At 47.5% G+C, this 287,290-nt stretch overlaps 6 protein-coding genes and 1 long non-coding RNA gene across 9 annotated transcripts; 4 read left to right on the top strand and 3 right to left on the bottom strand.

Moving 5' to 3' along the window:
- Positions 1 to 89,173: 89,173 nt before the first annotated feature.
- ZNRF3 (zinc and ring finger 3) lies at positions 89,174 to 183,136 on the bottom strand. The gene is made up of 9 exons (XM_054996955.1): positions 182,772 to 183,136; positions 140,608 to 140,733; positions 100,140 to 100,214; positions 99,347 to 99,478; positions 97,243 to 97,353; positions 94,934 to 95,101; positions 94,328 to 94,430; positions 92,174 to 93,820; positions 89,174 to 91,488 (listed from the first exon to the last, which is right to left on the bottom strand). Exons 1-9 carry the CDS (start codon positions 183,009 to 183,011, stop codon positions 91,451 to 91,453), a joined length of 2,640 nt encoding a protein of 879 aa, XP_054852930.1. The 5' UTR covers positions 183,012 to 183,136; the 3' UTR covers positions 89,174 to 91,450.
- A 127-nt stretch (positions 183,137 to 183,263) lies between these two features.
- LOC129341517 (uncharacterized) lies at positions 183,264 to 190,383 on the top strand. The gene is made up of 3 exons (XR_008598127.1): positions 183,264 to 183,866; positions 187,731 to 187,895; positions 189,599 to 190,383. It is a non-coding gene; the product is annotated as an uncharacterized LOC129341517 (long non-coding RNA).
- A 4,601-nt stretch (positions 190,384 to 194,984) lies between these two features.
- On the top strand, positions 194,985 to 196,562 carry XBP1 (X-box binding protein 1). 2 transcript variants are annotated; one of them, XM_054997057.1, is made up of 5 exons: positions 194,985 to 195,279; positions 195,405 to 195,501; positions 195,601 to 195,720; positions 195,850 to 196,103; positions 196,214 to 196,562. In XM_054997057.1, the coding sequence occupies exons 1-5, from the start codon at positions 195,017 to 195,019 to the stop codon at positions 196,410 to 196,412; spliced, it is 933 nt and encodes a 310-aa protein (XP_054853032.1). In that variant the 5' UTR covers positions 194,985 to 195,016; the 3' UTR covers positions 196,413 to 196,562. The 2 variants fall into 2 exon arrangements, with proteins under 2 accessions (XP_054853032.1, XP_054853031.1); XM_054997056.1 differs by having other exon boundaries at positions 195,601 to 196,103.
- Positions 196,563 to 198,648: 2,086 nt separating this feature from the next.
- On the bottom strand, positions 198,649 to 203,101 carry CCDC117 (coiled-coil domain containing 117). Its single transcript, XM_054996945.1, has 5 exons — positions 202,853 to 203,101; positions 202,702 to 202,752; positions 202,357 to 202,551; positions 201,391 to 201,534; positions 198,649 to 200,953 (listed from the first exon to the last, which is right to left on the bottom strand). Exons 1-5 carry the CDS (start codon positions 202,975 to 202,977, stop codon positions 200,704 to 200,706), a joined length of 765 nt encoding a protein of 254 aa, XP_054852920.1. The 5' UTR covers positions 202,978 to 203,101; the 3' UTR covers positions 198,649 to 200,703.
- Positions 203,102 to 205,892: 2,791 nt separating this feature from the next.
- LOC129341426 (solute carrier family 2, facilitated glucose transporter member 11-like) lies at positions 205,893 to 234,243 on the top strand. Its single transcript, XM_054996618.1, has 12 exons — positions 205,893 to 205,994; positions 210,850 to 210,948; positions 216,339 to 216,499; positions 220,626 to 220,750; positions 221,993 to 222,122; positions 225,591 to 225,739; positions 226,224 to 226,411; positions 226,976 to 227,086; positions 227,177 to 227,278; positions 227,649 to 227,721; positions 232,257 to 232,384; positions 233,877 to 234,243. The coding sequence occupies exons 1-12, from the start codon at positions 205,947 to 205,949 to the stop codon at positions 234,078 to 234,080; spliced, it is 1,518 nt and encodes a 505-aa protein (XP_054852593.1). The 5' UTR covers positions 205,893 to 205,946; the 3' UTR covers positions 234,081 to 234,243.
- Positions 234,244 to 239,369: 5,126 nt separating this feature from the next.
- Positions 239,370 to 244,706, bottom strand: HSCB (HscB mitochondrial iron-sulfur cluster cochaperone). The gene is made up of 5 exons (XM_054996008.1): positions 244,627 to 244,706; positions 244,228 to 244,317; positions 243,627 to 243,774; positions 240,811 to 240,858; positions 239,370 to 239,848 (listed from the first exon to the last, which is right to left on the bottom strand). The coding sequence occupies exons 1-5, from the start codon at positions 244,627 to 244,629 to the stop codon at positions 239,757 to 239,759; spliced, it is 381 nt and encodes a 126-aa protein (XP_054851983.1). The 5' UTR covers positions 244,630 to 244,706; the 3' UTR covers positions 239,370 to 239,756.
- A 2,421-nt stretch (positions 244,707 to 247,127) lies between these two features.
- Positions 247,128 to 286,934, top strand: CHEK2 (checkpoint kinase 2). Of its 2 annotated transcripts, none has more exons than XM_054996007.1 (13): positions 247,128 to 247,208; positions 250,622 to 250,794; positions 252,358 to 252,451; positions 253,246 to 253,354; positions 257,484 to 257,537; positions 265,930 to 265,991; positions 267,914 to 268,013; positions 269,790 to 269,876; positions 270,591 to 270,754; positions 281,685 to 281,800; positions 282,456 to 282,541; positions 284,457 to 284,537; positions 286,573 to 286,934. In XM_054996007.1, the coding sequence occupies exons 2-13, from the start codon at positions 250,779 to 250,781 to the stop codon at positions 286,648 to 286,650; spliced, it is 1,047 nt and encodes a 348-aa protein (XP_054851982.1). In that variant the 5' UTR covers positions 247,128 to 247,208; positions 250,622 to 250,778; the 3' UTR covers positions 286,651 to 286,934. The 2 variants fall into 2 exon arrangements, with proteins under 2 accessions (XP_054851982.1, XP_054851981.1); XM_054996006.1 differs by having other exon boundaries at positions 257,481 to 257,537.
- Positions 286,935 to 287,290: the final 356 nt, after the last annotated feature.

Genomic DNA, 287,290 nt, shown 5'->3' with positions numbered 1-287,290 from the left:
CTCCCTCACTCACCCGCCCTAAGGGCGACTCGTTCGCTGTTTGGAGACATCCAGCCAAGGGACATCACGTAAATCATCCCCAGACCATTACGAAAAAGACAAAAACTGAATACGGAACCCTGTCTGCATCTCACCCTAGGTATAGAACTCTTTTAAACTCTAAACTACAGCCCCACGCCTCCTCCAAAGACTGGATAGAACCCTATATCAAACCCTCAATGCCGGGAAGGGAGGGGAGGGGAGGAACTCTCCCTCCCTTGCTCGCCCACCCTCAGGGCGACTCGTTCTCTGTTTGGAGACATCCAGCCGAGGGACATCACGTAAATCATCCCCAGACCATTACGAAAAAGACAAAAACTGAATAGGGAACCCTGTCTGCATCTCACCTTAGGTATAGAACTCTTTTAAATTGTAAACTACAGCCCCACGCCTCCTCCAAAGACTGGATAGAACCCTATATCAAACCCTCAATGCCGGGCAGGGAGGGGAGGGGAGGAACACTCACTTCCTCGCTCGCCCACCCTAAGGGCGACTCGTTCGCTGTTTGGAGACATCCAGCCAAGTGACATCCCGTAAATCATCCCCAGACCATTACGAAAAAGACAAACACTGAATACAGAACCCTGTCTGCATCTCACCCTAGGTATAGAACTCTTTTAAACTCTAATCTACATCCTTACCCCTCCTCCGAAGACTGGATAGAACCCTATATCAAACCCTCAATGCCGGGAAGGGAGGGGAGGGGATATGCTCTCACTCCCTCGCTTGCCCGCCCTCAGGCGACTCGTTCTCTGTTTGGAGACATCCAGCCGAGGGACATCACGTAAATCATCCCCAGACCATTACGAAAAAGACAAACACTGAATACAGAACCCTGTCTGCATCTCACCCTTGGTATAGAACACTTCCAAACTCTAAACTCCAGCCACACCCCTCCTCCAAAGACTGGATAGAACCCTATATCAAACGCTCAATGCCGGGCAGGGAGGTAATGGGAGGAACTCTAACTCCATCGCTCGCCCGCCCTCAGGGCGACTCGTTCTCTGTTTGGAGACATCCAGCAAAGGGACATCCCGTAAATCATCCCCAGACCCTAACCCTAACGCTAACCCTAACCCTAACCCTAACCCTAACCCTAACCCTAACCCTAACCCCACCCACCTTGAATAGCAGACGTGCGATCAAGGAGCTCTCACTTCCTGGTTTGGATTTTCGCTTTTTTTACCTATTATATCTCTCAGAAAAATTTCAAATTCGGTCAGACTTTGTTCCTAAGGGTACCCCCATCCGGGGGTGCGAATATGGAGCCCCCCCCTCTTGGGGGGGACCCCCAAATTGAGATCGAATTTTTGCCTATAGAAGACAATGGACATCATGGAGAGCATGCTTCCCAGCGTGGCCTACAAGAAAAAGGCTTCAAATTTCATCTGCTGCCATCCGCTTTGGGAGTTGCGCCTTCTGACGCCGCAGATGGTAAGAATGTTCAAGGGCCCCTGGGGAATGTAGACCGGACCTCCATTTTCGGGTTTGACCCCTCCCAGAAGACCCCTGCCGCTTTTAAGGAGCAACCCTTTTCCCTATTGCTTTCAATGGAACAAGCAACAGTACAGACAGGATTTTCCTCAGAGGGCCCTGGGGATCCTCTGGACCAGGACGTGGGGTGTAAGAGCTTGAATGACACCTTTACTCATGAGGAGACCCACAGCATTCGTAAACCCGTTACAAGTGGCCCTGCTCTTGAGGAGACCTTTTCTTCTAAGACCTCCCTGGTCTCTGGGAAGGCTCTTACACGTGTCCTTACTCACGAGGAGACCTTTGCTGTTAAGCAAGTCTTGGATGCTGGGAAGGCTGTTACACGGGTCCTTACTCACGAGGACACCTTTGCTCCTAAGCAAGACTTGGATGCTGGGAAGGCCGTTACACGTGTCCTTACTCATGAGGAGACCTTTGCTATTAAGCGACACTTGGATGCTGGGAAGGCTGTTACACGTGTCCTTACTCACGAGGAGACCTTTGCTCCTAAGCAAGACTTGAATGCTGGGAAGGCTGTTACACGTGTCCTTACTCATGAGGAGACCTTTGCTCCTAAGTGAGACTTGAATGCTGGGAAGGCTGTTACACGTGTCCTTACTCGCGAGGAGACTTTTGCTCCTACGAAAAACTTGAATGCTGGGGACGCTGTTACACATGTTCTTACTCATGAGGAGACCTTCATAACTCAGGAGGCCCAGAAGACTGAGAACATAAAAATCTATTTTCCTAACCCTAGTAACACTAAACCTAACCCTGATTGTCCTGATTTTGATCCTAATGTTTCCGAGGACGCTGAAGAACGATCTCGAAAATTTGAGAAATATCTGGAAACTAATATGGACCTAGCTAAGTCTCCTAGAGATGTTAGGAAGACTTGTCAGTCTCCTGTGTTGAGCAAGACAGCTATAGTTAAGATGCCTACACCAGAAAAGGATAAACTTAAGGTATTGAGAGAACAATACCTTAGAATGAAAGAAGAAGAGAAACGTTTGGCCAGAGAATGTGATGAGAAGACGTCATACAGTTTTGACTTGTATTCAAGGCGAGATGATATTGAGGGTGAGATGAAGAATTCTACGGACCCTGAGGAGCGGGCCGAACTGATGGAGGAGTGGAAGGAGGTGGATGCGTTGATGCAAATGGATGGAGGTACAAAGTCTTTAGCATACGAACTGAGTGTGGCTTGTCGTGAGGAACTGAAGCGGTTAGTGAAAGCATACGACCGACAGGAGGACAGGGCGGCTCGTGAAGAGACAGCTCAATACCTTGCGCAGAAGAGGATGCGGGTATCCCCAGAGGGTCACCCAGAAAAGAAGAGGATGAGAAATCGGATGACTCAGTCTCCAGTGCCATCCAAGCAAAATGAGTCACCGGTACCCTCTACAACGGGAACAGATACTGATATGGAAACAGACGGGGAAGTTAAAAATGCATCACGAAATACAAGGGAGGCGAATCTGTTGGAAGCCTGGCAAAAAGTAAAGCTGCAACCGATGTCTAAAGCCTTTGACATCCTAGTTCCCAAAGAGATGCAGAAAATAGATCTAGCCAAGTTTTGGGCCTTTCTGGTAGGTCACATGGCTTTGCCTATAGTGGACACTGTGACGTTGAAGAAGAAGAGCAAAGATGTTATGATTGGTATGCTGGACAAGCAGAGGATAGTGCTTGTGGACTGTTTGACCGGGAAGATAGAACCCGAGCCTCAAGCTTTGGAGAAAGCCGCTTACGCTAAATCTCTGACTGTGAAAGTCGTTGATAGGTTTGTTATTGGTCGGAAAGGTCGTACGTCAATGGAAACCTATCCCGATTGGCTGTCTGAAGAAGGACTTAAGGATACTTTGCGGATTTTTCAGAGGTATGCGGAGGAAAGCGTACAGGAAGAGTTTGCGGGCATTTACGACTGCCCCGATGATGAAAACTCTGAACTTACTTATGAGGACTGGGCGGCCTGGTGCGAGCAGGCTTTCTACTGGATCGACGTTCGACTTCGGAAGATGGATCGGGCGATGGAACCCACGGGAACGGAAAACAAGACTGGAGACAAGGGACCATCTGAAGGGAAGGCCGCGGGAAAGACGGATGGTCCGGCGGTCGTTCCGTCACAAGCCCAGATGACCACAATGGCTGAGATACAAGAGGCCCAGATTGGAATTCAGGGAGACTCTGGTTTACAGGGTCTCCCGGAAACGGGTGAGGTTTTAGTTGCCGTTTCCTTGCCCAGAATCAGCAAGACGCTTTTTACAGAAAAGGGCGGGGGAGGTCAGGGTGGGAGGGGAAGTGGAATGGACGCTGAGGGCACTAGTGAGGATGATGGGGGTTTGTCACAGGTGGAGTCTGCTCCTGCCTCGGATGGGGAACTGGAGGGTATTCCAGCTTTGGAAGATGAACAAAGGGGAGGGAAACAAGATTGGGAAGTGGAAGGACTAGTCCTTGGGAAAAGAAGTGTGCAAGAGTTTCCTGAGGGAGGGTATGCAGAGAGCACAGAAGGACTAGATATTCAAAGCAATGAAGGAGAAGGTGGGTGTGACAGGGAAGAAAGGAGGGAAATACAAAAAGTGGGGGTACCGGGGTTGACAGAGGCACAACCCCCTCGAGGGGTAGTTGATAGGGAAGATACTGGGCCTGCGGGCGTTTTTGCTTTCTCTCTTACAGTTGAGCCTCGGTTGTCACAGACAGAGGCGGGAGGGAACAGAATTTTGGATGGAGCGGCTCCTGACCAAAAGGGACTAAATGGAGCAATTTCTACTCACGATGAGAGGAACCAAAATAGGATTGCTGACCCTGTGACTACTCCTATTGGGACTGCTGCTCCTGGGACTGCTGCTTCTGGGAAGTTTGCTCCTTTGATTTTGGAAGATGTTGAAAAGACAAATACGATGGGACTGCACGAGACTCGTTCAGGGGAGATAACGCCAATGGACATTAGTTCTACTGCATTATTTTCTGTAAGTAAACTCCATGTGGACCTGCCTGCAAGACCTCTGGGAGCCTTGCAGAAAGAACCTCCCGTGAATAAGGTTAATAATGTTACAAAAGGCACAAAGGCTGGGGAGGGATTGAGTATAGGGTCAACTATGATTACTGCAGATGATTTGAACCCCCAGGCAGTTCCAACCACATCAGGTAGAAGCTCTGTGTTAGCCTCAGGGTCGTCTTATGCCCAAATGCTTAAGGGCCCAGCAGGGAAACAAAAAGGGACAACGGGACCAAGGGGAGGAGAGAATATCGGGGAGCCTCTTAGACGTCGGGTAGATTTTGAAAAGGAGAAATTGGAGGATGAGGAATTCCTGGAAGAGTTCTTTAATATGAGGGAACAAGAAGAGTCTGAATTTGATCCTAGGCAGAGATTCGTGGTTCGGTTTAGATATAAAGGAACAGACCCTACAAAATTGACAGAGGAATACATGATGGATGCTCTGCTAGAATGTTTAAAAGTTTCCCCCCAGGACATACTAGCTGTTCTTATGCCCCCTGGTCTGAAAGAAACAGACGTATGCTTTGTGACTGAGCGGGCTTATCAATATTTCTGGCAAGTACTTAAGGCTTTCCAAAAATCTGAGAGGAATCCCTTTTCTGACTTTGATGTGGTGCCCCTATTTAGAGGCGAGTCGAGAGTTCTCACTGTTGCCTTCCGGACCACTAGCATTCCGGAGGAGGATGTTGAGCGATGGCTAGAGAGACATTGCAAGGTGTTGCTACCCCCCCGGAAAGCCATGAATGCGTGGAATGTGTGGAAAGGGGAGTATAAGGCAGTCGTGTCATTACAGAGGGACCACCGTAGCAACATCAGTCACGTTCCAAAGTACTTTTACTTAGGGGGTGACAGAGGTGTAACGAGATATAGTGGGCAGCCTCCTGCTTGTTTCCAGTGTGGAGGTTTTGATCACATTCGACAAGATTGCACGTCATCTTTGTGTGCCGCTTGCGGAAGGAGGGGCCACGATTCAATCCGCTGTACTTACGAGGTTACCTGTAATTTGTGTGGTGGGGAGGGACATACTTATTTACTGTGTCCAGATGCCTATTATAACCGGGCTTACCCTGAGGCTTACGAAAAACTTAGGCTGGCCCATGTCCATAAACAGAAGTCCCCTCAGGATACAGCTACTGAGGAGGAGAGACCCTCTGTGAATCAGGAAAGCACAATGCAAAAACAGAGGCAGGATGACGGGGAGGAGGGAGGATGGACACAGGTGAGAGGATCATCCCGAGGTAAGGTGAGGAGAGGGATATACTCTGTTACCCAGAAGTTAGTACCTAATAACAGAAATAGATTTGGAATACTGGGAGAGTGCGAGGAGATGGAGACTGAGTCACAAGCAGAAGGAGGAAGAGGTGGTGAGATTCAGACGGTGAGGCCCAAAGCTAGAAGGGAGACAAAAAGGGAGACAAAAAGGGAGGCTCAGATTGAGACAAAGAAGTCACTTTTCCGTACCATGGAGGATATGAGTGAGAAGGAACTCGAGGTGTGGCGTAATGAGACTAAGGAGAAGTTGGAGGGAGTGACTCGGAAGCTTCGGCAGTGGGAGGAATCTGGAGGGTCTCAGGAGGAGGGAAAGAGGTTGAAGGACAAACAGCAATTTTGGAGGGATGAGATCAATTTTTTAGCATGTGAAATAGAAAAAAGAATGGAACGAAGGGCGAGAGAAGGTGAATCTTCACAGACACAGGAAGTGGATTTGGAGATGGTAGTAGAGGAACAGGGGGAGGAACAGAAAAGAGGTGGAAACAAGGGACAAAGTAAAGACAAGAAACCAAGTAAAGGAGAGGAAAGGGAGCAAGGAGAGGAAAGAGAGCAAAGAGGTGCCTCAGCAGTGTCATCCCGAGAGTCTTCCCCCTCTGTTAATTTACAAAAGGACTATACGGTGAAGTTCGGACCCTCGCCTCCCCCCCGTAAGACAGGGGAACCCCTTGGTAACCCCCCTGGAACTTAAGTTTACCTTTACCCTTTACTCCTTTAAGTTAGGCCACACCTGCTATGATTTAGTAGGGGGTGGAAATAAAGAGACAGAAGCAGAAAATACAATTAAAGTAAAGTAAGTTTATTCTTACGAGTGTTGAAGTCTTAATGTACTTTTTTATGTACCTTGTTTTTCTTCAGTACTGTTTTCTTCATTACTGCATGCTTCGTTACTGTAACGTTCGAATTTAAAAGTGTAAAGTGCAAAGTGCAAAGTTTTAATGTTCTTTATTGGTTTTTATTGTTCTTTAATGTTCTTGATTGTTCTTTAAAGCTTTTTCTTGTGTCTATGTAGAATGGTATTTATAAATAAAAAATCTATTTTCCTAAAAAAAAAAAAAAAAATCTATTTTCCTAACCCTAACCCTAACCCTAACCCTAACCCTAACCCCACCCACCTTGAATAGCAGACGTGCGATCAAGGAGCTCTCACTTCCTGGTTTGGATTTTCGCTTTTTTTACCTATTATATCTCTCAGAAAAATTTCAATTTTGGTCAGAGTTTGTTCCTAAGGGTACCCCCATCAGGGGGTCCGAATATGGAGGCCCCCCCTCCTGGGGGGGACCCCCAAATTGAGATCGAATTTTTGCCTATAGAAGACAATGGAGACAATGGAGACCATGCTTCCCAGCATGGCCTACAAGAAAAAGGCTTCCAACTTCATCTGCTGCCATCCGCTTTGGGAGTCGTGCCTTCTGACGTCACCGACAGTAAGGATGTTCGAGGGCCCCTGGGGAATATAGACCAGACCCCCAGTTTGGGTTTTGACCCCTCCCAGAAGACCCCTGCCGCTTTAAAGGAGGATTCCTTTTCCCTATTGCTTTCAATGGAACAAGCAACAGGAGAGGCCGCTGTAACCTTAGAGGGGTCTGGGGATGACCTGGCCCTGGACGTGGTGGGTGAGAGTTTCAATGACACCTTTACTCCTGAGGAGACCCGGAGCATTCGGAAACCCGTTGCACGTAGCCCTACTCTTGAGGAGACCTTTTCTTCTAAGAACGCCCTGGACTCTGGGAAGGCTGTTACACGTGTACTTACTCGTGAGGAGACCTTTCCTCCTATGCAAGGCCTGAATCTGGGGGAGACTGTTACATGTGTCCTTACTCGCGAGGAGACCTCTGCGCCTAAGCAAAACTTGAATGCTGGGGAGGCCGTTACACTTGCCCTTACTCACGAGGAGACCTTCACTCCTATTCAAATCCTGAATGCTGGGGAGACCGTTACACGTGTCCTTACTCGCGAGGAGACCTCTGCTCCTATGCAAAAATTGAATGCTGGGGAAGCTGTTACACCTGTCCTTACTCGTGAGGAGACCTCTGCTCCTAAGCGAGACCTGAATATTAGGGAGGCTGTTACACGTGTCCTTACTCATGAGGAGACCTTTGCTCCTATGCAAATCCTGAATGCTAGGGAGGTGCTTACACGTGTCCTTACTCACGAGGAGACCTTTACTCCTATGCAAATCCTGAATGCTGGGAAGGCTGTTACACGTGTCCTTACTCACGAGGAGACCTTTGCTCCTACGAAAACCCTGAATGCTGGGGACGCTGTTACACATATACTTACTCATGAGGAGACCTTTATAACTCAGGAGGCCCAGAAGACTGAGAACTTTATTACACAGGTCCTTACTCCCGAGGAGACCTCTACTCCCATTCCTCATTCTGACGCACCAGTGTGTTGTGATGTGATGGACCCGCTTGCTGACCCAGATGTTGACACGGCTGAACCAGATATGCAATCTATTAAAAGCCGAGATAGACTTCCGATAACAGCTGCTGTGCAAATGGAGAAACAAGGACAGGCCCTTAAACAGACAGGGGGCCCCTCCCACAGCACCAAATTTCAGGAAGACATACGGCGGTCAAGACTCTGCCCCGACCAAGGGAGTGAAGTTGAATTTATTCTTACCTCTGACTCCGACCTTGATCTTGGCCGTGTTTCCCGGGTTGACTCTATTGATGTCGCTGTTATCCAACGCCAAAGAGCAGCTTATAAACAATCGAAGGATTCCTTTGTCCTGGGAAAGGGGGATGATTTTTCTCAGCGGCGTATGGACCGTTATCTTGACGAGGTGATGGATTTAGCTAAGTCCCCTATAGCTTGTAGAGCAAAATCGGAACCTGTTCCTTCGGAGATCCCCGTGGAGAAAGACATCGTCTCCTCTAACACAGACTTACCCCGAGAGCCCGAAGAGGAAAGGCAAAGATGGGCCGAGGGACTACGTAAAGCTCGTTACCAGCTAAAAGAAACGGAAATTTCCATTCAAAATGTGGATAAACACCTAGTGGATTGTCTGGACCTTGAACGGCGTGCTAAACTCCTTAAACAGAAGGACAGATTTCTTGATATAATACTGAAAGAGACACACAAGGTCCACGTTTATGAGGACTTATTCAAACTGGCACAAGTCGATGAAGACTCTTCAAACATCGTCCCTTCCTCCCGAACGAAATGTTCTAAGGGTGTCATTGACCACAGTTCGTCCCCGGAGGAACAACCGGCTAAAAAGAAGCAGAAGCAAGGGCAAGAATCTCACTCGGCCCGAACTTCACAGGGTGCCCGAGAACATGCAGACCGACAGTCTTCCCAGTCTTGAACAAGAAGATTGTTCTACACATATTTATGGACAGCTCTCAGAGGAGCAAAATACGAGTATAGCAAAACAGGGGGTTGGAATCGGGGACTTGTCTCCGGCCCTGTCTATGGAATGTGGAACCCCAGGGATAGAATCTAATGCTGTCCGGAATGTTAGAGAGATCCAATTGACGAATGCCTGGGAGAAGATAAAGTTTGGTCCCATGTCTAAGGGTCTGGACCTTTTGGTTCCAGAACAAATGAATAAGCTCGATTTGGCAAAGTTCTGGGGTTTTCTGTTGACTCATGTGGGATGGGTGATGGTACCCACGCCTTCCTTAACTAAGAGAAGCAAGGACTCGATGATAGACTTGCTTGATAAACAAAAGGAGGTGTTGTTTACCTATCTTACTGATGGAGAGGAAACCGGACGAGAGCCGCCGCCGCAAAATCTTCTTTATGCCAGATCCCTATCGATCAACATCGTTGATAGGCTTGTCATAGGACGTCGGAGTCGTACTTCGACGGAGACCTATCCCTCCTGGTTGACGGAGGAGGGACTTACGAAACTTCTCAAAGGTATCTGTCGTCGTGCTGAAGAAAGACCGCCGGCGGAAGGCACGGGATTTCTTGACGAACCTGGCAAGAGAGCGACAGAAATGACACAAAAAGATTTGATACACTGGTGCGTCCAAGTGTTGCATGTTTTCAAAGTCCGTGTTCAACGACTAAAGGGAGAGGCGGAGACGTCGACTGGAAGGAGTGTCGTGCCCAGGAAAGGAAGGCTTGAACGGAAAACTGTGTCTAAGATGATGACGGATACGACTCAGCTGGCTAATCCTGTGACGATTCCATCGCATGCTGAATTATCTGCCATGATAGCAGCACAAGATGCCCGAATGTGTCGCCAGGGAGACTCTGCTTCGCAGAGTCTCCCGCAAACGGGTGAGGGTCACGGTCGTTTCTGTTCTGTGGATAAGAGGCTCTTTCTAGAAGATGAAGAGGGACGTAGGAAGAAAGGAGAGAGAGGGATGAAAGATGAAAAGGGGACTGAAAAGGAAGGAGAGGGAGGAGATGAGGACAGCGGGGGGTTATCTGGCTTATCTGGCATAGAATCTCTCTCTAGTTCCGAAAGGGAAGAGGAGGAAGAAGAGGAGATGGAGTTAGCCCCTACTAAGGAAGGTGGATGTATATCAGATAGGGATATTAAGAGAAAGGAAGTAGTTTCTTCGGAGAGATGTGAAGGGAAGCCGCAGAGGGAGGGGAGAAGGGAGGGGAGAAGGAAGGAGAGCAGGGAATTAAACTTTAGGGACAAGGCACCCCTGCGGGGGAATGGTTTGCAAGTGGATACTGGGTCTTCGGGTGTTCTTTCTCTTCCCGATACAGCACAGACCAGCCTGTCATCTGAAGGGAAGGGAGAAGCTGTTAGCTTGACCTCAATGACTAGGACTATGAACGAGACAGTTCTACCGATGCAGACAGACATGCAATCAGAACAGGACTCCCTTCTGATCACCGTGCAAGGAAACTTACCTGTGACGACTGAAGATATCTCGATAGGGAACTTCGTCATGGACACGGATTCGGAATTGATTGAACTGCGACTTAATACAGGACCTGTGAGTAAAGAAAACATACATGAGACATTTGAGACATATGTAAATCCTTCTGCAGGAACTTCAGTGATCTTGCAGGAGGATCCTTCCAATCATGTAACATCAGAGACAAACGGAAAGCGGGAACGTGATACACAAATATCGGTATGCACGGTTAGGGTTGAAAAGGGAGCCCAAGGTTTGGGAATTGGAGTAGGAGATGCTGATGTGTCACAAGGTACGCCAGTGGGGATAGCATTGGGAAACCAAGGAGAACCTAAGAGGGATGTGGTCCTACCGGTTCCTAGAAACCCGGGAGTAACTGTAACAACACCTAGGTTACCTACGAGTAATACTCTTCCTGACGCAATGCCTAAGGTTTCAGCAGCAAGTTTTAGAGAATCTTTAACAACAGATTCTAGGGAACCTCTAACAACGGGTTCTAGCGAATCCTTACCAGCCCACACACCTTCCGTTGGGAGCGCAGGAACGTCTTATGCAGACATGTTGAGGGGAACCGGTAGGAGGCCAAGGGACCCGGGATCACGGAGGGAGGGGGAAACGGATGGAGAACCCCCCCGCCGTCGGACGGATTTTGAAAAGGAGAGACTGGAGGATGAAGAATTCTTAGAGGATTTCTTCAATATGAGAGAAGATGAAGGAGAATTTGATCCGAGGCAAAGATTTGTTATTCGGTTCAGGTATAAAGGCTCAGATCCACAAAAGCTCACAGAAGAATACATGATAGAGGAGGTGCTTTTAGGGATAATGGGAATTCCACGAGGCGACATACTGGCAGTTATCATGCCGCCGGGGCTTAGGGAAACCGATGTTTGTTTTGTGTCAGAACGAGGATACCAGAAGGGTTGGGGGAGGTTGAGAGAAATCATGAGGTCGACCCCGAATCCCTTTGGTGACTATGACATTATTCCCCTCTTCCGAGGAGAATCGAGGGTTCTGACGGTGGCGTTCAGAACGACAAATATTCCAGCAGAGGATGTGGAACAATGGCTGGGCAGATTTTGCAAGGTGTTGTTACCCCCCCAAAAGGCCCTCAATTCGTGGGGCATTTGGAAAGGAGAATATAAGACTGTCGTCTCTTTGCAAAGAGATTTCAGGAGTAAACTACAACATATTCCTAAATATTTTTTTCTGGGAGGAGATAGAGGGATCACCAGGTACAGTGGGCAACCCCCAGCATGCTTCCAATGTGGGGGGTTTGACCATATTAGGCAACACTGTGCCACACCTTTGTGTTCTGTCTGTGGGAGGAGGGGCCATAACTCCACACAATGTACAACTGGAGTGGTCTGTAACCTTTGTGGCCGCCAAGGCCACACGTACCTTCTGTGTCCCGACGCGCATTATAACAAGTGGTATCCAAACTCGTACTCAAAACTCGTTCGCTGTCACCCTCATTTAAATCGAACAGATGAGGATTCATCGACTAGCCAATTTTCAGAGGGTGCTACTGCAAAACACGGGGAGAAGGACAGTAACGAATGTTTACATGAAGGGGGTTGGCAGGAGGTAAAGAGGACTTCGCACGATGTCCTTAGAGGCAGGGTAAGACGGGGAGTGTATAACCCGATACGAACGATGGTCAGCAACCGATTTGAAGCCTTGAATGTGACAGAAGAGGAAGGTACGCAAGATACGCCTCTGGCCTCCTTTACTACCGGATCATGTATCAACCCGGAACAAAAACAAAGAGATGACATGCAGACTGATAGAAAGGAGGGATCGGAGAAACCTAAGATGAGGAAAGAGTCAAGGAAAGAGTCAAGGAAAGAGTCGAAGAAAGCCATATTCCGTACATACGAAAACCTTACAGAAAAGGAACTCCAGGTAATTTCTGAAGAACTCAACGAAAAGATCCAAAAGGTGACCCAAGCACTTTCCGCTGCAGAAGGTGCATCTGAGGAGGTACAACTACGTTTAAGTCAAAAGGAGCATTATTGGAGAGATGAGGTTACCTGCATACAACGTGAACTGGCTAGAAGAAGGGACCGAGACCCAAACCTTACCGAGGAACCGTTAAGTGACTCCCAGATGATGATGGTGGAAGAAGCGCCAGAACAGGAGGCGATGCTGAACCAGGGACACACACAGAACCAGGAACAGATACCTATGTATACAGATGGACAAAGACATGAACAAATTAGAGAGCGAATTGCAGAGATAAGCGAGGACCTTGAAGGAGGGAAGACAGAATCGATGGAGTGGATAAGTGGAATATCATTGGTGGAAAAGAACCCTGTGACAGACGACCAGTCTGACTCTCCTCCTGACCAGGAAAAGGTTCCTCAACAGCACGAGTATCCTCCTCCTGTTAGCTTACCCGACTCAAGGGGAAACATTTTGACGCCGTGCGCGTCATTTCCATGTAAGGCCACGCCTCCTGATCCGCAGGAGGAGGTGGAGACGATGAGTTTAGAAACTGTAGTGGAAGGCACGGAGGAAGACCGGCGAGGTTTGTAGGAAAAGAATAGGAAGAGGAAAGATAAAATGACAGTCGATAAGTTCAATGGAACTGGATTTAAGATGGCTTATGGTTTTATTGCTATTGCTGCTTTCTTATATTCATTAACAATACCAATGGAGTTGAACATACTTACCTGGAATTGTAGAGGGCTACGGCAGTCGGTGAGGAGAGAAGATGTTTATTACCACATTAGGAGGCTAAAGGCTGATGTTTTTGTCCTGCAAGAAACTAATATTAGTACTCCTAGGGAGAGGAGTGCAGCGCAGAATTCCTGGACTTGGGGGCCTTCAATTTGGTCTTTGAAAGAAGAGGAAGGAACGGGAGGTGTCGCGGTTCTCTTCTTATGCAATCCTGATCTTAAAGTTGTGAGGACCATCGATGCTATGCCGGGTCATCTTATAATAGTGGACTTCAATCTTAAAAACCCGGCAAAAGCGTTAGACAGCAAGTTTAGGTTGTGTGCCCTCTATGCTCCTGTGAAGGCAATTCATAGACGACAACTGTGGCAAACATTGGAGGATCATATTGGTACAAAGAGGGCTCTACTCGTGGCGGGAGATTTCAATGTTCGCTCCGAGCGAGAGGATAGAATTAATTTGAGAGCCGGTGCTCAAATGGGAACGTCTGCCCCTGTATTTAAACAGCTGACAATGGAGGAAAAAAGACTGAAAGCCCTTCTTAAAGATCGCCTTGGCTTGATGGATGCGGGGCTACAGAATGATGGGGAATTAGATTTTCTCCCTACGCATCACCGGGCAACGTTCCGACGTAAATTCACAGCAACCTTAGGGTGTAAGATGACTTATTATCACCCTCTGTCGACAAGCAGGCTGGACAGAATATGGGCCCCAGCGGCTCTCCCCCTTACGGGATGTAAGATTATTTTGACGCCGTGGTCAGACCACGCTATTCTTCAAGTATTATTTGCAAGACAACCCAATAGGAGGAAACACAAACCAGCTTGGCGACTCAGTGAAGCGGACCTCAGGACCTTTCGGATGGAACCGGAAATTGTTCTGACGCTTGAATGCCAGAAGCGTATAAAGTCTGGGATGGATGTCCTCGATTGGTGGGAAAGGACGAAAGATGCCATACGATATGCTTTGGTTCGGGCCAGGAGAGTGCAGGGCAGTTATGAACTGTCACAATATCACAGAGCGATCCAGAACGTACTTGCATGCAGATGGAGAATGAACAAGGGCCTTGACGTTGACAATGAACGGCTTCGACGCAATCAAGAAGTTATTAAAACTTACCGCCTTACCCAACGTCGACGGCGTCATATGGCACGGGTGGCTAGAGCATCGGGGCCGTTAATTGAGAAGGGAGAATGGCAAAAAGATCGCCTGCCTCGATACAACCAGACTCTGTCCGTGTTAAAAGGAGGTCCGTCAGATGGACTACTTCAAGAACCGGTCGAGATAGCAGAAGAGGTCTCTAGATTTTATAGAGAATTTTACGCGGTTTCGGAAACCTCTCCTGATGAAGTACGCATTCAGTCCTATCTAGAAAGTGCCTTTGGGCAGAAACCGTTACCGCCAAACGAAGAAGATCTTTGCGAACTCTCTCGGCCCTTCGAGCAAGAAGAAATCCAGCGAGCCATTCAGGCTGGTAAACGTAACTCTAAGCCGGGACCGGATGGGTTACCGTATGGGTTCTATAAGAACTTTAAAGATCACTTAGTTCCCATCTTGACGGAGGTTTTTAATGAGATGCTGCAGAGGGCGAGGGTGGGACGGAGTTTTTTACACGGATCAATGAGTCTATTGTACAAAGGAGGAGATCCGACTCTGATAGGCAACTGGAGACCCATCACGGTTAACAACACCGATTACAGGATACTAGCAAGGGTCCTCAATAATAGGTTGAAAAAACTGGCTAATGCACTAGTGCAGGTTGGACAAACCAGCTCTGTACCCGGAAGGAGAATGGCGCATACCACCTGTGTTTTCAGACAGATTTTTGACCGGTTACAGCAAGAAAAGGAACATCTATGCATATTGCAGCTGGATCAGAGTAAAGCGTTTGACCGGGTTGACAGAGGCTACATGTGGGCTGTTTTAAAATTCCATGGATTGCCAGAACAGCTGATCAAGCTCCTACAGGCACTTTACATGAACGCGCAGGTTACACCAAACGTCGGAGGGTGTCGAGGGTCGCCATTTCCAGTACCCACGGGGGTTAGACAAGGATGCCCTCTCAGTCCTCTCCTGTACGTCTTGACACTAGATCCTCTTCTTAGGGCGTTGCAGAGAGATCGGTTCATCAGAGGAATTTTTCCCCACGGTTGTCCGGAGTATCGCATCACCAGTCTAGCCCACGCTGACGATTGTTACGTCATCCTCCGGAACACAGAGGAACTGCTAAAGGTGAGAGAACATTTACGGCGCTACGAAATTGTTTCCGGAGCAAAGGTGAACGAGCTTAAAAGTCAGATTTACGATCTCGACGGGCGGACGGGAAGAATGGAAGTGACTCCCATGGTGCCTACGGAGAAGGATCATAGAGACCGTGAGGAGCTGGAAGGACAGGTAGAAGGAAAGGAGAACAGACAGCATGACGACGAAGGAGCGAGCGGGACAGGAACGGGGATGCTGTCTCTGAAGATCCTGGGAGTCACCTTTTCTTTGAGAGCTGATGGCTGGAGGGATAATTGGATTGTATGGCAACAGCGAGTGTTGGAAAGACTGGACAAGTGGAAGACATGGAGATTATCCACAGCACAAAAAGTTCAATATTTTGCCATATATTGCATTCCAGCTGGCAATTACCTAGCGACAGTTTACCCTCCGCCGGAATCTACAGTAACCATCATCACCAGAGCGGTTTTTAAGTGGATTTTCGGGACGCTCCACTTACCGCTTGCGAGAGTAGTCGTTCAGAGAGGACACGGAGAAGGAGGTCTTGGGTTACCGGAGATTGGACTGTGGTTCCTATCCATCTTTCTAGTTTTTAACTGTGGAACTTGGCAGCAGAATGCGACGGACTTGATTACGCAAGAAATGTACACCAGACAGTTCTTTATGGACAGTTGGGTAGACACCAGATGGGCAAAACGATGGTGGAAAGAAGGCTCTCTGCCGACCCGCTTGACGGCTTCGATGAAAGTACAGCTTCCTGACTTTATGGTTGAGGTAGCAAAGGGGATACAGAAACATGGCATCGAAGCCTCAGAAGTCAAGGGAACTAGCCCGGGAACTAAAGGAGTTACCGGAAAGTTGTACTGGACTGTTATGTACCGAAGTCGGTTGGTACCCTATGATGAAGAGAGACGGAAGAAGGAGACGCTTTCTTCGTATTTGAGGAACCAGATCTTTCCTATCCCCACCTTCGGTGACCGGACCATACCTTATGCCCTACGGGATCTTCGTTGGAGGTCTTACCATCAGATATTATATGTGGGAAGTAAAAAGTTTGGGGCGACAGAAGATCAACAGCGTTGCCCCAGGGTGCTTTGTAGGTCTTTGAATCCACATACCAACATTCCTGAGACCATCCCCCATGTTGTGAAGGAGTGTGTAGCTGTAAGGAGGTCGTGGGCAGGAGTAGCCAGAGCATTGCAATGGCCTTTTCTGATATCACAACACTGGGAAACGATTGTCTCGGGATTGGAGCCGACAGAAGGGTTTGGGAATCCCAGGGAGCAGGGGGGCTGTCCGGGTGAGAAGGCTGGTATTAAGGTTCCTTGGGCACTGGTTAGGTTAGTGAATCTCATCTTTGTTAGTACTGTGATGAAAAACAGAAGGGAGGAGGTGTATACCAAAAAGGCAGTACCCTTAGTTGAAACGGTACATACTGTAACAGATTATTTGGCGAAAATTAAAAGGTGGGAAGAAAAGAGGATGAAGGGCGTGAAGTGGCTGAGCAGGTGGAGGTGGTTTCATGAGATCAACCCGCCAGTTCCTTGAAGTCAGATATAATTGCTTCCTACCTTGACTTCTCTCAAGTTGGATAGACATCTGTTGTATAACTTAATTCTTCTTTTTCTTTTTCTTTTATTTCCTTAATTAGTATAAAGTGAAAAGTTGATAGTTAATAGTTGATAGTTCATAGTTCATAGTTAATAGTTAATAATGAATAAAGTTAATAAAGTTAATACAGTTAATAAAGTTAATAAAGTTAATAAAGTTTGAAACATGAACAGCCTGAATGTTGATGGCTTACATTTATGTCGATGCTTGATGCTTAATGCTTTATGCTTAATGTTAATATTTAATGGTGATATTTAATGCTAGAAATATTTAGATGCCTATATTAATATGTAATATGTATGTATGTATATATGTATGTATATATTAACTGTATTTATTGTTTCAATCGTAATTATGCATCTTGGAATTTGTTGCTTACAGTTTGTTGTAGAATGGTTATTATTAAATAAAAATCTATTTTCCTAAAAAAAAAAAAAATCTATTTTCCTAAACCAAAACCTAAACCTAAACCTAAACCTAAACCTAAACCAAAACCTAAACCTAAACCAAAACCTAAACCTAACAGTCGGAGGGAGAGGTTGTGTTTGTTGGAGGCTCCTGAAAACTTTTTACTTTTTCCTGGCTTTGGCAAGTTTAAAGTTTTTCTTTTTTGGATTTTTGACTGGATCTTTGTAGAGGAGAGCGGCCCCCTCGAAAAGAGTCCGGGATGGAGGCCCCCCCGGCTGGGGGGGACCCAGAAGATCGTTTTTCTTCAGTGTCTATGGAACATTTCAACAGAGGCCTGCAAGAAGAAGGCCTGAAAGTGAAGCCTATCGCATCGTCAGAAAAAGAACTCTTGCTCGCATCGTCAGAAAAAGAATTGCTGCTCGCATCGTCTGAAATGGAATCCCTTCAAGCAACTCAAGTATTAGAAGGTATCTTGCAGACAGGAGGCATCCATGGAAGTGCGGTGAGTAGCTCTCCGATGCTGTCGGGTGCTGATGATGTTCCAGATGTTGCGATAGTTGAAGATAGGAATACAGATGTTACCACTGCCTGTTTTAGTGCTAGGATTGTTTTGGATGAAGATAAGGGTGCCGGGAGGCGCTGTGTGGGCCCAGATGGCACTTTCACATCTGGCCGTCCAGATGGTCCAGATGTTGTGGCCCCACCCGAAGATCCAGATGTTCCAACATCTGTCCATCCAGATGTTGTGCCCCCACCCTGGAGATCCAGATGTTCGCACATCTGGCCATCCAGATGTTCCAGATGTCGCACCCTCGTCCGCTGATCCAGATTTTTGCACATCTGGCCACCCAGGTGTGACACCCTCGTCCGCTGATCCGGCTGTTCCAACATCTGGACATCCAGATGTTGACTCCGTTGGCGTGTCGCCGGCTGTTTTTCAGGTTTCCACATCTGGCGACTCAGTTAGTTCTGGTTTTTCAGAGGGGCCTTTGATGAAGGACGATGCTTTGTCACCTGTGTTTCCTTTTTGTTCAAAAACAACTCTACAAATGCATGATTTAAGACGGTCGGGAAAAGAGGAGGGTCGTCATTACGAAAAATTTTTGGAAGTGCAAATGGGTTTGGGCAAATCTCCCCGTGATTCTAAGAAGGAGTCAGATGGGGCGGAGATGTTAACGTCTGTATCTAAGCATGCCCAGGATACCCAGGATACCCAAGTTGAGGAATATATAACCGTCGCTTCGTCTCCTGAAGACCAACCGGTGAGGAAAAAGAAAAAGAAAAGAGAAAGGCAAGATCAATCTCAAGCTCAACTTCCTTTGTTGGAAGAAAAGGAAGACGCTTTGCAATTTTCTCAACCTTCTCAACCTTTTGATGGACTTTCACAGGAAGAGCTGGAGTTGTTATTTCAAGATCATGCTGAAGGTCATGCCGAAGGGCGTCCTGTTGAACATCGGGCGTCTCCCGCTGGTTCCGTGGATAGTAAATCTTCCTTTGGGGGACTGGATGGACCATCTCTTCCTTCGAAAAATGCCAGAGAGTTTCAGTTGAGGCAAGATTGGGAGACGCTTAAGTTTGGCCCTATGTCTGAAGGCTTTGGAATTTTAGTGTCGGAACAACTTTGTAAGATGGACTTAGTCAAGTTTTGGGCTTTTCTGCTGAGCCATATGGGACTTACGATGGTACCTACCATTGCTTTGGACAAGCGGAGTAAGGATGCTATTATCAGTATGTTGGATCACAAGAAGGATATCTTATTGGCGTATCTTACTGGGGATACCCCAATCAAATCCAAGTTCTACAAGAAGGTCCTTTATGCTAGAAGTCTATCGCTTAATATCGTGGATAGACTGGTTATTGGGAGGAAGGCTCGTACTTCTACGGAACTTTATCCGGATTGGTTAAAGGAGCAAGGATTCGTGATTATACTTAAAGATATTCTTCGTTTTCTGGAAGGGGGATCGCAAACAGGACTTTCTGGATTTTATGATCAGACGGGAAAGGTGGAAACGGAGTTAACGAGAGCACAAATGGTAACTTGGCTTTCTCAGGCCATACACGTCATGAAAGTTCGAATTCAACAGTTAAAGACGGAGCAGGATCGATCGAGTCAGAAAACGGTTCCCTCTGGGCAAGGAAAGACCGCTGGAAGATATTTATTACGGACATTGTCTGCTGTGGGGACGGAGTCTGAGATGACGACCTCATCGACTGCTAGTGATCCGGAGATGTGTCCCTTATCTGTTTCTTCGACGGCGGAGGTGCCGGAGGCACGACAGGCTCGTTTACTTCAACAGGGAGACCCTGCTTTGCAGAGTCTCCCGCTAATGGGTGAGGGTTTAAGTCGTTCCAAGAATGTCAGTCGTAAACTTTTTATTGATAGTCAAAGTCAGGGGGAGAAAGGGAAGAGGCAGGAAGAAAGGAAGGGGGAAGAGGGAGAAGAGAGTGATAAAGTTTTGTCAGGAGTGGATTCTTTAACTGGGTCAGAGAACGATAAAGGTATGGGGAGTGATTTAGATGATGATCTTATTCGGAAACAGGGGAAGAGGAGGATGAGAGGGAAAACTAAGAATGTTACTGATAGAGGGGTGGTTGGAAAGGGATCGAGTGGAATACAGGGAAAGTTAGGTCAGGAAAAAACTTGTCGAGTAGATACTGGGGTCTCTGGTCCTTTTCCTTTTACTGCAGTGCAATCGGAAGAACGAAGGCGATTGACTCCGCAGTCTGCAGAATCTTTTCAGGGTGCTAGCGGTCAACAATTACTGCCTAAGCCTCAGAGACATGGACAAAAGAGGAAAAAAGATTCGTCCCTCAGTTCCTCTTCATCTTCGCTTCCGATGAAAGGATTGTGTACAGAAGTGGGACATTCGTTACCATCAGTCATTCATTTACAAACTGAACTGGGACATGTTCAAACTGTGAGTACAGGAAATTTACAGGAAAAAGACGTATTTCTTGTCTCTGACGGGACAACAAATATAGACATAAGTACAGGTACAACGACAACTATACAGACAAATACAAATACAAATATTAATACAAATGTTATAAATCCTGCTCTTGTTGTAAATGCTGATACTGTAGAACTTTCTTCAAGGCCTTCAGTGATCTTGCAGAAAGAATCTATTATTGTTATTTCTGAAGAGGGAATTGTACATTCTGTTGAATCTCGATCGTCTGTATCTGGGGATTCCCCAGTAACCAACCTGAGAGGAGAAACTTCCAAAGTAATGGAATTTGAGGTTCAGGGAGGTTCTAGGACTGAAGAAAATGGGAATATGGAATTTACACAAGTTTCTGGTGTACAATCTAGAGAGAGTAATGTAAGGGATGTAGCTGCTTTAGATACGCAATTACGTTCTGGTTCACAAACAGATTTAGATACATTTTTACAAACACAAACACGAACACGAACACAGGCACATCCAATGCAACAGCACTTACAATTACAATCTCAATCTCAATCTCAATCTCAATCTCAATCTCTACTACAATCACAGTCACAGTTACAGTCGCAGTCGCAATCGCAGTCGCAGCCACAACCGCAGTTACGGTCGCAGTTACGGTCTCGGTCTCGGTCCCGGTCACAGACACGGTTACAGTCCCAGTCCCAGTCTCAGTTGCAGTCACAACTGCAGTCACAAGTACAGTTACAGTCGCAACCACTTTCATCCAATTCTTCAGCAAGTGCGACACACAATCTGCAGATGCAAGAGCAAGATTCTTCTCTTATGCATAACCCTATGTCTGCAACTCCGAGACCGTCTTATGCTTCAATATTGCAAAACACTAGAAGTAGAGCTGAAGCCTTTCGACAACAGGGAGAAGGAGGGCAGCAACAGGAGCCTCTTCGTCGTCCTTTTAATTTTGAAAGGGAACGAGAAGAAGATGAGGAGTTTTTAGAAAGTTTCTTTGATATGAGAGAGGAAGAGGCTGATTTTGACCCTCGTCAAAGATATGTTGTACGATTCCGATATAAAGGGACTGACTTTCAGAAAATATCTGAAGAGTATATGATGGGAGAGATTTTGTTGGGTTTTTTAGCTGTGGAAAAAGAAGATATTTTGGCGGTCATAATGCCTCCGGGCTTTAAGGAGACTGATATTTGCTTTATTTCAGAAAGGGCATATCAAAAGTTTTGGGGCAAATTACGACAGGTTGTAAGGTCCGAATATAACCCTCTTCGGGATTATGATGTCATTCCTTTATTTCGGGGAGAATCTAGAGTTCTTACTGTAGCTTTCAGAACAACCAATGTTCCCGAACAAGATGTGGAACGGTGGCTTAGTAATTATTGTAAAGTGTTGCTGCCCCCCCAAAAGTCATTTAACGCGTGGGGCATTTGGAAAGGCGAGTATAAAGCAGTTATTGCTTTACAGAGAGATTCTAGGAGTAATTTGAAACATATTCCGAAGTATTTTTTCTTAGGGTCAGATAGGGGAATTACAAGATACAGTGGTCAACCCCCTGCTTGTTTTCAATGTGGGGGGTATGATCATATCAGACAGCATTGTTCTACCCCGCTCTGTTCTGCTTGTGGAAAACGAGGACATAGTGCGATTCATTGTAGCGTGGGGATAGTTTGTAATTTATGTGGGCAGCAAGGGCACTCGTATTTGCTTTGCTCAGAAGCTTATTATAATCGGCTTTACCCAGATGCTTATCAGAGACTTATTAATTCGCACCCTCATTTACGTCGATCGACACAAGACTCTACTATGGATGATTCCACTATGGATGATACTTCGATGGAAGTGACTGTACCTGAAACCAGATTTGGAATTGGAATTGGAACTGAAACATCTCAAGAAAGTCGACAGCAAGATGAGAATGGTAGACAGTTAACCGATGGAGAAGGGGTATGGAGAGAAGCAAAGAAGGTGTCCCGAACTGGTCCAAGGGGAATGGTGAGTCAAGGAGTGTATAATCCCGTGTTGCAAACTATTATGGGAGTTAATAGGTTTCAGGTATTGACGATGACTAGAGAAGCGGAACTTCGTGAGGGAACGACAGAGGGAACGATAGAGAATTTACAGGACTCGGTTTTGACATCTACCGTCTCACAACAACAGAGTGTTTCGATACGGAAGTATAAGGATAAGATGCAAGTCTCTAAGAAGAAGCAGACAGGAGAGCATAAAGTAAAAAATAAATCATTAAAAGCTCAAATGAAGACTTTAGCAGACCTCTCTGTTAATGAACTTCAAGTACGTTTGGATGCCGCAAGAGAGAAAGTACAGCTTTTTACTCAAGAGGTTTCGGGGTCCAAAGCGATTTCGGAGGACGCACGAGAACGTTTGAACCATAAACTTCATTATTGGAGAGATGAGGTGGCGATAGTGAGTTGTGAATTAGACCATAGGAGGGAACAGGAGGCACAGCAGATGATGGAAGAAGAGGAACAACAACAACAACACAAATTGACGGGGGAACAACAGTCTGCGATGGAGGAAGAACAACAGCAATCATCTGGAAATATGGATAAAGAGAGTCAGAAAAATGTTGCAGAAATTCGTAAAGAAGGAATGGAGGGGATGGAATGGTTGAGTACGGGATCTGTTCAGGGAGAAACAACTATGCAATCGGGATCGGGAGGGATATCCTTATCGAGTGACTCTTCGGGTATCCCTCCGAATCAAGAACTTTTTTTGCAGACACATGAGTATCACCCTCCGGTAAATTTACAAGATTCAGAAATGATCACGGCGATGACTGATCAGTCGCCTTCTCGTATGGCCACGCCTCCGGAATGTCAGGAGGCGGTGGATAAAATGGATGATCTAGCAATGGTTCAACCGAAAGTAGGAGTTTAAGTTCTTCATCGTTTATTTTGTGGAGTCTTCCTTTACTTTTTTAATAATTTTTGTGATGGCTTTTAAAATACTAACGTGGAACTGCAGGGGTTTACGTCAGTCGGGGAGACGAGAGGATATTTATTATCATTTGGCTAAACTGGAATTTGATATTTTAGTTTTGCAAGAGACGAATATTTCTACACCGAAAGATCGGAGCGCGGCACAGAGGGAATGGACGTGGGGACCATCGAGCTGGTCTTTGAAAACAGAAGAAGGGAAGGGAGGTGTAGCAGTTCTTTTTACATCCAAACCTAATTTGAGGGTAGTGCAGACTATCGAACCGTTACCTGGACATTTACTTGTTGTGGATTTTAATTTAAAGAACATGACGATGAATGTTCCTGAAAGTAGATTTAGGTTATGTGCTTTGTACGCTCCCGTGAATTCTGTACATCGACGAGAACTTTGGGGATTGCTCGAAGATCATCTTAACACTGGCCGGTCCATTTTTGTCATCGGGGATTTTAACGTAAGATCAGAGTTGACTGATAGGGTTAATTTGAGGGGCAACCTCGTTACTACAAAGACTTCTTCTGTTCCGAAGCAATTGACTATTGAAGAAAAAAATTTGAAATTTCTTTTGAAAGACCGTTTGACTTTAGTTGATACCGGGATGCAGATGGATGGAGAGATAGATTATTTTCCTACACATCACAGAGAGAGTTTTTTATGTAAATATCCTTCTCAGCTGACTTCAAAAATGACGTATTATCACCCGCTGACGGTTAGCAGAATAGATCGAATTTGGGCCCCTGCGGATTTGCCTATCACATCTTGTAAACTTATTATTACTTTATGGTCAGATCATGCTATGTTTTGTGCTACCTTTGCGGGATCGCCAATCAGAAGGAAACAGAGATTTGTGTGGAGGCTTCGAGAAGTGGATTTAAAGACTTTTAATATGGTACCGGACATAATCATGGTACTGGAACATCAAAAGCGGCTGAAACCTGGAATGGATCTATTGGACTGGTGGGAGAAAACGAAAATAGCTATTAAATATGCTGCCATGCGAGCCAAGAAGAGACATGGAACACGTGAATTGCTTTCCTATCATCGGGCAATACAGAATGTATTGGTGACTAAATGGAGGATGTCTAAGGGCTTAGCTGTAGATCGTGATCGTCTTCATAGGAATCAAGAGATTATTAAGGGTTATCGCTTGGCTCTACGGCAACGGAGGAAATTGTCACGTGTGGTCAGGTCATCGGGACCACTTATCGAGAGAGGAGAATGGCAAAAAGATCGTTTACCTCGATACGGTCAGTCTTTACTCTCGTTGCGGAAAGCAGATTCGGTGGATGACTTTGTTCAAGATCCAGTTGATATAGCGGAGGAAGTTTCCAGGTATTATGAAAAATTTTATGCCCTTTCCGATTGTCCAACAGAGGAAGTTTTTATTAGTCGGTATTTAGAGCATATTTTTGGAAAGAAACCAACGTGTAGAGAGGATTTTTGGGAATTGTCTGAACCTTTTACAGAAGAGGAGGTGCGAATAGCTTTGCAAGCTGGTCGACGTAAATCTATTCCGGGACTTGATGGCCTACCTTATGGCTTTTATAAAGATTTTAAAGATCATCTGATTCCCATCTTAACAGAGGTCTTTAATAAAATGCTGGAGACGTCTCGTGTAGGTAAGAGCTTTTTGCACGGAGCGATGAGTCTGTTATACAAAGGTGGCGACCCGACTGTGCTTGGAAATTGGAGACCTTTGACTGTAAATAATTCTGACTATCGTATACTTACAAGGGTATTAAATAATAGGTTGAAGAAAATAGCTGATCAACTTGTCTGTGTCGGGCAGACCAGTTCAGTTCCTGGAAGGCGGATGGCTCACACCACTTGTATTTTTCGGCAAGTCTTCGATCGTTTACAAAGAGAGAAAGAACATTTATACCTTCTTCAGCTCGATCAGAGCAAAGCATTTGATAGAGTGGAGCGAAGATATATGTGGGCTGTTTTACGACAACATGGACTACCCGAGTTGTTTATTGTTTTTTTGCAGGCGTTATATACAGGAGCTACAGTAACTCCGAACGTTCGAGGGTGCCAGGGTCCTGCTTTTCCGGTTCCAACAGGAGTTCGTCAAGGGTGTCCCCTCAGCCCTCTTCTATATGTTTTAACGTTGGATCCTTTCCTCAGAGCAGTGCATGGAGATCGGTTTATTAAAGGGATTCTACCGGAATTGGATTCTGATTATCGTCTTGCTGCTCTTGCTCATGCTGATGATTGTTATATTCTTTTTGGAAACGAACAGGAACTTGTGAGGGCACAAGACCATTTACATCATTATGAAGTGGTTTCGGGAGCAAAAATCAATAAAGACAAGAGTAAACTTTATGCGTTGGATGGTCGGATGGGAATGATGAAGATGAGATCGATGGAGTTTGGGACTGATGAGAGTGAAAGGGAAACTGAAAGTGAAAGAAGAGAAAGTGATGGTGAACGACGAAAAGATGGCGATAAAGAGGTGGATGATGGTGGTGATGATGATGTGCGGAAATTCAAGGAGATTGTTGATTTGAAGATCTTAGGAGTGACGTTTAGTTTGAAGAATGGGGGTTGGAAGACTAACTGGGAAGGTTGGCAACGACGTGTTTGTGAGTTACTGGAGAGGTGGAAGTTTTGGAAGTTGTCGACAGCTAAAAAGATCAAATATTTTACTACTTATTGTGTTCCAGCAGGCAATTATCTTGCAACTGTTTATCCTCCACCTGAGTCGATCATGTCTGCTGTAACGAAAGTACTTTATAAATGGATTTTTGGAACTCTTCATTTTCCCTTATCGAGATTAGTTAGTCAGCGAAAACATAGTGAAGGTGGTCTGGGATTGCCCAATATCGGTCTTTGGTTTCTTTCCATTTTTTTAGTTTTCAACTGTGGAACGTGGCCACAACCGTTGCCTGGTGTCATCACGCAAGGAATTTTTACCACCTGTTTCTTCATGAGTAGTTGGGAGAAGACTAAGTGGGCTCAAAAATGGTGGATAGAAGGTATTTTTCCAACTCGTCTTACAGTATTTTTGAAAAGAGAACTTCCGGATTTTATGATAGAGGTAGCAATGGGAATACAAAAGTTTCAGATTACTGCGACCGAAGTTAGAGCCTGTGTTCCTGGGGTTAAAGGTACGACTGGAAGAATTTATTGGGCTATTCTACATCGTGCCAAAATGGTTCCTTATGATCGAGAACGACAATATAAAGACTCATTATCATCTTATCTCAAGGATCAGATCTTCCCTGTTCCAACTTTTAAGGATTGTACCATCCCTTATGCACTTTGGGATCTGAGATGGAGGCTGTACCATCAAGTACTTCATGTTGGAACGAAGAAATTTGGAGCCTCAGAAGCTGAACAACGATGTCCGAGAGTGCAATGTAAGGATCTGTATCCTCAAAAACATGTGCCTGAAACTATCGCTCATGCTGTTAAAGAGTGTGTGGCCGTTAAGAAGGAATGGGCGGGCGTAGGAAGAGCACTTCGGTGGCCGTTTTTGATTAGACAATCGTGGGAGACTATCGTATCGGGATTAGAACCTACGGAAGGATATGAAGGTCCCAAAACTGCTTGTGATCCAGTGAATAAACATCGAAATACAGGAACTAGGTTTCCGTGGTCCATAGTTAGGTTGGTAAATCTTATTTTCGTTAATTCTGCAATGATAAATAGGAAACAGGAGATTTATACTGGTATGAAGGTTTCCCTTGAAAAAACCGTATCTTATATCACTGACTATTTGACAAAGGTCAAAAGATGGGAGGGAAGAGGTTCTAAGAATTCAGTTTGGCTGAACAGATGGAGGTGGTTCAAGGAGGTTAATCCTCCGGTTCCTTAATTCCTTAATTATCTTAATTACCTCAATTACCTTATCTGTATTATCTGAATAATTGGTGTTATTTTCGACTATTTGTACTACTTGTATTATTTGTAGTTTATGTAACTTTTTTGTTGTTCTTTGTTCTTTGCCAGAATGTTGATGGCATTATGTTCTTTCTTTCTTTGTTGTAACATTATGTGTGATATTATGAAAATATTATGAAAATTTAAAAGTTTAAAAGTTTAAAAGTTTAAAAGTTTAAAAGTTTATAAGTTTAAAAGTTTATAAGATTTAAAGTTTTATGTTTAAGATGAGATGTTTATAGATTTAAAAGTTTTTAAACTGATTTTGTAAGTTTTTGAATATTTTAAATTGTACCTTATTGTTTGTTTGTAGAATGGTAATACTTTAAATAAAAATTATTTTCCTAAAAAAAAAAAAAAAATTATTTTCCTAACCCTAACCCTAACCCTAACCCTAACCCTAACCCTAACCCCACCCACCTTGAATAGCAGACGTGCGATCAAGGAGCTCTCACTTCCTGGTTTGGATTTTCGCTTTTTTTACCTATTATATCTCTCAGAAAAATTTCAATTTTGGTCAGAGTTTGTTCCTAAGGGTACCCCCATCAGGGGGTCCGAATATGGAGGCCCCCCCTCCTGGGGGGGACCCCCAAATTGAGATCGAATTTTTGCCTATAGAAGACAATGGAGACAATGGAGACCATGCTTCCCAGCATGGCCTACAAGAAAAAGGCTTCCAACTTCATCTGCTGCCATCCGCTTTGGGAGTCGTGCCTTCTGACGTCACGGACAATAAGGATGTTCGAGGGCCCCTGGGGAATATAGACCAGACCCCCAGTTTGGGTTTTGACCCCTCCCAGAAGACCCCTGCCGCTTTAAAGGAGGATTCCTTTTCCCTATTGCTTTCAATGGAACAAGCAACAGGAGAGGCCGCTGTAACCTTAGAGGGGTCTGGGGATGACCTGGCCCTGGACGTGGTGGGTGAGAGTTTGAATGACACCTTTACTCCTGAGGAGACCCGGAGCATTCGGAAACCCGTTGCACGTGGCCCTACTCTTGAGGAGACCTTTTCTTCTAAGAACGCCCTGGACTCTGGGAAGGCTGTTACACGTGTACTTACTCGTGAGGAGACCTTTCCTCCTATGCAAGGCCTGAAGGTGGGGGAGACTGTTACATGTGTCCTTACTCGCGAGGAGACCTCTGCGCCTAAGCAAAACTTGAATGCTGGGGAGGCCGTTACACTTGCCCTTACTCACGAGGAGACCTTCACTCCTATTCAAATCCTGAATGCTGGGGAGGCCGTTACACGTGTCCTTACTCGCGAGGAGACCTCTGCTCCTATGCAAAAATTGAATGCTGGGGAAGCTGTTACACCTGTCCTTACTCATGAGGAGACCTCTGCTCCTAAGCGAGACCTGAATATTGGGGAGGCTGTTACACGTGTCCTTACTCACGAGGAGACCTTTACTCCTATGCAAATCCTGAATGCTAGGGAGGTGCTTACACGTGTCCTTACTCACGAGGAGACCTTTACTCCTATGCAAATCCTGAATGCTGGGAAGGCTGTTACACGTGTCCTTACTCACGAGGAGACCTTTGCTCCTACGAAAACCCTGAATGCTGGGGACGCTGTTACACATGTACTTACTCATGAGGAGACCTTTATAACTCAGGAGGCCCAGAAGACTGAGAACTTTATTACACAGGTCCTTACTCCCGAGGAGACCTCTACTCCCATTCCTCATTCTGACACACCAGTGTGTTGTGATGTGATGGACCCGCTTGCTGACCCAGATGTTGACACGGCTGAACCAGATATGCAATCTATTAAAAGCCGAGATAGACTTCCGATAACAGCTGCTGTGCAAATGGAGAAACAAGGACAGGCCCTTAAACAGACAGGGGGCCCCTCCCACAGCACCAAATTTCAGGAAGACATACGGCGGTCAAGACTCTGCCCCGACCAAGGGAGTGAAGTTGAATTTATTCTTACCTCTGACTCCGACCTTGATCTTGGCCGTGTTTCCCGGGTTGACTCTATTGATGTTGCTGTTATCCAACGCCAAAGAGCAGCTTATAAACAATCGAAGGATTCCTTTGTCCTGGGAAAGGGGGATGATTTTTCTCAGCGGCGTATGGACCGTTATCTTGACGAGGTGATGGATTTAGCTAAGTCCCCTATAGCTTGTAGAGCAAAATCGGAACCTGTTCCTTCGGAGAGCCCCGTGGAGAAAGACATCGTCTCCTCTAACACAGACTTACCCCGAGAGCCCGAAGAGGAAAGGCAAAGATGGGCCGAGGGACTACGTAAAGCTCGTTACCAGCTAAAAGAAACGGAAATTTCCATTCAAAATGTGGATAAACACCTAGTGGATTGTCTGGACCTTGAACGGCGTGCTAAACTCCTTAAACAGAAGGACAGATTTCTTGATATAATACTGAAAGAGACACACAAGGTCCACGTTTATGAGGACTTATTCAAACTGGCACAAGTCGATGAAGACTCTTCAAACATCGTCCCTTCCTCCCGAACGAAATGTTCTAAGGGTGTCATTGACCACAGTTCGTCCCCGGAGGAACAACCGGCTAAAAAGAAGCAGAAGCAAGGGCGAGAATCTCACTCGGCCCGAACTTCACAGGGTGCCCGAGAACATGCAGACCGACAGTCTTCCCAGAGTCTTGAACAAGAAGATTGTTCTACACATATTTATGGACAGCTCTCAGAGGAGCAAAATACGAGTATAGCAAAACAGGGGGTTGGAATCGGGGACTTGTCTCCGGCCCTGTCTATGGAATGTGGAACCCCAGGGATAGAATCTAATGCTGTCCGGAATGTTAGAGAGATCCAATTGACTAATGCCTGGGAGAAGATAAAGTTTGGTCCCATGTCTAAGGGTCTGGACCTTTTGGTTCCAGAACAAATGAATAAGCTCGATTTGGCAAAGTTCTGGGGTTTTCTGTTGACTCATGTGGGATGGGTGATGGTACCCACGCCTTCGTTAACTAAGAGAAGCAAGGACTCGATGATAGACTTGCTTGATAAACAAAAGGAGGTGTTGTTTACCTATCTTACTGATGGAGAGGAAACCGGACAAGAGCCGCCGCCGCAAAATCTTCTTTATGCCAGATCCCTATCGATCAACATCGTTGATAGGCTTGTCATAGGACGTCGGAGTCGTACTTCGACGGAGACCTATCCCTCCTGGTTGACGGAGGAGGGACTTACGAAACTTCTCAAAGGTATCTGTCGTCGTGCTGAAGAAAGACCGCCGGCGGAAGGCACGGGATTTCTTGACGAACCTGGCAAGAGAGCGACAGAAATGACACAAAAAGATTTGATACACTGGTGCGTCCAAGTGTTGCATGTTTTCAAAGTCCGTGTTCAACGACTAAAGGGAGAGGCGGAGACGTCGACTGGAAGGAGTGTCGCGCCCAGGAAAGGAAGGCTTGAACGGAAAACTGTGTCTAAGATGATGACGGATACGACTCAGCTGGCTAATCCTGTGACGATTCCATCGCATGCTGAATTATCTGCCATGATAGCAGCACAAGATGCCCGAATGTGTCGCCAGGGAGACTCTGCTTCGCAGAGTCTCCCGCAAACGGGTGAGGGTCACGGTCGTTTCTGTTCTGTGGATAAGAGGCTCTTTCTAGAAGATGAAGAGGGACGTAGGAAGAAAGGAGAGAGAGGGATGAAAGATGAAAAGGGGACTGAAAAGGAAGGAGAGGGAGGAGATGAGGACAGCGGGGGGTTATCTGGCTTATCTGGCATAGAATCTCTCTCTAGTTCCGAAAGGGAAGAGGAGGAAGAAGAGGAGATGGAGTTAGCCCCTACTAAGGAAGGTGGATGTATATCAGATAGGGATATTAAGAGAAAGGAAGTAGTTTCTTCGGAGAGATGTGGAGGGAAGCCGCAGAGGGAGGGGAGAAGGGAGGGGAGAAGGAAGGAGAGCAGGGAATTAAACTTTAGGGACAAGGCACCCCTGCGGGGGAATGTTTTGCAAGTGGATACTGGGTCTTCGGGTGTTCTTTCTCTTCCCGATACAGCACAGACCAGCCTGTCATCTGAAGGGAAGGGAGAAGCTGTTAGCTTGACCTCAATGACTAGGACTATGAACGAGACAGTTCTACCGATGCAGACAGACATGCAATCAGAACAGGACTCCCTTCTGATCACCGTGCAAGGAAACTTACCTGTGACGACTGAAGATATCTCGATAGGGAACTTCGTCATGGACACGGATTCGGAATTGATTGAACTGCGACTTAATACAGGACCTGTGAGTAAAGAAAACATACATGAGACATTTGAGACATATGTAAATCCTTCTGCAGGAACTTCAGTGATCTTGCAGGAGGATCCTTCCAATCATGTAACATCAGAGACAAACGGAAAGCGGGAACGTGATACACAAATATCGGTATGCACGGTTAGGGTTGAAAAGGGAGCCCAAGGTTTGGGAATTGGAGTAGGAGATGCTGATGTGTCACAAGGTACGCCAGTGGGGATAGCATTGGGAAACCAAGGAGAACCTAAGAGGGATGTGGTCCTACCGGTTCCTAGAAACCCGGGAGTAACTGTAACAACACCTAGGTTACCTACGAGTAATACTCTTCCTGACGCAATGCCTAAGGTTTCAGCAGCAAGTTTTAGAGAATCTTTAACAACAGATTCTAGGGAACCTCTAACAACGGGTTCTAGCGAATCCTTACCAGCCCACACACCTTCCGTTGGGAGCGCAGGAACGTCTTATGCAGACATGTTGAGGGGAACCGGTAGGAGGCCAAGGGACCCGGGATCACGGAGGGAGGGGGAAACGGATGGAGAACCCCCCCGCCGTCGGACGGATTTTGAAAAGGAGAGACTGGAGGATGAAGAATTCTTAGAGGATTTCTTCAATATGAGAGAAGATGAAGGAGAATTTGATCCGAGGCAAAGATTTGTTATTCGGTTCAGGTATAAAGGCTCAGATCCACAAAAGCTCACAGAAGAATACATGATAGAGGAGGTGCTTTTAGGGATAATGGGAATTCCACGAGGCGACATACTGGCAGTTATCATGCCGCCGGGGCTTAGGGAAACCGATGTTTGTTTTGTGTCAGAACGAGGATACCAGAAGGGTTGGGGGAGGTTGAGAGAAATCATGAGGTCGACCCCGAATCCCTTTGGTGACTATGACATTATTCCCCTCTTCCGAGGAGAATCGAGGGTTCTGACGGTGGCATTCAGAACGACAAATATTCCAGCAGAGGATGTGGAACAATGGCTGGGCAGATTTTGCAAGGTGTTGTTACCCCCCCAAAAGGCCCTCAATTCGTGGGGCATTTGGAAAGGAGAATATAAGACTGTCGTCTCTTTGCAAAGAGATTTCAGGAGTAAACTACAACATATTCCTAAATATTTTTTTCTGGGAGGAGATAGAGGGATCACCAGGTACAGTGGGCAACCCCCAGCATGCTTCCAATGTGGGGGGTTTGACCATATTAGGCAACACTGTGCCACACCTTTGTGTTCTGTCTGTGGGAGGAGGGGCCATAACTCCACACAATGTACAACTGGAGTGGTCTGTAACCTTTGTGGCCGCCAAGGCCACACGTACCTTCTGTGTCCCGACGCGCATTATAACAAGTGGTATCCAAACTCGTACTCAAAACTCGTTCGCTGTCACCCTCATTTAAATCGAACAGATGAGGATTCATCGACTAGCCAATTTTCAGAGGGTGCTACTGCAAAACACGGGGAGAAGGACAGTAACGAATGTTTACATGAAGGGGGTTGGCAGGAGGTAAAGAGGACTTCGCACGATGTCCTTAGAGGCAGGGTAAGACGGGGAGTGTATAACCCGATACGAACGATGGTCAGCAACCGATTTGAAGCCTTGAATGTGACAGAAGAGGAAGGTACGCAAGATACGCCTCTGGCCTCCTTTACTACCGGATCATGTATCAACCCGGAACAAAAACAAAGAGATGACATGCAGACTGATAGAAAGGCGGGATCGGAGAAACCTAAGATGAGGAAAGAGTCAAGGAAAGAGTCAAGGAAAGAGTCGAAGAAAGCCATATTCCGTACATACGAAAACCTTACAGAAAAGGAACTCCAGGTAATTTCTGAAGAACTCAACGAAAAGATCCAAAAGGTGACCCAAGCACTTTCCGCTGCAGAAGGTGCATCTGAGGAGGTACAACTACGTTTAAGTCAAAAGGAGCATTATTGGAGAGACGAGGTTACCTGCATACAACGTGAACTGGCTAGAAGAAGGGACCGAGACCCAAACCTTACCGAGGAACCGTTAAGTGACTCCCAGATGATGATGGTGGAAGAAGCGCCAGAACAGGAGGCGATGCTGAACCAGGGAGACACACAGAACCAGGAACAGATACCTATGTATACAGATGGACAAAGACATGAACAAATTAGAGAGCGAATTGCAGAGATAAGCGAGGACCTTGAAGGAGGGAAGACAGAATCGATGGAGTGGATAAGTGGAATATCATTGGTGGAAAAGAACCCTGTGACAGACGACCAGTCTGACTCTCCTCCTGACCAGGAAAAGGTTCCTCAACAGCACGAGTATCCTCCTCCTGTTAGCTTACCCGACTCAAGGGGAAACATTTTGACGCCGTGCGCGTCATTTCCATGTAAGGCCACGCCTCCTGATCCGCAGGAGGAGGTGGAGACGATGAGTTTAGAAACTGTAGTGGAAGGCACGGAGGAAGACCGGCGAGGTTTGTAGGAAAAGAATAGGAAGAGGAAAGATAAAATGACAGTCGATAAGTTCAATGGAACTGGATTTAAGATGGCTTATGGTTTTATTGCTATTGCTGCTATCTTATATTCATTAACAATACCAATGGAGTTGAACATACTTACCTGGAATTGTAGAGGGCTACGGCAGTCGGTGAGGAGAGAAGATGTTTATTACCACATTAGGAGGCTAAAGGCTGATGTTTTTGTCCTGCAAGAAACTAATATTAGTACTCCTAGGGAGAGGAGTGCAGCGCAGAATTCCTGGACTTGGGGGCCTTCAATTTGGTCTTTGAAAGAAGAGGAAGGAACGGGAGGTGTCGCGGTTCTCTTCTTATGCAATCCTGATCTTAAAGTTGTGAGGACCATCGATGCTATGCCGGGTCATCTTATAATAGTGGACTTCAATCTTAAAAACCCGGCAAAAGCGTTAGACAGCAAGTTTAGGTTGTGTGCCCTCTATGCTCCTGTGAAGGCAATTCATAGACGACAACTGTGGCAAACATTGGAGGATCATATTGGTACAAAGAGGGCTCTACTCGTGGCGGGAGATTTCAATGTTCGCTCCGAGCGAGAGGATAGAATTAATTTGAGAGCCGGTGCTCAAATGGGAACATCTGCCCCCGTATTTAAACAGCTGACAATGGAGGAAAAAAGACTGAAAGCCCTTCTTAAAGATCGCCTTGGCTTGATGGATGCGGGGCTACAGAATGATGGGGAATTAGATTTTCTCCCTACGCATCACCGGGCAACGTTCCGACGTAAATTCACAGCAACCTTAGGGTGTAAGATGACTTATTATCACCCTCTGTCGACAAGCAGGCTGGACAGAATATGGGCCCCAGCGGCTCTCCCCCTTACGGGATGTAAGATTATTTTGACGCCGTGGTCAGACCACGCTATTCTTCAAGTATTATTTGCAGGACAACCCAATAGGAGGAATCACAAACCAGCTTGGCGACTCAGTGAAGCGGACCTCAGGACCTTTCGGATGGAACCGGAAATTGTTCTGACGCTTGAATGCCAGAAGCGTATAAAGTCTGGGATGGATGTCCTCGATTGGTGGGAAAGGACGAAAGATGCCATACGATATGCTTCGGTTCGGGCCAGGAGAGTGCAGGGCAGTTATGAACTGTCACAATATCACAGAGCGATCCAGAACGTACTTGCATGCAGATGGAGAATGAACAAGGGCCTTGACGTTGACAATGAACGGCTTCGACGCAATCAAGAAGTTATTAAAACTTACCGCCTTACCCAACGTCGACGGCGTCATATGGCACGGGTGGCTAGAGCATCGGGGCCGTTAATTGAGAAGGGAGAATGGCAAAAAGATCGCCTGCCTCGATACAACCAGACTCTGTCCGCGTTAAAAGGAGGTCCGTCAGATGGACTACTTCAAGAACCGGTCGAGATAGCAGAAGAGGTCTCTAGATTTTATAGAGAATTTTACGCGGTTTCGGAAACCTCTCCTGATGAAGTACGCATTCAGTCCTATCTAGAAAGTGCCTTTGGGCAGAAACCGTTACCGCCAAACGAAGAAGATCTTTGCGAACTCTCTCGGCCCTTCGAGCAAGAAGAAATCCAGCGAGCCATTCAGGCGGGTAAACGTAACTCTAAGCCGGGACCGGATGGGTTACCGTATGGGTTCTATAAGAACTTTAAAGATCACTTAGTTCCCATCTTGACGGAGGTCTTTAATGAGATGCTGCAGAGGGCGAGGGTGGGATGGAGTTTTTTACACGGATCAATGAGTCTATTGTACAAAGGAGGAGATCCGACTCTGATAGGCAACTGGAGACCCATCACGGTTAACAACACCGATTACAGGATACTAGCAAGGGTCCTCAATAATAGGTTGAAAAAACTGGCCAATGCACTAGTGCAGGTTGGACAAACCAGCTCTGTACCCGGAAGGAGAATGGCGCATACCACCTGTGTTTTCAGACAGATTTTTGACCAGTTGCAGCAAGAAAAGGAACATCTATGCATATTGCAGCTGGACCAGAGTAAAGCGTTTGACCGGGTTGACAGAGGCTACATGTGGGCTGTTTTAAAATTCCATGGATTGCCAGAACAGCTGATCAAGCTCCTACAGGCACTTTACATGAACGCGCAGGTTACACCAAACGTCGGAGGGTGTCGAGGGTCGCCATTTCCAGTACCCACGGGGGTTAGACAAGGATGCCCTCTCAGTCCTCTCCTGTACGTCTTGACACTAGATCCTCTTCTTAGGGCGTTGCAGAGAGATCGGTTCATCAGAGGAATTTTTCCCCACGGTTGTCCGGAGTATCGCATCACCAGTCTAGCCCACGCTGACGATTGTTACGTCATCCTCCGGAACACAGAGGAACTGCTAAAGGTGCGAGAACATTTACGGCGCTACGAAATTGTTTCCGGAGCAAAGGTGAACGAGCTTAAAAGTCAGATTTACGATCTCGACGGGCGGACGGGAAGAATGGAAGTGACTCCCATGGTGCCTACGGAGAAGGATCATAGAGACCGTGAGGAGCTGGAAGGACAGGTAGAAGGAAAGGAGAACAGACAGCATGACGACGAAGGAGCGAGCGGGACAGGAACGGGGATGCTGTCTCTGAAGATCCTGGGAGTCACCTTTTCTTTGAGAGCTGATGGCTGGAGGGATAATTGGATTGTATGGCAACAGCGAGTGTTGGAAAGACTGGACAGGTGGAAGACATGGAGATTATCCACAGCACAAAAAGTTCAATATTTTGCCATATATTGCATTCCAGCTGGCAATTACCTAGCAACAGTTTACCCTCCGCCGGAATCTACAGTAACCATCATCACCAGAGCGGTTTTTAAGTGGATTTTCGGGACGCTCCACTTACCGCTTGCGAGAGTAGTCGTTCAGAGAGGACACGGAGAAGGAGGTCTTGGGTTACCGGAGATTGGACTGTGGTTCCTATCCATCTTTCTAGTTTTTAACTGTGGAACTTGGCAGCAGAATGCGACGGGCTTGATTACGCAAGAAATGTACACCAGACAGTTCTTTATGGACAGTTGGGTAGACACCAGATGGGCAAAACGATGGTGGAAAGAAGGCTCTCTGCCGACCCGCTTGACGGCTTCGATGAAAGTACAGCTTCCTGACTTTATGGTTGAGGTAGCAAAGGGGATACAGAAACATGGCATCGAAGCCTCAGAAGTCAAGGGAACTAGCCCGGGAATTAAAGGAGTTACCGGAAAGTTGTACTGGACTGTTATGCACCGAAGTCGGTTGGTACCCTATGATGAAGAGAGACGGAAGAAGGAGACGCTTTCTTCGTATTTGAGGAACCAGATCTTTCCTATCCCCACCTTCGGTGACCGGACCATACCTTATGCCCTACGGGATCTTCGTTGGAGGACTTACCATCAGATATTATATGTGGGAAGTAAAAAGTTTGGGGCGACAGAAGATCAACAGCGTTGCCCCAGGGTGCTTTGTAGGTCTTTGAATCCACATACCAACATTCCTGAGACCATCCCCCATGTTGTGAAGGAGTGTGTAGCTGTAAGGAGGTCGTGGGCAGGAGTAGCCAGAGCATTGCAATGGCCTTTTCTGATATCACAACACTGGGAAACGATTGTCTCGGGATTGGAGCCGACAGAAGGGTTTGGGAATCCCAGGGAGCAGGGGGGCTGTCCGGGTGAGAAGGCTGGTATTAAGGTTCCTTGGGCACTGGTTAGGTTAGTGAATCTCATCTTTGTTAGTACTGTGATGAAAAACAGAAGGGAGGAGGTGTATACCAAAAAGGCAGTACCCTTAGTTGAAACGGTACATACTGTAACAGATTATTTGGCGAAAATTAAAAGGTGGGAAGAAAAGAGGATGAAGGGCGTGAAGTGGCTGAGCAGGTGGAGGTGGTTTCATGAGATCAACCCGCCAGTTCCTTGAAGTCAGATATAATTGCTTCCTACCTTGACTTCTCTCAAGTTGGATAGACATCTGTTGTATAACTTAATTCTTCTTTTTCTTTTTCTTTTATTTCCTTAATTAGTAAAAAGTGAAAAGTTGATAGTTAATAGTTGATAGTTCATAGTTCATAGTTAATAGTTAATACTGAATAAAGTTAATAAAGTTAATACAGTTAATAAAGTTAATAAAGTTAATAAAGTTAATAAAGTTTGAAACATGAACAGCCTGAATGTTGATGGCTTACATTTATGTTGATGCTTGATGCTTAATGCTTTATGCTTAATGTTAATATTTAATGGTGATATTTAATGCTAGAAATATTTAGATGCCTATATTAATATGTAATATGTATGTATGTATATATGTATGTATATATTAACTGTATTTATTGTTTCAATCGTAATTATGCATCTTGGAATTTGTTGCTTACAGTTTGTTGTAGAATGGTTATTATTAAATAAAAATCTATTTTCCTAAAAAAAAAAAAAAATCTATTTTCCTAACCCCTAACCCCTAACCCCTAACCCTAACCCTAACCCTAACCCTAACCCTAACCCTAACCCCACCCACCTTGAATAGCAGACGTGCGATCAAGGAGCTCTCACTTCCTGGTTTGGATTTTCGCTTTTTTTACCTATTATATCTCTCAGAAAAATTTCAATTTTGGTCAGACTTTGTTCCTAAGGGTACCCCCATCAGGGGGTCCGAATATGGAGGCCCCCCCTCCTGGGGGGGACCCCCAAATTGAGATCGAATTTTTGCCTATAGAAGACAATGGAGACAATGGAGACCATGCTTCCCAGCATGGCCTACAAGAAAAAGGCTTCCAACTTCATCTGCTGCCATCCGCTTTGGGAGTCGTGCCTTCTGACGTCACGGACAGTAAGGATGTTCGAGGGCCCCTGGGGAATATAGACCAGACCCCCAGTTTGGGTTTTGACCCCTCCCAGAAGATCCCTGCCGCTTTAAAGGAGGATTCCTTTTCCCTATTGCTTTCAATGGAACAAGCAACAGGAGAGGCCGCTGTAACCTTAGAGGGGTCTGGGGATGACCTGGCCCTGGACGTGGGGGGTGAGAGTTTGAATGACACCTTGACTCCTGAGGAGACCCGGAGCATTCGGAAACCCGTTACACGTGGCCCTACTCTTGAGGAGACCTTTTCTTCTAAGAACGCCCTGGACTCTGGGAAGGCTGTTACACGTGTACTTACTCGTGAGGAGACCTTTCCTCCTATGCAAGGCCTGAATGTGGGGGAGACTGTTACATGTGTCCTTACTCGCGAGGAGACCTCTGCGCCTAAGCAAAACTTGAATGCTGGGGAGGCCGTTACACTTGCCCTTACTCACGAGGAGACCTTCACTCCTATTCAAATCCTGAATGCTGGGGAGGCCGTTACACGTGTCCTTACTCGCGAGGAGACCTCTGCTCCTATGCAAAAATTGAATGCTGGGGAAGCTGTCACACCTGTCCTTACTCATGAGGAGACCTCTGCTCCTAAGCAAGACCTGAATATTGGGGAGGCTGTTACACGTGTCCTTACTCACGAGGAGACCTTTGCTCCTATGCAAATCCTGAATGCTAGGGAGGTGCTTACACGTGTCCTTACTCACGAGGAGACCTTTACTCCTATGCAAATCCTGAATGCTGGGAAGGCTGTTACACGTGTCCTTACTCACGAGGAGACCTTTGCTCCTATGAAAACCCTGAATGCTGGGGACGCTGTTACACATGTACTTACTCATGAGGAGACCTTTATAACTCAGGAGGCCCAGAAGACTGAGAACTTTATTACACAGGTCCTTACTCCCGAAGAGACCTCTACTCCCATTCCTCATTCTGACGCACCAGTGTGTTGTGATGTGATGTACCCGCTTGCTGACCCAGATGTTGACACGGCTGAACCAGATATGCAATCTATTAAAAGCCGAGATCGACTTCCGATAACAGCTGCTGTGCAAATGGAGAAACAAGGACAGGCCCTTAAACAGACAGGGGGCCCCTCCCACAGCACCAAATTTCAGGAAGACATACAGCAGTCAAGACTCTGCCCCGACCAAGGGAGTGAAGTTGAATTTATTCTTACCTCTGACTCCGACCTTGATCTTCGCCGTGTTTCCCGGGTTGACTCTATTGATGTCGCTGTTATCCAACGCCAAAGAGCAGCTTATAAACAATCGAAGGATTCCTTTGTCCTGGGAAAGGGGGATGATTTTTCTCAGCGGCGTATGGACCGTTATCTTGACGAGGTGATGGATTTAGCTAAGTCCCCTATAGCTTGTAGAGCAAAATCGGAACCTGTTCCTTCGGAGATCCCCGTGGAGAAAGACATCGTCTCCTCTAACACAGACTTACCCCGAGAGCCCGAAGAGGAAAGGCAAAGATGGGCCGAGGGACTACGTAAAGCTCGTTACCAGCTAAAAGAAACGGAAATTTCCATTCAAAATGTGGATAAACACCTAGTGGATTGTCTGGACCTTGAACGGCGTGCTAAACTCCTTAAACAGAAGGACAGATTTCTTGATATAATACTGAAAGAGACACACAAGGTCCACGTTTATGAGGACTTATTCAAACTGGCACAAGTCGATGAAGACTCTTCAAACATCGTCCCTTCCTCCCGAACAAAATGTTCTAAGGGTGTCATTGACCACAGTTCGTCCCCGGAGGAACAACCGGCTAAAAAGAAGCAGAAGCAAGGGCAAGAATCTCACTCGGCCCGAACTTCACAGGGTGCCCAAGAACATGCAGACCGACAGTCTTCCCAGAGTCTTGAACAAGAAGATTGTTCTACACATATTTATGGACAGCTCTCAGAGGAGCAAAATACGAGTATAGCAAAACAGGGGGTTGGAATCGGGGACTTGTCTCCGGCCCTGTCTATGGAATGTGGAACCCCAGGGATAGAATCTAATGCTGTCCGGAATGTTAGAGAGATCCAATTGACTAATGCCTGGGAGAAGATAAAGTTTGGTCCCATGTCTAAGGGTCTGGACCTTTTGGTTCCAGAACAAATGAATAAGCTCGATTTGGCAAAGTTCTGGGGTTTTCTGTTGACTCATGTGGGATGGGTGATGGTACCCACGCCTTCGTTAACTAAGAGAAGCAAGGACTCGATGATAGACTTGCTTGATAAACAAAAGGAGGTGTTGTTTACCTATCTTACTGATGGAGAGGAAACCGGACAAGAGCCGCCGCCGCAAAATCTTCTTTATGCCAGATCCCTATCGATCAACATCGTTGATAGGCTTGTCATAGGACGTCGGAGTCGTACTTCGACGGAGACCTATCCCTCCTGGTTGACGGAGGAGGGACTTACGAAACTTCTCAAAGGTATCTGTCGTCGTGCTGAAGAAAGACCGCCGGCGGAAGGCACGGGATTTCTTGACGAACCTGGCAAGAGAGCGACAGAAATGACACAAAAAGATTTGATACACTGGTGCGTCCAAGTGTTGCATGTTTTCAAAGTCCGTGTTCAACGACTAAAGGGAGAGGCGGAGACGTCGACTGGAAGGAGTGTCGCGCCCAGGAAAGGAAGGCTTGAACGGAAAACTGTGTCTAAGATGATGACGGATACGACTCAGCTGGCTAATCCTGTGACGATTCCATCGCATGCTGAATTATCTGCCATGATAGCAGCACAAGATGCCCGAATGTGTCGCCAGGGAGACTCTGCTTCGCAGAGTCTCCCGCAAACGGGTGAGGGTCACGGTCGTTTCTGTTCTGTGGATAAGAGGCTCTTTCTAGAAGATGAAGAGGGACGTAGGAAGAAAGGAGAGAGAGGGATGAAAGATGAAAAGGGGACTGAAAAGGAAGGAGAGGGAGGAGATGAGGACAGCGGGGGGTTATCTGGCTTATCTGGCATAGAATCTCTCTCTAGTTCCGAAAGGGAAGAGGAGGAAGAAGAGGAGATGGAGTTAGCCCCTACTAAGGAAGGTGGATGTATATCAGATAGGGATATTAAGAGAAAGGAAGTAGTTTCTTCGGAGAGATGTGAAGGGAAGCCGCAGAGGGAGGGGAGAAGGGAGGGGAGAAGGAAGGAGAGCAGGGAATTAAACTTTAGGGACAAGGCACCCCTGCGGGGGAATGTTTTGCAAGTGGATACTGGGTCTTCGGGTGTTCTTTCTCTTCCCGATACAGCACAGACCAGCCTGTCATCTGAAGGGAAGGGAGAAGCTGTTAGCTTGACCTCAATGACTAGGACTATGAACGAGACAGTTCTACCGATGCAGACAGACATGCAATCAGAACAGGACTCCCTTCTGATCACCGTCGAAGGAAACTTACCTGTGACGACTGAAGATATCTCAATAGGGAACTTCGTCATGGACACGGATTCGGAATTGATTGAACTGCGACTTAATACAGGACCTGTGAGTAAAGAAAACATACATGAGACATTTGAGACATATGTAAATCCTTCTGCAGGAACTTCAGTGATCTTGCAGGAGGATCCTTCCAATCATGTAACATCAGAGACAAACGGAAAGCGGGAACGTGATACACAAATATCGGTATGCACGGTTAGGGTTGAAAAGGGAGCCCAAGGTTTGGGAATTGGAGTAGGAGATGCTGACGTGTCACAAGGTACGCCAGTGGGGATAGCATTGGGAAACCAAGGAGAACCTAAGAGGGATGTGGTCCTACCGGTTCCTAGGAACCCGGGAGTAACTGTAACAACACCTAGGTTACCTACGAGTAATACTCTTCCTGACGCAATGCCTAAGGTTTCAGCAGCAAGTTTTAGAGAATCTTTAACAACAGATTCTAGGGAACCTCTAACAACGGGTTCTAGCGAATCCTTACCAGCCCACACACCTTCCGTTGGGAGCGCAGGAACGTCTTATGCAGACATGTTGAGGGGAACCGGTAGGAGGCCAAGGGACCCGGGATCACGGAGGGAGGGGGAAACGGATGGAGAACCCCCCCGCCGTCGGACGGATTTTGAAAAGGAGAGACTGGAGGATGAAGAATTCTTAGAGGATTTCTTCAATATGAGAGAAGATGAAGGAGAATTTGATCCGAGGCAAAGATTTGTTATTCGGTTCAGGTATAAAGGCTCAGATCCACAAAAGCTCACAGAAGAATACATGATAGAGGAGGTGCTTTTAGGGATAATGGGAATTCCACGAGGCGACATACTGGCAGTTATCATGCCGCCGGGGCTTAGGGAAACCGATGTTTGTTTTGTGTCAGAACGAGGATACCAGAAGGGTTGGGGGAGGTTGAGAGAAATCATGAGGTCGACCCCGAATCCCTTTGGTGACTATGACATTATTCCCCTCTTCCGAGGAGAATCGAGGGTTCTGACGGTGGCGTTCAGAACGACAAATATTCCAGCAGAGGATGTGGAACAATGGCTGGGCAGATTTTGCAAGGTGTTGTTACCCCCCCAAAAGGCCCTCAATTCGTGGGGCATTTGGAAAGGAGAATATAAGACTGTCGTCTCTTTGCAAAGAGATTTCAGGAGTAAACTACAACATATTCCTAAATATTTTTTTCTGGGAGGAGATAGAGGGATCACCAGGTACAGTGGGCAACCCCCAGCATGCTTCCAATGTGGGGGGTTTGACCATATTAGGCAACACTGTGCCACACCTTTGTGTTCTGTCTGTGGGAGGAGGGGCCATAACTCCACACAATGTACAACTGGAGTGGTCTGTAACCTTTGTGGCCGCCAAGGCCACACGTACCTTCTGTGTCCTGACGCGCATTATAACAAGTGGTATCCAAACTCGTACTCAAAACTCGTTCGCTGTCACCCTCATTTAAATCGAACAGATGAGGATTCATCGACTAGCCAATTTTCAGAGGGTGCTACTGCAAAACACGGGGAGAAGGACAGTAACGAATGTTTACATGAAGGGGGTTGGCAGGAGGTAAAGAGGACTTCGCACGATGTCCTTAGAGGCAGGGTAAGACGGGGAGTGTATAACCCGATACGAACGATGGTCAGCAACCGATTTGAAGCCTTGAATGTGACAGAAGAGGAAGGTACGCAAGATACGCCTCTGGCCTCCTTTACTACCGGATCATGTATCAACCCGGAACAAAAACAAAGAGATGACATGCAGACTGATAGAAAGGTGGGATCGGAGAAACCTAAGATGAGGAAAGAGTCAAGGAAAGAGTCAAGGAAAGAGTCGAAGAAAGCCATATTCCGTACATACGAAAACCTTACAGAAAAGGAACTCCAGGTAATTTCTGAAGAACTCAATGAAAAGATCCAAAAGGTGACCCAAGCACTTTCCGCTGCAGAAGGTGCATCTGAGGAGGTACAACTACGTTTAAGTCAAAAGGAGCATTATTGGAGAGACGAGGTTACCTGCATACAACGTGAACTGGCTAGAAGAAGGGACAGAGACCCAAACCTTACCGAGGAACCGTTAAGTGACTCCCAGATGATGATGGTGGAAGAAGCGCCAGAACAGGAGGCGATGCTGAGCCAGGGAGACACACAGAACCAGGAACAGATACCTATGTATACAGATGGACAAAGACATGAACAAATTAGAGAGCGAATTGCAGAGATAAGCGAGGACCTTGAAGGAGGGAAGACAGAATCGATGGAGTGGATAAGTGGAATATCATTGGTGGAAAAGAACCCTGTGACAGACGACCCGTCTGACTCTCCTCCTGACCAGGAAAAGGTTCCTCAACAGCACGAGTATCCTCCTCCTGTTAGCTTACCCGACTCAAGGGGAAACATTTTGACGCCGTGCGCGTCATTTCCGTGTAAGGCCACGCCTCCTGATCCGCAGGAGGAGGTGGAGACGATGAGTTTAGAAACTGTAGTGGAAGGCACGGAGGAAGACCGGCGAGGTTTGTAGGAAAAGAATAGGAAGAGGAAAGATAAAATGACAGTCGATAAGTTCAATGGAACTGGATTTAAGATGGCTTATGGTTTTATTGCTATTGCTGCTATCTTATATTCATTAACAATACCAATGGAGTTGAACATACTTACCTGGAATTGTAGAGGGCTACGGCACTCGGTGAGGAGAGAAGATGTTTATTACCACATTAGGAGGCTAAAGGCTGATGTTTTTGTCCTGCAAGAAACTAATATTAGTACTCCTAGGGAGAGGAGTGCAGCGCAGAATTCCTGGACTTGGGGGCCTTCAATTTGGTCTTTGAAAGAAGAGGAAGGAACGGGAGGTGTCGCGGTTCTCTTCTTATGCAATCCTGATCTTAAAGTTGTGAGGACCATCGATGCTATGCCGGGTCATCTTATAATAGTGGACTTCAATCTTAAAAACCCGGCAAAAGCGTTAGACAGCAAGTTTAGGTTGTGTGCCCTCTATGCTCCTGTGAAGGCAATTCATAGACGACAACTGTGGCAAACATTGGAGGATCATATTGGTACAAAGAGGGCTCTACTCGTGGCGGGAGATTTCAATGTTCGCTCCGAGCGAGAGGATAGAATTAATTTGAGAGCGGGTGCTCAAATGGGAACATCTGCCCCTGTATTTAAACAGCTGACAATGGAGGAAAAAAGACTGAAAGCCCTTCTTAAAGATCGCCTTGGCTTGATGGATGCGGGGCTACAGAATGATGGGGAATTAGATTTTCTCCCTACGCATCACCGGGCAACGTTCCGACGTAAATTCACAGCAACCTTAGGGTGTAAGATGACTTATTATCACCCTCTGTCGACAAGCAGGCTGGACAGAATATGGGCCCCAGCGGCTCTCCCCCTTACGGGATGTAAGATTATTTTGACGCCGTGGTCAGACCACGCTATTCTTCAAGTATTATTTGCAGGACAACCCAATAGGAGGAAACACAAACCAGCTTGACGACTCAGTGAAGCGGACCTCAGGACCTTTCGGATGGAACCGGAAATTGTTCTGACGCTTGAATGCCAGAAGCGTATAAAGTCTGGGATGGATGTCCTCGATTGGTGGGAAAGGACGAAAGATGCCATACGATATGCTTCGGTTCGGGCCAGGAGAGTGCAGGGCAGTTATGAACTGTCACAATATCACAGAGCGATCCAGAACGTACTTGCATGCAGATGGAGAATGAACAAGGGCCTTGACGTTGACAATGAACGGCTTCGACGCAATCAAGAAGTTATTAAAACTTACCGCCTTACCCAACGTCGACGGCGTCATATGGCACGGGTGGCTAGAGCATCGGGGCCGTTAATTGAGAAGGGAGAATGGCAAAAAGATCGCCTGCCTCGATACAACCAGACTCTGTCCGCGTTAAAAGGAGGTCCGTCAGATGGACTACTTCAAGAACCGGTCGAGATAGCAGAAGAGGTCTCTAGATTTTATAGAGATTTTTACGCGGTTTCGGAAACCTCTCCTGATGAAGTACGCATTCAGTCCTATCTAGAAAGTGCCTTTGGGCAGAAACCGTTACCGCCAAACGAAGAAGATCTTTGCGAACTCTCTCGGCCCTTCGAGCAAGAAGAAATCCAGCGAGCCATTCAGGCTGGTAAACGTAACTCTAAGCCGGGACCGGATGGGTTACCGTATGGGTTCTATAAGAACTTTAAAGATCACTTAGTTCCCATCTTGACGGAGGTTTTTAATGAGATGCTGCAGAGGGCGAGGGTGGGACGGAGTTTTTTACACGGATCAATGAGTCTATTGTACAAAGGAGGAGATCCGACTCTGATAGGCAACTGGAGACCCATCACGGTTAACAACACCGATTACAGGATACTAGCAAGGGTCCTCAATAATAGGTTGAAAAAACTGGCTAATGCACTAGTGCAGGTTGGACAAACCAGCTCTGTACCCGGAAGGAGAATGGCGCATACCACCTGTGTTTTCAGACAGATTTTTGACCGGTTACAGCAAGAAAAGGAACATCTATGCATATTGCAGCTGGACCAGAGTAAAGCGTTTGACCGGGTTGACAGAGGCTACATGTGGGCTGTTTTAAAATTCCATGGATTGCCAGAACAGCTGATCAAGCTCCTACAGGCACTTTACATGAACGCGCAGGTTACACCAAACGTCGGAGGGTGTCGAGGGTCGCCATTTCCAGTACCCACGGGGGTTAGACAAGGATGCCCTCTCAGTCCTCTCCTGTACGTCTTGACACTAGATCCTCTTCTTAGGGCGTTGCAGAGAGATCGGTTCATCAGAGGAATTTTTCCCCACGGTTGTCCGGAGTATCGCATCACCAGTCTAGCCCACGCTGACGATTGTTACGTCATCCTCCGGAACACAGAGGAACTGCTAAAGGTGCGAGAACATTTACGGCGCTACGAAATTGTTTCCGGAGCAAAGGTGAACGAGCTTAAAAGTCAGATTTACGATCTCGACGGGCGGACGGGAAGAATGGAAGTGACTCCCATGGTGCCTACGGAGAAGGATCATAGAGACCGTGAGGAGCTGGAAGGACAGGTAGAAGGAAAGGAGAACAGACAGCATGACGACGAAGGAGCGAGCGGGACAGGAACGGGGATGCTGTCTCTGAAGATCCTGGGAGTCACCTTTTCTTTGAGAGCTGATGGCTGGAGGGATAATTGGATTGTATGGCAACAGCGAGTGTTGGAAAGACTGGACAGGTGGAAGACATGGAGATTATCCACAGCACAAAAAGTTCAATATTTTGCCATATATTGCATTCCAGCTGGCAATTACCTAGCGACAGTTTACCCTCCGCCGGAATCTACAGTAACCATCATCACCAGAGCGGTTTTTAAGTGGATTTTCGGGACGCTCCACTTACCGCTTGCGAGAGTAGTCGTTCAGAGAGGACACGGAGAAGGAGGTCTTGGGTTACCGGAGATTGGACTGTGGTTCCTATCCATCTTTCTAGTTTTTAACTGTGGAACTTGGCAGCAGAATGCGACTGGCTTGATTACGCAAGAAATGTACACCAGACAGTTCTTTATGGACAGTTGGGTAGACACCAGATGGGCAAAACGATGGTGGAAAGAAGGCTCTCTGCCGACCCGCTTGACGGCTTCGATGAAAGTACAGCTTCCTGACTTTATGGTTGAGGTAGCAAAGGGGATACAGAAACATGGCATCGAAGCCTCAGAAGTCAAGGGAACTAGCCCGGGAACTAAAGGAGTTACTGGAAAGTTGTACTGGACTGTTATGCACCGAAGTCGGTTGGTACCCTATGATGAAGAGAGACGGAAGAAGGAGACGCTTTCTTCGTATTTGAGGAACCAGATCTTTCCTATCCCCACCTTCGGTGACCGGACCATACCTTATGCCCTACGGGATCTTCGTTGGAGGACTTACCATCAGATATTATATGTGGGAAGTAAAAAGTTTGGGGCGACAGAAGATCAACAGCGTTGCCCCAGGGTGCTTTGTAGGTCTTTGAATCCACATACCAACATTCCTGAGACCATCCCCCATGTTGTGAAGGAGTGTGTAGCTGTAAGGAGGTCGTGGGCAGGAGTAGCCAGAGCATTGCAATGGCCTTTTCTGATATCACAACACTGGGAAACGATTGTCTCGGGATTGGAGCCGACAGAAGGGTTTGGGAATCCCAGGGAGCAGGGGGGTTGTCCGGGTGAGAAGGCTGGTATTAAGGTTCCTTGGGCACTGGTTAGGTTAGTGAATCTCATCCTTGTTAGTACTGTGATGAAAAACAGAAGGGAGGAGGTGTATACCAAAAAGGCAGTACCCCTAGTTGAAACGGTACATACTGTAACAGATTATTTGGCGAAAATTAAAAGGTGGGAAGAAAAGAGGATGAAGGGCGTGAAGTGGCTGAGCAGGTGGAGGTGGTTTCATGAGATCAACCCGCCAGTTCCTTGAAGTCAGATATAATTGCTTCCTACCTTGACTTCTCTCAAGTTGGATAGACATCTGTTGTATAACTTAATTCTTCTTTTTCTTTTTCTTTTTCTTTTATTTCCTTAATTAGTAAAAAGTGAAAAGTTGATAGTTAATAGTTGATAGTTCATAGTTCATAATTCATAGTTAATAATGAATAAAGTTAATAAAGTTAATACAGTTAATAAAGTTAATAAAGTTAATAAAGTTTGAAACATGAACAGCCTGAATGTTGATGGCTTACATTTATGTCGATGCTTGATGCTTAATGCTTTATGCTTAATGTTAATATTTGATGGTGATATTTAATGCTAGAAATATTTAGATGCCTATATTAATATGTAATATGTACGTATGTAGGTATGTATGTATGTATTAACTGTATTTATTGTTTCAATCGTAATTATGCATCTTGGAATTTGTTGCTTACAGTTTGTTGTAGAATGGTTATTATTAAATAAAAAATCTATTTTCCTAAAAAAAAAAAAAATCTATTTTCCTAACCCTAACCCTAACCCTAACCCTAACCCCACCCACCTTGAATAGCAGACGTGCGATCAAGGAGCTCTCACTTCCTGGTTTGGATTTTCGCTTTTTTTACCTATTATATCTCTCAGAAAAATTTCAATTTTGGTCAGAGTTTGTTCCTAAGGGTACCCCCATCAGGGGGTCCGAATATGGAGGCCCCCCCTCCTGGGGGGGACCCCCAAATTGAGATCGAATTTTTGCCTATAGAAGACAATGGAGACAATGGAGACCATGCTTCCCAGCATGGCCTACAAGAAAAAGGCTTCCAACTTCATCTGCTGCCATCCGCTTTGGGAGTCGTGCCTTCTGACGTCACAGACAGTAAGGATGTTCGAGGGCCCCTGGGGAATATAGACCAGACCCCCAGTTTGGGTTTTGACCCCTCCCAGAAGACCCCTGCCGCTTTAAAGGAGGATTCCTTTTCCCTATTGCTTTCAATGGAACAAGCAACAGGAGAGGCTGCTGTAACCTTAGAGGGGTCTGGGGATGACCTGGCCCTGGACGTGGTGGGTGAGAGTTTGAATGACACCTTGACTCCTGAGGAGACCCGGAGCATTCGGAAACCCGTTACACGTGGCCCTACTCTTGAGGAGACCTTTTCTTCTAAGAACGCCCTGGACTCTGGGAAGGCTGTTACACGTGTACTTACTCGTGAGGAGACCTTTCCTCCTATGCAAGGCCTGAATGTGGGGGAGACTGTTACATGTGTCCTTACTCGCGAGGAGACCTCTGCGCCTAAGCAAAACTTGAATGCTGGGGAGGCCGTTACACTTGCCCTTACTCACGAGGAGACCTTCACTCCTATTCAAATCCTGAATGCTGGGGAGACCGTTACACGTGTCCTTACTCGCGAGGAGACCTCTGCTCCTATGCAAAAATTGAATGCTGGGGAAGCTGTTACACCTGTCCTTACTCATGAGGAGACCTCTGCTCCTAAGCAAGACCTGAATATAGGGGAGGCTGTTACACGTGTCCTTACTCACGAGGAGACCTTTGCTCCTATGCAAATCCTGAATGCTAGGGAGGTGCTTACACGTGTCCTTACTCACGAGGAGACCTTTACTCCTATGCAAATCCTGAATGCTGGGAAGGCTGTTACACGTGTCCTTACTCACGAGGAGACCTTTGCTCCTACGAAAACCCTGAATGCTGGGGACGCTGTTACACATGTACTTACTCATGAGGAGACCTTTATAACTCAGGAGGCCCAGAAGACTGAGAACTTTATTACACAGGTCCTTACTCCCGAGGAGACCTCTACTCCCATTCCTCATTCTGATACACCAGTGTGTTGTGATGTGATCGACCCGCTTGCTGACCCAGATGTTGACACGGCTGAACCAGATATGCAATCTATTAAAAGCCGAGATAGACTTCCGATAACAGCTGCTGTGCAAATGGAGAAACAAGGACAGGCCCTTAAACAGACAGGGGGCCCCTCCCACAGCACCGAATTTCAGGAAGACATACGGCGGTCAAGACTCTGCCCCGACCAAGGGAGTGAAGTTGAATTTATTCTTACCTCTGACTCCGACCTTGATCTTGGCCGTGTTTCCCGGGTTGACTCTATTGATGTCGCTGTTATCCAACGCCAAAGAGCAGCTTATAAACAATCGAAGGATTCCTTTGTCCTGGGAAAGGGGGATGATTTTTCTCAGCGGCGTATGGACCGTTATCTTGACGAGGTGATGGATTTAGCTAAGTCCCCTATAGCTTGTAGGGCAAAATCGGAACCTGTTCCTTCGGAGATCCCCGTGGAGAAAGACATCGTCTCCTCTAACACAGACTTACCCCGAGAGCCCGAAGAGGAAAGGCAAAGATGGGCCGAGGGACTACGTAAAGCTCGTTACCAGCTAAAAGAAACGGAAATTTCCATTCAAAATGTGGATAAACACCTAGTGGATTGTCTGGACCTTGAACGGCGTGCTAAACTCCTTAAACAGAAGGACAGATTTCTTGATATAATACTGAAAGAGACACACAAGGTCCACGTTTATGAGGACTTATTCAAACTGGCACAAGTTGATGAAGACTCTTCAAACATCGTCCCTTCCTCCCGAACGAAATGTTCTAAGGGTGTCATTGACCACAGTTCGTCCCCGGAGGAACAACCAGCTAAAAAGAAGCAGAAGCAAGGGCAAGAATCTCACTCGGCCCGAACTTCACAGAGTGCCCGAGAACATGCAGACCGACAGTCTTCCCAGAGTCTTGAACAAGAAGATTGTTCTACACATATTTATGGACAGCTCTCAGAGGAGAAAAATACGAGTATAGCAAAACAGGGGGTTGGAATCGGGGACTTGTCTCCGGCCCTGTCTCTGGAATTTGGAACCCCAGGGATAGAATCTAATGCTGTCCGGAATGTTAGAGAGATCCAATTGACTAATGCCTGGGAGAAGATAAAGTTTGGTCCCATGTCTAAGGGTCTGGACCTTTTGGTTCCAGAACAAATGAATAAGCTCGATTTGGCAAAGTTCTGGGGTTTTCTGTTGACTCATGTGGGATGGGTGATGGTACCCACACCTTCGTTAACTAAGAGAAGCAAGGACTCGATGATAGACTTGCTTGATAAACAAAAGGAGGTGTTGTTTACCTATCTTACTGATGGAGAGGAAACAGGACAAGAGCCGCCGCCGCAAAATCTTCTTTATGCCAGATCCCTATCGATCAACATTGTTGATAGGCTTGTCATAGGACGTCGGAGTCGTACTTCGACGGAGACCTATCCCTCCTGGTTGACGGAGGAGGGACTTACGAAACTTCTCAAAGGTATCTGTCGTCGTGCTGAAGAAAGACCTCCGGCGGAAGGCACGGGATTTCTTGACGAACCTGGCAAGAGAGCGACAGAAATGACACAAAAAGATTTGATACACTGGTGCATCCAAGCGTTGCATGTTTTCAAAGTCCGTGTTCAACGACTAAAGGGAGAGGCGGAGACGTCGACTGGAAGGAGTGTCGCGCCCAGGAAAGGAAGGCTTGAACGGAAAACTGTGTCTAAGATGATGACGGATACGATTCAGCTGACTAATCCTGTGACGATTCCATCGCATGCTGAATTATCTGCCATGATAGCAGCACAAGATGCCCGAATGTGTCGCCAGGGAGACTCTGCTTCGCAGAGTCTCCCGCAAACGGGTGAGGGTCACGGTCGTTTCTGTTCTGTGGATAAGAGGCTCTTTCTAGAAGATGAAGAGGGACGTAGGAAGAAAGGAGAGAGAGGGATGAAAGATGAAAAGGGGACTGAAAAGGAAGGAGAGGGAGGAGATGAGGACAGCGGGGGGTTATCTGGCTTATCTGGCATAGAATCTCTCTCTAGTTCTGAAAGGGAAGAGGAGGAAGAAGAGGAGATGGAGTTAGCCCCTACTAAGGAAGGTGGATGTATATCACATAGGGATATTAAGAGAAAGGAAGTAGTTTCTTCGGAGAGATGTGGAGGGAAGCCGCAGAGGGAGGGGAGAAGGGAGGGGAGAAGGAAGGAGAGCAGGGAATTAAACTTTAGGGACAAGGCACCCCTGCGGGGGAATGTTTCGCAAGTGGATACTGGGTCTTCGGGTGTTCTTTCTCTTCCCGATACAGCACAGACCAGCCTGTCATCTGAAGGGAAGGGAGAAGCGGTTAGCTTGACCTCAATGACTAGGACTATGAACGAGACAGTTCTACCGATGCAGACAGACATGCAATCAGAACAGGACTCCCTTCTGATCACCGTGCAAGGAAACTTACCTGTGACGACTGAAGATATCTCGATAGGGAACTTCGTCATGGACACGGATTCGGAATTGATTGAACTGCGACTTAATACAGGACCTGTGAGTAAAGAAAACATACATGAGACATTTGAGACATATGTAAATCCTTCTGCAGGAACTTCAGTGATCTTGCAGGAGGATCCTTCCAATCATGTAACATCAGAGACAAACGGAAAGCGGGAACGTGATACACAAATATCGGTATGCACGGTTAGGGTTGAAAAGGGAGCCCAAGGTTTAGGAATTGGAGTAGGAGATGCTGATGTGTCACAAGGTACGCCAGTGGGGATAGCATTGGGAAACCAAGGAGAACCTAAGAGGGATGTGGTCCTACCGGTTCCTAGAAACCCGGGAGTAACTGTAACAACACCTAGGTTACCTACGAGTAATACTCTTCCTGACGCAATGCCTAAGGTTTCAGCAGCAAGTTTTAGAGAATCTTTAACAACAGATTCTAGGGAACCTCTAACAACGGGTTCTAGCGAATCCTTACCAGCCCACACACCTTCCGTTGGGAGCGCAGGAACGTCTTATGCAGACATGTTGAGGGGAACCGGTAGGAGGCCAAGGGACCCGGGATCACGGAGGGAGGGGGAAACGGATGGAGAACCCCCCCGCCGTCGGACGGATTTTGAAAAGGAGAGACTGGAGGATGAAGAATTCTTAGAGGATTTCTTCAATATGAGAGAAGATGAAGGAGAATTTGATCCGAGGCAAAGATTTGTTATTCGGTTCAGGTATAAAGGCTCAGATCCACAAAAGCTCACAGAAGAATACATGATAGAGGAGGTGCTTTTAGGGATAATGGGAATTCCACGAGGCGACATACTGGCAGTTATCATGCCGCCGGGGCTTAGGGAAACCGATGTTTGTTTTGTGTCAGAACGAGGATACCAGAAGGGTTGGGGGAGGTTGAGAGAAATCATGAGGTCGACCCCGAATCCCTTTGGTGACTATGACATTATTCCCCTCTTCCGAGGAGAATCGAGGGTTCTGACGGTGGCGTTCAGAACGACAAATATTCCAGCAGAGGATGTGGAACAATGGCTGGGCAGATTTTGCAAGGTGTTGTTACCCCCCCAAAAGGCCCTCAATTCGTGGGGCATTTGGAAAGGAGAATATAAGACTGTCGTCTCTTTGCAAAGAGATTTCAGGAGTAAACTACAACATATTCCTAAATATTTTTTTCTGGGAGGAGATAGAGGGATCACCAGGTACAGTGGGCAACCCCCAGCATGCTTCCAATGTGGGGGGTTTGACCATATTAGGCAACACTGTGCCACACCTTTGTGTTCTGTCTGTGGGAGGAGGGGCCATAACTCCACACAATGTACAACTGGAGTGGTCTGTAACCTTTGTGGCCGCCAAGGCCACACGTACCTTCTGTGTCCCGACGCGCATTATAACAAGTGGTATCCAAACTCGTACTCAAAACTCGTTCGCTGTCACCCTCATTTAAATCGAACAGATGAGGATTCATCGACTAGCCAATTTTCAGAGGGTGCTACTGCAAAACACGGGGAGAAGGACAGTAACGAATGTTTACATGAAGGGGGTTGGCAGGAGGTAAAGAGGACTTCGCACGATGTCCTTAGAGGCAGGGTAAGACGGGGAGTGTATAACCCGATACGAACGATGGTCAGCAACCGATTTGAAGCCTTGAATGTGACAGAAGAGGAAGGTACGCAAGATACGCCTCTGGCCTCCTTTACTACCGGATCATGTATCAACCCGGAACAAAAACAAAGAGATGACATGCAGACTGATAGAAAGGCGGGATCGGAGAAACCTAAGATGAGGAAAGAGTCAAGGAAAGAGTCAAGGAAAGAGTCGAAGAAAGCCATATTCCGTACATACGAAAACCTTACAGAAAAGGAACTCCAGGTAATTTCTGAAGAACTCAACGAAAAGATCCAAAAGGTGACTCAAGCACTTTCCGCTGCAGAAGGTGCATCTGAGGAGGTACAACTACGTTTAAGTCAAAAGGAGCATTATTGGAGAGATGAGGTTACCTGCATACAACGTGAACTGGCTAGAAGAAGGGACCGAGACCCAAACCTTACCGAGGAACCGTTAAGTGACTCCCAGATGATGATGGTGGAAGAAGCGCCAGAACAGGAGGCGATGCTGAACCAGGGAGACACACAGAACCAGGAACAGATACCTATGTATACAGATGGACAAAGACATGAACAAATTAGAGAGCGAATTGCAGAGATAAGCGAGGACCTTGAAGGAGGGAAGACAGAATCGATGGAGTGGATAAGTGGAATATCATTGGTGGAAAAGAACCCTGTGACAGGCGACCCGTCTGACTCTCCTCCTGACCAGGAAAATGTTCCTCAACAGCACGAGTATCCTCCTCCTGTTAGCTTACCCGACTCAAGGGGAAACATTTTGACGCCGTGCGCGTCATTTCCGTGTAAGGCCACGCCTCCTGATCCGCAGGAGGAGGTGGAGACGATGAGTTTAGAAACTGTAGTGGAAGGCACAGAGGAAGACCGGCGAGGTTTGTAGGAAAAGAATAGGAAGAGGAAAGATAAAATGACAGTCGATAAGTTCAATGGAACTGGATTTAAGATGGCTTATGGTTTTATTGCTATTGCTGCTATCTTATATTCATTAACAATACCAATGGAGTTGAACATACTTACCTGGAATTGTAGAGGGCTACGGCAGTCGGTGAGGAGAGAAGATGTTTATTACCACATTAGGAGGCTAAAGGCTGATGTTTTTGTCCTGCAAGAAACTAATATTAGTACTCCTAGGGAGAGGAGTGCAGCGCAGAATTCCTGGACTTGGGGGCCTTCAATTTGGTCTTTGAAAGAAGAGGAAGGAACGGGAGGTGTCGCAGTTCTCTTCTTATGCAATCCTGATCTTAAAGTTGTGAGGACCATCGATGCTATGCCGGGTCATCTTATAATAGTGGACTTCAATCTTAAAAACCCGGCAAAAGCGTTAGACAGCAAGTTTAGGTTGTGTGCCCTCTATGCTCCTGTGAAGGCAATTCATAGACGACAACTGTGGCAAACATTGGAGGATCATATTGGTACAAAGAGGGCTCTACTCGTGGCGGGAGATTTCAATGTTCGCTCCGAGCGAGAGGATAGAATTAATTTGAGAGCCGGTGCTCAAATGGGAACGTCTGCCCCTGTATTTAAACAGCTGACAATGGAGGAAAAAAGACTGAAAGCCCTTCTTAAAGATCGCCTTGGCTTGATGGATGCGGGGCTACAGAATGATGGGGAATTAGATTTTCTCCCTACGCATCACCGGGCAACGTTCCGACGTAAATTCACAGCAACCTTAGGGTGTAAGATGACTTATTATCACCCTCTGTCGACAAGCAGGCTGGACAGAATATGGGCCCCAGCGGCTCTCCCCCTTACGGGATGTAAGATTATTTTGACGCCGTGGTCAGACCACGCTATTCTTCAAGTATTATTTGCAGGACAACCCAATAGGAGGAATCACAAACCAGCTTGGCGACTCAGTGAAGCGGACCTCAGGACCTTTCGGATGGAACCGGAAATTGTTCTGACGCTTGAATGCCAGAAGCGTATAAAGTCTGGGATGGATGTCCTCGATTGGTGGGAAAGGACGAAAGATGCCATACGATATGCTTCGGTTCGGGCCAGGAGAGTGCAGGGCAGTTATGAACTGTCACAATATCACAGAGCGATCCAGAACGTACTTGCATGCAGATGGAGAATGAACAAGGGCCTTGACGTTGACAATGAACGGCTTCGACGCAATCAAGAAGTTATTAAAACTTACCGCCTTACCCAACGTCGACGGCGTCATATGGCACGGGTGGCTAGAGCATCGGGGCCGTTAATTGAGAAGGGAGAATGGCAAAAAGATCGCCTGCCTCGATACAACCAGACTCTGTCCGCGTTAAAAGGAGGTCCGTCAGATGGACTACTTCAAGAACCGGTCGAGATAGCAGAAGAGGTCTCTAGATTTTATAGAGAATTTTACGCGGTTTCGGAAACCTCTCCTGATGAAGTACGCATTCAGTCCTATCTAGAAAGTGCCTTTGGGCAGAAACCGTTACCGCCAAACGAAGAAGATCTTTGCGAACTCTCTCGGCCCTTCGAGCAAGAAGAAATCCAGCGAGCCATTCAGGCGGGTAAACGTAACTCTAAGCCGGGACCGGATGGGTTACCATATGGGTTCTATAAGAACTTTAAAGATCACTTAGTTCCCATCTTGACGGAGGTCTTTAATGAGATGCTGCAGAGGGCGAGGGTGGGATGGAGTTTTTTACACGGATCAATGAGTCTATTGTACAAAGGAGGAGATCCGACTCTGATAGGCAACTGGAGACCCATCACGGTTAACAACACCGATTACAGGATACTAGCAAGGGTCCTCAAGAATAGGTTGAAAAAACTGGCTAATGCACTAGTGCAGGTTGGACAAACCAGCTCTGTACCCGGAAGGAGAATGGGGCATACCACCTGTGTTTTCAGACAGATTTTTGACCGGTTACAGCAAGAAAAGGAACATCTATGCATATTGCAGCTGGACCAGAGTAAAGCGTTTGACCGGGTTGACAGAGGCTACATGTGGGCTGTTTTAAAATTCCATGGATTGCCAGAACAGCTGATCAAGCTCCTACAGGCACTTTACATGAACGCGCAGGTTACACCAAACGTCGGAGGGTGTCGAGGGTCGCCATTTCCAGTACCCACGGGGGTTAGACAAGGATGCCCTCTCAGTCCTCTCCTGTACGTCTTGACACTAGATCCTCTTCTTAGGGCGTTGCAGAGAGATCGGTTCATCAGAGGAATTTTTCCCCACGGTTGTCCGGAGTATCGCATCACCAGTCTAGCCCACGCTGACGATTGTTACGTCATCCTCCGGAACACAGAGGAACTGCTAAAGGTGCGAGAACATTTACGGCGCTACGAAATTGTTTCCGGAGCAAAGGTGAACGAGCTTAAAAGTCAGATTTACGATCTCGACGGGCGGACGGGAAGAATGGAAGTGACTCCCATGGTGCCTACGGAGAAGGATCATAGAGACCGTGAGGAGCTGGAAGGACAGGTAGAAGGAAAGGAGAACAGACAGCATGACGACGAAGGAGCGAGCGGGACAGGAACGGGGATGCTGTCTCTGAAGATCCTGGGAGTCACCTTTTCTTTGAGAGCTGATGGCTGGAGGGATAATTGGATTGTATGGCAACAGCGAGTGTTGGAAAGACTGGACAGGTGGAAGACATGGAGATTATCCACAGCACAAAAAGTTCAATATTTTGCCATATATTGCATTCCAGCTGGCAATTACCTAGCGACAGTTTACCCTCCGCCGGAATCTACAGTAACCATCATCACCAGAGCGGTTTTTAAGTGGATTTTCGGGACGCTCCACTTACCGCTTGCGAGAGTAGTCGTTCAGAGAGGACACGGAGAAGGAGGTCTTGGGTTACCGGAGATTGGACTGTGGTTCCTATCCATCTTTCTAGTTTTTAACTGTGGAACTTGGCAGCAGAATGCGACTGGCTTGATTACGCAAGAAATGTACACCAGACAGTTCTTTATGGACAGTTGGGTAGACACCAGATGGGCAAAACGATGGTGGAAAGAAGGCTCTCTGCCGACCCGCTTGACGGCTTCGATGAAAGTACAGCTTCCTGACTTTATGGTTGAGGTAGCAAAGGGGATACAGAAACATGGCATCGAAGCCTCAGAAGTCAAGGGAACTAGCCCGGGAACTAAAGGAGTTACCGGAAAGTTGTACTGGACTGTTATGCACCGAAGTCGGTTGGTACCCTATGATGAAGAGAGACGGAAGAAGGAGACGCTTTCTTCGTATTTGAGGAACCAGATCTTTCCTATCCCCACCTTCGGTGACCGGACCATACCTTATGCCCTACGGGATCTTCGTTGGAGGACTTACCATCAGATATTATATGTGGGAAGTAAAAAGTTTGGGGCGACAGAAGATCAACAGCGTTGCCCCAGGGTGCTTTGTAGGTCTTTGAATCCACATACCAACATTCCTGAGACCATCCCCCATGTTGTGAAGGAGTGTGTAGCTGTAAGGAGGTCGTGGGCAGGAGTAGCCAGAGCATTGCAATGGCCTTTTCTGATATCACAACACTGGGAAACGATTGTCTCGGGATTGGAGCCGACAGAAGGGTTTGGGAATCCCAGGGAGCAGGGGGGTTGTCCGGGTGAGAAGGCTGGTATTAAGGTTCCTTGGGCACTGGTTAGGTTAGTGAATCTCATCTTTGTTAGTACTGTGATGAAAAACAGAAGGGAGGAGGTGTATACCAAAAAGGCAGTACCCTTAGTTGAAACGGTACATACTGTAACAGATTATTTGGCGAAAATTAAAAGGTGGGAAGAAAAGAGGATGAAGGGCGTGAAGTGGCTGAGCAGGTGGAGGTGGTTTCATGAGATCAACCCGCCAGTTCCTTGAAGTCAGATATAATTGCTTCCTACCTTGACTTCTCTCAAGTTGGATAGACATCTGTTGTATAACTTAATTCTTCTTTTTCTTTTTCTTTTATTTCCTTAATTAGTAAAAAGTGAAAAGTTGATAGTTAATAGTTGATAGTTCATAGTTCATAGTTCATAGTTAATAGTTAATAATGAATAAAGTTAATAAAGTTAATACAGTTAATAAAGTTAATAAAGTTAATAAAGTTTGAAACATGAACAGCCTGAATGTTGATGGCTTACATTTATGTCGATGCTTGATGCTTAATGCTTTATGCTTAATGTTAATATTTAATGGTGATATTTAATGCTAGAAATATTTAGATGCCTATATTAATATGTAATATGTACGTATGTAGGTATGTATGTATGTATTAACTGTATTTATTGTTTCAATCGTAATTATGCATCTTGGAATTTGTTGCTTACAGTTTGTTGTAGAATGGTTATTATTAAATAAAAATCTATTTTCCTAAAAAAAAAAAAAAAAAAAAATCTATTTTCCTAACCCTAACCCTAACCCTGACCCTGACCCTGACCCTGACCCTGACCCTGACCCTGACCCTGACCCTGACCCTGACCCCACCCACCTTGAATAGCAGACGTGCGATCAAGGAGCTCTCACTTCCTGGTTTGGATTTTCGCTTTTTTTACCTATTATATCTCTGAGAAAAATTTCAAATTCGGTCAGACTTTGTTCCTAAGGGTACCCCCATCAGGGGGTGCGAATATGGAGCCCCCCCCTCTTGGGGGGGACCCCCAAATTGAGATCGATTTTTTGCCTATAGAAGACAATGGACATCATGGAGAGCATGCTTCCCAGCGTGGCCTACAAGAAAAAGGCTTCAAATTTCATCTGCTGCCATCCGCTTTGGGAGTCGCGCCTTCTGACGCCGCAGATGGTAAGAATCTTCAAGGGCCCCTGGGGAATATAGACCGGACCTCCATTTTCGGGTTTGACCCCTCCCAGAAGACCCCTGCCGCTTTTAAGGAGCAACCCTTTTCCCTATTGCTTTCAATGGAACAAGCAACAGTACAGACAGGATTTTCCTCAGAGGGCCCTGGGGATCATCTGGACCAGGACGTGCGGTGTGAGAGCTTGAATGACACCTGTACTCATGAGGAGACCCACAGCATTCGTAAACCCGTTACACGTGGCCCTACTCTTGAGGAGACCTTTTCTTCTAAGAACTCCCTGGCCTCTGGGAAGGCTCTTACACGTGTCCTTATTCACGAGGAGACCTTTGCTGTTAAGCAAGACTTGGATGCTGGGAAGGCTGTTACACGGGTCCTTACTCACGAGGAGACCTTTGCTCCTAAGCAAGACTTGGATGCTGGGAAGGGCGTTACACGTGTCCTTACTCATGAGGAGACCTTTGCTATTAAGCGAAACTTGGATGCTGGGAAGGCTGTTACACGTGTCCTTACTCACGAGGAGACCTTTGCTCCTAAGCAAGACTTGAATGCTGGGAAGGCTGTTACACGTGTCCTTACTCATGAGGAGACCTTTGCTCCTAAGCGAGACTTGAATGCTGGGAAGGCTGTTACACGTGTCCTTACTCGCGAGGAGACTTTTGCTCCTACGAAAAACTTGAATGCTGGGGACGCTGTTACACATGTTCTTACTCATGAGGAGACCTTCATAACTCAGGAGGCCCAGAAGACTGAGAACATAAAAATCTATTTTCCTAACCCTAGTAACCCTAAACCTAACCCTGATTGTCCTGATTTTGATCCTAATGTTTCCGAGGACGCTGAAGAACGATCTCGAAAATTTGAGAAATATCTGGAAACTAATATGGACCTAGCTAAGTCTCCTAGAGATGTTAGGAAGACTTGTCAGTCTCCTGTGTTGAGCGAGACAGCTATAGTTAAGATGCCTACACCAGAAAAGGATAAACTTAAGGTATTGAGAGAACAATACCTTAGAATGAAAGAAGAAGAGAAACGTTTGGCCAGAGAATGTGATGAGAAGACGTCATACAGTTTTGACTTGTATTCAAGGCGAGATGATATTGAGGGTGAGATGAAGAATTCTACGGACCCTGAGGAGCGGGCCGAACTGATGGAGGAGTGGAAGGAGGTGGATGCGTTGATGCAAATGGATGGAGGTACAAAGTCTTTAGCATACGAACTGAGTGTGGCTTGTCGTGAGGAACTGAAGCGGTTAGTGAAAGCATACGACCGACAGGAGGACAGGGCGGCTCGTGAAGAGACAGCTCAATACCTTGCGCAGAAGAGGATGCGGGTATCCCCAGAGGGTCACCCAGAAAAGAAGAGGATGAGAAATCGGATGACTCAGTCTCCAGTGCCATCCAAGCAAAATGAGTCACCGGTACCCTCTACAACGGGAACAGATACTGATATGGAAACAGACGGGGAAGTTAAAAATGCATCACGAAATACGAGGGAGGCGAATCTGTTGGAAGCCTGGCAAAAAGTAAAGCTGCAACCGATGTCTAAAGCCTTTGACATCCTAGTTCCCAAAGAGATGCAGAAAATAGATCTAGCCAAGTTTTGGGCCTTTCTGGTAGGTCACATGGCTTTGCCTATAGTGGACACTGTGACGTTGAAGAAGAAGAGCAAAGATGTTATGATTGGTATGCTGGACAAGCAGAGGATAGTGCTTGTGGACTGTTTGACCGGGAAGATAGAACCCGAGCCTCAAGCTTTGGAGAAAGCCGCTTACGCTAAATCTCTGACTGTGAAAGTCGTTGATAGGTTTGTTATTGGTCGGAAAGGTCGTACGTCAATGGAAACCTATCCCGATTGGCTGTCTGAAGAAGGACTTAAGGATACTTTGCGGATTTTTCAGAGGTATGCGGAGGAAAGCGTACAGGAAGAGTTTGCGGGCATTTACGACTGCCCCGATGATGAAAACTCTGAACTTACTTATGAGGACTGGGCGGCCTGGTGCGAGCAGGCTTTCTACTGGATCGACGTTCGACTTCGGAAGATGGATCGGGCGATGGAACCCACGGGAACGGAAAACAAGACTGGAGACAAGGGACCATCTGAAGGGAAGGCCGCGGGAAAGACGGATGGTCCGGCGGTCGTTCCGTCACAAGCCCAGATGACCACAATGGCTGAGATACAAGAGGCCCAGATTGGAATTCAGGGAGACTCTGGTTTACAGGGTCTCCCGGAAACGGGTGAGGTTTTAGTTGCCGTTTCCTTGCCCAGAATCAGCAAGACGCTTTTTACAGAAAAGGGCGGGGGAGGTCAGGGTGGGAGGGGAAGTGGAATGGACGCTGAGGGCACTAGTGAGGATGATGGGGGTTTGTCACGGGTGGAGTCTGCTCCTGCCTCGGATGGGGAACTGGAGGGTATTCCAGCTTTGGAAGATGAACAAAGGGGAGGGAAACAAGATTGGGAAGTGGAAGGACTAGTCCTTGGGAAAAGAAGTGTGCAAGAGTTTCCTGAGGGAGGGTATGCAGAGAGCACAGAAGGACTAGATATTCAAAGCAATGAAGGAGAAGGTGGGTGTGACAGGGAAGAAAGGAGGGAAATACAAAAAGTGGGGGTACCGGGGTTGACAGAGGCACAACCCCCTCGAGGGGTAGTTGATAGGGAAGATACTGGGCCTGCGGGCGTTTTTGCTTTCTCTCTTACAGTTGAGCCTCGGTTGTCACAGACAGAGGCAGGAGGGAACAGAATTTTGGATGGAGCGGCTCCTGACCAAAAGGGACTAAATGGAGCAATTTCTACTCACGATGAGAGGAACCAAAATAGGATTGCTGACCCTGTGACTACTCCTATTGGGACTGCTGCTCCTGGGACTGCTGCTTCTGGGAAGTTTGCTCCTTTGATTTTGGAAGATGTTGAAAAGACAAATACGATGGGACTGCACGAGACTCGTTCAGGGGAGATAACGGCAATGGACATTAGTTCTACTGCATTATTTTCTGTAAGTGAACTCCATGTGGACCTGCCTGCAAGACCTCTGGGAGCCTTGCAGAAAGAACCTCCCGTGAATAAGGTTAATAATGTTACAAAAGGCACAAAGGCTGGGGAGGGATTGAGTATAGGGTCAACTATGATTACTGCAGATGATTTGAACCCCCAGGCAGTTCCAACCACATCAGGTAGAAGCTCTGTGTTAGCCTCAGGGTCATCTTATGCCCAAATGCTTAAGGGCCCAGCAGGGAAACAAAAAGGGACAACGGGACCAAGGGGAGGAGAGAATATCGGGGAGCCTCTTAGACGTCGGGTAGATTTTGAAAAGGAGAAATTGGAGGATGAGGAATTCCTGGAAGAGTTCTTTAATATGAGGGAACAAGAAGAGTCTGAATTTGATCCTAGGCAGAGATTCGTGGTTCGGTTTAGATATAAAGGAACAGACCCTACAAAATTGACAGAGGAATACATGATGGATGCTCTGCTAGAATGTTTAAAAGTTTCCCCCCAGGACATACTAGCTGTTCTTATGCCCCCTGGTCTGAAAGAAACAGACGTATGCTTTGTGACTGAGCGGGCTTATCAATATTTCTGGCAAGTACTTAAGGCTTTCCAAAAATCTGAGAGGAATCCCTTTTCTGACTTTGATGTGGTGCCCCTATTTAGAGGCGAGTCGAGAGTTCTCACTGTTGCCTTCCGGACCACTAGCATTCCGGAGGAGGATGTTGAGCGATGGCTAGAGAGACATTGCAAGGTGTTGCTACCCCCCCGGAAAGCCATGAATGCGTGGAATGTGTGGAAAGGGGAGTATAAGGCAGTCGTGTCATTACAGAGGGACCACCGTAGCAACATCAGTCACGTTCCAAAGTACTTTTACTTAGGGGGTGACAGAGGTGTAACGAGATATAGTGGGCAGCCTCCTGCTTGTTTCCAGTGTGGAGGTTTTGATCACATTCGACAAGATTGCACGTCCTCTTTGTGTGCCGCTTGCGGAAGGAGGGGCCACGATTCAATCCGCTGTACTTACGAGGTTACCTGTAATTTGTGTGGTGGGGAGGGGCATACTTATTTACTGTGTCCAGATGCCTATTATAACCGGGCTTACCCTGAGGCTTACGAAAAACTTAGGCTGGCCCATGTCCATAAACAGAAGTCCCCTCGGGATACAGCTACTGAGGAGGAGAGACCCTCTGTGAATCAGGAAAGCACAATGCAAAAACAGAGGCAGGATGACGGGGAGGAGGGAGGATGGACACAGGTGAGAGGATCATCCCGAGGTAAGGTGAGGAGAGGGATATACTCTGTTACCCAGAAGTTAGTACCTAATAACAGAAATAGATTTGGAATACTGGGAGAGTGCGAGGAGATGGAGACTGAGTCACAAGCAGAAGGAGGAAGAGGTGGTGAGATTCAGACGGTGAGGCCCAAAGCTAGAAGGGAGACAAAAAGGGAGACAAAAAGGGAGGCTCAGATTGAGACAAAGAAGTCACTTTTCCGTACCATGGAGGATATGAGTGAGAAGGAACTCGAGGTGTGGCGTAATGAGACTAAGGAGAAGTTGGAGGGAGTGACTCAGAAGCTTCGGCAGTGGGAGGAATCTGGAGGGTCTCAGGAGGAGGGAAAGAGGTTGAAGGACAAACAGCAATTTTGGAGGGATGAGATCAATTTTTTAGCATGTGAAATAGAAAAAAGAATGGAACGAAGGGCGAGAGAAGGTGAATCTTCACAGACACAGGAAGTGGATTTGGAGATGGTAGTAGAGGAACAGGGGGAGGAACAGAAAAGAGGTGGAAACAAGGGACAAAGTAAAGACAAGAAACCAAGTAAAGGAGAGGAAAGGGAGCAAGGAGAGGAAAGAGAGCAAAGAGGTGCCTCAGCAGTGTCATCCCGAGAGTCTTCCCCCTCTGTTAATTTACAAAAGGACTATACGGTGAAGTTCGGACCCTCGCCTCCCCCCCGTAAGACAGGGGAACCCCTTGGTAACCCCCCCGGAACTTAAGTTTACCTTTACCCTTTACTCCTTTAAGTTAGGCCACACCTGCTATGATTTAGTAGGGGGTGGAAATAAAGAGACAGAAGCAGAAAATACAATTAAAGTAAAGTAAGTTTATTCTTACGAGTGTTGAAGTCTTAATGTACTTTCTTTATGTACCTTGTTTTTCTTCAGTACTGTTTTCTTCATTACTGCATTCTATGTTACTGTAACATTCAAATTACAAAGTGTAAAGTGCAAAGTGCAAAGTTTTAAGGTTCTTTATTGGTTTTTATTGTTCTTTAATGTTCTTGATTGTTCTTTAAAGCCTTTTCTTGTGTGTATGTAGAATGGTATTTATAAATAAAAAATCTATTTTCCTAAAAAAAAAAAAAAAATCTATTTTCCTAACCCTAACCCTAACCCTAACCCTAACCCCACCCACCTTGAATAGCAGAGGTGCGATCAAGGAGCTCTCACTTCCTGGTTTGGATTTTTGCTTTTTTTACCTATTATATCTCTCAGAAAAATTTCAAATTTGGTCAGACTTTGTTGCTAAGGGTACCCCCATCAGGGGGTGCGAATATGGAGCCCCCCCCTCTTGGGGGGGACCCCCAAATTGAGATCGAATTTTTGCCTATAGAAGACAATGGAGATCATGCAGAGCATGCTTCCCAGCATGGCCTACAAGAAAAAGGCTTCAACCTTCATCTGCTGCCATCCGCTTCGGAAGTCGCGCCTTCTGATGTCGCAGATGGTAAGAATGTTCAAGGGCCCCTGGGGAATATAGACCGGACCTCCATTTTCGGGTTCGACCCCTCCCAGAAGACCCCTGCCGCTTTTAAGGAGCAACCCTTTTCCCTATTGCTTTCAATGGAACAAGCAACAGTACAGACAGGATTTTCCTCAGAGGGCCCTGGGGATCATCTGGACCAGGATGTGGGGTGTAAGAACTTGAACGACACCTTTACTCATGAGGAGACCCACAGCATTCGTAAACCTGTTACACGTGGCCCTACTCTTGAGGAGACCTTTTCTTCTAAGAACACCCTGGCCTCTGGGAAGGCTGTTACACGCATCCTTACTCATGAGGAGACCTTTGCTGCTAAGCAAGACCTGAATGGTGGGTGTGCTGTTACACGTGTCCTTACTCATGAGGAGACCTTTGCTGCTAAGCAAGACTTGAATGCTGGGAACGCTGTTACACGTGTCCTTACTCATGAGGAGACCTTTGCTCCAAAGCGAGACCTGAGTGCTGGGAAGGCTGTTACACGTGTCCTTACTCACGAGGAGACCTTTGCTGTTAAGCAAGACTTGGATGCTGGGAAGGCTGTTACACGGGTCCTTACTCACGAGGAGACCTTTGCTCCTAAGCAAGACTTGGATGCTGGGAAGGGCGTTACACGTGTCCTTACTCATGAGGAGACCTTTGCTATTAAGCGAAACTTGGATGCTGGGAAGGCTGTTACACGTGTCCTTACTCACGAGGAGACCTTTGCTCCTAAGCAAGACTTGAATGCTGGAAAGGCCGTTACACGTGTCCTTACTCATGAGGAGACCTTTGCTCCTAAGCGAGACTTGAATGCTGGGGAGGCTGTTACACGTGTCCTTACTCGCGAGGAGACTTTTGCTCCTACGAAAAACTTGAATGCTGGGGACGCTGTTACACATGTTCTTACTCATGAGGAGACCTTCATAACTCAGGAGGCCCAGAAGACTGAGAACATAAAAATCTATTTTCCTAACCCTAGTAACCCTAAACCTAACCCTGATTGTCCTGATTTTGATCCTAATGTTTCCGAGGACGCTGAAGAACGATCTCGAAAATTTGAGAAATATCTGGAAACTAATATGGACCTAGCTAAGTCTCCTAGAGATGTTAGGAAGACTTGTCAGTCTCCTGTGTTGAGCGAGACAGCTATAGTTAAGATGCCTACACCAGAAAAGGATAAACTTAAGGTATTGAGAGAACAATACCTTAGAATGAAAGAAGAAGAGAAACGTTTGGCCAGAGAATGTGATGAGAAGACGTCATACAGTTTTGACTTGTATTCAAGGCGAGATGATATTGAGGGTGAGATGAAGAATTCTACGGACCCTGAGGAGCGGGCCGAACTGATGGAGGAGTGGAAGGAGGTGGATGCGTTGATGCAAATGGATGGAGGTACAAAGTCTTTAGCATACGAACTGAGTGTGGCTTGTCGTGAGGAACTGAAGCGGTTAGTGAAAGCATACGACCGACAGGAGGACAGGGCGGCTCGTGAAGAGACAGCTCAATACCTTGCGCAGAAGAGGATGCGGGTATCCCCAGAGGGTCACCCAGAAAAGAAGAGGATGAGAAATCGGATGACTCAGTCTCCAGTGCCATCCAAGCAAAATGAGTCACCGGTACCCTCTACAACGGGAACAGATACTGATATGGAAACAGACGGGGAAGTTAAAAATGCATCACGAAATACGAGGGAGGCGAATCTGTTGGAAGCCTGGCAAAAAGTAAAGCTGCAACCGATGTCTAAAGCCTTTGACATCCTAGTTCCCAAAGAGATGCAGAAAATAGATCTAGCCAAGTTTTGGGCCTTTCTGGTAGGTCACATGGCTTTGCCTATAGTGGACACTGTGACGTTGAAGAAGAAGAGCAAAGATGTTATGATTGGTATGCTGGACAAGCAGAGGATAGTGCTTGTGGACTGTTTGACCGGGAAGATAGAACCCGAGCCTCAAGCTTTGGAGAAAGCCGCTTACGCTAAATCTCTGACTGTGAAAGTCGTTGATAGGTTTGTTATTGGTCGGAAAGGTCGTACGTCAATGGAAACCTATCCCGATTGGCTGTCTGAAGAAGGACTTAAGGATACTTTGCGGATTTTTCAGAGGTATGCGGAGGAAAGCGTACAGGAAGAGTTTGCGGGCATTTACGACTGCCCCGATGATGAAAACTCTGAACTTACTTATGAGGACTGGGCGGCCTGGTGCGAGCAGGCTTTCTACTGGATCGACGTTCGACTTCGGAAGATGGATCGGGCGATGGAACCCACGGGAACGGGAAACAAGACTGGAGACAAGGGACCATCTGAAGGGAAGGCCGCGGGAAAGACGGATGGTCCGGCGGTCGTTCCGTCACAAGCCCAGATGACCACAATGGCTGAGATACAAGAGGCCCAGATTGGAATTCAGGGAGACTCTGGTTTACAGGGTCTCCCGGAAACGGGTGAGGTTTTAGTTGCCGTTTCCTTGCCCAGAATCAGCAAGACGCTTTTTACAGAAAAGGGCGGGGGAGGTCAGGGTGGGAGGGGAAGTGGAATGGACGCTGAGGGCACTAGTGAAGATGATGGGGGTTTGTCACGGGTGGAGTCTGCTCCTGCCTCGGATGGGGAACTGGAGGGTATTCCAGCTTTGGAAGATGAACAAAGGGGAGGGAAACAAGATTGGGAAGTGGAAGGACTAGTCCTTGGGAAAAGAAGTGTGCAAGAGTTTCCTGAGGGAGGGTATGCAGAGAGCACAGAAGGACTAGATATTCAAAGCAATGAAGGAGAAGGTGGGTGTGACAGGGAAGAAAGGAGGGAAATACAAAAAGTGGGGGTACCGGGGTTGACAGAGGCACAACCCCCTCGAGGGGTAGTTGATAGGGAAGATACTGGGCCTGCGGGCGTTTTTGCTTTCTCTCTTACAGTTGAGCCTCGGTTGTCACAGACAGAGGCAGGAGGGAACAGAATTTTGGATGGAGCGGCTCCTGACCAAAAGGGACTAAATGGAGCAATTTCTACTCACGATGAGAGGAACCAAAATAGGATTGCTGACCCTGTGACTACTCCTATTGGGACTGCTGCTCCTGGGACTGCTGCTTCTGGGAAGTTTGCTCCTTTGATTTTGGAAGATGTTGAAAAGACAAATACGATGGGACTGCACGAGACTCGTTCAGGGGAGATAACGCCAATGGACATTAGTTCTACTGCATTATTTTCTGTAAGTAAACTCCATGTGGACCTGCCTGCAAGACCTCTGGGAGCCTTGCAGAAAGAACCTCCCGTGAATAAGGTTAATAATGTTACAAAAGGCACAAAGGCTGGGGAGGGATTGAGTATAGGGTCAACTATGATTACTGCAGATGATTTGAACCCCCAGGCAGTTCCAACCACATCAGGTAGAAGCTCTGTGTTAGCCTCAGGGTCGTCTTATGCCCAAATGCTTAAGGGCCCAGCAGGGAAACAAAAAGGGACAACGGGACCAAGGGGAGGAGAGAATATCGGGGAGCCTCTTAGACGTCGGGTAGATTTTGAAAAGGAGAAATTGGAGGATGAGGAATTCCTGGAAGAGTTCTTTAATATGAGGGAACAAGAAGAGTCTGAATTTGATCCTAGGCAGAGATTCGTGGTTCGGTTTAGATATAAAGGAACAGACCCTACAAAATTGACAGAGGAATACATGATGGATGCTCTGCTAGAATGTTTAAAAGTTTCCCCCCAGGACATACTAGCTGTTCTTATGCCCCCTGGTCTGAAAGAAACAGACGTATGCTTTGTGACTGAGCGGGCTTATCAATATTTCTGGCAAGTACTTAAGGCTTTCCAAAAATCTGAGAGGAATCCCTTTTCTGACTTTGATGTGGTGCCCCTATTTAGAGGCGAGTCGAGAGTTCTCACTGTTGCCTTCCGGACCACTAGCATTCCGGAGGAGGATGTTGAGCGATGGCTAGAGAGACATTGCAAGGTGTTGCTACCCCCCCGGAAAGCCATGAATGCGTGGAATGTGTGGAAAGGGGAGTATAAGGCAGTCGTGTCATTACAGAGGGACCACCGTAGCAACATCAGTCACGTTCCAAAGTACTTTTACTTAGGGGGTGACAGAGGTGTAACGAGATATAGTGGGCAGCCTCCTGCTTGTTTCCAGTGTGGAGGTTTTGATCACATTCGACAAGATTGCACGTCCTCTTTGTGTGCCGCTTGCGGAAGGAGGGGCCACGATTCAATCCGCTGTACTTACGAGGTTACCTGTAATTTGTGTGGTGGGGAGGGGCATACTTATTTACTGTGTCCAGATGCCTATTATAACCGGGCTTACCCTGAGGCTTACGAAAAACTTAGGCTGGCCCATGTCCATAAACAGAAGTCCCCTCGGGATACAGCTACTGAGGAGGAGAGACCCTCTGTGAATCAGGAAAGCACAATGCAAAAACAGAGGCAGGATGACGGGGAGGAGGGAGGATGGACACAGGTGAGAGGATCATCCCGAGGTAAGGTGAGGAGAGGGATATACTCTGTTACCCAGAAGTTAGTACCTAATAACAGAAATAGATTTGGAATACTGGGAGAGTGCGAGGAGATGGAGACTGAGTCACAAGCAGAAGGAGGAAGAGGTGGTGAGATTCAGACGGTGAGGCCCAAAGCTAGAAGGGAGACAAAAAGGGAGACAAAAAGGGAGGCTCAGATTGAGACAAAGAAGTCACTTTTCCGTACCATGGAGGATATGAGTGAGAAGGAACTCGAGGTGTGGCGTAATGAGACTAAGGAGAAGTTGGAGGGAGTGACTCAGAAGCTTCGGCAGTGGGAGGAATCTGGAGGGTCTCAGGAGGAGGGAAAGAGGTTGAAGGACAAACAGCAATTTTGGAGGGATGAGATCAATTTTTTAGCATGTGAAATAGAAAAAAGAATGGAACGAAGGGCGAGAGAAGGTGAATCTTCACAGACACAGGAAGTGGATTTGGAGATGGTAGTAGAGGAACAGGGGGAGGAACAGAAAAGAGGTGGAAACAAGGGACAAAGTAAAGACAAGAAACCAAGTAAAGGAGAGGAAAGGGAGCAAGGAGAGGAAAGAGAGCAAAGAGGTGCCTCAGCAGTGTCATCCCGAGAGTCTTCCCCCTCTGTTAATTTACAAAAGGACTATACGGTGAAGTTCGGACCCTCGCCTCCCCCCCGTAAGACAGGGGAACCCCTTGGTAACCCCCCTGGAACTTAAGTTTACCTTTACCCTTTACTCCTTTAAGTTAGGCCACACCTGCTATGATTTAGTAGGGGGTGGAAATAAAGAGACAGAAGCAGAAAATACAATTAAAGTAAAGTAAGTTTATTCTTACGAGTGTTGAAGTCTTAATGTACTTTCTTTATGTACCTTGTTTTTCTTCAGTACTGTTTTCTTCATTACTGTATTCTTCGTTACTGTAACGTTCAAATTTCAAAGTGTAAAGTGCAAAGTGCAAAGTTTTAATGTTCTTTATTGGTTTTTATTGTTCTTTAATGTTCTTGATTGTTCTTTAAAGCTTTTTCTTGTGTGTATGTAGAATGGTATTTATAAATAAAAAATCTATTTTCCTAATCCCTAACCCCACCCACCTTGAATAGCAGACGTGCGATCAAGGAGCTCTCACTTCCTGGTTTGGATTTTCGCTTTTTTTACCTATTATATCTCTCAGAAAAATTTCAAATTTGGTCAGACTTTGTTCCTTAGGGTACCCCCATCAGGGGGTGCGAATATGGAGCCCCCCCCTCTTGGGGGGGACCCCCAAATTGAGATCGAATTTTTGCCTATAGAAGACAATGGAGATCATGCAGAGCATGCTTCCCAGCATGGCCTACAAGAAAAAGGCTTCAACCTTCATCTGCTGCCATCCGCTTCGGAAGTCGCGCCTTCTGATGTCACAGATGGTAAGAATGTTCAAGGGCCCCTGGGGAATATAGACCGGACCTCCATTTTCGGGTTCGACCCCTCCCAGAAGACCCCTGCCGCTTTTAAGGAGCAACCCTTTTCCCTATTGCTTTCAATGGAACAAGCAACAGTACAGACAGGATTTTCCTCAGAGGGCCCTGGGGATCATCTGGACCAGGATGTGGGGTGTAAGAACTTGAACGACACCTTTACTCATGAGGAGACCCACAGCATTCGTAAACCTGTTACACGTGGCCCTACTCTTGAGGAGACCTTTTCTTCTAAGAACACCCTGGCCTCTGGGAAGGCTGTTACACGCATCCTTACTCATGAGGAGACCTTTGCTGCTAAGCAAGACCTGAATGGTGGGTGTGCTGTTACACGTGTCCTTACTCATGAGGAGACCTTTGCTGCTAAGCAAGACTTGAATGCTGGGAACGCTGTTACACATGTCCTTACTCATGAGGAGACCTTTGCTCCAAAGCGAGACCTGAGTGCTGGGAAGGCTGTTACACGTGTCCTTACTCACGAGGAGACCTTTGCCCCTAAGCGAGACTTGAATGCTGGGAAGGCTGTTACACGTGTCCTTACTCACGAGGAGACCTTTGCTCCAAAGCGAGACCTGACTGCTGGGAAGGCTGTTACACGTGTCCTTACTCACGAGGAGACCTTTGCTCCCAAGGAAAGCTTGAATGCTGGGGACGCTGTTACACATCTTCTTACTCATGAGGAGACCTTCATAACTCAGGAGGCCCAGAAGACTGAGAACATAAAAATCTATTTTCCTAACCCTAGTAACCCTAGCCCTAACCCTGATTGTCCTGATTTTGATCCTAATGTTTCTGAGGACGCTGAAGAACGATCTCGAAAATTTGAGAAATATCTGGAAACTAATATGGACCTAGCTAAGTCTCCTAGAGATATTAGGAAGACTTCTCAGTCTCCTGTGTTGAGCGAGACAGCTATAGTTAAGATACCTACACCAGAAAAGGATAAACTTAAGGTATTGAGAGAACAATACCTTAGAATGAAAGAAGAAGAGAAACGTTTGGCCAGAGAATGTGATCAGAAGACGTCATACAGTTTTGACTTGTATTCAAGGCGAGATGATATTGAGGGTGAGTTTAAGAATTCTACGGACCCTGATGAGCGGGCTGCACTGATGGAGGAGTGGAAGGAGGTGGATGCGTTGATGCAAATGGATGGAGGTACAAAGTCTTTAGCATACGAACTGAGTGTGGCTTGTCGTGAGGAACTGAAGCAGTTAGTGAAAGCATACGACCGACAGGAGGAGAGGGCGGCTCGTGAAGAGGCAGCTCAATACCTTGCGCAGAAGAGGATGCGGGTATCCCCAGAGGGTCACCCAGAAAAGAAGAGGATGAGAAATCGGATGACTCAGTCTCCAGTGCCATCCAAGCAAAATGAGTCACCGGTACCCTCTACAACGGGAACAGATACTGATATGGAAACAGACGGGGAAGTTAAAAATGCATCACGAAATACGAGGGAGGCGAATCTGTTGGACACCTGGCAAAAAGTAAAGCTGCAACCGATGTCCAAAGCCTTTGACATCCTAGTTCCCAAAGAGATGCAGAAAATAGATCTAGCCAAGTTTTGGGCCTTTTTGGTAGGTCACATGGCTTTGCCTATAGTGGACACTGTGACGTTGAAGAAGAAGAGCAAAGATGTTATGATTGGTATGCTGGACAAGCAGAGGACAGTGCTTGTGGACTGTCTGACCGGGAAGATAGAACCCGAGCCTCCAGCGTTGGAGAAAGCCGCTTACGCTAAATCTCTGACTGTGAAAGTTGTTGATAGGTTTGTTATTGGTCGGAAAGGTCGTACGTCTACTGAAACCTATCCCGATTGGCTGTCTGAAGAAGGACTTAAGGATACTTTGCGGATTTTTCAGAGGTATGCGGAGGAAAGCGTACAGGAGGAGTTTGCGGGCATTTACGACTGCCCCGATGATGAAAACTCTGAACTTACTTATGAGGACTGGGCGGCCTGGTGCGAGCAGGCTTTCTACTGGATCGATGTTCGACTTCGGAGGATGGATCGGGCGATGGAACCCACGGGAACGGGAAACAAGACTGGAGAAAAGGGACCATCTGAAGGGAAGGCCGCGGTAAAGACGGATGGTCCGGCGGTCGTTCCGTCACAAGCCCAGATGACCACGATGACTGAGATACAAGAGGCCCAGATTGGAAATCAGGGAGACTCTGGTTTACAGGGTCTCCCGGAAACGGGTGAGGTTTTAGTTGCCGTTTCCTTGCCCAGAATCAGCAAGATGCTTTTTACTGAAAAGGGCGGGGGAGGTCAGGGTGGGAGGGGAAGTGGAACGGATGCTGAGGGGACTAGTGAGGATGATGGGGGTTTGTCAGGGGTGGAGTCTGCTCCTGCCTCGGATGGGGAACTGGAGGGTATTCCAGCTTTGGAAGATGAACAAAGGGGAGGGAAACAAGATTGGGAAGTGGAAGGACCAGTCCTTGGGAAGACAGGTGTGCAAGAGTTTCCTGAGGGAGGGTATGCAGAGAGAACAGAAGGACTAGATATTCAAAGCAATGAAGGAGAAGGTGGGTGTGACAGGGAAGAAAGGAGGGAAGTACAAAAAGTGGGGGTACCGGGGTTGACAGAGGCACAACCCCCTCGAGGGGTAGTTGATAGGGAAGATACTGGGCCTGCGGGCGTTTTTGCTTTCTCTCTTACAGTTGAGCCTCGGTTGTCACAGACAGAGGCGGGAGGGAACAGAATTTTGGATGGAGCGGCTCCTGACCAAAAGGGACTAAATGGAGCAATTTCTACTCACGATGAGAGGAACCAAAATAGGATTGCTGATTCTGTGACTACTCCTATTGGGACTGCTGCTTCTGGGACTGCTGCTTCTGGGACGTTTGCTCCTTTGATTTTGGAAGATGTGGAAAGGACAAATATGATGGGACTGCACGGGACTCGTTCGGGTGAGATAACGGCAATGGACATTAGTTCTGCATTATTTTCTGTAAGTAAACTCCATGTGGACCTGCCTGCAAGACCTCTGGGAGCCGTGCAGAAAGAACCTCCTGTGAATAAGGTTAATAATGTTACAAAAGGCACAAAGGCTGGGGAGGGATTGAGTATAGGGTCAACTACGACTACTGCAGATGATTTGAACCCCCAGGCAGTTCCAAACACATCAGGTAGAAGCTCTGTGTTAGCCTCAGGGTCGTCTTATGCCCAAATGCTTAAGGGCCCAGCAGGGAAACAAAAAGGGACAACGGGACCAAGGGGAGGAGAGAATATCGGGGAGCCTCTTAGACGTCGGGTAGATTTTGAAAAGGAGAAATTGGAGGATGAGGAATTCCTGGAAGAGTTCTTTAATATGAGGGAACAAGAAGAGTCTGAATTTGATCCTAGGCAGAGATTCGTGGTTCGGTTTAGATATAAAGGAACAGACCCTACAAAATTGACAGAGGAATACATGATGGATGCTCTGCTAGAATGTTTAAAAGTTTCCCCCCAGGACATACTAGCTGTTCTTATGCCCCCTGGTCTGAAAGAAACAGACGTATGTTTTGTGACTGAGCGGGCTTATCAATATTTCTGGCAAGTACTTAAGGCGTTCCAAAAATCTGAGAGGAATCCCTTTTCTGACTTTGATGTGGTGCCCCTATTTAGAGGCGAGTCGAGAGTTCTCACTGTTGCCTTCCGGACCACTAGCATTCTGGAGGAGGATGTTGAGCGATGGCTAGAGAGACATTGCAAGGTGTTGCTACCCCCCCGGAAAGCCATGAATGCGTGGAATGTGTGGAAAGGGGAGTATAAGGCAGTCGTGTCATTACAGAGGGACCACCGTAGCAACATCAGGCACGTTCCAAAGTACTTTTACTTAGGGGGTGACAGAGGTGTAACGAGATATAGTGGGCAGCCTCCTGCTTGTTTCCAGTGTGGAGGTTTTGATCACATTCGACAAGATTGCACGTCGTCTTTGTGTGCCGCTTGCGGAAGGAGGGGCCACGATTCAATCCGCTGTACTTACGAGGTTACCTGTAATTTGTGTGGTGGGGAGGGACATACTTATTTACTGTGTCCAGATGCCTATTATAACCGGGCTTACCCTGAGGCTTACGAAAAACTTAGGCTGGCCCATGTCCATAAACAGAAGTCCCCTCAGGATACAGCTACTGAGGAGGAGAGACCCTCTGTGAATCAGGAAAGCACAATGCAAAAACAGAGGCAGGATGACGGGGAGGAGGGAGGATGGACACAGGTGAGAGGATCATCCCGAGGTAAGGTGAGGAGAGGGATATACTCTGTTACCCAGAAGTTAGCACCTAATAACAGAAATAGATTTGGAATACTGGGAGACTGCGAGGAGATGGAGACTGAGTCACAAGCAGAAGGAGGAGGAGGTGGTGAGATTCAGACGGTGAGGCCCAAAGCTAGAAGAGAGACAAAAAGGGAGACAAAAAGGGAGGCTCAGGTTGAGGCAAAGAAGTCACTTTTCCGTACCATGGAGGATATGAGTGAGAAGGAACTCGAGGTGTGGCGTAATGAGACTAAGGAGAAGTTGGAGGGAGTGACTCGGAAGCTTCGGCAGTGGGAGGAATCTGGAGGGTCTCAGGAGGAAGGAAAGAGGTTGAAGGACAAACAGGAATTTTGGAGGGATGAAATCAATTTTTTAGCATGTGAAATAGAAAAAAGAATGGAACGAAGGGCGAGAGAAGGTGAATCTTCACAGACACAGGAAGTGGATTTGGAGATGGTAGTAGAGGAACAGGGGGAGGAACAGAAGAGAGGTGGAAACAAGGAACAAAGTAAAGACAAGGAATCAAGTAAAGGAGAGGAAAGGGAGCAAAGAGGTGCCTCAGCAGTGTCGTCCCGGGAGTCTTCCCCCTCTGGTAATTTACAAAAGGACTATACGGTGAAGTTCGGACCCTCGCCTCCCCCCCGTAAGACAGGGGAACCTCTTGGTAACCCCCCTGGAACTTAAGTTTACCTTTTACCCTTTACTCCTTTAAGTTAGGCCACACCTGCTATGATTTAGTAGGGGGTGGAAATAAAGAGACAGAAGCAGAAAATACACTTGAAGTAAAGTAAGTTTATTCTTACAAGTGTTGAAGTCTTTATGTACTTCCTTTATGTACCTTGTTTTTCTTCAGTACTGTTTTCTTCATTACTGCATTCTTCGTTACTGAAACGTTCAAATTTCAAAGTGTAAAGTGCAAAGTGCAAAGTTTTAATGTTCTTTATTGGTTTTTATTGTTCTTTAATGTTATTGATTGTTCTTTAAAGCTTTTTCTTGTGTGTATGTAGAATGGTATTAATAAATAAAAAATCTATTTCCCTAAAAAAATCTATTTTCCTGGTATATTTAGGGTACAGGTTTTCCAAGCCTAAATAGATTGCTAACCCCCTTCCCCACAGCTTTGCCTCGGAGTCCTCCTGACTGCCAAGAGGATTCTGGAGAGCCCATCATGTGCCTGCAAAGAGACAGCATTATTCAACTACTTCCAATCCCCAACATATGGAAGGAGTGGAGAAACTACAGCTCCCAGAAGCTCTTGCTCACTCCAAGTGACTGCTATGCCCCCTCCAGACACACAAGCACGGAGTTCTTGGAGGCAATTTAAACATGGAGCTGAGGAGGCAAAAGAATCCATCAGTGCAACTTTGTGCTTGTCCAGCATCCCCTTTAAAGTTCACTTCTGCCCATGTAAAGCAAGAAGTTGGGGCTTTCCTGCCTCACCCACATCCTTTAAAGCAGCCCATGACAACCAGAGCATAAAGAGTGGGGGGGGGGGAGATAAATAAGGATTGGTGTTTTGTGGACAGAGAAAGCCCAACAGCAGCATGGGTCTGGGTTCTAATCCCATCTCATTCAAATAAACTCAGCACATGGCAAGCCCCCCTCAGTTTCCTACATGTAAAATGGGAATAATAGCGACCCATAGGACAAAAACAAGGCAAGGTGGGGAGTGGCTCAAGCTTCTGTGCTTAAAAGGCAGGAATACCAGGAATATTTGCTCAACCACATACACCACAAGTTCCCATCCCAAGAACCTTACAAGAATCCTTGATGGTCCACCATTACCTAGAAATGCCAGGAACATTTTTTTAAGTTCTAACTGCCAAAAGCATCCCCCCCTCCCAAGACAACTGCATCCTGATCCTAATGTGCTTCTGGGCCATGAACAACACACTCTCTTTTGCAGGCAGGGGAAGGCTGCAGAGCAGCACACTGGCCAGACTGGGAAAGAGGCTTTCAGGCAGAAATCGCACCCAGGATCCACACAAGGGGCTGGGTGAAGAGTCCCTCTCCTTCACTGCACACCCTCTCCTGCAAGCTCCATCAGCTACAGACCAAAAGGGCCAACAAGAACTCCCACAGCACCCCTCAAGCACCCTACAGAACAAGTCTGAAAACTGTTTTATTTCTTTACACGTGGCAAAACTCACTGGTGCCTCCCTCTCCTGCCATGCTCAGATGGACGTTGTTTCCTGTAAGGGCTGGTGCACTCAGCACATACTATTCAGTTTTCAACACTCCCTGTACTCCACTTTAAGAGTGCTATACACTTCCCGGCTTTCCCTAAAAACATATTTTTCCACTTGTGGAAGAAGCAGTAACATAAGAGAGTACAGCCCACCCCAGAAGGAACTGGGAAGCATGTAGCCCATTCCTCAATCCCAATACAGGAAAGCCTTCTCTTCTCCCCTCCCCTCCTCACTGGCCAGACTCACCCACTGTTGCTGCAGAGAAGGGAAAGCCCCGGAGATTGCACTGGCAAGTGGCTGCCCTTCCATGGCCATGGCTGCCTGCAGAACTGCTGCTGCAGGAGAGAAAAGACCCCAGTGAAGAAAGGCCCAGCCAAGCCCTGGCCCTTGGGCTCCTCTCCCAGGCCTTACAAGCTACAGAGGGAAAAGAGCAAGCGAACAAGCAGCCACGCCTCAGCAGCTGCTCCCAGCATGAGGCTCTGCTAAAGTGAAAGTAACCCTGGGAAGGCCCCTCCCGCTCCCTCCCAGGAAGGACAGGGAGGCCGCCTTTTGCACAAGCAATCTGGGCTGCTCATCTGCTACCCACAGAAGAGGAGGAGGAAAAGCCTGCACCAATGAATGACAGGGGTCCACTTTGAACTGCTCAATCCAGAATGTGGAAAGTGAATTTAATGAACTGAAATATTTTAAGCGCTTTTTCTGTTTCTGTGTAATTGTAGTGTAATTTTAAGTGCCTTTTCCTATATTTCATCAGCTGCAAGCCCCCTTTGTGTAAAAAAGGGGAATTGTTCTCCCCCTCCCATCAGAAGAGATAACATTTCCCTGTGCAGCAAATTGTTACCAATTTTGCTAACTGTGCAGCAAGATGCCCTTCGAAAATTGCCACTATAGAAAGGGGGAAAGGAAGAACCGTTAACTTCATGGATGGGAAAGTGTGAGATAAGAGTGAAATGTTCTTTTGAAGGATACAAATAATGGTACAAAATGATAAGCAATGCTAATTGGGAAATATGTATATTGTATTAATGACCAGAGTCATTCTGCCAATGGGTGACCACTGGATCATTAGGGGAGCCCACCATAACGAGCCAATAAGACCCCCAATATTGTAATGAACCAAAGGGTACAAAATCTCTTGCACAAGCTACTGTAGCTCTGACGAGTGTTGGGCACAAGGAATTCTTTACTCTCTGTGTAACTGATGCTTCTCCATGTTTAATAAATGTAGTAGACTTGCTTCAATCACAGGACTCTGCATCTGTCTTCACTTGAATTGGCTGAAGAACTTTGGCACCATTGAATTGTGTGCAACAAGAACAAGGGCCGGGTTTTAGAGACTGCAAAGCCTGATGCAACCAACTGAAAACCTTTAAAAAGGGTGGGGGGAATAGAGGACTAAAGTCCACCCCACAGCTAAGAACATCCCCGCCCATGTGCAGAGTACTAAAAGCCAACAAAAGTATTTCAACACACACATCCCATAGGAAGCCAAAGCAGAACACGCCACTACAGAGCACATTAATAGAGCATGAGAGAAGAGAGGGGAGTCTATGAAGGGGGGGCTCAAAGGGTCTCTCCCTGTGGGTGAAGTGTCGGAACACTTGCAATACATCCCTCCATACTGGCTGTAGGACATTCTCATTACATTTTCTGACCTTCAGCACAGAGCTAAGCACCCTGCTTTATTCCTTCTCAGCTCCTTCATGCCAAGTGGCTCTAGCATGGGGTATAAATACTTAACACAGGCCTGACACCAGCTACTCCTTTGGCCAGCCTCCTCCCACACTATTTGTCTGTACTTCCATGCTGTAGGCAATGCTGTGTTCTTAAAATGGAAACTCAACAGCATCTCAGCAATGCTTTCCATAGACCTGCAGAATAAGCCACTGAAGGGGCTTAGAGTCAGAGCTCGGGGGGGTGCTATCAGAAGGTGGCTGGGCAAGAAAAAAAAATGCACATAATGGTTCAAGATCTTCCCTTTGCACATCTGTACAGATTAAGATAAATGGCGCAGGCACATCTGGGGCAGATTAGGTGCCATAGGGATTATTGGCAGATGCATATTCAGAGACTGTTAGGAAGGCAAGAAAATATATGGGGAGGGTGAGGGGTGCAAAAAGAGGCAGAGATATACAGAGGCAGGGAAGGGGAAACAAAGGGCAGTCTGTGGAGGAGGAGGAGGAAGACGTAGCGGTATCGGACTTGGATCTGAACCGGTCTGTTAAACCTGTAAGTAGGAGTCTTACCCCTGCTCTTGTATCTTCCTCTGCTCCTGTGTCTCTGCCTATTCCAGCGTCTACACCTATAGGGACAAATGTAAATGTGGGTGAAGATGTGAACGTGAATGTCTATGTAAATGTAAACGTAAATGTAGATATAGATAATAAGGTGAATCATTCAGTAGATATGGATAACTCCCAAGTTAAAAATTTTCAGGAGGGTTCAGAACCTATAACAAAAGAAACAGAAGCAGAAAGATTGAGAGGGAGGGAGTGCAGTCATTTTTATCTCTTCCCCCTTCGTCTCCATTGATATCTTTGTTACGGACACCTCCTTCACAAATAGTATCCACCAATGAGAATTCTGTAGAGGGTAAAGATTACCCTACATAGAGGATATGGAAGTTGAAATTTTTGAGGGAAAGGAAAGGGAACAACAGAAGCAGAAAGAGCTACGGGGAAAGCAGGAGGCGGTTGGAGGAAAGCAGGCGGATGGGAGATTGGGATGGGAAGAGACCTTAGATTCAGATTCTGAATGGCCAGTTGGGCTCCGTCCCCCGTCTTTTCTTCGTTCTCATTCCTTCTCACATTCTGATTTACGTCCTGGTCCATGGTCTAATTCGCTTCGATTGGAATGTTTTCTTGAGCTGCTGGAATATCTGGATCTATGAGGCCCGATAGATTGGATGCTGAAACAAAGAGTACTACCGCTGTAACAAAAAATGCCGGGGCTGTGGTAGGTGTACGATTTTTGTGGCTCACTCTGTGGATGTGGACACGGTGTGGATGTATGGCAAATTTTAGCTGGCTCCATATTAAAATTCACACGATCCAAGAGGATCCGTGGTTTGCAAGCACGTTTTTGTGGCATGGTGGTACCATCAAGTAGTGAGGTTTTTTGTGGTTTGTTCTTCGGCAATGGACATGAAATGGGATTGTATGGTGAGTTTTGGGTGACCTGATGTAACAATCCAGAGGATCCATAAGCTTTCGAACCATGTTTGCAGCGTGGTAGCACCATGAAGTGGGGGATGCATGATTGTTTTGGTGTTCCCTACAGAGGAAGACATGAGCCCCATGGTGCAGAGTGGTTGTCAAGAGTAGGTACACCCTCTGCCCCCCATCCTGGGTGCTGCTAACAGCTACCCCGGGTTCTAAGCGCCCTCTTAGAGGGGTAAACCTCACCTGTTTCACACGAGACACCCCCCCCCCCGGTCTCTGGGTTCCTGGTCTGGAGGGTCTTGCACATAGCAGTCAGACACTCGAGCCACAGGCAAAATAATTATTTATTAGGTCGAGGGTTTAGAAAAACAACAGAGGCCACTCTTGAGACAAGAGCAACGGCAAAGTAAAAATAAACAGTCTAACCTGGCCTAAAACTATCTAGACAAGTGATTACTAAACCAGCGTGCTCTCCGTGGTTTGGCTTTTTTTTCTTCCACCACCCACGCCAGCCTTTTATTTTAGCCAGGAGGAGGAGCCACCTAATCTAAGCACAACACCAGGTGCACTCAATTAGCTGAACTATTCGCTGTTCTGGACAGTAGTAAGCTGCAGTACTGCAGTCCAAGCTCTGCCCGCGACCTGAGTTTGATCCCGGAGGAAGCTGGGTTCAGATAGCCGGCTCAAGGTTGACTCAGCCTTCCATCCTTCCAAGGTCGGTAAAATGAGTACCCAGTTTCCTTGGGGTAAAGTGCAGATGACTGGAGAAGGCAATGGCAAACCACCCCATAACAAAAAGTCTGCCAAGAAAACGTCATGATGCGACGTCCCCCCATGGGTCAGTAATGACTAGGTGCTCGAACAGGGGACTACCTTTACCTTTTACCTATAGAGTAAGACATGATCTACAATATGGTGCTGTTTTTTGCGCCATGGTGGCATCACATATTTTTTGATCCATGTTCTTTATGCGGACCTGGCTGCACTATGTGGTTTGATGTTACATTTGTGGGTGTCCTATTTAAAAAAACTATAGTATCCATGAGGATCCATGTGGATCCTGATTTTACTTTCTTCCATTAATTTACAGCCGAATTGTAATTTAAGACTTTAAACTTTTTTATAAAGCAGTGCAAATCCAATCAGTTTAGCAAATGTGAGCACTCCAGCAACTTTTATTTATCAACAGCAATTTTTAGACTTTGACCAAGCAATCATTATTTTCAGCAAAATGCTTCTAAGGAAGGAATCTGATCAACAGATTCTGAAAGGTTCTTAGATTAGGCAAAGCAGTAGCAGCATAAAAATGGCCCATTTCCCTCACAAGGCCACTTGAACTATCTCAAATAAAAGGACAGCTAAAATAAACCACTGAATGGATCCCAGAGGACACCCCCGTATATGCCAGCAGGGATGATCTTGCTGATCCATGGGTGCCAAATCATGAAGTGCCAAAAAGGAAATAACTATGCAAACTGGTGGCAATCGTACAGTATACAGCATCTGTGACATATGATCCTACTGGCTTCCCTCAGTAAGCTAATGAGCCCGATTTTGCAATAGTGGAATCCATGTTGCTTTCAAGAGTAGACCTTGTGTGATTGGAGAGAGGGGAGGTTAATGCTGCTATGGCTGGATGCAGAATGTACAGTAAGTGATGCATAGAGAATTTTTTAAAAAGCCCTGCTGCAAAGCACGTCAGGAGTGTTCTGGAGTATTCTTTTAAAGCTCTCCTGTCTTGGACATGGTGACAGTTCCCTGGGGCTGAGCACCGTCTCCAAAGATTTGATGTCACTTTCCCACCTGCCCTACTTCTCAGGGGAATTTTCAGCAAATTCACAAAAGGCTTGTCATCTTCTCTGTGCCTCCTGCTATGCCAGTAAGCTGATCAGGACTCCTTTCCTATGGCCTGTCTGGACAGGCTCTCTCCATCTACAACGTCTCCGTGTTTAGCTGCTGTCTCTCAGTAAGCTGGGGTGAGGGGCAGAATGATCCTTTTCTAGTTTGCATGTCTTCGCAGAAATTGCTCAGAGCTAAACATAAGTGAAACTTGCATATAGTAACTCACGGATGCTTACACAGATGTCTAACATGCATGAACTGTCCAGCTTTTCTTAGATTGATTTGATCCAATATTGTTAATACTAATGCAGTTTAATGTTTTTATTATATTGTTCCTAGTCGTTGTACGCTGCCTCAACTATTCTCAAAGTAGAAAAGAGAGATTCCCCAGAGAAATAAAGCTAAATAAATATTGTTAATGTTTTGTAACTACTGGTAGGTTCAGAAGGAATGAACAATTAACCCTTCATCAAAGACCAAGGCCAGTAACAAATATCTGGCAGACTAGAGATACAAAAACAGGCCTTCAGCCTTTTTTAGTGTGATAAAATTGATCTTACACAACATGAGTCACCACTAAGGCCAGTGAGAAGCAGCTAGACATATACATGCAGTCGTGAACTTTCTCACTGGGACAGAAAGGTGGAGGGGTTTTACTTGGTTTGAATCAAATATGATGCTGATTCCATCAGAGAGGATTGTAACTCTACAGACAGCCCTAGAAAACTGGAACAGAGCAAGAATATGTTGTGTGCCTGCATTACCACTTCTTCAACAGCCAGACAAGTTTCATCCAAGCCACACACGTCTCAGTAGCCATTGCCAAGAATGATCAAAAGAAAAATTTCAAAGATATTCATTTCCAGTAGTGCTTACACTTAACTTACTGTTTCAGATTTCTAATCCTGTTACATTGCTTATTGCATGTCCTATCCCGTAGACTGCATTGATTTACACTGTGTAATCCACTCTGATTCTCAGTGAGAAGTATGTAATGTGGACACATGTGGCTGTTATCTCCTTTTCTAGTAAAGCCTGTGATGATACTCAGACCTACGCCCACTTTTGGAATAAGCCAAGGTAGACATGTGGTATTAAAGGAGAATTTTATGGATAGCACAGACTGCAAAAAAGACCAATACGTGGGATTTTGAACAAATCTAACTTGAATTCCCCCAGAAGGTAAAATGACTGAAACCAAGGTGATCATGCTGATCCATGGGTGTCAGGCAGTAGGAAAAGAAGACCCCAAATTATGTAAATTGACTTGAAAAAGGACGTCACCCTGCTGTATATACATAGCAAACTATGTACATGCTCAAACTGTTAATGCCTACATTTCAGGGGATGCAGGATTGAGACATGTGGAAGATTCTTGAAGATCACCCCCCTCCCCCAGCTAATGGTACTATTGAAATTTCAAGCCCCAGCAATAGAAAAATCAAAGGGAGTTTATAGGCAGGATTTGCCCCGTGCCATTTTGAGCAAGTTTCCTTTACACATTGCAGAACATTGCATCTTGTAGCTCATTCTCACCATAGCTAGGAAGTGGGTAATTAAAATCATTAGTTGGTGTACACTGGGAAACAATAAAACATCAGTCATGTTCTGCATACTACCGGTATGCTCAAGCACCCACCAGAAGCAAACAGATAGTTGACTGTTCAACAAGCTGTTCAGTTATGTCTAAATGAATTTGGATACATCTGCTTGCACGGTCACACTGCTTTCACACACAATTAAAGCCCCTTTTCAAAGCTGCCACCCCACCCCACCGTTACTTGACTGCCATTGCCTCCAATTTTAAGAAACACACAGGTTAAAAAAACCCAGTCCAATACAAATGCTTTGGCACCTTACTACTAGTCTCTGTGCGCCTTCAGTGTCTGCCCGTGAATACAGCTAAGCTTGTGGTCATTTCTTACCACTGCTTCTCAAATAGACGCCCTGGAGGGCACAAGACACAAAAAGCAGACAATTCACATTGTGGCCATGTAAAAGAGGCCTCTGACTGCACAGGTGCCAAGAGGGAACAAAGGGTAAACTCTAGTCCTCATTCAAGCTGTCACCAGCCGAGTGCCTCCTCTCAGGGTGGCCAACATGGCCTCAACCAGAGCTTGAGCCTTTCCCACTGTGGTTCCCACACTGTGAAATGGGCTCCCTACAGGGAAGCCCCCTTGCTGGAAATACTCAGGGGGCACTGCAAGGCCACAGCTCTTGATGGAGAATGTACAGTGGGCATTTTCAGGGGGAGAGAGATTAGGGGTTTGATTTTATTTTAATCTGTAACGTTTTCATGATTCGTAACCTTTATTTATTTATAGCCCAGCTTTCTCACTAAGACTCAAGGCAGGTTACATAATATAACTCAATATGTACATCGGCTGGGACATTCAATAAACAATACAACAGGGTAAGGATAGCAGAAAGGTGAAAACAGAACTCCAAGAGAGATTCTGAAGAACAACGAAAACAAAACATAAAGTAGCACTGAACTACCCTGGACTACAGACTCGAGTCCCTGCCCCTTTACCAAAGCATCTCTCTGAGGACCAACAGCCTCCTGAATAAGTCAGCTTTGCAGAGTTTGCCGAATGCCAAGAGAACTGGAGACTCCCGGGACTCTTCAGGCAGGCTGTTCCATGTAACCCGCCGGAGCTTGCTTGTGGGGAGGGGGGATAGAAGCCAAATAAATCAAATCAATGAATAAATCAGAGGATGCTAATGCATGGGCATCTGTTGATTCTACCCACTTGCAGGATGGCACCTGCACCTGCACAAGGCCTTCTTCAGGTGAGCTAAGCCACAGTGGTAACGCATGCAGAGAGAAGCACTCCCGTGGATATGTGGGCTCAAGGTCACGAACTGCTTTGTATGTTATAGCTACAGCATAGTAGTTAAGTGGCTGGGATGCGAATCAGCATCCTGCTGGTTCGAATCCCACTCCTGCCATGAACTCTGCAGGTGGCCTTGGGTCAGCCACTTCTCTCAGCCGCAGCTCCCAGCTGCATTGTGGGGATAACAACAACACTGACTCTGTTCACCGCTCTGAGTGGGGCACTAATCTGTCTAGAAGAGCAGTATATAAGAACACATTATTATTATCATTATGATTATTATTATTCAAATTTCACACAGCACAATCAATAATAAATAAAGATCACATTATCATTGATTGCCCTTGCTGAGCTGATACAAGTTTCCACCAAAGACATAAGTATCAGCCAGGTATCGGTGCAATATATATATGCTGTTCCAAGTAACACCATCTTTTGCAATTCTGTAGGTGTTATGTCAGAAAGCTGCAGTTTTTCCATGTAACTTGCAACATTTTTTGAAATGGTTCCCAGTGCCCCAATAACAATGGGGACTACTATTGCATTCTTCTTCCAAAGTCTTCATCGTCTTCTTCTTATTATTGTACTGAGCCCAGTAACTGAAGGGAAGCCAATGGAGTAACTCCAAAAGGAGAATAAGATGCATGCTTCCCCTAGCTCCTGAAAATAATGAAGCTGCAATATTCTGCACCAACTGGAATCTTCAAGTAGACTTTGAGAGGAGACCTATGTAGAGTGCATTAGTCTTAATAACAGTAACATTCGATTTATATTCCACCCTTCAGGACAACATAATACCCACTCAGAGTGGTTTAGAAAGTATGTTATCATTATCCCTACAACAACAATCACCCTGTGAGGTGGGCAGGGCTGAGAGAGCTCTAAGAGAGCTGTGACCCAGCTCTCTTAGAGCTGGGTCACCCAGCTGGCTTCAAGCAGAGGAGTGGGGAATCAAACCCGGCTCTCCAGATTAGAGTCCTGCTGCTCTTAACCACTACACCAAACTGACTCTTAATGTTACCGTGACGTGGATCCAGGTGGCCGGAGCAGCTGTGTCAAGGTACAGGGCCATCTTCAGGGCTAGAATGAAGGCATTTTTTACAACTACATTAACTCGCTTCTCTAGCAGCATTGCTGGATCCAGTATAAACCCTCGGCTCTTAACCTAGTCTACAAGGGTCAGCTGAACCACATCAGAAGCAGGGAGCACAATGTTCTTCAAGATCGCTGCCTTCCCAATCAGCATTATTTCTGTCTTGTCTGGGTTTAGTTTCAGTTTGTTCACTTTCAGCCAACTGGCCACAGGCAGTGATTTAAAACTTCTACTGCAGCACCAGGGGATTTGGATAGAGAGATACAGAGCTGGGTATCATCTGCATATTGATGACATCCAATTCTAAAACTACAAATTATTTCTCCTAAAGGTTTTACATGAAATTTCTGTGGAACAGCCTGCCTGAGGAGGTCAGGAGGGCCCCCACTCTCCTGGCTTTCTGCAAACAATGCAAAACCGAATTATTCAAGGAGGCTTTTGTATTGTAGGTAAGGATCTCAGATGCTCCGTTAATGAGTTAGAGACCACAGACTTCACCCACAGACTTCACCATTATGTTGCCTTGCGTACTATCTGTTGCTTTAAATATGTACTTGCGTTGCTTATGTTCTGTTTCAGCATTTCTTCAACTCTGTATTGGATTCTTGCTAATGTTATATCTTTGTAAACTTGTGTTTATTTACCCTATGGCATTGCTTATAAAATTGTCCTTGATACTGACTGTACTAATCTCACACTCTGTAATCCACCCTGAGTCTCAGTGAGAAAGGTGGACCATAAATGACATAAATAAATAAATAAACAAACATACATGGGGGATAACTCCCACCCAAAAGATAGCTGGTCTCCAGTAGCAAGTTTTTGAGTCCATTCCATGAGGAACAATTTAAACTACTCTGACGTATCGCTCAATACCCACTTCTGCCTCCAAATACCTCAACAGAACGATGTGATCTACTGTGTCAAAGGCTGAAGACAGCTCCAGCCTTGAGACAAGAGGAAAGGCAGGGCATAATTTATTTATTTGAAAATAAATAAAATTCTGTTTAACGAGGGATACATGACCCAGAGGGATACATGTCTCAATCATCAAATAAGACTCCTCTTAAAAGGCCTCTGATCCAAACTCTTGCTCAAAGAAAGAAATCTACAGCTGGAGAAGCCATTTTCAGTTGCTCCATGACTTTCAGGAGGGATGAGGGTGCTCCCACCCCAGCCATTCTTAGTGATTTGGTTCCATTTTCGAACTGCTTTTGCCATCAGGAAAAGCAAGAATTCAAAACTGTGGCGCTTTGGGGGTTGGTTTTGTTCCTCTTGGTGAAAATGAATCTGCGGTTTAAAAGAACTGATCTGGCTTATCTTTCCATAGCAAGCTCCTCCCAGAAGAAAGAGGAGAAATTTTCCCCACAAAAGAAAGAGGAGAAATTTCCAAAGCCTCCCCCTTCACTGTAGTGGGAGGACCAACTTTTTGGGAACATTCTTCAAGCAACAGGATACATGGGGAACTGTTCCTTGATTGTATCTTGTAAATGTTTGCTAAAAAAACCTTATTTCTTGCTCTCAGTTTTAAAACTACTCCCACTGCTGCTGTTTTTTATTAACAAAATGGTCACATGTGTATGAGAGTTAAGCATGTTGTGAGCTTCTACTGTGACATGACTTCCGGTCCACGTTACCTTGCTCAACTCTCCCCTGAAGGCATTCAAGGTAAGCTCCAGGTCAGATCACCTCAAACACCTGATGGCAAAGTTGACCCTGAGCCCTTCTCGGCTGCCCTTGCCCTCTCTAAGACCTGAGTCGCCTAGGCAACTGGTTACTTCCTGACATTTCAAGCCGTGCACCCTTGCTCCTCTCCCAGACCCCAAAAGAAGAACAATTGTCAAATTAGACAATAAAACTGTATTTGTTTTTTTTAAAACAGACAATTGTACACTTTTGTTACAAAACTGTAGAGAGCTACAACTTATTTTAAAAATTACTTTTTGGTCGGCAAACATTGTAAAATCTTTGTGTGCAATTACTGTGTATTTACAGGGTCTCCTGTTAGTGATTTTCAATTATTATTTAGACAATATCACACAGTCAACATAGGACATGTCTTAAGATAAATATATTAGTAAATAAATATTCTGAGAACATCTTTCCATAAATGAAATGTGCTGCTATACATATACAGAATATACATCAAATTGTTTTCTAGCCTTAGAAACATTAAAAAGGGTAATGGAGAAAGAGCCCTTTAGCCATATTACAAGTTTTTACAAGTAAACTTTATACAAAACTGTTTAAGTGCTACAGAATAGTTTCATTTTTATCAAAAATGTGTTTAAAATAGTGCCTCATGAGCCCAACAAAATGGCAATTGTTACTCTAAGTAAGAGAAAGGCCTTTGGGATTAAAAACATCTAATCTACGGTACTGTCCATTACAGGCACCTTTGCCCTGAAGGAGACACAGAAGCATCAGACGTATCAAGGCAATGAGATAACAGAGCAAGAAGGTCATTCTGGGGGAGCAGGGAGAGAAGAGGAAGGAAAACACACACTTCCTGACGTTGCCCTGTCCAAGCCCAAGGCGCTCCCAAATCTCCCAGGCAGCCGATTCCACTCTCTTACAAGGGACCACGCTGAACAGGTCCCCACCTGGGCTCACCAGCCCTCTTTCAAGGAGCTAACCGTGGTATGGAGACCTTCGTTCTTGGAGTGACTTCTCTGCAGGGAAAGCACGTGCATAAAACGACACAGAGTGTTTCCATTCTGCCCTGCCCCACCTGTGCCCCTCTTGCATAGAACAGAGGCGAACAGGTCTGCATCTTGGGAACCTGACCTTCTCTAAGTGTAATTAAGTTAATGCAGAGAGGGTTTACAATAGTGGCTTCCTTTAAGTTTAATCACTGGAGCTCTCCATTTTCCCCATTAGCCGGGCACAAAATGAAGTAAAAAATTGTAAACAGTTGTATTAGGCCAAACAGAATTCAGAAGAAACCAAATCATGTAATACCTTTTACTGAGGCCCATCCAAATGATGCAAAACACTGTGCAAGCTTTCAAGTTCTACAGACCCCTTTGCTCATACCTCACCCAGTAATGCATCACAATGCCACAAACCTACTACATTAATATTGGGGGAGGGGGAGGGGTTATAGGCACATTCCATTTAAAACACAACCTTCCCGTGATGTGTAGTTTGCCAGACTTGAAAAGTGCTGATTACACACAGAGGGAAGTACAGAAACACTGCCTGTGCGGGTGCAACCACATACATCAGGCAGCGCCATTTCTCAAAGCCCTGGCCACTCAGAACAGGTGCCACCTGGAATCAGGGGGAATGGCCGGTGCTTATCAGAAGCCATTGTTTCCACAGGAAACGATTAGCAGTTGGGAAGTGATAGCAGGCATGAACAGTGAGCCAAAGCGGGGAGGGGCCTCCTTCCCCAGGGCACAAATGCAGACCAGCAGGCACAGGGCAAAGGTCCTTGGAGCGAGCTGCAACAACTGTTCTAGCAGTAGACAAAAGGCAGTAGGCCTAGGTCCCTCCGAACACGTGGACAGGAGGCATCAGGCACGCTTCCCATCCCATCTTTTTCCAAACAAGCCAGAAGCACCGCGCTCATCTTTCAATGGAAACTCTGGAATTACTGTCACAGAAGCAGGCCCTTGCCTTTAAACGAGCTGCATACAGTGACCTGAGCCCTGGCCTAGGGGGGAGGAATCTGAGTTCTTCTTCCACTGGAAACAGGTGGAACCCTCCAAGAAGGGTTTAGAGAAGCAGCTATTTCCCAGCCCCCATCACTGGGGCTGGGTTTACCAAGAGAAGGGCAGACACTAAGGTCTCAGTGAACTCGTACCCTTTGGACAAATTCTGCTTCAAAGTGCTCTTTGTTTTCTAAGGCAGTCCAGGGCACCCTCCCTCCTTGAACAGGTGGGTGATCTTGGGACACAGCTCAGCTTAGTTATGCTAGATGGAAGGGGTCCTGTCCCGCAACCATGGGTGGAGCAGTGGTCTCTAAGAACATGTGTCCAACAGCTATATGGCACCAAGTCTGCCCTGGGCAAGCTCCTGCCCAACACCCCACCGCCCACTGCGGAGAGGGCACACAACCTTCTCCAGTGACAACTCCCATGAGTTAGCCGAAGCTAAAAACAGTTTGGAAGTCCAGCACGAATGTAGAGTCCTCCACACAGGTTCCTCTTCATGTTAGTCCCCAGCTAGACATCTCCCTATGGAAGAGCAACCTGCAAAGACAAAGCACTCAGGTCAGGAGAAGACAGGTCTACAGCCATCCTGCTGAAGGAGGGGGCAGTACATGAAGCATTTATGGCTACGATTGAACCCAATAAAGCCAACTTGCTCACAACCCATAACGAAACCTTAACCCTCTGCTCAGAAAAAATTCACTGTACAGGGAGACTGCACAAAATCCAAAGTTAAAGCAAACACCATCACCCATGGATGGATGATTTTCTGCCACTGAATGCAGAGTCTTGACGAGAAAGTGCTGTGTATGCTTCTATTCAGGTCTTGGGGAACAGAACGGCTTTGGGAAGCCAGAGAGGATCCCCATTTGCCACACGCTGACCGCCTCCTGAAGCCTCTTCCATTGGCCGCTGTGCCTCACATCTGCTCATCACTGCCACCTCTATGCTCCTCACTTGCAAGGGGACAAATGTAAAAAAAGATGCCCAACCCACCACCACCGCATATATGGCATTCTCAGGAGTACCACACGACAGCAACACAACACACAGATCAGTCAGTCTGGGATGACTAAAGGCATCCTGTCTCTCCATCACCCCTCCCCCAAACTCTCTAGCACCTCAGCTGCCCGCCCCCCACCCCACCCCCGGCCAGTAGCTGAGCATTGCAGGCTCAAGATACAGCCCTTATTCTCCAAGTTTTCGCCCCCCTGCCCCCCCTCACCTGATATCTGGGTGCCTCCTGCCAACACTGTTCCCTCAGAGCAGCTCAGGGCAGGGCTAGCAAAGAGCCCCTTGGCATCTTCCGGCAGGTAGTCTCTAGACTGGAAGCACAACTCCTGTTCCTGCTTCCGGTGCACCTCCCCTGGAACTGGCTGAAGCCCGCAGGGGTCCATTTCACACGACTCATCCCATGGGCTGCTGTCTCCTTGGCACTCCACGGGAACAGCCAGCTCACAGTCTCTGTCCTCCGGAATGATGGTGATCTGCTGGCCCAGGTCACACACCCCTGTGTAGCAGCTCGGCAAGGAGTCCTCGGCATACACATACTGCACATTCACAGAATAGTCCTCCACATAGCGGGCAGCTTGGTTGGGGCTGCTGCTGGTCACTTGCTTCTCTTCACAGAAGCAGCAAGGTAAGGCCTCACATTCCCCCCCTTCTGTCCTAATACTGTACAATCCCTGGCTTCTCCCTGCTGGAGGCTCTTGCCCAGGGGCACATCCTGTCCAAAATGGTGGCCCAAGGAGAAGTGTGTTGCATTCCACCACCTTGCCCGTGGGCTCCTGGGGAGCATATGGAGCCTCCAAGGGGCAGGCACAACCTTGCTCCTGAGACCCTTGGCAGCCCCGGCTAGTGTCCCCAGAAAGAACTTTGAGGGCGCCTTCAGAGGCCAGGCAGGAAGCTTCTCTGTGCTCCAGCGAGGAGCTACTGCTGTAATTCATCTCTAAGCTGCAGTCCGAAAGCTGGTCCCCTGCAGAGACTGTCGACACAGGGAGGCACTCACCTCCAGCCAGGCCAGAAGAGTGGAGGCCTTCGACAAGGACAACTGTCCCTCTGTTCACCCCACCCCCTTCACTACCCCGACAGGGGCTTTTGCTGCGGTAGATGTATGGATCGTAGTCGCTGCTCAGAGAGCTACGAAAGGTGGAGCAGCTGCCATAGACCCCCTGGTTGCTGACCTCTGTGCAGTCCACCATGGAGTCACTGGAGGAGCAGCGGCACTGGGCTGAACTGCTGCTGCTGCTGCTGCTGTCACTGCCCGGGCAATCGGCCAGGTAGCCACTGCATACTGAGCGGTGGCCATGGTAACAGCTGAAGCTGGAAGTGCTGTTGCTCTCCAAGTGGGACGAGGGAGCCACATGGACCACTGGAGGGAACAGCCTGCTGCCTACAGGCTGGAAGGCACGGGTGGGGCCCTGGGCAGCAATGCCCAGGGGAAGCTGTCCGTTCTGCTCTGGGTAGCTCAGGCCTTGGAAATAGTAGTGCTGAAATACGGTTTCGTACTGAGAAAAACAAGCTGGTTTGGAAAACTGATGACCATTTAGCTTGGGCCTCCGGAAGGGATGTGCAGCCGGGCAGCCCCTGTGTTCCACTCCACATGGATGGCCACCCAAAGTGCGATCCAAGTGGACAGGCTGGTAGCTTTGGATGAAGGCAGGCGCCTCCCCATGCCGGTCCACTGTCAGGACTGTGATGGGGTTCCCATGGTGATCCATACTAGTTCTGGTTGGGTATGCAGTGACCTGGTTGGCTCTGTGAATTCGGCCAGGATAATGAACCGGAAGAATCACAGGCCGCTGTTGCTGCCGGCTACGGATCTGGTTAGCGATTTCTTCACACATCTGTCCTGGGGCTCCTTTCTTTTGCTCTGTATAGCAAGATGAGCAAGAAAACAAAGGCTCCGGAATAATTACTTCTCACATGCCCCACCCCAGCCCATGGTGGAGATGTCACACTGGTGGCGCCGTCTCCGAGAAGCAACAGAGGTTCCATGAAGAACGCTTCTGATGTTTAAAATTTATTTTGGTATATTCACTAATTTTGTTTTTTGTGTAGCCATACTGAATGTATATTTAAAGATGGAACATTACCTGGACTACACATAAAACTGATTTTTAGAAGCATTCCCAAAACTTTGCACAAGTCCACTTCCCCCTCGACAACTGTTATTTCCCCTCCTGCACAGCTGTGCAGGCACATGCACGCACATTTTACAGAGGTGGGAGGAGGACTGGTTTGCTTAGGAAATGAACGGATCCCCGCTCCTTTCTTCACTTACATTTCCCCAGGCTAGGAACACAGACATGAGCACTACTGCAGAATCCAGCAAGAAACCAAAGGCTTCCCAGGGAGCTATCAAAGGCTCTGTACTCACCTATGATGTTGTGACGACAATGTGGGCATGTGTGATGCTGCAGAAGCCACGGGTCCACACACTTCCTGTGGAAACGGTGAGTGCAGGGAATCACACGCAGCTCCTGCAGGAGCAAAAGGGAATGTCAGCTGAAGGGGCTGCAGAAGGATATGGCTCTAAGCCTTCTCTAGTATCGCTCCTCTGCCCACCACACCACCACTGGACTTCCCCAGACAGAGAATGGGGGCTTGTATTTGCCCAGGCAGTGCTGGGGTCCAGCTGCCTAGCTGCTTCCTCTCTTCCCAGTTTAGCCATACACGAAGTATGATACAACTCTGACATGCCAATGAACTTTGCAGCTGTTCATGTCACAGTCTCAGCAGAGCTGCCCAGAGGATTGTCAAGGGGATGGATATTGCCAACATCAGCCAGGAAAACCAAAGCAGCAAAAAGGACGCCCCCCCCCCCCGAACAAACCTTTGCTTTTGCTGCCTGGGAGATACTGTGCTCCACCCGAGGGAAAGAGACGCATGCGAGTCAAAAGGCATGCACCCACACTCTGCCCCTCGGTATCTTAGAAAAATGTCAAGATCGCCCTGGCGGAGGCACCCCCTCCTCCCCTCTCACCTCCCCATCAACGTATTTCTCCAGGCAAATGGCACAGTCAGAGGTTGAACTACTGCTGAGTGTATCCAAAGCACCACAGCTGCCTTCAGAGCGCCCTTTTAGCTTGGATTTGAACTTCCGAGTCTCCATCTTTTCGAGTGCCTGCACAGCAAGCCTATTCATGGAACTCTGCAACAGACAAAAGTACATTAGCTAACACCTTACACCATCCTTTGGGGTACAGTACCTAATCTTTTGGTCCTTCTTAACCTTTTTGCCCTTCTTTGGCTTTAGGGTGACACGTGACTTCTATTCCTTTTTTTTTTAAATAAAGTTTTTATTGGATGGGTTAACACATATTCATTATACATCTTTTCAAATATTCCCCATTATCTTAATACATGCATCCCACCCCCTCCCCGTCCCCCCTTTTCTATATTGACTCCCAACAGCACTATAACCCCTTTATTTCTTATTGTTAACTCTAGATCTCGTCTGTCCCTGTTATTAAAGGCAAAGTTCTTACTACTTCATTTTTAATTCTTAATAATTATCGAGAGACCATAATTGTCCTTTTACATCTCATTTCTTTTCTAAATAATTTTTAAATTTCTCCCAGTCCATGATAAATTCCTTTGGATCTTGTTCTCTTAATTTCCTTGTTAATTTGTCCATTTCTGCCATGTACAACAGTTTCTGAATCCAATCTTCCACTTCTGGTAATTCTTCTTGTTTCCAATATTGTGCATATAATGTTCTTGCTGGTACTATCATATAGTGTAACAATACTCTATCTTTACTATTCATTTTCTCCATGTTTAAACCTAATAATAACATTTCAGGACTCTTTGACACACTTTCTTTCAAAATTGATGACATTTCCGCACAAATCTTAGACCAAAACATCCTAGTCTTTTCACACGTCCACCACATATGATACAGAGAACCCTCATGATTTTTACATTTCCAACATTTGTTTGACATTTGATTATTAGCAATTGCTAATTGCCATTGTGATTTCTTTATTACAATTTACTGCCCATTTTACCATTTGAATTTTAACTGTTTCATCCTCTGTATACCATTTTAATAAAAGTTTATACATTTTAGAAATCACTTTAGCCCCCTCCCCAAGTAGGAGTTCTTCTAGTTCATAATTCTTGACTATAAAACCTATTTTCCTTTTATCAGATTCAAATAAGTCTTTGATTTATCGATATTGTAACCATCCATACTTAAATGGTAGCTCCTCCTTATTTTTAATCTTGAACGAGTCTTTATCTAATCTTAGTAAGTCTTTGTAGGTTATCCATTCTTCTCCTTTATATTCCATATCGGAATTTACTACTTCTGCTGGTACAATCCACATAGGTCTTTCTTCCTTTATAAATCTTTTGTATTTTTTCCAAACCATAAAGAGATTCTGTCTCACATAATGGTGTTGAAACTTGTTATCCATTTTATGTTTATCATACCATAGGTATGCATGCCATCCAAACAATTTATTACGGCCTTCCAAAGTCAATAATTTATGATTAGAGAGTAATACCCACTCTCTCAACCATGTTAAACATGTTGCACACGTGACTTCTATTCCAGCCGCTCTCCTTCTGCCTTTCAGCTCCAGGCTATGGCCAGTTCTGTGCACAGCCACTGTTTTTCACTTTTGGTGCAGGATGCTGATCAGTGGACAGGACCCCCAGGCTCACTTGGATTCTTCTACCTTTACCTTTCATTCTCCATGTTCTTCTCCTTATCTCCCAATACCCATCTTTTACCCCCCCCCCCAAATCCCCCAAAGTTCCTTTCTCCCAGTTGCTTCCAGCCTGCCCTCCCCGCTGGTCAAGTCAAGATTCAATCGATCCACTGAAAACTGCTCACCCTGACTTGCTACTGCTGACAGCGTCACTGGTGAATAAGGGCACGAAGGAGTGGGGGCCTCTTCTCTTCGCTTTCCCCCACCAACATCCAATTGGCTATTAGTAGACATTAGAGATTAAGCAACTGCATACAGACCGAGGGCCCACCTCTGAAAGCTAGAAAGAGGTGTAGAACAGGCTCTCTAGGGAGAGATCTCAACTCAAGAACATAAACCGTAAGCTTGCAGAACTTTGCTTTCATTTGCAAAGGACACGGGCACTCTTCCAGAAAGAATTCTGAGGACAGAGTGGCCTAGACAGAAGCCTCATGCTTGCAGAAAAGCCTCATGGAGGTCAAAGGCTTGCAGAGTACACCCTAACCCAAACTGCCCCCAGCCAATGTCTTTTCTTAGGAGTAAGCCACATCTGAAGGGCGGCACGACAACCACTCTGTCCTAACATGGCTCTTACCTGGCTGCGGCGCTGCTTCAGTTTGATCTTGACAAGGAGGAAAAGGCACACAAGTGACACCACCACAAAAAAGGCCAAGAAGATCCCCATGTCGAAGTACTCCGTAGGTTGCTTTGATTGAAAGGAACGGGGTGGGGGAGAGAGATAGAGTGACATGAGCTTCTTTCTAGCTCACAGCAAGATACACTCACACAGGCAGATGTTAAAGGGACAGGATGTAGCAAGTTCCAGGTAGGTGGGCGGCCATGTTGGCCTGCATTAGAACTGCAGGATTCGAGTCCAGTGGCACCTCAGAGACTGGCAAGATTTTCAAGGTACAAGCTTTTCAGAACCAAAGCTCTCTTCTACAGATACCCTGAAGGGAACTTTTGAAAGCTTATACCCTGAAACACACCTTGGTCTCTGAAATGCCACCGGACTCCAATCCAGGATGTAGCAAATAATTTGAATGAAAACAGGAAGCTGCAGCAAGGTCAGTGCAATACCAGAATGCCACTGGGCACCCGATGGCATACTAGAAGCACGTGCAGAGACTGGGCTTCCCTACGCACAGCGCCCCCATTTCCTCTGGCCTGCACTGAAATGCTATAAGGGGATTAGCTACTGAGACAATCCCAGGTTCCCTTGCTGGGAAGAGTCTTAGCAAAACTGAATGGGTAGAGAAGTTTCGCATCAGCAACATGATAACAATAATAACCAGGGGCTTCCCTTTTTTAAAGCTGCTACAGATGTATGGAAATTTCATATCCCCAAATCTTCCTCTGAGGGGACAGAATGGGGGTCCACTCTGTCTGACCTCTCCTTACTAACAAAATGCATCACAGGACAGTATCTTAGCACCCATCACTTGCACCTAATCTCTGGAATTGCACACCAGGCTGGGGGGTCCCCACGTGGGGACTGTCCAACCTGAGCTAAACAAGGGACTTACTCATCAAAAAATTCTCCTTCCACCTGGAAAAGTACAATTTGCATATGGAATGAATTAACCAATTCCTTCCTGGATAAAATCTTCAGGGACACACAGGGTTGGATCCAGCCCTCTTTTTCACCAAATCTCATCTTACAGCTCCCATTTCATACGACTTTTGTCCATGCAATCCCCTGATCTCCCACAAAGTGTCTTGTGGGCCCAAAGGGCGCCCTCTCTTCCCTTCTGCACCACCTGAAAAGCTGGTTGAAACCAATCTATATGCTAGAACGTAGTTTTACCACCTAAATTAAGCAGAGTGTTAAGAACTCAGCAGTTCCTACATTCTGAGCAACATCTGTCTTAGGTGTTTGGCTCTCCATCCCAACAGACACTTAACTTGGAACTCCCACATTCACCCCACAGATCTGTGCACTTCTGTTGGTGGCCAAAATACCACCTCCTCCTTCCACGGGAGCGTCACTTCCAGAGCTTCCGCAACTAGACACCCTCCCTTCCTTTAGAACTAAAAATCAAGAGGCCTTAAAGGCACCGAGGAAAAAGGCTTCTTCCCACCCATTTCCTGAAGGAGTGATCCTGGGTGCCTCCATGAACACACGAAGCTGCCTTATACAGAGTCAGACCCTTCGTCCACCAAGGTCCACATTGTCTGCTTGTCCAAGGTCACAGGCAGAGGTCTTCCACACCCCCTACTCCCTGGTCTCTTTAACGGGAGATGCTGGGGATTGAACTTGGCCCTCCTGCATGCCAAGCAGATGCTCTGCCACTGAGCTGTGGCCCTTTCCACAGCATTTCAGTGTGAAGCTTGAGACATGACAAAATCCCATGATGTCTTTCAGACTACATAATACTAGCAAGAGTCTGTCCCTAGAGAACTTGCCGCTGAACTCAACCATACTTCAGGGGAAGAAAGTTTTCACAGCAGTGTCAACAATAAGGTGCCTTCTAGCCACCAGCAGTGCAGTCCAACAGACAGGCACGGTGAGTGCTTAATTCCCAGCCCTGCTAAGGAGTCGGCACATGACACAAGCAAAGTGCTCACTTCCAGCTTCATTTGGAAAAAGGGAAGGGGGACCATCCCTCCATCCCTCCCTCTATCTTATAAGGGGGACTGCTGTGCTCCCCAACTGCAAGGAGGCCTCGTCATGGACTGGCACTGCCCAGATAGCTTACCGGTGGAGGCCGGTGTTGAATCCTGGCCCGGGCAACCTTCTGTTTGTTAACAATGTTCATCAGCTTGATGGCATCGGCCCCCTTCACGTACACGACTGGCCTCTTCAGAGGGTCTTCCAAGCCCTGGTTCAACTGAAAGGAAATTAGCATACTACTTCTGGTGAGAAATTCAAGGGCACAACAGAAGAACCACCTTGCAGGGTCAGAACTGTGCAAAGTCCTGTTTACAACAGCAGCTAACTAAATGCCACTGGAAAGTCTACAAGCAAGGCACCAAGGCCCAAGCCTCTCTGCCTGTTCTTGACTCCCAGTAACTGGCATTTAGGGGTGCACTGCCTCTGAATCCCAGGGGCCATTTAACAGTCCTGGCTAACAGCCACTGATGGCCAAATTCCCCATTCATCAGTAGAATGCCCTTTAGAAGGAGTCTAAGCTGGTGGCCATCACTACATCCAGTGGTAGTGAGTTCCGCAAGTTAATTATGTGCTGTGTGAAGAACTGTTTTTCCTCTTCTTTCCTGAATCTACTGCCCATTAACTTCATTGGGTGTTCCCATGTTCTAGTAAAACGGGAGGAGAAAGAGCTGTGTGTCCATACAAGCATCATTTTACAGACCTCCATGCTGCCCCCCACCCCCAGTTATTTTCTTTGCTATGCTGAAGAGGACAATTTGGCAAGGGACTAACCCCACAGCTTTCCCTCCCCTCTGCCCATGTTCCCCTGTGCTGCTGACATCAGGGAAAGAGCAGCTGCACCCATATCACGATCTTCCTGCACAGACAAGGCTGCGTACCTGATCAATGGCATCTGGATTTTCAGAGACATCAAATATGACAGCAGTGGCCCCTCTCTGCACTGCCCGCTTGGCCTGAAAGAAGAGGGGAGGGAAGGGGAACACGTCACCTCCTTGACAACCACATGCCTACCCACCAAGGCCAACCCCAACAGAGGGATCTTCCAGAAGGGAGGGAGTGACTGCATGCCATGGGCTCCTGCAGGGTCTTTGGTGGACTGGAAGAGGGAGATACAGCAGGCACAACTGTGGCAGGTCAAACGCGGGGGGGGGGGGGGGCAGAACAAGCATTAGCAGTGGGGGGGGGCTGGGGGCAGGGAGAAGGCGGCGGAGGGTGGCACCGCCGTTCTGCAGAAAGCCCTGGCCAGCAGCTGCTCTTCTGCTCATCAGCAGCAGCATCCAAACATGGAGAAGACCCCTCCCATCAGCTCCCTAGGATGTGGCCACCAGAGGTCAGCCTTGGTCCAAAAGAGAGTGGAAGAGGCTTCTTTTCACCCAAAAACCTCCTTGGACTTCGGCACCAAATTCCACCGTGCCTCCTCATTTGTCAAAGATTAGCAATTGCTAGCCACAGGGACTGACAGAGGGTCTGTAGACATAACAGAGAACTGTAGACCGTCCCTCTCTCACTCCCACACCCACCCTAGTTCAGCCCAGTCACTTTCACAAAAAATGGTATGGCCTTCTTCAGAAAGCATCAGTCACTCAGCCAATCTTCTCACACCATGTGGCGGGGCGGGGGGGGGGGAGGCCTCAGGTTGACACCCCGGACGACTGGCTGGGGTAGAGTTAAGAAGCCTCCAAGCTCACACCAACCCCAATGCGTATGTAGATGAAATATACCGTAAAGAAATGCATTCCAGACTGGGGAGGGGGCACGATCAAGCACAGCTGGCTAATTAATCATCAAATTATTTTCCTTTGTATTTTGCTTCATTTATACCCCCCCCCCCTTTCTCCCCGATGTGGACTACAGGTCATTTACATCCATCTCCTCTCTTCCACTTTTTCTCACAACAAACCCTGTGAGGTGGGTTAGGCTGAGAATGTGTGACTGACCCAAGGACACCCGGCCAGTTTCCATGGCAGAAGCAGAGTGAAAACCACACTCGGAGATTAGTAAAGACTCTCAAATATACTATTTATAATTGAATTAATCATGGCAGAGCCGGGATTCAAACCTGGTTCTCCCAGATCCTAGCCTGTCACTCTAGCCACTATACTACACTGACTAGAATCATGGGACTCTCAGGTCTCCCCTCCTCCTCTACAGCTTTTCTGACCTGCTTCAGCATCAGCAGTTTTCACAAGGCCAGGATTGGTGGGACAGAGGCCCCTGCTCCTCCCCAGCTTTCCTCTCTTTCCAGTGCCTAGCAAGTTCAAAGAAAAGATACAGAGCCCTGGAATTAGGAAGCATCATTTGCTGGCAGGACAGCATGGTGGCTCACAGAAACTGGAGACAGCTGCACGCATGCGGCAGTGGCTCCGCTCCTGCATTCCGTAGCCCTCTGCTCTCCGGAGCTTAGCTGCAACTTGGCCTGACCTTCCAGGTTTCCTTGGCAAGAGATCAAAGTGAAGAAGCCACAAACACTCCACAGAATGCAGAGTCCCCTGCCGCCGCCGCCCCCCTTTCTGTTCCATTTCCTCCTCCTCCACCCTCCTCTCAGACAGGCTTTGAAGCCACAGCTCTTTGCTGAGCAGGCTGGGACCTGAGCCCAGGAGGCAGGCAGGCAGGCAGGCAGGCAGGCATTCCTCCCCTCTCCTCCTGCACCTTCTTTCTTAGTCGACTTGCAGGCAGGCAGGGACCTCCAACAACTCAGCTTCTGTGGGGAGGGGGTTGGCCAAGTGGAAGCCTGCATGCCCCCCACAAGAGCCCCTCCTCTTTCAGCCCTCTTCATAGGGCCACTGAACTTGTTTCCCCCACACCACAGGCTCTGAGCCCTGCTGAGGGTGTTTTGGCTCATGCCACACCAGTAAGCAAATGCACATGGGGGGGGGGGAGCAGCGAAGCTCCTCGCTCTTGCCGGGAGCACAGAGAGAGACATTCAGGGCAAGGTGGGAATGTGGTTTCGGGAGACGCTGGCTCTGGGCCAGAAGATGCTCTGGAGAAAGGCAGGCCTCTACATTTTTTAAAACTAAGTATTGAAACCGACCACCTGGCTTAGAGTCTCCTCTGTTAGATTTAAGAGGAGCAGGGGCTCCTTGCGATGAACACGTGGAGAGAGGAAAGCTTCCGGCACTCCCTTCCTCACTCTTTGCACACTGAGAAGAGTAGGGTGCTGCTCTTTTTCTCAGCAGGGCGGGGCAGGCAGGCTGAGCCAGGACACAAGCAGCCTCCACATGACGGGGCCTGCAAAGACGCAGTGGGGAAAAACCTGCTTCTTGTAGTCCAGGGCCACAGTCACGTCACTCCCTGGGTTCCAAACTCTTCTCTGTGGGCCTTGCAATAGCAAGAGCATTCCACTACCATGCGCGCGGGGGCGGGGGGGGGGGGAAGACACCCCTTTGCCTTTTTGCTTTGGGTTAAAAATGTCTAACTGCTGAGGGGAAGGTGGAACCAAGTTTTCTGGCTCACACCTTCCGTTGGACAGAGAAGCTGTTCTCATCCCAGCACACTCCCCCCTCAAAAGGAGAACAGTCCTTGTGTGTTTGATCAGCAAGGAAGATGGGAAGGGAGAGGGAGAGACAGACAGCCCCCCCATCAGAGCAGCTTCAATTCTGCTGAAAGCAGTGGATGCCTCCCTCAGCATCCCAGGCCAAGAGGCAGTTGCCTTCCTCCCATGAGTTAATATTCAGATATATATCAGACTACCAAGATGGAAAAATTGCATTAAAGAGCTTAGCCAGTGATCATAAAGGAAGCAGACAACAGGAGTACAATTGTTATACAGAACAGAAAGGATTATGAGCAAGAGTCCAGTAGCACCTAGAAGACTAACAAAATTTGTGGTAGGGTATGAGCATTTGTGAGTCATAGCTCACAGGTATCTGAAGCTGTGACTCATGAAAGCACATACCCTACTACCAATTTTGTTAGTCTTCTAGGTGCTACCAGACACTTGCTCTTTTCTACTGCTACAGACAGACTAACACAGCTACCCATCTTCATCCATCAGAAAGAGTTATGACTCAGAAGTCTACAGACAGCTTAACAACAGGCTATATTATGCTCCATGCAGTAATGATCCTACAGGTAAACTTAAAGGTAGTTCCCTGTGCATGGGGAGACGTCGCATCACGACGTTTTCTTGGCAGACTTTTTATAGGGTGGTTTGCCATTGCCTTCCCCAGTCATCTACACTTTACCCCCAGGAAACTGGGTACTCGTTTTACCGACCTTGGAATGATGGAAGGCTGAGTCAGCCTTGAGCCGGCTACCTGAACCCAGCTTCCACCAGGATCGAACTCAGGTTGCGAGCAGAGCTTGGGCTGCAGTACTGCCGCTTACCACTCTGCGCCACGGGGCTTCCTGGAGGAAGGTGAAAATATAGGCCATGTCTCCCCACTTGAGCAACAGATAAACCAAGTCCTACAACACCAGGTTTTTATATTTCACCTAAAATTCATAAGAACTTTTCCCCACCCCGCACCACCTCCAAGCAGACATCGCTAGCAGTGATTCGGTCTTGGAACCTATTTCTAAGTTCGTAGGCTTTTTCCTCAGGCCATTTGTCCCCAAGACACAATCAACTGTATAAATAAATTGGGTAAAATAACACACATTGACACAGATGTTGTTCTGGCCACTCTTGTAACTTCCTTACCAGTGAAAGTACTTCAAATAAATGACACAATAGATTCTCCCCCCCCCCCATCTTTTCTTATGGTATTATCAGAAATAGCTTTGAAAAAAGAATTATGTAGCGTTCAATGATAAATCTTACTGGCAAGTTAAAGGCATAGTCGTGGACTGTTCCATGGCCACTGAGGTAGCCGATCTATATCTTGTCCATTGAACAAGGTACTGATAATTCCTCTTTGGAGTGTATTATTACATGATGGTGCTTCATTCATGGCATTTTCTTGCTATGGAAATGATCAATTATTGCAGGGGTGGGCAATTGTTTTGGCTCGGGGGCCACTTTGTGGGAGTGGAGGTTAGCGGAGGGCCGCACCTTTTAAAATGATTGCATTCATTAGTTAACTTTGCATTTCAGAAAAGGTATAAATTGTATCATAAAAATCAATAAATATAAATGAAATAGTGGTAGTTTTATTCAATTTATTTATTGTGCTAATTTCATATCATCTATAGCTGCAAGCACATTTAATTTTAGAATCAGTTTAATGAGACAAATGTACCCTATCACACTTTTCTACAATTTTTTTGAAATCAGGAGATTGCTTGTTGAGATTCTCATCACAGCCTGCAAGTTAATGTCTGTCAAAGAGCATCTATATTTACTCTTGTTGATCTTCATGCAAGAAAAACTTTGCTCACAAATATATGTAGACCCAAATATAGAGAACATTTTCCCAGCAAATTTCTTCATACATGGAAATTTTTCAGCAGACAAAGGTTTGTAAAAGTCAGCTAATGTCACAGCATTAAACATTTCTTTCACAGTGTGATCTGACTGCATGTCAATAAGTTCAAGCTGCAGCTCTCAGGTGCTGTATCAATATCAGCAGTGATGGGATAAGAGAGCAAATTGAATTTAGGCTCAATTTTCTTGAAGTCCTGAAATCTTCTTGTGACCTCGTCCTCCAGACTCTGCAGATGATCCCTAATCTTAGCAGAAACACTTTCAGGCACTTTCTGTTTTCCTAATAAAGGGAAATGACAAAAATTGCCTTCACCTGCTTGCCTTGCAAATAGACCTAGTTTTGCTTTGAATGATTTTACATGCTTCCACATTTCATGTGCAAACAACCCATTTCCCTGCAATGTCACATTCAGTTCATTCAATTTCTCAAATACATCAGCTGCAAACATCATCTCATATCTCCACTCCTCACATCCCATTTTTGTAACAAAATCATGAGATATCTCCTTCGTGTCCAGAAATAAGCTCGCCAGCTGCTCCCAGCCCACCAGGGCTCAGGAACAGCCCTGTGCTGGCCGCCCGCAGTGACTCCGTTTCACGCACAACAGCGTGCAAGGCTTGAACAAGCGAAAGGCGGCGGCGCATTTGCTTCTGCTGGGCAGCTTTTGCTTGCGCGCACATCCGCGTCTGTCTCGCTCCCGCCCGCGTTTCCACACACACGATAACAACGTCGCGGGAGCGAGCTGGGGACGGCGAGAAGCTTGTGCGGCCAGAGCTCCGTAGCAAGCGGAAGAGCAGGAGCTGTGGCTCGGCATGTGCTGGAGGGCTGGGCCAAGGAAGGGAAGAAAATAGGCTAACTGCTGCCCTTTTCATCTGCGTGGATGGTGTCTGCCGCAGAACCCTGTAAAAGCTTGGGTTGTTCCGCCGCAGAGTCTGCTGCTTGGAAATGTAGCTCTTCCCGCTGTTTCATGCGTATTGTGAGGGAGAAAAGCTGCAGAGTGTTGCTCTTTTGGTGCCAGGCGCCCGGTAGGTGACTGTCTTGGCGGGCCGCATGTGGCTCTGTAGCGGGCCGCATGTGGCCCGTGGGCTGCAATTTGCCCACCCCTGAATTATTGGCATTTCATAACTGGCTTGATGTACAGGATGAGAACATAAAGTCTGAACTGCATACAAATGACAAACAGATCAATTTCTCGGATGGCATGGTTATCAAGGACAGAAAGATTCTGATAGATTTATATAAGAAACCTACTCACACAAATTCATTTCTTAGATACAATATCCACCATCCGCTTCATTTGAAGAGGAATTGCCATGCAACCAGTTTTTGAAGATTAGAAGAAACTCTATCAATAGACAGGACTTCCACAGAGAAACCACTATTTTAAAACAGAATTTGGCAAGCAGAGGTTACCCACATCAGGTGCCTATACCAAGGCCACAGCTTGCAACAGGAGGGGCCTGTTGCTAACGCAGTAAAATAAAAGACCTTTGGAGACTTACATGTAGTCTAACTTTCATTCAAATAAGAACATGCATAGAAACTGGAACATATGGTATGATATCCCTATGGGTGACAAAAACCTAATAACTTCATTCAAAAGAACATCCAATCAGTAAACAGCAATAAAAGACCAATCAGTAAACAGCAATATACATCAGCCTGTAAATTCACCATGGATTTGGTGAAGATCTTAGTCCAGTCACAGGACATTTCCTCTGTGGAAACTGCTCATTCTGTAAATTCACAAGTAGCATGAAAAGTTTCATCAACCCAAATGACAAGAAACTCTACACTCTTATCAACCTCACCGCATACCATACTCTCATGAGGTATTGACAAGTTGTATGTTGGCAAAACTCAGAGGAAATTGAGAGTTAGAATTGCAGAACACAAAAGTAATGCCCCTCCCCCCAAAAAACAGCCCCCCCAGCCCTGATTCAACACTTTTAGAACCCAACTGTGGTGAAACACATTTTCGGTTCTGGGCTGTTCTCAAATCAGATTGCCACAAGGATAAAGTGCTATTGAAAAAAGACGTTAAGTGGATTCTTAAATGGACAACATTGGTCCCTCGTGGGTTAAATGAAAGTCTCGAACTGCTCTCTCTCATATGAGATAAAAGACATAGGGAGCAATCCTAAACTACTCTGCTCAGAAGTAAATCATGTTTTAGTAAATAGGGCTTACTCCCAGGAAAGTATTCTTAGGTTTGCAACCTGAGTCAGATCAGCACTTTTCACTTTCTCAAAAATTTCTGCTGTGGGAATTACCTGATGCATTATGCATGCATGCACGCGCATCCGTAACTACGTTCTCAAGTGTTGTATACTATAGTGTTTTAAGAGCCATGTCTCTATTTTTGCTTTGCACCAGTGTGATATTTGGAATAATCCATTGTTTTGAAGTTTTGTATATATTCATACACTTTGCACATGCTCAAGACTTACTCTTTTTTCATGTGTTTTTGAACTCTGTTTGCAATGATTTAATATTTTCTATTGATATTCTTATAGATCCCCCTGAAGAAATGTCAAGAGAAATGCATAGGAGCAGTATATTTGAATTAAAGAAGTGTTGCACTTACCTGTAACTGTTATTCATCTAGGTCCTCCATGCAGGCACACACGGGACTGCACACGTACAGGCCTGCCAATTTCGAAGGTTTTGATAGCTCAGAACCACTAGGGGGCGCCCTCGCCTCTCAGCGCGCATGCACGGCTGTCTTTCCTGCCGAAAATGGCCTCTAAGAGGCGGGGCACCCCTAATGTACCCTCCTCCTCTTTCGCTGCCGTACTGCAAAGATAAGTACTAAGAGTATTAGCGGGGAAGGAGGGAGGGTTTGTGTGCCTGCATGGAAGACATAGATGAACAACAGTTACAGGTAAGTGCAACACTGTTTTTCATCTACGGTCTTCCTGTGTAGTCCCACATGGGAGATTACAAAGCTTAAATACCTGGGTGGAGGCAGTGAAGTGTTGTCACACAAAGATCGATTGCAGGACCGCTGTGACCACTGCCATCTCTTTCCTGTCCAGGATGTCCAAGGCGTAGTGCTTGACAAAAGTGTCTGCCAAGGCCCAAGCAGCCACTTTGCAGATGTCTTGGAGCGGGACACCTTTCAGGAGGGCTGCTGAAGACGCCTGGGAACTGGAAGAATGAGCATGGACTTCCAACGGACAAGGCAAGTCTGCCGTTTTATAACACTAGAGAATTGCCTGCACCGCCCAGCGGGCCACGGTCTGTGGGCTAGCCTTTCCCCCCTTCTTTTGACCCCATAAACACACAAAAAGGTGGGAATCTACCCTGAAGGGTTCTACTTGGTCTAAGTCAAACAGGGTAGCCCTACGTACATCTAATGTGTGCAGGGCGCTTTCAGCCTCTGTGGCCTGGTTGTGAAAAAAGACTGGAGAGGATATCTCCTGGGAAAGGTGAAATTTTGAGACCACTTTAGGCAAAAAACCCACCTTAGTTTGTAGGACTACCTTTTCTGTGTGAACTTTCAAGTAAGGAGACTCACAACATAGAGCAGACAATTCCCCTACCTGTCTGGCCGACGTAATGGCCACTAGAAATGCCACCTTCATAGAAAGGAAACGCAGAGGGCAAGTGGCCAAGGGTTCAAATGGTTTTGACATGAGTCTAGTCAAGACCAAGGGCAACGACCACTGAGGGACCAGAGACTTGACAGGGGGAAAAAAATTGTTCAACCCCTTCAAAAATAATTTAGGTGTATAATGCGAAAAAATCATTTTTCTGTCTACAGGGGGATGAAAAGCAGAGATAGCTGCCAAATACACTTTGATAGATGAATTGGACAACCCTCCTTTCTTGAGTTTCCAAAGGAAATCCAAAATTTCATATAGGGAGGAAACTAGGGGATCTAAGTCCCTCCTTTGACACCACACAGTAAATTTATGCCACTTTAGCGAATCAGACTGGCGAGTAGACAGACATCTCGTATTTTCCAGGACATGAGCTACTCCATCAGAGAAGGCCTGTCCTGAAGGATTAGCCAGGCCGCCAGTTTGAGATGGTCTACTCTGTGGTGCAACCCCCCCCCTCCACGACAGCAGTGGAAAATGGATCACCCGAGTCTTTAACTTCAGAAGGGTGTGGAACCAAGGCTGTTGTGGCCAAAATGGGGCTATCAGGATGGCCGACGTCCTGTCTGCCTGAACCTTGCTGAGGACCCTGGCTAGAAGTGGAAACGGAGGGAACAAGCAGAAGAGGCCGTCGGACCACTTGAGTTGAAATGCATCCCCAAGAGACTTGAGGCCTATCCCTCCTCTGGAGCAATACCGAGGAGCCTTGTGGTTCTCCTCTGAGGAAAAAAGGTCTACGTCGGGGAAAAAAACCCTCTGTAAAAATAAGGTGTAAATATTCATCTCGAAGGGACCATTTGTGGCTGTCCCCTCTTAGTCTGCTGAGATGATCCACCACTGTGTTGTCTATGCCCAGAACATGAACCACTTGAAGCCATACTGACTGATCTACGGCCCAGTTCCAGATTTTCATCACCTCTTGGAACAGAGTCACAGACGCCGTGCCCCCCTGCTTGTTTATATAAAACATAGTGGTTGTATTGTTCATCAGTATCTGGACAGTCCTGTTCCGCACAATATCTGAAAAGGAGACCAAGGCATACAACGCTGCTCTCAGTTCCAGTAAGTTGATATGCTCTTGACATTCAGCATCGTCCCACACTTCATGCGCATAGGACCCTGCACAATGAGCACCCCAGCCTAGATTGGATACGTCAGTAGTAACCGAGACATCAGATAGTTTTGTAACCAAACTCTACACCCTTATATAGGTTAGAAATGCTTATCCACCAGTCTAAGGATGTAAGAACCACCCGGGGAACACTAAACCTCTTGCTCTGAGAATCCCTTTCTGAGAAAAAAAACAGAGCTGCAGAGGATGCATACGCAGTCTCGCTAAAGCAGTGGTAGAGTCCATATAACCCAGCAGGACCTGGATGAGCCTGGCCGTTTGGAACCTGCACCTCTTAAACTTCTTAACCAAAGCTCTTATTTTCATAACTCTCTCTGCAGGTAAGAACCCCTTGTTCTGGATGCCATCAATGACTGCCCCTATGAACGGAATAACCCTAGAAGGGGTAAGTTTAGATTTTTTCTGGTTTACAAACAGGCCTAGTTTAAGGCAAGTAGATAATGTAGTGGAGAGTTGTCTATCCACATCCTCGGCTGACTGGCCCACGAGCAGCCAATCGTCTAAGTAGGGGAAAATACAGCACCCCTGAACTCTCAAATAGGCAATAACTACCACCATGCATTTTGTAAAAACTCACTGAGCAGTCAACAATCCAAAAGGGGGAACCTGGTACTGAAAAACACGAATACCATAAATAAAACAGGAATTTCTTATGTTCATGAAAAATTGAAATATGAAAATAGGTGTCCTTCAAATCTAATTGCAAACCAGGATTGTGGTGGTACCAGGGTAAGGACTGCCTGTAAGGTAGTCATCTTAAACTTACAAACTCTTACAAGTTTATTAAACTCTCGGAGGTCCAGGATAGGACAGAGAACCCTATCCTTTTTCTCCACCACAAACAAATTAGAGTAAAATCCAAAGAGGGAGGAACTATCCGTAATCTCCTCGATAGCTCCCTTTTCCAGGAGGGCTGACAGTTCAGCCAACACCAATGCCTGAGATCCCTGAGCAGAGAAAGTAGGGAGTCGAAGACAGGGTAACTGTAAAAACTCAACTTTATAACCAACTATACGTAAAACCCAAACATCAGATTTTACACCAAGCAGAGATAAAAGAACATAGCCTGACCCCCAAACAGATGGTCAAGACCCTGTAATTGTCAAAACTGCTTGTTGGAGTGTAACTGCTCCTTAGCCTGTTGCTGGTGCCCTCCCTGTTTATTCTTGTGGCCTTGTTTCCTTCTAGAGAAGGAAGACTGTGAACTTTGGTAGGATTGCTGAGGGCAGTAGGCATACCCCTTGTAACGAAATGGTTGCCAAGGGTGAGATGAGTGCTGGTTGCAGTTAATCTGTTTTAAAAAGGAAAAAAAAATGTTCCCCCTGAGGTTTGATGGGCTGTGGGGCCAGGGAGAGGCCTGCAGGAGTCTTGGTGTGGGACGCCCTTCTCCCTGGACTACAACTCCCAGCTGCCCTGGGCCAAGAAAGTGTGGGAAAAATAAGGGGCGGAGCTTGAATAGATATACCCAGCTGATCCTGAGGAGAAAAGTTAGTCTCCCTCTTGGTTGAAGAAGGAGAGGCTCCTGCTGCTGGGTGAAACCCAGTTGCCTAGGCCCTAAATGTGGAGGGCCTGGGAGGCAGCAGAAAGGAAGTAAAGGGTGAACCTTCCCTCAGACCACCCCCCCTTAAGGTAGAGTAGGGAACAGTGCGGTAGGGAAAGCAGACAGTGGTTCTCTTCAGTTTGATTTTCTGCCCTATGAGTTCTGAACAGGGGGGTCTACCCCTATGTGTTGTGCCTTTACCTGCTTTGTATATAGTGCTCTGTATATAGTTAAATTACACTTTTTTGAATATAAAGAACCTTGTGGTGCTCTGACTACGTAAGCTCCCCCACTTGGCACGCTACGGGAAGGGAGGGAGCCCAGGAGAACTGATCAGGCCAGACCTTGGTGGGTTGCCAATTCTCCAGGGCCCACCCAAAGATTGGGGAATTCACTTCCCAGTAGGGAAATTCAGCCAGAGGGGTCTCACTGCCCCTCAGTCAGGCGGTGTACAATTAAGTGAGTGGTGGCAGCGATGAAGAGTGTAAGTCACGCCCACCAGGGAGGGTGGGAGGTGGATAGTGGGGCTAGCAGGCCATTGACGGCGGCTCAGTTGCACGGACTGAGAGCCAGCGCCCATTCCGCCACACATGGTGGCAGCGGTAGGGATCGAACACCAGAGCACCAAATAGTGGGGGATAGACCTACCTCCACCACAGAGCACCTAGCAGGCACAAACACACTGAACAGACCAAAAAGGGCTTTCTGTTTCTTTTTCAGGCTACAGAGCAGGGACAGTTTAGATAGGTTGCATGGAAAAAGAAATCCTTGCTAGACTTTCTGCATTGAAAAAGCATGAATTGCAGGAGGAGTGTAGACTCCAAGGCATTGATCCAGGAGACATGACAGTGGATGAACTGAAATACCATCTGACATCTCATTATAAAGTTGCTGCCACTGAGAAGCCCAGCTCCTCCGAGGCAGTAGAATTGGAAAGGATACACCTGCTACAGATCTAGCAACAGACAGAAGCTCGCAGACAGGAACAGGAATGGGAGATGGAGAGGGAGATGAAGAAAGCCAAGATGGAAATGGAGATGAAGATGAAGATGGAGATGAAGAAAGCCGAGATGGAAATGGAGATGAAGATGAAGATGGAGATGAAGAAAGCCGAGATGGAAATGGAGATAAAGAAAGCCGAGATGGAGATGGAGAGGGAGATGAGAAAAGCCAAGATGGAGATGGAAAAGCAGCGTCTTCTGGCACAAGAGGAGCAGCGTAGACATGAACGCTTTCAAGTGGGTCAAAGCAACAAGATCAGAGTCACTCCCAAGGATTTCGTCCCCTACAAAGAGGGGGAAGACCCGTCAGTCTATTTGTCCAACTTCGAAAAGGCAGCAACTCAGTGGGGTCTGGCAGAAACAGACTTCATGGCCTACCTCTGCAGCATCTTGACAGGGGAGTTGGCTGTAGTGTACCATAGCATGCCTAGCCAGGATGGAGGAATCGTCTTCAGATTTCAAGTCAGCTGTGTTTAAATAGTTCCAGTTGGGACCCAACCATTTTTGCAAACAGTTTAGGGCCTTAAGCCCACTGCAGCATAAATCGTATATGGAGTATGGTGCTAAACTGGGAGAAATGTGGGGAAGGTGGCTAACGGAAGCCAAAGTAAATGATATGAAGGGGGTGTCCCAACTGATGCTCCTTGATCAGTTGTACTCCAAGATGCCTAGGGAGTTAAAATGCCTGATCAAGGACAAGGAGCCCAGAAACCTTGCTGAGGCCACTGACCTGGCAGACAAGCTGGTAGCCAACCGAGAAGGGGTGGAGTGGGAAAATGTGGCAGGGCGTAGGTAAAAACCTGAACTGAAGAAGAAATCAGTCAGGTCCTGCTGGAATTGGTCGTTTTGTGGAGACTGCTGGAAGAGGTTGGATCTGTGCCATAGATCTCCATTGACAGGGAGGAATCCAAGATCATGCCAAGACTTTTAGCCGATGAGACAGGCACCAACAGGGCCCTCCCAAAGGCTGGGAGATGGAACCTCGCATCCGACAGCCCAAGGCCCAAGTACAGGACCTCCATCTTCGCGAGGTTCAACTTCAGTCTGCTCTGCTTCACCCAACCAGACACGGCCTCCAAAGCTCTCAGAAGAGCATCTGGGGCAGAGCCAGGTCGGCCGCCCATCAACTGGGTGTCATCTGCATACTGGTGACAACCCAGTCCGAAATTCCACACCAGCTGGGCGAGCGGTTGCATATAAAGATTGAACAACGGGGGGAAGAGTATCGCTCCCTGCAGGACGCCACATACCAGTGATTGGCGCATGGACACCCTCTCCCCCAGCGCTACCCTCTGTCCCCGACTGTGGAGAAAAGAGACAAGCCACTGCAAGGCCATCCCTCGGATCCCCACATTGGCGAGACGATGGGCCAACAACTCATGATCGAGAGAGGAATGATGTAAATCACTTTGGGTTCCCATCGGAGAGCGAGGTTGGGAATAAATCTTACTACATAAAAGGGTAACCGTGTTCCACACAAAACCCAGGCTGGGATCAGGAGTGGAGCAGGTAGCTGTCATGTATGCCAGCATCCATGCCATTGTAGTTTTATATGCCATTATTGTGTTCTGCAGGTATCCATGCCTTTGTTGTGTTCTGCATTTTATACTGAGAGTGATATATCCATGCCATCATTGTGTTATACATCTTAAACTCATACTGCTATAATGCCAAAGTTCAATACTGTATGTTATGCATTTTATATAATTCATCTGAAGGTGTCTAGATTGCTAATACTAATTTCTAGAGGAGCAAGTGGCCTCTTTGTTATCTCTAAAAAATATGCGCTTTCACTTTTGAGCGGCCTTGGGCCGAAGCTGCAGCTGTGTGCTGAAATGTATCTTTTCACAAGAGGAAAGGATTTCACTCTATACTTTGTCTAGAGTGAACTGCTTGGTTCCCATGTAACTTTTTAGGTTTTTGCACCTGAATGCAAAGGGGCGGGAGAATGTTCCTCTATATCAGTAGCCTATTGTTTGACTAATTACTTCTGCCAACTTCTCCCTATGAGTGAATACCTGAACTGAATGGATCTCTAGTTTCTTCAACCAATGCACCTGCTTGCTTGCTGTGAGGGACTTGGGGATCTTACTGCCAGGGACTGACACCCTAGGACTGACAGTAGCAATGCCCAACCCCCCCACCTTCACTCAGCTGGGATATGGAGTGGAGCAGGTGGCAATGCCCGTCCCCCCTGCCTTCACCCAGCCGGGATCAGGAGCAGAGCAGGTGGCAATACCAGCCCCTGCCTTCACCCGGCCGGGATCAGACATGAAGCAGGAAGCAATGCCTGCCCTTAGCTTCACCTGGCCAGGATCAGGTGCACAGCAGAGGGCAATGCCCACTCCCCCTTTACCCAGCCAGGATCAGGAGCAGAGCAAGTGGTAATGTCTGCCCCCCCTTCAACCGGACGGGATCAGACACAGAGCAGGAGGCAATGCCTGCCCCCCCATCTTCATCTGGCTAGGATCAGAAGTGAAGCAGGTGGCAATGCCCACTGCCTGCCTTCATCCAGCTGGAATCAGAAGCAGAGCAGGAGGCAATGCCCACCCCCCTTCACCTGGACGGGATAAGGAGAAGAGCAGGTGGCAATGCCCACTCCCTGCTTCACCCAGCCAGTATCAGAAGTGAAACAGGTGGCAATGCCACCCCCCTCACCTTCTCCTGGCCGGGATCGGTTGCAGAGCAGGAGGTAATGCCCACCCACCTCTTCACCTGGCTGAGATCAGGCGCAGAGCAGGCGGCAATGCCCATCCCCCCTTCACTCAGCCAGGATCAGGAGTGGAGCAGATGCCAATGCCTGCCTCCTGCCTTCACCCTGCCAGGATGAGCAGAGCAGGTGGCAATGCCCACTCCCTGCCTTCACCTGGCCCTGATCAGGCATAGAGCAGGAGGCAATGCCTGCCCCCCCTTCACCCAGCTGGGATCAGGCGTAGAGCATACCCACCCCCTTCACCTGGCTGGGATCAGGCGTGAAGCAGGCGGCAATGCCCACCTCCCCTTTACCCATCCTGGATCAGGTGCAGAGCACGTAGCAATGCCCACCCACCCCCTTCACACGGCTGGGATCAGGCACAGAGGAGGAGGCACTGCCCGTTGCCCACCCTCCCTTTTCTAGAGCCCGTTGGATTTTTTCCCCACAACAGGCTTTGTTGCTAGTCAAGTAAATTAAGAAATAAGTTAGTCTGCTCGCTCTGATTCTCCAGGTGACATTCACCCAACTCCCTGAAAAAGCCTTCAAGCTTAGCAGCCTCACAGGATTGGCAAGTGTGTGTACAGTAGGTATTTTATATAGGGTGTCAAACTAAACGTGAGCCTTCATACCAAGGATCATCAACTTGTCACCTAAAACCTCAGCACTGGATTATCTTCCTCAGTCTCAACCCCACCTCTCCAAAAGCACCTACTGTTCAGTTACATCCTTTCTGCAACAAACGGTGCACATGGAAGGCAGACCACCTCGGCTAGGGCTCCTGGGAAAGGGTCCTGCAAGGCAGCCATTGCTTCTCACTGTATATTCTGCAGCTTGCACACCTCTGGGGAACCCAGCATGTGTCTGGCCTTGGCAGGATTTTTGCAAAACTGCAGCTCCCTTGACGATATAGTGGGCAGTCAAGCCATCCAACACCCACCCAAATTCTAACGGCCTCTGTTGCTAACTTGTTGATTTATTCCCAAAGAGTTCTTATTACAAAGCAAAACTGGAAACTTTTCTCTCCACACAAGCATAGACAGAGCTGTGTTACAGAGGCCTCAGGGTAAGGATTAAAGAAAAACAAAAACAGAAACCCTTCCATCTCTAATTAGGGGTCTCTGTTTGCCAAAGAGCCATTCCACAGCAGGACGACTTAGACTCAAAGCTGTTGCTTGGAGAACGACTCCCAGCAGGTCGGTCCCTTTGGGCAGGTTCCTCTGAGCCAAAAATGTCTGGTTACCAAGAGGGCAAATTGCCTGAGGATTGTTTTCACTGGCCTAGCTTTGCAGCCAGCCTGAGGAACAGTGAGATAAAAAGTACTGTGGAAACATCAGCTTCAAATCATAGAACTATAGAGCTGGAAGGGGCACTAAGGGTCATTGTTATGACCTTTACTTTCTTTAGGGTAGATTTTTCTTTTAATCTATCCCTTAACCCTCTGGGTAGTCTGCTGCCACCAGGAATATTTTATTCCAAGATATTTTATTTAAATTTTCCCTTTGGTAATGTTCCCAAAGCGTCAGGCTCCTTCATGGTTCTATGTGGCCCTGAGGATAGGAATGGAATATAGCAATGACAGCTACACTGGGATATAACAAAACAAAACAAAATAAACTTTTATTTAGTTAAGAAGCGTATTGGTTTCATAAAAGTGGTTCTTGGTTCTTAAAGTTACTTCATTTACTCTCATTCACACAGATCTCTTCCAAGGCTTCACACAAAGTTAGCCTCTTTCTCTAACTCAATATTTGTCTCACAGAAATGCTTAAAACTCCTCAGGCAGCACACAGCTAGCCTCTCTTTCTCTGACTCTTATTCACAGAAATATTAAGCCTGCTCAGGCAGCACACAGCTGGCCTCTCTTTCCCTGACTGAGTGTCCTTTCACAAACATGCTCAGTTCAGGTTCCACACAGGTTATATTTCTCTCATAAACACTTCAACATATTCAGGCAGCACACAGCTAGCCTGCTTTCTTCTGACTGAAACTTTTCTCTCTCACCCCCACTCTTCACCTAGCTCAAACCAAGCATTTAAAGACACATGCACACATTTACTTGAAATCATTACAGTCATCCATTCCAACCCTAAGCACAATGCAAGAAATTCACAGCTACCTACCCCCCCATCCCCCAGCAACCCCTGCTCAGAGGCTTACGGTCTTATTTTTGCCTTTGCTAGACAGCCCATTTTCTGCTGGGCTACTGGCTCCGTATCATCAATGCAAGTTTTCAAGGGATCTGCACCCTTCTCTGGCCTCAGCTCTGTTAATACGGGTGTGCTAGCTGCAGCCCACCACTGGTAACAGAAGTTCTAACTTGCAAGAGGTCAACCACCATAATCAGAATTCATAGACCACTGCAGGCACGAAGGCAGGCAATGCAAGGGACCTAGCAGCGATGGCAGCTTCCCTCTCAAACTAGCCAGTTTCCACCAAGAGCCCTTTCCTTTCTCTTCTCCCACAAGCAGCACTGAGTTTGGGAGATGAACCTCCACAAGCAAACTGGGCAGCTTAACCAGAAGCCCCTCCTGAACACCCACAGCCTTCCCCAAGCTGCAACTCGGAACTAGTCAGGTTCATCTCCTGGCAGAGAAAGAAGACAGCCACTCAAAGCAGCTGAGGAGTTAGCCGTGTTAATCTGTGGTAGCAAAATCAAAAAGAGTCCAGTAGCACCTTTAAGACTAACCAATTTTATTGTAGCATAAGCTACAATAAAAGCATAATAATAAGCTACAAAAAGCAGCTGCTTCTGAAGCGGAGTCTGCTTTCTTCATTCTTTTACTTGGGAAGCAACCAAGAACCAAGCAGGACTTGGTAGGATCTGCATCTGATGTTGCCCCTGAATGCAAGACCACAATGTTCCGAGCTCTCTGGCTCCAGCATCCCAGGAGGAAGAAAATAACTTTTGGAGGCTAGTCAATAGTATAGCAGCTCCTTCCTGGATTTATGAACCTGCTTCCCATCATCTTGCACTTCCTTATAATCTTGCCTCTCTGCCCAAATTCATATCATGGACCCAGATTAAGTACCTTTCTGAAACAGTCAGAAAATGTCAACATGGACAGGAAGTGGGCAAAGGACTTAAAAAAGCATTTCTTTGCACAACATGGTTATCTGAAACTCATTGCTATGCTGTATTACAATTGTTCCCAGTAATATCAAGCAAGTTAATCTAAGACAAGGAAGGCTAATTGAACTGGAACCCTTTTTCTGGATGCGGATTTAGGGAATAATATGTTTTGCTTATTCCATCATTTCCTTTGGGTGACCATTACCAGATCTGGTGTCAAACCAAGCCAAATTCTGCACTGTGAATGTGTCCCAAAGATTAAACACACTCACACAATATGCTGGAAAATGCTTCCAGTTTCCAAGGACTCATTCACTGGAATCTTGTTTCTAAACCTAATATCAAATCAACAATTACAACATGTTTCTAACTTATCTCTTCTCCTCTTGTAAAGATCACCCTCTCTTCCCTTCTGCCAAATTAAAAGTTATCTAGCACCCACATTCCTCCCTTTACGTCCCACTTCTTTTCCAAATACTGTTTTAGTTTTCCCCAATCATTAAAGAATTCCTCTGGATTCTGTTCTCTCAGCTTTCTTGTCATTTTGTCCATTTCTGGCATGTACAGCAATTTTTGTATCCAATTTTCAATAGATGGTACTTCTTTTGTCTTCCACTTCTGAGCAAATAAAATTCTCGCCGCTGTTGTCATGTAAAATAGTAATGTTCTATATTGCCTGGGAATCCCCTCCATATTCAAATTCAACAACAGCAGTTCTGGGTTCTTATTTATTTGAATTTGTAAAATTGCAGTCATAGTTTCTATAGTATCTTCCCAGAACTTCTTTGCTACCTCACAGGTCCACCACATATGATATAATGAACCTTCATGGTTTTTACATTTCCAGCACTTATCTGATGTTTTGTTATTCCCATATGCTATTTTCTTCGGCGTTAAGTACCATCTATATATCATCTTGTAAACATTTTCTTTAATATTAGTACAAGTCAATATCTTCAATGTATTTTTCCATAAATATTCCCATGCCTCCATTGTTATGTCTCTGTTGCAGTTTATAGCCCACTTCACCATCTGGACTTTAACAGTTTCGTCTTCTGTATACCATTTTAACAAGATCTTATAAACTTTAGAAATCTTTTTCTTGCCTTCTTGTAGTATACATTCTTCCAATTCCGAGTTTTTCCATTTAAATCCCGATTTTATACGATCCGAATAATATAAGTCTTTAATCTGCCTATATTGGAACCATCTGTAATAAGATACTTCATCTTCTGTTTTAAGCTTAATCATATTCTGCTCCATTTTCAACACCTCTTTATATGACACACATTGTTCCCTATTATAAATTATCCTCGGGTCAATGGCTTCCATTGGCACCACCCACATCGGGATACCTTCATCCAAATATTTTTTATATTTTTGCCAGACCGTGAAGAGACTTCGCCTAATATAATGATGCAGAAACATAGAGTCCACTTTAATTATATCGTGCCATAAGTACGCATGCCAACCAAAAAATTTTTTATATCCTTCGAGAGTTAAGAGTTTAAGATTCTCTAACAACATCCGTTCTTTAAGCCACACCAAACATATTGCTTCATGGTATAGTCTTATATTTGGTAATTGTAGTCCCCCTCTTTCTTTGGCATCACATATAACTTTCATCTTCACTCGAGGCTTCTTCCCTGCCCATACAAAGTCCGATATTTTCCTTTGCCACTTGTCAAATTGCTTGTTGTCTCTTATTATTGGTATTGTTTGCAGTAAAAACATAATTCGTGGAAGTACATTCATTTTAATTACTGCTATTCTTCCTAGCCACGACAAATTCAACTTATTCCATTTGATTAAGTCTCTATCAATTTGTTGCCACAGCTTTTCATAATTGTTCTTGAATAAGTTAATATGTTTAGCAGTAAGCTCTATTCCTAAATATTTTACTTTATGTGTTACCTCACAGTTGGTAATTTCCGTTAATTCTTGTTGTCTTTGTTTCACCATATTCTTACATAATATCTTAGATTTTCTTTTGTTAACATAAAATCCAGCCAAATCACCAAATTCTTTTATCTTATCCAACAATCTTGGCATATTTTGGATTGGATCTTCTACAATAACCATCACATCATCTGCAAAAGCTCTGACTTTGTATGTAAATCCCTTAATCTTCAAACCTCTTATGGCGTCATCTTCTCATATCTGCATCAATAAAATTTCCAATATCAAGACAAACAACAGTGGAGACAATGGGCAACCTTGCCTTGTACCCTTCCGTATTTCCAGTCTCTTAGTTAATTCATCATTTACTATGATTGCTGCACACTGGTCTTTATATATAGTTCTTACCGCTTGGATGAACTCTTTTCCCATCTGTAACTTCTCCATTGTGGCGAACATAAAATTCCAATTTAAATTGTCAAAAGCCTTCTCTGCAAAAAAAAAAAAAAAAAAAGCCTTCTCTGCATCCACAAAAAAGAAACCAACTTCCTTTTCACAGTGTCTGTCATAGTATTCTATTGCATTTATTACATTCCTTAGATTGTCTTTCATCTGTCTGTTTGGTAAAAATCCTGCTTGCTCTTCTGCAATAAATTCTGCCAGCCATTCCTTCAGCCTTTCTGCCAATATTTTCGCAAAAATCTTGTAGTCATTATTTAACAGTGATACAGGTCAATAATTTTTTACGTTACATAGGTCCTGTTCTTCTTTTGGAATCAGTGATATATTAGCCTCATTCCAGGTTTCCGGAATCTTTTGTCCCTTTAAGATCCCATTCATCACTTTTTTCAGGAAAGGCACCACCTCTTTTGCCATTACTTTATAAAATTTAGCCGTTATTCCATCAGGTCCTGGTGCCTTCCCCAATTTAGTTGACTGTATTGCATCCACAATTTCTGTTTCTGTTATTTCAGCATTTAATTTTCGCTTCCACTTCTCAGATAGCTTTGGTAAGTCAATTTTGCTCAAATATTGATCAATACTATCCTCCTTTACCACTTTACTCTGATATAATTTGGCATAAAATTTATAAAATGCTCTACTTATGGCTGATTGATCCATTAACGTCTTATCTTCTTCTATAATCTTAGTTATCACTCTTTTTTCCCTCCTCTTCTTTAATTGCCAAGCTAAATATTTCCCCGGCTTGTTGGCACCCTCAAATGTTTTTTGTTTTAGTTTCTTCAATTCCCAATTCTTTGTTGTCCATTGCTTTTAATTGTTCTTGCAGAATATTTATCTCCAGGTGTAGTTTCTTTTTCCCCGGTCTTTTCTTTAATTGAGTCTCTTTGATTTTTATCTTTTCCTGAGTTTCTTTCCTTTTTTCTTCTTTTCTTTTTTTGTCTCTTGCATTTCAGTCCATTAAGACACCTCTCATTACAGCTTTGTACCTATCCCATACTTTATACGTTGGTACAGATTTATCCAAATTATATTGTATAAAAAATCTGGTTTCTTTTTGTAACAAATCTAGATTGCCCTCCTGTTGCAGTAAATCTTCGTTAATTCTCCATCTAAATTTTTTGATACATTTCCCAAATCTCCACGTAACTGGATTGTGATCTGAGCTTACTTTGGGCATAATTTCAACCTCTTTAGTCCATATTGCCAATTCCTTAGAGGCCCAGATCATATCAATTCTTGATAGCAACGAGTGCCTTGCCGAATAATAGGTAAATTGCTTGGCTTTGGAGTTATTTCTTCTCCACACATCCTCCAAATTTTCTTGTTTTTGTATTTCAAAAAAAAGATTTTGGCAATAATCCCCGTCTCTTTTGAGTCCCCTTTGTTTTCTTGTCTTGCTGTAAGATTACCACTCCATTAAAATCCCCTGCCAAGATTATTTGTGAATAAGTCACTCCGTCTAATTGCTTCTGTAATTCTTTAAAAAAATTGTCTTTAGCTCCATTTGGTGCATAAATCCTTACTATTAGTGTCTTTTGGGAGTTCCAAATAATTTCCACCGCAAGATATCTGGCTTCAGAGTCACTAAATATCATTTTAGGTTGCAGCTCCTCCTTGATATATAACACAACTCCCCTTTTTTTCTGTTTTGCTGCGGTGACAAATTCTTTTCCTAATTTGTAATTTTTAAAGTACTTTTGATCTTGTTTTTTAACATGGGTCTCTTGTAAACAAATTATATTACAGTGTTGCTTGGATAGCCAATGAAAAATAGTTTTACGCTTGGAAGGTGAGTTAAGTCTGTTTATGTTCCATGATATTACTTTACATTCCATAATCAAATTCTGGGTCTTTTAGGTAAGTCTTTATCATTGTCCAACAAGAACATCTCATTAAAAAAAAAAAAAAAAACAAGAACATCTCCATCTCATGCCGCGATCTGATAGTTCTCCTAATTGCTTGAAATTCAAAACTCAGACCCTCTGGAATCTCCCATCTATATCTTATATTCAACTCTTTCAAAATCTGAGTCAGATCTCTATATTTTTTCCTTTCTATTAGGATTTTTTAAGGTAACTCCTTCATTATTCTCACCTGTTTTCCTTCCATTACCAGTGGGTTTTGAAATTGCTTGCTCACAATGTCTTCTTTCATTTTTTTTGGTAGTAAACTGCACAATCATATCTCTAGGCAGATTTTTTTGAGCTGCATATCTTGAATTAATTCTGTACGCCACGTCCACGTCTTACGATCTCTTCCATGGTTTTATTCAAGAATTCTGCTAATATTTCCAATATCTGTTCTTGGGCTACCTTCCCCTCCTTCTCCGGAACGCCATGAAATCTAAGTTGTCTCTCCATATATTTACATTCCATCACCGCCACTCTTTCATTCAAGCCTGTGGTTTCTGCTTTAAATGTAGTGGTTAGCTTCTCCGTCTTTTCTTCCACCTTATTAACTTTTTGCTGCGTCGTCTTTAGTTCCTTCTTGACCTCGTCGATACTCTGTTAACTCCGCCACTTCAGATTTGTGTCCTTGAGATCCTTCATCATCTCTTGTATTACATCTTTTAATTCTTTGTTGCCTTCAGCCACTTTCTTATCCAAATTATCAAATGCCGATTGCCAGTCCTTTTTCGACATTGTGGGGCTCGATTTGCTCTGCTCCCACGAGTCTGCTCTCTTTCGCAATTCCGTGGCTTAGATATTTAAGTTCCCAAATTAAATTTCTTGTTTTACTAGTATTTTGTCCAAAAGTTAGCGCTTTAACTGTCCAAAATGGCGGGCGTCTTTTCCCTATGGTTTTAAATCGAAGCTTTGCCCTTACCCTTCTCCAAGATGGCCCACTTCCTGTTGCAATGAGGGCTTGCCCTTGCCCTCTTTCAAAATGGCGCACTTCCACTTCTGCCTTTTCCTTCACAGCCGCTCTAGCCTTGCATCTCGATGTTTATGACGCACTTCCTGTTCCTTCCCCGTCGTCGCACCACTACTTTCTCTCACGATGTTTCTCCGTTCCCACAGTTCGCTATCTCTTTAAACCACAGGTATGTAAATAATAATCCTTTCTTCGCCTCTAATTCTTTTCTAAAAGCTCCTTTTCACACAATTCTTTTACCGGGGTGAACTTAATTAGTCCTTTTAAACTTTCTACTTCAGCTTTCTGCTTGAATTTAAATCCTCTAGTCCAATTTCAAACTCATAGAAGAGATAACGATCTTTACCTTGCCGGGTCTTTTCTGGGTTGTAATCACTGTTTCAGATATTCAGATTAGTCCAAATTAGTTACTGAAGCTTGGGTATGGCGATCCTATGCCAACTCAATGACTCCAAAGCTGCTGCAGAGATTTCTGCCACCCTTCTTAGAGTGGGACCTCAAGGCTGGGAGGGAATCCTTTGCGCAGAACCCCCCCTCAGCCGAGATCAAACATGCTCTCAGGGTCTCAAGCGTTCTTGTCTGCTCTCCGCCTGAGAGCAGGGGGCCGTGGGCAATCTAGCACCCCACCAGCCCTGACAAACAGCAACTTGGACAGCTCAGCTCCCCAAACTGCATCAGACCACCATGATTCCCAAGCCGGAAGTCGGAATCTTGTTTCCTTCTGAGACCCTTTGCTTACCCCTACTCTGCACCAGACAGCCTGTTCAAAGGACTTGGCTTCTCTGTTTGGAAAGGACTGAGCTGGCAGGAAGATTGTAAACTGAAGATGAAAGATTTAATAATTAAAGGTTATAAATGTCAATGGTTCTTTTATGCACAATTACTAGAAAGATTTAAACTAGATGAAAATTATGAGGTTTTGAACAAGAAAATACAGAATTTGACAAAGAAGTACGTACAAATGATGATCATGTTATCTCCAAAATGTATAGACTTCTTTTGAAATTTGACATGGAAGGAGAATGCGTTAAAAGACTGATAAAATGGGCCAAAATTTTTGCATATAATATACAAATGGATCAATGGGAAAAAAGATTTTTTTTATAAAATGATGTACTGTAGATGACTGGGGAAGGCAACGGCAAGCCAACTGGTAACAAAAAGTCTGCCAAGAAAACGTCATGATGCGACATCCCCCCATAGGTCAGTAATGACTTGTTGCTTGCACAGAGAACTACCTTTACCTTTACTTACCATTGGTATATGTCTCCAGATAAGCTAGCTAAAATGGTCAAAGGTATTTCGAATAAATGTTGGAAATGTGAACATAAAGGGATATTTTACCACTTGCCATAAAGCAGAAAAATTTGGGGCACAAATTCATAGGATAACTCAAAAATGTCGAAGATTAATATACAACTCAAACCAAAAGCATTTTTGTTGGGACTAATGGACAAACAGCTGGAAAACAAACATGGCACCTTGTTTTTATATATGACTATAGTGGCATTTTATATGCACAAAAATGGGGAAGTACAACATTGCCTTCAATAGATGACTGGGTTATAAAAAGGATGGAGTTAGCCAAGATGGCTAAACTGACAGCGCTGATTAGAGATAGAATACTGTCTACGTTCATAACGAACTGGAAACCTCTTATTGCCTTTCTGTGGGAAACAAAAAAAATGAGCTAAAGCTTTGTGGATTTGTCTTTTAAGAAGATAATTTGGGGAAATTAAATAAAAGGGGGGAACACAGAGAAGTTTATGTATTAACAATACAAGAATACTGTTTATAATGATGTTATACTTGTTATAGAGAAAACGGAAAATGGTCTATTATATATGTATTCTTTTCTTTTTTTATTTATTTCCAGTTGCTTTTTTTTTCTCCTGATATAATATTTTTTAAAAAATTCCAGCTTGTCAAGATCAATCTGTATCCTTATTCTGTCTTTAACTGTATTTGCTACCCCTCCCAATTTAGTATCATCTGCAAATTTAATAAGCGTTCTCTCTATTCCTTCATCCAAATCATTTATAATGTTAAAAACGCTGAACAGAACAGGTCCCAGGACTGATTGGAACTCCACTTGTCACTCTTCTCCAAGAGGATGAAGAACCGTTAACTAGCACTCTTTGGGTGCGATCTATCAACCAGTTACAGATCCACTTAATAGTAATAGGAGCCAAACCACATCTTACAACTTGTCAACAAAGATATTATGTGGAACCTTATCAAAAGCTTCACTGAAATCAAGATAAACTATGTCTACAGCATTCTCCTGATCCAGCAAAGTAGTAACTTTGTGAAAAAAAGAGAGAAGGTTAGTCTGACATGACTTGTTCTTGAGAAACCAGTGCTAGCTCTTAGTAATCACAGCCATCCTTTCTAAATGCTCAAGGACTGACTGATGATTTAAAACTTTTCCAGGTATAGACGTCAAGCTGACGGGTTGGTAGTTACCTGGATCCTCCTTTTTCCCCTTCTTGAAGATGGAGAATTTTTTTTAAAAAATGTTTGTTTGTATTTTATTTAGTCCAAGAAAATCTATTTTACAAACATAGAAAATCAAAGTATCAATCCAATCACATTGGATTAGAAGAAACTGCAAAAGCTTGGAGTTGTGGCACAAGCTGAAATTTGCAGCAGCATCTGAGTATTTTGAGGCCAAAGCAATACACTGTAACAAAGCAGTATCTGTGAATGGAGACATGCTCCTTGAACCAGGAGAAAATTCTTCTGGTGTTTCTTTGAAATAAGTCAGTAACAAGAAATATTGGTTATATGACTTGTGTTCTTTGCATTGATTAGATGGAGGCAACATTTGCCCACCTTCAGTCTTCTGGCACCTCGCCTGATCTCCAAGAATTCTCAAAAATAATGGACAGAGGCTCAGAAATCACATCTGTAAGTTCTTTTAGTACCCTTGGGTGCAATTTGTCTGACCCTGAGGACTTTGTTCCATTTAAAGAAATGAGGTGTCTACATACTACCTCTCTGCTGATCCTAGGCTGTAACTCCCTTCCCCCATCATGTGTTCTGTTACTGCCATGTTGAGCACCATTTCCCTTGCAGGAGAAGAGATGCACTGCCTCTGAACATGGAGGCTCCTTTTAGGTATCCTGGCAAGGAGTTATTGATGGATTTGTGCTCAATGAATTTATCTACTCTCAATTGAAAACCAAATGACATCACCTTATCTTATAACAACTCAGTCTGAACATTAATTACGCACTGTGTGAAACACTGTATCTGGAAACTAAATATTTCACTGGGAGGCTTCAAGTTTTACTCTTATGAGAGCAGGAGCTCTCTCCCCCCATCTCCACACTAGCATAATTTACAAACTTCTACCCGGTCTGAGCGGGGCCCCTTGAAAGCACCCTGGAAGCGACTAGGAATCATGCTGGTATATCCCAGACTTACACCGATGTGACTCCCCTTATGACAATGCAGTGGCCCAGCCCATGGACAGGCTATGCCTTTCCCTGCCACTCACGGTGCTGTCAACAGCAGGCGCTCTGCAATTGGAGGATTCTGCCAGTGTTGCCAGGACAACTAGGGAGCATTCCCTCCTGGCCGTGTCCTGAGGGAATGTATGTGCAGTGCCACGGGTATGTGCCGTGCCAGTGGCACAGTGGGCCTCAGGATGGTGCTGGCCCCTCCCATCGGTCATTTGGCTGCTCGCGACCCAGATTTAGAGGTGCCGTTTTGGAGCTCTTCACAGGCTGCTTCTGTTTTCACCACCCAAGATAACTTTGGTATCATCTGCAAACTTCGTTTCTTGCCACTCTCCCCACTCCCAGGTCTATGGAATAGGTTCAACAGCATTTGTCTGAATACATGCCCTCAAAGGTCCCGTATTTTATATCCCCACAAACTGTGAAACACACAATTTGCTCACCTCTAACTACCGTTCGCCAAATGGTCCTCTACCCATTCATACTGATGGGCCTTGTACCTACACAAAGCTGCATTTTGGAAACTTCTGAAAGCAGGTTTAATGTACGCATGTCCTCTCCCCTAAGCCCCAACTGCACATGCCCAAGAGGACGGAGTTATACCTTCCTGTTCAATTCCCGACAAAATATAAGAGTATATGGTAGCACTTGTGGGAAATACGGGCAAAGCTGGGTGCACGCAGAGATTATATGAACGGTTACAAACAACAAACTGCTTTTACTTCTTTGTAGACTCTCTGCACCATGTGGATGTATGGAGACTAACAAACTGACCTTGTAGGAGTTCGGCAGAGGCATATGCAGAAAAGAAAGAAAGAAAGAGCACCGTTCTGCTGAAAGAGGCACTGTTCTGATCCTGACGTTTGCTATTTAGACCCGGTTGCCCCCCCCCCAGTTGGCATCCAAAATGGGAGTAACCATGGCATACAAAAGATCCCAGGTTTAATCCCTGGCAGCGTTTCCAGGGCAAAGGACCAGGTAACAGGTAATGCGAAAAGCCTCTACCTACCTGAGACCCTGAAGAGCACAGACGAGTAGATAATGCTGACCTTTGTAGACCAGCAGCCTGATTCAGTCAAAGGCAGCTTCGTACATGCTCATGTATGTAAGCAGTTCGCAACATTGCTCTTCCTTTCCCCCCATCTTATTCTCCTCAAAAACACGTGAGGCACATTAGTCTGAGAGAGCATGGCTAGCCCAAAGTCATTTAGCAAACCAGCTTATATGGCAGAGTGGGAATTCAAACCTGGATCTCCTTAATTCTCCTTCAATGTGCTACAAATGCGACACATCTAGGCCAGAAGGCTTGTAAAGGTGGAAGCCCAAACCCAGCTGTCTATTCTTCACAGACTCATAGGGTTGGAAGGGATCCCTTACTTCCGGAGAAGTAACGACAGTGAATTGCTGCTTCTTACACCCCCAGGTTCATTCAGAGGCACACTTTCTGGAGTTGAGGACAACTTCTTTTAAGTCACCTCTGAGTAGGTTCTTGAATAAAATCTGCTAAGCCGCCTAATTTATTGACTGTAGCTATAAACTCTCACTGTGGTGTTCCAAGAGAAGGTTACCTTGGACACCTGGACAATCTTGGTGAACTAAGGCAGACATGGCCAGTATGGAGTGATGTGGATGCAGCCCTTCTCTATGTTCCCATTAACCCTGGTGATAAGAGTGGAAGGCGTAAATCTGGCATCCTGACCAACAAAGGAGGAAGTCATCTTCTAGAGAACAACAACCTGCATTTGCACAGACGCAGAAATCTGGGTACCTGGTGTTCACTGGAGCAGCAAGCAGGTCTATTCAAAGTGTGCCCAAGCGACAGAAGGCTATTTATAGGTATTGGATGCTCAACATCCCCTTCTGAGTCCCCTCCTTTGCTGACTGAGGGTGTCTGCCCCAGTACGGACCTTGCTGCAACTTGGACAGCAATGCAGTGATGTTACATTGCACTGCATGCATCCTTCCCACAGGCGGCAAGTCAAATTGTTCCAGGTGACTGAAACAGTACTGCCCTGTTTACGGATGCAGTGCATGGTGCTTGTAGGCACCTGGGCCACTTTGCCTTGCAGCCCAAAGGCCGAGAGAGATCTGCAGGCTGCAGGAAGCTCTACATAACTGAGATGGAGCTTCGTTTCTTAGGAGGACCACAGCTGATTGATGGCGTCCTTGTTACTAGCGGTCACCCATTTTCAGTTTAGTAAAGTAGGTGACAGAATCTCGGGAATCGGGTTCCAAGATGAGTGACCTCCAGCATTAGTGCCAAAGGACCTCAGAGCAAGAGCACTTCAGTTTCTGGTTTCTGTTTGGTCTGTGGAGGTCTAGGGGACATAGCCGAGCTCTTCTTTGCCTCATATGATAAACCAGCCCCAGAACTGACCACATGGGAAAAGCCTCAAATATCAAGACAGAGGTGGTTGCCAAAAGGCAGACCTATGCTAGTTCTGAAGCATGCTTTGACACCAAAGCCTGACACATATTCAGGCGCCATTAAAGTTTCCCCCCCAAAGAACTCCAAGTTTGTAAAGCCCATTTTATTCTGGCCTGATTAGTACATTTTTTGGCAATAGACACAGCCCTCAACTTTGTAGTGTTCCTCAGGTAGAGAAGGCAGCAGTCGTGACCAACAGCACTGGGGAGTTTCCCTCCTCACAGGCTTCATAGATGTGAAGGTGCGCACTACAGGTGCTAAGGAATCTTAGAAGATGGTGAAAATGGTTGACAACTATTTCTAGTTACATGTAATGATGGAAAACTATATAGAAGCACAACTGGAGCGGGACAGAAAGATAATTGCTTTAAAATGATGTTGCCCTTTGCCCCTTTCCAGTTCTCTGGTAAGGAGGCCGATGTTAATGAAAATGTCCAATCTGATTTTTTTTTTAAAGTCACGGATATATGCCACCCAGAACTGACCTTGTCAAGTGTACACTGATTAAATGACAGTACAAGAAAAAAAGCCTGATGAACTGGGGGAGGGGGGACTGAAAAGTGCAATCCAATTGACCCCACGTAACAGTTTGAATAAAGTCTGGAAATCAAAAAATGTTTTGTTCCCCAAACAAGACAGAAATCAGAATCCACAAAATTGTGGGAGAAAACTGGATAGGAAGCACACCCCTCCTGTCAACCTATGGAAGGTGAAACCTACAGAGGGTGGCCTGAGGCAGGGCCACACGGGTGGCTGCCGAGAAGGGAAGACAAACGCACACCACTTCTCCTGTTCCCGCCACAGCGCCAGTGTTCCAAGAGGGACGAGGGGGAGGAAGGTTCTCTTTGAAGCAGCCGGCACTAAGTGATTCCCAGTGACCATGGCGACAGGCACAGCCTGAGAACCAGGCAGCCGCCGCCAGCCGCCATGTCTCAGCTTTCTCCCTCCCTCTCTCTCCCTCTCTCACACACACACACCAGAAGAGAGGGGGATGCGGACAAGGAGAGGTCTCTGGGAAGCAACTCCAGCCAAGCCAGTTGACCAGGTTCAGACAGCTCTTTTCTTTGCTGAAATTCACTTTTCTTCCCCCACCCCCTCCAGCTCCATTCACATCCCACGTCTCACAGGGGTTCACCTCTTCAGGGGCCTGTTTGAGCAGCTGCGCACCAAGCATGTGCTCTTGCTGTGGCAAACACCACTTGGTCTTCCTGGACCAACATTCTGTGGGACTAAGCACAGCAGGGCTTTATGGCTGGAACTGCCAAGTTCAGGAAATGGCCCACTGTCTAGCCAGCCCCAACGTGGCACGAGCCCGGGTCCCTGCCTCCAATGGCCGGCTAACAAACAGAAACAGGGTATGCACTTCCCGCAGGGATAAGCAAACAAGAAAGGGGAGGCGGCAGGAAAATGCAAGGCAATTATGAAAAATATGATATATTATATAGTAGTGCTCATATAAATTTAAAATTAAAGTGCAAAATCACCAGTATAAATAACATATATATGAGAAGAAATTAATTACAAAACCTAATGGTCTTATATACAAAGACTCAAGATCAGAGACCAATACAATGAATACTACAATGAGCAGAACCATATACAACGAAGTTGGTTCTGGCTGCAATAAAGGCAATATGATTGTGTTCAGTTCATAATGAAATTAATGTCCATATGTGGGTGGTGCACCGAGTATCTTGACACAATTGACTCCTATACAAGAGCCAATGGGTTCATGCTTGCATAATTTCTATTCCCGTTTCACAGTGACACTGAGTCACAGTGTCACAGTGACACTGAGTGACACTGAGAGATCAGTGTTACAGTGACACTGAAAGATCTCTGTCTTTTGGTACTACACCTCCGAAGATGCCAGCCATAGCTGCTGGTGAAACGTCAGGAACTACAACGCCAAGACCACGGCTATACAGCCCGGAAAATCCACAACAACCATATGATAAGTTGATCCCACACCTTAGAAAGCCAGTGATTCATTGAGTGAGGCATTTGTTTTTTCCAAAATGAGGCTATTGATGATTTTGGTATACCCAATAGATTATTAATTAGATCTCGCCTTAAGGATGGCATACTTTTATTTTGCCATAAATTTGAAAATATTAAGCAAGGGTCTGGTGGTATATCATAATTTGTTATTAGTTTAATTTGGTGTAGGATCTCTTCCCAGAATGTTTTAATTTGGGGGCATTGCCACCAAGCGTAAGCAAACGTACCTACATTACTGTGTTTCTTCCAACACATGGGTGATTGCTGTGATGTGATAGTAGATAGTTTCTTTGCCGTTAAATACCAACATGTTAATATTTTAAATGATTGGAGTTTTATATTTATTGCTTTTGAGTTTAACATGGAAGATGACCCTAGCCCTTGTGAGACATGTATGTTGCAGTCATGCTCCCAACGTTTTTGGTAGTTATAATATTTTGGTTTGTTAAGATTTATAATAAATCTATAAATCTTAGAAATTATCCCTTTTCTCTGATGAGTATTCATATCTAGAAGTTCTTCAAAGTGTGTTTTATGCTTTGATATTGTATCTATTAAATGTATTTTATTTGCCATATGTACCAGTTGCAAGTAATTGAACCAAGGGATAGTAGTATTTATTTTCTTTACTAAGTCACTTTTTGCTAAGAGACTTGTTTGTGATGTTATATCGGACAATCGTATATTATCTAAAAATTTCCGATGTTTGCGATAAAGTATGTTATATCCTGGCGGGAACCATTCTTGTGAAAGGATGGTTAAATAACGTGTTATTGTTGGAAACAGTTTGGTTTTGTAACTACCCCATATCTTTAGTAGATTAAACCAAAATACATTGTTTTCAACTTGGGTCAGTCTGCATTTGCACTATAAGATGGGCAGCCCAATCCTAACCCCCCAGGCAGCGTCGTCGCTCATGCGCTGGTGTAAATGGGGCAGCGCTGCACAACACCCTATGGACTTCTGCAGAACAGTCCCACTGGCGCCCGAGCGTGGCAAGGCGAGATGCAGCGGCCCTTGGGAGGTCCCGCCCACCGTTCTCCTGACAACCCTGCTCACACCAGCCAATGGCCACACCCTCCCCTGACATTCAGGCGAGGGGCAACCAGCAGCGCAGCCAATGGGGAGGACCAGACTGGTGGCTGCAGCTTGGTGCGCCTGCAAATACCTGCCGCTGCTCCCACCACCAAAAAAAAAAGGTCCCCTCTCGAAAAGTAGGGCCAGATAGTAGGGAGCTGATCTCTGTTGCCTGGAGATCAGTTGTAATTTGGGGAGATCTCCAGCTACCACCTGGAGACTAAGTAGTCCCCAGGTTCCAGAGAAGAAGGTTGGGGGGAGGCGGGGCCATCAGTGAATGACAGGAACGCCCACTGGAAACCACGTGGGAGGCCAGGAGGCTGTATGGAAAAGAGGGGAATGAAAAGCGCGCTCAGACTTGCTGCTGTGCAACTTGAACACATCGCTGCATCTCTACAAAGCAAGAACAGGGGCCGGACCTTCACAGCCGTGTCCCGGTACTGGGGAGATGCCCCCCCCCCAGAGTGAACTGATAGACCCTCCCCATGCCAAGTCCATCCCTGCTTCTGCAAACACATCCCCCACCCCCTGGCAGCGGCTTTCCACCTGCAGCGACCATCTTCCTGGTGTATCAGATGCCAGCAGCTCAGCCTATCAGAGAATGAAAGTTCTCAGTGCCTCTCTCCCACCGCCCCCCCCGGCAGACATTCATGCGCCACAGTTCAATTCCCACCCCACACTGAGGGGAAGAAGGGGGCAGGGAGGCTGGACGGGGTGCTGCTTGATACATTTGTGGGGGTGTGTGAGTGGGCATGTGTGACAGGGTGTTGAGGGAGGGGCTAATGACAATGTCAGTCAAGCATGCAAACAGAAGTTTGTTGTTTTTCAACACATTTTATTAAACTGAATGAAGTACCACCGTCCCTCGTTAGCCAATGCATTTTTAGCAGCCCTCACTTGCGCTCCCAGAGGTGGGGCGGAGATGCTGACTGCCTTGAGATATTGCTTCCTGGGCTGGATCTGAATTATGCTTGCAGGGGATTGGGGGGGGGCGCTGAAGCAGAAATTCTTGGTTGTCTCCCAGACAGTCGCGACGTGCCTGCAAGGGCACAGATGTGCAGCAAGGAACTCAGCCGAGCCAAAGCCCACACTCCAATATCTGAGATGATGCACATAGTAGAGAGCAGCAGCGGGAGCTCCACAGGTGCAGCTGGCAACCAGCTGATACAAGACCCTCTGGCGAGGAAGCGCTCTGCCTTGGGGTGATTTTACCTTTAAGGGAGAGAATTAGCAGGTAGTTACAAACACCTGGTCAAAAGTAGTTTTCTGGGCAACTACCTCTGGGGCAGATGGGCTGCCACCATCGCCCCCTCCCCTGCCAAGCCTCGCCTGAAGAGGCTAGTGGTCAGGTGAGTTCAGGTGATGGGGCAGTTATCACAAATCAGCGAGATGGGTTAGCTGTTGCCCCAACTCCTTCTTACCTGTCAGTGTTCCCTCGCTCCTAACTGAGCTGGAACTTCAGAGTCAGATAACCTGCAAGGAAACTTAAGTGGTTATTGTTAGCCAGACATTCTGGACTTTGCCCTTCTTCCCTTGCGTGAGTGCAAAGTTCTCCCAGTTTTCTTGCAAAGTCCCGAAAGTGCACATAGTGCCTGCCACCGGGAGTACCCTCTCCCCCGCCTCATATTCAAAGTACCCACGACAGAAAGCAAACGGGCAGAGCTTTCAGCCATGTGCTAACTTACCTGAGGTTGGGCAGCATGGCCAGATGCTTTGTAGGGTGCATCTGCAGGTGACTGGGTGCGAGGAGGGGGCTCGTCCACGCCGGAAGCGCACGTGGATTGGCCCCCATGATAGTTCCCCTCCTATGCTCCTTCAGGCCGTGGGGGTGGGGCTGGGCGCTTGGAGAGGGGGCCGAGTTTTCCCCATTCAATGGGTGCCTATGGGCTATGCCTTGTTTTTTCGTGGCGTAGCTGTTTTGAGCCGCTGTGGGTGTTCACACTTCTGGAAGGGCTTAGGGAACAAACTAACTCTGCCCCCGCCCCCTGCCCCACCCCCTCCTGTGCCAACAAGGGGCCCTACACCGCTTCTCTGCCTCTGCCTGGCCAGCTTTCGCTCCTGGTGGCGGCAGCCTGCAGTGGTGGTACGTCTCGTGCCGCCGCCAGCAGAAGGGCATTTACACCCATGTAGGAGCCAGTTCCACCAGCGCAAGTCTTAGTTTGGTCCCTATTCACTCCCCCCCCCCCTCTTAGGATTGCACTGTTCATGTATCAACACTGGAGAGTGTAATGGTTCTAAAATTTGAGACCACACTGTTTCTTATTTCCTAATATTTGTACTATTATAGAGAGATGAATAGAATGTTCATATATTTCAATATCTGGATAGTTAAAGCCTCCATTTTGTGGATTCTGACATAATATATGGAATGAAATTCTAGGTCATTTATAATTCCATGGAAAGTTATTAAAAATTGATTGCCACTGTTTCATTAAATTATGGGAATTGTGCGAAACAGAAATATCAATTTAGGAAGTAGAAAGTTTTTAATTAAGTGGTATGTAGCATACCAGTCACAATGCTGTTTACACCAAATCAAGATATTTTTCTTTATTTCTTGGATTGTTTGTATGTGATTGTATTTTAGCATGTGATTAAAATTTGATGGAATGTTAATGCCTAGATATGGAAGGTATTTATTAGACCATTGAAATTTGAAGAGATTTTACCTTTATCTGTGAGAGGTTTGTGAGAGGTTGATAGGCATTAAAAGTGATTTCTGTATATTGACTTTTAAACCAGAAATTTGGGCAAATATGTCAAGAGTCTTTTGTAACTGTAATAGTGAAGTGTCTGGTTTTGTAAAATAAAGAAGCATGTCACCTGCGAACATGCTAAGTTTATAAGTTTTAGAAGTAATTTCTATACCATGAATTTGCATATTGTTACGAATTTCATTAGCTAGAGGTTCCAATGCTAAGGCAAAGAGAAGTGGTGAAAGTGGACACCCTTGTCTAGTTCCCCTTGTGAGTCTTATTTCCTTTGATAACTTATTATTTATCTTAACTTTAGCTTTAGCCTGTGAATAAATGACTTGTAAGGCTTGGCAGAATTTGGAGCCAAAATTCGTATATTGCAGTAGAGAGTGAAGATATGATGTTTCAAGGGAGTCAAATGCTTTTTCTATGTCCAACAATACTAAAAGTAGTTCTGACTTTTGATATTGACAAGCAGCAAGGATATTCAAAGTTTTGTGGATGTTATCTGTTATGTCTCTCCCTGGGATAAAGCCAGATTGGTGATGGTGGAAGTAGTGTTTTATTATGGAGTTTAATCTTTGTGTTATAATAGAAGTAAATATTTTATAATCTTGGTTGAGAAGTGAAATGGGATGGTATGATGCGGGATTAAGATGGTTCTTGCCTGGTTTTGGTATAACGATTATGTTTGCTTCACTCCAAGTAGGAGGTTGCTTTCCCATATTTAAAAGATTATTACACACATCTGTTAGAGGTTGAGTTATGACTGAACTAATTTTTTTTTATAGAATTCTGACAGGAAGCCATCAGGACCAGCTGATTTGTTATTTTTCAATCTTTTTATCACTGCTTGAGTTTTGGTGAGCGTGATTGGATTATTTAGCATTTGACGGTGCGCATCCTTTAATTGTTTAGTTTGTTTGAGGTGGATAAGAAATTTCGAATTTTGTCTTTGGGAGGATTTGTCGAGGTGTATAGTTTGCTTTAAAACTCCCTGAAACATTGCACAATATCTGTAGAATTTTCCCTTTTTTTATCTTGAATTGCATTTATAATCTTAGACACCCTTTTTTTATTTTCCATGCTAATAATTTTAATTGCTTCGGTGAATGAAACCAATATTTCTGTTTTAAATATAGTAAGTTCATTTGGATCTGATTGGTTTCTGTAGATTCCAATAGTTTGTGTTCTTGTAATAATTTTCAGTAAATTACTCTATACTATTTTTTTAAATCATATGCATTTGTATTTTAAATACTTTTTACTGTCCGAAATTGACACCTTGGGGGGCCTGAATCCAAAGAGGGGGGTGGTCTCAGAAGCAATGAAAACCAAAAAAATCACAGGGACCACAATCCAACAATGAAGTTTTATGTTCAGAAGTACAGACCTAAATTTCACACCGCACAATGAAGAAAAAATCAATATTGACCAGTGAGTCAAATTTTTTTTTACTGTAAACTCCCGGCTGGAGGTGGCAACGGGCTTGCCAGCTTCAGAATATTCTGTTTCGCACCCGTGTGCTTCTTCTAAAGCCACTACATCTGGAATTAACACACAGGTAAGGCATAAGTGCATATCCATCTTATAAACATTGTAACAAAACACTTTGTAAGTTTTACAATCATACTTATGCATACATAAATTTCTACTGTAAAATATAACCAAGCCCCACATCAAGGAAAAACTCACCGAGTTTTTCCTTGATGTGAAGGAAATTTATGTTTCCTGGGTGAAAAAATACTTTGGAGACAGACCATACTAAATGTGACTGGAAAATTGTGGATGACTTAATCTCGGTGAGTTTTTCCTTGATGTGGGGCTTGGTTATATTTTACAGTAGAAATTTATGTATGCATAAGTATGACTGTAAAACTTACAAAGTGTTTTGTTACAATGTTTATAAGATGGATACGCACTTATACCTTACCTGTGTTAATTCCAGATGTAGCGGCTTTAGAAGAAGCACACGGGTGCGAAACGGGATATTCTGAAGCTGGCAAGCCCGTTGCCACCTCCAGCCGGGAGTTTACAGTAAAAAAAAATTTGGCTCACCGGCCAATTTTGATTTTTTCTTCATTATGCGGTGTGAAACATAAAACTTCATTGTTGGATTATGGTCCCTGTGATTTTTTTTGGTTTTCATTACCTTGGGGGGCCTGGCATAGAAATGTTTTAAATAAATAAAATGCTACACTTTATGCTGCCATAACACCTCTAGAGTGTTTGTCATCTGAGAGAGAACATCAGCGGCATCAGAACATTTTCGAAATAGTTTCCGCACTTCAAACTTTTCTGGAAAAACCTTTGCTGTAAATTGGGTGTGCAGACTCTGAAACCTAGAACTGATGTTGCTACTCCAGGGCTCTTACAACAACACCTTGTTTAGCCACTGCTGATGTGTTTGGAATACAACAGGTAGGCAGATAACTGCAGAATTGTCTTTCCAACACCAACACCCCCTTACAAAAGGGGAATGCTAGAAAGGGGCCAAGATGGTTCATGCCACTAAACGCAGTCTAGGCTATTTCAGTTAGAACACTGTCAACACTCACTTTTTGCTAGTTCTCCAACAACAGAGGAAAAACTGAAGACTGGCCAACCTTGCTGGCAAACAAAAAGTCTGACCCTGGTCAAATCCGATGCACCTCTTGAGTCTGCTGAAAGCTCCCAGGAGGATACAAGCTGGCAACTGTTGCTAGACCAGATGAGCCTTGGGTGGATTGAGAGGGACATAAAAATGGCCCAGGCTTAGCTTGGACCCAGACAGGTCCTTCCAATGGCCTGCTCCTGTACTGATGCTATCTGGCTCCGTGGGAGCCCTTCAGGACCTGGCTTAATCGTGGCCAAACAGCAGCCCTCCAGGGTAAGCACCGACTGGGAAACTTTCCCATCAACAGATCAATTCTCTCTGGAGGTCATCCTTATGCAGAGGCAGGAGGAGCTCTCCACAGCTGATGGGAAGGAGTGAAGAAAGATGAAAAAGGACAGGAGACGCAGTTGCAAGGAAGTTTTGCCAATGTGCTTCTCAAGGACCTCGAGGGATCACAAGAGATGTGGCAGCAAACTTTTAACCACCCAAGAGAGGCACTCTTAGATGCCTCTAAGATGCCTCATAGTGGATATTTTTTTTAATTGATGACACTACTGCAATATGACCTATGTCGGGTTGCCCTTGAAGACTGTCCAGAAACCGCAATTGGTTCAGAATGCTGTGGCCAAAGTGTTGACTGGAGCGGGTCACAGGGCCATATCAGGACTGTCTTATGCCACCTACAGTGGCTCCCAACGTCTTGGGACGAGCGCATTGTAGACATCGCCCTGATCTTTCCCTGATCACTACGGGCATCTACAGGGGTCCTGCATCATGTGCCCCCACCATCTGAGGCTAGGCAGGTGGCAACCCAAGGTCTCCCCTCAAAGTCAACTCTGAGATTCCAACAGGAGCAGAAGGCCACAGATCAGTTACTAGGAGCGAGACGGAGCATGCCTATCACTCCCATTCTGCAGCCACTCCACTGGCTACCCATCAATTACCCAGCTCAATTCAAGGTTTTGGCTACCACGTAAAAAGCTCTTCATGGCCTTTGTCCCTAATATCTGCAGGACCACCTCGGGAGTGCTGTTCATCTGAACAGGGCCTTCTGAACAGGATGCTTCAGGCTGATCCTGCACTGGGCAGGGGGTTGGACTAGGTGGTCTGTATGGCCCCTTCCAACTCTTATGATTCTTCAGGTGCCACACTGCAATGGGCAGAATCCACAACGGCCTGTACATGAGCCGTCTCTGATACGTCCCACTCCCCACCTTATGGAATGGCCTGTCTGCTAAGATCAGGATGGCTTCCACTCTCCTGACTTTCTGCTAATTGTGCAAAACTAAATTATTCAGGAGGGCTTTTTTAAACAGGTGGGAGGGCTGTGCTGTAAGGAAATGGTTCAGCAGACGTTTTGGTACAGGGACAGGGAGTGTAGACTATACTACTGTATTCTGTCTGTTGCTGTAAGCATGATCCTAATGGGCAGTTTCTGCAATATTTCAATATGTCAATTTTGGAATTGCTTATACTCTGCTTCAGCTCCAACAGATTTCTGTCTTTTTCCCTCTGCAAATTTGCTTTTTCATATTCTATCATTACACTGTTTATTGAATGTCCCAGCTTTTTTTGTTGTTGACTGACACTGTGTAATTCACCTTGAGTCTCAGTGAGAAAGGCAGATGACAAACAAACAAACAAACCAAAGGAAAGACCTGGGTTGTGGTACCCAAAGTCTGGAGCTCCCTCCCCAGCAAGATCGGCTGGCCCCCCTCTAGCACGGTCTCCTGCCAGCAGGCAAAGACTTTTCTGTGTTTGGGATTCCCTCACTAACTTTCAGCGCCCCCATTTCCTGTTTATGTGTATATGTTTATGTTTGATCAAATGTTTTATATCTGTTCATCTGTTAAAGCCTTTTTGTACGTTGTGACTGTTCTGTATCGTAATGGAATCCTGCAAAGTATTTCTGCTCCAGCCCCAGAGCGTGAAAAGCACAAAGACTTCAGGCCTCTGGCTGGCCAGTACCCCCTCGGAGCCTCCCCTGCGGCCCCAATGGTGCCCTCAAGATACTGCGGTGTAGTCACAGATGCTTGAGCCACCACTGGAGCCAGTCAAACCCAGCAGTGACTGGACACCCTTGGCTCAGCAGTAGAGCTCCTGCTTTGCATGCAGGATGTCCCAGGATCAGGGCCCGCAGGTGCTAGGAGGCAGGAAGGCAGGCAGGCAGCAGGTGCTAGGAGAGACCTTTCTCTGCCTAGGACCTGGAGAGCCACTGCTGTGCTGAGCAGAAAATGCAGATGCAGGTGGACTAATGGCTCGACTCAGTGCAAATCCACTATGCTCTCTCACAGGTGCTGCCAGCCCTGGCAGGTGCTGCCAGCCCTGGCAGCCACTCAAGGTGTGAGAAAAGGAACAGATGCAACATGCCAAGGCCCTCCCCATTTGCCACCACTCCCCCTTCATTCCCATTGGAGTTCCCATTGCACACCTGCCCTGATGAAGGAGCTCTTTGCCCCATCACCATTCATGTTTAACTGTGCCAAGCTTCTCTTTTTGTAAAACTGCTTTTCAAAGGCATTATCCCCTCACTTGTTAACTTTCCACAGTCAAATGCCAATGGAGGGGAGCCACAGGCGGAAGCACTCCCCCCCACCAGCTGTTTGCTCTGCTCGCAAAGCAGAATTCTCGGTGCAACTCTCCCAGTTGCTCATCTGTTCAGCCATTCCAATTCCCACGAGGAAAGAAGAGCCCTCCTCCCAATACACGGCGGCGGCGGCGGCGGCAACGCAACAGCAACACAGGCTCTCGCTCCAGCCTAGTCTTGGCTGCTGCCCCTTGGGGCAGTCTCAGCAAACAAACAAATCTGCCCCATACTGACCCAACCCTGCAGCACACAAAGACTTTGCCAAAAGGGGGGGGGGAGAGACTTAAGAAAATAAAAGGGCAGCAAGAGAGCCACCAGACGCAACAGGCCTCATTCTTAGTACAGTCCAAGATTAGGAAAAGGTTCCAATCTAGGAGGAATCTGCATTACGGCACTGATTGGAGTGGCAGAACGCCAGCCGGAAATGTTCACCCTGTGGAAATCACTAGCAGCCAACAAGGAATCAAGCTCCAGCATGGCTTGCAGACTCCACATGCTTCCCAAACTCTGTCCAGATGGTGAGACTACAGAAGCTATTTTCAGGTAGGCAGTTGTGTTGGCCTGCAGTGCCACAGATGGATCTGAGTTCAGTGGCACTGGGGGGACCAACAAGATTTTCAGGGTATGAACTTTCAAGAGTTACAGCTCCCTTCTTCAGAAGGTACCACAGACTGAGCCTCAAAGCCAAACTCAGGGACTGGCCCTATCCCTGTCACAGAAGTCAGCTCTGGGTCCAAGCTTGTCACTCCTGCTCATTTAAATCCACTGAAGCAACAGAATGCAAGCTGACAGCATATCTTAGCAGCAGCACCTTCCGCACGGCAGGGGAACACCCAGGTTCGGTCCTTACCTTGCCCAGAACAGTGAGGCAGGGCTTGGGCTCCAGCTCTGGCTGCTCCAGTTTCACTACTCCAACCCAGCCATATTCATACAAGTCCTCTTCATCGTTGCTATTGCAGAGCCCCAATGGATGCATCTGGAATCAACAAAGGAGAAGATGAAGCCTCCAAGAAGTACAGAAGGAAAACAACCCCCACACCACCCAAAGGTCCTCCCTCCCATCCTGACAGATGCCGGGGCGCCACCATGCCGAGGAATATTTGTTTTATTATTATTTATTTAGAAAGTGGCCAAAAAATGTCGAGCAAAACATCCATGTGGGAAGAGCCTAGCTATAAGTCAGGGAGCTTTTCCTGTCCAGAAGTCTCTTCAAAACAGGTACTGTGCAGGAGCGCAATTGTCCCTCTCTTCTCAATGTGGAACGCTTTAAAGCAGATCCAAAAAGCCTGGATGGTAATTGCTGAATTCTTTTCTATCGCTAAGGTCAAACATCAGAGAGCTTCTGTTTCATGGTCACAATCAAATATTATGGAATGAAGACTAGCAGTCATTTTTCTGAGGCTTTGTACAGAAGACATTTCCAGAGAAGAAAAACTCCTCCCCTCTTTTTGTTCCTTGTAATACATCCCTTCCCCCCCCCCGGTACTTCCATCACTAGGAAGCCCCCCTCACCCATTCCTTTTCTAGAGTTCCAGGAGTGACCCGCTATCTGCAACCCAGCTCTTCTTCCTCCAAGCAGCACAGAGCTGGTGAAGACATACAGGCACGTACGTTTTCATGCCACTGGCACAAGCATCTTCTGGGCAGTGCCCATAACATTGCCAATGACAAGTCACAGTTCTTCCCCAACTTATCACCAATGCCTCTACGATATTTTTAAATATTATATATTTGAAGGTTTGCTTTCAAGAAAAAGCCAAGCACTCGCCTCCAGTACCTAACGAGGAGCTCTTTAGTAATAAGGATATTTTAAAATTAAGAGCTTTTCTCTTTGAGGACATGCACTCATCATAAGAATGCACATTTTCTGTTTTAAAAGAGAAAGAATTCCAACCCCTCTCCTCCCCGCGGTGCTACCTCTTCAACCACGGACCCTCCATTAATTTTGCACATTTATCACATCACTGATACGGGACAAGAGCTCAAGCCTCCGTCATGCTGAAGTCATGACTATAGCTCCAGAAATTATCATCTGTAAGATCCTCTAAACCTCTGTTACTTCAAAGTTCTTCCTAGGAGCCCTGCTGCAGAACTATAACAGAAACGCTTTCTCTTTTGAAACCTGCAGGAAGAGGCCAGTTCAAACAGCAGACATTCTCAAAAGATCTCCTAGAACCTTCATGAGGAGGAGGGGGCTCACAGCACCTGCATCTGCCCCACAGGGAATGAAAACATTGCTTCGCCAACTCGGGTCCCCAGCTGCGAGACCCCAACAAGGCACCTCTTTCTCCACCCCCCTTTTTTCTCATGGTACACCGACTCCAGCAGCAGACCAAAGCTCAGAGGTCTGTCCTGCCCAAGAATCTGCACGCAGGCTCTTCTTGCCTCTAATCTCTTACAAGGCCTTAGGATCAGTTTTGAGCCTCCTCTCTCCCCAAATTCCTACAAAGGGGACTAATCTCTCCAATACAAGCTCTCTAGACAAGTAAGTTGTAACAACTACCCACCCTTTTTATGCTCCTGGTAAATATGGGCTTATCAAAGCTCAATGTGGTTTTACGGAGATCAGATTTAAAATGAAAAGAAGTTTAATTGGTAAAGTCTAAGCATGCAAACCACACAAATAGACTGAGTAATAGTAAAAGAAATGGAAATAAATGCACATTCATTTTCCCTGGCACTGTACGTATCTCTTAAAATGGAATTAATAGAGAAGCTGTTCAGATCTTGAAGATGCATTCCTGGTGGCTCGTCCCTTAATTCAGGTGGCCTCCCGGCATCTGTTAGAGCCCACAACTGCCTCTGCTGTCAAACGAGCAGTTTGTTGGTGAGGTTATGGAGGAACAGTTTTTAGCTATTTTGAGTGCTCTTTTCTTTACAATGACTTCTAATGGGATTTAAGCTGCAGGCATTTTCTTGGGGAACAGGGATAATAGGCTGTTTATCTTGAATTGTTTATTTAGGGTACTTTTAACCTGCTAACTCTAATGCCTCCAGACTTCTCATCTCTGAACCAGCACTGCTAACTATCTCCAAGAACAGGCTGCGCCATAGATGTCAAAGGGGGGGGGGGGGGCGCTCCAAGAGGTATCTTTCCACCGTCATCCATATTCCCAGTTCCCAATAGTCACTTTGTGGGTAAAATCACACAAGACTAGGACTGAGTCTCTCCTCCACAGGTACATTTACTTCCTAGCGAAGACCTAAATGATCACCCGATGCACCGCTTTCATACGCTCCGCATGCTGTGCAACTTCTGTACCTTCGCGTGAGATTTACCTTCCCATCCATCACACCTGAGAACTTCCTTTCTTCCTCTTCCTTTGTGGCATTCTTTTTCTAGTTCCTCTCATCTTCCATCCCACCCTGCAGCAGATATTTAGAGCCCCACCTGTGCCCTGAAATAATTCCCAGGATTCTTTTGGAAGGAACTCAAGTCGATTCAGCCACTTCTGGAGGGAAGCATCAGCATAAAGAGGTTTGGGTCCATTACGGAGTCCTGGAAACGGGTCTTCCTTTCATTCGCAACTGTATTCATACGCACAGGGCAGTTCACCTCTCTGCTGCTGTGCTATCACTTGCTTTCCTGGAGAACACATGGCCACAAAGCCCTCCAGACTTAGGAATTGGGTCTTCATAACCCCCAGCACCCCGACTCTCTTGCACTTTGGGGGGGCCTTCTGTGTTCTCCCTGTCATAGCCCTCCTCCCAGCACATGCCCACCCAAGCCAGCTTCCAAACCTACCACCCACCACGCCCTTTCATGCCTCAGGGCTGTTGACAGCCACTCTGGCCCTCGAATGAGGATTCCGCCACGGCCTCCCAGGTGACCCTGATCACAACCAAATAGCATTGGCTGTTACCATTAACAGAACAGTAATTGTTCATTAAGTAAGAAACATTAAAGCAAAAGGGACAGGATTGTTAAAGAACAGGTTTTACTTAATTACACAGCGCACACTGCAATAACATATTTGTGGTGGTGACCCGTTCATTTGGGCCCCCTGCTTGCTTACTCTCTCTCTCTCTCTCTCTCCCTCTCTGCCTTACTGTCTTGCTTGGGGGGGGGGAGAGAGAAGATAATTAGAGCTAAAGGGTATATCGTTTTTTGCAACTGGCACTCAGGGGCACCATGGGACCCACAGGAGTGTTGTTTGGCAACCACTTTCTTCTCCCCCCAAAGTATCTCTTCTCTGAAACAAAGACTGATCCCTGGTTTTCCTCCACCTCTAGGAGCAACCCAAAAGGTGTCTCCTTGGTGCCTGCAGGGAGCACTCCTTCAGAGCACCCACAATGACCAATGTGGGCAACAGACAAAAGTAGACTGTACAGAACTATGGAGAGCTTTAAAAGAAATGGGGGTGCCACAACATCTGACAGTTCTGATGTGCAACCTGTCCTCTGCGCAAGAGGCTCCTGTCAAGACAGAATATGGGGAAACAGAATGGTTTCCAATTGGCAAGGGTATCAGACAAGGATGCATATTATCTCCCTACCTGTTCAACCTCTATGCAGAACATATCATAAGGAAAGCTGGATTAGATCTAGAAGAAGGTGGAGGGAAAATTGGTGGGAGGAATGTTAACAATTTGAGATATGCAGATGACACCACGTTATTGGCAGAAAATAGTGAAGACTTGAAACAACTTCTGATGCAGGTTAAAGGAGAAAGCGCCAAAGCAGGAGTACAACTGAACATCAAGAAGACAAAAGTAATGATCACTGAGTTACACAATTTTAAATATGACAATGAGGAAATTGAAATCGTTCAAGATTTTCTATTCCTTGGCTCAGTCATCAACCAAAAGGGAGACTACAATGAGGAAATCAGAAGGAGATTGAGACTTGGAAGAGCAGCTGTGAGGGAACTAGAAAAGCTTCTTAAAGATGAAACTGTCTTTCTGGGGACCAAGATCAAGATAATCCAAACTATGGTATTACCCATTACTATGTATAGACGTGAAAGTTGGACAGTGAAGAAAGCTGACAGGAAAACAATTGATTCCTTTGAAATGTGGTGCTGAAGGAGAGTTTTGTAGATAACATAGAGGGCCAAAAAGACAAATAAGTGGGTCCTAGATCAAATCAAGGCTGAATTCTCCCTGGAAGCTAAAATGACAAGACTAAGGATATTGTACTTTGGTCACATTATGAGAAGACAAGATTCTCTGGAAAAGTCAATAATGGTAGGAAAAGTAGAAGGCAGTAAAAAGAGGAAGACCTAAAACAAGATGGTTTGACTCAATAAAAGATGCCACGTCTTCCAGTGTGAAAGATCTGAGCAAGTCTGTTAATAATAGGAAGCTCTAGAGTCTTTCATTCACAGGGTTGCCATAGGTCAGAGGTGACTGGATGGCACAAAACACACTCCCAGGACCAAAAATACCAGCAAACAGAATCAATACGGCCCCCAAGCCAATGGACCTTGCTAGCGCATTGCCATCCACTATAAATTAAGGGTACGTGAGACACAAGAAACTGCTGGAAATAAGCACCTCTGAACATAGTTACTTAACGGGTGAAGGAAAATAAGGGGCATGAAAAAGTCCCTCTTATCCTCTATGGGGAAGAGAGAGAGGATCTGTCCCCCCAGAGTGATGCCTCCCTGCACCTGCACTGTATGTCAGCAGCAGCAGCTATAGTCCCTGCATGCCGAAATCCAACCAGCTCTCCCCCCTTCCCTCTTGCTGCTTCCCCCTTAAAACATAAAGAAAAAGAAAGGAAGAGAGTGCAGAGAGGGAACACCCCCTCCTCCTCCCCCAGTCAGAGGGTGTGAGATTCCTGCCTTTTTTAAAAAAAACACGCACATTGCCTAGTCTTAGGACTTGCTTCAGTTGGCCACATCCTGACCTCCTTCACTCAGACGACTGAGGGTGGGGTTAGGGTTCCTTGCATGTAAACCTGCAGCCTGACCCCCCCCCCCCGCTTCTTCTCCCCGATTCCCCGAGCCCCAAACCCATCCTGCACCCATCCCCTTTCCAATCACGAGCACCAGAGGCTCCTCCCATAACACCCTGCAAGTGTCCTGAGCCAGGTCTAGCAGTTGCCAACTTCTGGCTTTTGCAGGCTCCTACTGTGCCCCGTCATAGCAGCTTGACCTGCAGGAATGTGCTAGTAGTAAGCGGCGGCTCTTTTGCCGATTTCTGTAGATCAGGCTTCCGTTAAAGGCAGAGAAGCAAACTAAACCTCTCTCTTGCTCAGTTGGCAACCCTCTCTGGAACGCCCACTGCTTTTGAGACCCTGATCTGTATTGTCTTGTCCCTGGTGCTCACTTTGAGCAACCGCCTGGAAACTTCTTTGCCTCTCCAGCATCCCAGTGGGAGGTTTCACAGTCCTGCCCCCTCCAGCATATTCTTCTCTGGGGCACTGAGAACTCCCCCTTCCCACAGGCCCTCCCGATGATAACGCGGTGAAGCCTTCCCGTGCAGCTGAGGAGGAGGCAGCAAGATGCGCTCTTTTTGCAAGGAGGAGGGCATGGCAACAAGGAGCTTGGCTGCCAAGGTCTTTTTGCTAAACAAGTCCATCCTTTACACCTGAAGCTACAGAAAAGTCAGTAGGGTTATTCTACCTTTACTGGTCCCCCCCTCCCCAGTTCTTGCGCAGACACAGCCAATCTGGTCCACAATGACTCAATTACTGTTTTACCAGTTTACACTTTGCCTCACCTCAGCAACTGCCCTGGAAGATAGATCCCTGACACCCTCTCCAAGAGGCAGAGCCAGGCAAATACCCTTGCAAAACAATGGACAAATCTGGAACATCTAGGCAAGAATATGTTTGGCCAACACTGAATGCAGGTCCCTCCCAGCCCTCTGAGAATACATGTAGGAAGAAACTATGTCACAAACTGTGCATGCACAACTGCTCCGTTGCAAAGAAACCCATGAAGTACTGACTGCTTCCCAGAGAAAGAACCTCGCTTGCACAATTTCTCAGTCTCATTTTTATTTCAGAACCACCTCGACTTCTCACCTGCCACGCCTGCCTGTGCCCTAGGGTTCTTACCCCTGCAACTGTTTTGCTTATGGGGAGCTATGCTGTTCCAAAACAGCGCTGCCTCGCAAGCTGCTTCTAATCCATCCCCGCTGGTCTCAAGGGCTGCTTGGTGCGCTTAGTAAAAAAGGACCATCGAGAATATCCAAGGCTAACAGAAAATGTGTGATGATGTCGAAACAGCCATGCAGAACGGCAGTCGGTCAGTCACCACCACCGGCCGTCCTTGAGGAAGCTTCCCATAAAAAAACCCTTCAAGAAATAAACGGAAGAAGGGTGGCACTTTTTATCCAAGGTCACAATATCTGTGCACGCTCCCAAGGGTTTAAAATAACTTCAAAGAAGGCCGCACAACTGTAAGTGGGTTTCTGTTACACAGCAGCCAAATGCTGAATCAAAGAAGACGGAATAAAAGTCACACGCTGTAACTGTATCTCCTAAAAGAAACAAGTCTGGCAGTTAAAAGGGAAAACGCTTCTTCTCTTTCGTTCCTTTCAAATCTGCAGTGCAAAATAAAATGCCCAAGCCTTACAGTGACCCGTTCTATGATTTCTAGCTCCGAGACAAACCTCACTCGCTTTCCTGCCACAGGACACACGGCAAACTATCCTGAGAGGATAACGACGGCGAAGGCTTCAGTTTCTTGATCACATACTTTTCAAGTGCAACAGATAATCCAATTTTAAATGTTCTGTTGCAGGCTACTGTTTCAGATGAGCATGCCTGCAGCAAGGCCATCTTTAGGCGTAATTCCACTCTCACCACTAAGCCAGATAATGAAGCTTTCAAGGACTCCCATCAAATTAACAGTCTTCTTTATAGTACTCACAAAAAGAAGGCACTCCTGGTTAAGTCAATTGAAACAAACAAAGAGGAATCCCCAACCAGGGAAAGCACACCGTAACAACAACATTTTTTCACTATTACAAAGATATTCAATTCAATTCTCTTAAAGTGACGCGTGTAAATGTAAAGTGCTCCTTAATGGATATCAATAGCCACAATAAATACAATAAATGGTTCATAAATAGTTCATAAATACAATGAAATTTGTAAACCAACACCCCCCCCCCTTTTTTTTAGGAGGAAGGACGAATGGCTCCGGGAAGAAAATCCAACAGGTAAGTAGTTCATTCCACAGGGATAATTGAGTCCTGGAAAGTCTAATATCGCTTTCTTTTGCAGATGCTCAAGTGGACAATGACCAGAAAACTCCAAGCCCTAACTGGAGCCAGCTATTGAAAATGCAGATTTCATCCGATGGACTTCTTCAGGGGCAAGGATGTAGTCCACAGTACCACTTACAGCATTATTTCTCAGTAACACTCATAGCCCGGAAACTGGCGCTCCAATCTTCAATTGCCCAATTCATCCTTCCTCCTAAAAAAAATGGGGGGGGGGGCTGTTTTTGGTTTACAAATTTAATCGTATTTATGAACTATTTATGAACTATTTAGTGTATTTATTGTGTCTCTTTATTAATATCCATGAAGGAGCACTTCACATTTACACGCATCACTTTAAGAGAATTGAATTGAATATCTTCGTAATAGTGAAAAATTGTTGTTATTATTGTGTGCTTTCCCCGGTTGGGGATTCCTCTTTGTTTCTTTACGGTACTGGCAAGGCAGGACACGGCATGGGCCTCAGGACGGCAAGCTGACCGTGCAAACGTGAAGGTGCAGGGGAAAGACGCAAGGGAAGCTGGGGGGGGTTCCAGCCCCCCACCCTCACCAGGGTGTTTCCCTGTTTTCCCTACCAGAAAATTTGCAAGTGTTGAGGAGCTCCACCAGCCACTCCTGTGAACACACTGCGCCTCTTTCTGAGTTAGAGAAATGCTTTTTATACTAATGATTCAAAATGTGTAGTACGAAGACTTCTATGTAAAACAATCAAAAGCATTAGTAAATAATAATTTCTGTGTAAACAACAGAGACAACATTTTCAAGGATATATACATCTTTACATGTGACTAGTTTTGTCCTCAACCAATGTGCTGTAATGTGTATGATCACTGCACGGGCACTGCAGAGCAATTCAATTTTTTAATGTCATGAAGTTTAACTCAATATTCAAAGATGCTGCTAGTCCTACTAATAATTTGTCTAAATAATACACTTTTGTATATTACAAAAGTTGTTCGCAATGTTCAAGTTTTGTTTTTTCCTACTTCTCAAATGGGAGAAACTAAAATAAGGTCTATGCAGAAGGGCCACCTAGAAGGCAACAGTTTGCAGCTGTTTGTCATTCATTTTAGCTTGTACGAAAACAACATATCCAAGTCCCATAAATACACCAAAAACAACACAATATGCTAAAGCGGTGAAATACATTTAGGGTTTGATAAGAAAGTAAGCATTACATATCCTTCCATGTTGCCCAAATGGACAGTTTTCAGAGGGGGGGGGGAAAGGGGGGGAAACTCTCCCCAAGACCTCAAAATTTCTAGAAATTCTGTATCTCTGCACAAAACTATTTGTTGAAGAAATATACGTTCCGTATTCCTGCACATGGCCTCTAAGGTAGCTTACAAGAAAGTAATAGAAAACAAAAACGGGGGCAAAATGAATCAAAACTACTTTATAATCTTTTAAGAAGGCAAGCACGTTAGCCTTTACAATAAAAAAAGTTTTTTGCATTTTGATAATTATATCAAGAAATCAATATGCATTTTGGTTCACAAGTGCCAGAAGTAACAATGAAAGCTATAATTAAATTAGTGATGAAACTGATAGCAACAGGTCCCAGGAGACACAAGAGAGAAATACTTCTTCACACAGCGTTAAATTACTGCAAGGGATTGTCATCACATGTGTCAGTGGCGACTTTCTTTGCCGGCTTCATAAAACAGTAAAAAAAAAAATCAAAGCAGATATGCCAATCAACTATTGAGCCAAATAGCCAAGCAAAGAAGTAGTTGCTCTGAGATGGGTAAGTTGGGTAATGAATGACAAGTTTCTTAAATGTGGTAATAGCACATCAGAGGTTCTATTAAAATTTTAATAGAAAGAAATATTGGTATCAAGTACTTCCCATTTTCAGTTGAGATATTATATTGATACTAAAATGGAACAAGGACTCAACAGTAATTTAAAAGAATCTGAAGGACTAATATAAGACACAGAAAATGAAAAGTATGCCAACTCTGTTATACAGATGTCAATTAAAGCCGGCACTTGTGGAAGCAGCAGCATTTTACTTTAGGAAATCGCATAGCAAGAATGGCAAATAACGTTTACAATGGTTCCTGGGGAAAAAAATTAACAATTGAGAACTTTGATAAAATAAATTATTAAAGGTATCATGCTCATTACAAATTAAGACCTATCCAGGAAAACAGTGTTGGAAGTGTGGCTCTGTCTCTAAGCATTTTAGCTACATGCGGTGGGTTTGTCCAGTGATTAAAGTTTTTAGATACAAGTAACTCTGGAAACAGAACATATGACGACACACAAATTACCATTTACTCCCAAGGTCATGGTGCTTGGCATAATAGGGGGTGCAGTGCCTGCAGTAAATACAAAATACGATACATGATTTGTTGACAGCCACAAAATTGCTAATAGGGAAAAAAATGGAGAAATACTAAAAGCAATTAACATTGAACTACAGATTAAGTGGGGTATTTGGTGAAATTACCTAGGTAACAGAACTTGTAAACTTGAGGGGTGGAAGGCAGAAAGAACCTCTCTATTTCAAAAGTTGGCAACCTTTTAAAGATTTTTGGTATCAGATGCTTGGCTTAGTTACTGATTTCTGTAACTGCTCTTTGAAGAAATGTGTGTGATTCGTGTGTTATAGTGTAACGTTCTTTAAATTACAAATAAAATCGGGGGAAACCAAAATGCTAGGATTAAACATTGCCAGGGAGGGGGCTGTTGCCTTCAGGACCCACTTGGGGGGCTTCCATAAGCAGGCAGTCTGGTGCCTCTGGGAAGAGAAAGCTGCACTGGATGGAAGACGGGACAGTTGCTCACAGCAGTTCAGAACCATCCCCACAGAGAGTTCTGCCCACAGGCTGCAAGTTCTCCAACAAGACTCAGTAATCAATCGAAAGAGATTCAAATCAAACAGCATAACTCTGGACCATTCAGACCTACTTTGCTTCAAACAGGAAGCAAATGGGAAACGATAACTCACATTAGACACATGGCCACAGTTCAAGTCCCATAATTCCTGAAAAAGAATGTCCTACTCTAGACTCCAAGCCCTAACAAACGCTTGACAATTCAGATGGGCTATTCTCAGTAGTGGTGACAGGTGGGAACTGCACACACAGTAAAACTGCCTCCCAAATATACAAGTGCTATAACTCTGTGAAACAAAACAAAGCCTCTTTTGAATGGATGGGGAAGTTGGGGCTTGCACTACAGTTCCCTGCTGGAGGCTCTCTCAGCATTCACCCCCCACGAGAAAGGCATAAATCTCACTCTTCTCATCAGGCCAGCCCAAGGGGTTTGGGAGCCCTTGGCAGGAGGGGAGCTGGGCTGCCCACAGAGCTGCGGAGAGCCAAGCCAGATCTTCCTCACTCCCAAGGGGGCAGGGGGAAGGTAGGCCAAGCAAGCAGGCCCGGAGTGCTGCAACGTGTGCATACGTGGTGCCTGGAGCTGCCTCTGGCCACAGTAGAGCAGCTACCTCTCCAGGGCCTGAGGAAAGGCCCCAGTCACAGTTACTTTTAAAAAGTAAACAAGAACCATGTTTATTCAGAAAGATGCACGTGGAAATATTAACATGTAACCAAGAGTTGTGGGATGTTAGGTTGGTCATGTATCAAAGGCGCACACACGGTCCCTGGCAGGTTTACGCCCACAGAATAAAGCAGGCTGCTGCACCAGAACAAACACACCGCAGAGCAGAGGAAGCGAACCCAAGACCTGAAGTCTCCATAGGTCCTTCTGCCTCACTCCCATCAGACTAGCCCTTCTCTGCCAGGTGCTCACCTGCCTCCCAGCCCACAGCTCTGATGGGCCTGCGCAGCGTGCTGCCCTCATGGGCTCCTGTGGTGCTGAGGCACTTTTCCGTGCTCCGCCTGTCGGAGAGAGCTCTCTCTGCTAGGCATGGCGCTGCAGACAGGAATGCTAAGCATAGCGGCAGAATAAAGAATCTTTCAAGAATCCTTCACCTCTTTAGTGTGCCCAATAAGCAGTTGCATTATAAAATGAGATCATCAAGGCATGCTCCCCTGCAAGACTGCCTGCATTGCAAGACCAAGACGCAGCACCTGCCCTTCCTCAGTGTGAGCAGGAGAAGCTCACTGTTGGCAAGAGAAAGGAGGGAGACGAGGAAGCATTCGCTGTAGGATGACCCTGTACTGGGAGAAGCACCTGGCTAGTAACTAACATAAATGTGAGAAACCCGGGGGGGGGGGTGTCCTCTGTACTGTCAGAGTTTCTGCGACAAGAGGGTCAAGGTCAGCTACAAATCAGCAGCAACTTCCTACCTGCTAGAGCCGCTCCAACAGAACCAGCTGCCTGGGACGGTGGGTTCTTCCTCCTTGCTGAAGGCCTATAAACCAAGCCTAGACAGACAGCTGCCAAGAGTACTGCCGCTTTGGATTTCCTGCACTGAGCAAGGCTGGGACTAAGCAGCAAAGAAGACCCCCTCCACCTCTAGGCAGAAGCAGAACATCCGAAGTCCAGCCTGCCCACGGCCTCCTCAGTGCCTCTTGACTGTCTCTCCAGGTGTCCCACAAACCCTGCAAATTGGGCAAGTTTCCGACTTGGGGACTGAGCAGCAGAGCAGGGCCGTGTTCCCACACGCCAAAGGCATTCTACCACTGAAAGTATTCCTTTTCCATCAAAAGGCCGAGTCCGTGGAAGCTTTTCAAGACCTTGGCCCAGTGTGGCTGCTACCTCCAGACGGAACGCCCAGAGGCTTCCTGAGGGAAAGTTTTCCAAAGCACCAGCCAGTGCCTTGGAGACTGGAAGAGGAAGCTCCTCCTGAAAAGGAGGCCCTTGTGGAAATGCAAGCAGCAGGATGGAGCCCAGCTGCCTCTCCTGGGCCACTTAGTTGAGTTCAGCCACGACAGACCCACGGCTGAACCCCTGTGGCACCCCGCAGGCACCTCCCCCCTCCACGCCCTCCACCTCAGAGCTTAGCGAGCCAGTCGCCAGGCACCAGGGGCTGAATGGTAGCCAGTTACTGGTAGGAATCGTAAGCAAACTTGGTTGAGAGGCAGGTACCAACAAAAACAAAGTGTTTATTTACGTGACACATTTGTACTCCTCCCTTCCTCCACAGAGCTCACGGTTCTCTCCTCTCCCATTTCATCCTGTGATGCAGATTAGGCTGAGAGGGGGCCTGTGAGCCACCTAAAATCACCCACTGGGTTTCATGGAAAGGAAGGATTCAAACTCTAGTCTTGCTGGGCCTCGTCCAACACTCCTAACCACTACACAGTGTTGGCTTGCAACAAGACACCAGCTGTGAGTTTCCTATGAAAACTCAATTCACAAATGCCCCCTGGGCCCAATGACGCCCCTGCCCCGCCCCAACCTGAAACAGCCTTCGATTACCATGGAACATGCAGCCCTCCTGGGACACACAATATCCTCCAGCGTGGGCAATCCAAAATGAGAGCGTGAATGTAAGCACTCCGAATGAATGTAAAGGGTGTGAAAAGTGACGTGCCTTCCACCATATCTACAGAGTCTGGTGCAGCAGAGGACACCAACCCAGTCCACAGCCAGTAGCAGCTCTTCTAAGTGCTACAGAAACCCCAGCCAAGAAAACAAAGCAAGAGGCTACCTCTCCAGCCACCAACTGGGCACACTAAACAGCGGTCAGGCACGCTGCGCCAAAAGGGAGTGCTTTGAATGAGCCACTCAAGAACTGCCTACACGGTGCCATTCCTTCAAATCCTGTATGCCACCTGCTATTATTGCTGAACATAACCCTTGCCTCTCTGCTGATCCTTTCAGGTTGACCACCAACAGGGATCTCGGCAAGGGTGCCAACAGCCACTGGCGCTACCACATGACCAACAGATACAGCAGCCAGCTTGCATCTGGCTGCCCTGCTACAGGCCCTGTGACTTTCTTGTCCCTGCCTGGCTCCAGCACCACTGCAAGTTGCTCGAGAGCTTTTTGAATCTGACCACCGCAGTTGTGCCCCCATCATGGGCACACACAGACAGCATCGTCGCTACCTCTGAATCTACTGTCAGTCAGTGCTGCTTTGAAAGGCACATGAGCCGTGCCAGGCCCAGAGGGCCAGCAATCCTATTCATCCTTCCATCTTGATGCTGTTCAGTACATGTTTTACAGCAGCGTCTCTGTTATAAAGGGGTTTGGTAGAGATCTATGCCACCTGCTGCTCAATGATAACCTCAGCTTCCAGCATGGGTCTCATACTGAAAAGGGGCCAAGAGAATCCTGTACAGTTATAGCCTAGCAAGGATAGGCTCCACTCGGTGCACAATTCTCCAGCTACTGACCGTGTGTGATAAATCAGGCAGTCTATATAATGGGAACAGAGATGGAGAAGAGGTGTAGCTGGGATGAATGCCAGCAAGCAGCAGAAATGAACCTTATAAATGCAACAAAAAGATGGCCCTATCAGAAAGTGCAAAGCAAAACGACTGGGGTCCAGGGCGGCTAACCTGCCTATCCCAAATCACCAAGTCTCAGCTGCACCTGGCACTCCTTCCGAGACCACCTGATAGCCAACCCTACATAGGACCTCAGCCGGGAACTTAAGGCAGGCCAAGCCTGCACTGGTCCCACAGAGCGGTGTGACACAGGTACTCTCCCCCCACCCCGCCTCAACTAGAACCATTTTCACCTCTCTGAGCAAACAAGGGGTGCCTTTGTCTCGGTCTCTCACTCTCTTAAAGCAGCTTCCAAACCCGCCTCGCAAAGCTACCATTACATCAGCAAGAATCTTCCAGCTTTCTTTATCAATTCCGCCCTACTGAAGCTTTGAAGAGCCTGTGCACAGTGCTGCTGCCGCGTGCTTTGATCTTTCCATTCCAGCTGGAGGGCAAGAGCTGATAGTATCTGCTTTGCCTGCACAGTTTAGGGCAACATAGCAGCACCCATTCCTGCCCAATTACAGCTTTACTAAAAAATGAAGCAGCAGCCACATCCCTTGAGCAACAGATTCACACATTCATCTACATTCAGCACCTCGCCTGCACGCAGGAAGATCACGTCTACACACAACTGGCACAGCCCCGGAAGCACGGGCAGCTCTCAGCTCCCGCTCCAAACACACGAAACCAACTCCCCCAAGAAGGGCACTGGAAGAGCTTCTACTCGCACAGGATCAGGGCAGCCAAAGAACCAGTGCATGCCCGTCCCTCAGTGCATGCCCACCACCGTTGGAATGCCCACCAGATAGCAATTATGCACAGGTTTTCCGTTGACTGCTCAGGCAGGGGCAACCCCACTGCCCTTTCCCTCGAGTGGGGTATAAATGTAATAAAGTTCTCCCAACAAAGTTCTCAGTCACGGGCAAAAAAGAACAGATCCATCTACCCCAAACAATATACTGCATCATCTAGAGTATCGAAACTAGTAATAATGCCTCTCACCATTATCTCATCAAGGAACAAAGAGGGGTGGGCATGAAAGAAGTTGCCAACAGCGGTGTGGTCCCAAAGTAAAATCCAAAAATCAGAATACAATCTCCATTGCTATGCAGATTCAGCATCTCTACAGGGAAAGACTTAAGATCCTGACAGGGACCACAGCTTACTCTCAAGCAGACCCTGTCAGGGCAACTGGATACTTTTACGCAGACCGGACTGGGAGCCTGGGCAGTTTTCACACAGATGCAAATGGAACCATGGGGTATTTTTCCACGGCCAAAAGGATGTATCATTTTCACGTGGCCCATGCTTTTTAACGTTTTCATGGCAGGGGGCATGGATTACTTCCCCATACGCCCAGTGGGGACCATGCATAATTTCCCATGGTTATGGGTCAGTTTCATGCAGACTCCGCTAGACGTCATTTCCCCACTGTCACACATTACAGTCACATGCTCGCAACCTAACCTACCTCACAGGGTTGTTGTGAGGACAAAAAGAAGGAGAGGAGAACAATGCACGCTGGTTTGGGTTCCCACTGGAAGAAAGGTGGGGTATAAATGTAATAAATTAATAAGTTTCAGCAATGTTTCCCCATTTCTGTTTCCATAACTGAGACCAACATCAAAGTGGGGAGAGAGAAAGGCTGTAAGGCACCAGAGGTCAGAGAAGTCTGCGATTGCAAAACAACCTTCTTTTAACAGGCGAGGTGTATATTCTGCACCCCCAGACTTCCATCTCTGAAGGAAGAACCAAAGCCCTGGCCAAGCTGGAAATCACCAGAGAACAGCAACACAAGGGACAGCAGGGACAGTTTAGGCAATCTCTAAGAACTGCTTGAGGTCATTTATAGCCAGGGCTCATTTCGAGGCGGGATGCGCGGGACCAGCAGTTCCCCAAAGAGGTCACATGTCAGGTGGCCCCACCCACCTGACTCTCGACCATTTGGGGCCCGTTTCAGCCTGGATTGGGGCCGAAACGGCCCAGATCGGGCCTCTGACGTGTGCTGGATCACTCTCCCACTCAGCAGAGGCCTGACCCTGACCATTTTGGGCCCCTTTTTGGCCATTTTCAGCCCCTTTTTGACGTTTTGGGCCCAATTTCGGCCCTGAATGGCCAGGATTGGGTCCAAAACAGCCAGGATAGGTGATGTCAGGGGGTGTGGCATATGCAAATCAGTTATGCTAATGAGTTCCACCAGCTCTTTTTCTATTAAATGACCCGCTTATAGCTGATTTAAAATCCAGAGAAACAATAAAAGCACCACCACAATCAACAACAATTCTAAAGTAACAACAGGAGGCTCAACAAATAACCAGAAAGCTGGCGAGAGAGAGAAAGCAGAGCGACCAAAGATAAACGACATCGAGGGAATGCTCAAGATTCACATAAGATCCATAAAGCATAGCAACTAGATCTGTGAGGCTCAGGTTCAAATCACTACTCTGCCAAGGAACTGCCTGGGGGGCCTTGGGTCAGCCTAACCTACCTCATAGGGCTGTTGTGAGGTTAAAACAGAGGAGAATGATGTAAGTGGCTTTGGGTTCCCATTGAGGAGAAAAGCGAGGCATAAATGAAACAAGTAATAATACTCAACAGTCAATAAAACAGATGGTCAAATGGTGTGAGAAGGAAAAAATAACAGTGCATTTTTATCCCCACTTCCTCCAAGGAATCCAGAGCAACTTCACACTATTTTCTCCCTTCTTCCATTTTATTGTCACAACAACCCTGTTAGATAGGTCACCCACTGAGTTTCATGGCGAGTGAGGAGTTGAACCTAAGTATTCCTGGTCCTAATCCTACCCTTTAACCACTACACCACGTTCACATTCAAGTGAATGTGGGGGAGGGGGTATTTGTAAATTTCCTGCATTGTGCAGAGGGTTGGACTAGATGACCCTCAAAAACCCTTCCAACCCTAGGATTCCAAGTCAAAAGCTGGGGAACAAATACAATTTTAAAAAATCATCATGACCTGGCTCCCAAAGGACAGCTAAGTTGGTCCCAGGGAGACTTCTAGGTGAGAGTGTCCCACAGGGGGTGTACCACCCTCCGCCAAAGGATTCTCACCTCTGGCTGTCATCCACCTCACTTCATTGGGTTGGGCTTGAGATGAGGATCCCAAATGAGACGCAGGATATTTTTTATTTTATGAAATTTAGACCCCTCCTTTCTGCCCTTGTCAGGGCCACCATAATAAAACCACATCTTAAAATCACTGAAAACAAAAAGCACATCGATGGTTGTTGTGGGTTTTCCGGGCTGTATTGCCGTGGTCTTGGCATTGTAGTTCCTGACGTTTCGCCAGCAGCTGGGGCTGGCATCTTCAGAGGTGTAGCACCAAAAGACAGAGATCTCTCAGTGTCACAGTGTGGAAAAGATGTAGGTAGATGTAGATAACCTACATCTTTTCCACTGTGACACTGAGAGATCTCTGTCTTTTGGTGCTACACCTCTGAAGATGCCAGCCACAGCTGCTGGCGAAACGTCAGGAACTACAATGCCAAGACCACGGCAATACAGCCCGGAAAACCCACAACAACCATCGTTCTCCGGCCGTGAAAGCCTTCGACAATACAAAAAGCACATCATTAAAACAATTAAAACCAGAGCTAACAGACACATACAAAACATTCAAAAACATAAAAACAACCATTACAATGCTGGGCAGGAAGAAGGGATCCCTGAGGAAATGTCAAACGATACAGAAGTCTCCTCCTTCTGGTGGAAGGAGATGGCAAGAGGGGGAGGAGGCTTCCTGGAGAGAGAATTCCAAACTTTTGAGATCATGACGTTGTATGGATAATTTGGGACTGTGGGGGCGGGCAAGATCATACTAAATGTTCTTACTAGGACCCCCTGCCTGCACTTGCTGCTGCTGCTGCTGGGCTGAGCGATGGGGGAGAGCGCAGGAGAGGGGTGGGGGGCGGGGCCAGGCAATGCAGCGGCATGATGATGCCCCCTCTCCCTAAACTGACGTCATGACATCACTCAGTGAAACCCTGGGATGGGGGGGGCAGAGCTTTTTGCCCATATGTTGCTGATTCCAGCAAGCCTGTGGACATGACATCAGATTTGGGAGTGACATCAGTCGGTCACCATTAACATGACAGCGAGCGCCCCCCCCCCCCCCCGGTAAAACTTCCCTTGCCCCCCGCCAGATTTGTACCAGGCCCAGAAAAGTGATGCTTAGGCCTTGGCTTTTTCGGGAAAGGCAGTTCACACATTCAGTCACAGGTCATCCTCTCCCAGAGTGGCGGCCATGGTGCGATGGCGAACCGTGTACTTTGCGTGCAGTAAATGCCAGCTATGGTCCTTAACCATCTCCACGTAAACAGCGAGTTGATAAGGCGGTCTATACACAGCTAGATGGCATCTCAGCATAAGACAAATTCACAGATCTTTACGCACGGAGAGCAATCGACTCACGTGCCAACGTAGGGTAGTGGTTAGCCCTGGGAGGCCCAGGTTTGAACTGACACTCGACCAAGGAAGCTTGGTGGCGAATCTGGGGCCAGTCACCCACTCTAAGCCTAACCCTACTTTACAGGGTTGTTCTTATGAGGATAAAATACAAGGAGTGACAACCAAGTTGTAAACTACTTTGGGGATGAATATCTAAATTAACACATAAAACATCTGGCGAAGAACAGGGATTTGAACCCATATTTCCTGGGTAGTTAACTAATCTATTAAAACAAGCTGGGGCGCTGACAATAGGGGGGATAATGCGAATGCACAACCCACCCCTCCAAAAACCTTTCCCGCCAAGGTCCAGTTAGCTCTCAGGTGCTTTGTTCCATTCTCACCTGGCCACCTTCCAGGGTTGCTTCGGTTTGGTTTAGTTTGGTTAGTTTCTAAAGAAATATTTGCTGTATACCTGGGGAATGCCCTGAGTGGGCCGACTTTTCTGCCTTGTCTTTGGCTGGCTTGTTTGTGTTGCTTTCATTGTCCAGACAGGGACCAGCCAGTATGCTATTAAGAGTAAAATGAAAAGGTCACTTTACCTGTTCAGCCAGCTTTTTTTTTGTTTTGCTCAGTTCCCCTCCTTATTACAGTGCTGTCATACATGGCTTTGCCCATGCAGCCAGGGGTGGTCTCAGTGACTTTGGGATCGTGGGCAAAAGTCCAGGATGAGCCCCCAGAACCAATGACACCACCAACCACCCCACCGAGGCTTAAGCAAGGGATAGGCCTTACCTGTGCAAGTGAGGCCGTTGACCAATGTGGTGGAATCCAAGCTGGCCAACGCATGAGACCAGGATGGGGCCAGTGGGTTGGGTGGCCAGCTGCCTCCCTCCCCCTCCACCAAGTATGAGAGGAAGTGGGACTCCCTGCTCCCAAGTTGAGATGTGCTTCAAAGGTAAGGAACAGCATTCTGAATGGCCCAGCAAGTCAAGCGCTGAAGAACCAGCTACAACACACACACGTCTTGGGGACAGCTTGGCAAGCGAGTGAACTCAGTCCAAAGGCTAATGAAAGAACTCAGGTGGCTGTAAGCATACCGGGAAGGCAAGGACTCGCCTTCTCAATGCCCCAAAGAGGCCACCAGCACCCGCTCCTCACAAACACCCTATGTTGGAGCAGCACAGCTCAGACCATTAGATACTAAGAATCAGGAAGTGCTCGGTTCAAATTCTGCTTCTGCCATGAACTCACAAGGCGACCTTAGCGAGGACACGCTCAGCAGAAGTCCAGTTGGGTGTAATACGGGCCTGGTCCACTGAATTACTCGGCTGCTGACCAAGGACTCTAACGCTCACCCACATTCTGGGACACTGGTAAATCTCTTTCACAATGTCCAAGAGCAGCAGAAAACTCAACCAAGCATCTGTTGGAAACAGCCGACTTCTTAAGACCTGCCTCTGCAAATAGTGAGCAACAGGCAGAATTGCTCCATGCACAAAGCCCCTCCAGATAGTGGGATATGAACCCCAGGCTACAGGCCTGAGGATCAAAGAAGACAGATGTTATTGCAAACACTTCAGCTCAGCCTGCTAGAAACAGGAATGTAATGAGGGTGGCAGGCCTGCTTGCAGCTTCAGACCAGCTGATAAATTGCTAGCCAAAAATCGAGACCACCCTAAAGGCAGGTCATGCTTATCTGCTTGTCCTGTGCCCTGGTGGTGACTCTGGAACTTTGCAGCAGGGGTTGAGGCAGTAGCTGTGCTGGTCTGCAGCAGAACAGCAGCATTTGAGTCCGGAGGCACCTTAGAGACCCACAAGATTTTTAGGCTAGAAGCTTTCGAGTGTTAAAGGGAGCTTCTGCAGAAGGGAGCTCTGACTCTCAAAAGCTTATACCATGGCAATCTGGTTGGTCTTTAAGGCACAACTGTGCTCAAATCCTGGAGCTGAGACAGATTTCCTCCTAAGGGAAAGGAGCGGGGGGGGGGACTAGTTCCAGGAATCCCAGTGTCCAGCCACTGCCCTAACTAGGAAGGTGTCAAGATCCAGTGACACCAACTTAGTGGCTGCCCAGAAGGTGCCCAAACAGAGTGAGTCCTCCCGAGCGAAGTGAGCCAGCTCTTGGTCCCAACTCAGCAAGGAATGTGTGCTGCGGACTATTAGTAAACATATCGATGATCGATGTATTGTCGAAGGTTTTCCGGGCTGTATTGCCGTGGTCTTGGCATTGTAGCTCCTGACGTTTCGCCAGCAGCTGTGGCTGGCATCTTCAGAGGTGTAGCACCAAAGGACAGAGATCTCTCAGTGACACTGAGAGATCAGTGTCACTGTGACACTGAGAGATCTCTGTCTTTTGGTGCTACACCTCTGAAGATGCCAGCCACAGCCACTGGCGAAACATCAGGAGCTACAATGCCAAGACCATGGCAATACAGCCCGGAAAACCCACAACAATATCGATGATCAGTAAGGTTACATGGTATCTCTTCAGTAATGCAAATGAGCACTCTCATACAGGCTCTTTTTTATCTTTGGTTCTGAATTGTGAGGCAGCTTGGCTCTGGCTGAAATAAATGAAAGGAGATTCAGCAGCTGGAACTTGGAGACAGCCCTCACACGTTTCTAGCAACTGCAGTCCCAAGCAGTGAAGCTGTAGCTAGTATAAGGCCGTCAATAGCTACACATGACCAACCGTGCCACCCACAGCCAGTGGCCACCAGCACTCCTGACACATGTCCTTCACCCTAACCCAAAGGGCAACCGGAAGAGAACGGCTCTCCAGGTACCCACTGAGCTAGTGGACAGCCCGCTTGCACAGCCCCCCCCCCAATCACTGCCAACACTCCTTGCTTGCATAGACTGTAGGGACTTTGCGCGTGCCATGCCTTCTCTGCTGGCTTCTTGTTAGGCTTTCTGAAACCCAGGTATAAAAGAACCTTTTGACTAAAGAGACATTTCAAAAACAAAGGTTGTGCTCCGTGATTCTCTAACTTCAACTAAGTCAGAGTGGGGTAGTAGTTACAGTGTCAGACTAGGAACTGAAAGAGCATCTGGTTGACATGCAGAAGCTTCTGGGTTCAGCCCCCGGCATCTGAAGTTGAAAGGATTGGGCAGCAGGGTGTGTGAAAGACCACCTGAGGCCCTGGAGAGCTGCTGCCTGTCAGAGGAGAAGGTACCAACCTCAATGGACCCACGGTCGGTTTCTGGGTAAGGCAGCTTCGCGTGGGCATCACCACACTGTCATGGAAACACTTTGGGTGGCCTTGATAGAGACATTCTTTCAGTCTATCCTACCTGCCAGGGTTGTTGTGACGATGAAACGGAGCAGAGGAGAACACGGTTATCAGCTGCTTTGGGTCCTTATGGAGGAGGGACCCCTATTGTTTATAAATATCTAAACAAATCTAATCAGAGCTGCTGCCACCACAGAGTGGTTAAGTGGTTGGGCTGCGAATCAGCACTCTGCTAGTTCAACTCTCACTCCTGCCCTGAGCTCTGCAGGAGGCCTTGGGTCCGCCCCTCCCCTCAGCCCAGCACCCCAGCTGACTTGGGGAGGTAATAACAACAGGAGCTTTGTTCTCCGCTCTGAGTAGGCCACTCCTCTATCCAGAAGGGCTGTATGTAAGCACATGGTTGTTGTTACAAATACGCCTCCCTCTTAAAAGGGTCGTGCTACTCTTTTTAAGCTTTTCTCGGTTGCCAAATATTTCTTACAGGCAGCCCTAAAACAATGCTGTCAAAATTCACCTAAGACTTGCTACTCCTCCACGTCCATTTGGAGCATCCAACGCCCTACCCAGACCATGATGCCCACTCACAAGAGATGCCCTCATTATGCAGCAGGCCAGACGGCCAGAGCATGCCGCGTCCATGTCCACCTGCCACAGCTGCTGGCACCCTTCCACTCAAAGGGCCATAGCTTCAGCAGCAGCATTAGCAAACTACATCCCATGGAAAAGAAAATCCGGAAGAACGCATCAGGGAGTTCCATCCCCACAAAAAAAAAGGGGGGGGGGAGTTTCCCACAATCTCCCACCTCACTGGACAGAAGCTTTATCGTACTAACTGGTTTTAAAGATTTTGGGGGAGATCCGCCTTGAGTATTCTTTAGCCCCACAGACCGGAAATGCTGCTAAATAAACAAGATATCCGCAAGTCAAGCCAGTTCCTTCCTTCCTTCCCTCCCCCCCCCCTCCACTCCTTGGGGTGCCCTGAAGCCATAAATGGACTATCTGTCCCGGCTGCTGCGCTGCCCTGAAGGGAAGGAGGGGTCTGGAGGGACCTGGCTCCCACACAGCATCTGGCAGGGCGGAAGCAGCAGCCGGCAGAACTGGCACAGCAAGGCAGCCCAGTCCAGCCCATCTCAGTCCCCATGCCAGGTTTTCCCCTTAGCCACCACTTGCTACACTTCAAAAGAAAAGTATTTTTGTACAACCCAGCAAGGAACATAAACTGGCCAGCTGCTTGCAAAGTAACCAGAATTAACTCTTGAGCACCTCGCATGCTCTGCCCCAGTCAGGGAGAAGATGCAAAGCGTCTGGATGCCTTGGCAGGAAAAGAAGAGTCATCTTTGCATTGGGTCAGCAACCCACAAAGCAGAGATGCCCAAGGGGCCCAGCGCCTCCTGCCATGATCCAGACTCCCAAATCCATGCCTATGGAGAGGCCTTGCACCGTCCAGTAACACCCACCCACACCCACCTATAAAAGCCCTCTCCTCTCCAGCGGAAGGTTCAAAAGGATCTCAGCTACTCATCACTTAAACAGAAACAGCAGCTTCAAAAATGCCCCACACCTCCTTTCCAGACCTGCCACTCCTAACACATGCAGACAGCGATCCAATCCAGTTGCAAGGCGGCCAGCACTGGCATGTGTCAGGCCTGGCTAGGGGACTCTCTCAGACTCTCCACTTCATCAACCACGCTTGCATGAGCTAAAGGTCTTTATTAGATCATGCTCTCTAGCAGTGCATGAGTGCAGAGTAATTGCCTGGCACGCCAAAGCCAAGTCTTCCCCGAGAGGTCGTACCTCCAGTCCCCTCCCCCCAGTCCAAACAAGAGTCAGTTGAAGTCCTGAAAGAGAGGCGGAGCTGAAATGCCCAAGGTCTGTTCCCAGACATGCCGCTCCAGCTGCACTGATAACACCACCCGGCCCAAGCAAAGCGTGGCCACGATACAGAGGAGGAGGAGGAGGAAAGCTGCCCCACTGCCCATCCCCCCCCCAGTAGAAATACATTGACAGGCATGGCAGGCAGGCAGGCTGGCCCACTTGGGTGGTGGTTGCAGCCACCGGGGAAGGGCCAAGAAGCTCATGTATACATTCCAGAAACTGTAGACGCTGCTGCTGGTATGCTTAGACATTCCCCACTCCACACGGGCATGGAAAGCCACTGCCCTCCACTTGATCAGTCACCTATGGTACATCTTCTCGCATTCTCTGGGAAGCGACAGCATCTGCAGAATATACCAGTGGTCTTCATAAGTCCATACCGCAATTCATATCAAAGCCTTAGAGAAGAATGGCTTGTATACATGAGCCAAGCTGGAGAGGGAGGAAATGGAAGGCCCCCCAAAGCACTATGCCTCCTTTGGCATAACACGCTACTGCCCATCAGTCTACGTTCCTTGTGTGTTATCAGAAGGCAAGGCAGGGCATGCCAAAACCAAGAGAGCGAAAGTGATCCCAGGAAGTTCTGACTGCCTTTCATTGGATCAACCTCTGCTGAGCTGAATGGTAGAATGAAAAACAAGAGTGAAATACTCTTTAAAAAAGGCGCCACTAAAGATGTGAAAAGCCAGGGAGAGCAACGGGGGCGGGGGGGACCTATTTTTTTCCATGGATTTTCTTATTCACTTCCCCCCTCCCTGCAGAGAAATGGGAAATTTGGGGGGGAGTACTGAAAAAACTCGTATAGTCTGAAAAAGTCTCAGGACTTTCCATTTTTCCAAGGGCAAAATTAAGAAATTGGGGGGAGCAATAAAAAAGCTCCAATACCATAGACATATTAAGTATCTTAATTTTCTACAAAATTACAAATAAATTTTATAACTGAGAGTTGCAAACTGCTGCACCTTATAGCACGCATATCTTTAAATTTTGCCACTTCAGATATGTGTGCTATGTGCCATCAAGTCACCTCAGGCCTAGGGTAATTCTATGAATGAAAGACCTCCAAAACATCCTATTGTTAACAGACTTGCTCAGATCCTGCAAACTGGAGGATGTTGCTTCTTTTATTGAGTCCAGTCATCTTGTTTTAGGTCTTCCTCTTTTACTGCTGCCTTCCACTTTTCCTAGCACTATTGACTTTTCAAGAGACTCTTGCCTTCTCATGTGACCAAAGTACGATGACCTCAGTTTTCCATTTTAGTTTCTACGGAGAATTCAGGCATGGTGTGATCTAGAACCCACTTCCTTGTGGATTCTAGATAACATCAAATGGCCTTTGGGGCCGTTTTGGTCACTTTGGGTCCATTTAGGGGCTGAAATGGCCCAGATCGGGCTGGTGCTGGAAGGTGGAGACCCGGATCCTGGCTGAAACGGACCGGATCAGGACCGAAATAGCAAGGATCAGGCCACACCCAGGTGGAGGAACCCTCCCCCGCCCGGCACTGGCCTGATCTTAGCTGTTTCGGCCCTGATCTGGGCCGTTTGGGGCCCATTTCAGACCCAAAACAACAAGGATCAGGCCCGAAATGGCCAGGATTGAGCCTCTACCTAGTAGGGGAACACTCCCGCACCCGACAGCAGCCATTTTCAGCCCCTCTTGGACATTTTGGGCCCAATTCAGGCCGAAAATGGCCAGGATTAGGCCTAAAACAGCCAGCATCAAGCCCCTGCCAGGTAGGGGAAGCCTCCCTCGCCTGGCAGCAGCCCAATCCTGGTCATTTTGGGCCCTTTTCAGCCATTTTGGACCCAATTTGGTCCCCAAATGGCCAGGATCAGGCCATAAACAGCCAAGATTGGGTCTCTACTACAATACAGGGCACACCGGTAACAATACTGTAGAAACAACCAAAAACGCTGGTGTATAGGAACTACACGGTCACAATTTTCAATAAATGATTTTGAATTATTTTTTTGGTATTTATATTAATTCAAAGTGCAACAGTGCTCAGTGCTATACAAATAATTCCTATAACATTTAATGAACAATTGTAACCCAGTCCTCAAGCACAGAGATAGATGAGTCCATGAGAATTAATATTCAGGTATATCGCACAATGGCCCAAAGGTGGCCTCCAAATCCAGAAGACAACGTGTGTGCTGGAGCCCCACAGATTCTGCAGCCTTCAGCTACGGGTTTTAGCCAGCAATTTTCAGTATCCGTTTCGTAAGGTATTACTTCATCAGGCAATAATGTCTATCCGGACTGTAAAAGAGTATAATACATATGCAATAATAAATCATATCTAAAACCAAGTCAATTGTACAAACATTAAAACATTTCTTCAGTACATAATACTCACTGGTCACCATAATTCGTTTAAACACTCATGACTCCATCAAGCCATTCACAGAACAATGTCATAAGGGAACCACAAGCCAATTACACACTTTATCTGTTTCAATTTAAAGTTACAGTGCATCAAAACCCTTTATTACAAACGTTAAAGACACAGTCTGTAAAAACGTAACGTAATGTACAAACATTGTTACAAACATACAGTGGCAAGCAATGGAATTTCACTCCTCTACAGTAGCTAGTCAAGATAAATGTTTGTGGTAACAGTCAAACCAAAATATTTACAAATAACACGAGAGATCTACCTCATTATTCAAACCTTTAGGGTGTAAGCAATTAAGCCTGAAAATCCAATACATTTCCAAACGCAGAAGCTCTTTATCAGGGTCACATTATTTAGGTGTATCCACTACTCCTACTACAGATATTTTTAATTCCTTCAGGAGGTTGTGTTTCTGCAAGAAATGGTCTACCAAAGGGGCTTCCATTGTTTTGTTCCTTATGTGAGAGAAATGTTCTTGGACTCTTACTTTTAAGGGTCTAGTTGCACTTCCCACTTAAGTCAACGGGCAACTACATTGTATAATATATACTACATATGAGGTCCAGCAAGTGGAAGAGGACTGAGAATGTAAGGGGATAGTGCTTCTAAATTCGGACTTTACTAAGAAGTCCTTAAATTTTTTTGTTCTCCGATAGCCAATAAATGGCATTTTTTCACATCCCTTAATACTGGACACTATGTGCCAATGTTTGCGCACCACCCTAACTATAGCTGGAGCTAAGCTGGTATAATCTATTGCCCAATTCATTTTATACTCTGATGTCTGATTCTTTGGTAACAATAATCGGCTCCGTTGACAAGAATCTGCTTTCTTCTTAGCCTCATCTAATAAGGACTGTGGATATCCTCTCTGGAGGAAGGACCGATTCAGAGCCCTACTCCCCAACCTATAGTCCTCCGGATCCGTTGAATTTCATATAGTTCTTAAGTATTGACCCATAGGGATATTATTCTTTAGGTGTGTGCGGTGGAAGGAAGAAAAATGAAGCAGCGGTCCGTCAATTTTTTAAAGGGGCGAACCCCTAAAGACAACTCCGTGCATTGTAAATGATGACATCAAGGAAGTTGACAAACCGCAGGCTACCTTGCCAAGTAAATTTAATATTATTGTCAATGCCATTGAGCCACTCAACAAGGGGTGCAGCCTGATCCCCCCCCTTCAGAATAATTAGAATATCGTCAATAAAACGCTTGTAAAAAATGATGGAATCCGCAAATGGGTTAACATCTATATTCAAAATGTGCTCCTCCTCCAAACGAGCCATAAAAAGGTTCGCGATACTCGGGGCGGCTGAACAACCCATCACCACCCCTTTAACTTAATAGTAAAATTGGTTGTCAAATTTAAAGTAATTGCGTCCCAAAATGATGGTCCAACAGGTTCAAAAGGAAGGGGGTGGAGGGGCACTGAGAACTTCTGCGATAAAGCGCTGCCTCAACCACCTCCCGGGCTCCCTGATGGGGAATGGGAGGTATATAGGGAGCAAACATCTAAAGTCATCAGAAAAGATGCGCTGGGGACTGTTGAGTGGTTCTGTTAGATTAATCAAAGACATAGTATCTTTCAAATATGCAGGAGTGAGCTGTACAATAGGTTGCAGAAAAAATTCCAAAAAAAATGGCTAAGGGCTCTAATACTGAATGCGTACTGGAGACGATCGGTCTACCTGGAGGAGGGTGACCTTCCTTGTGGATTTTCGGTAGTATATAAAACACTGGCGTACGGGGCCATTTGTTTATAAGAGCCCGGTGGGTCTTGTCATCAATTTCATGCGCTAACAATGCTTCATCTAACACAATTTTAATAATATTTTGAATCTGTGTTAGTGGATTAAAAGAAATTGGTAAATAATCCGTACGGATATTAAGTTGTCGTACCACCTCCTGGGTGTACGGAACTGTATCCTGGACAACAATCCCCCCGCCCTTGTCGGCCGGTTTGATAACAATACTGGAGTCTCCCTTTAACCCACTGAGTGGCTGCCATTCCAACCGGGTCAGATGTCTCTCTGGGCTGCAGAATCACAGGAGCCTGCCTTAGAGTCAGAACGTTCATACCTCACGAGTCAGTCCTGTCTGCCTCCCGACTGGCAGCATCCCTCCAGGGTCTCAAGCAGTGGTCTTTGATATCCCTTCCTATGAGATCCTTTTGACTGGAAATACCAGAGACTGAACCTGGAGCCCACACCGTCACATCTGCATACAAAGCATATGCTCCACTGCCGAGCCACCAGCCCACCTCCTTGGCTTGCCCAGAACTTCCTTTTGCAAACACCAACACATAGCCCATGGCCCATGTTCATTTTAGTTTAACTTTTGCTGCATTTGACCAAGGACAAGGTTTCAGTTTTGGTTCTGAAATGGACATCTGCCCAGAGTAAGAACACAAGAATCAGTTTGCAGTAACAGACCAGGACGCATCTCAGCTCTTCCGCTGGCAATCGCAGCTAGGCGAAGCAGAAGCTTCTGTGAGCTTGCAGAGAAAACATAAAGGCAGTGGCCATCATGCACAGAGTTTGTCCCCACAGAACCAGTAAGGAGGTTCCATTTCACAGTCACAACCACTGACACAGCCACAGGACGGAAGCCCTGGGCAGCTGCTTGTTTCATCCACTGTAAGTCCAAGTCCCTATGTCACTAGCAGTCTTTACCTTCTTCCAAACAAATCATGTTCTCTGCTCAGCTTCAACAAATTATTAAAATAACTGTTTAAAAAACCCACCGTGTTTGTAGATAATGAACATAGCCCAGCAACTCCCAGCACAGCGTCCATGGGCACCCTGGTGGCTTTTCTAGCTGCAAGAGAAGCTTCCTCCTATGAGGGACATGGCTCTTTCCAGATGGGAGGCCTCTGAGCTCCTTCCAGGCACTTCCTGTTCCAATGAAGCCAAGGAAAGCCCAAGACTGGCTCTTCGTTTAAATTAGGCATGTAGCATTTGTGGGTCACACAATGACTTTGAGTGATGGATTATTTTAAACCACCAACCAGTCTTGGCCTTCCATTTCCTTACAGGACTAGGAGGAGCTTCAGAAGAACTCAGAAGGCATCTCTGTGACTCTCTAGGGAGTGCCCGTTCAGAAACAGCAGGCCTCCATCATAGGAAAGGGCACTTGGCTTCCAAGCTTCCGGCGTTGTGCATTTGGTCCCTACCATGGCAACCATTTTGTGATGGTGTCATCCCTCATTCTCAACTGAATATCCCTGATCGAGCCAATCAATTGCACTTGTTAAAAGTATGCCCCAATTAATTGGACATTAAGTTCATTAGGATCGATACCATCATCTAGCCTGCTACCCTGCCACTATTAGCTTACCTTTTGTAATATCATTAACACCTTCCTTTTTAAAAATGACCTTTTTAAGAACAGCTGCTCTTTCCCCACCCCCCACCCCAATTTTGAAACTGAGGTCTGACCAAGCGTTCAAAGATAAAAGCCAGAGAACTGCTCAGTGAATGTACAGAAACTTCAACTAACAGTTTTAAGATAGAATAATTCATTACAATTGTTTTAAAGTCAACTTCATTATTTCACAACAATTATGCTAATTATAAAAACAAATTAGTTAACTATCAATCATCAACTATGTAGATCATTAAAATATCTTCTTTGTTGTTCTGTCAAAGCTTTAAAAATACTTGAACATTATTTGACCAAGTAACTAACCAACATTTCCTTGACGGATCATATGCCCAATGCTATAGTTTAAAAGAACTGTAACCATTTTTAATATGTTACTAAAGGCACAGGTAACCAGAAAAATCTCAAAAGAAGCATTCCTCCTATCTCACACTACAGGGAATCCCACCCCTAACATGAAACTTGTCATAACAGATGCATGAATCAGACAAATGCTAAGTACTTTTCTTTTTAAAATGTTTTTATTCATCTCATGCAAGTGTATGTAGTTCCATCATGGGACATCTCTGCTCTGTGGCTTTTCCGTCACAGAGCAGAGTGCTCAAGCAGGTTTGCAAAAGGCTTTGTGGGCCAGGACCAGAGGTGTGGGTGATAGAAGCACACCTTTCGGAAGGAGAGAGAAATGAGCCTTTGCCCAATCTTTTTCTTCTCATTCCCTTTCAATGCTGAGCAAGCTCTCTCTTACACTCATCCAAGAAGAGTCAGTGCAAAACCCCCAAGTTAAGCAGCAGCAAGCAGTGAGGCTGCACACCTTCCTAACTAGCAAGGCCTCTCAGTTCCTGGGTATTGTTTCATGGAGTCAAACACACCACGTTATGAAAAAGGGTTCCTGTTCTACGTCTAGGACCCCCCCCCCCCCAGCATTCCAAAGAACTTCTGCCGGGTACGCACGGATCGCCTGTCGCAGGACAAATGCGTTCCCTCTTTTACAGGGGATAGCATTAACATAAAGCAGAGATAGCAGAAGGTGTAGAGAGCAAGAAAGAGACATGCACTCCACCATATACAAAGAGAAAAACCATACAACGTGTGCATGCAGTAAATCTAACCCAATGACAGAGCATGGGATTTTGTGTGTGTACACACACGTGCATTAGTGGGAGAAAAATGTGTCACGTGTGAAGGGCCCCTTAGCAGAAGAGGAGGAAAGTCATAAGCCAATCGTATGCTCCTCAGGAGACGAGCGCTTTATACTTTTGGAACAGCACTCGCAGGGGCAGCATTCAGATCTTGAGCCACCACTGCCTCTGCAGCTTCTGGAGGTCTGCCGCTGCCTCCGTCCACATAACCCAGATCCATTTTCAGCACTGGCTGCTCTCTGCTTCAAAGCTATATTCCAATCACCAGAAGAAGCATCTCTAGGAAGTGAATGCCCCCCAACCCTTCCCAGCAGCTAAGCATGGGGTCCCACCCAAGCCACCTCCCAGAACATTCCCTATACATGTGGATTAGGGGGCTTTTTAGGAGACAACTGACACACATCTCTGAAGCTCTTCAACTGAAAGACAGGCCTGCTTTTCTGCTGCAAGGTTCATTTCTTTCTGGACTCAGCTTACAACAACTGAATTCCAAATTTTATCATCAGAGCAGCAACGAAACTCACTTATAAAGGATGTCTCAGCTTCCCAACACTGGCCCAGCTGGGAGCAAAGGGTCTATTTACAACAGGGCTGTCCTCTCTAAGGTCAGCAGCATCACAAATCCTTGACACAGGTTCAGGGCAGAATAAGACCTCTGAGCAGCATTCGAGGTGCATATTTTAAATTAAGGTATAATTACTCCTCATTCACCTATTTTGCGCTCTGCAAGCACTAGCCTCGTTCCCCATCTGCCAGCCCCACAGAGCAGCTGCTCACCCCATCCTACTGGGGTCTCTTCATTATATAACCGCATTTATCTTTCACCTTTCTTACTGTATGAAATTCAAGCAGGAACTCAAAGGGCCCAAGGGAGGGCTCCCGTCCCCTGCACTGACCAGACCCAGAGGTGCTGCACTTCAGAGAGGCAACTGTCTCAGAGCATGCCAGAGTTGTCACTGGACAGCTGAACTGGGGCCACTGAAAAGTGCCACAAGGGCTCAATTCTTATTCAGCCCACAGCACAGCAGGACCAGGTGCTCTGTCCCCTCCACCCCACCCCAACTGTCCAGAGACAGAAGCCACTGGTACCACTGCGGTGCAGGTTCATGAGAACAACGGAGGGCCAAAGCACAGCCTGCTGAACTGATTCTTGGGGGGGGGGAGACAGGAAGTACAATTTTCTCACCTTCACTCCCCTCCACATAAAAAACCAGGGGGCTCAGCATGCCCTTGAGTTGTCCGCAGGGTATGTGCCTTGCGCCTGATCTCCATACACAGCTGTGGTGTCATGTTCTGCTCTAGCATTCCACACACAAAGCTAATGCTGCCCCCGTGCCTCTTTGCAGCCCCTCTTCTCCTCCCCACTCTTACCACCACCAAGAGCTACACTTGGTGGCACAAGCTCTCGCTTCGACACGGGTTCAGCTGGCTTCTGCTGGCAGGACCCAGGCAGACCATCAGAACACGATCTTTGGTTTCTTTCCTGCTGGACAAATGCACAGCCACAGTAACTGCAGAGTTGCCTTCTGGCATTCACTGTTCATTTTCTGTTTTCAAAAAGTGAGAACCTGAGGTATCCCATATGAACCCATGGGGGGGCTGCGGCTTGTTCACATCAGTTACTCCACAGGTAAGTTAACTACAGAGCTCTTGTGTGCTCACTCAGCCATCCCCCAGTCCTGTGTCTCCATTGTCATCTGACCAGCTGGGGTTTTTTTTGTTTTGAAGTGCTGCATTATCCCACCTATCATAGCACAGACCCTTGCTGCATGAACTGATGAGAGAGAGGTCTTCATTTAGGGCCAAGAAGTGGTCAGGCGGCAGAGCCAGCTACATGTAACTCACTTGGGGGCGTGAAAGAGCGTCACCACCCTCACCCTCTGTTGCCACTATGGTGAAATCAAGAGGGTGAGGGGAATGTCCCGCCAGCTTCACTGCTACCTCACAACTGGTTGAAATTAGATTTATCATTGAACAATCCACCACTCTTGCAAGTATCTAATATTTAGAGAAATAATTCCCTCCCAGAATACCAGCAACAGCAATGGCCAGTTGGGGAAAGGCAAGCACAACTAGGAGAAGGGAGAAGTTATCCCTGCTCCCCATCAAAAGCACTTGGAAAGATGCTAATATTACATTGATACCTAAAGAAGGGCAAGATAGGACATTAGCAAAAAATTACAGACCTATATCATTGCTGAATAATGGTTATAAACTATTTACCACAATTTTGGCAGAAAGACTTAAGTATGTTCTCAAAGACTTTATTCGTGAGGATCAAAATGGTTTCTTACCCAAAAGACACTTGAAAGATAATGTCAGAACTGTATTAGATATAGTAGAATATTTGGACAAACATAATGAAAAACAAGCAGCTCTAATTTTCTTGGATGCTGAAAAGGCCTTTGACAATTTGAATTGGATTTTCTTGATTGAAGTCTCAGAAAAGATTAATTGTGGAGAAAACTTTATAAAATGGGTGAAATCAATTTATCTTTCACAGAATACCAAAATCATTGTTAATGGAGAACTAACCAAACCATGTGAGATTCAGAAAGGAACACATCAAGGATGTCCGTTGTCACCGCTCCATTTCATTTTGGTGTTGCAGGTTTTGAACAGAGACATTAGACAGGAGGAAAGGATCAGAGGTGTGAAAATTTTAAGAGTCATATAAATTAAGAGCCTTCACAGATGACTTAGTTTTGATCCTGGAAGACCCATTAGAGGGAACTGAAATACTGATGGAGAAGTTGAGAGAGTTTGGTACTCAGGCAGGTTTCCAAATAAATGAACAGAAAACAAAAATGTTAACAAAAAATATGGATATTAAAAATTAGGAAGAATTGATGAAAATAACAGGTTTCAAGGTTGAAAAAAAGGTAAAATATTTAGGTATTGCACTGACAGGGATGAACTGTATGCTATTTCAAAATAATTATGTTAAGACATGGAAAGGAATCAAAAAAGATATGTTAAGATGGGATGGAGTACAACTGACCTCGTTGGGGAGAATATCAGTAATTAAGATGGAACGTTTTACCTAGAATGTTATTCCTCTCGCAGACAATACCTGTGTTAGCTTCAGATGTACCATTGAAACAGTGGCAGAAGGACATTTCAACATTTATATGGCAAGGGGAAAACCCAAGAGTTAAATATAAAATTCTACAGGATGCGAAGGAGAGACACGGACTTGGCTTACCGGACTTGAAAGTGTACTATACCGCCTCATGTCTAATGTGGATGAAGGAATGGATGCTTCTGAGAAATGAGAGGCTGTTGACATTGGAAAGTCATGACCTGAGATTTGGATGGCATGCTTATTTGTGGTATGATAAAATAAAGGTCAATGCAGACTTTAAAAATCATTATATTAGGAGAGTCATTCTGAGAATTTGGAACAAATATAAACTGAGACTGTCACAGAAGACACCGCTTTGGATTTCAACACAGGGAATGTTTTACAGAAGAGAGATGATGTCCAACCAGGGATGGTTGACTTATGGAGACTTACTAGAATTCTCACAAGGAGATTGTAAACAGAAGACAAGGGAGGATTTAATAGCTAAAGGTTATAAATGTCAATGGTTTTTCTATGCTCAACTTCTAGAAATGTTCAGATTTAAAAAACTATGGAGCTTTGATTATGAAAAGAATGAGTTTGAAATAGAACTTTGTTCATATGATGAACATGTTCTTTCCAAAATGTGTAAGTTGTTATTGAAATCTGAAACAGAAGAAGAATCTGTGAAAGACTGTATGGTAAAACGGGCTAAACGTTTTACATTTTGGGTATAACATACAGATGGATCAGAGGGAGCTCCACACTTAAAGAAAATTTTTATAAAACGAAGTTATCAGTGATATATGTCTCCTGACAAATTAGTAAAAATGAGTAAAGGTATGTCAAGTAAATGTTGGAAATGTGAGCAACAAGAAGGAACATCCTTTCCTATGAGGAAAGATTGAGGCGCTTGGGGCTCTTTAGCCTGGAGAAAAGACGACTGAGGGGAGACATGATAGAGGTTTACAAGATAATGCACGGGTTAGAGAAGGTAGAGAAAGATGTGTTTTTCTCCCTTTCTCACAATACAAGAACTCGTGGGCACTCTATGAAATTATTGAGCAGTCGGGTTAGAACAGATAGAAGAAAATACTACTTTACACAAAGGGTGATAAACACATGGAATTCGTTGCCACAGGAGGTGGTGGCAGCTACAAGCATTGCCAGCTTCAAGAGGGGACTGGACAAATATATGGAGCAGAGGTCCATCAGTGGCTATTAGCCACAGGAGATAGATGGTATTCTCTTTGTGGGGAGGTGGTGCTCTGTTGTCTTGGTGCTGGAAGGAAGGCAGTGGGAGGGCTTCTGGTGTCCTGGCCTCACTGACAGTCCTTTAGATGGCACTGGATTTCTAGCCACTGTGTGTGACAGAATGTTGGACTGGATGGGCCACTGGCCTGATCCAACATGGCTTTGCTTATGTTCTTATGTTCTTAACATTTTATCATTTTTGGTGGACTTGCCGTAAGGCTAAAAAATTTTGGTCTCTAATTCATATAATATAAAAATTCATATAAAAGAGCCCCGTGGCACAGAGTGATAAGCTGCAGTACTGCAGTCCAAGCTCTGCTCACGACCTGAGTTCGATCCCGGCGGAAGCTGGGTTCAGGTAGCCAGCTTAAGGTTGACTCAGCCTTCCATCCTTCCGAGGTCGGTAAAATGAGTACCCAGTTTCCTGGGAGTAAAGTGTAGATGACTGGGGAAGGCAATGGCAAACCACCCCAGAAAAAGTCTGCCAAGAAAATGTTGTGTTGCGACATCCCCCCATGGGTCAGTAATGACTTGGTGCTTGCACAGGGGACTACCTTTACCTTTACCTTTTAATTCATATAATACAAAAAATGTTGAAGATTACTATACAGTTTAAACCAGAAGCCTTTTTGTTGGGATCAATGGACAAATAGCTGAAAAATCAGCATGGTATTTTATTTTTATACATGACTACGGCAGCTAGGCTTTTATATGCGCAAAAAGGGAAAAGTACAGAATTGCCTTCAATCAAGGACTGTATTATGAAAATGACAGAGTCAGCAGAGATGGCTAAACTTACAGCTTTGATCAGAGATAAAACACTGTCTATTTTTATAGCTAACTGGAAATCCCTTATAGACTTTCTGCGTGAAACAAGGAAAAATGATTTCATGATTTGTGGTTTTGATTTTTAAGAAGACAAATTTGGGAAAAAAATAAATAGAAGGGGGGCAGTATTGGAAAAGGAAATTTTGGAGAGATTAAAATTTAAAGTATGATGTTTTTTAAAATATGATAGGTGTTGTAGAGAAAAATGGAAAATGAAACGTATCATTTTCTGTTATTTCTAATTTGTCTTTCTTTTCTTTTTTTGTATACTTTTTCTTTCTTTGCCATTTTTACTGGGCTCTTAATTCTATTAATAAAATAAAAATTCCTTGTAAGAAAAAACAGCGCTCTGGCTGAGACACAAACAATAGATCCTGACTCAGTCATGACGCTTTCTGGGCCAGTCACTATCCTTAGGCTTAATCTATGCCAGAGAGTGGTTGGGAGGACAACCCGGGATAAGCCCCAAGCAGGCCTCCCTGAACAGGGGAGGGTCAAAACTGAAAACAAGAGAGGAGGGTAAACTATTCCACAAGTAAACATAAGGCCTCCCGCTCACACAGGATCCAAACGCCACACCTTCAGCAGCACCCCTAGACTTGGGTTCACAGAACATTTCTGTGTGTGGAAGGATTCCCATCCATGAAGTGTGACTTTCTCACTCCCCCGCCCCCTGCAGGCCAAACTGTCCCCTCCTCAGGGACAGGAAAGCCCGAGAAATGGGAACAGCATTTGGGGGTGCAGAGGTGGGGAGGGGGAGCTGTGCTCCATGGGCAGAAATCCTTCTATCCATGGAACTGTTCTACTGGCTCCAAGCCCCCACCTGATGTCTCCTTGAGGCGCCATTATCCAAGTCGCCTCACATCAAAACGTTCCGGCATGCTTCTCTCCTAGGCTGAGGCCTTCCCCTTGCCTCACATGAGCCTTCCAAGCAAGGCACAGACATGAGGCCCACAGCCTGAACCAAGATATGAGAGCCCTGCTCCTTTCAACAAGGAGAGATGCGTCCTGCTGTCTAGTACCACTTGTACAGATCAGCCACACGACCAGCTGCCTTCTTGGCTCAATTCATACGGCTGCTGCCATGAAGCCGCTTCCCTGGGCAGCTCCTGAGCTCCAAAAGTAACATATGGCCACTCAGTATCCCATAGGTACTCCCCTCATCAAGAGTCTGGTGGGGAAGTTGAGCAGTAAGACAGGCCTCCGCCTCGAGGAGATGCCTCCACGCGAGGCCGATGCAGCACGACAGGCAATCTTGGAGGGGGACAGCCGTGATCAAGGCATGGCACAGCAGGTAGGAGGTCCACCTCATGGCCAAGCACAAGTGGCCACTGGCTCCCTCCGAATCCAGGGCAAAGGGTTCAAGCAAATGCCAAGCCAAATTCAACCAGAAATGTTTGCTACAACTTCAGCTGCAACCAAATGAAGTAACTCCTGTTGAGCCGTATGGCCTTCAGACTATGCCACAGTCCCTCTTGGGGTCTGGAGGGGGTCTCAAGCTTCCGAGAGACCTCTCGCCTTCTTTTATTTCGCCCCCGCCCTTTCATTTTCCACAGTGCCCAAAATAAACAGCACATCCACAAAGGATACAAGATGAAAGGCAGAACCTTCTGCTTCAGTATAAAGAAGCACAAGCTGGAGTGATCTGAAGCTGCCTAGAAATATGTGAGATCAAAGCAGGTCTTGTTAAATTACAAATGCTGTCACACAGATAGGAACTAGCCGCTAGCAGTGCCGGCTTCAACATGCGAGCCTCTGATCTGAGGCAGGCAGAGGTTCGGCACTGCACAGGGAGCTGCGTTCACCACAAGGAAGAGAAAATAATAATGCTCACTAGCAGCAGATGAGTTTTAACAAGGATATTAAAAACCTTATAAGCAAGCGATCAGAATTTAACGCTTTCAAGGCAACCTCAAGATTTTTCAGAGAGGCCTTTCTGATGCCAGCGCCCCCTCCCCAGGCTGGAGCACACACACACAAGAGGGTACCATCTCCAGGTAACTTACTAGTACTGTGGGACCCAACACAAAAACAGACCAAAGCAGTTGTTACCCTAAGGGCCCAACCTTCCAAAATGCACAGATGGGATTCATTGTAAGGGCCCAGTGGCTCTTCTGTGCACCCCAATTTCATGGGACACCATCTTTCCACATTTCCTAAGGAACGAGTTTGTGTGGGCTAATTAATCTGGGATATGGACTCAGCGCCACAGCACTTGCTTTGCATGATAAAGATTCTAGGTTCAACACTGGCATCTCCGGTTCAAACAACCAGGTGGTGGGAGACGTGAAAAACCTCTATCTGAAACCTCAGGAGCTGCTGCCAGTCAGGACAGACAACGCTGACCGTAAGAAACCAAAGGTCTGGCGCAGTCCGAGACAGCTTCCTGTGTCTTCATTGGGCCAGGACTGAGTCTGGATTCAAGGACACCATCCAGAGACCAGGGACAGCTGTGGAGGCTAGCTACAGTCTATTCCACCCACCCCCCGTCCATGGCTCAAGACTGCTCAAAGCACTTCCTCTCCTTGGCACACCATCCTTCTACGACCAGGTATCCCTAGGCCCTAGCAGAGGACAAGAACAGGAGCTGCCACCCCACTTCTCCCAGAACGAGTGGCTTGCAAGATCCATTCAACCACTACCTGGCCATATACCCACAAGCAAGCAGTTCAAGTACCTGAAGGCTCTACCTCCCCCAGCCACATAAAACGAAGGCTGAAAATCCAGCAGGCCATTGCTATGACAGAGGAGACAGAAAAGCGCACAAAGCCTGACAAAGCTTTGGTTGTCCAAATATTGCCCCCTGAGTAGGACATCACATTAAACAACAGCATCAGTCCAGCACGATCTAAGCAAGAAGCTTGTTGCATGTCCGAGAAGCCAGGCGAACCATACAACGGAGGCTAGCAGAGGGGCATTTGGAGCATTATGTGTCCAGCATAGGCAGACGTCCAGTAGAAGCGCTCTTCCAATCTCGATACATCTCGGGAAGTTCTTAAGTCATCGTAAATCATCACAGGTGTGTGACTTTTTACAAAGTGGGATGCGTGAATGTTTTAATGTGCCCTAGTTCCACCTACTTTTCAGTGAGTTTCAGCACATGGAAAGTCCTAATTTGAATGCATGCTGGAGCATTGACAAAGCAACCTTCAACACTCCATGTACATTGATTTTAGAGATGAGAAGGCAGGGGAGAGGGATTGCGGGGGGCAGTTCCAATCAACAACTACCCTGGCCATATACCCACCCCATGACTTTTTAAAAAATCTTTCCAAATGAAATTTTGGGGAAAAAATCTTATGAAATGGTTTCTGTTTCAGAATGAGTGAAAAACTTTTAAAAACAATGTTTTACTCAAATATATATAACATGAAATGGCTAGAGCATTAGACAATAATTACTGTGTATAATGTAGACACATGCAACATTCTCAAGGATACGTTTACTGTTCAAATGTCAATACCTCTGGAAACAATGAATCAATATACCCAATTCTCAGCATGACAAAATCGGTGGGTACTTAAATCCAGAGACTTGAGCCACGGACAGACAAAGCAGCTCTTTCTACAAACCTGACAAAAGCCATAGGAAGGTTTGTTGGAAAATCTGAAATCCCCCCCCAAAATGCATTGGGAGATTAAAACCCCACCAAAATAATAGAAGCACCACCTGTAGCTTTAAGAAATTAATGCCCTTAGCGGCCACTGCCAGGCAACTACAACAACATTGCCAGCCTCCAATCTTTGATTTCTGCCAGAGCGAGGGGGAGGACCCTTTGCAGGTGGTTAAGAGTTTCAGACTGAGACCTGGGAGACCAGTCCACTCTGCCACGGAATCTCACCGGGTGACCTCTGGCCAGCTGCATATTCTCAGCCTAACCCATTTCGATCAGGTGTGAGATGCCCTGCAGTACTCCCAGGAGACCCAAGTCTCTGGGAAGAACAGCCAGCTAGACAAAAAAGAGCTTCCTGCGAACAGATAACTCTTCGCCCCATGGCCAGGAAGGGGCAAGATTGATGGCTATTTGGATAACCTATATGAGCGATAAGGCAGGGGGATGCGTGTTCCATGGTGACTGGAGGAAGCCAAGGGTCCAACAAGGCATCCTTTCCAAAACTCAAGACTGGATGAAAGGAAATTCACTCATCTAGAGGTAGAAAAGATCTGGACACTCTGCCAAAGATGCTCAAGCCGGAGTGACTGGGGGGGAGGGGGGCAGGATAGAGGGGCATCTGGCTCTATCTTCTTCTAAGCTCCATCTGCATCTCTCACCTTAGCATCGAGTGTTTTATTTCCTTGCTCTGCAATAGTCCTTTAGTGCTGTGATACCCCTTTCCCCAACATATGTGCATTCTGCTGTGTAAGATGTTGTAGTGAATAAGAACTCTGACTGTGTTCAAGTGCCGCACCCACATGCTATGAAGTCCTGGTTAGGCTGGGTTGGAGAGAGAAGAGGAGAAAGGGGGATTGGGGAGCTGAGAGCGCTCAGCACCCACATGCAAATGCACAGAGGCCTACCAGCGCCCCAAACCGAAGGCAGACAAGGGAAGCAGGCATTCGTCTGGGTGGTGGCAGATTCCAAAAGGCCCAAGTGGGAAGTGGGGAGGAGGGGTTGGCGTGGCCTCCCTGGCATCTGCACACATACAGACCCCGGGCCCAGTAGAGCACAACCTACATCACAGGGCTGTTGCGAGGACAAAATGGAGGAGAATGATGTAAGCCACTCTAGGTCCCACTGTGGAGAAAGGTAGGGCATAAATGAAGTAAATAAATACAGTTGATGGGGGGGACAGATAAAAGGTAGGCTGGGAGAGGGGAGGGGAGGGGAGAAAGACAGGAGTTGCTTTGAGAGCCCGTTGGAGGGAAAGGGAATAAATGAAGTAACTAAATAACTGATTAACTTCTAAGCAGGCCCACTGATGATTGCTCTCCATGGCCCTGATACTTTTAAATTCCATAAATATGGCAAATAATATGCAGTAAAGAGTTTTTGTTTGAAAGAAAAGAACTACATATATTTCAATGATTCCCCAAATGTTAATCTCTAATCAACATCCAAAATAGTTACATAAATGCTCCAAAAATGTACATGAAGCTGCCTGAGAATTCCAAAATATCAGAGATCCGTGTTTAAAATCCAAGGTGGTTGTAAAGTTCCCTGCGCAGCCTTGGATATATGCCTCTTGTTTCTAGGTGTTGCAGAAAGGACACGAGGAGGAGATGGGAGAAAGGTTGCCTGGCACAAGGCTGCCAAAACGTCACCCATCCTGGAAGCAAGGAATCCCAGAGCAGCTCAAGTGTGTCCCACAAGAGCTGAGACACACAACAAACAATCAGGTTGGGCAAAATCCTGAATCTGTTCTTCAGGGCCACAGCAGACACCCTCAAGAGACTTATTTCAACCAAGGAACAATGCCGTGGCGTTTGTTCTCCGAAAGCAGGAGATGCAGAGCACACTTTTTACCACCACTGAGGGTTATCCAGGGCAGAGGACACCACAGAGAGGGCCTGCTAAATCCTATCCACTTTGCAGAAACTGTGCATGGCGATTCAAACCCCTGAAGAATAATTAGCTGCCATCCAGCAACTCAGCCAAGACCTACTTGCAACTGCCGAAGTAAGAAAATAACACACACAAATGAGATTATACCATCATGCCTGGATATTTGTTTGAAATCAGAGTTCTGTGTTAAATTTTAGGTTAGGAATTAGGGGGTAGCATTGAACCAAAGCCATTATCAGATACCTTTTCATAAGTCTCGGCTACATTAGGGATGCCAGGTTACCAGGCCGTGGATATTTTAGGGATGCCAGGTCACCCACTGCATCGCACCCCTGGGGAGCTTTGGGGGAGGGTCAGGGGCGGCCCGGACAATTGCCATCGTTTCCAGAGCATCAGCTAACACACCGATGTCATTTCCTGACCCACAACCAGGGCTGAAGACACCAAGCACACGGAAGCAAAACCCACGCTGTTCCCCTGGCCTGTAACTGGAGCGCAAAGAGTGCGTGCGTCGAGCGCCATCCCTTACAGCCTTCGGCTTCGGAGGCTCAAGGCGGATTGCACAGGGTGAGAGGAGGACAGGCAGGCTCAAGGGCCATCCCCTAAGCCAAGCCGCAGGAGAAAGAAAGGCAAGGCCCCGAAGACCACGGAGCACGAGCAGGAATCCAACCGCCCCCTTCTAGGGGCTGCTGCGCTCCCGCGGGTACTTCCCGGGCAGACCCCCACCCACCAGGCAAGGGCCTCCGGGAGACCGACAGCAGGCAGCTCTGCTACCCTCGCTGGAAGGCAGGCGACAAGCGCGTCCCTGCGGGAGTACCTGTTCACCCCCGGGCGAGACAAGCCACCGCCTCGACTCCAGCCCAAGCTGCAGCAGAGGCCGGGCCGGGCCGGGCCGGGGGGCGATGCCGGTGGGAGGCCCGGTCCTCGCCCCCGCCTGCAACCCTCGCAGGGCCGCGGGAGGGGGGAATGACCGACTTCCCCGCAGCCCGCCTTTCCCGGGCCCCGAGGCGGCCGACGCCGCGCCAGTCCCCCCACGCAGTCCGCAGCTCGGGCAGCCGACGGCAGCAGGCACGAGGGCCGCGCCGGGCCGCAGGAAACGCGCCAACAGCCGCCCGCCCGCCGCCGCCGCCGCCGAGACCGAGCCTGCCCGGGCGCGGCAGGGCCCGCCCCGAGCGAGGGGCCGCGGGGAGCCGCGGAGGTCCTGCCCGGCGGCGCGGAGCCCGGCGCGCCCCCCACCCCTGCCCAGCCCAGCCCAGCCCAGCCCAGCCGCGAGAGCCTCTCCGGGCGACGGGCTCAGCCAAGGCCCCGAGGCCGCCCCAGGCCCTCCTCCCGCCGCCTCCCCGCGCCGCAGCCAGGCCGGCGTCGCACCGGGAGAGCCCGCCCGCCCGCGCCCTGCGGCCCCCTCACCTGGACGATCTCGCCCTCGGCGCTGAGCGTGGCGCCGGCGCGGGAGAAGCGGCCCTGCAGGCCGGTGGTGTAGGTGGTGTAGTCGCCGCCGGGGCTGGACTCGAAGAGCACCACCTCCACGAAGGCCGGCTCCGTGGCCCGCGCCAGCCCCGCCGCCGCCGCCGCCAGCAGCAGCACCAGCGCCCGCAGCGCCCGCCAGGAGGGAGGCGCTGCCGCCGCCGGCCCCGCCAGCCGCCTCATCGCCACGCCGGCGCCCGGCCCGCCCGGCCGCGCATCGCTCCGCGCCGCGCCGCGCCGCTCCGCTCGCCCCGACGACGCCGGCTCCCGCGCGGGGCTCGCCTGGCTGCCTCGACCGCCGCCGCCGCTCCCAGCCCCGCTCCGGCCGCGGCGCTCCTCCTCCGCCGCCGCCGCGCCGCCGCGTCCCTTTCATCCGCTCCACGTGACGGCCCGCCGGGTTATCCCCGCCTCCCGCCCGCCCGGCTGGAGCGCCGCCTGGCCTGGCTTGGCTTGGCCTGGACGGGGCCGGGCGCGCAGCCTCCTCGCTCCGGCCCGCGCTCTCCAGCCGCCCGGCGAGGGCGCGCGTTGGCCGCCCAGGACCCGCCCTGCCGTGCCCCCTCGGGCCGGCCGTGTGAGCGTCGCGGGCGGGCGGGCCGGCGTTCCCGTGTGTGTCGAGACGGGGGCCCGTTCTCACGGGAGGCCCCGCTCCGTGCCCAGCCGCGGCTGGCTTTGCGCTCCGAGGCGGGACCGGGACGGGGACGGGAGCGCGCTGCCAGGCAGTGCCCCGAGTGAGGGCCCAGCGGCGACGAGCGGCTGCCCCCGGGGCGGGAAGGGGAGTCTCCCGAAGCCGCCTCAGCAGTGCACCGCCGACGCCACGATGCTACACCCTGAAACCTGCGGCCTGGCCCACAGGCATCTCTTGTGCCAGTCTACGGCCCTTGGCGAAGCATCTCTGGAGACCCGCTGCCTACAATACAGCCCTCCTGGCTGAGTCAAAACAAAACAAAACCCTTTTGAATAATTCAATGTTGCGTTGTTTGTGGAAAGCCAGGAGACTCGGGCCAGCCATTCTACTGGGCAGAGGCCACCACGGAGAACGTATGTATACAGGCGGCTGTTGATTTCGCCCATGCACAGGGTGGCAGCTGCAGGAGACCCTGTTCAGGTGAGCAAAGCTGCCATGGAGGGACACGGGGAGGGAGGCGTTCTCACAGGTATGCCAGGCCAAGACCATGAAGAGCTTTGTATGTAATAACCAATACCTTGAACTGCGTGCGGTTAACTGATGGGTAGCCAGTAGAGAGACTGATAACAGTCGAGCTGCAGCATTTTGCACCAATTGGAGCCTCCTAGTTAACTTAGATGGGAGACCTACATATAGCGCATTACAATAGTCGTCTTGGTGTTACCACAGCATGGATCCAGGTGGCCAGATCGGCATTTTTTGCCGCTGCCTTAATTTACTTTTCTAGCAGTAGTGCTGGATCCAGTATAACCCCCGGGCTCTTAACCGAATCTGCAAGGGTCAGACGAACTCCATTGAAAGTGGGGAGTTCAATGTCCTTCAAGATCTCCACCTTCTCAACAAGCATCACTTCTGTCTTGTCCAGTTTCAATTTCAATTTGTTCATTTTCAGCCATTTGACCGCAGCTGTCAGGCAACAACCCAAGATTTTTACTACATCCTGTGGGGACCTGGGTAGTGAGATACAGAGTTGAGTGTCATCTACATACTGATGACATCCAACTCCATAGCTGTGAATGAGTTCTCCCAAAGGCTTTACATAAAGAATAATAATAATAATAATAATAATAACAACATGGGAGATAAGATTGAACCCTATGGAACCCCACAAGATAGTTCCCATTCTGGAGACAGCTGATCTCCAGTGGCAACCCTTTGAGTCCGTTCCATGAGAAACGATTTAAACCAGTCCAGGGCACAAACTTTGATGCCTGCTTCTGTCTCTAAATGCCTTAACAGGATGACGTGGTCTACCGTGTCAAAGGCAGTAGGAGGAGCAACCCAGGAGGAGCCATAAGGGCCTTCCTGGCACAGAGCTGCAAGGCTGGTGCAATGCCATCACAGAGTGTGGGGCCCCATCCATCCCCTGCTGCCATCTGCCCCCCCCAACCCCACTTTCTGGTCACACCCCAGCCACCAAAACTGACACAGTGCAATGCTGTTCATGGCCCGCTGCCAACCATAGCCGCAAGGGATGCAACTCTATGTGTGTACCACACCCAATTCAGGCCAAGGGGAAGTGGCTGTGAGAGTTGTGCGCAAATGGGCATGTCTGAAATCCAACCACAACCTCTGCAGTGTAGAGCTGGCTGCCAGGGAACCACGCAGCGCAGCCCCCTGCAAAGTAACCACAGTCCAAGCCCGTGGAGTTAAATGGGCTTAGACCAAGGCAGCACCAAATGGGACTAGCTTTCCTCCCAGGCTGCAACCCAATCAGGTGCTGGTGCCATTTTTGCTGTTCAAAGATGCGCCATCTGGAACCCTCATCAGCAGTCCTGGAGATACCATGGCAGCTGCCCCATCAGCCCACCTGTGGCCCCTCCCACCCGATTAATAAAGTGCTCCCTTCACTCCGACAGAGTGCAAACTAGATCATGGGTGCTGCCAGCAGCACAGAGGTGTGGGCCAGGCCAAGGCAACACACAGGTTACAAAGAAGGAACTTTATTGTGCAAACAGGCTACACTGAACAGGAACAAGCGGGACAGCGGGACACCTGACAGCCCCAGGGAGAACAAGAGATCAGTCCATACCAGAAGCCCCTGTTCAGCCCACAGCCCTGCAGCAGGGGCTCCCATGGTGGCTGACCTCAATCAGCCCACCCAGGAACTGGGCCAGTTGTGCCATCACCAGGGCAAGGTGGAGGAGCAGCATCGACTGCCCTTGGGGAGCCCAGAAGTGCTGCACCATTTCCCCCTGCAGCAGTGGTGTGGCAGTCGCCTCCGTCCACCACTGTCCCGCCACCAGCCTGTGCAGGGCCACTGTGGCGGCCATAGGCAACGTGCCTGTAAAGAAGGCGAGTTAGTGTACAGGCACGGCTGTTCCCTGGCCCCCTTCCAGCCAGGGCCAATGGGCCTGTGAACCTCCATGGTGTGCTGTGCTGTGGCTGCCCACCAACTAGCCAGAGGGGTGTGGGGCATCCGGCAGGTAGCTGGTCCGCCCCTCAGCATCATGCCACTGCCCGCATAGCACAATTGGTTGAATGTCTGGGGACTCAGGGTAGCACTGGGATGCCCCTGCTGGACCCAACTGAGCTATTGCTGGTTGCATCTGTTGGGGAGCCAAGAACAATGACGCCCCCTGGTGACAGTAAAGCAGTTGGTGGGGGGGATTCCAGCGCATGGTCGCGTTGCTCCAACCCCTCCGATGTGGCAGCAGGCAGCCTCATTACTGCTGCACCCCAAGGATGTGGCGCTCTGGCTGAGACAGCCACTGCCTAGTCCTGGTCCACGCCAGCCTTGGGATGGGATCAGGGGTGGCACGAGGGTGGATTGAGCAGCAGTGAGGCTCGACTTTGGGCAGAGCCCCAGGCCTACCTGTTACCCTCCTCCTGTGCCATAGCCTGGACAACCAGCAGTGTCCCAGAAGTCACGCATAATGACAAAGGGAGGGGTGGCGGCTGGGCTGGGCCCTGATGATGGACCTGGTGCTCATGAAAGACTGCCTTCTCTACCTCACGCCGGGCCTGAAGCTGGATCATCATGCAGTCCAGGTCACACACCCACAAGGGCTGCCTCATACCACCCCCCCATTCCCCCTCCGGGGACACCTGCACTAGGAGATGTCAGAGGGCTATGCTGGCATGCCACAGGCAGTCAACAGCTTGGCAATGCCCGGGAGCAGCATGGCCTCGGGGCGCCGTTGTGAGGCAGGCCTCAGAAGCGCAACTTCAGTTGCCCAAAAGCCCACTGGATCACCATGTGGGTCCAAGTGTGCCGGTTGTAGGTTGTACGGTCTGCCAGCTCATTCTTGTCAAAGGGCGTGAGAAGATACGGGAGCAGGGGCAGCCAAAATCACCATTAAGTGTGGGGGAAACAGCAGTCAGGTCACCTCCATCACGCACCATCACGCTGCCCACTGTTGGTCCCTGACAGGAGCCAGCCAGGCTGACAGCAGGCAGTGAAGATCTGCCCAGGAACTTAGCTAGGAGATCTGAGAAGATATCCTGGCAGTCATCGCTGGCCTGTGCCTTCATGCTCTAGAAGTGGCGGTGGTGTTGGTAGACCTGCAGCTCGTCCCTGGGGGCAATGAGGGCGTTGTGGGTGCAAACCACAGCACTGAAGGTGTTTGGGAACCCAGCATATGCCGCACACCCAGTGCTGATGGGGCCAGCTTGGCTGCCTCTGTGGGAAAGTGCCAAGGTTCTGGAGCATGGCATCCCGGAAACGGTGACAGCACCAGTTCGCTGAGGACTGGGAACTCTCCAGCACAGCAGCCACCGGTGCTTGGAATGCCCAAGGGGCAGTAGCAGTTTTCGCCAGACTGTGATGGCCTGAGGGGCAGGTGCCCAGCCTTGCATGGTGGGCCCCACATAGACCCCGAATAGCAGCTGTGTCCAGGCAGGTGTTGTCAAGGAGCTACAGGGTGTGAATGTGTGCACGGTAGCTTTCAGAAGAAGTCAGATAGATTCATGGTGGAGAGGCCCATCAACGGCTACAACAGTGGTTGAAGGGAGCCTCCATGTACAGGGGCAGCAAACCCTCTGAATTCCCTTGGTGGGGGCAGCACTGTAGGAGGGCCTCAGCCTCTGCACCTTGTTTGTGGGCTGCTGCATGAAGCACTGGGCTGGACTAGGTGGTCTGCTCTAACAGGGCTCTTCTGATGTTTGACACAGACATGGACGTCTGCATTTGCCACACTGGAGATCAACACAGGAGCACACTGATGTGTAGACTAATCAACGGGTTCAATTACTCCCATTTCAATCATATCTTTCAGGTATTTCTTGACGTTCTTCAAGAGAGGAAGGGGCAGTTGTCTGAGAACACTGACAAGGCTCAGGGTCTGGTTTTCAGTTAATTCCATGTGGAGTCTCCATCTGACCCAGGCACTGGAAGAGGGAGGGTCATTCTGCCTACAGATTAACAATTGTCTTAAAGACAGGTATAATTTCTTAGAATCATAGGGTTGGAAGGGACATCTAGGGTCATCTAGTCCAACTCCCAAGCATCTGACCAACTCCAGGTCTTCACAGGTTGCGAGTCCCAACCGTGGTCTTTGCAATGTCTTTACTACGTAAGCCATTTCATGATGTCTTTACCTTTGCCCTGCATGTTTGCTCTAAACCAGGAGCACAGAGTTCTAAGGTTCTTGGGCAGGAGGGGCAAGGCCATACCAGGAAGGCGGCTGTCCAAAAAGACTGTTGAAAAATTATGTAAAGCAGATCTTTAGCGCACAAATTAACTATAACCATTTCACAGCTTACTAAAACATTAATTAGAACTGCAGCCCATACATGCATTGCTTGAATGATTCTACACAGGAGGTGGGTGACTGGCACAGCCACAAAGGGAATCTAGAGGCCTAAAACAGAACAACCTTGGAGAGGGGCCTGAAACAGAGGAGTAACACCATTGCACGGCCTTGTGCAGATTAGAAGAGCCATTCACCCCAGCCCTGACGCAGCAGCCAGTGATGGTCAGTACCTGCAATATAAACCCTGCCCAGGCCTGACCAAGGCAGATGCTGTGTTGCATGGCGCGGGCTGCATCGCTTGGGTCCATGCTAGCAGGACTTAGCATCCCACGTCATGACAGTGGTGGCCCCCATGCGCTCAGGGTTGGGGAGCACTGTGCACAGGGGCACTTTGCCCCAAAAAACACCCAAGGGGGGAGCAGCCTCAGAGGGCCCACAGGCCATTCTGGAACCTCCCCCCCAATCAGGAATGTGCCCCAAACAGCCACAGAGAGCTCCCTCGGGGCATATGTTGTTAGGCCTGCAGAACTCCCCCCCACACACACACACACCTACAGCGTCCTAGCACTGCAAGAGAGTGCTAGCTCACTTTCTTCTGTTGCCACCTCAAATTCAGATGACAGCCCACCCATGCTATGGCTGTGCGCAGCATGAATACGCCAAGACCCACGGGAGGAAATGTCACATCCTTGAGCCATGGCAAACAGCCAAGCATGTGCCCAGTGGTAAATGAGGTGGATGTACTGAGTGCAAGATGTCCTTTGCAGAGGAGTTAGCCGTGTTAGTCTGTGGTAGCAAAATCAAAAAGAGTCCAGTAGCACCTTTAAGACTAACCAATTTTATTGTAGCATAAGCTTTCGAGAATCGTCAGACGCATGATACAGAGACTGGTCAAATACAGAAGAGGAGGGAGAGAAGGGGAGGAGAGAGAAGAGGCAATTAGGGGGGGGAAGGGGGAGGGTGCAATCAAAACATTCCTTTGCTAGTATATGTAAACATCTCCTTTTAGTGTGTGTATCAGTTGGCTTCAAAGGAGTTTGCCCTGTTAAGTTTGTAGCAGCCAAACAGCTAGACCATCCAATTCCAATGCAGTATGAGCCTTCGATAACCACAGCTCTCCCTGCCAGATGCATCTGACAAAGAGATCTGTGGTTCCCGAAAGCCCACGCCAGGTGCCACTGAGCTCCCACAGACCCCACCTCTGTAAAGGAAATCTGTTACCTGTGATAATGTGATAACCATTCATAGTCCCTATTCAGTCCCAGCTTGACAGAGTCAAATTTGCATACGAATTCCAGCTCAGCAGCCTCCCGTTGGATTTTGTTTTTGAAAGGTTTCTGTTGAACTACAGAGACCTTTAAGTCTTTGATGTCCTTTGTTTGTCTCCGTAGGCCACAGTCCAACAGGGTGTCCATTCTAGCCAGTCACACAGCTGAGGGTAACCCAATGGCTGCTGTTCCCAAATGTCACAGATGAAGCTAGAAATATAGGGGAACTATTGCTGGATTTGACCAGGAAGATCATAGAAGATGTCTTTGCACACAAACAAGGCTATCTTGGCCCCACAGCTAGACATGCCACAAAGGGAATCTAGAGACTTAAAACAGAACAGCCTTGGAGAGGGGCCTGAAACAGAGGAGTAAGACCGTAGCACGGCCTTGTGCAGAGTAGAAGAGCCATCAGACCCGTGTCAACAGACGGAGAGACCATCTGAGAATGACAGGAATGTCCAGTTTCACAGAAGTTGAAGATTCAAGAACGGGTGTCCTGGTAGAGGGCCAAAAGATATTCACGTACATGAGAAACACGTAATGGTTAATTTTACATAGACTTTATTAAGGTAATGTAGGAAAAACGAACTAATATTTATATATACTTTAAGAAGATGTTTCAAATATAACCTTGTCTGGTGTTTGAAGCAAGAATTAGTTAGCCAAGAATATGAGCCCTTTCAAAGCAGGACAGTTAGTTATTGCTAGGAGATTAATTTGAAACCCTTTAAATATGAGAAGCTGAACTTATCAGGAGCTTCTTTCTAGAAGAGCTCCTTGCTTGCAACCTGCGTATCTTTGGGTAACACACTTCCTTGAATGCATGTAATTGCTCCTTGGATGATCAAAATAGTTATAAGGGATGGTATGATTTTATCTTGATTATGGAGAATACAGAATGTTTTAATAATAAAGACTTAGAATGGAAGCAGAGATTCTCTAAATTGTACTATTTACATACCTGGTCACGAACCTAAAACATTATTTGGGGTGTTCCTCTTGCTAGGAGTTAGAGGAATTGATACAGAAAAACTCGATGCCCAGGGCTTCTCAAGTGCACGCCTGTAGCCAAATCATGCCTGATCAGAGGCATCTGGAACGCAAGTGCCGGTAGGGGTGGAAGGCTGGGCGTGCCAACTGCCACACCAAATGACCGCAATAGCCCCCATGCGACTAACAGGGGCCGTGGGTTCAATTCCCAGCAGCCAGGGGGCCCAGCAATAGCAGGGAGAGGCCAGACCAGAACCAATCCTACTTAGCCTCAGGAGCAGTTCTCTAATCACACAGGAGTAAGAGACAGCATAGGGCACTGGGTGTCTCTGGCATAGACACTAGCCATGCAGAGCAGGGCAGCGAAGACCGTCAAGAAAGGCACAGTAGAAAGGCACCAGAGGCGCCTATGCCCAGTTCCAGTGGGGAGAACCTGGGGGAAGTCTCGAGCACGGCCCGGAGTTTGCTGCTTCACACAGAATCATGGCGGAGGAGCCACTGATGCCCACTGGCTGCCCTACACGCCCATCCCTTTCGAAAGCAAGGCCCCACACGACATCCCCTTGCTGAGCCAAGGCCCAGTGCTTCCCCTGTCTCCCAACTGTCCAGTGACTTTTGCAGAGTCTTTTCCACACACACCGCTTCACAGTTTATTAGATTGCAGCAGTCATTTGGGGAGGCTGTGGAACTCGGGGGCCCTTCCCCCCTCTCTGGCAAAAGCATACCTGGGCGCATACTGAACAATCCCCTGAAGGGGCCCGTTTGTGGCTTAGGGGTGCTGCTGCAGTTGGAGGCTCACGTCTCTGCCATGGCAGTGGCCGATATGCTGGCCACAGCTGTTCCTTCTAAAGCTTCATCTGGCCGTGGAGATCCATAATATGGTCACAGCCACATCAGATCACGGTAATATAGCTTATAGGAGTCTGGCTCGCAAAACTGTTCACAGAGTTCAGTTGGTCTAAGAAAAGGCCTTCTCCCCGGTGTCTCCTGTCTAATCTCAGAAAGGAGGAGCACGAGAAGCAAGCCCTCCACAGAGGACTGCAGCCATCTGGTGTGTTCATAAGGGAGTAGGCAGTCCTTCAGGTATGTTGGTCGCAAACCACGGGGTTTTAACGATCAGCCCCAGGACCTTGAAGTGTGCCTAGCAGATCAGGAGCCGGGACTGGAGAGAGCTGTTCCCTCCGACCCACTCCACTCAACATCCTGGCTACAGCATTCTGCATCAACTGGAATTCCCAAATACTTTTCAAGGGCAACCCCACGTAGAGCACATTGCAGTAATCTAATCTAGATGTAACCAGAGCATGTTCCACAGTGGTTGGATCTTCCCTGCCTTGGAAAGGTCGTAACTGGCTAACTAGACGAAGCTGGTAAAAGGCACCCTTTTCATTCATGTACTTGAGTCACCACTGGAGGGCCTCGCAATAAAGCTTGGCTACCTAGACAGAAACCGCACTTCTGCTGAGGTTAGCACTGGTTGTAGTTGTTCAATAAGGAAGGCATTCTGCACGTGTTCACAGGTAGTCTGCCACCCTGGATATTAATATCAGAAAAGCAGACTATATGCTTTTAAAATAAATCCACCCAGTTTTTAAAAGCATACGGCACAGGCATGTCCTACCATGCAACCACTTTCCTAGGAGTAAGCCCCACTGCACAGACGTGAATAGGGTTGCTCTGCTGGAGACGGGCCTTCGGTGTCACACATGAAGAGCGAGTCCCCGAGAGCCAGCTCCTGGTCCTTACAACCCCTGGTACACTCCGCACACAGGTGTGCATCCCATAACCCTGGCACCAGATGCTGGGGACAAACAACAGGAGGCCAGCCTGGCCTTCTTTCTTTGCCTGTGGACCTCCCAGGGGGCTTTGGCTGTCCAGTGTTAGAACCAGAGTGCTGAGCCATATGGTGCTTTGGATCTCATCCTGAAAGAAAATTTATGCAGGAAGTATGAATAAAAGGGCCATAAAATGCATAAAGTCTGCTGTTTGTTTCTTTTTTGTAACTTCTACCTAAAATGTAAGGTCAGGGGTAGCCTTTTTATCCAGCAAGGCAATTTCTTATGGTCATGTGACTCAAGTGCCGACAGGGGCCTGGAACTGGGCCCTCTGCTAGCACCTGGCAGGCTCTCTTCCTCCATGGCATCAGCTCTGACTGGCAGGGTCTGATTCTTCTGTCTAAGTGCACAACCACACAGCTTGCCCCGTAGGAGATGACTTCTCAGCAAAGTACAGGCACGTCTGCACCACTGCCAGGAAAAGACAGAATTGCACAGCTGTTGCTGGGAATGTAAGCAACCAGCAAAGCCACCCCCACAGCCCTGGTGCTGTTGTGTTGGCAGGGAAGAGGAGACAGCACGGTTCCACAAACAGCCGTGTGCTGGGTAGAAACGGGAACAGGCAGAGCTGTTCGGTGCTTCAGCACTGACCTCCTACCTGCCTCTCCACCACTAAGCTTGCTCTTGGGCCCAGAGAACTACAGGCAAAACCTCACCTCTGCTCAGGGCTGGGCAGTATCACTGGGCACACGAACGGAAGAGCCTGACTCTTCACTGTAAAGGAAGAATCGGATGTGCTGTAAGGGTGAGCCTGGACAGCAACCTCACTCCAGCAGAGCCTTACTGCCCAGTCCAGACAGTGGCCCCACCCATCTCTCAGAAGCCAGAGTCAGACCCCAGGCTGCAGAAGGAAAGAGAGGAGGTTTCCCCCCACAGCCGCTTCCCGCCTTTGGCCGGTGGCAGAACCTTGGCTCTGACTTACCCTAGAAGGCCAAGAAGCCTGTCTCCTGGCCTTGTGTCTGTTGTTCTCAAGCCCTGCTCTACAGCTGCCCTGGCTGGCAGCCCAACCCTGAGAGCTGCCGTGGTGCTACAGGTTGGCTCCCTGTGGACATTCTGTGGAGATGGGGTGGGGGTACAATGTGTGCACAGAAGCCCAAGGAAACCCCAGCAACGCCCACCGATCCACACGATGCCCAGTGCCACCAGTATGAGTGGCACACCTGGGTGCAGTCAGCCACAGCACGTGGATGTGCCCAAGCCTCTTGACCCTATGCCCCCCCCCAAGTGAAGCACCAGGGGACAGGGAGGAAAGACCCAGGGACAGGACAGCCCCAACCGAGGCCTGTGACATAAGTGGCCAGGACCCCAGAATCCGCACACTCCAGAGGCTGATGTGCCCCCCCCCCCCGTCCTATTACTGACTTGCCATCTGCTGGGCAGGGGAACAGCAGACATGGGGGCACCAAGACAACAGTCCTAGCAAACAGTCTCTTAGGCCACTGGGGAAGGGTGCCCATGCGGCAGCTCAGGTGCCTGGGCCCATGCCATGGGGGGCCAGACTCAAGGAAAAGCCCACCCTTCCTCCTGGCTATGGGCTGGCTGGCAGCAAAACACAAAGCCCACCACAAGCCCCACCCTTAAGACGGCCACCCCAACCGAGAGAGAGCAACGCAAAGGAGGAGCGCCAGCGGGTGGCCGCTCTCGAACTGACCACTTCAGCCCTGACCTCCCCGCCCCTCCAATAGGGATATCGGGGGAGGGGGGAGGTCGGGAGGGGCAGGTGTGGCACAAGCCGCGTCCCCCCAGCAGCAAACAGGCAGCCCCCAGCCCCGGGACTCTGGCCAGGCTTCACTGGACAGCAGCAACGGAAAAAGAAGACCGAGGAGCCGGGAGGAAGCGGGGCTGCAAACCTCTGCCACCCGGTGCGGCCCCTGCGCGCCTCGCACGCGGCCCCCAGCAGCCAGAGGCGCTGAGCCGGGCCGGGCACCCCACCACGGCCGCGCGCCTGGAAGCGGGCTGGGCTGGGCTGGGCGGGCCTGCCGGAGCCACACCGGGCGGGGGAACGGCCGGCCCCGAGCAGAGTGGCAGGCGCCCCGCGGGGGCTGCCGCCGGGGCGACCCTCACCGCTCCCCGGGCGCAGCTGCACGCCCGCGGCCTCGGTTCCGTCCGCTGGGGCTGCCGCACAGAGCGCCGCTCCCGCAAGGCGACCGGGGACGGGAGGGGGCGGACAGCCGGCAGGGGGCGGCGCTTGCAGCCCAGCGGGGGGGGGGCTCCGCCAGCCCCCCTCCCCGCGCCCTTCAGGGGCAGCCCCCAAAGGCCCCCCCGCCGAGAGGCTCGGGCGCGGCAGTCCCTGGGGGGGGCGAGGGGCCCGGGGGGGCGTGGGAAGGGCAGGCCCCTGGGGAGGGCGCGCCTGGAAGGGCCCGAGGGAGGGGCGCCTCGGCCGGGGGCTGCAAGGCGGGCTTGGCCGGACGGGAGAACCCCTCGCCGGGCAGGGGCTTCCGCGCACTGCGCCCGGGGCGGGCGGGCAGGCGCCGGAGCCAGCCCGGGGGGGGGGGAGGGGGCGTGCCCCGCGGAGGCTGCCCGGGACTGCGGCTGCGCGCGGGAAAGGGCGGGGCGGCCAACGTGGCGCTGGGCGGGGAGGGGTCCATCTCGCGCAGGCGTAGTCTGGATCTCGCCCCTGCGCCTGACGCAACCGCGAGCGCCGGCCTCGTCTCCTCCCGCGCCCTGTCCAATCACGGTGCCGGCGGAGAGGTGCGTCACTGCACGGTGGCCAATGGCGGCCAGCCACGATATTAGATATGCGCAGGACAGCGGGCGCTGCCGCAGTCCGTGCAGCGACCTTGGAGGCGGCAGGACGGAGGCGGCGGTCGGCATGGCGCCTTTGCCGGGCCACGCGGCCGCCCCGCAGCCCCGGCTGCTCCTCCTCCCCGCGGCGGCCCCCGGGTCGAGCGCGGCATCTGCGTCTCCGCCCCCGCCGCCGCCCCGCAAGAGGCAGCGCCTGGCCCACCTCAGCGCCGAGGAGAAGGCGCTGCGCCGGTGAGCCCGGGCCGGCCGTGCGGGGGCGGCGGAGGGGGCGCGGGCGGGTGAGCGGTGAGCCCCTTCCCTGCCTCCCTGCCCGCCCGGCCCGCGGGCCCTGACCCTTCCCTCCCTCCCCCCCTTAGGAAGCTGAAGAACCGCGTGGCGGCGCAGAGCGCGCGGGACAGGAAGAAGGCGCGCATGGGCGAGCTGGAGCGGCAGGCCGTGGAGCTGGAGGCCGAGGTGCGCGGCGGGGCGGGCGGGCGAGCGGGCGGCTGGCTCCCCTCGCTCTCCTTCCTTCCCTTCACGCGGCTTCTCTCTCCCTCTCCCCCCCCCCGGCAGAACCAGCGGCTGCTGGCCGAGAACCAGGCGCTGCGGGGGCGGACACTCAGCCTGGCCGCCGAGAACCGGGAGCTGCGTCTGCGCCTCGGCCTCCCCGCCACGGAGGCGGCGGCGCTGAAGGTGAGCCGGTGGGGCGGGACGGAGGGCGGCCCCTTCCGCTCCCTCGCCCCCCCCCCCCCGCGCAGGTGGAGGCGGCGGCCCCTCCCACTTACCTGGCCGGCGCTCCCTCCCTCGGTCTCTCTCTCGCAGGTGGAGGCGGTGGCAGAGCCCCCGGTGGCGGCGGCGGCCGGAGGAGGCGGCGGAGACACGGCCGCCGAGGAGGAGGAGGAGTTGGAGATGGAGGAAGAGGCGTCGGGGCTTGGCCTGGGGCCGGCGACCGGGTCCGCTGAGTCTGCAGCACTTAGACTACGTGTTCCTCTGCAGCAGGGACAGGCCCAGCAGTCGCCCCTCTGGGCTGCCTCCGCCTGGATCCTGACGGCGGCGCTGGCGCTCTCGCCGCCGAGGTGAGCCAGGCCGGGGTGGGGCTGGGCCAGGGCTCCCGCCGGCAGGGAGGCCTGGACGGGCGGCTGGCTGGCTGGCTGCAGTCCCTCTAGCGGGCGTTTTTCTCTTGCAGTCTGATCTGCTCCTGGGCATTCTGGACGGCCTGGACCCAGACCTGTTTCTGCGTTATGCGGGGCCTGAGCTGGCCTGCTGGGAGGCCCTGCAGCAAGAGCAGCTGCAGCCGCAGGGAGGAGAAGCGGATCCCCTACCGGCCTCTCCTTGCGCCCCTCTGGGGCCCTCACCGCCCAGGCTGGAAGCCATTAATGAACTGATCCGTTTTGACCACGAGTACACCAAGCCCTTCGTCTTGGAGATTGCCTCGGAGGAAATTGGCCAGGCCCAGATGCTAGGGAGAGTCGAGGCCGTAGGACGGGGCCTCCTGGAAGCCCCCTTGTCTGTGAAGGAGGAGCCAGCAGACGTTCTGTCACCTGAGCTGGGCATCTCACGCCTGCTCTCTTCAGGCCACAAGCCCCCCCTGATGGACGCAGCCAGCGATTCAGGCTATGAAGGCTCTCCCTCCCCTTTCAGTGACCTGTCCTCTCCCCTGGGCACAGACTATGCCTGGGACGAGGCCTTTGCCAACGAACTCTTTCCTCAACTCATCAGTGTGTGAGTGCCTGCGGGCCCCTCTCCAGCCAAAAATGCAAGGTTGCTTTTCAGGGACATTCCTCTTGAAAGTGTTTTGGCAGAACTTTTAAAGTATTGGTTCCTTTTGTACCCGCCATTTTTGTGTTTAAGCAGGGCTTAGAGGAATCCTTCCTGTGTTTTAAAAAAAAAATTAAGGCTGGATCAGAAGTAGGAAGGTATCATTCTCTGAGGGCTCTTCATTTATGTAAATAGTAGATTCTACTCAAGGCATTTTTCTGAAAGCTTGTTTTTCTGCTGTAGGTGTTTAAGTCTCTGCCATTAAATGCAATGCCAAGTGACCCTTTTAACCCTTTCCTTTTACAGTGTGTGTGGGGTGAGATGCTTCTCATGGGGGGATTCAAAAGTGTTTGTAATTTTATTTAGGTTCTGTAAATAAAAGGTGATGAAGTGGGTTAAAGTACTTTTTCCAACACAGTATAATTTCTTCTTTGTGAGCTGTTATATACTATTAGGATGTGTTTTTAACTGAGCAAAAATCCAATATGGAGCCAATATGAGTATTAGGATGGATTTATGTATTTCAATTTTGGGGAAGCGAGGCAGCCTGAAGCAAGGTTTGCCAAATGGCCGTACAGGAGGAACTCTCAGTAATAGTTGTTGCCCTACAAATAAAATCTGGCCTAGTACAGATAAGGAGAGAAGGTGGCAAGAGCCAGGAATTGGCGGTTGCCAGCTGGGAAAGCACCACAATGCCTCCCGTGGGTGGCAGAAAGGAATTCCTATGTTTTATCTTCATAGCAAGGCACCTTAAGCTGGGAGAATAAGCAGCCCAAGGGCATGCAGCAAGTTTCAGGGCGAGTAGGGACTCGGAAGCCCTCAACCCTCTGCTCTTAGTCCAGCACTCCTGCAACATAGGAGTGCAGTGTTTATAAACAATATTTCTTAACAGTTTCTACGTATCTTAAAGAGACAAAATAAGTACCTGAATTAGACATCTACAAACCTACTCTTTGTCCCTCTATCATTACATCAGATAATGTCCACTGTAAGCAATGTCTTATCCTATACAATTCAAAGCTGTCTCTGATGGTCAGCAATTTAGGCAGTGGTACTATTCTCAGACCATCTGAAGGTTACTGTTGGCAGCCCTTAACTGACTGGAAAGCCACCAAACCTCCGAGGAGGTTTATAGTGAGTGGTGGTGTATAAGGGTCTTGTAAAGTGATCTGCGGAGGGATTCGAAAGCCAAAGCCAAGGTGTGGCAGCAGAGGTTGTACCAGGCCAGCCACAGTCTTTGTCAATGTATCTTATGTTGGTATTAGTACTAAGCAAAGTAGATAGATGCTTTGTCACCAGCACTAATCAAACGTAACAGTTTTGGGTGGGTAGCTGTGCTGGTCTGCAGCGGAACAGCAGGAGTCAAGTGGCACCTTAGAGACCAACAAGTTTTTCAGGATGGAAGCTTTAGATAGTCTGAAGAAGGGAGCTCTGATTTCACCTTGAAAATCTTGTCAGTGTCTAAGGTTCCACATGCACTGAATAGTTATGCTTGGGCCCTGGCACACCTGTCATCTGGACATAAAACATGGGAAACTGCTTCCATTAGCCAGACACAGTAGGGTCAGCAACAAGGGCAAATTTTTCAGTTGACTAGCTGTATTTCTTTCACAAAACGTCCTTTTTGGCCTCGGTAATAAACCATCACATGTGCTTCTGAAAAATCTTGTAAGGCAAAAACTTCACTGAAACCAATGGAGCTCCTCTAGCTGTCGTGGACTGTGGCAGGGCTTGAATACGGGGCAGAACAGGAAAGAGTTAAGGCATGTTGATGAGTAGGCCACAGCAGCACTTTCAGTGGCAAACTAATTTTTTGTTTCTTCCGTTTGCTTTTTACCCCACAAGAAGTCCAACACACTGCACTCTAGAAACATTAAAAAAGTGTATTGAGAATGAGGATGTACAAGTTACGATTTGGTCCAACACAAGAGAGACCAGAACCAAATGTGTCTTAAGTTCAGAGCAAAAAAATATTCCTATGACTCCCCACCCCACGCCCCATCCTTGCATGATACACAGAAAAGAACTCGTGGACTTGAGTCGGCCTCCTGTTAGAGAACCAAATTAGAAAATTACTCAATAATTCAATCCATTCTAACAAGTTTTAGACAGGCATATAAAATACACAAAAGTAAAACATTTCTTCTGCATTCATTTACATAGTTGCTGACTGGACTGTCAAGCCAGCCAGGTGACTGCAGCTGTGTAGTGGCATAAATAGGGAAGATTAGATTTGGCAGGAAGCAGAAGCACTTTCTGCCCTTATCAGTGTTCTGTGGGTCTGTGAACTACTCTTCAGCAAGGCAGTCCCCGATTGGAATAGTTTAGAATTGTTAAGAGGATGTGGGACAGGGCCACTAAGTCTCTATTCTTGCTTGTTAAGAAACTGGGTTTTAGTGTCCTCTACAAAGAGGCCCTCTCAACACACCAGCCATGGATATCAACGTCCCAGTGCTCCTCCAGGAGAGAACGAATTTTCATCTCAACTCTCTGAAGCTAGCCGCTCTCTTTCGCTTGTTTTCAGATACCTCAGCCAAATACTTTATGATGTTTCAGCAGTGGGGACAGAACGCCCTTTCCCACAGGGAACAACTTGCTCCACCCCTGAGGTATGCCAGGACTCTGTCAGTTCAGGCATGAGTTGAAAGCTGCTTTAGCTGACGGGGATGAGAAAGAGACCAGCAGAAAAAACAATTTCAAAGCAGACTAGCTGTGCATAGATCAAAATGAAGATCTAACCTGTAAATGCTACATGAAAAATCATTTCAGATTTATACAAAGTGTTTAATATCAAAGTAGAAACACTGTTTGCATATTAGCTATGGAGGCTCCTTTGTGTATGTTGATGGTAGAATTAAACTCAGCAAATGGGACACAAAGGTAAATGAATCAGAACAGTAAAAGGACAGATACTATCTCACTCAGGGAAGTGAGCCAAGGGGCTGCCTCTCTATTACCACGGTCCAGTTGGCTAGCATTTGGTAAAGTCTTCTCTGTGGCTTCCTGCCCCCTCAGAAACTTTGAATCAGACTCCTGATCCAGACAAAAGTATTTCTCAGTGACAGATTTGGCATCTGTAATAGTGCCTTAAGCAGCTTGACAACAGTAACCATGAATCAAACACCTCAAGTGGAAATTAAAACAAATCAGTTGCTTTAGATGTTTCAGTGGGGATGGTTTTAAATCGGCCACCATGTCTGGGGAAGTATAGCTAAAACCTGCCCCTTCTGCATGTGCAAGATGTTCATGGAGGTGGTAGACTGAAACTGCACTTGGAAAGTTATTTTTGAAATAATTCATATTTTATGTTTACTTATCAAAATCCTACTGAGTATACTCACAAGTGGATCTTCAATGAAATCTCAGCCCTCTAGAGGAAAACAAGCCGCAGTTCTGTGGATCAAAAATAAGCTTCAGTCTATCAAGCACCTTGCTAACCACGCTTGAATGGTCACAGCTGTTCCTCAAAGTGGCACTCGGGCACTAGGCCCAGCCACAGGGCTCAAGGGCGGCGAGACTTGTCTACACATAAGCCACCTGTCCACAGGCAACTTAATTTCACGATGTCATCTCCCTTGGTAAACCTCTGGGACTCAACACTGAGCAATGTTCATGGGTCACCAGGCACAAAAGATAGCCTGGACCATGGCTATTTCCTGAATTTTACTCTACAAATTAGAAATCAGCCAGGAAAAAAAAATCATTTCTGGCTCTCTCGGTAAAAACAAGCTTCTTTCCTTGAATTATGAACTGCCCTTTTCCGTTTCCTAGGCGTGAAGCCATCTCATACTTCTAACCATCACCCTGGGGGGGGAAAAAACACCATACACGCAGACACTCCTCCTCTACCATCTAATACCCGCACATCCAAAGAGTGAAAAAAGGCCAGCAAGCTACCATCTGGCTTTGCCCCAGCTTCTACAATTCCATCTCCTCTTCTGTGCACTCAGTAGGTTCCACAGCACTGTAGAAATCTGAAGGCATCTCTGTTTCCTGCAGCCCAGAGAACTGTCCTGTCTGCAGGCAGAAGGCAGCGTCGGGGGTTGCTGGTTCGGCAGGGCACCTTCCTGCCACTGGCTTGTAGTTTTTAACAGAAACAGACTTGGCTTTTTTGGTGAAGAATTCAGGAAGAGGCTTCCAGAGAACCAGCTCCATGGAGGGACGACTCCTGGGTGGAAAGGAGCACTGGAATCAAAACGTTCAGCTGTGGAGAGGACCTGTGGCTTCATCAGGGCCACTGCAAGTGCTGGAGCTTCAGGGGCCTCCCCCCTCCCCATGTTTACTGGAAAGGCAGCTCCTCCCCTATTTTGATTCTACCCCTTGACAAGCCAGTCGGAAGTCTTCATCCCCTCATCCCCATTGCCTCAAACCATATGCATACTCCCTCTCCAGGTGCAGCTAATTCTGACACGCCACAGCACCTCTACCGGTAACGCTTCAGGCAAGACACATCAAGCACTGCTTTAATTCAGAATCAGGGGTGCTGTTCTGCCTCCACATGTTCACTCCTCAGCCCCCTTCCTAAACAGCAAAGACAGACTCCGCCTTGCCAGCAAGTCCTTGCTGATGGGGCGGGCGGGGGGGGGGGGGGTCAACGAAGCTTACATGGACTCGATTATTTTCTTTGTCAGATCTCCACTGTAATCCCTCTTCAGCCCTGTTTTAAGGGTGTCGGACAGGACAAGGGTGGGCAGGGTTCCAGCAGTCTCTTCCACGAGCACATCTTCATCTTCATCTTCATCGGTTATTCTGCAAGAGCAGAAAGAAAACGGGTGTGACAGCAGGGCGGCTGCATAAACATCACAACCACCCTCTCCCTCAGAGGGGTCTAGTAGCAGAGTCTGAGAACGTCGGGCAACTTCTAAAGATGATGTCTGGGAGGAAGCAGCAGTCATGCAAATGCAGGCAAACATCAGGGGACTAATATTTTCTTGCAGTCTTTGAGGACAAGGGCTCAACTGACCCTCACAGTCTCAGTTTAGAGGGCAGGGGTTATAGTGGATTGCTGCTAGCGAAGCAACTGAATGCTTCAAACTCAGTATAGCTCAGAAGTCGGCCTCTTACCTTGACCTGGCTGGCCAAGCCACCTCCATCCACCCCATAGTAACACTGAGACAAGACCCCTGTGAGGCATCTGCATTCGTCTTCCCTTGAAATCAGCTCAAAGCCTCCCCTCGGTGCAGGAGGCTGCTGCTCAGTTACTGTAGGAAGCGTAGCCCGGCAGTAGGGGCCGCAGCTGCCCCCCCCCCGCTGCGGCGGGGGGGGGGCACCTACAGGACACCCCCCCCCCTTCTGCAGCCGCTCCATCAGCCGCCAGACCCCACCCAAAGGCCCGACTCTCCCGTCCCAAGCCCTTCACGGCCTCGGCCCTCGGGTCTGGCGGGCAAGGGCTTCTCTCCGGGGCGGAGGTGCGCTCCCTTCCACCTTTCTGCCGCCCGCACCCGACGGGATCGTCTCCACCGCTGCCGCCGCCACCGGCAGCCTCGGCACAGAGGCCGGCCAGGGGTCGACGGGGCGAACGGGCCGCGCGCAGGAGAGCTGCCCCCGCAGGAGGCGCGCCGCGCAGCTCACCTGGCCTCGATCTCCCGCAGCTTCCTGCGGGCGGCCTCGCACTGCTGCTCCCCCGCCGCCGCCGCCGCCGCCTGCTCCATGGCCTCGCAGGGGCCGTCGGGCGCTCCGGGCGCCGCGCAGAGGGGGCCGCTCGGGCCCGGGCCGCCCCCGTCCAGCATCCAGGAGCCGCGCGGTCGCCTCTTGCTCGCCGGGCAGCTGCGGAGGGAGGGAGGCAGGGAGGGAGGAGAGGCGGCTGGCAGCCCGCAGCGCCCCGCCGGAGCCTCCCGGGGGAGGAAGGAAGGCGGCCCCGCCGCGCCCGGGGCACCCCCGCCCGGCCCCGCCGCGCCCCCCGCCGGCGACACTCACCCCTCGGGCGCCTGCTCCGTCGGGGGCCTCTTCCGGCCGCAGGGCGACGCGCTGGGAGAGAGGGAGGGAGCAGACGGAGCCCGGTGAGGACGGAGGGAGGGAGGGAGGCCGCCCCGCCCCCCCCCCGCCATTCCCGGCCGCAGGGACTTACCGGGGGCCGCCCCCGCGGGACAGCAAAGGCCCCGCCGCCGGCCACAGCGCCGCCTCCGGGCCCCGGCCCGCCGCCCCCGGCCGCAGGGAGCAGCCCGTCGCCAGGCCCCGGTCCAGCGCCGCCATCGCTACCGCCCGCCCGGCGCGCGCCCTCCTGCCCTCCGGCCTTGCGCGCGGGGAGGCGGCGGAGCGCCGGCCGTGAGGAGGGGAGGGAGGGGGGACCGCGCGAGAAGGGCCCGCCCGCGGCACGCCGGGAGTCGTAGTTCAGCGGTCCAAGAGCGGCGTCGGCTTCCGGTCACGCCTCTTCCGTTTCTTACCAGAATGCGCCTCCCCCGCCACCGGCGGACGTGACCATGGACGGGGGGGGGGGGTGCTAGAGCTCCGCAGGGGCGGCTGGGAGGCGAAGGCGGGTCTCGAGGGCCCGCCGAGGAGAGCCGGGGCGGGGCCGTGCCCCGGAGTAGCAACGCAGCGCCCGGCCGCCCCCAGCCCCTGCCGCGGCCCAGGAGTCCAAGGTGGCTTGCGGGGCTCCCCTCAGAGCCCGAAGCTGGCCCCTGCGGCGTGCCCCGGCCCCGCGCCCGGCGGAAGCCCCAAGCGGGGCGGGCGTGTGCAGAGCAGCCGCGCGGCCGGGAGGAGGGGAGGCAAGGGGCCTGCGGAAAGAGCCGCGCCCGGAGCTGCTGGGTCTGGGTCTGCCCACGGCGCCGCCTTTGCTCGCGGAGCGGGGAAGGAGTCTGGCCCGGCGGCAGCTGCGGCCCCTACTGCCGGGCTACGCTTCCCAGGCCAAGTTGCGGGAGCCCTCCGCGTCCCGGGCCCCGCGTGTAGTTTGGCTCGGAGCTCAGCTCCACTGGGTGGGTCGCAGGGCCGTAGTTTGTCTTTTCAGACTCTCAGGAGAGCAAGACGAGCCACGCTGACGGCAGGTTGGATTGATGGATCAGCCAGTTTGTCGGGCACATTTAACAGCCTGTCCGGCTCTCTCATCCCCTGGCATGAAGTGTGCCAGCTCGAAATCCTACCTGCCGTGACCCTATGAGAGGATTTGTGTTCAAATAATACACCTTCTTGTGTTTATTTCACAGTTTGTTTTCCACCGTCTATATTTATTTTTTCCTACCTCTCAAATGGCAAAAATTAATGATACATGCTCTATGGTAGTATAGGGTGCAGCAGTTTGCAATTCTTAAGTGTTAGGAACGCTTGCAATTTTTCTAATAGAAAAGGAAGAGAATTATTCTTTTACATTCCATAAATGTGCCACATAGTACAATTTTGAATGCTAAGTTATGAATGATGGTTTCTGGTGGTCAGCGGTGCTGGTCTGCAGTAGAAGAGCAACATTTAAGTCCAGTAGCAGCACCTTAAGAGGCCTGCTAGGTTTTCAGGGCCTTGAGCTGTCAAGGGTTGAGCACCTTTTTATTGGACAAAGGGAGCTTGGTTCTCAAGAGTTTATACTCCGGAAGTCTCTCTTGGTTTTCAAGGTGCTCCTGAACTTGAATCTTTCTCCTATAAATGATACATATATGCTGTTCAATCTCTAAAAGAAGTTTGTTTATTTATTGCATTTCTAGACCGACCTCCCCGTCAGACAGGCTCAGGGCAGTGTAACAGCATACAATTTGTAACAAGCAGTTTAAAAACAATAAAAACATAAATAAACATTAAAACACTATTCCATATACAATAAAATTTCTCAATTGGCTGATATAAATATTAAAATACGGCATTTTAGACGCAGGGCTTGGCTCTCACATCCTGCCCTGCGCCACACTTAGGAGCTCCTGCATGGGTGGTGGAAGGTCTTCAGTGGTATGGCCGGCGAGAGGACAGCCCAGCCCCCACCAAATGCCTGGCGGAACATCTCCGTCTTGCAGGCCCAGCAGAGAGATAACAAATCCTGCCGGGCCCTAGTTTCCTCAGGCAGAGAGTTCCACCAGGTCGGAGTCAGGGCCAAAAAGGCCCTGGCTCTGGTAGAGGCCAGGCGGACCTCCCTGGGGCCAAGGACAATCAGCAAGTGCTTATTGGCTGATCGAAGCGACCTCCGGGGAACATATGGGGAGAGACGGTCCCAAAGGTATGCTGGGCCCAGTCCGCATAGGGCTTTGTAGATCAACACCGGAACCTTGAACTGGACCCAGTACTTAATTGGTAACCAGTACAGCTGACGGAGGATGGGTGTTATATGTGCCATGTTTAGGTTAGATAGGAAAGTATTTCATACACATTAATTTAAAAAAACCTGTCCATGGCTTCAAAAATTTCAGAAATTTCACATCTCTAGTTTGAAGAGCCCTGAACTGTGTTCTCTTTTCCTGTGTTAAAAGTTGTTGAGTAACACAAAGGAGACGGACGTAATTCCAAATTGTCCCCAGTTCTCGCACTTCTTAAAGTTGAAAGTTTGCCCAGTAGCAATTCTTAGCCCTCCTCCAAGGCTGGAGTTTATGGTTTCGTTCCAGCACAGTCCTTCTGACCAACATGCCGCACTGGAGTCAGATGAGGTGCTCAGTCTCTGTGATTGGTGCTTGGCTTGGCCCCTGGGTGGAACAGCCTAGATCAGACGGCAAGTATATCTGCTGCTTTCACACTTGGGGATTTCATTAGCTCCACTCTTTAACTTCACAATCCATGGAATGCTGTAAGCACCCTGTCAGAGGCTCAGGGGCCAAGGGAGGGAAGAGGGCAAGTCACAAGGTAATTGTCTCCTCTTTCCCCAGCCGTCCAGATTGTGTGTGTGTGCGTTTGTGTGTGTGTGTACACGCAGTATTTGGAGAATAACTTCCTATAAAGAGCTTTTCCTTTATGCGTCTCTTCACGCTTCATTTGTTTTGGTTGCTCAGGGAATGCCTATTAGTCACCCCTTAGATGTGAACCACCAACAGAAAGCTCTTTGTGAGAAGGAGCTCCCCAAATGCTGTGACTTCCTAGGAGGCTGTGGCGCCTTGCAGCTGGCTGGGACTCTCTGCTGGTACTAGAGGGAGAGGCTCTGAGGTTGCCAGAAGGAACGGGAAGAACCTGCAGTAATTTCCATCGCTGCAAAGCATCTCTCGGTCTTCTGCTGTAGCTCAATCCCCTTTGCAAGGAAGGCAACCAGCCTGGTGCTGACGATGGAGTGCCAGCCACTGCTGAAAGGCACTGGACACCCCCCCAGAAAGGTAAGAAGCAAGGGGGAGAGGGCCGGCGACACAGATGGGTCCTGTGCAGTCCCAGTGGATCCAACAGCACGGCCCTCTTGTGTGTTTAGTCAGCAGTAACTGATGGAGTTCAGTGGAACCTTATAGTGAGTAGATTGCATCTACTCCGCCCTCCCCTCTCCACCTACATATCTGACCAGTTTCTTCTTGCCCTCCATGCATCTGACGAAGAGAACTGTGATTCTCAAAAGCTTATGCTACAGTAAAGTTGGTTAGTCTTAAAGGTGCTACTGGACTCTTCATTGTAAGTATGCATAAGCTTCTGCTGCACAGCTCAAGAAGGTTTTTTTAAAGCCCTGAAACCATTTTTCCCTTGAACTTTACAAAATATTTTATACATTTATTTAAAAAATGCTCCCATCCTCCATAAATTCAGGGTGACTGCTATAATCAGACAGCTGAATTGTGCATGGCAAGACCAGATAAGTCTCCTTAGGTTTCCCAAAACTGCCTGCCTTCCCTGGTGGAAGTCAAGCGGGAAGCTCCTTGGAGGAGGCGGAAGAGTCCCTCCCCCCCCCGCCCCCCACCCCGGACTAGCAGTCCTTGCTTGTTCTTAATTATCTTGCTACGTGAACGTTGGATGAGTTACTTGCAGACGAAGCCGGCAGAAGCTGTGATTGAAGACGCGGGGCGGCCATCAGAGCAAGCGGGGATGCAACGTTTTCAAGGGGGATTTCTCCTTCATAAATTATTCTGGGTATTAAAAAACAGAATCAGTCAATAGTTTATTTACATTCCTACATAAATTTTGGGATGTTCAATATAAAATGTGTGTATGTAAGAGAACATTTGTTCCAAATGTACTTTGAAAATCATGGTTCAGTTTTCTGTTTGTTGTGAGGCAGCTTAATTTTTACACTCTAGTCAGTGAGCACTTTTTTACACAATGCCAACTGGTGCCAAGAATTGTTGTTTCTCATTCAAGATTTTTGCATTAGGACTCAGTCACTGAGTCCTAAAAAGACAGAAACGACATTCTGGATAGACAAAAAGAAGCCATTCTCCATAGCTGCAGGATGAATTTTGGGGTAGAGCCAGCCATGGGACCCCAAGAATCTCACCCTTTGTTGCCCTGGTGGTTTCTTGCGATGAATCCCTCCCCCACTTTAGCTTAGCTCCAGTTTTGACCAAGATAAATGTTGGGAGCTCAGTCGTTCTGGGGGCTGGCACAAGGGCTAGGCTTGATGATTTGAGTGTTAATTCATAACCCTGTTTTCTATGTTTCCATCATGTTCATATAACTGACAAAATGGGAACTGTTTATGACCTTGAAAACTTATGCTCCTCCAAGCCCTGTTTACCCCTGAGATGGGCTGAGTCTGTGTGTTGGCATTTCAGGGGTTCAGAATGCAGCGCCATAAACAGCCGGGATCTTGCGTGTCTCTGTGAGTTCACCCCGGATGAGTATTAGTTCCCCGAATATTCTCTGTACCACCATCACAAGGCAGAAATCACGAGCTCTCACCAGCAATCATGGCTTTGTCACCTGAGATGTAGGCCATGCCCTGTGGGCAAAACGGTTGCCTGCACAAATGGCCCTTTTGCTCGATGGAAGGGAGGCAGAGTCAGGCCTGAGTCTGTTCTGCATCTACTCAGAGCAAACTTTGTCTGCTAAGGACAAGAGGGGAGTACATGGGGAGATGGTGGCCTCCCCCTTTGAACTCTCGACATCCTTCCAAATGTACTGGATATCCTTCAGGGTAAGGTGGTCCAGTGCCTGCAATCGGTGTGATTCTTTGTGCTTAACCAATCCCTGCAGTCGCATGCAAGGGATTGTTTTTCAGGCGAAGGGGCCAGTCTGTCTTCTTCGTGAAGAGCTGCTGCAAGGGCGGGATATGCAGGCCGGCATTTGCATGGTGCTGCATTCCAAGGTTTTGATATGTGGCATGTGCCAACTTGGGCACCTGGATCAAGCAGAATGGCAGCAACGAAGGCCAATTGTGACAGAGCCTGGCTGCTGCATGCAGTCTCTGGGGGTGGCAAGTGTCAGGGCCTATATAGCCCTTTCCCTTCAAGCCGGTTTCCCCTGGCCGTGAGGCTGATTTTTCAACCCTTGAAAATGGAATGATGGCCCTTTAAGAGTTTTAAAGCCAGGCCTAGGTCTCGGGCTGAAATGCTCAAGCAGACAAATCTCACATTAGTCAAACACCCTTCTGTAGCAGACAGCGATGCCCTGTAGCCCTGTAACTCCTTCCTTCGCAATCGGGGACAGAGGGTGGCACTTGGGGAACAGATGTCCGCTCGCCATTATTTGGTATGCAGCGTCCCTCGGGGCGATTCTTTCCCCAATGCTATTTAACATCTATATGCACCCCCTCGCCCAGTTAGCCCGCTGCTTTGGACTGGGTTGTCACCAGTATGCGGATGACACTCAGCTCTATCTGCTGATGGATGGCCAGTCTGATCTCGCTCTGGATTTCTTGGCCAAGGCTCTTGAGGCTGTGATGCAGTGCCGGATCTAGGGTTGCCCATGCTCGGGGCAACCCTAGGCTGGCGACCTCGCGTGTGCGCGCAGCGTGCATGCGCTCCCTGTGCTGCATGATGACATCACTTAGGTGACGTCATCACGCAGGGCAGAACAGAGGCAGCGTGCGGGGCTGGGAAGCCGCCCGCGCCATTCGCCTCCCGGCGAATGGCGCAGGCGGCTTCCCAGCCCTCCGCACTGCTTTCACCTGCCCCGCAGGACAGGGGGCGGCCGGTTTGCCGAACACCCCCTGCCCTGCAGGGCAGGCAAAAGCAGCGCGGGGGGCTGCGAGGCCGCCTGCGCCATTTGCCTGTCCCGCGGGACAGGGGGCAGCCGGCTTGCCACGCACCCCCTTCCCTGCAGGGCAGGCAAAAGTCAGTGTGGCGTGGGCGGCCCCGCAGCCCCCATGCTGCCTGTTGCCAGCCGCCCCCTGTCCTGTGGGGCAGGCGAAAGGCAGCGCGGGGGGGGGGCTGCGAGGCTGCCTGCGCCCTCTGGCAGCTGGCAGCTGCTCCCAGTGCCCCCTCCCTGGGGACGCAGGGGGCAGACTACCCCCCCTGCCCCCCTCGATCCGGCCCTGCTGTGACAGTATGGTTACATCAGAGTCACCTGAAATTGAATTCCCTGAAGACGGAGGTTCTGTGTCTGGGTCGTGGGGCAATCGAGCTGGGGACCTGGCTCCCAGCCCTTGACAGGGTACAATTGAAACCTTTGCCGATGGTGAGGAGCCTGGGTGTGACATTGGATGCCACACTTTCAATGGAGGCCCAGGTCACGACCGTTGCCAGGTCTGCCTTTTTTCATCTTCAACAGGCCAGGCAACTGGTGCCCTATCTTTTGCCCTGGGACCTGGCCACAGTAATCCATGCAACGGTCACCTCCAGGCTAGACTACTGCAACTCACTCTACGCTGGGCTGCCCTTGGGCCTGACCCGGAAGTTACAGCTGGTCCAGAACGCAGCGGCACGCGTCCTTACTGGAACTCCAATCTGAGTGCACATTCATCCTGTGCTGTGCCAGCTGCACTGGCTCCCAGTGGAGTTCCGGATCCGGTTCAAGGTGTTAACCTTGGTGTTTAAAGCCCTTCATGGACTGGGACCTGCATACCTGCGGGACCGTCTCTTGCATTATGTCCCCTGCAGGGTGTTGCGCTCTGCAGACAAGCAACTCCTGGTGGTCCCCGGCCCAAAGGACATCCATCTGGCCTCAACCAAGGCCAGGGCCTTTTCTGCCCTGGCCCCGGCCTGGTGGAACGCTCTCCCACTGGAGATCCGGGCCCTGTGGGACCTGTTACAGTTCCGCAGGGCCTGTAAAACGGAGATGTTCCACCGGGCCTTTGGCTGAGTGCCAGCGGGTGTCCTTCTTCTTCCATCTAATACCACCACATCTTCTGGGGCTGCCCTCAGCCATCTGCTATGCCCGTATACAGACTCCCAATATTTGTCTAAATAGCTTGTTCCTGGACTATTTTAATGATTTTTTAAAAAATTATTGTTGATTTTATGTATTTGTGATTTTATTTATTTATTATTTTATTCGATTTATACCCCACCCTCCCCACAAATGGGCTCATGTTGTTACCTGCCCTGAACCCATTTGTGGGGAGGGCGGGGTATAAAATCAAATCAAATAAATAAATGATAATAAATAAGGGTGATCTGGCCAGGATTTCTTAACAATTGATACATAACTAATCTGGGTCGGGAACCATCAACCCGCACCCATGCTTAGGAAGATAAGAAGCTTCCTTCCCGGATCAGGCCAAGATCCATCCTAGTCTCTGGAGCCCCCCAGTAACTGGTTGGTACTTGGGGGACTCTTAGAAACTGGCCAGTGGCTTACTGGTGAGCTGTGGTCTAATTCTGCCCACCCATAAAACCAGGCAGCAGAAACACTCCCAGGGCTTCATGGCACAGGGGAAGCTGCTGGGTCGTAACACAACACGTGTGCGCCCCAAAACACAAGGAAGATCCTCCCCAGCCAGCTTTCTCCCGAAAGACAGGCAAATGCCCTGCTTGTCCTGGGACGACAGACGGGCACCTTCTCTGGCGCTCTCATTGCCTGTGCCTCACGAAGGCCGTGATGCAAAGGACTCCACAGGCAAAACTGCAGGCATGAGGCAAGGGATCTCTCTGCTCTCACTTGCCACTGGGAAGTCACACTGTGCCGGCTATCCAAGCCCCCAAGCCCAAAGAGCTTCCACGTTGTCTTGCATTCGGAACTTGCTTTGTGAAGATGGGAGGGGGCTTACTTAAAGTGCATGTGTGGGGCTGTTTTGCCCCTCCCTTGAAAAGGATAATCCAGGAGATGGACCCTGCTGTCCCGATTGCTGAGCTGCCTTGTTTCTCTCTGTAGCTCCCCACTTGGACTCTCTTTCTAGCCATGTGTGCCGCTGGCATTGGAGGGACCTTTCAATATGGGTACAACGTTTCCATTATCAATGCACCCACTGAGGTAAGGCATTCTCAGCTATTTATTTATATTTACTGATGCATTTGTTAGGCTTCTAGCCCACCCTCCCTGCAAGCAGGCTCAGAGCGGGTTACAACAAAGTATAAATACATTTTAAAATCACAATAAAACCACATCATAATGGACATAAAATACAACCCATCCCTGCCCATAGTGCACCGTGGGGGGAAGGGGAGGGAATCGTTAGTTCACGTTATGACTCATGTGAGAGGCAGAGGTGACTAGACAGCCCCCCTGACGAGACTAGTAGGGAGGCTCACCAAGATGAATACGAGACCGGCCTCAGCCATATGCCCATCTGGTGGAACATCTCAGTCTTACAGGCCTGCCAAAAGGATACAAGATGTCGGAGGGCCCGAGTATCTACAGACAAGAGAGTTCTACCAGGCTGGAGCCAGGACCAAGAAGGCCCTGGCTCAGGTCAAGGCCAATCGAGCCTCTCTGGGGCCAGGGACCACCAGTAGATGTTTATTTGCTGATCTAAGTGCTCTCTGGGGTACATATGGCAAGAGGCAGTCCTGAGGAATATGGATTTGAATATGCTGGTCCCAGTCCAGGTATGCTGGTCGCAGTCCACTAAGGGCTTTGTAGGTCAAAACCAAAACCTTGAATCTGATCCAGAACTCCACGGGGAACCAGTGTAGCTGCTGCAAGATAGGAGTAATATGTGCCCTATACGGGGTGCACATAAGGACACACAGCCACATTCTGGACCTGTTTTATTTATTTATTTATTTATTAACTTTTAAGTCTACCTTCCCTGCCAGGCAGGCTCAAGGCGGAACACAACATTTTCATTTACATACAATACTGTTTAAACACTTAACATTATATAAATAATACATTAAAATACGTTATACAATAAAACATTCTCCTCAGATGGCAACTATAAAATGACAATAAAATGCTGCGCTCCAACTTGGCCCATGTATAGAGTGGTGGACAGATCTTTTATTTGGCCGGTGGGGCCCAGCCTAGCCTCTATCACGTGCCTGGTGGAATATCTCTGTCTTACAGGCCCGGCGGAAAGATAACGAATCCTGCCGGGTCCTGGTGTCATCAGACAGAGTTCCACCAGGCCGGTGCCAGGACCGAGAAGGCCCTGGCTCTGGTCGAGGCCAGGCGGGCCTCCCTTGGGCCAGGGACCACCAAAAGTTGTTTATTTGTTGAATGAAACATCCTCTGAGGTACATACAGGGAGAGGCGGTCCCGTAGATATGCTGGGCCCAGTCTGCATAGAGCTTTATAGGTCAATACCAAAACCTTGAACTGGACCCAGTACTCAATTGGTAACCAGTGCAGCTGGCGTAGTATAGGTGTTAAATGTTCCCCGGTTGGGACCCTTGCAATTACTCACACAGCCGCATTTTGGACCAACTGTAGCCTCCGGATCAGGCCCAGAGGAAGCCCTGCATAGAGCGAGTTGCAGTAGTCTAGTCTGGAGGTGACCGTTGCTTGGATCACTGCAGTTAAGTTGTGGGTAGGGGACAAGCTGCTGTGCCGGTCTTAGATAGAAAAATGAAGACCGGGCAACTGCTGCAGCCTGTGCCTCCATGGTCAGGGAGGCATCCAGGGTCACCCCTAGGCTCCTAACTCTTGAAACCAGCGCAAGTGGCGCCCCATCAAGAGCGGGGAGCTGGAGTCCCATGCCCATGGACCCCCGACCCACATGTAGGACCTCTATCTTTGTGGGATTTAATTTCAACTGACTCTACTTCATCCACCCAGTCACAGCTTCGAAGGCGTGCTCCAAGACATAATAATAATAACAACAACATTCAATTTATATACCACACTTCAGGATGACTTAACACACATTCAGAGCAGTTTACAAACTATGTCATTATTATCCCCACAACAAAACACCCTGTGAGGTGGGTGGGGCTGAGAGAGCTCCAGAGAGCTGTGACTGACCCAAGGTCACCCAGCTGGCTTCAAGCAGAGGAGTGAAGAATCAAACCCGGTTCTCCAGATTAGAGTCCCGTGCTCTTAACCACTACACCAAACTGGCTATCAATATCAATATACCTGGAGCTCAAAGATGTTAACAATGGCCTCCAAGGCAACCCATAACTCATCTACATTGGCCTTCACCAGCCATGATGGGCACGGGTCCAAGGAGCACATGGTAGACCTCACTGCTCGCAGGGCCCTGTCAGTCTCATCCCCGGAGAGTGCGTTGAAATGGTCTAATATCAACTCAATAGACGGCCAAGGGGCCTCCAGTTCACGTACTGTATCAATTGTGGCCGGCACGTTAAGGCGGAAGGACAAGATTTTGTCAGTAAAAAAGCTCCCCAAAGCCTCACAGCTAATACCCAAATTCAGAATTTGACTGTGTCCCCCTGGTAGGGTGACCAAAGACTGAACCACATTGAACAGTTTTGCTGGGAGTGAGCTAGCTGACGCAATGGAAGCTGTGTAGAAACCCTTCTTTGCAGCTTTCACCGTCACCGCCATCTCATAGGCTTTCATAAACATCCAATAAGATGATCTTGCATCTTCGTTGCGAGATTGCCGCCACACTCTCTCAGGCTGTCTCAGCTCCCACTTCATCCATCGTAGCTCCTCTGTATACCAGGGAGCCAGTTTGGTGCGGGAGCGAAGAGAGTGATGGGGAGCGGTTTTGTCAATGGCTTCGGAAAGACGGACTTGCCAGCCTTCCACCATCTCATCCAACGAACCACCAGGGAGTATTGGATCCTGCAAAGCTTTCTGGAAACGAATTGGATCCATAAGTCTCCGCGGGCAAGCATAAATGAGCTCACCACCCTTGCGGGGGGGGGGGGCAGCATGTCCCGCCGAGCCTTCGGAACTGAGTGGTCTGACCATGGCACCAGTTCAACTGCTTCCATATCCACATTTATCCCCATCCCGAAGATCAGATCCAGCGTGTGGCCTGCTTGACGTGTGGGGGTCGAAACAATTTGGGAGAGTCCTAGTGCAGCCATGGAGGATACCAGGTCCGCAGCCTGAGTAGAGGTGGCATCATCGGCGTGGACATTGAAGTCTCCCAGCACTATCAGTCTCGGGTACTCCAAGGCCCACCCTGCTACCGCCTCCAACAGGCGCGACAGGGTATCTGTTGGTGTGTGCTAGGCGGTCGGTACACCACACATACAGCCAAACTTTCCTCCACACCCCACACTAGGCCCACACATTCAATGCCGGAGCTCTCCGGGACGGGGAATGGCTTGAAGGAGACAGCCTCTTGGACAAGAATCACCACCCCTCCCCCCCGGCCTCCCGTTTGGGACTGATGGAGGACCAAAACCCTGGGGGGGGGGGTCAGTTCTTTCAAGGCAACCGTTTCACCCTCCCTTACCCAGGCCTCTGTCACGCACACCAGGTCCATATTATTTGCGTCAAAATAATCATGCAGCGCTCTAGTTTTATTATTTATGGACCTGGTGTTATTTATGGACCTGGTGTTATTTATGGGCCTGGTGTTGCACAACATCAGTGTCGAAGGGGGGGGGGGCTGAGTTTCCTAACTCCACACCCAGCATTTCTCGGGATGGGACGCAGGTTGGAAGGACCCCTGAGCCCTGCCATATCTCCGTGTCCTTCTCATCTTAACTCGAGTCCCACCGTAATCTCCGGATCAGACCCAAGGGAAGCCCTGCATAAAGTGAGGTACAGTAGTCCAGCCTGGAGGTGACCGTTGCATGGATCACTGTCGTTAGGTTGAGAGGTAGGGGACCAGCTGCCTGACCTGCGGGAGATGAAAAAAAGCGGACTGGGTAACTGCCGCGCCCTGGGCCTCCATTGACAGGGAGGTGTCCAGCGTCACCCCCAGGCTTCTGACTACTGGAACGGGCACAAGTGTATAAAGCTTAAACAGAAAAGGGGAGAATATCACCTCTTGCAGGATGCCACACACCAATGACTGGAGTGATGATCGCGTCTCCTCAAGCGCCACCCTCTGTCCCCAACTGTGGAGAAAAGAGACAAGCTACTGTAAGGCAGTCCCTCGTATCCCCACATCAGCGAATCACAGTTGACCGTGTCGAATGCTGCAGAGCGGTCCAACAACACCAGCAGCACCAACACGCCTTGATCCGGCTGCCTACGAAGATCGTCTGTTAGGGCGACCAGCACCGACTCCGTCCCATGGCCAGGGCAGAAACCAGACTGAAATGGGCCCAGGACAGAGGAATCCTTCAGGAAAACCTGCAGTTGTTCGGCCACTGCCCACTCAATCACCATGCCCAGGAATGGGAGGTATGTCCTGGAGGCGTCTGTGGGTCTGTGCTGTCACTCTAAGGGGCAGGAGCCAGGGCAGTTCTCGGATGCTCTGGAATCCTGGGAACAGTTTGCTGCACATCGCTTGTGTCACACACTTCCTGGGAACACTTCACGTCTTGCAAATGCAGCAGGAAACCATGTTCTTTTCAGGTCTGTTTCACAGGGGCTGGCTAACTAGTCGAGCTCATACCACTTCAGCTTCCATGGTTCATTCCACCCAAAGCGAATGCCCAGATTTGCACTTCAGCATTTGTCTTGCATTCGTAATTACAGGTAATAAGGCGCCCATACCCTGGCCTGGTTCCTGCATCCGGCTTTCATGAAGTGGGGTTGGGGTGGGGGATAGGTCTTCATTTACTACATTCTTCAGGGGACACAGGCGAACCCAGGAGTTCTGCTCTTTCTACTGGCTACTTATGTCCAAGAAAACCCGGAGGCTGTGCGAACTGCCGTGGTCAGTCACGAGCGTTCTAATGTGGGGCAGGCAGATGCCTTCTTCAATTATCAGCTGATGGCTTTTCTGATTAAATTGTGCAATGTAAGTTTACTGTAACATTTCATGCTTTTTAAAGGGGTTAAAAACCAAATAACCATGGAAAGATCAAGGAATGTGAAAGCAGAAACGGGGCCAGCTCATATATCTGGGGGAGGGGCCAGCTGTGCAGCAGCCTGCCTTGTGTATGAGGAGAAGGGGGGCGTCAGGAGAGGAGCACCACAGGCCTCTTGCCTGGTCCAACAAACACCTGGAGCAAACCTGACCACTGTGTGTGCCTGCACAAAGCCCCATGGCTGGAACGGACCCCGGTTGGTGTCTGTTTCCACCTCAAACGGAGGCAGAACATTCCTGCCAGTTAGCGCGAACAAGTCCTGCTTGGGGTCGGGGGTCGGGGGGGGGGGGAGACGGGCCTATTCAGCAAAGCAGACGCCGCCGTCATTACTTCATAGGGGTAATCCGGGGCTGAAAGCAAGGGGTGTGCCCCCTCCCTTGATACGATCTGCCACCCCCATGTGCTGGGGCCCTCTGGGAAGGGGAGGGGGGTTGCCCTGGGTCGCCCTGTGTCCACAAGAGCTATTTGGAGAGAACGAAACAGCCTCTCCTGCTTGTGCTCCCCTCGCCCTTGCAGCACATCCACAAGTTCCTGAACGAAAGCTGGCAACAGCGCTACCGTGCCGCCCTCAGCCCCAGCATGCTGACCCTGCTCTGGTCCACTGTGGCGTCCATATTTTCTCTCGGAGGTCTCTTTGGGGCACACCTGGGAGGCAGCCTTGCCATCCGGCTTGGGAGGTGAGTTGTACCATTCTGGGAAAGGTGTCTTTCTTTTTACTTCAGTGGCGCTCAGCGAAGCAATTATGAGAGAAACATAGTTACTCTTGAGAAAACGGGAACATTTTCTTTGTTTTTCAGTTGTACTCACACAACCTTGTCCATGGAGATCAATGAAATATACCACCCTCCCATTTTACCCCTCAAGCAACTTTGTGGGGCAGGTTGAGAAGTACGACTGGCCTAAGGTGACTCAGTGAGTTTCAGGCTGAGCAGAGATTTGAACCCACACCCAGCAGGTGCAGGTCAGCGCTGGCGGCAGAAATGCAGGGGTCCCTCTAGACGAACTTCCTTGATTTTATTTATTCATTTATTTCTTTACATTGTTTGTACTCCACCTTTCTCAGCCGAATGGAGAGGAAATCCCTCAACCTCATGAAGAAACTGGAACAAATACAAACAGACGTCATCTTCCTTTCTAAATGCAAAAAACTCAGCATTCTAACCAAGGGAGGGCTTAAAGATTACCATAGTTCAACGGAAACCTTTCAAAAACAGAATCCAATGGGAAACTGCTGAATCGGAATTCATATGTGAATTTGACTCAGTCAGACTTGGATTGAATAGAGAATTTGAATGGTTATCTCATTATCAGAAGTAACTGATTTCATTATCAGAAGCTGCTGATTGCATCTACTCCCCCCTCCCCTCACCACCTGTGTGTGTGTGTGTGTGTGCGTGTGTGTGTGTGTGACCAGTTTCTTCATACCCTCCATACATCTGATGAAGAGAACTGTGGTTCTCAAAAGCTTATGCTACAGTAAAGTTGGTTAGTCTTAAGGGTGCTACTGGACTCTTTTCTATTGCACCTTTCTCATTAATACTCAAGACAGATTACACAGTGTAGGCCAATACAATAAAAAACATAGAAATAGGGTATGGATTGTAGACATCTGAAAACAAGCAGAAGCCAATACACAGCTGAAACAAAGCATAAGAAATTTAACATGACATATTCAATGAAAAGAAAATACTCAGTAGAGGAAAAGTAGTATAGTCTACAGTCCCTGTCCCTTTACCAAACCATCTCTCTGACCATTCCTTAGAATACTGCACTCTTACCTGTGTGTAAAAAAAAAAAGCCCTCCTGAATAATTCAGTTTTGCTCAGTTTGTGAAAAGCTTTCCTGACCAACTCGGGCGCAGGCCAGTCCATAAGGTGGGGACCACCACAGGGAAAGCACATGTACAGGCAGCTGTTGATTTTGCTCAACTGCGAGGGGAGAGGCGGTCGCACAGATATGAGGGGCCAAGGCCATGAAGGGCCTTGAATGTGATAGTCATGGCCTTGAATTGAGCCCAGTAACTGATGGGAAGCCGACGGAGGGACCGCAGAATGGGAGTGATATCCACCCACCGTCTAGCTCCCGATAATAACTGAGCTGTGGTGTTCTGCACCAGTTGAAGTCTCCAAGTTGATTTGAGGGAAGACCCACATAGAATGCATGACAGTAGTCTAGTCTCGATATTACCATGGCGTGGATCCAAGTGGCCAGATCTGCCATATCAAGGGAGGGGGCCATCTTCCAGGCTAGGCTGAGCTGGGACCTCAGCTGAGTTGGCAATTGACCACAGCTGTCAGGCAGTGATCCCAGACCTCTGCTGCAAAACCAGGTGATTTGGATAGCAAGACTTAGAGCTGAGTGGCATCTGCATATTGATGACATTCAATTCCAGAGCTATGAATGATTTCTCCTAGAGGTTGAACAATATGGGGGATAAGATTGCAAAACGCTGTCAGGATCCCTAGCCAAACTGACCTGGGGAAAATTGCTACCTAACCCCAAGGTGGCGATCGGCCTTACTCTGGGCATGTAAGAAGGGGCCATGAGAACGAAGCACTGATATAACCCTTCCTGCCCTCCTTTGGCCTTTGAATACATTCAGATGAGGGTCTTTTCCTACAGCCACCAGAGCTGCCTCCGTTCCAAAGCCTGGCCTGAAACCAGACTGAAAGGGGCCCAGAGCACTAGAGTTATGCAAGAAGACCTGGAGTAGCTCTGCTACTGTTCTCTCAATCACTTTGCTTAGAAAGGGCAGATTGGAGACTGGGTGATAGTTGGCCACATTTTTGTCTAGGGATGATTTTTTTTTAAGTAGTGAGTGAATAACTGCCTCTTTGAGTGGTTGGAGGAAGGTGCTCTGAGTTAGTAACTTGTTAAACCGCCCTGAGCCTGTCTGATGGGGAGGGTGGTCTAGAAATGTGATAAAATAAAATAAAAAACAAATAACTGATTTATGATGAACATCAAGGATTCATTTATGTGGTCCTTACATAATTTTAGCAGCAAACATGGGAAAGGATCCAGTACACAAGTGGTGACTTCTACAAAACCCAGGAGGATCCTGTTGGTATTAATCTTTGTGACTGGACCGAATTGGTCCATAAGTGGAACACAAGGTGTATTAAGCATTTCTTCCCCTTTGCCTGTGTTACAGCTGGCATCCAGATCTAAGCATATTCAAGCTGTTTTATCAGCAAAAAACTTTTTAAAGGTGTCACAGTTAACTGTATGTTCTTGAGACAGTAGAGGTTCAGATTTAGAAGTCAGAAGATGTTGAGATACCTTAAACAGTTTGGATGGTTGTGAACCAGCTAATGCAGTGGTTGCCAAGAAGTAATGCTTCTTTGCTGTTGCTGCTATCACTTCATAAGTCTTCCAATGGGCTCTGTAGCACACTTTTATCAGATTCAGTGCAGGTTTTCTTCCACCATCTTTCTAGGTATCTTCCAGCCCTGTTTAAGTCACCCAGCTCTGTGGTAAACCATAGAGCTGTCATCTAGCCCAAGGGCAGTAGAGGTCGACAAGGAGCAATCTTGTTAGTAGCTTCTAGGAGTTCCTTGCTCCAAACTTCCATTGCCACCTCCCCAGGGTGTGTGCTTGGAATTCTACCCCTCCCCTGAACACTTTGGAGTCCGGAAGGGTCCATAAGCGTCTGTGGGCATACTCTTTTAATGGGCTCCTTTTTTGTGTGGTGTTGGGGCCATTAGTGGGAAGAAAGACCTTGAATTCAAGCCATGCAGTTTGTCCAGTTTTATGTTTCTTTTGCATTGATCACATACTGGCCATTCGGATTACAAACACACCTGGTGTGGACATGCATCCAGCTGTTATGCACAAACTTGTGCCTTAGGTGTCCCTCTCACCAATCACAATAAGAGACACACACACCACGGAGTCCTGTAGAATGAAGCAATATATGATTGTTTAATTTAAACAATGGAGGAGCCCATTTTCACAGGAGTAGGTGGTCTCCTTATGTCCAGAGCTCATCAAAATTACAATAGAAGCACAGGCAATTAATACTTTCAGATAATCGTAACAATATTACAATATTCTAATATTTGATATCTTACTGGCTCGTAACATATCTAGGGTCAGTTCTGATTTGAAGATGCAATTCTGGGCTAGTCCCTCTATTTGGGGGAATTCCAGTCTTCACAGGTTTTTTTTCTCTGCCCTCATTTTAGAAGGACACTGTCTAACCTTTTACCTGCTTTCTTCTTGGCATAATACTTTCAAGGGCACCAATGAGTCTCAATCTGGTGGATAGGAAGGGATGTTTTCCTATTCGTGCCCTTTTCCCCAGTTTCTTCTCAGCTTTAAGGAAGATAATACCACAGGTGGCCAAAACCAGCTTGCTGCATCAAATCAATTTTCTACAAAAGACTCTCTGATACTGATTTCTATTGGAATCTATGGAATAATATAACATATAATATAAGTGCAGCCCTAAAAGCAGTATATCAGTTCTTACAGAGTTTCAAGTCTTCTTGTTTCAAGTGTCAAATTCTTACAGGTTACATTACAAGTACTACTTTGGCTCCTGAGCATAGAAAAAGTGCAAAGCATGTAATACTGAAAAAGCATAGGTTTAGTATATAAAAATAAGTATATAAAAAAACCTCCAAATCTATATCCATCACAGCTATACCATTCTGACAAAGCATCTGATGTGTACATGTCATACGACACATGCATTTCCCAGAAGTCCAAAGCAGGAAATCCCTGTTTGTACCAACAAAAGGAATTCTTTTACGTTCTCTCCAGTCTTTCTCTCCTGACTCCAACTGTTTTTCCTTACAGGAAAGGAGGTCTTTTGATTAACAACTTCATAGCTGTCCTTGCTGCTCTCCTGATGGGCATTAGCTTACCAACAGGGCTCTTTGAATTACTAATTGTTGGGAGATTTTTGATTGGCATGAACACAGGTAAAGTAATTTCAAAATGGTGAATATCAAGCAGAATATTTTTGCCAATGATGCTGATGAGCTGGTTATTTTGCTATGCTGGGGTTTCTCTGTGTAATTGCAGCATGGCTCAGTACAGACTGTACCTACACTAGAGTTCTTGGACCGATTCTGCATTCGCCTATTAAATCCATTTTGATAAGCAACCCACAAAGTCATGGAGGGGAGCACAGACGTGTGTTCTGATTAATACAACGGCCCCTTTCTGCCCCAGTAGCCTGAGTCAGAAAGAACAATGCCCTTCCCAGCTCCAGAGAGAGACCCTTTGGGGCTGTTGTGTTCACTAGAAACCATTCTGATGAATTCCAGACCTGTCCGCTGCTGGCTTATAAATTGGGTTCTTGTGAGCTCAGTGCCACTTGCTTAAAGGGAACGCAAGGCCTTGGCAGGTATGTACGCGCTTTCCAGGAGAAGATGGTCAGGGTTGGCAAGGAGATGTGGCACCAGCCTCTCTTAGCTCTTTTGCAGCACATGCAGCATGCCATTGCCCTCCCAACCCAGAAGGTGATGCTGTTTGGGGGGAAATGTTGCCCCTCCAGGGCACCCAAAGTACATTTTCGTCCTGGGAAGAACCAATTAATCCCCCAGGTTGCTGCTGTGATGTGAATTTGGGCTGTGGTGTGTAGGCCTCCTCTGGGATATACACCGTGTATGACGGGTTCATGGGGCACCAACCCTACTCTTTTATCCTTTGGAATATTATTCCATTCATTGGTCATGAGCTTTGATGAAGCTTTTTAAAGACAAGGATTTTAAATGCAGAGGGGTAGCCGTGTTAGTCTATTGCAGCACAAAGAAACAGGAGATTGTGGCACGTCAAAGACTAGCAAGGTTTTAATGTTAATACTTCAGCTTCCTGAAGGATCCGCATTTCACTGTTGCACCTCTAGCAACGTTTTTTGAAGTGGCAAATAATAGCAAATCTACTGGACTCTTTTTGATTTTGCTACTACAGACTAACACGGCTAACTCCTCTACATCTGGAGGGAGTCTCTGGTAATTGCTCACTTGCTGCGGTTGTGTTACCCCAACAGCTACAAAGGAGGCGCTCAAGAGTTTTAAATCATAAAATAAAAATGTCATTTTTAGGGGGTAGGGAGCCCCTGCAGGGAGGGATAATTAAACGTCCAACACCTGGCTGGACTGAAAGGCCCTCGATGTGAAGGGGCTCCTAATAGCTTGCTCTTTCCTTTTCCTTTCCAGGCATTGGTCTCTGCCTTCAGCCTCTTTATATAGGAGAAGCTGCCCCAAAGCATCTTAGAGGGGCTATGACCATGGGCAGCTCCATATTTCTGACGGGGGGCATTCTGACAGGACAAGTCATTGGTTTAAGGTGAGTGTCGGTCCCTTCACAATGGTTGAGGGGGCCAAGAGGCGGCTGCTCAGATTTGGGCAGTCCGCTCAACATCCATGTGGCGTCTGGCCTGTTGCAGCAGGAACAGATGGCAGCGGGCACCTGGTTCCAGGGGCAGCATGGCCGGGAAAGGGCTGTTTCTCTTCCTACACAGAGATGAAGAGGAGCCCTGTGGGGTCAGACCCTGTTCGGTCCGTCTAGTTCAGCACCCTCCTTCTCTAGCTATCCAGCAGATGGTTGGGATGGGAAAGCACCAGCAGAATTGGAAGCCAACCCAACACTGAGTATTCCTGCCTTTCTACGTGCAGGTCCCAGCTGGCTAGCATGGCTCATAGCTTTGGATTGGCCTTTCTTGTATCTCTTACCACCTTTTAAAGCCATGAGCTTGCCACCATATCCTGTGGCAGTGACTTCTGTAAGTTACAATGTTTTATGTGATGAAGTACCTTCTTTTGTCTACAAAGCCATGTAATACTCTGCTCTCGTCAGACCTCGCCTAGAGTATTGTGTTCAGTTTTGGGCATCACAATTTCAGAAGGATATAGACACGCTGGAACGTGTCCAGAGGAGGGCAACAAAGATGTTGAGGGGTCTGGAGACCGAGTCCTGTGAGGAAAGGTTGAAGGAGCTCAATATCTTTAGCCTGGAGAGGAGACGACCGAGAGGTGATACGATAACCATCTTCAAGTACTTGAAGGGCTGCCATATAGAGGATGGCGCGGAGTTGTTTTCCGCTGCCCCAGAAGGTCGGACCAGAACCAACGGATTGAAATTAAATCAAAAGAGTTTTCTGTGAAACATTAGGAAGAACTTCCTGACAGTTTGGTGCCTCAGTGGAATAGGTTTCCTCGGGAGATGGTGGGCTCTCCTTTGGAGATTTTTAACCAGAGGCTAGATGGCCATCTGACAGCAATGCTGATTCTGTGAACCTGGGTAGATCATAAGAGGGAGGGCAGGAAGGGTTGCATCAGGGCTTAGTTCTCATGGCCCCTTCTTAACACATCCAGGGTAAGGCCGATCACCACCTTGGAGTCATGTAGGCCAATTTGACTAGGGATCCTGACAGTGTTTTGCCATCTTCTGGACATGGAGCAGGGGTCACTGGAGTGTGGGGAGGGGAGGTAGTTGTGAATTTTCTGCATTGTGCAGCGGGTTGGACTAGATGACCCTAGAATTCCCTTCCAATTCTATGATTCTAATACCTTTTATTTGGAACAACCAAAATAGCACAAAACAGTAAGCTTTCCAGAACTCTTTGTCATGTTGCATATTAAAAGAAAAGCGCTCGTGTGTGTGTGTTCCAGACATTGATCCTAAGGGTGCATAACTGCACCCAGTGCTGAATGCCAGACACGGCTTCAATAAATTTGCTAGTGTTGGATAGAGCTGGTATTAGGTTATACCTTAAGCCCTCTAGAAAGATGAAAACAGAAGCCTCCAACTGAAAATTTATTTATTTATTTATGGCTTTTATATTCTGCCTTTCTCACTGAGACTCAAGGCGGATTACATAGTGTGAGATTAGTACAATCAGTGGCAAAGACAAGGGCAGGCATTTCCATACCGTGTCAAGAACATTTCCGTAAACAATGTCATAGGGTAAATGAATACAAGTTTACAAAGACATAGTATGAGCAACGATCCAATATGGGATTGAAGAATTGCTGAAACAGAACATAATCAATTCTAGGACTTACATTAAACAACATGAAGCACAGGTAGTATATAGGAATACATATTTAAAGCAATGGATAATATGTAAGGCAACATAATGGTAAAATCTATGATTCCTAACTCATTAGCGAAACATCTGGGACCCCTTGGTTGATCGCATGTCTCTCTTCACACCTAACCAAACTCTGTGGCCCCTGAATATGCCGAGTGAGGCTGAGAGCGTGTGACTGGCCCAAGGTCACCTAGCAAGCTTCCACGGCAGAGTGGAGAATCGAACTTGGTCACCCAGATCCTAGCCCATCATTCTAGTCACTACACCACACCTTAATTATGCCCCCCTATCCTAATGACTTAAAATCATTCAAGTTATCTTTTCCAACTCTACAATATCTTTTTTAAGATGGAATGGGCAGGATTCTCTGGAGGATTCCAAATGCAGCAACGCCCAAGTGGTGTACGAGAGCGTTATAATGCTGTCACGTATGATATTTCAACTTCTTTCTTAACGGTACCTATCATGGAATCTGCCCGTTCCCCTCCCCGCCACTGCTACGCAACCAATTGGCATGTTGTAGTGCAAACCTGTACAGAAGCTACTCCAGTCTAAGTCCACTGAAATCAGTGGGCTTAGAGTGAAACGCCTCTGCTCAGGGTTGCATTATTATTCTGCCGTCCACTTTCCGGGTTTGTCTCAACCAAGGGCCAAACCCGATGTGCTGGTTCAAAGGTCCCACCTCTGTTTCCCTACAGCCACACAGCAGCTGTGGGGAATGGCTTTTAAAAAATACAAAGGAGATCCCATGTGGGCTCAGAATGCCATTGCAAGGGGAACGAATGTCTCTTGCCACTTTCCGCCAGCCATGTCCCCACACACAACAAAAATGGGGGGGGGGAGGCAGGAGACCCTCCTCTCCCTGCAAGGGCATTTCAAGCTCAAACGGGCTCTCTTTTATTCTTTAACAGCCGTTCCCTGCAGCTGTGGTGTGGCTGCTGGAAACCTGAGATCCGTTTTGTTGGCCATTGGCCTAGTTTGGAGAGAGCCTTTTGGATTCTTCACAATTAGCTTGGATTTTCGTTGCTTGTATCAAACAAAGAGAGCTCTGACTCTTGAAAGCTCGTCCCCTGGACATCTCATTGGTCTTTAAGGTGATGCTGGACTCAAAACTTGCTCTTCTACTACAGACCAACATGGCTGCCTACCTGAAACTGAATAAATTGGTTTCATTTGCAGGTGTAAACTTATAAGAGCCCTAATGTGTAGACAGGTGGGGTTAAAAATGTTTTAAATAAAACAAATAACTAAAATAAACGTTTATTGCAGCAGCATAAGTGCTCTTTAGCTCACAAAACCTTATCTTATGATATATTGGTTTGGACTGATTTACTTATTACAAAGTCCAGGTGTTTTCCATGCAGACTTTTGACATATTCTAGGACCTTCTCCCAGGAGCTCAGTGGCCTAATTTGGACTGGGAGCAAGCTGTGCAGCAGGGATGAATCCTTTCCTCTCTCTGCACACCATTTTCCTGACTAGAAACAGCCCCACGGAGCCACTGTTTGCCCACAGAGCAACTGTTTGTGTACATGTGAATTTCCCCAAGGTGGCACATACTGGCTCCCTGGGGCTGTTTCCAGTTGGGAAAACAGGTTTGCGAGGGAGGCTAAAACCCCCTTATCCCTGTATGCCCATGACAGTTTCTTCCGCAGCTCCAACAGGCTTATTCTTCAACCTGCTTTATACTTCTCCCTTGAGTAAACACTCTCTTTTCACAGGGAGCTACTTGGTGGAGAAAAGTCCTGGCCGTTCCTGGTCTCCAGCTGCTGCTTCCCAGCCTTCTTCCAACTCTTGACCCTTCCCTGGTTTCCAGAAAGCCCCCGGTATCTCTTCATTGACAGAGGAGATGAGGCAAAATGTATCAAAGGTAAGTCCCGTGGGCATCTTCAGCCAGGACAGGCTGAGCCCGTGGCACTCAGCAAGAGCCCTGGTTCCCTTTCCTCTCCTGAGAGCCATCTGCCACCCAGGCCACTTCCCTGTCCCAGCTGACTCTTGACAGCTTCCGGCCCCATTCTCCAGGCCCTGCCAGCATGTAGCCTGTGGGAGGACCTGGGATCCAGCCAGAAGGAGCAGAAGTATCCCGTGCCTTCTGTTCAATACAGCCGTCAGCCATGGTTTGGTTGTGTGGCCTTGGGCAGTTTGCTTATCACTCCGGCTCAGCGCTGTCCCACCTGGAAAGGAGGACGTAGTCTGAATAATAATGAGCTACCTGCCCCTTCCCTAAGGGTTCTGGGAGGGTGAGCGCGCTCCAGGTGGGGAGGGAGCTGCAGCGTTCCCTGCCCTCAAAGGGGTGACGCGTGCTGTGCTCCGAGTTCCACCTGGGCCCCGTTCCTTGCCTCGTTCCCCTCCAGCTCTGAAGCGCTTTCATGGCCCTCTGCAGTACCAGGTGGAAATGGAGGACATTCAGAGGGAGCGCATCGCTCTGCAGGGGGAGAAGCCCAAGAAGCCCTGGGAGCTCTTCACTGACCGCAGCGTCAGGTGGCAGCTCATCACCGTCATTCTCTTGCCAATGGGCCAGCAGCTCAGCGGAATCAACGCGGTGAGGATGGGGCCAGCCTTGCCACGCCCTAGAAAGGGGTTTCTCACTACCCTGTGCTTAAGACCCGGGGCCACGGCCTTACATCCGAAGCGTCACAGGAAACGAATGCACTGACGCCTCCCTCGTTCCAAAATGAATGTTGGGAGACCAGTTGGGTGGTTTATCCATCCTTTCCAAGGCCAATCCCACTTTTTTGTTGAAGCGGACCACGGAGCAAGCTGTTCATCTTGCAAGCGAGCCCCTTTGCATTTGGCTTCCTTAGCTGTGCTGCTATTGCTGACTCACATCCACAGCCCCCTCCCAGCCAGGATCAAGTGGGGGTGTGGGGTGTGTGTGTGAGGGGGGGGGGTCCCTAGGCCTGATTACCTGCATTCATTACTTACAGTGGACAACAAAACACAGCAGAATCCTTATTGTTTTTTATTTACTGTCAGAGTATTAGTTGGTCTTTCAAGGCAGCACGAAGAACCCTGCTCCATGGGGCAAGTGCAGATAGCACGAGGTGCAGCGGCCCTCTTTCCCAGGGCACTTGCCACACCCTCTGCTTTCGGTTCCCTCCCACAGATTTACTTCTATGCAAGTTATGTTTTCACGGAAGCTGGAATCCCCCCATCAGAGATCCCCTATGTGACCCTGGGGACTGGGGCTTGCGAGTGTCTTACTGCCCTCACCTGCGTAAGTGGCACGTCCCAATTTGTGTTTTTGCTGAGAGGGAAGGAGAAGTCTTTGGTGCCGAGTCAAAAAAAAGTGTTCTCCTTCATGCAGGGTTTGCTGATTGAATCCATGGGGAGGAGGCGTCTTATCCTGGGTGGCTACTCCTTAATGACTGCCTGGTGCATTGTGCTGACCTGTTCCCTGACATACCAGGTAGGCTGATAAGTGCTGAAGAGCCCCGGGGGATCACCCCCCACCCCCACCCCGCCCCGAGGGATATCCCTATAGCTGTGCTTCTTGATGGCCCTGTTCATGCTCACAGTTTGTGAGGCTGCATAGGAGTGAGAAGACAGACGACTGTCATGCCGGGAACGGCTGGACAGTCTGTGTCTTGTTTGTGGTACAGCAAGCAGCTAAATGCAGCAGGAGGGAGAAGAACAAGGACTTCAGCATTGCTCGGCTTCTAGAGACCCTAACCCTTGCCCAGTGCTAGAGGTGGGGTGCAAGGAAACCACAGACCCCTTGACAGAGGGGAGCAGAGCAACGGTTGCAAGACCTGGTGATGTGTCTGTTCTTCTTCCAGGTGTACACCTGGGCACCGTACTTGAGCATGGCTTCGATATTTGCTTTCATCCTGAGCTTTGGGCTTGGACCAGGTACCTCTTTCCTGTCATTGACACATTTTCACTGCTGCCCAAGTCTTGGGTTTGCTCTCCCATCCTGTTCTTCTCCAAAGCACTCAGAACTTTACTACAAAGCTCCTAGCAAGAGCCACAAGCAAGAGCCAGGGTGGTGGTGGTGGGGCGGGGGGCAAGCCTATGTCAGACTGAAGGCGCTGTGGGTAACAAAATGCCTGCACATGAGCAAAGCAGTTTATTTAGTAGTGACATGCTGCTCCAGAGTAAGCCAAGCACAGTGTGGGGCTTTGGCTGCACAGTCCTGAGGGCTGCTGTGGTGGTAGAGGCGGCCAGCGCACTTGCTGTGCCACTCGGCGGTTCCCTTAAGTTCCGGCATAGGCCAGGAGGCAGCCAAAAGACCCAGGGGGCACCCAGCGGCTGACACCCAGTGCCCAAACCAAACCGCAGCCCACCTAATATCTTGAATTAGGGCTAGCCTGCCTGGCTGCTGGATTCACTAATAAAAGTGCCAATATTGACCAATTTAAAACCATTCATTGAAAGACAACTGTAAGGCAGTTTCAGTCCAGGCACACTAGGAGGAGGACACCCAGATGGCAGCGGACGGTCTCTGCATTGCTGACCCGGGGATACAGCATCCCTCTGTTTGTGGCAGGTGTCCTGTCAGCCCTGCTCAGTCACTGCCCACATGGAAGAAAGTGTGTATGGGGGTGGGTGGGCACTGTACCAGTCCAGGGGCGCATCAAGAGTTCAGAGTCCCCTGTGTCCTCCTAGACTGTGGCAGCTGCAGCTTACAGGGCTTGGCCTGGCTGCCTGGCTACCCTGCCAGACCCTTCTTCATCTTCTACAGTCCACACCCCATTCTGAAGGTGTCAAGTCCACCCTCTGCATCAGGTCTCCCACAGCTGCTGACTCTAGACACTCTGCAGTGCCCAGAGTCCTGAGGACAAACGATGTGGTCACCGCAGCCTTGAGGTAGTCAGGGCACAAAGGTACTCCAAGACATTGGCAGAGAATGTCAGGGCAATGGGACCTGGGTGGTGGTGGTGGGGGGGGGGGGGGTGAAGAGCAGCAGCTCAGCAGGTGGGCCTTGGCTGTATCATGTGTGCCCATGTTCATGCCCTGTGCCCACAGCCACCTTACCTCCTCCTCCTCCGGCCTCAATAGCCATGCTGCTTGGTGCTCGGTGCCGCTGCTCCGTTGCTGACCTCCATCCCCTCTGGGCTTGCAAACACGGGACAGGCATGGGGGGGGGGGACTGGGCAGGTCCTCTCCACCATCTGTCCGTAGGTGGGGCCCTGGGCCAGGAGGGCACGTGTGTGCTTCCGAGCCAGGTCAAAGGAGTCGTTCCAGAGCTTCAGCACAGAAGTCTCTGTCTGGGCAGTGTGGCCCCAGGCAGACACCTGCTCTGCTGTCATGTACCAGACGAGAAGTCTCCAAGCAGCCCCTGCTGGTGGTAAGCGCTACGCTGGCATGTTCTACCAGTCGCCCATGCAGCAGCGCCTTCTTAGCTTTCATCCAATTAGGCTGGCAGTGGCCATCACTGCCCCAGAGGCCAGTGAAGCCATGCCGCCCATTAGGGTCTCTGGGGGCCCCAGGTGTCAAAGTGGGGTGTAGTGGGCTAGGGGGCAGTTGGGTAATGACATCATTTTCCGGTGCAGCAGAAGAGCCATGGGGTGCGCTGAAGGCAGACTCAGTAAAAATTCTCCCAATGGGCAGTTTTTACTGAGTTTGACTTCAGTGTGCCTGTGGCTTCTCTGTTGCTGGTGTGTTAGGGAAGCACGGGGGCTTGTGCAGGCACTTCCTCTGTACCACCCCCACCCCCCTTCTTGCAGGCCAGGTGAGCAGGGCTGGGGGTGGTAGGGGAGGGCGGGGTTTGGCAAATCTACCTCCCACACACTAGAATGCAGAGGCAGGACGGGACGCCATGGGCACCCCTGACACCACGGAATGCAACCCAACCTGTTTCCTCTGCGAGCAGCAGTAAGCCATGGAACAGCCTCAGGGCGAGGGGTGGGTGCGGAGTGGTGGGATCTGGGGTGCAGGGGGCCACCGCTGCGCCACTGACCATCTCCCCCCTCCCTGCAGGCGCTGCCCTGGCTGCCCTTGGCTGGTGCCCACCATTGCCCCTGCCCCTGCTGGGAGCTGCCTCATACACCTCCTGCCTATGCGATTCAGCTGGGTGGCACAGGGACACTGGAGGAGGGCCGTTTCCTCCTGGGCAGGGTGGCCCTCCAAGCCAGGAGCTTGGGCCTGGCCCCGGGGCCCTCCCATCCTGCAGAAGGCGCTGTTGCCCTTCCAGTTCCTGGCTCCAGCTCCTTATCCGTGATCACGGATGGGGTCCTGGAGACATCCCAGTTGTCGGCGAGCTGGTGCTGCCGCAGCTTCCTGGATGCCTTGATGGGGGAGCTGCAGGAACACGTGCCCTTCCCCTTCCCCACAGAGGAGGCCGGGCGAGCACCCACCTGAGCCCGTTCTGCCTTGTTCTTGGGCTTCCCAAGTGCCATGGGAGCCACGGACTGCACATGCATCACCCCATTCCCCCTCCCCCAAGAGGAGCCCCAGGTCTACCACAGCCTGCAGGGCTTCCACAACCTGAAGGTCCAGACTGACTGTGATCGCCAGGGCATCTGCACAGACCTTGTGGCAAAGTTCCTGGTCAGCATGCATGATGCACCGATCCTAGTCATGTCTGGCTTCTGCCTCTTGCTAGCTGCAGGGTAAGGACTGGGTGCTGAGTCAGTTGCCCTGCCAAGGGACAGGAGGGAATAACCAGGGGCTTAGACCCAGACATCTGTCCTGTCTCCTGTTGCAGGTGACTGGGACGACCCCTAGCCTTGTCAGGCTCTTGCCAAAGGCAGGCAGTCTCCCAGTGACTGTAGCCTCTGCCTTCCAATGGAGGGCAGTAAGTGGGAGGAGGCAGGACACCCAAAGATTGCCCACCATTGGGAGAGACTGGAAGGTAGGCTGGGAAATGGGCACAAACGTGCTTGTGGCACCTGCCAACCATGTCACGCCCATGCAGCCCAGAGGCAATGGCCCTGAGCCAGGATCAGCTCTTTAGGGCTAAAACACAGCACCTGAAAGACCAGCAACAACAGAGACATTCCTGGGTCACAGCCCACCCTCTTGGATACACCCTCTTGGATACATGAAGGGGCACCCCCCCCTCCCAAGGAGAAGTCAGAAATGGGAAGGAGGGGATTGGGTAGGGAGAGACATGGAACTAGTCTCATTCACTCACAAGCACACCTGCAGGGGCCGAGTGGTAGCACACGTGGACGTTACTGAATGGCAGATCATTGAGCATTGTGAGGGACTGCCATATGGCTCCTGTGCCTTTGCAAGCTGCTCCCAGGGCCCAGGCGGAGACAGGCTGAGCCATTTTCAGTGCAGCACGCGCCTGAGGCGCATCCCTGGGTCAAGGCAGTGCTTGAGGCGGGATGCTTTTGGACTCGGTGTCTGGACAGCGTGGCAGGGACAGTGGTGCTGATGTTCCCAGGACTGCATTGAATCGCCACCTGCACCGATGTGAGGCAGACATGTGCAGTGATGGCAAACAGCATGGATGCCGTGCTGGTGGTACCCTGGTGGGGTCTGCATTCCCCGCTCATGAGATGAGGAATTGCCAGGGTGACCTGCAGAGGCACCTGCTGTTGCCTTTCAAACGACACTTGCTCAGCCAGTGGGGATGTGTTCAGCCCCTGCTCCATCCGCTGCTGCTGCTGCTGCTGCAGAGCTCTGACCCTGGGTCGCTTGGACAGCTGAGCCACAGAGCACAGTGGGGCAGCTGCTAGGGACCCCAGACCACAGTTGTGGCCTGTGCCTCTCAAGGGAGTACGTGAACTCCCTGGTGCAGGGCTGTGAGTACCCCAGCCCCTTCCATGGCAGCACAGGGGTTTGTTATTAGCTTACCAGCAGGCAGCCATGGTGGAACTGTGCCAGCACCCAGGACTGGCATAGTAGTTTCGGGATGCGACATCGTGCTTAGTCAGCTCCCTGTGCACTATTGGGCCCCCTTAGGGTTGTGCTGTGAATCTGTTTGTTTGAAATATTTATATCCTGCCTTATGAAGGTGGCAAAGAATACAAGAACAAGCTGCAATGGCACAAAAACAACACAACTGCTCTGTTAAAACTGCCAAAAGAAGTATTATGACTTTATTTGCATACTGCTTGCACTTTGTGATTGCCAGTCGTGACCTGGATTGATTAGCCTCACTTGAGGGCAGCAATTCCCACCCATTCTTCCAATCACATCCAGATCTGCATAACTCAAGAGACAAAACTATATTTGGTGATTATTTACAGCCAATATTTGGTATTATCATTGCACTGAAACTCTAATCCAAAAAGGTTATTCTTCTTCATGATCTTGTTTCAGAGTCAAAATGTGCTGCAAATATCCTTTTGTACCTAAACTGACTGGGTTCCCACTAACCTTGCACCCACAGATGAGTGGCTAACCTTTGCAAGCAATTTTCTTTTTCCTTCTTGAACTGGTCTATGTCTGCTGCTCTTGCCATAACCAGCTCTTTCTGGAATTGACCCCAGGTGGAGTGACAAACATTTTGACTGCGGAGTTGTTCACTCAGTCTTCACGGCCTGCTGCTTACATGATAGCAGGATCCTTGAGCTGGCTCAGCTTCTTCACCATCGGGATGCTCTTCCCCTTCATAGTGGTACGTAGACTGCCTTTCTTTCCGCCATCCAGCGTCTTCTGCAAAAGACTTTTGGCATTGCCTCTCCCCAGGAGCCCCAGCAAGAAACAGCCTCTTTCAGCCCAGACCCCTTCTGAACGGGCAGGATGCAGAGGCAGGCAAAGTGAAGCTGCCCCACCAACCCACAGCAGTCTCTGCTGGCAAAAAACATCACACCCAGATGAAGAATTCCAGCATTTCTTTCCGTATGAGCTTTCACAAGCCACAGCCCACTCTCCCCAGTACGCAAAGGGTGATCCTTCCTTTCACGTATCTGGAGAGCTGTGGCCCGCAAAAGCGCATGGTGGCGTCCGTCTCTAAGGTACCCCCGGCCGGCCCTTTTTAGGAATTCTTCCCACCCCCTTGTCAGTGAGATAAAGTTGGAGGCCCTCCTTTGACCCCCCTGAGTCACAGAACTCTTGCTGAGCAAGGAGGCCGTTTTGCCTGTTCTTTTCTGCACTGCTTACTTTAGAAGGCACTTTCACGTCTCATGAAGAAATCTGACAAGTATATTCACAAGACCAAACAGGTGCTGAATTCAGAAATGCATTTGAATGTCGTTTTCTAAGTCTTCAATAACCTTCAATAAGTCACCCTCACTCGCATACAAGACACACAAATAAAACTAATACATAGAATTTATAGGTCGTAAAATAGCAAATTGTTTCAAGGTAGCAAATGCGGGTGAATTCTGATGGCAAAGCCACCAAATGATTAAAGAGCCAGGCTCAACATGACCCACTTCCTTTTGAGATGGGGTGAGCCAGAAAGTTCCGATGAGTGATAATCTAACTATATGGCCCTGGCATAGCCCATCAGGACTGGGTGGCTTCAGCACGTCACAGCAGCGACTCCTGCCCTGGGATGTGCAAGCTGGCGTGTGTCCCAAGCTTGGTTACGAAGCCAGGCATGTCAGATACCTGGCCCAGCTCAACTGCGCATTGGCTGGGCAAGGCAGGCCTTTCTCACTTTTCCCCACAGCAACAGTTAACAGAAGTTGCCATTTTCTATATTGGATCAGGAGTGCCTCATAACTGGATAATGTTAGTTTCATATGGGTAGCTGTGTTAGTCTGTAGCAGTCAAAGAAAACAGGAGTCCAGGAGCACATGAAAGACTCAAAGAAAATTCTGTAAGCCTTCGTGAACTGGTGCTCACTTGATCAGATGCACGTGGAAAGCTGGAATATATACTGCTAGGCTGTAAGATGCCACTGGACGTGTTTTATGTAACTTGGGTGACCTTGCTGAGGATCCCCATTTGAGAAATACAAAGGGTGGTGTGGCGCAAGTGTATACAGGCGGGAAGACAAATACAGCAGGCATTTTCCTCATCAAAGGGATTGAAGGGGGGGGGACATTTTATCAATATGAAGATCAATGTCTGTACAGGAAAATGCAAGATACTCCATTACACATAGCTAAGATTCACTGTGAATTAATAACTATTCTCATTTTCTCAATTTTGTTTTCCAGAAAGGTCTCAGACAGTATTGCTTTGTTGTGTTTGTGCTGGAATGCTGCTTGGTAGCCATTTTCATCTTCTTTGTTATTCCGGAGACAAAAAATAAAACCTTTCTGGAGATTAAAAGAGAATTTCACAAGCTCAACTTTGGCAGAAGAATCCAAGAACACGAGGGAGAACTGTGCGAGGGACAGCACCTTGGCCGTGAGTTCTAGGGGGGGGGGGCGCGCGGATACAGCTGCAGGCACACTGCCTTGGCCAACTAGACAGAGAGCAGCGCGCCCAACGACTCTGCTGCCCCTCATAGCGATGCCTTTCTGGGTTGCAGGCCATGCAGTTTTATATACCTTGTTTTCTTCAGCACTTGGTGCAGCCTGCTCAAGGTCTCAATTTAATAAAAAGCTGTTTCTCAAACTGACTGCTGTCACATTTCTGAGCCTCACTGTATAAACACCTGTCATAAAGCTCGACAAAAGTGAACCAGCTGCAGATGAGGAGGACAAAAGGATATCATTAGCTCAGCACACATGCCTTGGCTTTTAAGGGCCCTGGGACGAGTCATACTCTGCTAAGGATTTTTTTATTTGTATTTTGAACTTCTGGGTAAAGAAGATGGGGAGGCTAGAGTTAAAGCTGGTCTAGGCAAGGAAGGGAACAACAACAAAATTATTTAGCGGGATCCGGGCTTAATGTCCCTGAGACTAACCTCTACTTGATTCTGACCTGGATATTCAGGGTAATGATTTTGCTTGATTCGCTGCTGAGTAAGTCTGTATATAATCTGATCCAATTTGGATTGGAGTGTGAGGGTGGATCTGGAGCTAGGGGCGGAGGCAGAAACTTCTTGCTAAAGTCCCACGGATACTTTCAAGGTGATCCTGCTGATCTATTAAAATCTCAGCAGCAGAAAGTGGAGAGGGAAATGATCACTTAGTCCCTCTTAGGAGGAGTGTTTCCTCCGCAACTGAATGAAGCTACGATAGACCCGAAGTATGTTTGGGAAAAAGAGGGGCAGGCAATGACTGGCCTCTCTCTCATCTCCTTTTTCTGAGCAAGGCGATTAAGTAGGTCGTGCCAGAGCCATGGCAGGCATTTCCGCACGACTAGTTGCTCCCGAGTCCCTTTCATCTGGCTTCAGACTAGCATTTTGGGCTGAAGCAACATTACCATGGCTCAATGGCACTGAAAGCTGCCTGAGAAGTCTGGGAGAACCAACCAGGATGCACTCCCTCTGTCACTTTGCTAGCAAAGACTTGTCAGTCAGTCAGGGTGACCAAGGCTGTTTCCATTCCAACCCCAGACCTGAATCTGGATTGAAATGGCCTACTTAATACATTCATTGCTATTAATAGCAGTGGGTGTATCAGCAGCACCGATACCGCAATATTGTGGACAGCTACAATAAAAGGTTTAAAGGGACGTCCCTCCACTGCTTTTGGTGGGGGGCAGTTTGGCAAGTAAGTGTTCCTGTAGGATAGACAGAGGCAGCTAGTTGGGACCCAGTCTGTGAAGTGTCACAAAGGCCAATTTCTTACGTAGTTATTTATAAAATGTATATATGCTACCTCTCCAAAGACTGTTTATGTTAAACTTTTGGCCAAGATCAGCCAGGAGTTGGGTTATCAATACGCTGTACAACATATGTTCAAAGCCTTTGGAAGCACCTGTGAAGGTTGAGCCAGAGTTCAAAGGCCAGGATCAGGTTCCTGAAGGCAAACAAACTGAAGCTGAACCCAGACAAGACAGACAACGCTGGCTGGGAAGGCAGTGTTCGACTGTTATGTAATTACCAGGCTTAGGCAGGGTTATACTCTGGTAGAACCAACTTAAGCCCTTTAGGTGCTCCCGGACCCAGCCTGGTTGATGTATAAACAAGTTGACAGCTTTCTTGGTTAGAATGATGGATAATTTCAGCTCCAAACTCAGCCTGTTGGCTCTATCCAGCTAGAACATACTATGGTTTGAGAAGACAGATAGGGAAAAGGTGACAAAAAATTTATACCTGTGTATTTTACTTAAGGTTTGGTCTAAATTTATGGCTTATCTAAATCCAGGAACTTCAGTGGGCGAAATTTTCTTTAGAAATACAGGCCAAATAGTGGGTATTGTTTTATTTTCTGAGTGAAAACAATATATTCAGATTGATTTTTGGAGAACACTCTTCTAAACTAGGGAAGAGATTATCAGAAAACCAAATTGGCAGATCCCTCTCTCATTCCAATATATGCAAGTTAGGCAAGGATATTGGATCTCCAGTGTATATTGCACCCATTGTCTAAATTGGAGTGTTTAGCTTAGAACTATTTGAGGAAGAGATGTTCTCTCCAAAATAAATTCTCTGCTATTAAATTCCTATGCTCAGATGTGTAAATAACAGGGCCTATGAGGCAGATTTAGGTTATAGTATCTTTCATAATGTATGCACCTTTGTGTATATAGCACATTAAAATAGCCACTCTTGCCGCTCTGGCAAGACAAAATAGAATCATCTCAATGAACAGGTGTGAATGCTGGAAATGTTCTGCCCACCATCCAGATTTGTATCACCTCTGTTGTTCTTGTCTGAATGCTCCTCAATACTTGTAACAAACACTTGTCCAAGCAATCCTGGGGGTTGGGGTCAGACTGCCAGTGACCCCTGGATGGGTTCTGCTGCAGTACGTCTACTTAAATGCCAAATTCAGTATTAGGCTGTTAATAACACATCTACTGGCACCTGCAAATATCGTCTGGGTAAAACACGGTGGGACCCTTCTGTACCCTCCGTCCAAGAATGGCTTAATAAGGCGATGAGGATGCTCACAAATGAATAATCTGTCAGAAAAGCTTCTTTTTAGTATAGGAAAAACTCTTAAAATTTCCCACAACAGTGGAATTTATTTCTTGATTACTGGAGTGGCCATCCAGTGTGTTTGATTTCAAAAATAGAAAAGTACAAGAATACTTGTTTTTAAAACAAAAAGGTAAGCAGGTCAGCGTCGTTGCTAAGAGCCCCTTCTTTCATGCCCATGTAGTTCGAAAACGGCCGTTTATTAAGAAGCTGCTGACCCAGCCACGAGCCACAGTACCAAAATCTCCAGATCGGACCCCTGCCGCACGTTCTATATAGGGCTCTCTCTGAAGTTGTCTTGGAAGCTTCAACTGGTTCAAAATGCGGCCACCAGGCTTCCGGTCCTGGGTCAGCTGCCTTGAACAGGCAACTCCAGAGCGCCATCAACCGCGCTTCGGCTCCTATGCTAGAGCAGTTACACCCTTTGGACCACTTTCCCTTTGAAGTCTTCTCACTCAGGACTTGTGCTCGGCAACTGTCAGCTCGCAGGCATTGTCTATGTCACGTCGAGTCTTTCGGAATGGTTACCAGAACAGATGTGGAGGGCACCTGCCCCTCCAACGAAGGTGTGCAAGGCGGTTTTAATCCAGAAGGCATTTGCTGGATGGAGGAGAGTTTCTGCAGGGCCGGCTGTGCTGTTTCTATCATGCCTTTTGATTTTACAATTCATGCATTTGCAACACTGATGCTTTTTAGCCTCCTCGAGTCTTAATAGGCAAAATATAAATACCTCGGGGCTAGATAACCCCGAGTCCCTTCCCTGCTGGCCTCTTTTCTCTATCAGTGCGAGCCAGATCTTGCAAGGGTGAAAGCTCACCTGCTTCAACACCACAGAGGAATACTAGCAGGACAAACGGCTGTGAAAATCAAACCCACACGAACCGCTTGTGCCTATGCTAGTGTGTGTTGTGTGAGGAACCCTAACCCACAAACCCTCTGAACTGAGGCCATAGTTCAAAGCAAGATCACCACCTTGATTTTCTGCAGAATCCACTTCCCAGCCCACTACACTTGGTATCCTTATACTGACTACGGAACAGCTGTTAAGACAACCTGGAACTTCACCTCACAGATCACCCTGAAGGAACGGCAGTAGCCCTTTAAAACTGGGCCATGCACAGCACAAACCCATTTCTTCTGGAAAATATCCCAGGATGGGCCATATTTCAAAAAACAATACTGCAGAGCTGGATAAATACAGCAGAGGGAAACCCAGATGCTTAAGGGGTTGGGGCCCCTTTCCTATGAGGAAAGGCTGGAGAGTCAAAAATTAGCAAACATGAATAATGTAATGTCAAATAAGCGTTGGAAACGTCAGGAACATGAAGGTTCATTTTACCATATGTGGTGCACTTGTGATAAGGCAAAACAATTTTGGTCTTCTATTTATGCTGAAATATTGAAAATTTTGAAAGGTAATTTGCAGAAGAATCCTGAAATGTTTTTGTTAGGGCTTAATTTAGAAACTATAAATGTAAGGGATAGAACATTATTATGGTATATGATTATAGCAGCAAGATTGCTGTATGCACAATATTGGAAGCAAGACAAGATACCAGAAGTTGATGAGTGGACACAAAAACTTTTGTATATGGTGGAAATGGACAAATTAACTAGAAAGTTAAAAGAACAAAGTTCAAATGATTTTCTGACAGATTGGAGAAAACTGAAAGACTGTCTGGAAAAGAACTGGGATGTAAAGGACCAATTGTGGTCTATGGATAATTTTTGATGAGCATTATGTAATTTGTTGAATTTAGTATTGATTGTAACTTTACCTTTGAAGATTATGGAAAATGATAGAATTAGAGGGAACAATGTATGAATTGTAGGGCATAAGTGCTGGAGGTGGGGGGGAGGGAAAAGGTAGGTTGGGGATAAATTTGTACTCAATAGGAGAAGGAACAGTGAAATGTATATTTTTATTTTATGTTGGTTCTCAACCTATCCAATAAAAATTTTCTTTACAAAAGGAAAGGCTGGAGAGTCTAGGACTTTCAGTTTAGCAAAAAGATTAGGGGTGGGGGGATATGATAGGTGTGTATACAATTCTGCTTGCAGTGGAAAAAGTGGGGTGCAGAGAGCTTTTTCTCCCTCTCCCTTTATACTGGGATTTAAGGGCCCCCGAGGAAGTTAATGGTCAACAGAATCAGGACAGATAAAAGGAAATACTCCTTTACTCAGAGAGTATTTAAATTATGGTATTCATTGCCGATGACGGCGGTGAACATAAATGGCTTTAAAAGGAGGATAGACCGATTCGTGGAGGATGGGTCCATCCAAGGCTACTAGTCATGGTGAGTAAACTGCTACTCAAGAGCAATGGACCTCTGAACAGCTGTGCTAGGAGACACCACTGGGGGGCAGCCTTGGCCTCGTGCCCTGCCTGCTGGCACTCCAGCGCAACTGGGCAGCCACGTGGTACAAATCAAAGACCTTCCTCACTTACTGCTTGGAGATCTTTATGAATGCTAACAAACCTGGATAAAAGTTATCTGGTAAATAATACATACTTGAGGCACTAGAAAGATTTTAAAAAATCCTCTCCAAAGTCTTGCGACTGAACTTAGCAGTCATATACTAAGAAAACGGCCACAAATCGTGATGTCAGGCACTGGACAAAGTGCCTTTCAGTGGGTCGTCTACTGCAGCAAAGACAGAGAAGACTCTTGCAGCACCTTAAACACATTTTATTCCACCATATGCCTTCATGAACCAGAGTGGGCTTCCTCCACTCCAGACTCCCCTCCCTCTTGGGCCTGTCCATGGCTATTACCCGCAGTGTCCAACTGGGGACCCTCCAGGTTTAAACACAGCATGCCCCGCACCGCAGTTGTCAGAGGGGCAGTGGGTGGGGGGTGAGGGAGGATCAGCTTCTAGCACTGCTTGGAGGCCCTGGCTGGAAGCAGGATGCTGGGCTGGTGGTCTTATCCAGGAGGGCTCTTTGTATTTTATCAGGAGCAGAAAAACCAAGAGCGACACAAAATGGCTTTACTGCTTGCAGCTTCTTTACTGGGAAATACTAAAATGGCAAACGCCCGTCACGCGTAATCATCCGATGCTAGGAAGGGACCTTTTTCCTCTTCACCGTTTCTTCCAGGTTGGCAAAATATTTCATTTTGGCCAAAACTTTTTTTGCTTTCTGAAGATCATCTACAATCCAAAGAAAGAAAACGGCTTTACACTGAACTGCTATTTATTTTAAGCATTTTTATGCTGCCTTTCCCCCCAGTTCATGGACCTCCGGGTAGCAGTCAAACATTAAAACAAATTCCAAAGGTGCATATAAACACAAGCACACAAGCACATGCGTATAAGTGGGAAATGGGGAGAAGAGTCAACAAGAGAATGTCAAACAAAGCTGAAGAGCCTTCGCCCACAGGTGCAAGAGAGTGCTAGAAGGGGACAGACAGATCCTCCCGGCAAGGGGATTTCAGCGTCACGAACGAGGAGGCTTCTTTGCGGGCTGCTCCTTGTCCAAGCTCAGGTGGCGACGGCACCAAAAGCTGGGCCTCCAATAATGACCATAGTGGTCAGGTAGCTTCATATGCGAGCAGGCGGTCCCTTAAGGTGCGACAGGCCCATGCTGTGTCGGGCTTTAGAAATCAATACCAGCATCTTGACTTGAAACATAGGTCCGAATGTTGAAAAAATGATTATGTTATCAAAAGAAGATTCTCCCAGCTTACATCTAACCCAACAGCAACATGTTCCAATATATCAATTCAATTACTTCTAGGAATTGGACGACTCTCGCCAGAAGGCAGTTCTGCAAAGACTTACTCCCACATCTAATAGGGCTACCTAGTTAGTATGTGTCTCGTATTGACAGGAGTAAGCCACCAAAAGACTGGCAACATTATTAAGGGTTCATTTTAAGCTTATCAAGTAAGAATATCTCAAGGGAGATTTTTTTTTAAAAAACTTCTGCTTGCAGTCCACACTAGCTTTGGACAAGCAAACAGCCCCACAGGCCCCGTAAGAGGAACATGCCACATTATAGCACCCTTGACGAGAGCAAACCACTCCCAAATAATTAACAAGCACTGCTTGCCACAGCACAGCTCACCTCAGGGCAACACTACAGGCTGTTTGCAGGAGTGGGAGAGACCTACCTTGGTCAAAGGCTTGGCTCACATCTTTGGTCAGCTCCTCTTGTTTTGCTGTAAGAGAGAAAGACCAGGATGGGCTTCATATGAGCGCATGTGGTGAGCTCTAAAGGTCACAACAGAGAGAAACATGTTCTTGGAACGCCAGAAAAGTAGTTGCGCTTTAACAAGTTGCAGTTCTATTTCACAAAGAGCATCTTGTTTGATTTATTTAGAAATAAGAACATCTTCTGATCATCAGACACGGTGGCAAGCGCACACACTCTGCAATGACTTCAGTTCACCTCTCTCCTTTCCCCATTTGCATCTCTTAAAAAGATCAGACAAGTGAGGGGCCACCCATCCCACACCATTTTAAAATATGATCTAGTGTTCATCTTTCTGAGACATGAAGAGGATTAGCTAGTTTAATTCAATAGGATCAACACCTTGGACAGTCAGCAAATAATGCAATACGGCATGCAGATGCGCATTTGCTGAGACGTGAAAACAAGCAGAAATCCGTTACAGCCCTGAACGAACCCTAAAACAGAGCAGATGCAATTGGGCCCAACACGTTAAACAACACAGAAGCTACCAAGCAGAGACGTATTTTCTGCAACAGACAATACACGGCGGCACAGCCTACAGCCCCTATACTTTTACCGAGGCGTCTCTTTGGACCGCTTCCTAATGGTACACTCCCTTCCTACTTGTGTAAGGAAGCCCTCCTGAGTAGTCCACAGAGAGTAGCCACTGACAGACCACTCATCCGTGAGTTTATCGAATCCCCTTTTAAAGCTACCTATGCCTGTGACACTCACTACATCCTTTGGGAGTGAATTCCAGAGTTTAATTTCTTGTCAAGTAAAGATTTCCTTTGTCTGTTAGGAATCCATTGCCCATCAACTTCACTGGGTGTCCATGAGTTCTAGTATTATGGGAGAGGGAGAAAAAAAGTCCCTCATCCATTCCCCCCCCCACTACATGCATATAAACCTCTATCATGTATTCCATTAGCCATCTTTTTTCTAGACTGGCCTTTCCTCATAGTAAAGGTGCTCCAATTCCTAATCATCTCGGTGGGCCTCTTATGTCGTTTTCCCAGCTATGTAATGGCTTTTTTTAGATCTGGTGGTCAGAACTGCGTGCAGTATTCCAAATGAGGCAGCATTATAAAATTGATGGCTTGTTTTCAAACCCTTTCCTAATAATCCCTAGCATAGATTTTGCCTGCTGCAACACACTGGGTTGACATGACGACTCCAATCTTTCCTTCCCTCTTAGAGCCAAGCTACCAATGATGCCTGACACGAGTTGGACATGTGTCAGTTTCCCTCAATGGTTGATGGGAAGTGTAGGCATCACTTGTAGCTGCCCCAGCGGGCAGCACAAACTTGCCTGGCGTCTGCCCCCACGCCCTCTCTTGGGGCCGTGCAGTATTAGGCTGCAGCCCTGCACGCAGCGAAACCTCAACACTGCCCCCCCACCCCCGCTGCAGGCCTCAGTTTTGACCATCCTGAATTATTCTGTCACCTGCAAACTCATCCACCACATTGCTCATTCCAGTTCCATATCATTTATTAAACAACACAGGCTCCAGTACCAATTCTAATGGGACCCCCCCCTGCTTACTTTCCTCCATTGTGAGAATTGCCCATTTATTCCTAATCTTAATTTCCTGTCATTTAGCACATTTTTAATCCATAAGAAGACTGCATGACAGCTAAAAGCTTGCTCAGGAGCCTTTGGTGAGGTCCTTGAAAGCCCTTTGAAAGTTCAAGCGTATAACGTCTACTGGGTCACTGCTGTCTACGTGCTTGTTCACTTTCTTAAAAAACACCCAAAGGCTAATGAGGCAGGGCTTCCCTTCCCAGAAGCCATGCTGATTTTCCTTCAGCCATCTTTGTTCCTCTGCGTGCCTAATAATGCTACCTTTGATGACAGCTTCTAAAAATTTGCTTTGGACAGACATTAGGCTAACTGGCCTTTAATTGGATTCCTAACTCGGGGGATGCATTTTGCCAGGGCTTCAGTTTGTGTTGTGTTAAATTGCTTCCAAGTATCTCTAGGGATTTGACTCTCTTGAGTTTCCCTTTCAGCTTCCTTCTAACTAGCCCCTCGTTTTTGTAAACTTCCTGCTTCGGAAATCAAATGCGACTGTTTTGGACTCTGGGGGCAACTTGGTGTTCACTGCTCCCAGTTGCTGCCACAACATCCGCATCTCATGCCAGAGCCCCAGGCAGAACCAAGTCCAAGGTCACCGCCCCTCTAGTGGGCCCTGCTGTGACCCTCCGTTCTAGTGCACAATCATTTAGGGGGGTCTAGGAATCTCATTCCTGCAGCGTGACTTGGGCACATGTTTATCCAGTGAAGGTGGCTGAAGTCACCCAGTATCACTTTATCTGCTTTCATCACTTGCCACACACCAGGCGAGTGGTGGTGACTGGCAAAGGGCTCCATGACCAGACGGGTCACACATCTTGTGTTTGGAAAACTTTCTGCAAATCTGAGCTTTCAAACAGCACAGAAACCACGTTTACTTTACATGTCTTCTTCACATGATGCCTGTGAGGAACTTGATGGCTGCAGTTTTTCCTGTTTCAGTACACCTGGCACTGATTCCCACACAAAAGTGTAACTAGGTTAATATTTCCAAGTTAATAACAGTTTTCAGACATTTGAATTTGCATCTAAAGTTGCACTAAGCAATCTTTTTAATGCAGATTAATTGTCAAAATAAACAAGAGCAGAATTCATTCCGATTTTTAATACAGCAAGCAGCCACTAAGACAAAGCGCACAGAACCTCTCCCGACACAACGGCCCAGTCCTATCCCCTACCTGCGATGTAGTTCTCCATCTCTTCTCTTGCACCTTCTTCACTGTTAGTTTCTGCCAGTTTCTCGTTCATCTCCATGATTTCTGAGAGGAACTCAGGATCCTCCTGGCTGTCTGTCCCTTTCTCCAGTTCTACCCCGTTTAACTCCAGCTGGGAGCCGAGAGCACAGCCCTGACTGGGGGGTGGGGTGGGGGAGCCCTCCCCCTCGCCCCTCAAAAACAACCCCCCGGGGGCCGAACAGGGAGGTTTCCACGCGCCAGGGCGGAACCCCCCCCCGAAGGGCCTCCCCCGCCTGCCCCCCCCCCCGGCCAGGTCCCACCTCGACGAGGCCCGCGAGAAGGGGTTGCCCCGCCCCCCCCCCCCACAGCCCAGGCTCCGCCGCCGCCGCCGCCGCCCCAAGGCACGCCGGGGACCTCCCCCGCCAGGCCGGGGCGCGGGGTCGGCCGGGGCTCGGCTGCCGAGGGCCCTTCTGTCCCGGCCAGGCAGGCAGGCAGGCCCCGCGGGAGGCCGGCACGGGAGTCCGCCAGGGCGCGTCCGGCTCCCCCGTCGCTCTGCGCTCGGCCCCCGCCCGGAAAGCCCGCCCCGGGCCCCGGGCCCGCTCACCAGGTAGAGGCCGCGGCTGAGGGGGCTGCGCAAGGTGCGGTAGGCCGCGTTCACCAGGGCCGAGTGCTGCGCCGAGAAGTCCCGCTCCGCCTGCGGGGAAGGAGCCGGGCCGGGCCGGGCGAGGCGCGTCAGGCGAGGCGGGCCGGGCCGGGCGAGGGAGCCCCTCCGCCCCCGCCCCGGCCTCGCCCCCCGCCCCACCTGCGGCCGCCGGCTGAAGAGGTCCGGGTGGAGGCGCCGCTGGAGGCTCCGGAAGCGCCGCTGCAGCTCGGCCGCGTCCAGGCGGAAAGTGCGCTCGCTGGAGGGGGGGGGGAGAGGGGGGGTCAGGCGGGGCCTCCGGGGGGCGCCTCGGCCTCCGCCGCCGCCGCCCCCGGCCCGCCCGCCCGCCGCCCCGCGGCTCACCATCCCAGCAGGCGGAAGAGGTCGGCGCCGCTCTCCGGGGGCTGCAGGGCGCGGCAGGCCGGGCAGAAGCGCGGGGCGGCGGCGGCGGCGGGGAAGGGCCGGGCGCAGCTCCAGCAGGACGCCGAGCTCCGCGCCCGCCACGCGGAGGGGCCGCGCCGGAGAGGCCCCCGCAGCAGCGCCGCCCGCCACATCCCGCCCCCCCTTTCCCGGCAGCCCCCGCGCGCCCCGCGCCCCGCCCCCCCCTTCCCGGCAGCCCCCGCGGGAAAGCGCGGGAAAGCGGGCGGGGCGTGGCCATGGCCGGCCGGCGGCAGCAGCAGCAGCAGCAGGCTGGGCGGGAGGCGGCGGCGGCGGCGGCCTCGTCCTCGTCGGGGGCCTCGCAGGGCGCTGCTGGCAGCCAGGCCTCGGCCTCCTCGTCGTCGTCCTCCTCGTCCGGCACGCTGAGCTCGCTGGAGACGCTGCCCGCCCCGGAGTCGCTGCCGCCCATCGCCGAGGAGGAGGAGGAAGGGGAGGCGGCGCGGCCCTGGGGGCGCCTCTTCGCCCTGGCGCCCGGATTCGCCCACTTGGGTGCGGGCGCGGGAGGCGGGCCGGGGGAGGCGCGGGGTCCTGGCGGCGTCTGAATCCTCCGCCCCCCCCCCCCGGGCATCCCTGAGCCCGGAGCGGGGGGGGAGGGAGGGGGCCACACGCCCTGCCCCTCCCCCTCCCCCAGCCAGGCCGGCTTGGAGACGCACAGCCTTGCCAAGGGCGGGGGGGGGGCAACCCGGCCAGAGACCGCGGGGCGGGGCGGGGCTGGCTTAGGCGGGACTCCCGCATGACCGCAGTCAAGTCTCGGGTGTGGCCGTGGCCGGGATCCGGGCCGGCCGTGTCTTTTCCAGAGCAAGGGTTGGAATCCCTTAAGGGGGGAAACACGGGGGTGCGGGAATCGAAGAGTCACACGAGCACGTGTAGTTGATACGTACAGAGAAAGGGGAAAGAGAGAAGGGAACCAGGCCTCTGGCTGAGGAGGAATTCTGCACCAGGGGCCGTCTCAGGGTGGATTTGATTTATATCAAATCAAATCGATTTAAATCCCTAGTAAGACTAGATTTAAATCATGGTTTTCTACATAAAGACTCTGCACACTTGACTTCTACAATCTTGTATTGGTACAATTTTTTGAAACTTAGTACTTAAGAGGTACAGGGTTGGTTCTGTATACAAAGATTTGCAAAGGAATAATGGATTGAGGTCTTTTTCTCGATTGTGTATGTTTATTTTATAATCTTTGCTGTGAAGAAGAGACGTGATCTCTGCAGACTCAATTTCACAGTTTTGAGAACTGTAAAACCAAGCATCTGTGATAATATCTTCTAGATAGAAAAACTGCACAATCTTACCAAAACCTCTGGAAGAGCATGACATTGTGAATGGATTAATGGAATTCGTTTACCAAAACATTTAAATATTGCATGAATATACAGCCTCATGCTACCTAATTAAAAACTAATCCTTATTTCATGATGATAACTTTTGGACTATAATGTATCTTAAATAGAAAACTATCTTTAAATAGATTTTCCCCTCAAAAAACATTTTATTAAAAAATTCCAATTTAAATTTTAAAAATCTGATTTAAATTTTAAAAATCTGATTTTTCAGATTTTTTAAAAAAAACATTGATTTTTATCCACTCTGAACTGGCCACAAGAAAAAGTGAGAAAGATTTAAAGAAGGGCGAAAGAATTTCCAGAGGAAAGGCGCTAACAGAGACAGAATTAACCTATCTTCAGCCTGCTGAGCTGGGCAGCAGAGTACATTGTCTCCTTCGACAGTCCAGATGTTAAGAGTGGAGGACCTCAGGCAGGGCTTCTGAAGGGCTCAAGAAAAAGATGGGATGATTCCAAAACAGACTAGTGGAGTGGGTTGCCACTGAGCCAGCAGAGGGGGTTAGATTGCCTGCCTTTGGCTGGCAGAACAGCAGTAGATACAGGAGCCGGCACAAAAGAATATCAGAGAAACCATATCCAGGAGTTCAGAGTGAGTCCTGGGTGCAGATTTGTGGATTTACCAACTTGGAATAAGCTAGGAAGGGGGTTCCCCAGAAAGGGAACAAAAGGTGGTTGCCTCTAAGCAGAGTGGACAAAAAGGGCTGGCAGGTTGAGACAAGTAATCAAGCCCACATGGATGCTTGACAGTAATCAGATTTTGTGCTCAGGAAGACTTGGATCTCGGTGGGTGCAACTGCCTGTGGCGATAGACAGGCATGCAGATGTCCCATCAGTGAATCAGTCTCTTGCCTAAAGTTTCAGCCACTCATTGGCATAGCTGGGGAGAGCCTTGGCCAAAGCATGCCGTGGCTAGCTCCTAAAATTTCTGCCAAAATGAATTAGCCAAGATGGAGTTGGAGCTGATGGTGCACATCTGGGAAAGGGGGCCCTGAGAACAATGGTATTTTGAAATCTCTGTTTGCTTCCACCTCAGACTGTTTGAACAATGAATACTGGTTTGGAAGAGATCTAAACTGCGACTACAGTTTTCCAAAGGTGAATTTGCTACAACCAGAACTATACAAACAGTACAGCAAGAAGCACTTCCGCATTTTCAGAGTAAGTTCTGATCAAATCAGCTATCCTTTATCTGATAGAGAACAAATTTCAATTTCTGTAAATTTTCCTGTGACTTAAAAACCTTATTTATTTAGAAGGACTTGGGAGGGGGGCTATCTAATACGAGTTAGTGAGGTAAGTACAAACCAAAAAAAAATTCTTCATCTGCTTACAGAAGTCAACAGTAGAAGGAGACTGATGAATCTCCCTGGGGAGGGTGTTGTAAAGTTTTGGCACTGTGACTACGAAGACCCTTCTTTGCCACCCGTCCAGCCTCAGGTGTCAGGGGCACCCAACGCATGGCACCCAAAGAAGACCGGATGCATTGCATTTATCTTGTAAACCCCTGTGTGCCAGCTGTGCTGCTTTCATTGGCAGCTTTTTGTGATGCTGTGTCCCGTCCCCCCTCCGGCCAGTCAGGATGGTTAGAATAGTCTCTGTTCCCTCTCGGGGCTTCTCAGTAGCGGCCACAATCTTATGGAGTGTCCTGTTGAAAACGGTCAGGGGTTTAGCTATTTTGTTGTCCTTTAAGAAGGACTGCAGAATTATTATTTTTAGGAAGGCTATAAGTTAGCTGGAAGTAGGTATTCTAGTTGAGTCAGACAAACTGTGGAGCCTGAGAGAGAGTCTGTGTGTGTCTCTGAAAGAAAGTTAACCAGCCAGGAGATTCTAGTTAAATCAGCATTTGTACGTCTCAGAGAAAGCATTCTGGCTAAGCCAGGCAAACTGTAGAAGTCTAATTTTATATGTCCGGTAAACTGTGTGGAAAGGCCTGAGTGAATCTATATCTGCATGAATAAAATGAGAGTTTAGTCTATTATTGAAGAGCTGTGTGGAAGATTAGGCCGTGTGACTAAGTCTGTAAATATATCTTCAAGAACATATAATTATTTTTGAAACTGCTATCTTAAGAACTATTCTGAAACTAGTATATTTATCACACGTATGTACTTAGAAATAAATTTTACTTTTGATTTTAAAAAATTCCTTTTTTACCTCAAATAACCTCACGTGCTGACTGTTCTGTCCTACTGCCATTTATAACATACTTTCCTATATTACCTGTTAAACCAAGGACATTTAACGGAGGGGATCAGGTAGGCAGCAATGAAAGGTCACACAAATGCAAATGGCAAAGTGTTCTCAAGCTATACACCTGGGTAAAGTAGAGAATGCCTGAAACTTTGGGTGAGTGGAAATAAAGAGTTGCTTGTGAGCAGAACCCTCCTGAGGTATAAGTTTACGGTTAGGGTAAAGAGGAGCTGGATTAAAGGTCCAATGATAAAGGTTTAAAAAGGGACAAAAACTTAAAAAACAAAAAAAAAACCTCAAGCAAATCATTACAGGTTAGTGATCCCCTTATCTACTGCCACCGTCAATAAACCTCCTCTTCACACGTTTGGGGCTTAACAGACAAATAAGGGCAGTCACTGCATGCCACCCATCTAACCTCTGTTTATCAGGTAGAGAGCCCTGACCTAAATCCACACCAGCTCCCCTCTCTCCTCTGGCATAGGTTGCACCGGCGGTGGCGGCGGCACAGGCTGCGGGGCGGCCGCAGGTTGCACCGGTGGCTGCTGAGGCAGTGGTTGTGGGGCCGGAACTGGAGGTGGCGGTGGTTGTTGTGGTTGCAGAACTTGAGTAGCCGGCGACGGCACAGGTTGTTGAAGCCCAGGCTGGGCTTGAACTTGCGACTGGGGTCCTGGAGCAGGTAGCGCAGGGGGCGGCTGAGCTCGAACTTGTGCCCCTCCTGCCTCCCGGGCTTGAGAAACCGGCCGGGTGGGGCCCTCACCCTGCACCAGCAGGCCGATCAGATAGACCGCTTGGGCCAGGTCCCCTTCCATCGCATCCAGCCGGCCTTCCAGCCGCCGGTAATGGGCAGGAGTGCCATATTCCACCTCCTCCCCCTCGGCTGGCACGGTCTGATCCGGCAGGAGTAGGGTCTCTTCCCAGTCACACTGCTGTCTATCTGCTTCTTCTGCAGCGTCACCTGAAACCCCCGGTACCCAATCTTCAACTGCCGAAGTCACCTCCGAACTTTCCCTAGGGTGTTCTTCCTCTTCTGCCGCACTAGCCATCCAGCCCTTGGCCATTCCCATAACAGCCAGTATTCCATACCGCACCACATGAGCTTGATTTTATAATCGGTTCCAATGTGGGTCTGCAGCTGGGGCTCCTGTGCCAGTGTCCCAAGTTCCAGTCGAGCCCACATCAGTGTAATCCCAACTTAAGAGTTCATTACGCACAGTCTCCCAGTTCTGAGGCACACTGGCCTCCCCCCGTTGGACATCCTCCACCAGGCGCCCGGCCTCCGCATCCCATCTAAACCACTGTTGGGGGCTGGTCCAAGTAGCGCCCACCGAGAGCGTGGACAGGCGACCCGTTTCCCAAACAGGTCCTCCCGTTGCTCCCTGCTCCGTCAACCCGACGATCTGACTTAGAGTAATCATCGAGCTGGAGAACATGGTGCCAGCTCGCCTCTCCGTGGACTCCCGGGGTCTGGAGCCCCACTGCCGAGGAGTTGGCAACGATATCAGCTGTTCACGTTCACGAATCCCACTCGTTCTAGGTCGAGCTCCCTCACGAGTCGCTCGGTCCTGCCCGGTACCACCGGCAGGCAGTTCAGTAGTCCCGGCACCCTCCTGTCCAGGCACAGATGGATCAGTCAGGTTCTCGCTGGTATCCATCCTCCCTGGGTGAGGGGTCGGGGGAGTAAAAGTAGGATTTTCGACAAAATGTCAGACTATGGAATTCCTGTTATCTAGAGTTCGTCTCCCCCCTTCTGCAAGAAGCACAAATTCTTGGTTTCAAAAGGTTTATTGAAAGACTAGGCTCTGACACAAGTATCCATATTCCAAGGCCTAGAAAGAATCTTGGCTGAACACAGTCATTGTTGAGAATGGAAAAAGAAAGCACAACATGTGGTACATCTAATCCTTCACTCCCAGCCTCCCCCCCCCCCCCCCCCATCTTCCATAGCGATGAGAACTTTGCTGTGGGAAGGCTCGGCCTGTCAAGGTCATTGGCTGTAGAAACAGATAAGAGTATCCTCGCCCATGGAAATCGCGATCCAAATAACACCTGGACCTGGAGGGAGAGAAAGGCTAACAACTACAGTATTAAACATGGCGTTACTCTGACCAAGGAACCACAGAACATATTAGATCCTGACATTCTGAAGGGTGGTCTAATAAAACAGTTCCTGGGTTGTGTGTGGTTGTCTGTAGACTCAGTGCAGTTTGAGGCTGATGCTGCACAGCCTTGAACCCTCCTACTTTCTCAGGGGTCAGAAAGAGCAACTGTCTGGTAGTATCTGAGGGTGTTGTGTGGTGAAAAGTAGTCTGGGATTGAAGCGAGATCGTGATATGTGGTGTGCAGCTCATCTGTGGCTGACGCCTTGCCTTCTTGCACAGGGTGGTTAATTGTCCTTTCTCCAAGGAACCTGGACCCAAAAACTCCCATGTGGCTTATATTGAAGACCACAGTGCAAACGGGACCTACGTCAATGGGGTATGTCTTGGGAAGGGGAAGAAACTTCCCTTGACTAACTGTGCTGAAATTGCTCTTCCCATGGTTAATAACAAAGGTAAGATGTGTGCTTTCTTGCTTTTCCGTCTGCTTTAGGAAAGACTTTGATTCTGTCAAGAGTACTTGAGTTGTAGGCAAACAATTGTCTTTATCAATAATACTAGTCTGCTGCCTTTTCTGGTTCCTTTGTTTGAACGAGGAGGTACGATGAGGTCCATTGATGTGGTGAGAAGAGAGAGTACATAGGACTTCTTTACCAGCTTCCATGCCTGTATTGGCACCCGGTTTTATGAAATAGTTTTGAAAACCTTTTCCTGGAGCATTTGCTTTGTAGAAAAGTGCTAAGGACACAAACACACACCCCTCCCCTAAGTGACAGCCTTTTAAATACTTTAAAGAGAGCAATCATGTCTCCCCTCAACCTCCCCTTCTCCAAACTGAACATCCCCAGGTTCCTTAGTCTTTCCACGCAGGATTTTCCAAGCCCCTGACCATCCTGGTTGCTCTCCTCTGCACCCGTTCCAGTTTATCCACGGTTTTTTTAAGTGAGACCACCAGAATGGCATACAATATTTGTCTGCTTCAAAGCAGCTCATTAATCACTAAACCATAAGGCTGTATTGAGATTATTATGCTCTCTAACAATCAGTCTCTGATAGGTAATCAGCCCTCTGATTCCAGTGAGGTCAAAAGTTGGTTTATTCCAGGTGTCAAGTGAAAACCTGTATCCTTGCCAAAGATTACTCAGTGCTGTATTTTTTTAAAAAGCAGCCTAATTCTCTTGCAATGATAAACTGAAAAAGAATCACCGTGATTTTAGTGAGTTTAGAAATAAAAGGCGTACATGTCATTCCTTATCCAATCTATCTTAAATTAAAGGATAAAATAAAATGTCTATGATTCTTACCAAAGCTTTTTCAGAAAAGAAAACAGTCTCATTGCAACCCAAATATGAGAGGTTCAGGGTTTTTAGGTTGTGGATACTTTATATAAACCCAATTACATGGACCTCACATGACTTAATTAAACCAACTAACTTGTTTCCTCTGAAAGCATGATGTATGACATCTCTGAACACTGACACTGTCCCAAAAATTCTTGTTTCAAACAAGTTTGACTTTTCTTGGATTTATTCTGTGCATTAAGCCATTTATTCATAAACTATGTGTTCTCAAGGTGGGAGTAATGAAAGCAAAGATGAAACAGTAAGAAGCAGTGCGTGCTTGCAGATTTGTAAACTAAAATGCTGATCCTGTTTTGTTCAGGAATCTTTATAATTAAGGCCAGAGTCTCAGTGAGAAAGGTGGAGCACCAAATAAATAGTGATGAACATTTCACAAATAACAATTGTGTTAGATCCTGCTCCACTGCATATGGCAGGATTTCTTTAGCTCTGAGGGTATCTTTCTGTCTTTAGGAAATAGGTACAAATGTGATTAAATTTAACCATGGTTGATGGTTTTTAGAAGTTATTGAAGTGCTCAGATGCAAACTGATCTTCAGTTGATAAACTTCTGAAACTACTTTTAGTTTTTCTTCCCTGTAGTAGTGGCTATTGGATAATGGGAGCCTGGATGCTATTAACAGCAAAGCTGTATTTATTCTTCATTTACTTTTCCAGTGTTCTTTTTTTCTGATCTCATGGTGGACAGTCATCAGTCCGAGTATCCCAAGGAACTCAGTGAGAAATACATCATATCCAGGAAGTTGGGAAGGTAAGTTAGAGTAGTGTTTGTGCCATTATAGAAGGGATCCTATTCTCTTCCGTGGTGGTGGGATGGGCCACAGTGGTCAGCCCAATCTTGTGGGCCTATGCATTGGTGCTACTGGTCTGTTCCCCATGGACCCTCCACAAGGGGAAGAAAAACATGCACCTGTCCGTGAGGTCCGGACCTCACAGCGAGTGTGCTGGAGACGCTGGCAACACCCACCAATCGGACAGTAATGCCTGGTGATACCCCTCTGAGTGGAATACGCGGGCACGGCCCACCACTGCCTTCCGGTGTGGCCTTGGCCTCTCAATACCAGACCCCTCTGGCAGAGTGGCAGAGGAAGGGGCGGGGTTAGCTGCATGGCTCCAAAGACTTCCGAGGCCCTGCCCCGCTCGTCAGATCTGAATGCAGCTGCCCATGTGGCTTTCCTCGGGAGGGGGGCATGAGTTATGGTACCTGATGGTTATTGGCTGCTTATGGCTTCAGACTCTTTCAGTGCTTGAGTGGGGAGAAGACCATTCAGTCTGTTAGCAGGGTCAGCAGGCATCTTCAGAGCACTATGAAGCTGTGTGTAGTGGCCCATGGGAGATACGAAGGTGGAGATTTTTTAAAAAAAGTTTGTGAAACGGATTATTAACCTGCATATCTTTGGATTTCTGTACTCGGCTCGGAACCATGTGGTGGTGGCTGATAGAATGGGAGATAAAGTCTTGTGGTCAGGCACCCTGGAACATGGGTCTTAGTATGTATTTCCTTCCAAAGATTCACCATATAAAAGATTTTAATTCTTTTGCTAGTGGTGCCTGTGGAGAGGTGAAGCTGGCATTTGAACGGACCACCTGTCGCAAAGTTGCTATAAAAATAATCAACAAGTCAAAGTTTACGACAGGTGCTTTGCCAGAAATTGTGAGTATATTTACCTATATATTTGCCTAGACTATGTATTTGCCTGGACAGATACTCTTGGGTGGGGTGGGTATGAGGAATCTTTGTAGGTGCTAAATGATTTTAAAAAATATTTTGTGGCTTCTGCCAGCTAACAGGGTGTACGTTTTGTTTGTACCAAATATTTTGTAGTTAACTGACTTAAGGGCCAATTGAGCCAAAAGGAAAGTCAGGTTATGCATATTTTAATAAATACACTTATATAAAATGGAAAGATTTTCTGTGGACAACGTGTAAGTTCATGGGGATGGGAGGTATAGCGGTGGGGCAAGGTTTTGGAAGGGAAGAGTGTGGAGATATGGTAAGGCTCTGTGCTCTTCCATCCTATGCCCCATCCCGAGGTATGTTGGTTGTGGGGTTAGGATATCGAACCCTTCTCCTACATTGATGTTGCGTAATACCAGGTCCATTAACAGTAAGACCGGAGTACTGCAGGACTGTGTTGCAGCCGACAGCATGGACTTGGTATGTGTGACCGAAACCTGGGTTAGGGATGGCGAAACGGTTGCCTTAAAAGAACTTGCCCCGCCACGTTACTTGGTCCTTCATCAGTCCTGGACGAGCTGCTGGGGGCGGGTGGGGTGGCTGTGCTCAACCGAGAGTCTTTCTCCTCCTGGCAACTCCCCGCCCCAACGATCACCAGCGTTGAGTGTGAGAGTTTGGCCACCTGTCTGGTGCACTGGCCACCTAGCGCACCAGCAGCTGCCCTTTCGAGCCTGTTGGAGGTGGTGGCGGGCTGGGCCTTGGAGTGCCCTAAACTGTTAGTTTTGGGTGACTTCACTGTCCACACCGAGGATGTCACCTCTGTGCAGGCGACAGACCTGGTGTTTTCCACGGCAGCACTAGGACTCTCTCTGTTTGTCTCATCTCCCAGGCATCAAGTGGGCCACACGCTGGATCTGATCTTTGGGGTGGGAATTCATGTGGATCTGGACATGCTAGAGGCAGTGCCATGGTCAGACCACTTTGTCTTGAAGGCTCCACTGCTTGGGTGACGAGCTGATTTATGCTCGCCCGTGGAGACTGATGGATCCAATTGGTTTCCAGAATGCCCTGCAAGATCCCCCTGGCGGCTCGTTAGATATGCTGGTGGGGGACTGGCATGTCCGTCTCTCTGAAGCTATCGATGAGATTTGCCCGCCCCCCCGTCGCCCTCTTCATCCCTGTGCTCGCCTGACTCCTTGGTATTCTGAGGAGCTGAGGCGGATGAAGCGGGAGCTTAGACGGCTTGAGTGAATGTGGAGGACAGATCGTGGTGAGGAGACAAGAACATCCTATACGACGCTTATGAAAGCCTGTGAGATGGCAGTGAAGTCGGCAAAGAAAGAGTATTAATACTGACTCCATCGTGTCCGCAAGCTCACGCCTGGCAAAATTATTTCAAGGGGTTCGGTCTTTGGTCTCCCTTACACATGGAGCTCGGAAAATTGTTAATTCAGATATTAGCTGTGAGGTGTTTGGGAGCTATTTTTCTGGTAAAATCCTCTCTCTCTGCTGCGACCTGCCAGCCACGAGTGATACAGTAAGGGAACTGAAAGTCCTTTGGCCGTCTTCTGGAACTGTGTTAGATCAGTTCAGTCTGCTCTTCCAGGACGAGGTTGACAGGATCCTGCGAGCAGTGAGGCCCACCACCTGGCCCCCTGCCCATCCTGGCTGGTAAAAGCCAGCCTGGACGGGCTTTGGGCTCCATTGGAAACCATTGTCAATCTCTCCCTTAGCTCTGGTTTTTTTCCCTGGAGCATTGAAGGAGGCGGTGGTGCGGTCCCTTCTGAAGAAACTGTCCTTGGACCCCATTGATCCGGTCAGTTACCGCCCAGTTTTGAACCTCCTGTTCCTGGGTAAGGTGATTGAGCAGGCAGTGGCGGAACAGCTCCAGGTATTCCTGAAGGATTCCTTGATCCTGAATCCACTTCAGCTTCCGCCCTGGCCATGAGACGGAGACAGTGCTGGTCGCACTCACAGAGGATTTCCACAGGCAGCTGGATCGAGGCGGGTCAGCGCTGCTGGTTTTATTGGATCTTACCACATCGTTCGACACGGTCGACTATGAGCTTTTGGCCCACCGCCTGGCCGATGTGGGGATTCGTGGGATGGCCTTACAGTGGTCGGGGACAGAGGGTGGTGCTAGAGGAGCAGTTATCACCATGCCACCCTTTGGTGTGTGGTGTCCCTCAGGGGGCAATATTCTCCCCGATGTTCTTCAATATCAATATGCGCCCCCTTGCCCAGCTGTTGTGGAGCTTCGGGTTGGGATGTCATCAATATACAGATGACACCCAACTTTATCTGTTGATGGACAGTCTGCCAGATACCGCCCCGGATGATCTGGCCAGGGCTTTGGAGGCTGTGACTGGATGCTTAAAGCAGAGCAGACTGAACTTGAATCCAACGAAGATGGCGGTCCTGTACCTTGGCCATGGGCTATCAGGTTCAGGGATCCAGCTCCCACCTCTTGATGGGGCACTGCTCATGCCCACTTCGACGGTGAGGAGCCTGGATGTGGTCTTGGATGCCTCCTTGTCTATGGAGGCCCAGATCATGGCGGTTGCCAGATTGGCATTCTGCTATCTTCACCAGATCCGGCAGCTTGCCCCCTTCTTCTCACCCTGCGACCTTGCGACAGTGATCCATGCAATGGTCACCTCCAGGCTGGACTAATGTAACTCGCTCTATGCTGAGCTGCCCTTGGGCCTGCTCTGGAGATTATAGCTGGTCCAGAATGCAGTGGCACGGCTCGTGACCAGGATGCTGTTCTGGGCCCATATGACACCTGTCTTGTGCCAGCTGCACTGGCTCCCAGTAAAGTTTCAGATCAGGTTCAAGGTGCTGGTCTTGACCTTTTAAGGCCCTTAGTGGACTGGGACCAGCATACCTTTGGGCCTCTCACCCTATATACCCCAGAGGGCACTTCACTCAGAAGTGAAACATCTTCTGGAGATCCTCGGCCCCAAGGATATCTGTCTTGCCTCAACCAGGGACCGGGCCTTCTTTGCACTGGCCCCAGCCAGTGGAACTCTCTCTCTAAGACAACTTGGGCCCAGCGGGATCTTTTAGCATTCCGCTGGGCCTGTAAGACAGAGATGTTCCGCCAGGCTTTTGGTGGTTGAGGCAGGCGGACCTCCTCTTGGCCTCCTACCGAGCGGGGGGGAGACCCCCCTCCTAGTTTTTAACTCATTGCTGTGTATTAGCCTCTGTAGAGCCAGTGATCTTGCAGGACTGTGGAATCCACTGTCTAAATTTTACTGCCAATTTTAAATTGCTTTTAGCTATATGTTATTTATTGTATATTGTATTGTGTTTTAATTGGGTTGTGATCCACTCTGAGCCTGCATTGTGGGGAGACTGGATTATATGTCAAATAAATAAATAAATAAGCAAGCTTAGTTTTTTGGCCTTGGCAGGGCTTTGTGTGGGTAAGTAACCTGCTTGTATATTAAACTGAACATTGTGCCTGTTTAGAAGTGTGATGTAATTTGAAAGCTTTACTTTAGTTTCAGCAACATGCCCCAGTGTTTTGTGTGTGCCCTGGCCAGATGGAATCCCTTTTGAGATGTGGCATACTTGTTTCCTATGTTGTTTGACGGCTTGGAGTTCACAACCTTTCAAGGCACTGGAGTTCAACAAACTGCCCCCTTTGAATTTTCTAGTCTAGCTACTGAATCCATAGGTGTAAATCTCAGGAGTGAATTGGATGAGTGGGATCTTAGTTCCTTAATTTGAGGATGGGTTAATTTGAGCAGTTTTTAGCCCCGCAGCCTCTCCCCTCTCCCACTGCAGGTGTCGGAGAGGTGGGTAAAAATGTTCAATTTACTTACGTATTTAGATTTGAAGATTACCTCTCTGTGAACATGTGTTCTGATGGTTATGTGAAGTTGAAAATGTTTCAGTCTTCTGTTTTTTTTGCTTTGAAATGCGCATAAGTGCAGGTTGCCTTCTGCTCTGACTCCATGGTGAAGGGTGTTGCAGGCTTCATGTAGGGCAGATGTGAGATTTCATATCTTTGTTTTGACTTACACGGTGAATCAAATGAAGTGGGTAGGCATATGCAAATGCTGTGCAAATGATCTGATGTTCCACTGTTTAAAAGCAGGAAAAACCTTTCAACGTGGAGACAGAAGTGGAAATTTTGAAGAAAGTTAACCATGTGAGTGTGTCAATAAACCTTTGTGTACCTTATTACTTGAACTTTGCTAATCTTGTTATTATTTCTTCTTTTTGTCCATAAAGCCTTGGTTATGGTTCTGAGAAATATCATTTTGATTTTCTTCTGTAAATCTAACTGAAGGGGATATTAGGTTTACAGGGCATGTGTTTCAGGTGGGTATCTGTGTTGTCTGCAGTGGAAAAGCAAGATTTGAGTCCAGTAGCACGTTAACTGAGAGTCCAGTACACAAAACTGAGAGCCAGTTTGGTGTAGTGGTTAAGAGTGCAGGACCCTAATCTGGAGAGCCGGGTTTGATTCCCCACTCCTCCGCTTGAAGCCAGCTGGGTGACCTTGGGCTAGTCACAGTTCTCTGGAGCTCTCTCAGCCCTGCCCACCTCACAGGGTGATGATTATTGTTGTGGGGATAATGACATACTTTGTAAACTGCTCTGAGTGTGCATTAAGTTGTCCTGAAGGGCGGTATATAAATCGAATGTTGTTGTTGTTGTTGTTGTTGTTATTATTAAAGACCAATATGTTTTCCAGGATATAAGCTTTCAAGAGTCAAGTTTCCTTTGTCAGATGGACGTGTGTGTAAATTATGTCCCTTGTTCTTGCATTGTGTTATTTTCACTTATGTTGAGGTTAAGAACATAAGCAGAGCCGGCTGCAGTTGACCAGTGGGGTCCATCTCGTCCAGCATCCTGTTTTACACAACAGCCAAAACCAAACGGAAACAAGGAAAACCTCAGAGCCCAGAGAACACACTACAAGGTGTACAAATTCATATCTCTATATTCAGTGCAATTCAACAAATATATACAGTGAATTCAATAAATATATATCAAAAACTATGTAGTCCATTTGTTCATCTAGATACATTATGCATACACAGTCCTTTTACTGAACAGTCCGATGACTTTGTGAAGAATATACTTTTTAAATCGAATTCCAAAGCCCAATGGCTACTGTGGCACCAAGTCAGAAGGCCAATTCTTTCGCTGCTTCCCCCTGACAATGTGTTAGTCCAACGCACAATGGCTCCTAGGGCTGAAAATCGCCTCTAAATCGACCGGGAGATTGGCCGGGAGATTGGCAACGAGCCTGCCAGCTTCTTACTATGCTCGTTTCGGCACTTCTTCTTCACAGCCAGTATTGAGTACAGCCAAAATATCCACTGCAATAACACAAATATTAAAAGGCCACTATACATCATATTTTTCAGTATTATAATGCAATGCTACTTACAAAAAAAATATATACATCTTTCAAAAATTCGAACCAGAAACATGACAGCTCCATTGGTTGAGCATTTTTGCAATTGCCATGCCAGTGAACGGGAATTAATTTATTCTGTATTGGAAGTCATAAAACCTAATAACAGCAATAAAATGGATTTACTAAGGGTGGAAGCCCGCTGGATATATAGGATGGATAGTTTATTTCCGAATGGTCTTAATAGTGAAATTAATTGGGCAGCTTTCCTTTAAGGCTTAATAGAATTAACATAGCCAAATTAACTTTTGAAGTACTTAAGGAATATGGCTTCAACAGTGAGTACCCATGCTTTTAGCACTATCACTCGCAATTAGCAGGTGATACAGTCCTGAGATTATTCCAAATATGGATTAGGAAATTGGATGTTTTGGCTGTACTCAATACTGGCTGTGAAGAAGTGCCGAAACGAGCATAGTAAGAAGCTGGCAGGCTCATTGCCAATCTCCCGGCCAATCTCCTGGTCGATTTAGAGGCGATTTTCAGCCCTAGGAGCCATTGTGCGTTGGACTAACACATTGTCAGGGGGAAGCAGTGAAAGAATTGGCCTTCTGACTTGGTGCCACAGTAGCCATTGGGCTTTGGAATTCGATTTAAAAAGTATATTCTTCACAAAGTCATCGGACTGTTCAGTAAAAGGACTGTGTATGCATAATGTATCTGGATGAACAAATGGACTACATAGTTTTTGATATATATATTTATTGAATTCACTGTATATATTTGTTGAATTGCACTGAATATAGAGATATGAATTTGTACACCTTGTAGTGTGTTCTCTGGGCTCTGAGGTTTTCCTTGTTTCCGTTTGGTTTTGGGTGGAACCCTCCCGCTTATTTTTTGGTTGAATTACACAACAGCCAGCCAGCTTCCCCGGAGGGCCAAGTAAACAGGGCACAGAGACCAAGGCCTTCCCCTGACGTTGCTTCCTAGCACTGGTCTTCATGGTTTACTGCACCTGAATGGGGAGGTTCCCTCTGGTCTCCATGGCTAGTAGCTACTGAATAACGTCTTCACCATGAATCTATCTAACCCCCTTTTTAAAGCCCTTTATTTGTATGGCCATCACTGCTTCCACTAGCAATGACTTTTGGTTTAATTATTCATTGAGTAAACAAATATTTGTCTTTGTTCTTCTGTGCGGCCCCACATTAGGACTGCGCATGTGCAGGCCTGCTTTGGAGAGAGATTTCTAGTTCTAAAAGGCTTGAGGGGCGCTCTGGTGGAGATGCGCATGTGCGGTGGTTTCCCACCCAAACACCGTGCTGTCTGCTGGAACGCCCCCGTAGTCCCCTCAGTTCTTCTTTTGCCGCTGGCAAGAGAGGTTCTTTGCTCTTATCTCTATCCGTGTTTCTTCACTTCAGCTTTCTTGTGCCTTACCATGTCGCAGAAAGCACTCTCTAAAAATGCTCCAAGTGCAACAAGATGCCGCACACAGACAAACACCACCTGTGTCTACTTTGCCTGGGTGAGCGGTTCACCCCCAAGTCGTGCAGTGACTGAGCTGCCCGTTTGAAGGCAGCTGTTTGGGGGGGTGGTCCTGTCAGGTTCCTCCAGGCCAGCAGCTAAAACACTCACTGAGCAGGATCTGCCTGCTTGTTCTGAAACCTTGGCTCCAACAATGAAGCGATCTGACCATCCGGCAGCTTCATGGGATCCGACAACATCCGGAACTGACACCGAGTCCAGGTGCAAGTCAAGTTCGAAGCGACACTCCTTGGAATCGTCCAGATCAGAATGCGCCTCATTGGAACCAATCCCCAAGAAAGCCAAGGGCAAGACAAAACGCCTCAAGAGGCCGGCTTCCACCCCTTTGCATCGGAGCAAACACCACTCAGCCTCCTCCACTCTGTCTCATTATCAAGGAGGAGATTTTACATCCCTGACCAACCCCATCACCTCCGCCTACCCCTACTTTGCAGATCACAGAGGAGGAAGGAGAGATCTTGGGGGAGGATCTGATACCCTCGTTTAAGAGTAAAGTCCTGCAAGCCCTTTACTCCGAAACTTAGGTGTCTGTGGCTTTTCCTCTGGTGGAGGATTTATTGGATATAGCCCATGGCATATGGGAGAGACCAGCTTCTACCCCAGCCACCTCACACAAGAACGAAGGAGGCTACAAGTTAAAGCATCAGGACTTTGCTTTCTTGTTCAACTATCCATGTCCCTCTTCGCTAGTGACAGAAGAGGTCCAGACGACGTATAAGTTCGGAGCACACTCTTCCACAGGCAACAGAGAAGGTCACAAGTTAGATACACTGGGCAGAAAGATATATTCTTCAGCTGCCCTAAGCTTCAGAATTTCAAACTACCAAGCCATAATGGGGTTATATAACCTGTTCCTCTGGAACCGACTCTCTACGTACACCTCTACTCTCCCTGAAGACAACAGGGGCCTGGTGAAGGTACTTCAGGGTGAGGCCTTCAAGTTAGCCAAACAACAGATGTCAGTGGCCAAGCACGAAGCCAGCTGTGCAGCTAGAGCCATGGCTTTGGCTATAGTTCTATGCAGACACTCATGGCTGAGGTCCACAGCACTGACCCCTGACAAATGGGGCAAGATTGAGGACTTCCCTTTCGAGGGTACATCCCTATTCTCAGAGAAAACAGACAACTCTCTCACCCAGATGAAAAATAATCGGCAGATGGCCCATTTGCTGGAGGTCATAGCCCCCCCCCCCAACAGCAACATCTCTTCTCTTGCCCCATACTGGTAGTTTTTGATTATCTTCTTTCCCTCCTACACAGAGGCCTATTGGTTTCTTCTATTAAGGGACACCTGGCTGCAATTTCAGCTTTCCATAAGCCTATAGACAATAGGACTCTTTTCTCACATCATGCATCGAAGCAGTTTCTAAAGGGGTATTGAACACCTTCCCCCCGAGGACAGTCCCTGTCCCACAGTAGAGCCAGGTTGGTCTGGCAAGATCTGTTAGGGACAAAACCATGCTGACTTCCCCGGATCACTGAGCGGTCCTTCAGATGCTTTCTGATCGATCCCTTTAAAATCTGTTCTAATATCTTCCCAGCAACAGAAGTCAGACTGACTGGCCTGTAGTTTTCCGGGTCATCCTTCTTCCCTTTCTTAAAGATTGGGATAACATTAGCTCTTCTCCAATCTTGTGGCACATCCCCAGTCTTCCAGGAGGCCTTGAAGATGATGAACAGGGGTTCTGCAAGTTCTCTAGAAAGTTCTTTCAGCACCCTTGAGTGCACCCCATCCCGCCCAGGGGATGTGTATTCATCCAGTGCAGCCAGATGCCTCTCCACAACCTCTCTGTCAATGTCAATTAGCCACTCAGGTGTCCTGCCACATTTTCTACTATCTCTAGATGTGCCTGAGTACTTCAGGGAGAAAGGCAAAAAAAGTCATTAAGCCTGTCTGCTTTTTCTCTGTCCTGCCTCAGAGTTTCTCCATCTACTCCCAACATCGGTCCAATTGCCTCTTTTACCTTGCATTTGCTTCTCACATATCTGTAGAAGTTTTTTCTTATTGTAGCGAGCCCTCCTGGCCAGACCCAGCTCGTACTGAGCTTTCGCCTCTCTGATGGCTAATCTGCAGTACCTGGTAACCCTCATATACTCCTCTTTAGAGGTCTGTCCTTCTCTCCATTTCCTGAACATTTCCTTTTTCTCCCTTAGCTTATTCTGGAGCTCTCTGTACATCCACATCAGTTTCTTGGAGTCCTTACCATGTTTCCGTCTTGCTGGGATAGTGAGGGCTTGAGCTTGCAAAAGCTCGTGTTTGAGAAGGGCCCACCCTTCACTCGCTCCTTTCCCTTCCAGCATACTCCCCCATGGAATGACTCTCATCAAGCCTCTGAGTTTGTCAAAGTTGGCCCTACAAAAATCTAACCTATGAGTCTGGCTACGAACTTCCTTGGCCCCCCACAGCAACTGGAATTTAAGGAGGACATGGTCACTTCCCCCTAAGGTCCCCACCACCTTCATCTCATCTACCAATTCTTCCCTGTTGGTTAATATCAAGTCTAGTATGGCCAAGCCCCTTGTAGCTTCCTCCACCTTTTGAAAAAGGAAGTTATCGGGCAGGCAGGTCAGGAAATTGCGTGATTCATGATGCTTTGCTGAGCCTGTCTCCCAGCACACATCTGGGAAGTTGAAGTCACCCATAATTACAAGGTTCTGATGTCTGGATACTCTACCAATCTGTTCAAAGAGGGGAGCATCCGTTTCTTCTCGCTGGTCAGGTGGTCTGTAGCAGACTCCAACGATAATACCCTTTGTCCTTCCTCCCCATTTTTCTACCCATATGCTTTCCACTGGGCCGTCCACCCCATTCTCCATAACTTCTTGACAATCAAGTCCTCTCCTCCCATACAACGCCACTCCACCTCCTCTTCTACCCTTCCGTTTTTTCTTGAACAACTCATACCCATCCACTAGCACATTTCCAGGTGGACAGTAGCAGCCATCAGGTGGTGTTACGCCACATTGGGGATCCCTTGTCCGGCGACGGTGAAAGCATACTCTGCCAGAGCTCAGTTGTCTTCGGCAGCCTTCCTGCAAGGGACGCCATTGAGGGATATCTGCCAAGCCACTACCTGGTCATCAACAGATACCTTCAGTTTCCAGATCGGATGCAGCAGTGGGAAAAGCAGTGCTGCAATCTCTGTTTACCTGACCTTCCTCACACCCACCCCCGTTGGTGAGTAGCTTGTTATACTCCCAATGTGGGGCTGTACAGAAGAACGAAGACGAGAACAGTATTGCACTTACCTGTAACTGTTGTTCGTTGAGTGTCTTCTGTGCAGATATACATTCCCTCCCTCCTGCCCTTCTGTGAGGAGAGAACACTAAGATAGTATGATCAAATAGATTAGAAAAGATCTTCCTTTATTGACCTCTCTCCTCTGGCGACTCAAGAGAACTGAGGGACTATGGGGGTGTTCTGGCAGACAGCGCGGCGTTTGGGCAGGAAACCACTGCGCATGCACATCTCCACCGGAGCGCCCCCTCAAGCCTTTTAGAGATAGAAATCTCTCTCTGAAACAGTCCTGCGCATGCGCAGTCCCAATGTGTGTCTGCACAGAAGACACTCGACAAACAACAGTTACAGGTAAGTGCAACACTGTTTTTCTTTTTGTCTGTCTTGAAACTATTTCCCAATAATTTTCTTAGGTGCTCCTGAGTCCTAGAATTATGGAAGAGGGGGGAAAACTTTGCTCGGTCTAGATTCTCTACCCCATGCATAATTTTATTAACCTCTATCATGTCTCCCCTTAGCCATTTTTTTCTAGACTCTCCAGGCCTTCCTCATAAGAAATGTGCTTCCAGTCATCTTGGTTGCCCTCCTTTGTACTTTTTCCAGCTCTGCATTAACCTTTTCGAGAAATGCAGGATTTGGGTCCAGGGGCGTTTTAGAGACCCAACAGTCACCAACAGGGGAATGGTCTCCAATTAAAGAAAAAACAGAGGCAAAGCCACACGGACCGTTATACTGCAAAATATAATCTTTTTTACTTGATGTCTTTTTCCTTTTTCAGGCACAATCACAAGAAACTGCAGTTGTAAACATGCTGGAACCAATTAAATGGGTCAAGGAGCGCCCAAACCGTTTGGGACTGCTCCCGACGGGAGAATGGCAACAGGTTTGCCAGGCTAGGTTCCCCGTTTCGCTGTACACACGCTTCTTCAAAAGCCTTCGCGAGTTTGCCGGTGAATTTATAATAACCGCTGAACAGGAACGAAGGATTTGGGTTCGTTCCTGTTCAGCGGTTATTATAAATTCACCGGCAAACTCACGAAGGCTTTTGAAGAAGCGTGTGTACAGCGAAATGGGGAACCTAGCCTGGCAAACCTGTTGCCATTCTCCCGTCGGGAGCAGTCCCAAACGGTTTGGGCGCTCCTTGACCCATTTAATTGGTTCCAGCATGTTTACAACTGCGTTTTAGAGACCAACAAGATTTTTAGGGTATAAGCTTTCAAGAGTCAGAGCTCCCTTCTTCAGATATCTAAATATCAGGTATCTGAAGAAGGGAAATCTGACTCTTGAAAACTTCTACGCTGGAAACCTTGTTGGTCTAATTGAAGGTACTACTGAACTCAAATCCTACTGTTCTGCAGACTAACATGGCTACCCACCTAAAACTATCCTTTTGATATATGGTAACCCAGAAGTGTGCACAGTTTTCCAAATAAGGCCACACCACAAGTGCATTACAGTATTACAAAATATTCTGAATAATTTCATACCATCTGCAGACTTTACTACATTGCTCATCCCACTCCTGCCCCCCATTCCAAATCATTTGTAAATAAATTAAATAGCAGTGGTCCTAATACTGTTCCTTGTGGGATCCCTCTGCTTACGTCCTTCCATTGAGAAAACTGTCCATTTATTTCTGCTCTGTTTCTCCTGCTGTTTATGATTTTCAGTCCATGAGAGGACCCACCCTCTTATCCCGTAATTGCTGAGCTTACATGGGAATCTTGGGTGAGGTACCTTGTCAAAGCCTTTCGGAAGTCCACGTGTGTCATGTTTGCTGGATCAGCTTTATCCAACCTACTTGTCCGCCTAGTGAGGCAGGACTTCCGCCTGCAGAAGCCATGCTGGTTTTCCCCCCAGCAGGCTTTGTATCTTAAAATGCTTAAAGATTTTCTTTTTAATAACAATTTTCTACTAATTTCCCTGGAAATATGTTAGGTTACTTGGCCTATAATTCCCTGGATCTGCTCTAGATCTCTTTTTAAAAATTGGGGTGGTGTTTGCCTCTTTCCAGTCCAGGCTGGTTTTAGTGACATGTTTCATATACTTGTAAGTTTCATATTTGGGTTCTTTAAGAACCCTCAGGTATGTGTCATTTGGACCTGTAGCTTTATCAGTTTTCAGTTTGTCTAGTAGTCCTGAAGAACTTCATGTCTTGTGACCTCAATTTGATCAGTTCTTCAGCCACCCTTTCCCAAAACAGTGGCTCCAGTGTGGGTATGTGCCCTATATTTTTCTCAGGTTTCTGCAGTGCTTTCTGAAGAGAAGCTACAAAAATGAAATGCGTTTTCTGTCTGATACTTACAGTTGTTTCACACCTTCCCCATAATTTTTCTCTGAATTTCTCTGAGGGTGGCTTGGATCTCTTCCTGTCTTCCTTGTTCGCTACAGCCCTGCCTGATAAAGATCATTGACTTCTTTGAAGGAGAAGATTTTTACATTGTGTTGGAATTGTAAGTAACCAATTGGCATCTGTGTAAAAGTTTGGGAGGATGCTGAAGCCCAGGCATGGATGAGGAGTTTCTCAGGGAATTATTATTATTTATTATATTCAGGGCTTTTTTCCAGCAGGAACGCGGTGGAAGGGAATTCTGGCACCTCTTGAAAATGTTCATGTGGCCGGTGGCCCCGCCCCCTAATCTCCAGGCAGAAGGGAGTTTAGATTGCCCTCCGCGCTGCTCGGCATGGAGGGCGATCTAAACTCCCCTCTGTCTGGAGATTAGGGGGCGGGGCCGCCGGCCATGTGAACATTTTCGCCGAGGGCAATTTAAACTCTGAAAAACTCCCCCCTTGTTCCAGTTGACCCAAAGTGATGTCATTGTGCAGTCCTGCATGTGGTACCAGGGGCACCACCTCCCACCAGGAGTTGCCCCCTGTGCTGGCAACCCACTGAGTTCCGCCACCTCTTTTCCCAGAAAAGAAGCCTCGATTATATTTATATCCTGCCCTCCCCACAACAAAAGATAAAATATACAAGATAAAATCACAGTAAATTAACACAGCTTCTAATAAAACACCTGCTCACCTTATAAAAACCATATAACATCTGACGGAGGTGGAGGTGTGGCTCAACCATGCAGGTGCGGCTTAACGATGCTGACCTAGTACTGGAGGTGCGGCTTAACCATGCTGATCTAGTACTGCAAAAAAAACAAACACCTGACCTAGTACTGCAATAAAAAACATCCTCATGAAGCTGCCTTGTCCCGAGTCAGGGCCATTGGTCTCTCAAAGTCAGTCTGGCCTCCTCCAAAGCAGGATTTTTCACATCACATCAACAAGTACCTGATCCTTTTAACTAGATATATATTGAAGATTTAACTTGGGACCTTTTGCATGTAATGCAGATTGTGTACCAGTAAACTGGCCACACCCCCTACATTATTGGGGAGTAAATTTAAGGAAATGGAATTGATGAACCATCTGGTCAGAGTTTTGCAGAAGTTGGATCTGCAGTGGGAAGCATGAATGCTTTTTGCTTGGTCTGTGGCAGAAACAGACTTTATTTAGATGTAACATTCAGTCATGGTTTGGGGATAGATAGACAGACTTCAGTCTCAACTTTCCCTTTCTTGTTTGCAGCCCTATTTTTGCAATTCTAAGGTAATGGCAAATAGTAAAGGGATTTTGATGATTATTTGGGTTTAGGCACTCCTGCATGCAGGTTGCTCTTGGCTGTAGTCCACCTTCTGCATCTGAGGGAGGCTGTGGCCGTAAAAGTGCCTGCCGTGGCGAAGCACTTACTCTCCGCACTGTGGGCCAAGTGTCCCTATTCACAGGCAGCGTTTGCCTCTGCTCCTGGTTTCTTGTAGTATTTGATCTGGATTCCAAGACTAGTTCAGGATCTTTGTGTGCTGTCTAAGGATAAAATAGATGAGATTTAAGTATGGCACCTTCAGATCTGGGTGGGTGGGTAACTGCCCCCTCCCCCCAATTCCTATCTTTGCTTAAATCTGCTTTGTTTTCTATTCATAAATATTTGTATCTTGCCTCTCATGCCTGGCTTAGAAGTAGGTTGCAGCAAATTTTAAAAGAATAAACAATAAAATAGCAACAAATTAAACCAGCAATAAAATTAATTGGTTGAAAATAATGTAATATTGAGGAAAATTTTCACCTGGAAGTTATCAGTGAATGAATAGCTGAAAACAGTTGGTGGTGGGAGTTGCGCAGATAACTGGCCACCATAGGAAAGGCGTGGTCCTGGCAGACATCCTGTGGGGTGGGGGGTGCACTTGGAGGCAGGCCTCTGGGGAAGGTCTTAATAAGCATGTAAGTGAATATGGCTGCAGGTAGCCCCAGTGGCTAAAGGCTTGTCTAGGTTGAATCAGTGCTGTGGATACGAACTGGGCTTTACTCTGCACTTGTCTTTTAGGATGGAAGGGGGGGAGCTATTCGATAGGGTTCTCCACCCACCACGGCTAAGTGAAGCGACCTGCAAGTTTTATTTCTATCAGATGCTGTTGGCTGTGCAGGTAATTCTCTGTTCCACAAAACAAATCATGGTGGCTGGCTGTCCCTCGAGACTGCGGGCTTGCCTCAACTGCTGCAGATCCTGTTCATGTTATTGGTGCCAAATAAACCCCGTTTTATGCTATTGTGCTTTTTCACGTCAACCTTTTGCAGTCCCTTCCAGCCAACCTGGGAGAACAAGGATGTTTGTTTGGAACTGTTCATACTTTTACTTCTTCAAAGTATAAAAAAAATCCACTCTGTTGATCGTGGAGTCTTTAAGGAAAATACCTTTCTCCAATGCCTATAGAATACATAGAAGGATATTAATTTTCTACTACAATCTTAGACCTATACAAGCTGAAAAACTATACAGCAGGCAAGTCGTTCTCAGCTTGCTTCTTGGCAGGAGAAGCCCCTTTCTCTTGCAACATCATCTGTGTTTCTTGTGTTCCAGAGGTGATATTTGGAGGTCTGGAGCACTCTCTCAGGAGTTTTGTCATTTCCATAATTAAAAATATTGGGCTATGGAAGGATTGTGGTGATAAGCTTTAGCAATATGAATTCTCAATGTGGAGTGCTTAAAATATTTTTTTTTATTCAGGATTATGATTGTATATTGATTGATTTGATTGATTGATTGATTGATTGATTGATTGATTAAGTGCTGTCATGTCACAAAGAACTTATGCTGACCCTGGTGGAGTTTTCAAGGCAAGAGAGGAACAGAGGTGGCTTGCTGTGGCCTTCTTCCATGTAGCCACCCTGGTCTTCTGAGTACTAACCATGGCCAACTCTGCTTAGCTCATCATATTTTCTAATTATTTCTATCACTAATCCTAACCTCATCATAGTTCCTAGATAGATAGATTACAGTTCCTTGCAACTTTATTAAAGCTGTGATAAAAGTGTTGCAATATATAAATTAATACGATGGTAATCTGGTTGTTGTCACCACCATACAAAGCCAACCTTTAATTCTAGCCTAAGTTCTCCACAAAACGCTGTTATTGTTTTTAAAAGCTTCATTTGATTAAATCTTTGAGCCAATACAGAAAGCAACTGGTTAAGAAAAGAAATTAATTCATCCATCACCACTAGTTTACATATAAATAAGCAACAAGGACTTCTTGCACACTTATTTTTATGTCATACAACAAAACATTCTGCTAGGCGATAAAAAATAAATTTCAGGTTATATCCAGCCAGCTTTTTTATTCACTCTCAGCCAATGCACCTCCTTATTACAGGCCTCATTCTCCATGGCTTTTGCCCTTTCAAGTCTTCTGACCCCAAATGCAGCCTTTTTAGTGGCCAGGAGGGTCTTTTTCCTCCCTTTTTCAGCAATGGAACAACTGGTTGGGTGCAGTCCTTTGCACTTCAGTTGAGAACTGTTAAGCAACTCTGCAGTAAAATCATTGCTAAAAACACTGGGTGCCAAAACAGAGTTTCTAGGCACTCCGGCGATCTGCTGCCTGGTCCAGCCCTGAGAGGTATATAGATGTGTGTATGCGTCTATATGTTCTTCAAAATTGATTCTGTGCATTCTGCTTGCAGTTTAGAAGGGTTAGATCGGATTGTTACAACGCAGTCTTAGGAGAATTATTAAAATATATGTGATAAGTGTAAAACATTAGAGTAGTAATTGAAAGGTGGAAGAGGGTTGGCTAGGTGATGCAGGAGTCTTTAAATGTTTGTTTTAAAACAAGTTTGGTTCTGTAGGCAGAAGTGTGAGACCCAAACCCCTTAGCAGTCTGATGATTGCGCAATAATTTTTCTCTCTCTGACGCCCTGCCAAGTACCTTCATGAACGTGGAATTATTCATCGGGATTTGAAGCTGGAGAACGTGCTTTTATCATCTTCAGAGGAAAACTGCCTCATAAAGGTGTGTAGGAGTCCCCCCCCCAATCTATTTTGCCTTGAATGCCATGGCTGTGAGCGAGGTTTGACTATAACGGGAGCTGCTTTCCAAGAGATACTATTTTAACAGGAAATGAAATATTTAAGGATGAGCATTTTCATACAGAACTTTTGAAATTGTTCTGGAACTTACTTATGTAGAAAATGTATACGCCACCTCTCCAGGGATCTGCTTCTGGTGGCTTGCAAAATAAAAACATTACAAAAAAATTCACAAAAACAGTAACATAAAACATTGTGAATAATTAAGCCATAAACAGCATTCATTTATTTCTGTCTAGCTTTTACTCAGAAGCCTAAAAATAGTATTCTTAAAACAGTCCTCAGGCTGCCTTGCGTGGACACACAGCAGAGCTTGAGAGGGTCTTGACTGGTGGGCTCGGTCACATGGGAGGAGGCGGTCCTTGTTTACAGTGTTAAGGTGTGTGGAAGGGCAGTGCATCTAGCGTGTAGACATTCTTGTTCTCCAATCTTCTCCCTCCACCCCAGTCATGTAGATTTCATTGAATTTGCAATGTAGATTAAGCATTACTGTTTAATGCAAAACTGCTTGCTATGTCTAGAAGTTTCTTCTACATAGTTACAAAGGAGTGGGAAGAACAGCTCCTGCATGTGAGCCTCTCCCTAGTTGAAGCAGCAACATCTGATTTTTTCATTTGTTCTTTTAAATTCGTGCAAGATCACAGATTTTGGACAGTCCAAAATTGTTGGGGAAACATCTCTCATGCAGACCTTATGTGGTACCCCCAATTATCTTGCTCCTGAAGTTCTCAATTCTGCTGGGACTGCTGGCTATGGACGATCCGTGGATTGCTGGAGCTTAGGAGTGATCCTCTTTATGTGGTAAGAGCTTTGCTCCTGGTCGTTGGTGACTGCAGTTTCTCTCAGGCTTTTCATGAAGAAGGCAGGTGATGGGTGAGAGTGAACAAGCGCATGCAAATATTAGTCTGGAAAGAAAAAAGAAACTGTGTGTGTGTGCGCTTGCACCTTGTTCTTCCACCAGGGAACTAAGGCTGCAGTTTTGTGTGTGAGCTGGGAAACTCTGGGACATTCACTAAAATACTGTATCTCACGTTCTCAGTCAGTGATTCCCAAAGGAACTTATTTATTTATTATATTAGATTTTTAGTCTGCCCTCCCTGCCAGGCGGGCTCAGGGCGAAGTACATTTCAATTTACATAAATACAGTTAAAAACAGATATAACAATATACAAAAAAACATTAAAACAGTATACAAATAACGTTAAATACAAAAAAACATTAAAACAACTTTATACAATACAGCTTCTATTCAGATGGTGATGATAAAATACTGCTTTTCAAGCCCTGGCTCATATGTAAGGTAGTGGACAGATCTTTAGTGTGGTCAGTGGGGGCCCATCCTAGCCTCCACCATATGCCTGGTGGAACATCTCTGTCTTACAGGCCTGGTGGAAAGATAATAAATCCTGCCGGGCCCTGGTTTCCTCAGACAGAGAGTTCCACCAGGTCGGTGCCAGGACTGAAAAGGCCCTGGCTCTGGTCGAGGCCAAGGCGGGCCTCCCTTGGGTTAGGGACCACCAAAGTTTTTATTTGTTGAACGAAGTGCCCTCTGGGGTACATATGGGGAGAGGCGGTCCTGCAGATATGCTGGGCTCAGTCCGCATAGGGCTTTATAGGTCAACACCAAAACCTTGAACCAGACCTGGTACTCAATTGGTAACCAGTGCAGCTGGCGTAGTATAGGTGTTATATGTTCCCTAATTGGGACCCTTGCAATTACTTGTGCAGCTGCATTTTGGACCAGCTGTAGCCTCCGGATCAGGCCCAGGGGAAGCCCTGCGTAGAGCGAGTTGCAGTAGTCTAGTCTAGAGGTGACCGCTGCTTGGATCACTGCAGTTAAGTCATGGGTTAATAGGTAGGGGACAAGCTGCTGGGCCTGTCTTAGATAGAAAAACGAAGACCAGGCAACCGCTGCGACCTGTGCCTCCATAGTCAGGGAGGCATCCAGGATCACCCCCAGGCTCCTAACTCTCGAAACGTGCGCAAGTAGCGCTCCATCAAGAGCGGGGAGCCGGAGTCCCGTGCCCATGGCCCCCAGACCCACATGTAGGACCTCCGTCTTCGTGGGATTTAATTTCTTTTTTTTTTTTGAAAAATTTTTATTGGGTTAGAATCCATTATTTCCACATTTACATTCAATTTTCCCCAATTTTTTCATCTCTAACCCCCTCCCTTTCCCCCCCCTTTTTGTTGACTTCCAACAGCTTTCCAACCCTTTGTCCCCTTTCCCTTACTTTTATTAGCTTCCTCTATCTAAAACAAATGTATATTCTCCATTATTCTAAGCAGTACATCCTTAACTATTTTTAACATTATATGCCCAAACTGTAAGTCTTTGTTTCCATCTTAGATAAACAATTTATCCCAATTTTTCAATTTCAGATATTTCTATATATCATAAACCATATAGATCATACATTCGTTTATATCAAACAATTTGACTTATTCTCTATATATATTACTCATTCTATCTTTTTATAATAGTTCTATATATCTCTCCTCACGTAGTCAATCAATTTGACCCATCTATATCTTCAGACATTCAGTTTGGTACAAAACTTGTCAGAAAAAAAAGAAAATATTGTTAGTTAATCGCTCCTTATATTTAGTCCTTATAATTAATTATTTTCTCTATGTTCTGTTTGTTAACCTATATATATCTATATATATGTCAATCTATTAATCTGACTGCTTATTAATTCACATTTATCTCTTCTCCCCCCGGTAAAGTCTCCCCCCTCTACTTCAATACTTCAGTAGTTCTCAAACTGCCACAGTTTTCCTCCCACCTCCCATTTCTTCTCCAGGTATTGTTTCAGCTTCTCCCAGTCTGTGTTGAACTGCCCTGAGTCCAGATCTCTCAATTTTCTTGTCATCTTATCCATTTCAGCCATATACAGCAATTTGTAAGTCCAATCTTCAATAGTTGGCACTTCTTGTACTTTCCATTTTTGCGCATACAAAAGTCTAGCTGCTGCTGTCATATAAAATATCAACGTCCTGTGTTGGGCTGGAATTCCCTCCATTCCCAAGTTCAGTAGCAGGAGTTCTGGGTTCTTATTAATTTGAAATTGTAAAATTTCACTCATTTCTCTTATTATTTCCCCCCAGTACTGCCTGGCTACCTCACACGACCACCACATATGATAGAGGGAGCCCTCATGCTTCTTACATTTCCAGCATTTATTAGAAGTATTCAAATTCCCTAGCGCAATCTTCTTTGGTGTCATGTACCAACGATAGATCATTTTATAAATGTTCTCTTTGATATTAATACATGTCGTTGTCTTCATTGTAGTTTTCCACAAGTATTCCCATGCCTCCATTGTTATTTCTTTATTAAAGTTTATAGCCCATTTCACCATTTGTGTTTTAACTATCTCATCCTCGGTATACCACTTCAACAGTACTTGGTATACCTTGGATATTCTTTTCTTATCTTCTTTAAGAAGGGTCTGCTCTAGTTCCGAATTCTCTATTCGTATACCTCCCTTTACAGAGTCCGAATTATATAAGTCTCTGATCTGTCTATACTGGAACCAATCGTAGTTAGGTGATAGTTCCTCTTGTGTCTTTATTCTAAGTTTGGATGCTTCAGTTTTAGTTATTTCTTTATACGTTAAACATTGTTGTTCATTATCAACAGCTCTCGGGTCTATCACCTCATATGGAACCACCCACAAAGGGGTTCCTTCTTGTAGATAAATTCTGTACTTCTTCCAGATTATGTATAGACTTCTCCGAACAAAGTGATGCAGGAACATCGAGTTGACCTTTACTTTGTCATGCCATAAATATGCATGCCATCCAAATATTTTTTTATATCCCTCTAGGGCTAATAGTTTCTTGTTCTTTAATGTCATCCATTCTTTCAACCAAACTAGGCAGATTGCATCATGATAAAGTCTCAGATTGGGCAGTTGCATTCCGCCTCTTTCCTTTGCATCTTGTAAAACTTTCACTTTCACTCGAGGCTTCTTGCCTGCCCAAACAAAATCTGATATTTTCCTCTGCCATTTTTCAAATTGTTTGGAGTCTCTGATGATTGGTATTGTCTGTAGCAAAAACATTACTCTTGGTAACACATTCATCTTAACTGCTGCAATCCTGCCCAACCATGACAAATTCAATCTATTCCATTTAATCAAGTCTCTCTCTATCTGAGTCCATAGTTTTTCATAATTGTTTTTGAATAGATCTATGTTCTTTGCAGTTAATTCGACTCCCAAATATTTCACTTTACTTGTTACTTCACAATCCGTTGTTTCCATTAACAATTGTTGTTTCTGCTTAGTCATATTTTTGCATAATATCTTTGACTTCTTTTTGTTAATGAAGAAACCTGCCAAGTCTCCAAACTCCTTGATCTTATCTATCACTCTTGGCATGTTCTCCAATGGGTCCTCTACAATTAACATTATGTCATCCGCAAATGCTCTGACCTTATATGAATAGTCCTTTATTTTTATTCCACGAATTTCATCATCTTGACGTATTTGTATCATCAGAATCTCCAATGCTAAAATGAACAACAATGGAGATAACGGGCAACCTTGTCTTGTTCCTTTACTTATCGTCAATTTCTTGGTCAATTCATCATTCACCACAATTGCTGCAGTCTGGTCTCTATAAATTTCCTTAATTGCTCTGATGAATCTTTCTCCCAATTGTAGCTTTTCCATAGTGGCAAACATAAAGTCCCAGTTTAAATTGTCAAACGCTTTTTCAGCGTCAACAAAGAAGAAACCAACCTCTTTGTCACAACGCTTGTCATAATATTCAATAGCATTGATCACTGTCCTTAAGTTGTCTCTTATTTGTCTGTCTGGCAAAAAGCCTGCTTGTTCCTCCTCTATGACTTCCGAGAGCCACCCCTTCAATCTCTCCGCCAATATCTTCGCAAAAATTTTATAGTCATTGTTGAGTAGCGATATAGGTCTATAATTTTTCACATTAGTCAGGTCTTGGCCCTCTTTTGGGATCAATGATATATTCGCTTCACTCCAAGTTTCTGGAATCCTTTGATCCCTTAAAACCCCATTCATCACCTCTTTTAGGAATGGTGCCAGTTCATTAGCCATTGTCTTATAGAATTTAGCCGTAAGTCCATCTGGCCCTGGCGCCTTTCCTAGATTTGCAGATTGTATTGCCTTACTTATTTCCTCGTCAGTTACTTCACTATTCAACTTATTTCTCCAAGCTTCCGAGATTTCTGGAAGTTTGGTTTTCTCCAAATATGACGCTATTGATTCTTTGTTTACTTCTTTTTTATTATACAGCTTAGCGTAAAATTTATAAAAGGCTCTACTAATGGTAGCCTGCTCCAAATACGTTTTGTTATCTTCGCAAATTTTATTTATTATCTTCTTTTCCCTTTTCTTCTTCAATTGCCATGCCAGGTACTTCCCAGGTTTATTAGCACCCTCAAACGCTTTTTGATTCAGTCTTTTGAGATTCCACTCCAATTCTTTATTGCTCATTGCTGTTAGCTGTTCTTGAAGTATTTTAATTTCCTGGTATACCTTCTTTTTCCCTGGTCTCTTTTTTAGCTGTATTTCTTTGGCTTTTATTTTCTCCTCAATCTCTTGTCTTTTCTCCTCTTTCTTCTTTCTTGCTCTACCATTTAAGTCCATTAGTATGCCCCTTACAACCGCCTTGTAAGCATCCCAAACTTTATTGGTTGGTACTTCTTTATTCACGTTGTATTGTATAAAAAACTTTGTCTCTCTTCTCAGTATTTCCATATTCTCTCTTTCCTGTAACAAGTCCTCATTTATTCTCCATGCTTTCCTTTTTCTCTTTTTTCCAAATTTCCACATAATTGGGTTGTGATCTGAGCCTACCATAGGCATTATTTCTACCTCCTTAGTCCATAATGCTAAGTCTTTTGAGGCCCAGATCATATCAATTCTTGATAATGTAGAATGCCTTGCAGAATAAAAAGTAAACTGTCTGCTTTTAGGATATTCTCTCCTCCATACATCTTCAAGAGTCTCTTGTTGAATCAACTCAAAAAAAAGCTTTGGTAATAGTCCTCTTTTCTTTTGTGCCGTTGTAGTCTTTTTGTCTAGTTCCAAGTCTGTCACTCCATTGAAGTCTCCAGCAAGAATTATCTGGTCGTATGCAAGATCGTCTAAATGCTTCCTTAAATCCTCAAAGAAGCTTTCTTTTGCACCGTTAGGTGCATAAAGTCCGACTACCAACACTCTCTTTAAATTCCAAATACATTCCACTGCTACAAATCTAGCTTCCTTCGTGGGATTTAATTTCAACCAACTCTGCTTCAACCATCCAGTCACAGCTTCGAAGGCACGCTCCAAGACATCTGGGGCAGTCGGGCCGTCCATCCATCATCAGATATAGTTGGGTGTCATCAGCATGTTGATGACACCCAAGTCCAAAACTCTGCACCAGCTGGGCGATGGGGCACATATAAACATTAAACAGTAATGGGGAGAGTATTGCTCCCAGAGGGACACCGCGCACCAATGGGTGGCGGGATGACAATTTCTCCCCAAGTGCCACCCTCTGTCCCCGACCATGGAGAAAAGAGACAAGCCACTGTAAGGCAGTCCCTTGTATTCCCACATCGGCAAGGCGGTGGGTCAGTAGATCGTAATCGACCGTATCGAATGCTGCTGACAAATGCTGCTTATTAATAAAGGCAGTACATTTTTCACAATTAAGTATAAAACTCCGTGTATTCTATAACAGTACACCAGTAATAAGCAGTAGGATTTGAGTCCAGTGGCCCTGTAGAGACCAACAAGGTTTTCAGAGGGTTAGGGTTAGGCTCTGGTGTCTGAAGAAAGGAGCTCTGGCTCTCGAAAGCAGACACCCTGAAAGTCTTGTTGGTCTCTGAGGTGCCACCGGACGGACTCAAATCCTACTTTTCTGCTTCAGATCAACATAGCTGTCCACCCAAACTATCCTCATAGAAATAAACAGTAGCTATAGAAATAGGCTAATCATGTCGGTCTAGGCAGCATATAAATGATTCAAATCCTAGTTAAAGTAGCAGTAGTAGTATAGTTAATCCTATAACAAATCCTAGTTATAGTAGTATAACAATTGGCATTGTTATAAAATTGCTAAGTCAAGGGCAGGCAAAATGAAGCATTATCAAAAAGTAAGAGAGAGAAGGAATTTTGTTTCCTAGCAACATAATCTTGAGTAGCACTAGGTGGGTATACCTGTTGAAGATGTTCCAAAGATAAAGCACCAGAACAGAAAAAAAGCCTTATGGTCAGCCACTTAACCTCTGAGGGCGCATGGCTTCTGATGGGCAGAGGGAAGGCTCTTCTTTAGCTGGGTGTACTCGTCCCATTGCTGAATCCAACAAGCGTAAAGGAACAGACTCACAAGCCCCTCCTGTTCCTTCTGGTTGGCTTCCAGGAAGATGGAAAACCCTTGCAGCTGTCCTCTGTTTAGCGTTGCTGCCCTGTCCCCTTGCTTCATAGGGGTGCCAAAAACAACCTGGGTAACTGCCACTGCCACCAGCAACTCTGAAAATTTCTCCTGCTAAAGAGAGTTGCACATCTATCCCTCTGGATATGTGTTGCTGTTTAGAGGTTGCCTCACCTGCCCACTTCGGTATGCTAGCATGGGAACAAACTGTCACATCTTTGCCATTTCGAGCTATTGTACTCCAGAGATGGCGAGCTTTCCTACCACACCTCCCCCTTACTGCAATCCTGGTAGCAAGAACAAATGGACATGGTGTGTTTTTAGAGATCAGGCTTAGAGCATCCGACATACAAGAAAATTTAATAAATCAATAAAAGGAATACCCATGTTCTATACAAGCATTCAGAATGATCAAAGAAAAAAGGAAACATTTTCCCCACATTAGTTGTAGATTTTCCGGGCTGTATTGCCGTGGTCTTGGCATTGTAGTTTCTGATGTTTCACCAGCAGCTGTGACTGGCATCTTCAGAGGTGTAGCACCAAAAGACTGTGTCACTGTGACACTGAGAGATCTCTGTCTTTCGGCGCTACATCTCTGAAGATGCCAGTCACAGCTGCTGACGAAACGTCAGGAACTACAAGACCAAGACCACGGCCATACAGCCCAGAAAATCTACAACAACTAACATTCTCTGGCCGTGAAAGCCTTCGACAATATATTTTCCCTACACTTGGAAATTATTCTGAACAATGTTTAATTAGGGTATTGTTCCTAGTTGTGCTCCCAAATCAAAAGCAAGCTGCAAGCTTTGGAGAGCTGCTTCTCTGTGTCTAGAGAATTTATAACTTGCCCTCAGGAAAATCTTGCCCCCCCCCCCCCAGCCCTGGGGTAATCCTGTCCCTTGAGAAGGAGAATGTGTTCCAGCAATTTGGTTGCTCTTTCTCACTCCCTTTTGAGTGTGTCATACTATCAGGGGGTGGGGTGGTCAGCCATCGTCCTGCTTGGGCCAGAGTCAGCATATCCAAGACCTGGAGTGAACTGTGCTTGGAGCCTAATGGTTCCTTCCCCAACCCCCTCCTTCCTTGCCAGCTACTAGCTTCCAGCAGGGTTCCTGCTCATGGGCTGAGTGTAGTAGAAATATTAGGGTGAATTTCTGGATGGAGGGCATTTTTCCACAGATGGTTTTTACACTTCCTGGTTTATCAGAAATGTTTGTAAAATCTAATATGGCTTGGAGATGTCAGAATCAAATTGGCACATTTTTACATATGTGATGTGACCAGTGCTTTTTGTGTTTTAAAAAAGGTATTAGTACACACAGATACGATTGCACTGATTTTTACCAATTCTCACTTCAGGACATGGGAGAGTTCTCCAAAAGGTGCTGGCATTCACTACTGGAGAGTAGGGGTGTGCGATTCGGGTTTCCGATTTGGGATAAATACCCGAATCGGTCCCAATGATTCAGAAATGCTGAATCAAAGCTTCCCAAAGCGATTCGGGTCGCTTTGGGAAGCTTCAGGGCGCTTTCAAACCCTGCAAATGGCTCCAGCTGACTGGCGGAGGAGGATCACCCCCCCCCCCTGGCCCGTGGGCCAGCTGAAGCGCAGGAAGGGCCTTTTCCCTGTTGCTTGAAAGCGACATGGAAAGGGACCTTTAAACTTCAGCAGGTCAGCGGGGGGGATTCCCCCCCCCCAACCGCTGGGCAGCTGAAGCACGAGAAGTCCTCTCATCGCTTATTTCACCCGATGGGAGTGGGAGGAGGGAACCACTCTAGACACTGCCTTGGTCAGGCCGCACCTGGAGTATTGTGTGCAGTTCTGGAGGCCTCACTTGAAAAAGGATGTGGACAAAATCGAGAGGGTGCAGAGGAGAGCGACGAGGATGATCAGGGGTTGGGAGACTGAGCCCTACAAAGAAAGGCTGAGGGCCTTGGGAATGTTCAGTTTGGAGAAGAGAAGATTGAGGGGGAACCTGATTGCTCTCTTTAAATATTTGAAAGGCTGTCATTTGGAGGAGGGCAAGGAGGTGTTCCAGTTGGCAGCAGAGGATAAGATCCGAAGCAACGGGCTTAAATTACATGCACAAAGGTACCGGCTGGATATTAGGAAGAACCTTTTCACGGTCAGAGTAGTTCAAAGGTGGAATCAGCTGCCTAATTTAATTTAATTTAATTTGATGTATTGTCAAAGGCTTTGATGTATTGTCGAAGGCATCCAGACAAGAATAAAAGAACATGAAAGACACTGCAGACTTGGACAGCCTGAAAAATCAGCAGTGGCTGAACATAGCCTAACTCAAACAGGGCACAGTATCTTATTCCAGGACACCAAAATACTGGACAACACTTCCAACTACTTTGTCAGACTGCACAGGGAAGCCATTGAAATTCACAAGCATAAGCAAAACTTCAACAGGAAAGAAGAAACCTTAAGAATGAACAGAGCATGGGCTCCAGTTCTGAAAAACACCAGGCCAACAAAACACTCCACACCCGACAATAGCCCTGCAGAGAAGATTAGCACATCAAGCACCAATCCATATGCAAAAGAACCTCCTCAGGATACAGTGAAGCCTCCCGCCATTAGCATTCCACACCCTGGGAAACTCTTACAGAATGACTCAGCTCAACCCCACCCCTCCTGAGTAGATACAAATGACCTACATCTTTTCCACACTGACACTGAGAGATCTCTGTCTTTTGGTGCTACACCTCTGAAGATGCCAGCCACAGCTGCTGGCGAAACGTCAGGAACTACAATGCCAAGACCACGGCAATACAGCCCGGAAAACCCCCAACAACCATCTTAATTTAATTTATTATATTTATATTCCGCCTTCCCCGCTTTCGCAGGCTCAGGGCGGATAACCACTGCCTAGGGAAGTGGTGAGCTCCCCTTCACTGTCAGTTTTCAAGAAGAGGCTGGATGAATATTTTTCAGGGATGCTTTAGGCTCATCCTGCACTGGGCAGGGGGTTGGACTAAAAGGTCTGTATGGCCCCTTCCAACTCTCTGATTCCTCCTCCACCTCCCATCGGGTGAAATAAGCAGTGGGTTGGGAAGTTTCTTTGTGCTCCGAATCTTCATGGAGCACACTGAAGCAGGGCAATAAGCAGAAATATTGCTTATTTCTGATTCTTTTTCCCACTTAGGAAATTCCAAAGCGGGAAAACCAAATCTTTTTGTCCCTGCACACCCCTACTGGCGAGTACTGCCACCAGTGTGACTGCTGTATTATTAGAGAATCCTGGGGAAACGTTTGTAAAGGAATTTGTTGTGGAGTAGATATAGTTATGCCTTGGTCCCCACTATTCTCCATGTATCTGTTAGGCTACATGCCTAAAAAGCACGTGGTGTGGCACCAGGAGGGTCTTCGCTCAAAACTGGGAAGAGCAAAACTTGCCAGACTTGGAGATCTGTTTATGCAAGACCTTGGTTAAGCTAACAGACAAGATACTGATGCTAGAACTCAATAAAACACATACACAGAGGCTCAGTGTATTCATCACTGGTCTCCTTTGACTGAACATTGGAAGATGATGTTTCTGGCAGGAGCTGTAAGAAGAGCTGTAAGGATTTAGAAATGATGTTCCTATTAAATGTAGTAATATGTAAGACTATAGGCACATATGCCTATGTATATGTGTGTGTGTGTGTATCTAAATCGATAGATACAGATATATATAATAATAACATTTGATTTATAATATGCATTCGTGGAAAGTTATAAGTATGTAGGCAATGTACTTTTCTACTTTTCCTAAAACTAAATAGCACAGAGATGCAGTCAGAGCATGGATAGCTGAGGCCAAGTCACAGTCGCTAAAGTGGGGCTGTGGCTGCCAAACCAACTGAGGTTGGCCAAAGGTGCCAAAAGCCACACAGCAGACTTGCGTGTCTCCATTGGCAGGCCAGGCCCCAGCTGCACTCCCAGATGCTGCGGTCCTCCGGGTAGGAGCTGCAGCTTCAGCCAGAACTGGCCGGGTTCTTGTTCCGTGGTCTACAAAACAGCACTTCAGTCTTGTCTGGCTTGAGCTTCACTTTATTGGATCCCATCCAATCAGTTTCCCTTTACTTATGCATAGAGTGAAGTTGCTGCATTTCTGTGCCATCGCAACCTAACGGAGACGGCTGTGGCAAAGAGAAAGTGGCTTGAGGGGGGGGGGGGTTTGAACCTGGGATTCCCACAGGCGTGGTTGACGCAGGGTGGCCGTCCAGGGTAGGGTGGCGTTTTGTTTTTTTGGGGGAGGGGGGTTTCAGAAGCATCAAGGCCTTTACTTGCTGACCCAGCCTGATTTTCCCTTCTTGTTTTTGTTGATCAGCCTCTCTGGTTATCCACCCTTTTCGGATCAAAATTCTCGGCAATCATTGAGAGAACAGATCACCCGGGGTGAATTCTTCTATTCTGCAGAAAAATGGAAACACGTATCAAAAGAGGGTATGATCTGTGACTCCCGAGGGATAAATGAGAAGGCTTTTTGTTAACTTATTCAATAGAAGCAGTTTTACACATAAATGTAAAAAAATGTAAAGGTAGTCCCCTGTGCAAGCACCGAGTCATTCCTGGCCCATGGGGGAACATTGCATCACGGATGTTTTCTTGGCAGACTTTTTACGGGGTGGTTTGCCAGTCATCTACACATAAATGTAATTGTAGTCATTACTGGTCAATCTAAAGGCGAAGCGCTGACCATGACCTAATAAGAGAATTGCTCATGGTTGTTCAGAGACATTCCTGTGGCCGCAGGTTTCTACATGCAGACACTGAGTGGAGCTGGTAGCACCAAAGCACCACATGCTCTGCCTTGCCAGTAGTATTTCCCTTGTAGATGTAGGGGAATTGGCTGGAGTATGGTGGGCTGAACTGTTCTGACGGCAGGATTGTACAAACGTTAAATGCTCACCAGCTTTGACATCTAGGGACAGAGCAGACTATCTGTGGCAATAGAACAAGAGCACCGCAGCCATCTTTTTGCAGTAAGTATTTTTGCTCAGTACTGAGAGCTCGTGGCTGCTCCTTGGCTCCACAGGGATAGCAGGGATTTTGAGGAAGAGTTGTGAGTCATTGGCCAATGTGTAGTATTTTATTGCAGCCTTTGACCTGGCACAGAAGTTGCTGACAGTGGATATTGGCAAACGACTCAGAATAGAACAAGCCTTAGAGCATCCCTGGCTTCAGGTATGTGCATAAACAGCTGTTTTTACCTTGTTACTTAAGACTAGAGATGGGCACGGACAGAAAAAAAATGATGTTCGTTGTTCATTGCCATCCATGAACAGGGACTCACGAACAACCATGGACGTGGCCCTGTTCACAAACATGTTCGTGGTTGGCTGTTCTTGGGGGCCAGCAGGCTCTCCTCCAGCCATCATCCAAGTCAAGATCCTTACTGCACCATTCCCAGAAACCTGACCTGAGCAGGCACCAGGAAAGGTACCAATAATAAATAATACCTTGGCCCCAGAGCCTCGCAGCAGCCCTGAAACTTGAAGGGGTAGATCCCTACCGCACCACTCCCAGAAACTTTACCTGGCCAGGCAGCAGGAAAGGTACCAATAATACATAATAGCTTGGCTCAGAGCCTGTCAGCAGCCCTGGAACTTGAAGGGGTAGATCCCTATCCCACCACACACAAAAAAAATTCAAGCTCCAGTGCACTCTATCAAAATGCCAATAGCAACTGTCTCTCCACTTCCTGCAAAGTCAGAGCTGGGAGCCCCCCTCCCCCCTGGTCTTTGCTCCCTTGTAACAAATTTGGAGCTCCACACTTGAAAGGAAGACCTGCCTATCAAGCTAAATTGGGCTTAGATTGGGGTTTCCAGGGCAACAGCAGGAGTTCAGACAATCCCTGCCTAAGTTGCCAAGGGAACTGATTGCAGGTGCCAGACTGTCTGGCTTGACGAACAGCAACAAATGAGGCTTGCAACGACCACCTGTACGTTTAGATTGGGGCCTCACGAACAGCTTGTTCGCAAACAGCAGGTTGGGCTGTTCGTGGCTTTTCTTTGTTCATATTGCTTGTTCGTGCTCATCTCTACTTAAGACAGCTCCTTGTAAGGAAACTTTGGAGTGACTAGATGAACTTGAGTTGAAATGTTGACAATTACGACCTTAAAATTCCTCGCTAGAGTTTTTGCAGTGATTTGAATGGGGAACAAGTGGTTTATTGCGTTCATAAAGAACAGTCATGTGGTGTGGGGAGTGGTCTTCTGACAGTGGCGCCTGAGAGAAGGCAGAGCTCTCTCTGTGTGTGTGTGGGTGGGTGGGTGGGTGGGTGGTCTCTTCCCTAGAGCGTTGTAAGGCACTCGGTGTCCTTATTTGTTGTACTGGCAACTCTGCCTTTTTGTGGTCAGGAGATTTTGAGCAGAGGCTGGTAACTTATGGAAGGGGGGTGAGGGGAGACCGAATGTTGGTTCTGCACATCTCACCTTGGGCTTTCAACAAACGGAGGCAGGGTAAACTTTCCATTTTTGTTTCCACTTAAGATCCCTGGAAGCACTTAAATTTTGAGGTGTTGTGTGTTTACCTGCTCAAAAAGTCTGAGTGCTTGAGGCAGGAAATGCAAGTGATACCCCCCACACAATAAAGAAAACTAACAATGAGAAAATGATCGTTTGGGTACCTGTAATAGAACCTCCAAACATTACAGGTTGCTTTATCTAGTTGGAGCAGAGTGGCCCACCTGCTCCATATTGTCTGTCGTGACTGGTCCTTGTCCTGCAGGGTCTCAGGGCCTTTCCCAGCCCCTTTTGACTAGAGGTGCCAGGGATGGAATCCGGGGCTTTCCACGTGCAAAGCAGGTGCTCCTTTCGCCGAGTGGTGGCCTTGGCTATTTCCTCCTTTCCGTATAACTAGCCCCTGGTTCAGGAGTGTGTGTGTGTGTGTGTGTGTGTGTGTGTGTGTGTGTGTGTGTGTGTGTGTGTGTGTGTGTGTGTGTGTGTGTGTGTGTGTGTCTGTCTCTCTAGTATATGGAATGCCTGAGGTTTGTTGTTGCTTTCTAAGCATAGACGTATCACATTATTTTAAATTGTGTATGTTGCTTTGTGAACCTTGTAAGTGAAAAGTGTAGTGTTAAATGTATTTTTAATCATAGGATAAAAGTATGAAGGACAGGTTTCAACAGCTGCTGATGCAAACAAACGACTTGGTGACCATACCTGAAGTTCCTGCTTTGGTAGATATTCCTTGTTGCTTTTTTAAAAAGTGTTTGTCATGTCTGTGCCCCATCCATGCCACTACTTAATGCTGTCCTGTTGTTTCTGAACCAATGTTTCATGCTATAACTGGAAGTCATATTGCCAGTGCCATAACTGTTTCCTTTCACAGGCTTATTGAAGCTGCAGGTGCCTTATTTAACGGACTGTAGAAACTCTCAGCGCTTCTGACCTTTTGTACTGCTCACTCCCATGCACTGCTACGTCTCAACTTTGATCTCCTGCTTTCTCAGTGTCTTGACTTGATAGTACAAATATGGGAGACGTTCTCAGGATGCGTTCGCGCCAAACGTCCTGTTTTACTGTTGGGAGGGGGAAGGAGCAAACGTGTGTGTTAAGAGGAAGGGTTTTCCCACAGGTCAACTCCTGTCCTGACTGCTTGGATGCTTACCTTGCTTCTGAGTAATCCTATGGACATATCTGTGGAAATGATCTGATTTCTGAATAAAGCCATTTAAGCGAGAGCCTGGGTTTCTTGCTGCAATGGTACAGGGGTCTCTCTGCCATGGCCTGTCATCCGTAGCCTGACAGTGTTCATCTCTGTTCATTGCACATAAAAAAGTAAAACACCTTAAAGAGAGAAAAATCACAAAGAAAATGATCTACAAACCAATAAACTATATCAATTATTTTCTCTTCCCAAAACATAATAAATAATATCCAATGTTTATTAAATTTATCAACCTTTCTGAATTTTTCCCTTTTGAGTTGTCTAATAAAATGTTAGTCTTGTCAGTAAGGCAGTATACCAGATCTTGTTAAATCATTCATTTATGGCGGGGTGTGTGATTTCTTCTAGTTTGCTGCTATAACCGTTTTAGCAACAGCAAACAAGCTTAAAACTGGCTCCATTTAGGGAGATCCATATAACCTTGAAAATATCCTAATAAGATTACTTGCTAAAGAACTAAACCGCAATTTCCCAAAAGATGAAATAAGTTCACAGGTGATAAACCATGCCTCCAACATTTATCCTGTATCAAATTTCATGAGTGCAAATATATGCAGCCTTCAGTACCACTGAAAATAATCTTGTATGTGTTTTCTTTAAAGGTAGTTGATACTAATGTCCAACAGTGCAATCCTATGAACGCTTGCCAGGGAGTAAGTTCCACTGACTAGGCCTGAGTAGAGCTGCTTAGGATAGCTCTCTTTGTTCCAGATTTATTCCTGTTCTTCCATACGAATACTAATCTGTATATATTTCTTCCGTTTTAAAATATAATTTAAGGGCTGTATAGATTGGTATATATTTCTCATGTGGTCTTATAACATGGAAGAATTAGCCCTGTTCAAATGTTACAATGAACGCACATCCCTTCTGCCTGTACATGTGCACATCTGTTTGTCAGAAACAGCCAACGCACATTAGCTTTACAAACAAAAAATGTGTGCTTTCCGTCACTCGTTCACCTGTACATCCGTTGACTGGGACATAAGAATTACTCAATGCACACAGGACAATCGAGTGTACATTGTACATGGACTGAAGTGCATTCACTGTATCTTGTGAACAGGACTACTATTTTGAATACCGACTGTTGGAATTTAGATTTAAAAGGGGGTCATGTTGATTTGCAGTCAGTTGATTTTCCTCCTGAAAAATTTCAAACTCAGTAGTAAATGGGGAGTTCAGTTCTTCCAGGCACATTGCTTCAGTGGGGAGTTTCTACTAAAAAATTGATGAGGAATCAGTTTTAGGTACTTTCCGTCATGCCCTTGTTGACCTGATGCTGATTATGGCTTGTTGAGATGTTGTTAGGAAGTTTTTTGTGGAGCATTGAAATCAAATGATAGCTTCCCAAGGGCAGAAGAAGAATGTCCCTAAATAAAGAGGTACAAATGAGAGTTTGCCATATAGCATGTCACCACGTATTCAAAGTAGTTCATGTAAATGATAAGACATGTTGTGTGGTCCTAAGTGCTGCTGCATGCTGTACATTTTGCTGTAGAAGGCACAGATGAAAGATTTCATGCTCCTTTGCTCTCTTCCAGCCATCCACAAGCAAAAAACGGCACCGTGAAAAAGAAGAATTGCCACCTCCTAAACGTGCTGTTCACACTCCAAGGTGAAGAAGTGGAGCAACTGCTTGGATGGCTGCTGTACATTTTTCTAATGTTTTATAATATATTAAGCTTTTGCTAATTGTAGTACGTCAATCACTGATGTAGAGATTTGGTGAACTGTAGAAAATTCCTGATGTTCTCTGCTCTTTGGACAGACCGAAGCTTCTGTGGCTCTTACAATTGTTTTGGAGTTCTGCTGTTTCTGATTCCATATTTGCATCCAATATCCAGATGTTTAAGCACAAATCTTCTAACTTATTAAAAAGATCTTTACCCTGAGGAAAGCCTTATCCTTAAATGTTCTTCTCTCTTTTGTATACACTGTACAGCATATATACTTCTATCAGCATCAGCGTCTTCCAAGGCTGTTTTTAGGTGATATCTAAAAAAACATGATCAATAATCTAATAATACCAATTCCCAGAGACAAATGAATTATTGTAATATGTATATTCTTTCAAATGCATTTGCTGATTTTTTTCTCATTCTGAACTTTTCTTCCCAAAGTACTACAGTTCAGTATAAATGAAATTCTTTTAATATTGGCTACTTCCTTCTCATAGCACAGAATTGCAATGGAAAGGGGGTTGGGGGATTAAGGAAAGAATATTCTTTGAAGCGCATACATTCACACCCTTTATTGATT

The sequence above is a fragment of the Eublepharis macularius genome, chromosome 13 (genome assembly GCF_028583425.1).
Source record: "Eublepharis macularius isolate TG4126 chromosome 13, MPM_Emac_v1.0, whole genome shotgun sequence".
Taxonomy (NCBI): domain Eukaryota; kingdom Metazoa; phylum Chordata; class Lepidosauria; order Squamata; family Eublepharidae; genus Eublepharis; species Eublepharis macularius.
Note: the sequence above shows the minus strand (reverse complement) of the source record. Positions and strands in the feature narration are given on the sequence as shown.

Excerpts from the sequence above, each read along its gene's own strand:
- CHEK2 (XM_054996006.1), top strand. Across the intron at positions 268,014-269,789 it reads AGATGCTGTTGGCTGTGCAG|TACCTTCATGAACGTGGAAT; the intron begins GTAATTCTCTGT and ends CGCCCTGCCAAG. Across the intron at positions 270,755-281,684 it reads GGAGTGATCCTCTTTATGTG|CCTCTCTGGTTATCCACCCT; the intron begins GTAAGAGCTTTG and ends TTTGTTGATCAG.
- HSCB (XM_054996008.1), bottom strand. Across the intron at positions 240,859-243,626 it reads GATGGAGAACTACATCGCAG|CAAAACAAGAGGAGCTGACC; the intron begins GTAGGGGATAGG and ends TCTCTCTTACAG. Across the intron at positions 239,849-240,810 it reads GAGCCAAGCCTTTGACCAAG|ATGATCTTCAGAAAGCAAAA; the intron begins GTAGGTCTCTCC and ends TTTGGATTGTAG.
- ZNRF3 (XM_054996955.1), bottom strand. The coding sequence starts at position 183,011 with ATGAGGCGGCTGGCGGGGCCGGCGGCGGCAGCGCCTCCCTCCTGGCGG. Across the intron at positions 95,102-97,242 it reads TGAAGCAGCGCCGCAGCCAG|AGTTCCATGAATAGGCTTGC; the intron begins GTAAGAGCCATG and ends TGTCTGTTGCAG. Across the intron at positions 91,489-92,173 it reads AGGAGGCACCCAGATATCAG|GTTGCTCTTCCATAGGGAGA; the intron begins GTGAGGGGGGGC and ends TTGTCTTTGCAG.
- CCDC117 (XM_054996945.1), bottom strand. The coding sequence starts at position 202,977 with ATGGCGGCGCTGGACCGGGGCCTGGCGACGGGCTGCTCCCTGCGGCCG. Across the intron at positions 201,535-202,356 it reads CTGCGGGAGATCGAGGCCAG|AATAACCGATGAAGATGAAG; the intron begins GTGAGCTGCGCG and ends CTGCTCTTGCAG. Across the intron at positions 200,954-201,390 it reads AAGAAAATAATCGAGTCCAT|GAGTCGTCCCTCCATGGAGC; the intron begins GTAAGCTTCGTT and ends CTTTCCACCCAG.
- LOC129341426 (XM_054996618.1), top strand. The coding sequence starts at position 205,947 with ATGGAGTGCCAGCCACTGCTGAAAGGCACTGGACACCCCCCCAGAAAG. Across the intron at positions 205,995-210,849 it reads CTGGACACCCCCCCAGAAAG|CTCCCCACTTGGACTCTCTT; the intron begins GTAAGAAGCAAG and ends TTCTCTCTGTAG. Across the intron at positions 216,500-220,625 it reads CTTGCCATCCGGCTTGGGAG|GAAAGGAGGTCTTTTGATTA; the intron begins GTGAGTTGTACC and ends TTTTCCTTACAG.
- XBP1 (XM_054997056.1), top strand. The coding sequence starts at position 195,017 with ATGGCGGCCAGCCACGATATTAGATATGCGCAGGACAGCGGGCGCTGC. Across the intron at positions 195,280-195,404 it reads GAGGAGAAGGCGCTGCGCCG|GAAGCTGAAGAACCGCGTGG; the intron begins GTGAGCCCGGGC and ends TCCCCCCCTTAG. Across the intron at positions 195,502-195,600 it reads CCGTGGAGCTGGAGGCCGAG|AACCAGCGGCTGCTGGCCGA; the intron begins GTGCGCGGCGGG and ends CCCCCCCGGCAG.